The sequence below is a fragment of the Ostrea edulis genome, chromosome 10, assembly GCF_947568905.1.
Source record: "Ostrea edulis chromosome 10, xbOstEdul1.1, whole genome shotgun sequence".
In the NCBI taxonomy this organism is placed as follows: domain Eukaryota; kingdom Metazoa; phylum Mollusca; class Bivalvia; order Ostreida; family Ostreidae; genus Ostrea; species Ostrea edulis.
In genome coordinates, this window is record NC_079173.1 from 25828671 (window position 1) to 26100519 (window position 271849).

General features: G+C 36.3%; 5 protein-coding genes and 1 pseudogene across 6 annotated transcripts; 5 read left to right on the plus strand and 1 right to left on the minus strand.

The window, feature by feature from the left end:
- Window positions 1-7368: 7368 nt before the first annotated feature.
- Window positions 7369-8031, plus strand: LOC125665316 (uncharacterized). Its single transcript, XM_048897967.1, has one exon. The coding sequence runs from the start codon at window positions 7369-7371 to the stop codon at window positions 8029-8031; it is 663 nt and encodes a 220-aa protein (XP_048753924.1).
- Window positions 8032-15920: 7889 nt separating this feature from the next.
- LOC125665641 (putative aminopeptidase-2) lies at window positions 15921-133015 on the plus strand. Of its 2 annotated transcripts, XM_056152346.1 has the most exons (77): window positions 15921-16796; window positions 25266-25734; window positions 28807-28965; window positions 29094-29205; window positions 30070-30193; window positions 34469-34623; window positions 35228-35341; window positions 38082-38216; window positions 40988-41053; window positions 42785-42850; window positions 45672-45859; window positions 47171-47268; window positions 48405-48541; window positions 49388-49591; window positions 51366-51442; window positions 51758-51868; window positions 52472-52639; window positions 54680-54820; window positions 56969-57050; window positions 68733-69286; window positions 69615-69770; window positions 71044-71161; window positions 72529-72649; window positions 72851-73005; window positions 73867-73980; window positions 74461-74595; window positions 74845-74910; window positions 75779-75844; window positions 75998-76182; window positions 77807-77904; window positions 78066-78199; window positions 78754-78809; window positions 80417-80564; window positions 82799-82875; window positions 83267-83377; window positions 83864-84031; window positions 85136-85276; window positions 85793-85874; window positions 86322-86881; window positions 87763-87918; window positions 88948-89065; window positions 89452-89572; window positions 90372-90526; window positions 91018-91131; window positions 93005-93139; window positions 94204-94269; window positions 94544-94609; window positions 95452-95633; window positions 96043-96140; window positions 97370-97497; window positions 98513-98568; window positions 99475-99622; window positions 100847-100923; window positions 101668-101778; window positions 102033-102200; window positions 102459-102599; window positions 103735-103816; window positions 105784-106328; window positions 106786-106941; window positions 108898-109015; window positions 109320-109440; window positions 112240-112394; window positions 114869-114982; window positions 117658-117792; window positions 118163-118228; window positions 120359-120424; window positions 120956-121143; window positions 121799-121896; window positions 122908-123038; window positions 125215-125270; window positions 126495-126642; window positions 128201-128277; window positions 129143-129253; window positions 129875-130042; window positions 131144-131284; window positions 131640-131721; window positions 132648-133015. In XM_056152346.1, exons 1-77 carry the CDS (start codon window positions 16505-16507, stop codon window positions 132789-132791), a joined length of 11085 nt encoding a protein of 3694 aa, XP_056008321.1. In that variant the 5' UTR covers window positions 15921-16504; the 3' UTR covers window positions 132792-133015. The 2 variants fall into 2 exon arrangements, with proteins under 2 accessions (XP_056008321.1, XP_056008322.1); XM_056152347.1 differs by lacking the exons at window positions 15921-16796; window positions 25266-25734; window positions 28807-28965; ... (3 more) ...; window positions 35228-35341; window positions 38082-38216 and adding an exon at window positions 38700-38718.
- Window positions 133016-148686: 15671 nt separating this feature from the next.
- Window positions 148687-150544, minus strand: LOC125666459 (EGF domain-specific O-linked N-acetylglucosamine transferase-like). Its single transcript, XM_048899616.2, has one exon. The coding sequence runs from the start codon at window positions 150412-150414 to the stop codon at window positions 149128-149130; it is 1287 nt and encodes a 428-aa protein (XP_048755573.2). The 5' UTR covers window positions 150415-150544; the 3' UTR covers window positions 148687-149127.
- Window positions 150545-193878: 43334 nt separating this feature from the next.
- Window positions 193879-208344, plus strand: LOC125665642 (electroneutral sodium bicarbonate exchanger 1-like). Its single transcript, XM_048898395.2, has 20 exons — window positions 193879-194100; window positions 194276-194341; window positions 195363-195522; window positions 196087-196247; window positions 198320-198490; window positions 198793-198956; window positions 199171-199419; window positions 199689-199835; window positions 200050-200168; window positions 200435-200609; window positions 201177-201310; window positions 201653-202214; window positions 202519-202632; window positions 203136-203297; window positions 204321-204499; window positions 204821-204893; window positions 205176-205244; window positions 205342-205518; window positions 205733-205846; window positions 206089-208344. Exons 1-20 carry the CDS (start codon window positions 194073-194075, stop codon window positions 206263-206265), a joined length of 3201 nt encoding a protein of 1066 aa, XP_048754352.2. The 5' UTR covers window positions 193879-194072; the 3' UTR covers window positions 206266-208344.
- Window positions 208345-217002: 8658 nt separating this feature from the next.
- LOC130050683 (electrogenic sodium bicarbonate cotransporter 4-like) lies at window positions 217003-220896 on the plus strand (annotated as a pseudogene).
- A 42612-nt stretch (window positions 220897-263508) lies between these two features.
- LOC125665318 (E3 SUMO-protein ligase ZBED1-like) lies at window positions 263509-267292 on the plus strand. Its single transcript, XM_048897968.2, has 3 exons — window positions 263509-263557; window positions 263971-265214; window positions 267278-267292. The coding sequence occupies exons 1-3, from the start codon at window positions 263509-263511 to the stop codon at window positions 267290-267292; spliced, it is 1308 nt and encodes a 435-aa protein (XP_048753925.2).
- The last annotated feature ends 4557 nt before the right edge of the window (window positions 267293-271849 follow it).

The window sequence follows — 271849 nt, forward strand, 5'->3', positions numbered from 1 at the left end:
GCAGACCAGCGTAGACTGATGTCCTTGGTAAAACTTTTCCCTCTGCGAGTGGTTCCATGTAAATGAAACGATTTCCGTTTTAAATTTCTGTCATTTTCCATGGAAATGGGTTTTGAATTTTTTCATATTTAATTTCACTAGTAGTAAGTTTGGCTCCCACTTTTAACAGCATTGTATTAATGCAGTTCTTGGAACACTTTCTGGACGTAACACCTGAGACACCGTTGTACGAATTTTGTTTAAATTTTGCAGGATTGTTAGTCACAATATGCTGTTGATCATCTTCCACCGCAATTTTGATTCTACAAATTTTACAGGAGTTATGGGACTATTGTGCTTTAGATTTTTTTTTGCGGTGGGACATATGGCTACGCCTATCAACCTTGATTTGATTGTGTTAATAGGAACAAGTTGTTTTACATATTAAGTGTTGTCATAGGAAAACGTTTTAGTGATATTGGATAACTTTAGAATGAAGTCAAGTCATATGTTGGATTTTAATCTGCTTTCTTCTGTTCTACAATGCAAGAGGAAGCACTGTCTCCTTTCCTATTTTGTCTCTGCACCAATGGTTTTGAAGGATAACTTCTTTCAAGCATATTATATGAACAGACCCGATTAAGAGATTTTTTATTGTTTTTTATGTATGCTGATGGCACAGTTTGAACCATGTCTGGTATTCACAAAGATTACACAATCCCCAAAGTCCTTCCGTCTGTCCCACTTGACTTTGTGGGCGCAACTCCTCAGAAACCCCATTTTGCATTGTTATCTTTAAATTTTAATGTATATAGCTTTCTGTTGGACAACCTTGGGTTTTTTAGTTTACACTTACAGTGTAAACCATTTTCGGATACGCTCTTTCTGCCTATCTAATTAGTTTCTGCATCGAAGTTCAAATGAGGATTTTAATCATTTAGAATTTTCTCAAAGCTCCTAAATGTATGCACTAAACTGTAGGTAAAATGTGAGAAAAAATAATCCTTCATTATTAACTCGTGTGGGGTATGGAAATTCCACCTCTGGAACAAGATTCGCTGTCTACAGAATTCTGTTCGGATTTTGTAGGATTTGTTAGTTACCATATATAGTTGTTTCTAATGTGCCGCCATTTTGATTCGACAAATTTTACAGGAGTTATGGGACTTTGTTGAATTTGTACATGCTACGCTATAGGAACACTTTGTGGACGCAACTCATCAGGGACCGCTCTATGGATTTTGTTCAAAATTTGCAGAATTGTTAGTCACAATATGTAGTTGATCATATTCCACAGCAATTTTGATTCTACAAATGTCACATCATGGTCGGACACCCACGGGTGATTACGCCCATCACCCATGGGTCTTTTTATTCCTACTCGCTCGTTCTCATGAATAATTAATGAAACAATTTGATTTAAGGCTCATAGTACACCCTGAGTGAATTTGTCCAATCAACAGGATGCGTTCAGCCGAATTTCGGTATACAATTGTTGTGATAGAAACAGAGATCGTGCTCTGTCTGACATCAGGCTCACTTTCGACGGAAATGTCATCAAATCAGTTCCAGTAGTTAAGAACTTGGGCGCTTACTTTGATCAGTCCCTCAGTATGGATCAACATATGGATCACGCATAGCTCTTGTCCTTAGAGGAATTTGACTCCACTGTTTTTCCTTATAATAGCTCTAAAACTTCATTGTTATTTCGGATTTCAAACATTTCGGTTGAGCATCACTGAAGAGACATTATTTGTCGAAATGTGCATCTGGTGCATCAAAATTGGTACCGTATTAGTTTTACATGTGACTAACATGGCAAGGTCATGTTTCTACCAAATAAGGAATATTGGAAGGATTAGACACATTATTGACGAAACAACCTGCAAAACACTAATGCATGCTCTGGTGACATCAAGACTCGACTATGCCAATGCATTGCTACCTGGCTTACCAAACAGGACCACAGACAAACTCTAAAATCTAGCTAAAAGACAATTCTAAGTTATTTACAAACTGTTTTAAAGCGTATTACAATCTTATGCAGGTACCATCATTTTTATGCCCCCGAGATCGAAGATCGGGGGCATATTGTTTTGTCCTGTCTGTCATTCTGTCTGAAACTTTAACCTTGCTAATAACTTTTGAACAGTAAGTGATAGAGCTTTGATATTTCACATGAGTATTCCTTGTGACAAGACCTTTCCGTGGGTACCAACATTTTTTTACCCTGTGACCTTGACCTTGGAGTTTGACCTACTTTTTGAAAACTTTAACCTTGCTAATACTTTTGAACAATAAGTGATAGAGCTTTGATATTTCACATGAGTATTCCTTGTTACAAGACCTTTCTGTTTGTATTAAACCTTTTGACCTTGACATTTGACCTACTTTTAATTATTTTTTTTTACATTGGTCATAACTTCAAAATGGTAAATATTAGAGCTTTCATATTGTACATGAGCATTTCTTTTGACAAGATCTTTCTACTGGTACCAAGATATTTGCCCTTGTGACCTTGGCCATCTTCGGAATTGGCCATTATCGGGGGACATTTGTGTTTCACAAACACATCTTGTTTATGTAGGACATTGTTGTTTTTACTTTGAATTGTATGCTTTTTATGTAAAACGCTTTAGAGATTTTATTGTATTGTATAGCAAAGTTAAGTTAATGCTACCTTTAAAAACAGAAGAGTTCCGTTACTATAAAGATTACTTAGATTGGACGATATTTTGAATATTTATTTATCAAAAAGGATCACAATATATAATTATCATGTAAAACTTTATATGTACATACACACTAAATATCAGTATATTCATGGTATAATATGTTGTATGTTTTGCTGTTTTCCACCACACTCAACAATTTTTCAGTTATTTGGTGGCGCCCAGGTTTTATTGGTGGGAGAGAAAACCCAGATACAATGTACCTGGAAAGAGACCACCGATCTTCCGAAAGTAAACTGGGAAACTTTCTCACTTACCCGCGCGAGCGGGATTCGAACCCACGCCGAGGGAGGTGAGGGACCGTGTGAATTTGAACCCGATGCTCTAACGATGCTCTAACCACTCGGTCACGAAGACCCTATATGTTGTATGTAACACTGTACATACAATATTATTTGTCTACGTATATGTTCGAAATAGTACGTAGTTTCACACACGTCTTGCCCCATGATTAGATAATTACGATCACATTACATTTTGTTCAGTCTTTAATTACACCATGAGTATCACACTCGCCTACATATTCGATTGGTAGGAAGTCGTAATTTAATTCGACTAGTATTATATATATGTACGTCTATATAAAAAGAAGTCTCACACATCCTACATTGTATATACAAAAGCATGATAGCCGTATTCATTATATACCCATCAATAATTCGTGTTTTGATATTGCAGATTCACCTAGAGTACAAATAAGATACTCTCAGAGTTGGGTAATCTTGCTTTAATTCCTGTCCAAACCGCCAGCGAGGGTGAAAACTAAAATTACAACATTCAATGCCCATCATCAGTCCAATGAAATTATAAAATCAATTACTAAGACATATGCTTGTAGGAATTATGAGATTAATCACTGTTCGTTTTCTTCACCTTTCATCTATGAGGTAATACTTACAAAAACTTATACTCTCTTGGGATCTGGATTTGATGTTTCGATTTTACAACGGCAAAAGTTTGCAAAGCAACGTGGTGGAAATGACTAATTACGTCTAAAATTTAAAATCGATAATGGTCGCAATACAAATCCGGGACTGAAGCATCACACCGAGTGTGATGTATTCCCGTGGTGATTCAGATCATGTCTCTCTGAAACTGATAACTTTACAATGCATCAGCGCACTACCAACTTTATCCTAAGAGTTGGATTGGACATTAGTAACATCAGATAAACCCGTGACCAGCAGATAGCAATCACAAACAATTCAAAGATTTAACAATTTATTTACATTGTCAATTGTTTACAGAAAATACATCAATAAAAATTACTAACTTGCAGTAAGCCTAGTCACAGTTGACAAAAATTGTGGCCGATACTTGTTTTCCGTGGAGCTGAATTCTCACAGAGGCATGTATTAATGAACTATCACAAATCGGCCTTTAAGTCTTATTCAATCCCCACATGTAATTTTAGGAATGCATATTAGCACAACATTTCTATTTCTACTAAAATAAACGTCTAAAGAATTTTTCTTCTGGAACATAATGTGCTAAGTTAAACACGTATTACATGAAAGGTGAAGATAACTAACAGTGATTAAGCTCATAACTCCTATAAGTAATACAAAATAAATAATAGGGCAAACACGGATCCCTGGGCACACCAGAGGTGGGATCAGGTGCCTAGAAGGAGTAAGCATCCCCTGTCCACCGATCACACCCGTCGAGAGCCCTATATCTTAATCAGGTAAATGGAGTTATCCTTAATCAAAATCAGTGTGCCAAGAACGAGACTGTTGAAACCGCTTCACCATCAACCTGTTTGTCAGTAGCCTGCCTTGATTCAAATCTGACCAAGTTACAAAGCAGATATTGAGGACTCTTTGGTGTCTTTTATTTCGAGTTCACGGGGACAGATTTTTTCTTCTTATGTAGAAGCGTTTTGATAAACTCTTTTTCATAAGATTGATTGATTGACTGAATATTGTTTAACGTCCCTCTCGAGAATATATATATAGAGTGGTGACCACTGCCAGTGAAGGGCTGAAAATTTTAGGCCTATGCTCGGCGCTTATGGCCATTGAACAGGGAGGGATCTTTATCGTGCCACACCTGCTGTGACACAGGACCTCGGTTTTTGCGGTCTCATCCAAAGGACCGCCCCATTTAGTCGCCTCTTACGACAAGCAAAGGGTACTGAGGACCTTTTCTAACCCGGCTCCCCACGGAATGTTTCATACGAATACTAAAACAGGTCAGCTAACAAAGAAGCACAATTCGTGCCCATGGGAATTCCAGCAGACTGTTGGAATACCTGATCACCAATGACTAGGAAGATATTGTCAATGAGGAACTCCAGCATATTCTTTTAATTCAACTTCAGAGTACTTGCGCGTGGAATCAGAGTGGTGTTTAAGAAAGTATTTTTGTTTTGGATGACTGATCACTAGATACGAATATTTCCTTTTTCCATTTTTGTTGAAGAAACAACTGTCTATGATATCAAAAAGTCTAGTCTTTAATTTATCGTGAGGAATGGTCGTGCAAAATGTTGAAAAGTCATGCGTTTGATGTTGATTTGAGAAAAGTTTTGCAATTTCAAATTTACTAAAGTTCTTTAGAATATTTTAGAATCCACATTTGATTGACACCACTTCTGGCATATGTAGTCGCACAGTACGTTTGAAGTTTCTCCTTCACAGCTGTTAAATCTTTTCGTGAGGAGCAAAGATAGGGACTTGGTAGAACATTTATTCGATCCAACAATGTATCTTTCTTTCTAAAGGGTTATGTGAAGTTTAGCTATTATATATAGTATAGGAATCCAGTATAGTTACGGTAAATTGTATTCAAACTCAACCTTATGACAAACGGGATGATTTCAGCTTCTCCGTCATCAACTTCCCATATCTATGTACCAATATTCCATTATCATAAATATTAATATGATGTTTATGTCTCAACTGATTCGGTACGAAAGAGCTTGTTCTGCGTATGGTGAGTTTTAAATCGAGGCATGCTACTGACAAACAAGTAGATGATGTAGAGTTTTCAACAGTCTCATTTATAGTCCGCATTTTGCAAATTCTATGGTCGTTATAATGATCTAGTTTGTGAAATGCTGTCTGGCGTGTTTCATACCGAATGTTAGGCCGTCCTTGGAACACTGATATTGACTACGAATAACCCCGTTTTCCTGATCAATATATAGGGCTCATGGCGGGTGTGACCGGTAGACAGGGGATGCTTACTCCACCTAGGCGCCTGATCCCACCTCTGGCATGTTCACGGGTCCGTGTTCGCCCAACCCTCTATTTTGTATTGCTTATAAGAGTTATGATATTGATCACTGTTCGTTATCTTCGCTCTCCATTCATCCATCCGATTGACAAGGATACTAAATGTGTCTAAAACTGAAGCACGATTTTGAAAAATTTCATCTTTTGAAAGGTCATTTGAGTATACAAAGGATTACCAAATGTTGAATTAATGCCAAGTTCGTTTAAAATACATTTGTAATAATGAGCCTTAAAAACAAAGACAATGTTGTTACAAGCTTTATTTTCAGCTGGAACCAAAACGTATTCCTCATGTAACCTATCTAATTCTTTGTAAGGGTTAATGTACGAGTATCGCTCCATTCCTTAAAAGTAATGGACCGAGGCCCCGAAGGGGCCGCGGTCCATTGCTATTAAAGAATTGAGTGATACGAGTACATTGACCCACTTAAAATCCACCTTAATAAAAACTAAACTTTGTGCATTTTAATCATGTCTTACGTTTTTCATTCTTTTGTTTGATGCATTTATATCTACTTGTACAAAGGTTGACCTACTTTCCGAACACTCAATTCCTGAAAAATAATGGAGTGTTCGAACAAAAGAATGACGTCATAGGTGGATTTTAATAACACTTCTTGTTTACTAAACACAGAAGGGTAGATGGTACGTATTTTTGTTTTGATATGTCTAATACGGAATTTTAATATTCATCTTATACTTTCAATCCATTCTGAAAAGGTTTTTAGTTCTTTTTCATATTCAGTCCATCGTCTGGCATAATCTTCGACAGAATTCATAATAGAGATAAAGTTCTGTCGCCAAATGAAATACAGGTCCTCAATTTCAACTATATCAACATTACCAGTAATGACATGTCCAGCTGGATTATAGTTGAAAAAAACACACCCAAGAACGCGTAGATTGACAGGGCCGTAAGTAGGGTTCTAAATCAGGGGAGGCAGGGGATTGGGGGCCGCCGATTGACTTTACGACTGAAAATGACACTTTTTAAATCCCAATTTATCATGTTTGTGTTTCATTTGTACTATGTAAAGAATCGTAATATGGTGTCAAAGACAAAGGTGCTTGTCTTCATTTTAAACATATATCCTATAATATAACATTTATATAATTTTATTTTCTTTTTTGCCAAAAAATCAGACGAGGCAGTTGCCTCGTCTGCCTCATCGGCAGTTACGGCCCTGATTGATTAAGTATATCTAGGCACTGCAAAGTTTGAATGGACCATACTGACACCAGTGGGTCGGACCTATACTCCCTTTGATAAACACCTCTTTATAACGTGTAAAACAAAATTGATAAGAAATATTTCCTGGAAATATGTGTATTCTGTGTCTTTTGTATCTATGTTTCAATTCCCAGTGTCATTTTGCTGGGGAAATAATTAGTACTATGCGTGCTCCAAAACCAAGATCATGAAGGTCAATACCATATCAGAGGAACCAATCTCCTTAAATGGCACAAACATCGAAGATGTCACCAACTTCCCATACCTAGGAAGTAAGATCACCACTGATGGGGATTCAGAGGCAGATGTACAAGCTCGCATTTCTAAAGCCACAGGAGCGTATGCTGCTCTGCGGAACATCTGGAGGTCAACAAAGTTTAGCACCAACACCAAAATTAAGATCTTCAAGAGCAACGTGCTTGGGGTCCTACTATATGGTGCTGAATCTTGGAAAGTAACCAAGTCTATTTCCAACAAGCTGGATGTATTTCAGACCCGATGTCTCCGCAGAATATTGCGCATCTTCTGGCCTAACACCATCTCAAATGACGAACTGTACAAAAGGACAAACACCACTCCTCTATCCCAGACGATCAGAAAGAGAAAATGGCTGTGGATAGGACATGTATGCAGAATGTACCCAAATTCCATCCCAAGGGTTGCTTTGAAATGGTCACCAACTGGCAAGAGAAAGAGAGGAAGACCAAGAGAGACCTGGAGAAGATCGGTGGAGAAAGAAATGAAAGATAACAACTGGAGTTGGGGACAGGTCCAGAAATGGGCAAAAGACAGACCAACATGGAAGTCTCTGGTGACGGCCTTATGTGCTGACAAGCACGAAGAGGACTAAGTAAGTAAGTAGTGAGGGATGGGAATGGGACGGGGGATCCGCCCATTCGCCACTGAAGTTATAATTTGAAAAATAAACATCGTACAATCTGATTAAAATCAGATCCTCGATCCGCTCCTTTTTTTTTTTTTTTCGTGTAGCGACAAGAAAAAAAAAAAAAAGAGGAGCGGATCGAGGATCTGATTTTAATCAGATTGAAACATCGTATAGTTAAATTCTTTTGCGTATACAAGGTATTCAAAATATTAACGTCATCTATTTTATCATCCAATGAAATTAAAATGATAAGTGAAGACTGTTGTAACCACACAACTTGTGTAACTAATTAGTGGCGGATCTCGGGGTTAATACATTTGTAAGTAGACCTAAAAATTTGCGATAACATTGCTTTGCTTTATGAGTAAAAAAGTCTACAATATTCATAAAACATTGATACACAAATGTTGAAAATCATAGAAGTTTATCACTATAAAATCGCTCGAGATGTTTAGAACACTTAGAGCCGAACTTCCCTAGAGTCGAGACGTCTGTTAACCGTTTATTCGGACACGCCTGTCAAAGTCTTTTCGACGCTTAAGGTAATGGTAGCAATCGGAGAAAGTACTTTGACTTGAGAATGAATACGATTGTAGAAGGGAGGGAAAGATGGACCGAAGCATGCATTTTGTAAAACGATTCTTGTGTTGTTAAATAATCGAGAATCTTATTTGAGATGTCTGATTCGGTTCACTAAACAACTTAGCATCACCTAGCAGAGTTCATCTTTCACCGTAAGCACTTAACACTAATTTTAGAATATGTAAACAAGTTGTAAGCTAGGCCTATTCCGTAATTCAACAACATATCGCAGGAACTGGTAATTTAATATGTAGTAATAATACCGCTACCCTTTATAAAACCACAAGGATGGTGGGTGACGATAATTTTAAGAACTATTTTGAAACGAAGTTTTGAGTGAAGTATCAGCCCTTGTAGCCCCCCCCCCCCCCCCCCCCCCCCCCCCCCCCCCCCCCCCATAGCAGCTGATTAGGGGATGGTACGGTATATACCCACACTATTATTAATACACTGACAAAATTACCGGTTCCTGTGAACATATTTTAACACCTGACGACATATGAAGGGTTGTGAATAGTGAATGTGAGCAACTGCATGTGAATGCACGGGCAATGGAAGTTGATGTAAATAGATACATGTAGTATGTGCATGTATATATATTTATACATGCACATACTATATATTTACATTAACTTACAGTGCCCATGTGTGAATGAGTATTTCATAGTGTTCTTGTCTGCTTGTTGCAATAATATAGTCCCCTCCAATTTTATATGGATATTTTTGTGCAAGGGTTATATGTATACAATTAAAATTGCATGGGGAAAAGTTTAGTAATGCAGAGCTCTAATATCCTTTATTATCTCTCATGTTTTTTAGACATTTATTCACAAACACATAGGCATACACATAAGAGTTTATAATTACTATATATATTTAAAAATTAATGTCATGCCTTGGCTTTTAAGTACATTTTAAGAATCATGACAAACAACACTTTTTAAGATACAATTTTCTGTTTTATTGTTATATTCATGGAATAAAAATCCCATCCTGTGTTTTATTTGGGATATCTATTCCCATTCATGCTCAAATAGGATATTTACTGCCATTTCGTGTTTATTTTGGGACATTTCCTCCTATGGGACATTGTATCCCATATTAAGTTTAAATATGGGAGTTAAAATCCTATGGGAGAAATTATATTTTTTCTCCCATAGGATTTTTGGTGGGAGTGAAAATCCCCCAAGTGGGATTAAAAATCCCTCCAAAATCCCATGGGATTTTTTGATTTCAGGTGAAATATCTTAAAAACTACAATAGGTACAAGTGTAAATGTTGGTGCATGTCTTGTGAACATAAAATCCCATCTTTTTTTTGTAAAGGGTTTATTTGTATCCTTAATAAAAGGGTTGGCGAAACTCCGGACTTTTGTCGTGTCCAGAGTTAAATGTCGCACTGTTAACAACCATTCTATCGAAGAAAAACAACCCCAAATTCTCCGTCATCACTTCAGTTTGGATATATTTTAGATGTTGTAGACAACATTGAAGTAGTTTTGATCAGATTTGTGATTTCACGCTGTCACCGCTAAACAATATATAACTACCGATCCCGGGAACTAGTAAACACCGTAATGACAATGCACGTCACTGTTGAGATTTATAGTTAGCGTTTCACTTTGATGTTCAATGTTTTTGTAAATTTATTTGTTTGAATTTCTGTTTTTATCCTTTTAATTCATAAATCTTGTGAGACTGTCTCACCTCTTTGCGCAAATAACCTACATACTTCTGCTGCTTGGAGATGTAATCGGGTCGCCATTTCCAACCCGGAAGTTAAATGCCTCGGTGCATGTGACCTACATTGTACGTATCAGTTCGGTTGTATTCAGGTGAATGCAACAACAACAATTTTACTTGTATCTTTCTGGAGGTTTCTATTCTGTTTTTCCGCAAATGATATGGCATTTCGGGTATCAAGAGAAAAAAATATCAAGTAAAAATAGGATAATAATGCAAGAGGGGGAAAAAGAAAAGTTTCTCTCCTTGCAAAGACCACAATACTTATATCCGATGTATGTGCTCCAGACACTTAAACGATATTAGACTGCATTTTTGCTGATGCATATATGTACACATAGTTCAGATCTTATTCCTGATGAAGAGTTAATTTCAAGTACATTTGATCACGACCCTGTGATTGCCTTTGATATACATGACAAACTATATGATCACAGTACGACACAGTTGAATCACAGGCGTGGCACAGAATCAGCATAAAATTACAGGTAAACCTAACGATGAACTCAAAGACGAAGAACGAAACTCCAAAGACATACCAGGAGCTTGGTCAATGTTGCATGACACGTTTAGTGAGTGTCTCTGAAGACAACCAATTCCATAAACTTGGTAATCTTCATATCAAGCCTTATTAATCAAAAGATGAAGAACGCTCGTGCACAAGAAGGATCTGGAACACATAGGAAGGCAGACCTCGGTTATAGAGAATAAATCTTACACTTCATCAACAAGAGGACAAAAAAGCCATTTCCGGTATTGCCATAGTGAGGCCTTTGAAATGATCGATAAAACAGCTGGATGTGATAGAAAACTGTTCTGGAAACTGCTGAGTGTACACAGCGAACGCGAGAGGCCGAAATATACACTGAAATATCGCATGGCGAGGAATTGATACCATTTCATGGCGGGGACATTGATACCATTTCATGGCGGGAACATTGATAACATTTCATGGCGGGGACATTGATACCATTTCTTGGCGAGGACATTAATACCATTTCATGGCGGGGACATTGATACCATTTCTTGGCAGGGACATTAATACCATTTCATGGCGGGGACTTTGATACCATTTCTTGGCGGGGACATTAATACCATTTCATGGCGGGGGCATTTTAGTCACTGGGTACAAATTTTTCCAGAAAGAACGAGGTAGATATACGAAAATCGAGTACTCTCAAACCGTGAAGTTCCTCAAACTCTAAAACGCTTCTGGTTCAGACAAAACTCCGCTCTCAGAATAGACAAAACTCCGCACCCAGAATAGACAAAACTCCGCACCCAGAATAAACAAATCTCTTCTTGAACGAACATAACTTCACTCCCGGAACAGACAAAATTCGTGCTCCAGAAATAGACAAAAAACTCCACTCCTGGAACAGACCAAAAATAAAACCGCTCTCGTAACAGACAAAACTCATGATTCCGGAACAGTCAAAACTCCTCTCGGAACAGTCAAAATTCCGCTCTCGGAACAGACAAAACTTATGCCGATTGTATACATATGAAATACGGAGGCGGGGTGCTAAACCGATACTTGTGTTCGATAATCAATGCGAAAATGCCGAGTAGTTTGAAAAATAGAATTTTAGTCCCAATTCATAAATGTGACAATAAACCAGACCAGTCTCTTGATAGTTGCCGTTTAGTCTCGCTACCCTTATGCATTTTCAAAGTGTTCGAAAAGCTTATTCACTCGAGAATTGAAAACCCTCTCACTAAAAACCTCGAACAGCGGAAATTTCAGAGGAATGGCTGCTTTTGATTTACAAGAGACTACCGCACATCATGTTCACTGTGAAAGCTCCGAGTAATTTATTTGATTTTTATTTTATTTCATTGTAGATTGTAAGAAAGCTAATGGTACCGTGAGGTTATCAGGAATATGGGCTCTCATAGATAACTCATATTGGAATTCTCTATTACTTTAAGCCAACTGACTTGACAGTATTAATTTCATTCAACAAAATAGTACACATATGAAAAGAAACAATATATTATTGAACAATGATAGCTGTTTACTGATGATTATTATATGAAATAAATACGACATGCATTATCAGCCTTTTTTTCTAAGTATTGACGCACTCTGTCGACCCGCCACATTCCTCCCGCCTTAGATATACATGTATTCACACTCCCAGGATATTCATCCCCTGGTAGGCATTTTCACCTTTCAGTTTTAGGGCACTAAGTAGAAAATGTAACGGACCAGACCGGGATTCGAACGCGGGCCAACATCAACTGAGCTAGATATGGTTACTGGCGACTGAGTCGCGTCTGTTTGACCACCAGTCCACAGTAATTTGTCTAAGTGGATTAACGTTCAGTAAAGTGCCAGATGGGGTAATGTCCACTCCTTTTTTATATCGGGTTTTATCAAATAGTTAACGGAGTATTATCGCGGTAGCTCAGTGGTAGAGCGTTCACTACGTAAACGGGAGGTCGTGAGTTCGAGCCCCACTCGTGCCATGCCTGTGTCAAACCTACGACATTCGCATTGCTCCTTAGCTAAACGCTTGGAAGTTACAGGTCTTTTGGATATGACCTTTAAAAACGCAGGTTCCGTGTCGCGACAGGCGTTGGCACGTTAAAGAACCCTCACTTCTACAGCCCTGAGCGCTTAGCATACATGTAGATCTAAAAATAGCACTTCATGTAGAGCTTGTGATATCTTAATTTGAGTAAAAATTTCTCGACGGGACGGAAAACAAAGAAACAAAATAATGTACACATACAGCTTTTAACGTTTCAGTGGTGACCCGATCTGGTCACCTTTTTATGGGGTAATGCAAACTTGTTATAGCAAACCTGCATCTGTTCATAAATTCATAGACGAATCCTGTAGATTTCAGTAATGATTGTGTACTGTTAACTAACCGTGTTACACTCGCTATTTATCTGTTGAATCTAATGTGCATGACATTTACATTGTAATATTGAAGAAGAGGATCCAGTGCGTTAAAAGAATTCAATAAAATACATCCAAAATAAAACTCGTCTAGATTTCCACAGAGCAGTGGACAAATCATATTCTTACGAAACACAATGATAATTCTCATAGAACTTCAAATCCGTTATTCGGGACTTTATTAGGTGAAACCATGCTTCACAAAAATGCTGTACTTTTTCTCTGTTCGTAATATTGAAACCAGCTACCGGTAGTGACATGCACGAACGGTCCCAGATCCAGACTTGATAATGGACACAAAAATGCATCACTCACCTCAGCAGAAAGTAAATTTACCATGTAATTTTATTCGGTGTTCCTGTCGGCTTACTTAGAATAAGCATATCTGATATATTTTGCTGATATTCTTCTCTTAACTTTAGTACTGTAAAGGAGATGTTTTCAACATTATTGATTACTGAATTTCACTTATTTAACCCAGTATAAGGTTTTGGTGGGGATTTTTTTTAGTTCAAACACCTGTAAGCGGTGGTATGTACATGTATATTTTTTCATGCGAAACTGTCTTTCCCAGCTCATATAGAATTATATATGCAGCATATTGTAGTTTTGAAAACTTGTCTAACTTAATTTAAACATATTTTATTGATAATATGGATTGAAAATATGTCTGATATTGACACGAGTACCAGAGGTATTTGTTGCGTTGTATTGTTATGATGCATAGGTACAGCCCCCTCAGTTTGTATTTATAAAGCAGAGTCTCACACACAAGAAACTACAGAAATCTCCTTCCATAAATCGTCCTCTTTTACATCTCAAATTCAAAACCAAGCAACTTTCAGATGGAAAGTAGTCCCCAGTGTAACATCGAAATAAATAGGAACCAAGGCCTTTATGCAAGGTGCCATTCATGCAAGTATGACAAAAGCCAAATAAAATGTAGCTCAAATCGTGTATGAATTTTGGAATTTGATGCCCTTCTTGTGACCTCGAACTTTTAATTCAACCTTGAAATTGATGAAAATCAATATAAATTATCCAAGTTATTACGTACCATTCCTGAAATTTTGAAAATCAGATTGATGCTTGCTCCTCCTAGGCACCTGATACCACCTCTGGTATATCCAGGGGTCCGTGTTTGCACAACTCTCTATTTTGTATTGCTTATAGGAGTTATGAGATTGATCAATGTTCGTTATCTTCACTTTTCATTGACAATGTAAACCAGTCAATTTGATTTCCAAAACTTGTGAATACATGGCTGTTCCAAACCAAAAAAAAAAAAACAAACCCACACACACCACCGAAACAAAACACACAAACGTAGGATGACTTATTTAAACTGTTTTTACCACGAAACACGAACGTAGGATAAGTTATTTGAACTGTACTGTATATCTAATAAGACACACGAACGGAGGATAAATTATTTGAACTGTACTGTATTTCTAATAAGACACACGAATGTAGGATCGAACGAGCTGATACCGTATTCCTGCCACAATTTTGTCGCGAGGGAGTCGACAGGGCGATGCAATAGTTCCACCCCTTTTCCTGCTCTACGTTGAAATATGAATTTATTATGAAATTGCAACAATTCGAAAAGGTGTGTGCTTTCTTTTATCAGATGACTCCCCTGGATTTATGGATGAGATTGAAGAATTAGGAAATATGCATTTTTTGTTTTTAAAAAAAGAAAAGGGGAAAACAGGAATGGTTGTGACTCGGGTAGAACACATCTTATGGGATGTTTACGTTAATTAAGTTAGATTCTCCGTCATGAATCTGATCGCAAAAATGTTCGGTCTTATATCTATGTATCAAAGATCAACTGAAATTATAGATAGCCAAATCACCTTTTCTCGGTTAGAGAAACAATGTGTATAATATCTTTGACTAGACCAAACCATCATCAAATCATATTTTATAAGCATCAAAAATGGAAATGCAGATTAGATTTATATTTAAAAAATTACTTCAAAAGAAAAGTACTTTTGTAATCCAAGGTCACATGCAAGCATAATGAACTTGAATGAGAAGATGTGTGAGCAAAATAGACCAAAACAGGAAATTAAAACGCTTAGTAACTATTAATAACTTTAGGGTCAAAGGATCTTATTTAAGTTTCAATCATTCAGACATTAACATATAATTTGGTTTTGGAAAGTCGCGTCCCTTAACTAGATCAAGGTCAGGTAGCATTGTTCCCTTGCAGGCAATGTCCATTTGAATGGTCTACCAGTACTTGTAATTTTCATTTTTAAAATTTGGTGTGTTTTTATGACAACAAATTATGCCGCCCGAGTGCCCTCCACATGGAAGGACGACAGAAATTTTCAAACACAGATTGTGGGTACAATGTCTCCTACATATTCTCATTTTACATATATGATAATATATAACAATGGCTGATCGTATAAAAACCGATTTTGCAATATTTGTTTATTTGTGGAAAGAAACGTCCTTGTACAGGGAATTCTTTAAAACGTAAATACTTATTTGAGTACGTGATGTGTACATATACCCTTGAGTTTGTTCCAGATATTTAACGGATAAATTTAGCTTGTTTTTTAAAAACAGAAAATACAAACAGCTGTCATATGATATAGTATTTAGCCGGCATTCTTCTCTTATAATGAAAGGTTTTACGCAGTATCTATACGTTAAAAAAATCAACCGTGAATATCTGCTAACTGTGCATCTTATGAAACAAATTCAAAGCTATTCATCACTTTGTTGAAAGAGAAAAGAGTTATACGCAGTATTTCGATCCAGTGTCGGGATTGTTTCTAGTTTAATATATTTTTTTTGGTTCTTATTTCATTTTTAAAAGACACTCCTCAGTACGACTCGGTGTCTTCGACATATTTTTGTCCTCGAGCTTTGTGTACATATCACAATGTTGATGATTCCCCAAATTCACTTTAAAAATCCACCTTTACCTGTCCCGTGAGAGGTTTTGCGTTTATCAGTTGACTGTTTGTTAAGCAGTTTTTTCAATAACGGGGGTACTGTACGTATCAGTCGCAGAGCGAGTGCTTCAAACCGAACGTGTGCCGAATTTTGGAAATCTTGGCTTAGATAGGGATTGAAACTTTCAATGGGCGAAAGATAGTGCAAAGAGTTGTAAATTTTCCTCTTATTTTTAACCCCCTTTCTGAAATTCTTTAAGAAAACTGCTGGAAATTCAGATTCCGGAATGGCGGAATATGAATTAAAAAGATTCAATGATTACACTTCCCCAAATCTAATCGAACCGGACTTCAGAAAGAAAGCCGGATGCTTTGTTCGGATAACCACGGGTTTTATCCTTTTGCTGCTTGCTTTGATTCTGGTGGCCGGGGTAGCGGCAATTGTGTATTTTGTTCAGAAAGACAATTTTGAAAGCGACAATAAGGATACATCCTCTGTTACAAACAGTTATACAGGGAATCTCAAAGGTGACTGCGAAGCTTTGGCGGAGGCGGGAAAACTGGACCAAACCAAAGTCTGTGAGTAGAATTTAACCATTCATGTGTACGGAATAAAATTTAAACAGATGTGAAACTTTTCTCATTTACAAATGGGGAAAAGATCTTTTACATATGTAGTAAAACCATTTTCGCGTGTACGAAACAGAATTTTACTTTCCTTGTGTAAAATAAGTCATTAATTAGAAAATTAACCATCCGCATGTCTATGATTAGAATTGAACCACCCGTATGCGCAAAACAGGGTCTGTAATCAAAATTTTATCATCCTCGTTCGAATAAAAAGTTCTGATATGGAAGTAGTATTGACCAGAAACTAAATGAGGCATATGATTGGATATCGTGGGGTATATTAGTCCGCCGTAGCTTATGCAAACCAGGATCTTCTTCACATCAGCTGAAATGCATAAATTTTTGTTCATCAGCTTGAACACTTTCCTCCAAAAATATGATTTGTTTTGTAAAGATATTTGATTTGGAGAGAATGTATATTCTACACTTGCCTATATCAATTTACCTGTACTTACTGTCGGAATAATTCAAGTGCAGGAAAATTAAACCCTTATTGGAAAATGATGTGTGCATGCATATTCGTAGTGGATATTACATGAACGCAATTCAGTGTTTAGGTCACAAATATACATACATTGTAATAAATGACCTCTCTCTCTCTCTCGTGCCGTTGTGTAATATGTTGTGCAATCTATCAAAGCACTTAGCGCATCTTTTATCTTTGTCAATTTACCCTCGAGTTTAAATTATGCCCTATACCTGTTTAAAAGATAAAAACAACATTAACACAAATATACACAGGTATGGGCCCATTCGCAATTCCGGGTCGTTACGGACTTAGGTGCATTCGTTTATTTAAGATATTAACCCCCCAAACCATGTGCGTGTTTATAAATATGCGAAATGTTATTATTTTCATAAGATTTATAGAAAAGTCGATCAAATAACAGAGGTGTGTCGATATCCAGAAGTCGTTAATTTTAACAAAATCAGTGGAGTTTAGTTTAACTACATGTATAGTTCGGTTGATTAACCTTTTTTTCCAAATCTTCTTGTGAATAACAGATGCAGTATATTCAACTTGTCGAGATTAGTAACAACTAAGAGACTACAGCGTATTATAACACCCGGAGCCAAACTTCACAGGACGGAGGTTCTCCGGTTCTATCCGATTACTGCATTTTTGCGTGACCTCTCGTTGATCTGCAAACCTTTATCTCCGTGCGTTGATTTGGGCATCAAAACTATCTGGTCCTAGTTTAAGGGAGTGGGATTGCCTTATCAGTGAACTTATCATCTATTCAGCAAAAAACGTCTGGTCCCAAATTCTAAATAAAAATGTAGTGCATATTTGCAATAAAGTTCTAAACAATATTCAAGGAGAAAGTAGTACCAGAGGGTTGATAGTATATGCAGAGAGGGTTGATACTATATGCAGAATGATTTGCAATGTCTTCCTTGCGGAAAAAATGTTTGAGAAATACCCCGATTCTGATTTAACATGATTTCACCATGCACTGCATCAGCATGCAAAAACACTTTAAAAACAAACAAGCAAACAGTAGGAATACATTTAGAATGTAAATATAGAAAATGAATTTCAGTTTTAAAGATGCAATAGAGTATGAACGATAACGTTTCACATCGTTAAACTTTCCATGAAGCGCATTAATACGCTGGTGTATATGGCGTCACAGTTCATGCCCTCTGGTATTTTCAAAATTCAAATTTATTTCTTAGATTATTTCTTGTGGATGTAACCTTAAACTACGTAATGTCACTAAACATAGGTATACATTGACCTTTGAGGGTTCCCTTGCATTGACGTCGACACGACCGAGTCACGTGACGTACGCCAATCAATATGGCAGTATATCGATGTCACAGTGATAAGGCTGCAACACTCAGAATAATTAGGAAATCTTGATTTTGACTTGATTTTTTATTATCACAAAAGTATCATTTCCCTCATGTTTCCTCCAATTATCCTTCGAATTTGATGAAATATTCAGAAATAAATTTGATTTTTCTTTGGAAATTAAAGGATAGAAAGAACATTGAGGTTAGCTTGGGTACATCGATATGTGCTTTGAAAAAATATCATTGACACGTCTTCTTCTCATAGAATCATAGATAAATGTGTCAAAAACGAGAAGGAAAAATGGTGTTTTACGATATATTTTTCTCTCCATGTATTATAAGCTTTTTGTTAATGCGCTGTGTGAATTTAATGGATCATGATTTAGTGTTAATCAGATATCTCTGATTTCCAAGGCAGCTAATAACTTTTCCATGCCCATTTCTGCACAATGACAGGAACCTCCATAAGGTTTTGACATATTTACACTGAAGGTCCCCATTTCCCAAAATATGAGAAATAATTCTTTGACAAGTAATTTTCGAACGCCACCCTCCTTTAAAATGCTCGTGTAGAACTGCTTATGTTAAACTGCTCAAGTTGAACTGTTTATGCAGAACTGCTTATGTTGATATAATTGAACAATGTCGGAGTTGCTAGCGCATACGTCCAGATCATAATTATGGCCTGGATTTGTCGAAAATAATTCAAACTTTAGCTTGAGTTTTCTTTTATTTGAGCAGTTAAAAGGACAAGGGATATTAAGGACCAAAATTTGCCCAATGTAAAACACTCGATTTTATTCTGATTAATTGTGATTAGTTGCACCAATTTCAGCCATCTTTAGATTGATTTGCATATGTTCTCTGATTTGGGGGCAAAAAAATCACAGATTTATGGAAACAATGAATAACTTATATATTAAACAAGAGATGACAAGACAAGCAATTCCATATTTCAGAATTCACGATATAAGATCACACTAAAGAAATTTATGACAAATGAATATGTTTAAATTCCTCATTTGGGGGGGGGGGGCAACTAATGTTTAACGCCCCCCCCCCAAAAAAAAACCCCACAGATTTCTGGAAACAATGATTAAAATCTCAGACTTAAGTCCAAGCTTCAACTGAAGCTTTTTCTGAGAAATAGTTTGAGCAAAGAATCCCACTAACAGTAGACATTCAAATGAAAATTTCGTTTCTACTTTCATTCACCTCTTTCACAAGGTGAGGCGTTAAAAATAAGAATTGTGCAGTTCCGGTTTCCGGACCAACATTTTTACAGCTCGAGATCGTGATTAAGTTATCTGCCCTTCACCCCCCCCCCCCCCCCCCCCCCGGTGATGACGCTAGAAATTTAAGAGGACCAAAAAGTACTTCGGTAACGTAGTTTTGCGTGACTGATATTTACACAGTATTTCAGTATCATAATAGCGTGCATGTTTTTCCTTTATCATCAAAATTATACACTGGAAAATCAGACTTACCCACCCTATTTCTAAGATGCATGTAAGGTGAAGATAACGAACAGTGATCAATCTCATAACTCCTATAAGCAATACAAAATAGATAGTTGGGCAAACACGGACCCCTGGACACACCAGAGTTGGGATCAGGTGCCTAGGAGGAGTAAGCATCTCTTGTCGACCGGTCACACCCGTCGTGAGCCCCATATCCTGATCAGGCAAACGGAGCCATCCGTAGTCAAAACCAGTCCAAGAACGACCTAACAATCGGTATGAAATACGTCAGGCAGTACCTGACCCAATGACAGGCGGCACTGACAACCTAGATCGCCATAACGACCATAGAATTTGCGAAATGCTGACTTCAGTCGAGACTGTTGAATCCCCAGTACCATCAACTTGTCTGTCAGTAGCTTGCCTCGATTTAAAAACTGACCATACGCAGAACAAACTCTTGCGTATGGAATCAGTTGTGAAATATAAACACCATATGCATGTGATAACGGAATATTGCTACATAAATATGGGAAGTTGACGATGGAGAAGCTGAAATCATCCCGTTTGTCATACAGTTGAGTTGTAATATTGTAATCATATATATATATATATATATATATATATATATATATCCAAATTGTGTTTTTAAAAAAATCATAGTGTCCGGTATAAAATATTAAAAGAAATAGAATAAACAGTACACAAAGTTAAAAATTTAACGCAAGCGCTTTCATTTTATAATCCTCAGGCGTTACATTTCAAAACTATTTTAAAATGTAACGCCTGAGGATTATAAAATGAAAGCGCTTGCGTTAAATTTTTAACTTTGTGTACTATTTATTCTATTTCTTTTAATATATATATATATATATATATATATATATATATATATATATATATATATTATATTTTGGCCTTAGATTAAATCAATACAATATCATATTCGTAAAGCTGGTCATTTGAATATGTACACCTTACAAAGTTCATGGGGTAATCTATTAACTGCTCGCCTAATGCAAAAGATTTCGCTTTTTCCCCCGCTACTGGCATGTTTCGTAAGTACTACACCGTCAGGAAAAAATTATCTTCAAAAGCCCTGCACATTATCCAAAGTTTGTTTATTCACACAAGGTGACTATGATCTAAGTGGCGTTATCCATGTTGGTCAATGTATTTGTACACAGATTAGACAAATAGTACTAAGACTATTGATGATTTTGAGATATCTCTAATCTTGAGAATTATTCAATTAAAGCACACTCTATCTGAATTAGAACCCTGTCCAATTGAATACTAATCAAATCGCTGTTTGGAGTTTTAAATCCATTTACTGTAATGCAAAAGAAAGAATTCTCTGAATCAAATAGCCCCTTTTCATTTTGAAGTAAGATAGATTTGTAGTTTTACTGCAACGTTATAGCGTCGCGCTCCAGTGTGATTAGAGAGGGTAGCATCCAGAATTGAAGATATTTTCAAATGGGATTCAAAGTTCTCCCAAATTTAAATAATCTCTAACCAATGACAATAATCTCCAACCAATGACAATAATCGCCAACCAATCACATTAATAGCAAACCAATCACAATAGTCTCCAACCATTGACAATGATCTCCAATCAATCACGATAATCGCCAACCAATCATATTAATCTTCAAACCTATCACAATAATCTCCAACCAATCATATTAATATCAAATCAATCACAATAGTCTCCAACCAATCACAATAATCTCCAACCAATCATATTAATATCAAACCAATCACAATAGTCTCCAACCAATCACAATAATCTTCAACCAATCACAATAATCTTCGAACCATTCACAATAATTCCAACCAATCACAATAATCTTCGAACCAATCACAATAATCTCAAACCAATCACATTAATCTCCAACCAATCACAATAATCTCCAACCAATCACAATAATCTTCGAACCATTCACAATAATATCCAACCAATCACAATAATTCCAACCCATCACAATAATTTCCAACCATCCAGAGTAATCTCCAATCAACCAAAGATATTTTCGACCAATCACATCCATTATTTTTTAAACTTAAGACCTTTTTAAGCCAATACTTTATTGACATCATGCGTCAAACCAAACCGATTTTAACATATTTGCAACTTAAAGATATGGAATTAAACACATCTAACTTTGAACGTGGTTTACGCATGTATCTGCAAGGTGTGTCAGATATAGTCTTTGAACGTGGTTTACGCATGTATCTGCAAGGTGTGTCAGATATAGTCATCTTCATGCCCTTATTCAAAAATTTATGTTCTTATTTTTGCCTTCCCTGTTTTCATTTCGTCATCATCACCTGTTCTATGGCGTCGATTATCTCAACAAGGTTATATAGCCACGTATTATGTATCCGAAGGTGGCATGTCAATTCGTGCTAGGCACATTTAGCCTCCTTAATTCAATACAACTCATCATGAAGAAAAGACTTGCTCTCCGTTCACTGAAAATGGACTTCGGGTTCTCTGCAAGGTTTCATATGTTGAGGTCAACAGGTGTCGGAAATGTAGATCGTTCATGTGGTTGTTAGAGGGGCATTTTCAAATCCCTTTGTGGTGATTGCCCTTGGATCCGTCCCAAGCTTGTTTATTCCCCAGATCAGCCTAGTTCTATTGCACTGGATTGTTGGGTCACCTCTTCGCTGCAACAATCCAACCATGCTTCTGCGTTCGGGTACAATTGTTGTACCTACGTATCCATTTAATCATTCCTGACCACCTTCCCAAATATGTGTGTGTAATGTAGTCTACTTTTACTTCGTCAAATGCCCTTGCTGACCACTTTATTTTCTCTTTTATTTGGACTCCAAGAAGTTCAACTTTTCTTATTTTGACTTTCTGAGCGTCAATCATTCTTACCTTGAACTTCTGACCTGTAACCTTTCTAGCATTGATGTTATAAGGTGTTGAAATTTGACTGTTCTAGCTACTGCAGACACCGTGGAGCTTGGCAGTATTCCTGTTCGTTTTCAGATGCTCCCGTTGATTATCCTCTGTATCACTTTCAGACTATTGTTATCTGAATTCATACAACAACAGAGGAAAGACGAGTCGTGGTAACAGCCCTTGTTCATACATCCACATTCGGAACTTCTCTGGTTGTCCGGTCTTATCTATTTTCCGTATTCCCTCTCAACCTCTTGTACCACCTTCCTGATGATATATCTTACGTCATCAAACCCTATAACTGATGGGATGTTCTCCCTTGCACTTTAAGTTGAAACTGCTGGGTGATGATCTCAGAGAGATTCGTTGAGATGAATATTTGGACTAACGCCTCTTTTGGTAGATGCGCCAGTCCTAATATCCAACATCGACGAATTTCACTGAGATTAGCTGGGCGATTCTTCCTTATATTTTCGCTAGTGACCTCGACTTCCTAGACTTGATTGATGTATTGCATACGTTATATTCAATTAATTTTTTAACATGCACAATGGATTATAAAGAGCGAATAACTTCATTATATCCAATCGGCAAATTTTGGTTGATTAAAAATACAAGGGGACGAGCACCATAACCTATATATTCGTGACCGGAAAAAATCTCCCATGATTCCGCTGTTGCTGTAGTGTCATGGTAATGAAATAAAATGTGGGAACTGTTATTACAAAATATAATGGGTATCCTTCAGTTTCACCTTTGGATAAGCACATATCATTTAGGTTAATACACGTATCAACACTTCGCGAAAGTTACGTCCCTTGTCCACCATCTCCCGGATAAAAATCGTATTTCCCTACGTTGGCCTTTGTAATTTTCCTATCTGTAGCTTTGACATCTGTTATTTTTCCATCAATTACAGTCAACTACAATATGCCCCATATTGGGGCAACCCATTAACTTGTATGAAAACTTGGTAATTGGCTAAAATTCAAAGTAATAACATCTTACATTTGGTAAGCTTGGTTTTTCCCCGATTGACCTTTGGCTGACCCCGCAAAGGGACATAACTCGCGGCGAAATGTTGATAGGTGTATACGATGCTTCAGCAACTGGAAAAGTGCAATATTCACCGAGTCGTTACTGCTAATATTCACCGAGTCAATTATTGGTTTTTTTTTTAAATATAGGATTGAATAATCTAAAACGTCTAAATTGGGTACTGTAACTTACGAAAGGATACCTGGTCGGTCGTCTTTGTATGCAGCTTAACTGCACGACCTAATTGAAAGTGAGTAGCTCGATCGACGGGAGTTTATATTTATCATATGACTAAAGAATTCCAAACATCGAATCCCGCTACTAGAACAAGAATGTATCAAAGGATAACTAATCGGTCCTGAGTAAATCGAATTATTCAATGTTATAGTAATTCAACAACTGCATGTACTCCAATTCACGATAGAAGTAATAGTCCATGAGCCAAGGCCAGATGTTTGGGTTATTGGTACCACTTAAAGTGGCAAATTCTAGTGATGCATTTTGAAATGGGTTATATATCCAAATATTCATCTCAACGAATCTCTGAGATCATCACCCAGCAGTTCCAATTCAAAGTGCAAGGGAGAACATCTCATCAGTTATAGGGTTTGATGACGTCAGAGATAACATCAGGAAGGTGGTACAAGAGGTTGGGAGGGAATACGGAAAATAGACAAGACCGGACGACCAGAGAAGTTCCGGATGTGGATGTATTAACAAGGGCTGTTACCACGACCCGTCTTTCCTCTGTTGTTGCATGAATTCAGATAACAATAATGCTTTCTTTACAATTATAGAGCAAGATGGTCTGAAGTAAGTAGACATGCAAGTTTTCATTGAGTTACCAAAAAATTATAAACAACAGTATCAATTTAGAGGAATTCCAAATTCATTGGTGACCCGATGTTGGAGAAATCAAATGGATATATTCACCCCGAGGGCACGAGCGGGTAAACATAGCGTTTTGTTTTTCCGACGTTGTTAGATCTCAGCCAATCAGAGAAAGCATGGAATTATTCGATCATATAATAATATGTGTTCCTGTTGCCTCGTTTTGGCCCGTGATTGGAAAATAAAACTTTAAAAATTCTGCGTTGTGTATCTATGTTGAAGACACGGTGTTATTTCCAACTATGATCATGTGTATATGTACGTATATTTCATTACATATAGTAACCATAGTAACTGTATGATTGACAGGTACTGCGTGTCCATCATCAGGCACCTGTCTACCATGGACGACATCGAAAACTGTGACATCATCAGCCACTCCTACATCAAAGCCTGTAAACTTTCGCTTACCAGATGACGTCATTCCTCTGGAATATGAAGTGGCTATTAAACCGAACATGTTCACCGGAAATCCAGATTCGTTCGATTTTGAAGGAACTGTAAAAATAAAAATGGAATTTCATAATCCCACTCATCAAATCATTATGCATGCTAATGGTTTAACCATCTCGAACGTGAAATTTGGTGTTTTATCGGGCCCCAGAAAGTCCCTCCCAAACCCGCAGTACGACCAGGAACGACAGTTTTTAACCTTCCAGCACAACGAAGTTCTGGAAACCAGCAAAACGTATGAATTAGAGATGAACTTTAGAGGTCCGTTGAAAAATGACTTGAAAGGGTTCTACCTGAGTTCTTATGAACACGAGGGACAGACAAGGTACGTCATCCATGTATGTAGTGGTGTTCACCCTTGTTAAAAATAACCGACTGCATGAACACTAGTGCTCAGCATTTCTTAAAAGAATTTGTGAAATTTGTTTTGAACCAATCATCAAATATCAATAACAAAAAATAATTTTATTTTTGGATTTTTGGATGAAAAGAAAACTATACAAAATAATCTTGCTCTTTGGCTGAAATATCATATCTATACTATGAGATGTAAAGGGAAGACACTGAATGTAAATGTTGCGATATTGCTAATGAATACAGTTTATGAAACTCAAAGACATATTGCATATATAGAAATGGTGAAAAAGATGTGTTTGGCACCTGATTGAACCGCTGGAATCAATTATTTCATTGAGTGTTTGTTTTTTTCTTTAAAAAAATAAATTTCAATAATATATGTACCTTTAATATATTAAATAATAACTATGCATCTCTCACTCTCTCTCTCAGAAAAGAATATATACATAATATGTACATGTATATTATACCTTTGGCAGCTTCTTATAAACATTTTGTACAAGTTTCTTTGCAGAATGTATGTATGTATATATATATATATGTATATATATATATATATATATGTATATGTATATGTATATATATATATATATATATATATATATATATACATGTATAAGTACTGTATGTATGTTTAAAAAAAAAAAAATAACCGACTGGCTGCATGATTAACGTCAAATACAGACACAATTTTAATGAAATACAAGGTGGAGCTTATAATGATACGAGTCCAATTGAATTGTTTTGATCTCGGCTCTAATTATGGGATGTTTTTGAAATTCAGATTCAAATTTTTTATTGGCGCACCACATCAACACATAATGGCTATTATTGCCCAAAAGTAAACACTAATAACAGTGGTGACATTGATAATAGGTCACAGCATCATGCAATAGTGACACTGTATGTGTGTGTGTATATATATATATATATATATATATATAGATATATAGGCCTATATATGTACATATATCATTGTGACTATAAACGGCGTGATCCTATTGAAAATCAGTGTAATAGGGAAGGATTCGAACCTGGCCCCCCTGAATCTCTAGGCATGTGCTCTACCAACTGAGCTACCTGACCACCGGCGATCGAACCCGTCTGACCACTACATAAATTCCTCCCTCCTTAAATTAATTGTCTTCGCTGTCGAAGGCACACAGCCTAGATTCTTTTTTGCCCCTGGCAGGGCTTTCAGCTGCAAGTCCAGGGATGGTCAACGGCACTGAGATTTGAACTCTGGTCTGGTCCGTTGCATTTTCTCCCTTCCTGTTACATTTATATTGCCTGATATGTATACTTTTTGAAGCGCGTCAGTCTCGGTCTGATAGTGGTAGGTAGAGAGCCCAAAATGACAAATGACTGTCACTTTTAAAAATAGATGGAGGTTAGGGACGGGTTGCAACCTCTGCAACACTCCTTTCTGACAATCAGAACATTGCTCGACCTTTTCCGTTCTATCGAGAAAAATAAATACGGAAAAGGCCGAGCTACATCGTCGGATCTCGTCGTCTACTCATCACCCAGGTACGTGGGTATCCGACGATGGTGAACTGAATGCTTTGCACAAAATAAAAATGAAAATCAGAACATTTACACTCATGGACCGAGATCCTGATGAAGTTCATTAATTACCTCATGACTTTTAAAGTCAGTCTTTTATTGTTATATATTTAAAAAAAAAAATTTTTATTGACGGAAAATATTTTGATCGGGTTAGGAAATTCTAGAAGAAGAAAAATATCTGAGAGAGCGCGCGTAATACAAATGAGCAAGTTGCAGTTAAGGCAGCTGGGCAGCCGGCAGTAAGGACAAATAATGCTACGACAGGTTAAAATCAGGCTGATTACCCCCCTCTCTCTCTCTTCTTACTCTCTTCATGCTGATTAGTGATTACTCCTGATGTTCGTCAGACTGAATTGAAATCCTGGATGTAAGAGAATGTTTTGATTATTTCAATATTTGGCAGCTGTAATAGTAAAGCCTACTAAAGGACCGGAACATGTTGGATAGAATATTGATCATTTCTTAGAAAATTTTCTACCTTCCATTATCTTGCTTGATTGAAGATCTAGGGAAGACTAGCTGAATAAGTCATTAAGATATGTGCATGCATCAGGCTATAATATGTACATACTTAATTTAAGTGTAGTGGAGTACATACTTATAGTATTATATGTTTTACGGCGTGACCGTGTTTGAGGGCGAAGCAAACAAATTTTGGCATTTAAAGTATCTATATCTAAAACAACAAAAACAACCTGAAGTTAGCACGAGGACGGAGCTGTATCAAAGCATCCTAATTTTGGATATTTGATCCGCCTATATATTGAACGCGGGAAATATAACGCAATTGATGTAAACAGTGCATTGTGACGTTGTATTCAGCGTCGTTATTTAGCAAATTTACAAACATAGCGTTTCAACCACAACAACAAACATGGCGTTAATGGTGGAGTGATTATATATGATTAAGAAAATAAGATTTACATGCTTTTACGAATTTTATGTAACATCTCAGAACGACGTGAACTAGGGTAGACGAGATTCAAAATGGAGAAATACATGTCCACGCGATAGTATTCGAATCGACGCCATTAGTACCAAACTTTTCAAGTTCCATAGGTATGGTTTAATTTTTCATTATTTTCCTATATTTTCCTTTTAAATATGTATATACGTGTTACCTATAGGGAGAGCTCCGCTCTCACGGCCCTTTGGGCCGTGAGAGGGCTTCGCCCTCTATAAACTGGTCCAAGAACCGAACCTGGGACCCCAGCTTTACTAGTCAGGTACTCTAGCCACTCTGCTATTCAGGTTGTTATCCATGTCCGTAAAGCCATAACTACTACATTCCTCCTTGAAGTTTCCTCAATTTGTCTTCACCCTCAAAGATACACCACCCAGATTCTTTTCGCCCCTTCCCTCTGTCGGATTGATAAAATATAGACATCATGTGATGATGTGATATATATACATGTTTATATATATATATAAACAACAATTTATCATAAGATATGAAAACCTTTTTTTCTAGATATCTGGCAACGACCCAGTTCCAGCCGACCGATGCCAGGAAAGCTTTCCCATGCTTCGACGAACCCGCATTCAAGGCCAACTTCACAATGAAAATAACACGTCCACGTGGGTGGATTTCGCTGTCGAATATGAATAAACGTGAAACTCGGAATGTTGGGTATGCATCAATGAACATGTTAATTCAACGGTAGATTAGATACGCTCTGACACCAGAGTTTTTTTTTGCATAATCAAAAAGTATTGTCAATTAATTATTGATCGCAACTTTTTGTTTTTTGTATAAAGTACTGCGGAACAGCAGGATATCTACCAAACGTCTCCAAAAATGTCCACGTACTTGGTGGCATTTGTTGTCTCGCAATTCAGCTCCAAGCGGCAAACTTTTACGCATAACAAAGTGAGTACAGAAAATGCCTGATAGTGTCTCGTTTGTGTTAACTATTGATAAAAAAATTAACACCCCTGCTGGAGTGGAACAAACGTTCTACAGTTCAGCCATTGACTGCTTACCTACCATAGTCGCCAATTAACCCGATTTTGTTGGGTTACACCCGATTTTTCGACCTTATTTTTAATGACCTCGCGGGTTATACCTTTCACACGATTTCCAGGTTTGGTTTCGTAAATTAGATCGCTCGTGTAATTTTCAGTTTGCAACACAAGCTTGGATCTACGTAAACGATGCCGATGGTCCTGTACGTTACAGATAAATTATCAAAGCAGGTGTTAACAATTATCTGCAAGTTATTTTGACAAATCGAGGATTGAAGTCATTAAGTAAAATGGCTTCCACCAAGAAGAGATCCTTATCAGGGTCAGCAGACATGCCAACAAAAAGAAAACGATGCTTAGGTACCTACCAACAAATCTGGAAAAACTACTTTACATTGATAAAAAAAGTTATTGATTGAGGACAGCATTAAGCTTATTGTCCATTGCATAACTTGCACTTGTCTATTAGGTCTGGATCTGAATATAATCTGACAACACATTCCAAACGCAAAATCATGTAAAAAATACTTAAAACAAAAGTCATCTATTTACTGTCGTAATTCTTGCGATCATCTTTGAATGCTAATATTGTAATTAAAGAAAATACACACTGAATTTGGATCTGAACTAAACAATGAAACCGTATATATGCCTTCTTATCATGTAAATTTAATGAATATATATCCTGTTTTACATGTATCTCCTTAAATATTTGACAGCAAATGTTGTGCTATAAAGGGAAATGTCTGATGTTTGTTGATATTTGTAGCCATACATTGCCTGGGCCCAGCCCTCGGCCATCAACCAGACCGAGGAGGCCCTACATGTCGGGGTGACCATCATTCAAGAGTATGAAAAGTTCTTCAACATTGAATTTCCTCTTCCTAAACAAGGTCAGAATTTGTCAACATTGAATTTACTTTTCCTAAACAAGGTCAGAATTTGTTAACATTTCCTTCTCTTCTTAAACAAGGTCAGAATTTGTTAACATTTCCTTTTCCTAAACAAGGTCAGAATTTGTCAACATTGAATTTCCTTTTCCTAAAAAAGGTCAGAATTTGTTAACATTGAATTTCCTCTTCCTAAAAAAGGTCAGAATTTGTTAACATTGAATTTCCTCTTCCTAAACAATGTCAGAATTTGTTAACAATACCTATATTTTTTTCCCTCAATTTGAAAGGCCCAGGCCCTTGATATCAAGACCTAAAAACCCCAACCTGTTCTTTGTTTGTGAAGCATCCTGTCCTAAACATATATCCATTCACTGCTGGGAGGTTCCAGGTATGATTCTTAATTCTGGAGCTGCACCAAACCTTAAATGTTGAACATAGGCAGTCACAGTTCTAATCACCTTGCATTAGAGGTGAAACTCGTGTGTCTTTCAGATTACTCTAAAAACTGAGGTCCTTTAACACATCAGACATTGTCACTGTTAATTAACAGCCCTCATTACAGGAGCTTTGATTGCCATGCCGAGGTCTGCAGTTGTGGCACCTTCACTTATATCGTATAATTTTTTTTTCCCGTGGGTCTAAAATTTGGCGATTTTCTGGCTTAAAGGTATGCTAATAATTTTAGCGAAATCAATTTTTGCGGCAGGGTTGGGTGGTTAAAACCACCCCCGGTTTTAACCAGCGGTTTTAACCGTCCCGGTCAATACTCCCTAAGTGGTCAATACTGGTCAATTGAGATTTAAACTGTCCATTTTCCTATTTTTGTACATTTTTTGCAAAGATAAATTAAGTCTTTTCATTATAATATATGGATCAATTGATTATCAATAATTTTCATTTATATATAATTAGATGTAATTTCATAAATTTAATATATCTGGTTTGCTGAAACTGGGATCATAATATCTTCAGAACTATAAAAGAGGGTCACATATAGCATAACTAGACAATAGGATCTGCTTATACATGTACCTGGACAGATTAAGAATAATAGGTAGCTGGACATTAGATAAACACAGTGATTTAATATGAATTGGGTGACAGATGCTGTAGATAAACAATGTGTTGCAATGTACAAAGCAGGAGATGTACCTGAGCACAGGAAACAGAGTTGACAGGTGTTAATTAAAATACTCTGGGACCAGTGTACATGTTATTGTTATGAAAACATCACCAACACACCACCTCAAATGATTATGTAAAGGGACTGATTCACGATTTTTGATAAAAATATTTTTCATTTTTGATGAATATAGCTCATTTAATGTTGACAGCCAAAATTTTGACCTTCTGAATGCAAGAATAAAAGTAATATATTAGCCTTAAATATGTGTTATGTAAACAAAGACTCGAGTCTTTTTATGTAAACAAACAAACAAGTGAAATATTGATTTTGCAATATAATGCATCTTAATTTTGCATAGTAACAAATTTTAACTTTTAGATGACACATATTTCACCCCAAAAATGCTTGAAATGTGAAAGATATGATAATACTAATAGATCGATATCCATTTCTTTTGAAAATTTTGTAAACAATAGCATACCGCAATCTTTGTTTACAAAACAAATAATAAACTCTCTAAAATGAGATTCTGTGATGATGTATCACTTTAATTTTCATGAGAAATCTTTCAAACACATTAGACAGTAGATTTTGATCATTAAAAGTGAAAAACAAAATTTTGGGTAAAATCGTGAGTCAGTCCCTTTAACAGTTAAATGAAGATTTGAAACAATAGGTAGTTCTTGATAAACTAAAGAATTTAAACAGAAATTATAGAAAACACTTTCCCCATCATACTATCTATGGCTTCAACAAAACATAGTTTAGGAAATACCACAATTTTCCTCTCACATTCACTTCTTGACCTGCCAAGAGACACAATCATGAAGCTTAGAGATCCTATTTGGAATTTCTATGATTAGATATTGTTGAGGACAACAAGACCACAGCAAGATGTAAAGACTGCAATGCTGTTGTCAGTGCCAAAGTAATACGGCTAGGAAACAGTTTTTAATTTTTACAATAAACTTTTACATCTTCCCCAATTTAACAGAGTCATTTACATTATTTATTTAACATTATGACTTGCAAGTATAATATAAACTGATAGTGCATGTTATGAATTACAGTATTTACCATAATGGCCACTGAAACATTTAAAATAACCAACAACACAGACTATAATGACCAAACAATTTTCAATCAACCAGTATTGACCGGTTTTAACCAGTATTGACCACCGGCCTGGTCAATACTCATATTGACCACTTTTTTGCCAACCCTGTTTTGCGGACAAGGAAAAGTTATCTCTCTTGCAAATACTGGAGTCGCAATTGCAGGGCTTGAACCTAACTTTTTTTGTCACTAGTCCAGCCGGACTGATCGGGGTATAATTTCAACCAGTCCGCAGAAAAATTTACCAGTCCAACAGAGTTTTCCAGAAATAATTAAACATATTTAATTTTGTTAATGTTATTAAAATGAAATTTAGCTCAATATGTCTCAGACAATATTGTAACACTTAAATGTGGGATTTATTTTTATACCCCCCGAATGAAGTTCAGATGGGTATATAGGAATCACTCTGTCTGTCCGTCTGTCTGTCTGTTCAGATTCGTGTCCAGGCCATAACTTCTTTGTTCTTTGACTTAGACATACCGTATTTGGCACACAGGTGGATCACCATTAGACGATGTGTCGAGTACCTTCATGACCTTTATATGACCTTGACCTCAAGGTCAAAATTAAAGGTATTTTACAATGGATTTGTGTCTGGGCCTTAACTTTTTAGTTCTTTGACATAGGGATACCATATTTGACACATGAGTGTATCACCATGAGACAATGTGTCATGTACCTTCATGACCTCCATATGACCTTGAACTTTTACCTTAAGGTCAAAATTGATTATAGGATTTTGACATAGTCATACCATAAGACATGGGTGTATCACCATGAGACTATGTGACATGTACATTCATGACCTTTTTATGACCTTGACCTTTGATCTCTAGGTCAACATTATAGGTTTATGCCATGGATTTGTGTTCGGACTATATCTTCCATTTTCTTCTACAAAGGCATACCATATTTTTACACTCAGGAAAGAGGTAATTTATACCTATTAACAACACCCTTTGGGAGATTGGGGTAAGCGGGGGGTATTCTTAGTGAGCATTGCTCACAGTACCTCTTGTTACGAATCAGATTCGTCTGATATCTACAGATTGAAGCATGCCAAACGTGTGTATAAGATTTCATAAGTATATGCTTTAGAAAATTAACCAGTCCCACTGGACTGACTAAAACAAATGTCAGTCAGTCCGCCAGACTTTTAACCAGTTACAGACTGACGGGCATATGTTAATTTCAAGCCCTGAATTGGGTGCATATTTGGCGTGTGAAATTTTGGCCAAAAGCTATCCAACCACTAAAACAAGCCAAATTTATCACCGGACGGAAAAAACCCGCTATGCGGTAACTGGTGATGTCCCTGTAGGTGTGAATATATTCTAGAACAGGACACAGAACAGCATGTAAACAAATCGAGAATTCTGCATCTCACACATCTTGATGCTGAACAAATTGTCATAATTTTTTTTCATGTTTATAGAGACACACTGATTTTGACTATGAATTACTCTGTTTACCTTATCAAAATGTATGGCTCATGAAGGGTGTGACCGGTCGACAGGGGATGCCTACTCCTCCTGATCTCACCTCTGGTATATCCAGGGGTCCATATTTACTCAACTCTCTGTTTTGTATTCCTTATAGGAGTTAATGAGATTGATCGCTTTTCGTTATCTTTCATGAGAACTTCATTAGAACGAGGGGAACCATTTGGTCTGACCAAGGTCTTCTGGACAATTTCAAGTTTACCAGGAGAGAAGTGTTCATAGTTAAGAAAAAATATTTGAAGTTATTACTGGACACAGCAACTGCTAATGACTCTCAAGTGTCTGTAGACCTTATTTGAGGGGGTGGGGTGTGAGGGGGTCAATTTTTTTTTTCAGTTGGAGGAGTAATATAAAATGAACTTCTAATGAAGAACTGTGCACATTATCCTGAAGACTTTTAATACAATGTGTGTCATGTGATATCAGAAATTTAAATGCACTTGCATTTTGATAAGATTTTTTATTTATGGTAAAGTAATGGTAGCTTTTCGAGATAATGGTGTGATGTAGTTATGGTAACTTTTACAGAGATGATTGCCGTCCCAGACTACCCGCTCGGGGCGATGGAGAACTGGGGGCTGATAACATACCGAGAGACGGCCATGTTGTTTGATCCGGATGTTTCATCAGAATCCAGCAAACAAAGAGTGACCCAAGTCATCACTCATGAACTCTCACATCAGGTCAGAGGTTAAAGGTCACAGATTTTAAATTACCAGAAAGGATCTGTATTTCTCCTAATTCACATTAATTGTATTGCATGTAAGTCTTTGACTATTGAGAAATTTTTCATCTTTTGTATTCCGTCCAGCAGAAGTGAAAAACAGTTTAATTTCTTGTTTGCATTTGCCTTAAACCACTATGTATGTTTAAGAGTAGTCAGTATTTAAAGCTTGCCCAGTTTTGATTTTCCCTACTCAGGATTTTGGGACAGGTATCAAAATTTTATCAATAAATACAAAAAATGAAGCAAAAACTATATACATGTACATGTATACGTGTAATAAATAAGTGTATTTATATATCACAATTAAGTTTTTAAAATTTCTTTTTCCATTGATACATGTACATGTATGTATATTAATTAGAATTCAGATACCTGTGGTGTGGGCAAAATGCGCAAAAGTGAAATATGAAGGGTATGTTCAGGTATATTGTAAATGCGTGCTTTTTTACCATTGTGAAATGGTTTGGCGTAAAATTCATAGGATGAATTGTGTGTTTGAAATACTGTAACACCTTGCAGTACATTGTGATGTTTACGTAATTTTGTTTTGCGATTTACAGTGGTTCGGTAACCTAGTAACCATGAAATGGTGGGATGACCTGTGGCTCAATGAAGGATTTGCCACGTTCATCGAGTACTGGGGAGCTGATATTGTACGTCCTTCTTGGAAAATGGTAAGGCAGGACTACAATTCACCTACAGAAATAGGTTACACGTTTACTAAATATCTGGAAATATCATACCCTGTATTTAAATTTCTGCAAAATATGATATGCAAAAAAAAAATTAATTAATTAAATAACAAAAATAATTAATAAAAAAATAAATAATGACAAACTATTACATTAAAGAGACACTACAGCTCATTTTCCACATTTTAATAAAGTGTTTTTAAAACCATGTATTGATAAAATGATAAATTTCATATCGATACTGACAATTTTGAACAATTGGGATGCATCAATTTACTCTCAACTGCGCTTTGAAGATCGTTCGGAATTCAAAGGTTTCTTCATGCTGACTCGGACTTTTGAATGCTTATTTACATCACGTGGTTTTGAATGACAGCAAAGGTGTTCTGTAGGAAATTATTTAAATTCCCTTCAAGGGAGTCCACACTCACCTTTCAAGTATAAGATTATTCCCTGCTCCTTATAATAAGTAATTATAAATCATTATTTCAACAGAAACCTTCCATGTTCCCACTGACCGATGTTTTTACAACTAACACGTGTCGTGTTCAGATAAAAATAGCACCTACTTTTAAACGTGGTGTCTTCGCAGCTAGTCTCAATGGCAGATTTAGGGGGCCAGGATCCCCCTCCCTTTTTACCCCACAGATTGTGAATGAAAATCCAAATTTTGCACTAGAATGGCCGATTACTTTGGCTAATCTTTGACTTTCACACCCCTCTTCGGAAATCCTAGATCCGCCACTGAGTTACATGTGTTTCTCCGAGCTCTTTGTTTTCCAACGGTCAAACTGATACCAAGGTAAATTTTATTTCACGTATGAGTTTTATCTCATTCTAATTTTACCTCTTTTCTCACAGAATCTGTCAAAATTCTAGATCTATCAACTACACTTTCTCTCTCTGGACGACATGCTGCACTGTTTACTGTCTATGCGCATGTGTCTGAAGACTGAAAGGAGGAGACTCGATATTTTGTGTATAGGCCATCAAAAAGTATTAATTTTTACGTTAAAATGATAATTTTTAACTTTAGATAAGTGTTATTTTCGCAAAGTTCATACTTTCAACAATGCAACAAAAATTGAGAAAGCGCTGGGAAAATTGTCATTTCATGATTTTTGCGCAAAATGAGCTGTAGTGTCTCTTTAAACTATATGCTGTAAGCTTTGGAATATTTGTATTTTCTTGAAGAGTCAATACTCAGTGCAGTCCATTAGGAAAATATGTAATACATCATACTAAAAAGTAAGAAAGAGTTATCTCCCTCAGCATCAGGAAAATTCTGACCTCTTGTCATAAAAGTGCATGTAGTCGGGGATTATTTTAGGGTCTGTAGGGGGTCGAAATAAGGCCCCATTCTTAATGATAAAAAGCAGGTATTTTTCCCAATTTTTGTTTTAAAATTGCCCAACAATGAAAACAAATCAAAGCAGGGTATCCTTATTGTTCATAAATCGTGAAGGCTCACAGATTACAATTTGTTTTGGTCTCTAGCTATTTATTTAAATGGTCTTGAAATCAAGACCTTAAAAAAACCCTGGTAGTTCATGGTTACAGTAGGTGCAGATCTATAATTGTTTATTATGTCAATAACATTTGGTTTTGATGTCGGGAATAAAGTTCACTGTGTCGCCTGTCTAAGACAGCAAATTGGCACTCGCAGATTTAGCTGGGCAGTTCATTTAGGCTGCACTTAATTCAAGCATGATTGATTCACAAAGCAGGCGGCGGTCAGAGAAAAATTAGAAGACTAAATCACAAAGTATGGTGGTCAGAGCAAAGTTAGGAAATTCTAATAAGGGACATGAGATGTATTAACAAAAACTACATGCATTGACTAATGTTAATATACCCCCCTCCCCCAATAAGATAAAATAGATAATTGATTGAAAGTAACAAAGACTTAAAGAGAGTGAATGCACTCTGACATCCAATATATAGCTCATGTAGTTAATGTTCTCCAGCTGTCAACAACATACACTGTTTGTTGTATTACACCGATTGTCGTACATTTCAATATTAGATATACTGTAGAAGTGTTTATTTACGCTGGGGGTTAAGTACGCGTTTTTCCACTTCCAACATTACATGAGGGGGGAAAATACACGGTAACTGGATAATATATTGTATAAAATATTTATAACTATACGTGTGTGGGAAATTTATACGCGCATTTATACGCGCTTATTACGTGACCGCATAATATATGTAAATTCCCCCCCATGCATAAATAACCACTTTCACAGTATGTAACAATGCACAAAATTTCACCGAATTTCTTTTTAGCAAGATTATACATTTTGATTGTTTGGGGCGAGATTAAAAGACTGTATGATGTCAGATAAAAATCTAAATTCAAAGAGTTAGGGGGAGGGGGTAAAAACTCTGTATGTTAAGTGTTTGTCATCTGACATTGATTACACTTCAATGGAAAAAGAGAGAGTTTGACAATTGACTGTAATAATATTACATTATAATGAACATTTAATAGATTTAATGTACGCTTTCATTTATGAAAGGGTATAGAGTGCATGTTGTTTATACTCGTATGTTTTTACTTCTTAATCGATTAGTTTCAACATATATCATATTTAATTTTAAGAGGGAATAGGGGTTGGGGTCTTGGTGAAAACAATTTAGTTTTTTCAGACATTGAACTTTTGATGTTGCCCCTTATATCAGAATGTGAAAGGTGTGAAAATTGTTGTGTTCCTTTCAGCTGGAGTCCTTCACAGTGTCGGAGATGTTTACTGCCTTCGACATGGATGGCTTAACAACTTCTCACCCCATCTACATCCCAGTGGAGAGTCCGGACCAGATTAATGAAATCTTTGATAGCATCATCTACAACAAGGCAAGATCGTAATATCAGATGTATTATCTACAACAAGACAAGATCATAATTATCAGATGTATTATCTACAACAAGACAAGATCATAATATCAGATGTATTATCTACAACAAGACAAGATCATAATATCAGAATGTATTATCTACAACAAGACAAGATCGTAATATCAGAATGTATTATCTACAACAAGGCAAGATCATAATTATCAGATGTATTATCTACAACAAGACAAGATCATAATATCAGAATGTATTATCTACAACAAGACAAGATCGTAATATCAGATGTACATGTATTATCTACAACAAGACAAGATCATAATATCAGATGTAATTATTATCTACAGTCCCTGAAACGTTCTACTTTACCATTTTTCCGTTCGCTCACCATGCGTTCACCGTTCGCTTTCCGTGTATTCACCGTACGCTCTCCGTTTACAGTTTTGCGTTCTCCGTTCACTGTCATTCGGAACATCAAAGTCAAAGGATCGATTTTCATAGCAAGGTAAAAATGAGAAAGGAACTTGTGCATAAGAGTGAAAGTGAACTTCTTATTATATCAGAAATTTTATTGTGAAGTACAAATATCAGGATTATCAACTGTGAAAATTCAAGGAAAACTGCAGATCACTCATCAATATCAAAGAATAGAATAAATCATTGTTATTATCATTACAAAACACAAATATTGTTTGGGTAAAAAGTGGAAGAAGTTCTGAATGAGAGAAAATGCAACAGCCTTCAGTTATGAATTTAACCCTTATACATGTGCATATAGCAAAGAATGAGCAACGAGTGCTGGTACGTGTACGGAAATGAGACAGTTTCAGTTAATAAATACCTCACCCCCATCTGAATTATCATTTTAATATTTTCAAGTATGGATAAAATCACAATTTATTATATTTTAGTTTGTCTCACTTGACAAGAATTCTATATACGTTTAGCATTTTTCTTACCCCCCCCCCCCTCTCTTATTTAAAAAAACTATACTACACTGTACGTTTCAATGCACATTCGTGCTCAAATGTCAAATTGATTTGACAAGTATTTCTGATTATTTTACGCCTATCTTTATGAGAGACATTGTCAAGAAATATATTTACTCCTTTCCCCAAATTTAAAAGTTTTGAACCGTTTGTTTCTAATATAAAGAGGAAATATTTCTCGTATATTTTTGCCCCACATATGATATACGTACAGTTCAGTGCAAGAATATACAAATATTGCACAATCTAAATGTAAATTGATGGTCACACTATTTATTTTGTACGTATGTACATTAATTCTGGGATTATTTCCTCAGTTCGATATACTATACCTGTATTTACAGTGAAGTGAATTACGCAAAATCTACGTGGGAATATACCTTTTATACCATTTAGAAGCATTCAGGTGTCAACACGAGGTACATGATGTACCTGTTCTACCCATGCTGGTTGTTCAATGCATTTATCTCAACTCCTTTCGGGGATGTTTTTTTTTAAATTGTGTGTAATCCAAACGACCGCGCTTGTAAATTTTGAAGTCATTCATGTGCATCTGTAAATTCTTGGCGATAATTACTATATACTTAGCTAACTTTAATTTACATGCATCATTTATACTCTTGTATTAAGAAATGTAATACTATGCATCTCAAGTCAAAATATATAATTACATGTAGCATACCGAGATGACGCACCAATATTCATGATTTATGAAAATGTCAAGAATTCTAAATATTATAGAATATATGTTTCTAGTTTTCATGTATAAACGTATCTGTATAGAATATGTAAACAATGAACATATGTAATTTGCATTGATGTATTTGCACAAAAATGAACAAACAGATGAATTTATATAATATATATTCTCTACCTGATTATAAAGTAAGTACAATCCAAGGGAAAAATCCGAAATATACCGAATGAATAGACCATTTTGCGTTTACCATGCGCTCACCGTTCACTTTGCGTTCACCGTGCGCTCACCGTTCACCAAATTGCATGCGTTCACCATTCGCACTGCGTGCGTTCACCATTCGCTCACCTTGCATTCACTGTTCGCTCTGCGTGTGCTCACCGTTTGTTCAGCGTTCGCTCTGCGTAAGTTCACCGTTCACTCACCGTGCATCCACCGTTCAAATGGGAAAGTAGAACGTTTCAGGTACTGTACAACAAGACAAGATATAATATCAAATGTAGTATCGATCGTCTACAGCAAGGCGAGATCATAATATCAGATGTTGTGAAGAGCAGTGAGTGTATTTATGCTCAGACAAATGTTTTGGGACCGGAGTCTGAATATTATGAAAAGTTGCAATTTTTTTTTCTGAAAAAAATTGGAATTTCATTTAATAGCTATTCTAGGATTGATAAGATCAAGTGATTTAGTGGAATAAAAAAATCTTAGAAAGTGACAGTAAATAGAAAAAAATTGAGGTAAAGTTTTGAATTCATTATTTTTGCTATTAACACACTTCTCCATTTGGGGGGAAATGGTACCTTTTATGTTTCTGTAGTATTCACATTGTTACATTCCTTCATCTAGCTTAGTCCTGTGTATAGGGAAGTAGGACTGGTGATCATGTAACCCCGATATCTGAATCTGATATCAAGGAAGTGGTGGACTGAATTCCTGATATCTTTTATAAGGTGGCTCGCTCATCAGAATGTTGGGTTTCTGTATGTGAGAGCAGACTTTTTAACTGATATCTTTTACACGGTGGCTCGGTCATCAGAATGTTGTGGTTATAAGAGAATATACATTTTAACTGATGTCTTTTACAGGGTGGCTCAGTCATCAGAATGTTGCGGTTTTTTATGGGAGAACAGACATTTTTAAAAGGTCTCCAGGTAAATAGTATTTTTGTGTATATTCTTCCGCTGATTTTCATGTTTTCGAAACAGAATTGTAAGAAGTGACACAGAGTTGTAAGAAGTGAAACAGAGTTGTAAGAGGGATGTATCAACTTGCCTGTTTCTTTATTCCTCTGCATATTCAATGAATGTGTTTACGTTTGTGAGTGTGTTAATGTTTTGTGAATGTGATTGTGTTTTGTGAGACTCAGTGTGTTTTTGTTTTGTGAGTGTGTTTATGTTTTGTTTGTGCATTGTGAGTGTGTTTATGTTTTGTGAGTGTGTTTGTGTTTTGTGAGTATGTTTGTGTTTTGTGAATGTGTTTGTGTTTTGTGAGTGTGTTTGTGTTTTGTGAGTGTGTTTGTGTATTGTGAGTGTGTTTGTGTTTTGTGAGTGTGTTTGTGTTTTGTGAGTGTGTTTATGTTTTGTTTGTGTTTTAGGAGTATGTTTGTGTATTGTGAGTATGTTTGTGTTTTGTGAGTGTGTTTGTGCATTGTGAGTGTGTTTGTGTATTGTGAGTGTGTTTGTGTTTTTTGAGTGTGTTTGTGTTGTGAGTATGTGTATTTTGAGTATGTTTGTGTATTGTGAGTATGTTTGTGAGTGTGTTTGTGTATTGTGAGTATGTTTGTGTTTTGTGAGTGTGTTTGTATTTTGTGAGTGTGTTTGTTTATTGTGAGTATGTTTGTGTTTTGTGAGTGTGTTTGTATTTTGTGAGTGTGTTTGTTTATTGTGAGTATGTTTGTGTATTGTGAGTGTGTTTGTGTGTTGTAAGTGTTTTGTGAGTGTGTTTGTGTATTGTGAGTATGTTTGTGTTTTGTGAGTGTGTTTGTGTATTGTGAGTATGTTTGTGTATTGTGAGTATGTTTGTGTATTGTGAGTATGTTTGTGTATTGTAAGTATGTTTGTGTTTTGTGAGTATGTTTGTGTATTGTGAGTATGTTTGTGTTTTGTGAGTATGTTTGTGTTTTGTGAGTGTGTTTGTGTTTTGTGAGTATGTTTGTTTATTGTGAATGTGTTTGTGTATTGTGAGTGTGTTTGTGTTTTGTGAGTGTGTTTGTGCATTGTGAGTGTGTTTGTGTTTGGTGAGTGTGTTTGTGTATTGTGAGTATGTTTGTATTTTGTGAGTGTGTTTGTTTATTGTGAGTATGTTTGTGTATTGTGAGTGTGTTTGTGTGTTGTAAGTATGTTTGTGTATTGTGAGTATGTTTGTGTTTTGTGAGTGTGTTTGTGTTTTGTGAGTATGTTTGTGTATTGTGAGTATGTTTGTGTATTGTGAGTGTGTTTGTGTTTTCTGAGTGTGTTTGTGTTTTGTGAGTATGTTTGTGTTTTGTGAGTATGTTTGTGTATTGTGAGTATGTTTGTGTTTTGTGAGTATGTTTTTGTGTTGTGAGTGTGTTTTTGTGTTGTGAGTATGTCTTTGTTTTGTGAGTGTGTTTTTGTGTTGTGAGTATGTCTTTGTTTTGTGAGTGTGTTTTTGTGTTGTGAGTATGTCTTTGTTTTGTGAGTGTGTTTTTGTGTTGTGAGTATGTCTTTGTTTTGTGAGTGTGTTTTTGTGTTGTGAGTATGTCTTTGTTTTGTGAGTGTGTTTTGTGAGTGTGTTTGTGTTGTGAGTATGTCGTTGTTTTGTGAGTGTGTTTTTGTTTGTGAGTGCCTTTATATCTCAGCTTGCCTAGTGAATATTTCTATTGCTCCGTGTGCCAACATGAATTTTGTTTATTTTACTTTCAGGATTACTTGCAAGAAAAGAAATACTCAAATGCCTTCCATGATGACCTGTTCAATGCTTTGGATCAGGTAAATGATGTATGATATTAAGAACGTTAGGCTCAGCGGTTTAGTGCTTTGGATCATGTAAATGATGTATGATATTAAGAACGTTAGGCTCTGTGGTTTAATGCGTTGGATCAGGTAAATGATGTATGATATTAAAAATGTTAGGCTGCAGTGGTTTAATGCTTTGGATCAGGTAAATGATGTATGATATTAAGAACGTTAGGCTCTGTGGTTTAATGCTTTGGATCAGGTAAATGATGTATGATATTAAGAATGTTAGGCTCAGTGTTTTAGGCTGCCATATTAAGGGTGAGTAGATTGAACCCCTGTAGTGACACTTAGCACTGTGACATATCAATTTAAGGAAGTTGGCTCCTCAGCTTTTGAGCACAATTGTGCAGGATATTATAACTTTGTATGTATGGCTTTGATAAGCCAGTTTCGAAATAATAGCTCTTTTGTGTAGGAGGTGCATTAAGTGGAATAACTCGGACGTATCTCGAAACTGGCGTATTCTGATCCCATTGGTCCAAATATATTATACATGTACATCTTACAGTGATTTTTAAAGACCCGTTTTAGGTCTGAATATCGGCCCTTTCCCCTCCCAAAAATTATCAATTTTTTCCCAATTTAACTTGCATTTTTCCCAATAATAAAAACTGGCGAAAAACGTAATTGTTAAAATATAAGTTTAATTTGAATAGTTTATATAAGACATGACAAAGACGCATCAATTCTAGACGATTTAGAAAGAATTGTGAAAAAAATTTAAGAGCTTAAAGAAAAGAAAGTCAAATATGTAAAATAAAAGAAGAATGACATCAATTTGTGTGTGATTTCTTGTTTGATATGATATATTCAGCATGTTTACAATAATGTCTAGGTTTTCCCAATTTAATCAAAATGCTGACAATTTTTTGGAAATCGAAAGCCACAGGACCCTTTTGAAAAATCACTGTCTTATTCTATTACTTAACCCTATTCGGTGGGGAAAAAATGTTGTCATTTTAAATTTTGAAAGGGTTTGGCAGTGACTACATTTTGTGGCGGAAGGATTGATTAATAAAAAAAATTCTAAATCTGCATAATTTTACAGTGTTTTGTTTCATCCAGTATATCCTCTATTTTTATGATACAAGTTAGTTAATAAGACATGGAATTAATTCAAATGTTGTAATTCATTAATTTGGTTGATATGTTTTTCCAAACAGAACACCAATAAAAATATTCTTAAAAATGTTTAAATTAATTTACCCAATATTTTATAAAAAATATCAGTATTTTGGTCAATAATTCAAAAATTTTGTTCTATAACCCACACTTTTTAAAGTTCCATTTGAAATTTTAAGACAAGACTTTGTAATTTGTGTGCAGTTTTAGAAATTGACATTACTCCTAATATGTTCTTTTAAACTCTCAAATTCTCTGTCATGAATTTTCCCATATCTCAAGTGCAAAAAGGTCATTTATTTCCAATCTACTAGTTTTAAACTTTGTTTTTATATCTGTATTATTAGACAACTTGATGTATCCATTTTATGCAATAATTTATTTGAGTTACTTATGTTGTGTTGACATCAACCGACAAATCAAGTTTGAACGAATAAATCTTGAGTAATTTTTAAGTGCAAAAAGGTCAAGTTTAAAAAACTGTAGCTTGATAACGAGCACTTTGAAACCCAGTTTTCATTTTCCTTCAATGTAGAAATCAAAAATACACTTCCCAAAAAATTGACAATGCAGTAACTACAAAACTAAAGTGCAAACCTCTTTAACACATTCACACTTCTTGTAGATATTCATTATAAACATGTATTATGATACAGTGTATATATCTATGCCCCCCTTCAAAGAAGAGGGGCATATTGGTTTGCACCTGTCGGTTGGTCGGTAGACCACATGTTGTCCGCTCAATATCTTGAGAACCGTTCACTTGATGATTATGATATTTCATATGTGGGTTGGTTATGAGTAGAAGAGGACCCCTATTGTTTTTCAGGTCAAAAGGTCAAGGGTCAATCTTCATAGAAATATACTGTCCGCTCAATATCTTGAGAACCCTTTGCTTGACAGACATCAAACTTAGTACACTGGTGTATATTCAGGAGAAAATGACTCCTATTGATTTTGAGGTCACATGGTCAAAGGTCAAGGGTCAAACTGGACATAGTAATATACTGTCCACTCAATATCTTGATAACCCTTTTGCTTGACAGACATCAAACTTGGTACACTGGTACATCTTCAGGAGAAGATGACTCCTATTGATTTTGAGGTCACATGGTAAAAGGTCAAGGGTCAAACTGGACATAGTAATATACTGTCCACTCAATATCTTGATAACCCTTTTGCTTGACAAACATCAAACTTGTACACCCAGGTATATCTTCAGGAGAAGATGACCCATATTGATTTTGAGGTCAAAAATCAATTGTTGAACTGGACATAGTAGTATATTGTCTCCTATATTTTAAGAATTATTTGCTTGATTGACACCAAACTTGGGACACTGGTACAGCATAAGGAGTAGATGACCCCTATTGATTTTTAGGTCACATGGTCAATCCACTCTTGACATAGGAAGATATTGTCTGCTCAATATTTTGAATTGATGATACTACTATCAATTAGATGTGTGTGTATAACCCTTTTCAATTTTGCACCATGGGAGCGTATGTGGTTTACAAACATCTCGTTATTTATATGATTGTATATAGAGAGCCCAGACAGAAAGGAAGCATTTTCAATATATATATATATATATATATATATATATATATATATATATATATATATACACTGTATAATTATATATATATGATTGTATGATTGTATATAGAGAGCTCAGACAGAGGGGAAGCATTTTCCCGCCAATATTAAAGACATCATGGACACCTGGATCTCCCAAATGAACTACCCAGTTGTCAAGGTTACCAAGAGTTCAAGTGGAGCCGTTCATGTGGAACAGAAGCGATTCCTTGTTAATGACCCCTCCACTGACCCAGGACAATTTGTTTCCAAGTTCAAGTAAGTCGGCTTACAATTGTGTTTAGCAGAAATGTTCTTATACTGTATAAGTGGTATGTTTTAGTTTGACACAATTTCAGGAAATTCAAAAAAAGAAATTTATATGGGTGTATATATATTTAGCAAGAGCTAATTCTAGTGACTTTATAATTCCAAGAAAAATAACTGTGTTACCTCCGATATGGAATAAATATTAGCGATATTCAATTTAGTGATCCTGACACTATAATAATGCCAAAATTAAATCCTCGCTAAATATTCTACTTATACGGTTAAATCCTCGCTAAGAATTCCTAACTTAATGATATTGATGCGTTCGAATTTAGCATCTATGTTGTTGTTGTTGGTTCCTTTTTATTTCCGTGCAGAATTACGGGTAATGTCCACACTAGTGGGCCCCCTTCCAGGTATCTGGCTAGCTGCACGCATGGTAGATCTCACCTCAGATCTCCATTTTTCCGGTCTTGAGGGTCGGTAGTAGAGAGCTTCCATTCTCTACGATCTTTCTCCGTCAGCTCTCTCCATGATAGCATTGGCCGACCAACTCTACGTCTCCCAGGAACTTGTATGTTTAGAGCGCACTTGACTGCACTGCTGGATCTGACAACGTGGCCATATCAGCAGTCTCCTTTCCCTTAAGATGTGGTCGAGGTCATCGATGCCAAGCCGCCCCAGCGATTCAGTTGAACTTACAGTGGCCATATCTGTTTTATCATGGCCCTGTCATTGCGTAGTAGGCGGTGAAGATTTGGCTTGGTTAGTGCCCAGGTCTCACTGGCATGGAGCATAGCACTCTGTATGCAGGTGTTATACACTCGACCACGGGTCTTATACGACAGGTGGCGTGATGCCAGTACTGGTAGCAGCTCCCTGAACTTCTTCCAAGCAGTCTTCACACGTCTAGTGGTTGCAAGGTCACAGCCACCAGCTGCGGAAAGCATGTCTCCGAGGTAGCAGAAGGAGCTTACAACCTCCAACTTGTCAAGTCACCAACCTGGATATCACTCTGCGGCCTGTCGTCAAGAGGGCGAGCTGTTCCCCTGCATCTTGAACATCTAAAGTCAGGGTCCACAGACAGGCGCATGAGCCCACTGCATTTCTTGTGCACCCAGTGCTTGCAGCCATTGCAGAAAATACTATCGCTGCCTACACCTGTACGACAGACAGCACATGGGCAACTGCCTGTACTGCAGATCAGGATCTTGGTTTTGCCCGCATTCACTCTCAGTCCTTTCCTTCCATAGCTTCTTTCCAAGTCTATGTCACTTTATATTGATGAGGACAAATCTAACAATAACCCTTGTTTTGTAGTTACATATGGAAAGTCCCATTCACATTCAGAACCAGCGATGATGGGAATTTTGATGTGTCTGATGCTGATGTGAAATGGATCATGGACTCAGGCAATGGTAAGGGCATGGCCGCACTACAAAAAGGCAGGGAATTGTTACACAGGCAAATGTGCCTCACATGAATTTCACGTAAATTGCTTTTCACATGATTATTTTCGTTTTTTCACGCACATTTCACATAAAAAAAATTCACGTAAAATTCATGTGAATTTCACATGAAATTGACGTGAGGCATATTTGCCCGTGTAGTTCATGTATAGCTGAAGTCTGCACCACCTGAGAATACTTACATAGTAATATGACTAATTATGCTACTGTTATTCTTGAGAAAAATATTTTTAATAGTTGTTACCTGTATGTTCTCATAAAAAAATTGTAACTTCCTCTTTAATATGGTCCCATTCTATCCTATGGGGATCCACCCTACCCTATGGGGTGCCACTCTACCCTATGGGGCCCCACCTTACCCTATGGGGCCCCACCTTATCCTATGGGACCATGATTTAAACAAACTTGAATCTGCATTACCTGAGGATGCTTTCATGTTGATGTGATTAATTCTGTCACATTTGTTCTTGAATAAGAACAAGAATTTTTCCTATATATCCCCATATCAAAATTTGATTCCCGTTTCTAGTTTTACTCTACCTGAGGATCCATGATTAGAACAATTTTGAATCTTTACTCATCAAAGAAACTTTCACATAAGTTATGTCTTTTCTGGTCTCGTTCTTGAGGAGAAAAATATTTAAAAATGTCATCATATTTTTATCATTTATGATCATCTCCCCTTTGAAAAAATTGAGGCCCATCATTTGAAAAGTTTTGAATCCCCTTTACCTAATCATCAGTTGAAATTGGCCCTGCATGTAGTTCTGGAGAAGTGGAAAATGTGTAAAGTCTATGGACTGAGACAGACGGATGAAATGAAAACAAATGATCAGAAAAGTTCACTTGAGCTTATAGCTCAGATGAGTTGCTAAGTCAAACATTGCTTATAGATATGGGTATATTATTTACTCCTCTTAATAAATATGTAATTATGTTATAGAAGGCAAGGTTGACTTTTTAATCTGTCAGGACTTGATAAGTGATATAATAAAAGTTTTGAAAATTTAATACGTCCACGATTTTAAATCATAAGGACAGTCTTGTTTCATCCTGTGATTGTATGAGGATCTTTTGAATTTTAGACATTCTAGGCAGCTCCTACCCCACGGGGCAGGGGAAGTGGATTCTCGGTAATGTGCACCAGTATGGTTTCTACAGGGTCAACTATGACGATGATAACTGGATGGCTTTGATGAATCAACTTAAACAACAACACACGGTAATCTCTCAATAATTCAGTCCATTCAGGACAGTGAATACTTTAGATTCCTTATTTTGATACGCGAAAACTTAATATAGCGAAATGATTCGCACATGTTAAAATTGTGTGAACATTGTGTCGTCTGTTAATCAAGAGTTATGCATTTTAGCAACAGAAAATTAAAAGCGAGTAATTTTATTTCACGAGTGATGCCTCTCGCGAAATTAAGCAATAAAAAATTCCTCATGATTGTATATTTAGGAATCTACCAGCCTGATTAAAACCTGGAGCCCCCTTCTCCTATTGTCGTCAGGCGACGATATGAGAATTAAAATGAACCTGGTTTTAATCAGGCTGTGGATCTACAGTATTCAAAATTGATAAAGTATTTCTGAATTTATAGAAATTGTCTGTACGAGTTTTAATTGTTCTTAAAACAAATATAATCTATGGTGAATTTTTTTGAAATTCACTCTTATTTTTGTATTTGTCCCAAAGCAGAATACTTGTATTTCTACAGATTTTTTTCAGTAACATGTTAGATGTGAAAAACTCCACCAAGTCCTCCAAAATTTTGTGAAATTGATATATTTTGTGCATTTATGATTGATTTGTAAAACCACTCCTTAATATAGATCTGTCTTCTCTTGTTTTGAATTTTTTTTGGTGTAGACTGACTGATTTATTAATAATGTATGTGTCTTCTGTTGGTGTTGGAGAGGAAATCTATAAGAAATATGAAATCATTTTTTGTTGATAAATTTGGGTATTACAGTAAATGGTAAATACATTTATGGACACATATAATGTGTTCAGTCAAGTTTGTTTACATGACAGTGCTTAACATTCTGTTTTCTGTTACAGAAAATTCCCCTGCTGAACCGAGCGCAGATAATTAATGATGTTTGGAACCTTGTAAAGGCGGGAGAAGTGTCGGTAGATGTGGCTCTACACAGCCTGGAATATCTGGACACAGAGAAGGATTATGTCCCCTGGGCAGCGGCAATGAGGGAGCTCGGTTATCTGTCTGACATGCTTAGAGAGACTGAAGTGTTTGGGGACTACCAGGTTTGTTTTGACCACATTTCAATAAATTCAACCAACAAAATTGGCACCCCCCCCCCCCACCACCACCAAACCAAAGCGATCTCTCCCAACTATGCTTGCATCAGCAAAGAATTCTCCATGCCATCTGTAAACTTGTTTTCAATCATCTGCTCGGAAAAGAGTATAATCTGGACTCTTTTGTTTTTCGATAAAAACTCACACTTTTCATGAAAAAAGCGTGAACAAAGAAAAGTTACGGATGGTTCATTTTTGAGGCCCTGCAGTATCAACATAGAGATCATCATTGTCAACACACGCCTTCAAACTTAATTTGCATAATTTGATTTCTACTGTTAAAATTACGGATATCCATTTCTTTAAAATATGCATTTCTCTATTCTTTCAGTATCTACATTTTGCTTTTAAAAACATGGAACACAGGTTTGCCTATGTATAATTTTTGTTCAAAACTTACAGCAGATACGTTGTACAAAATATGCAAGTTTGTATTTTCTGATGCAAATTCTTCAGATTTGTTAATTTTGGCCAAAAATTAGAAAACGTAATTTTCACCTACTTTGTGACCTCCCTGTAAACTTGGAAAGTATAATATTGTCTTATATCTATTAGTAAACTGATTGTAACTTTTCCATAACTTTTGTCAGGTATAACTTTTTTGTAACTTTTCCATAACTTTTGTTGGGTATAACTTTTTTGTAACTTTTCCATAACTTAAGTATAACTTTTTGATAACTTTTATGAAATATAACTTTTTGATAATATTTTTTGTAACTTTTGTGAAGTATAACTTTTTTGAAGTACTAACTTTTTGATAACTTTTATGCACTTGTTGTATTCATGTTGAAATAAAAGATGATAACTTCTACATAAGTATAACTTTTCTGTACCCGAGTTATAAGTAAAGTATAACTTTATTTGAAGAAGTGGTTCCAAACTCCGATAACTTAGTTATAACTTTTTTGTAACTTTTCTTAGTTACGTAGTTCGGTATGGGGATACTTATTTTGTGATTATAGACAGGATCTGATAACTTAGTTATAACTTTTTTGTAACTTTTCTTAGTTATGTAGTTCGGTATGGGGATACTTATTTTGTGATTATAGACAGGATCTGATAACTTAGTTATAACTTTTTTGTAACTTTTCTTAGTTATGTAGTTCGGTATGGGGATACTTATTTTTGATTAAAGACAGGATCTGATAACTTAGTTATAACTTTTTTCGGTATGGGGATACTTATATTGTGATTATAGACAAGATCTGATGATCTACAGTAACTATTTTGTCTCTATATCAATTAACAGCTAAAAATGGGGTTCATATATATGGCCTTTAATTATTATCTCTTTCATTCTCCTTTCATGTTTGCATGAAGTGTGTAATAATTACCTTGCACTTATTTGTGAAGAATTTGAATTCATGAAACTCAAAATGAATGATTGATTGATTAATTGAATATTGTTTAACGTCCCTCTCGAGAATATTTCACTCATATGGAGATGTCACCACTGCCGGTGATGGGCTGCAAAATTTAGGCCTAAGCTCGGTGCTTATGGCCATTGAGTAGGGGGGGATCTTTATCGTGCCACACCTGCTGTGACACGGGACCTCGGTTTTTGCGGTCTCATCCAAAGGACCGCCCCATTTAGTTGCTTCTTACGACAAGCAGGGGGTACTGAGGACCTATTCTAACCCAGATCCCCATGGGATTAAAATGAATGAATAATAAATTTCCACAAAATTTATTAATACTAACAATAGATGTTTATTTATAGACGTTTATGAAGGAAAAGGTCACTGACCTTTTTGCTCGTCTGACGCTTGATGATTCCAATTCAACTCATCTTGAAACGTAAGAGACTTAATTACCTTTAGATGAAGATTTACTGTAATTGGTGGAAAAAATTTCTATTTATATCATCAAAGATTATTCTTGAAAAAGCTACCCCGGTAAATCAATGATTTAAACTAATCAACATGATAATAGAAAAAAATACGACATTAGACAAATCTTATTAATAAAATTCAATGTGATCGTCACTAACAGATGTTGAAAAATTCATTATGTATTCAAGATTGAATTCACGTCTGGAAGGAATTTATGCTTTATGTTGCTGTAAATTCTTGGGAGTTACGAGAACACAGGAATTTTTTTTTTCCTTTTCAGTCTGCAGCGTTCTATGATCGGGAGGGCAGCCTGTAGCTACGGTGTAACTTCCTGTGTAACACAAGCCAGCAACATGTTCCAGGCATGGATGGATGACCCCTCGAGAAACAAGTCAGTTTTACTTCTCTTCTGACGTCGTAATTATAAAACATCTAAATAAGTTTGAAGTTTTAATCCTCTACAGACTTCAGAATTATAATACATCTAAATAAGTTTGAAGTTTTGATTTTCTACGGACTTCAGAATTATAAAACATCTAAATAAGTTTGAAGTTTTAATTCTCTACAGATTTCAGAATTATAAAACATCTAAACAAGACAATTTTATTTCTCTACTCAAGGGAATATGTTGTCGTGTATCTATGTCACCCCCCTCCCACCCACACACATATACACTTGTACATGCAGTCACATGGTACCGTAGGTTCTGATTTATAAATAAATGTCGCAACATCTAGCTCTGGTGCAGTCAGAACATATGATCAGCCCTTTTCGCCAAGTTGAGAAGAAACGAAAAAGGCCGAGCGAGTAATACTCCAATTGGTTAAATAGTAAGCTGACATTTTCCTGGTACAACCTCACTTATCTATTGTCTGTGTGGACCCTGAGATCCAAGCAATGACATGATCTCTGAATATTGAATATCAGTTGTATACAATGTTATACATACACGAGATATTTGAGATTGAGATGGGTGTATGCTTTACATTGACAGAGTTGACCCAGACATTAAGGCTGTTGTGTACTGCACAGGGATCAGTGAGGGTGGTCAAAAGGAGTGGGATTTTGCCTATTCTCAGTACAAGCTGACCAAAGTGGCCTCCGAGAAATCGATTCTTCTATCAGCTCTAGCCTGCACATCTAAGACCTGGATCCTCAGTCAGTAAGTCTCGTGTGTCACCGTCATTTTGTCATCACCGAAAACAAACATCACAGAGATTAAGAAAACTACGGAAGCCGATAGGTGCCAGGGTATAGAATTAATATTTATTTAACTGGCGGCCGCCACTTAATTTATGTGGCGGCCGCCACTTAATTTAACTGGCGGTCGCCACTGATTATCTGGTGGCTGCCAGTTAATTATATGGTGGCCACCAGTTAATTTATATGGCGGCTGCCAGTTAATTTATATGGCGGCCGCCATATAAATTAACTGGTGGCGGCCACTTAATTTATATGGCGGCCGCCACTCAGTTTAAATCATTTATATGGCTGTCACCAGTTATTCAATTCCTCTCTCTTTTTCTATCTCTCTCTCAAGATGAAAGGGGTGCAATCCCTCCCAATGCTTAGTAATATGTATGTGATATATATATATATATATATATATATATATATATATATACAATTAAGAGCATTAAATTATTGTTTTTCCATTGTACTGTTAAATACGTAGAACCACGGAGCTGACCCTCCATTTTTTTGACAACGTTCAATTTCTATTATTTTCACATGCAAACTATAATTATTTTCACATGTGAAATAAGATTAATTGGCGGATTGGCCCCCACCCCACTCTTTTGGTGGTAGTAATGAATGGTAAAAATGTAATAATGAATGAACTGATCAATTGGAGAATGAACGGAGCCCTCACCCTCCAATTTAGGAGTACGAAGTTTGGACAAAAGAGACATTTTAGGTTCCTTTTCTGCTTGTCAACAATTGTAGAAGACAATTTCTCCTTCGACTGTCCCTATGCACTTTGAAAAACGATGCTGCGTGTTTGCGAACTATTCTAAATCTTTCCAAAATAATCACTCAGCGATACGAATTACATTGTTTTTGCAATTGGCAGCCGCCATAAATGAATTAAGTGGCGGGCCACCTGATAAAATAACTGGCGGCCGCCACTTAATTTATATGGCGTCCGCCAGATAATAAGTGGCGGCTGCCAGTTAATTTATATGGCAGCCGCCAGTTAATAAGTGGCGACCGCCAGTTAAATTAAGTTAAATAAATATTAATTCTATACCCTGGCACCTATCAGCTTTCGTAGAATACAGTCTCAATGATATGACTTTTGCCGACCACAAACAAATGGATACAGATTCCTGTAAAACTAGAACAGACAAAAATAATCGCTCCTGAATATCGGATTTCTGGATTCAAAATAGCGGGATTCGATAATATTGCAGGACAGAATCCTCACTGTCTCGATAAGACATGTTTAAATTCTTATCTCATGCATTGAGTTTGAGTCTTGTTATTTCATGCATTCATTTTAAGTCTTAACTGCATTGAGTTTGATGAGTCTAACTTGTTATCTCATGCATTGAGTTTGATGAGTCTAACTGTTTATCTCATGCATTGAGTTTGATGAGTCTAACTTTTTATCTCATGCATTGAGTTTAAGTCTTGTTATCTCATGTATTGAGTTTAAGTTTAACTTGTTACTTCATGCATTGAGTTTGAGTCATAACTTGTTATCTCATGCATTGAGTTTGAGTCTAACTTGTTATCCCTTGCATTGAGTTTGAGTTTAACTTGTTATCTCATGCATTGAGTTTGAGTCTAACTTGTTATCCCTTGCATTGAGTTTGAGTTTAACTTGTTATCTCATGCATTGAGTTTGAGTTTAACTTGTTATCCTTTGCATTGAGTTTGAGTCTAACTTGTTATCTAGTGAATTGAGTCTTAACTGATTACTGTAAACCAACTTTTATTTGCTGCTACTTTATTTCGCGATTCACTTGTGGTCAACTGGTTCGCGGCAAGTAATATTCACAACGATGATGTTCTCGCAAATCTCGTGAAATTTTCCCGCACACGAATAAAAGTCGGTTTACAGTATCTTATGCACTGAGTTTGAGTACAACTTGTTATCTCATTCATTGAGTCTTACTGATTAACTCATTCTTCTCAATGCAGTGAGTCAAACTTAAAAGCAGGAAAATGTTTTGCATCATACTGGTACTTCTTTCAGTTATCTAAAACTAACCATGGACCCAAAAGAGATTAGAAGTCAGGATGTAACCAATATAATTGTATATGTGTCGCAAAATTCAGTTGGACGATACCTGGCTTGGGAATTTATGCAGGAAAACTGGGATACTCTGAGAGAAAAGTGAGTACATGTGACGAGACATAAAGAGGAGGTTTGGAATGATATATAATCTGAAAGTCATTATTTATTCAATGCACTTTGTGTAATATCCATCAAAATTGTACCATGTGTTTTTCTTATTAATAATGAAGAAAAGAGCAACTCTTGTTCATTTGATGAGATTTGTACAGGTCAGGGGCATGTCTCATCTTTGAGTTCTTGAAAAAAACTTTTTTTTAATTTGTCAAACATTTGGACTGACAGCACATGTAGCATTGCGTTGGACTAACCTTTTTATACCCCCCGCAACAAGTTGGGGGGGGGGGGGGGGGTGTATACTGGAATCGGGTTGTCCGTCTGTAGATGCAATGGTTTCCGGGCTCTAAAGCATTATCCTTTCCACCTACCGTCACCATATCAAATATATGGACTAACCATGGGATGAAGATGTTCCCTATCGATTTTGGGGTCAAAAGGTCAAAGGTCAAGTGCACTGGACATCGAAGTAGCAATATGGTTTCCGGGCTCTAAAGCGTTATCCTTTCCACCTACCGTCGCCATATCATACATATGGACTACTCATGGGATGAAGATGTTCCCTATCGATTTTAGGGTCAAAAGGTCAAAGGTCAAGCACACTGGACATCGAAGTAGCAATATGGTTTCCATTAAAATTCTATAAAAGGCTTTTTTCATCGTATGGAGATGCTGTATTCCTAAATAATCCATTTCTTCCTACAAACTAGAATACCCAAGGTTTGTCATGCCATTTGTTTTTTACACTCAGAAAAGAGGTAGTTTATACCTATTACCAACACCCTTTGGGAGATTGGGGTAAGCGGGGGGTATTCTTAGTGAGCATTGCTCACAGTACCTCTTGTTTCTATTGACCGCAAACAAAATATACAGACTGTACACAGAAAAAAAAATTCTATGTGGTTTTTTAACATTAATTAATTTCACAACAGTTTTCAGCTGCTGAGGATGAAAACATTTATCTATGGAATCTGGGGTTGTTAGTGTATACATGTATGTAAATTGCCATTATATAGATATCGCATGTAGTTGAGGGTAACATTGAACATTTTCACCCCGAGAAAACCATTAATTGTCAACCTCCGCTATGCCTCAATTGACAACGGTTTCTCGAAGGGTGAAAATTTTCAATGTTACCCTCAACTACATGCAATATTTGTTCTATTATACTGAATGATATAAAAGCAACAAAGCAGATAGGCTTATGTCTGTTGACATTTGATCAATCACTGTCATGCGATATTTCGTATATCGATGCGGGTATTCGTGTTTATTACAACAGCTCAAACGACATTGTCTAACAATCTACAGTGAACCTTATGCGCATAAATTTAACGCATATGATAATTTTTAATATTATCACCAGTTATCAAGTACTGTTGGCCATTGCTAGATACTATCACCCTGGAGCGCGTGCTTTCTATTCTCAGAGGGTAACTATATTTTTTCAAATGGTTCTCGACCAATCAGATTCGAGTATGAATTTTACATGAAAGTATAATAAAAATAAATATTTTCATCAACAGCTGCAAAAAATTGTAACAGTTGTGAAATAAATGTTCACAAACCACATAGAATTTTTTTCAAGTACAATTGACTCGTTAGATTGTTGTGTTATGTTTATATTGACTCGAAAGATTGTCATGTTACCATTACATTTATATTGACTTGTTAGATTGTCATGTCACATTTATATTGACTCATTAGATTGTCGTGTTACTTTTATATTGACTCATTAGATTGTAGCGTCACATTTATATTGACTCATTAGATTGTCACGTCACATTTATATTGACTCATTACATTGTCGCGTCACATTTATTATATTGACTCATTAGATTGTCGTGTTACTTTTATACTGACTCGTTAGATTATCGTGTTATCTTTATATTGACTCGAAAGATTATCATGTTACCATTACATTTATATTGACTTGTTAGATTGTCATGTCACATTTATATTGACTCATTAGATTGTCGCGTCACATTTATATTGACTCATTAGATTGTCGTGTCACATTTATATTGACTTATTAGATTGTCGTGTTACTTTTATATTGACTCGTTAGATTGTCATGTTATGTTTATATTAACTTGTTAGATTGTCGTGTAACATTTATATTGATTCTTGTAGATTTGGAAGTGGATTTTTCAAATTTGCCTTTTTGATAAAGGGTGTGACGGAGTCTTTCAACACAGGATATCAACTAAAACAGGTTAAACTTTATCTAATGACATTGAAAGGTGGGGAAGTTCATTGTATGTTTCATATGATACGTACACTTAAGAAATATATTTCATTAATTTTTTGAAAATCCCTGAGTGTGTGGACTACAATGCTTTACATCAGCGTACTTCATGAAGCGTGTTAAAGTATGCTCGTGTGAAGCATTGCTGTTTATACCCCCATGTATTGTCAAAAATAAAAAAATTTGTACTCCTTTGTTAGCTGACCTGTTTTTATATTCTTATGAAGCAGAATTTATTGAAGAGAAAGATATTGTTAGAATGTTAGTGCTCTAGCGCCTGTAACGACAGCTTGCACTGTATGCTTCTGAGGAAGTTGAGAAAGTTCTAGATTGATATAAGGACTGCCGGGGTAATAATGTATTGTAGCAGCATATGCTTAGAAGCATATGCTGGGAAAGCGCTATATAAAAACCATTCATTATTATTATTCAAAAACTTCTATGTGAGAAGAAAAAAATCTCTTGCTGTGGCCTTCAGTTCGACATTTAGATATATCGACGACGTATTATCTATTAACAATAATATATATATCCCTGTGAACTCAAAATAAAAGACACCACAGAGTCATCCACTTCTGCTTCATACTTAGATATTTTATGGAAAGTAGATATTAATGGCAAACTAACAACCCAACTTTATGACAAACAGGATGATTTCAGCTTCTCCATTGTCAACTTCCCATATTGATGGAGCAATATTCCATTATCACCTATTATGTTTACGTCTCTCAACTGATTTGATATGCAAGATCTTGTTCCGTGTATGGTCAGTTTTTAAATCGAGGCAGGCTACTGACAAACAAGTTGATATTACAGGAATTTCAACAGTCTCGTTTAAAGTAAGCATTTCGCAAATTCTATGGTCATTATAACGATCTAGTTTGCCAATACAACTTATGATTGGGTCAAATGCTGTGTGAGGTTTTTTACAACGATTGTTAGACCTTTCTTGGCGTATTGATTTTGACTATGGATAACTCTGTTTTCCTTATCAAGATGTAGGGCTCACGGCGGGCGTGACCGGTCGACAGGGGATGCTTACTCCTCCTAGGGACCTGATCCCACCTCTGGTATGTCCAGGGGACTGTGTTTTCCCATCTCTATATTTTGTATTGCTGTAGGAGTTATGAGATTGATTGATCACTGTTCGTTATCTTCACCTTTCATCTTTTATATTTACATTTCTGTCAGTCGGAATATTCCCAGCCCTTAAAATAGATGTACATTCATACACATATTGTTATTAACATTCATGATGAAATGGCTATCATTTCAATTGGTAAAGCTCAATTGAAGGTAAAAACATTCATTGGAAATGTTAATACATGGGTAAGGTAGATTATGCAATCTCATGGTGCAGACAAACGAGATGGATGATAAATCCCGTGATGCACTTCGGGGAGATGGATGACACATCTCATGGTGCCTACAGGGAGGGAGATTATATGTCTTTTGGTGATGCATCCTGTATTAAGCAAATTAGTTTTCTGGGAAGCTATCTGCAACAAGTTTGCTGCAAACTTCTTGAGCAATGATTTAAAGAAAGAATTTTTTCGGCAAACAGTTTGCTGCATAGCATACTATGTGCAAGCACACTTCTATTTTCCGAAAGAAATTCAGAGGAGAATGAGGGAATATATGTGAATAAGTCTGCTTTAGGATTCTGTTTAAATTCTTCTGCTGATTTAAATTTCAAACAATTTGGGTAGAGATGAAGTGCTGGGATTTGAAATGAGTCTTCATTAAAACAAAACAATGTGATTTACAGTATTCAACAGTGAATATACAACATCTAATGTTATGGAATCAACATATGTTTATTATTGTTGTTTATCGTTCCATGGAGAGGACTGTAAAATTAGTTATTTACGCGTGGGGAAAATTTACCCTAATTATGCAGTCACGTAGTAAACACATAAATTTCCTCCACGTGCATAGTTATAAAATATATTGTATTCAGTTACGGCATATTTGTACCCGACCACATGTAATGTTGGACGTGGAAAATTGTGTACCAAACCCCCAGCGTAAATCACCACTTTTTTACAGTGATCGCAGTGTAAATCACCACTTTTACAGTGATCGCAGTGTAAATCACCACTTTTACAGTGATCGTATTGTAAATCACCACTTTTACAGTGATCGCAGTGTAAATTACCACTTTTACAGTGATCACTGTAAATCACCACTTTTACAGTGATCGTTCTGGTTTGGTTGTGTTCTTATCTAGTCATGTCTTTACTACAGCTGAAAATCGGGTAACTCCATTTACATGTACAAGCATTCAATATGACTTCCAATAGAAATACACGGCAAAAGACTTAGGGCAAAGCTAGATTTTTCAAACCCTGGGGACTCCATCAATGTCTGAACTCAGGTTCCTTAATAATGTGCTTGATCATATTGTACATAGTACATGTATCATGCTTATAATGCACCTGTGGAACTTCATTAATACTGCTATGAAGACCCCCTGATGGCACCAAAAATTTAAACATTGATAGTGTTTACAATTAGTGATGTTCTCGAATTAACTGTGACAGTTTGATAAGCAATGGAAGCCAAAGCAGACACATTGTAGAGATAATTATTGCATATATACAAAAATAACATGACCTACTGTGGCTAAACATAGCAGCACATGGTGAAGGGCAGTTCTATGTGCTGTGAATCAAAGGTTTATATAAAGAATGAATCTGTAGCTATCTGGTCTATTCCAAGTTTTGTTAGGTCACCAGAGTCACTTGCATGATCTATTGTGATCCGTTTTTGCCCGTTTCTCACAAATTCAGCTTCTTCTGCAGAACCGCTGGACCAATTTCAACCAAACTTACCACAAAGCATCCTTGGGTGAAGGGGATTCAAGTTTGTTTAAATGAAGGGCAATGCCCCCTTCCGAAGGGAGATAATCAAGAAAAGGAGAAAATAGGGTTGGGTGATTTAAAAAATTTCACAAGAACCACTGAGCTAGGAAAATTGAAATTGAAATAAAATCTTCCTGATATGGTTTAGATTCAAATTTGTTCAAATTATGGCTTCTGGGGGTAGAGTGGGGCCACAATAGGGGAGCAAAGTTTTACATAGGGATATTCAGGAACAAGAGGCCCACAAGCCTTATTGTTCACCTACATGTAAGTATTAGTTAAAAGTATCTCTATGGGTAGTCCCATTAAGAAGATATTGTACTTATCAAAAAGTGAAAAATGTTCTACTATTCACACATTTAATAACTGACCATTTTGGCACCACCCTGATACCAAAACCCCATACCCCTAAAATTATCAAATTTACAATTTTGGTAAAGGACTACTGCTCTTTCTGAATATCCATTTAGTTTCAATTTAGTATCAGTAGCCCAAAAGATGTTATTTAAGTATTTTACACCAAATAATACCAAGATTGGCCCCATCTTGGGGTCAGAACCCTAGCTACCCTGGGGATCATGCAATTTACAATTTTGGTAGAGGTCTTCATCGATCCTGCTCTACACCACTATGCATTTAGTTTTAGTTTTTCTTACATATATGCAGTTCTAGAGAAGAATATTTTTAAAAATTGGTCACCCATTAGGCCCCAGGGGTGCAGGAGTCCTGAAATTTAGTTAACATGAGGCCTGGTCCACATACATGTAATACCGTATTGGTGACCTGAATATTAGTTAAAAGTATCACCAGTGCCAGTGGCTGTGAAATCCTAATTTCCATATCTAAGCTAGATTCTAATATTCAGCAACAGTATACAACAAGATGCGTTCTTAAAACTTTTAAGAGCCATTCTCTGTAACCATTTAAAAATTTATATAAGGGGTCCGGCACGCACTGTCACCGATTTTTTTCAAATTTTGGCACATCGACATAATTTGGCATAAGTAATGTAAAACCATCATAATTTGGTTGCTATGCAACTCTGTTGCCATCGTAACATGTGCATGCCATTCAAGTCACAAAAGAGTAAATTTTTACATGAAAAATGACATTTTTTATTCAACTCTGCTGGATTAAAATGCTCTAGAAAGTGCCTTCACTGATGAAAGGCTTTACATAATACATGTATAATATATGTAACATTAACATGATATGAATAATTTGGACCTGTCCTAGAGTAACAAGAGTACAGCCAACTGTACATGATATACGCCCATGAAAAGCTAATATGGGGTGTTTTTCTTATACCATGATTTGTTGAACTTGCCTTCAAGTAGTATCAGCAATAATCAGAGTGTGCATACTTTCTTTGCATCCTAAAAACAAGACAAATTATGTACTCTCTATGTAATATTTTCACTTGGCATAAGATGTATGTATGTGTACCAAGTTTGATGGTCCTTGCCCCAACGAATTGGTCTGAATCCTGTTACTACGACCTTGACCTTTGATCTTAAGAAATAATAGGCATCCTCAAAATTAGCATAAAGTGTATATGTTCAAAGTTTGATGATCCTAGCCCCAACAGTTTGGTCTGTATACTTGCCTACAAGATTCTCCTACTAAGTGATACTTTGATGTTCACCTCTAACCTTGAAAACAATAGGCATCTTCCTCTCATTATGGTGATCAAATGTACCAATTTGCAATATTTTGGAGCTTACGGTGCAGTTTGTATCCTGCCTACAAGGTCTTCTTACTGTAACACTGCAACCTTGACTGTTGACCTCTAACCTTGAAAACAATAGGCATTTTCCTCTCATCGTGGTGATCAAATGTACTTACTTGCAATGTCCTGGAGCTTGCGGTTCTGTTTGTATCCTGTCTATAAGGTTTTCCTAATAAGTAATACTGACCTTGACCTTTGACTTCTGACCTTGAAAATCTATAGACATCTTTCTCTCATTGTGGTGATCAAATGTACCAGGTTGCAATATTCTGGAGCTTACGGTTTGGTTTGTATCCTGCCTACAATGTTTTCCTACTAAGTAAATACCTTGACCTTTGAGTTCTGACATTGAAAAACAATAGGCATCTTCCTCTCATCATGGTGATCAAATAACTAAGTTATAATATCCTAGAGCTTACGGTTCGGTTTCTATCCTGCCTAAAAGGATTTCCTACTAGGTTTTCCTATGGAGTGATACTACGACCTTGACCTCTGATCTTGAAAAACAATAGGCATCTTCCTCTCATCATGGTGATCAAATGTACCAAGTCGTAAAATCCTGGAGCTTATGGTTCGGTCTGTATCATGCCAATGAGACAGACAGACGGATGACGCCATACCGTAATACGTCCTGTCTTCCACGGGCGTATAAAAATCCTAAGGTTGCAAAATTCATAATTTTGGTACATCCTAGACCTTTCCTGCTTTTCCTAAATATATAGTTTTTATACTGTAACAGCAAACATAAAGAAGTCTTTCAAATGATAAAAACAATAATTACTCTAATGATTTTGGCTCCACCCTGATACCAAAACCATTAATCCCTAGGATCATGAAATTTACAATTTTGGTAAAAGACTACCTAGCAGGCCGACCTTCTCTTTCTAAATATCTATTTACATATATATATATTATATATAATATGTAGTTTCAAAGTATCAATGCCAATAAAGAACATATCATTTAGATGCTTTACACATTTATACTATATCATACTAAGTTTTGGTCCCAACCTGGGGTCAGAACCTCTGCCCCAGGGATCATGAAATTTACAATTGTGGTTGAGGCCTTCTTACTCTACATCACTATGCATTTAACTTTTCTTACACGTGTGATTGTAGAGGAGAGTTTTGAAAATCCATCACTTTTTATCAGTTTTTGCCCCATCCCAAATGCCCTAGGGGTACAGGGGTCCTGAACTTTACAATTTATGTCCCTCTTGTCCAAAATATGTTTCATACCAAATTTGAAAAGAATTGGAATGGTAGGCATCAAGAAGAAGTTAAAAATGTTCTATTGTGAACGCATGACGACGGACGCAGATCGATTGCAATAGGTCTCCAAGTGACCTAAAAACAGTACATAATAGGCATGTGGTAAATACACACATTTACGCACCACTACATTGGCAATTTAAATTCTAAAACTTCCTTAATAAGCTTTGTATCCTGTGTTAACATAATGCACTATTTGCCATTCAAGATCAAAAGAAGGCATGCAATTCCTGCAGGGGCTACATTTTTAGGATATTGCAAACACTGCTAGCCTTGACCTATATGAGTGACGTATGTACATGAAAATGTAAGTACAGGACGGTAGCTCTTGTGTACATGTATATAGCCGACATGAAATGGGTCATTATGATGATGGTGTAGATTTATAGTGCAGAATGCCCAGTACTAGAAATGGGTCATTAGGTGCACAACGGGCGTTTATATAGCCGATATGAAATAGGTCTGGCGAATAGCCAATGCATAGCAGATGCCCGACGGCGAATAGAGAATATTGACAGTCATTTCGGATACCGAGCCCGACTACAGAATTCATTGAAAGTCAGAGCGATATAATGTGATGGCCATGGCGCACTTCATCAGATTCGTGATCATCGTTACACAAATGGTTTCCGTGTGTACTTTTAAAACCTGCTACAATGGAACGATCTCTCAGCTCACAGTGAGATATATTGATTTTTTGAATTTTTTCTTCTCAGCCGTCCGGTGTTTTTCTTTCTCAGCACATAGTAAGATATATTTCTTTATTATTTCTTCCTAGCGGCCCGGGGTGTTTTTCTCTCTCAGCTCACAGTGAGATATATCAATTTATTTTTTTCTTCTCAGCGGCCCGGTGGTCCCCCCCCCACCCCCAGCACATAGTAAGATATATATTTGTTTATTTTTTTCAGCCGTCCGGTGTTTTTTTTCCTCTCTCTCAGCTCACAGTGAGATATCTTTCTTTATTATTTCTTTTTCTTTAACAGAGAACGGACAGAGTTCAGGCCTAGGCTTCCCTTTATAATTATGTTTATAAGCACATTTAATCTAAGATCGTTCTTATCTGCTTATTGTGAAGTCCTCACTTCTGTGTAACAATATTGTCATTCAGTGATTCCCGCTACGACAATAAAGATGACATAAATTTCACTGCAGTGGCACAGTCAACGTTTATATTTTCACTAGGCTGTGCATAATTATTGCAAACAAGTACTTTTCAGAATTATCATTATCAAAAGTGAAATTCTTAGGTCAGATTTTAATTACAGTTTATACTTAAAAAAAAAAAACTGTCGGCAATTTCTGGTGGTGTTTTTTTTTCTAACCACAGAACTACGACTCCAAGAATAGCACAGTATTCATTCTCGCCTTTCAAATTATTTCATTTTAAAACGGAACGTACTGAGAATGAAGTTTTAAATAGTAGTCATATTCCTCTCCATGTTGGTCAAAGTTTTAGCATTCTTAAATAGTGGAATAGTGACTTTTAGGGGGTACAGAATTCGAAGCGCGGTTTTCTAGGTAAATTAACATTAACTTTGCGTAATTAACAGCGTTTAATAAAGATAAATATGAGACGTATATTAAAATACGACAGAACACAGTGATATCCCGGGTTACTCGTTTCTCACGTGCAGTTCATGCTAGTAATAGGTGAACATTTTACCAGTATTCGGCAATCACAATTCGATCGATATTTGGTGAAATTTTGAATTACCTCATTCCGTATGAATGAACTAATATGCATGATACTTTTATGATATCTAATAAACGTTGAAAACCTCTATTTCAGTCTGTAAATTGTCACGTAAATAATTATGTTCACAAAGACATAGTTTTGACAACCCGGCTATAAATTGGGAAAGTTGTTTTATGTCTCGTCGAGAATTTTTCAGTCATTTTGAGACGTCACCAGCTGAAGATGAAGTACCGCAAACCCATGCTTAGCGCTCAGCGCCGTAGCGGTGAGGGTTCTTTAACGTGCTAACGCCTGTTTATGTGTTTTACAAACATCTCTTGTTCGAGTTTAATTTTTTTTCAGAACAGGGGAAAAAAAGAAGATATGAGAGTCTTTAAAGGGAAGCGGAGTCGAGGCTAGCTTGAGTTACATGTAGCCTTGTCGAAGAGATACTAGAAAAAAGTGATTGCCAAGAGTCTCAGAAATGATTTCTTACTCTCATGCATAACCTAAATTCTCCCTCATAACTTTTGGATCGCTTGCATAGGCGACGTCATTTTCATCGTATATTTGCAAAATAATACACAAATCAAAGTCCGAATTTTGCTGCAAAGGTCGCAAATTTTGTGAACTAATGGTGAAAATTGACAATTATGTTTAAAATGAAATAAACACAAATTCCTGTCGGTAAATTACGATTTTCTGACAGCGTTTTCGCTCCACCGACCCTCGCTTCAGAACAAAAATCGTTGCTAATCGGTGACCCTTGCATTTCATAAGAGTGTAAAACAATAGAAAATAGAATTACTCATCGAATCACATTCTTATATTTTAATTAAAATCTCAAAAATTGCTTGCATTGAGGCAATTTACCATCTATGCATAACCAGAAATCGATCTCTTTTGATTTCTATACATAACCTCTTGTTATGCAATTGATCGATTAGCAGGCGTGTTGATATTTCCTATGAGAAGAGGCCCCTTATTGATTAAAAAGGTCAAAGGTCACTGGATGCAGTGCAGTACTCGGTAAAATTAGTGTCTGCTCAATATCTTGAGAACCGTTTGTTTGATAGTGATGATATTTCATACATGGGTTGGGCATTGGTAGTAGATGACCCCTACCGATTTTCAGGTCAAAAGGTTAAAGGTTACCGGGTGCAGTGCAGTTCTCTGTAAAATTAGTGTCCGCCCAATATATTGATAACCTTTTGTTTGATAGTGATGATGTTTCATACATGGGTTGGACATTGATAGTAGATGACCCCTACTGATTTTCAGGTCAAAAAGTTAAAGGTTACCGGGTGCAGTGCAGTACTCTGTAAAATTAGTGTCCCCCCAATATCTTGAGAACCCTTTCTTTGATAATGATATTTATGCCCCCCTTCAAAGAAGAGGGGCATATTGCTTTGCACTTCTCGGTCGGTCGATCGGTATGTCGGTCGGTCGGTAGACCACATGTTGTCTGCTCAATACCTTGAGAACGATTCACTAGATCGTAATATTTCATATGTGGGTTGGTTATGAGTAGAAGAGGACCCCTATCGTTTTTCAATATAAAAGATCAAGGGTCAACCACTCTGGACAGACGAAGATACTGTCCGATTATTATCTTGAGAAACTTTTCCTTGACAGACATTAAACTTGGTACACTGATACATTGTGAGGAGTAGATGACCCCTTATTGATTTTGAGGTCACATGGTCAAGGGTCAAACTGAACATAGGAATATACTGACTGCTCAATGTGTAGAGAACCTTTTTGCTTTTCAGACATTAAACTTGGTACACTGGTACATCTTTAAGAGAAGATGACCCTGTTGATTTTCAAGTCACATGGTCAAAGGTCAAGGGTCAAATTGGACATAGGAATATACTGTTCGCTCAATATCTTGAGAACCCTTTGCTTGACAGACATATAACTTGGTACACGGTACATCTTTAAGAGAAGATGACCCCTATTGATTTTGAGGTCAAGGGTCAAACTGGACATAGGAATATACTGTCCGTTCAATATCCTGAGAACCCTTTCCTTGACAGACATCAAACTTGTTACACTGGTACATCTTCAGGTGAGGATGACCCCTATTGATTTTGCTTGACAGGCATCAAACTTGGTGCACTGGTACAGTGTACATCTTCAGGAGAAGATGACCCTTTTTGAGTTTGAGGTCACATGGTCAAAGGGCAAGGGTCAAACTGGATATAGGAAGATACTGCCATCTCTATCTTGAGGACCTTTTGCTTGACAGACATTAAACTTGTTACACTGGTACATCTCCAGGAGTAGATGACCCCTTCTGATTTTCAGATCATGTGGTCAAAGGTGAAGGGTTGAACTGGACATACATATATGTAGTCATATATTGTCTCCTATATCTTAAGAATTATTTGCTTGATTTACACTGGTACATCATAAGGAGTAGATGACTCCTATTGATTTTTAGGTCACATGGTCACATAGACATAGAAAGATATTGTCTGCTCAATATTTTGAATTGGTGATACTACTATCAATCAAATGATGGATGTGTATAACCCTTTTCAATTTTGCACCATGGGGGGGGGGGGGGGGCATATATGTTTTACAAACATCTCTTGTTCATACATTGGTTAGTCATTGGTAGTAGATGGCTCTGATTTATGTTCAGGTCAAAGGTCACCAAATGCAATGCAGTGCTCTGCACAATTGGTGTCTGCCCTGCATATTGAGAAGTTTGTGTTTGATGGGGTTGATATCTTATACAGGGGTTGGTCATTGGTAGTAGATGACCCCCATTTATTTTCAGATCCAAAGATCAAACATTGCTAGGTGCAATATAGTACTCTATGCAATTGGTGTCCTCCCAATATCTTGAAAACTTTGCTCAGTTGTTTTGATATTTTCTGTGTGGGTTGGTGATGAGTAGTAGATGACCCCTAATGATTTTTCAGGTCATCAGGTCAAAGGTTAGCAGGTGCAATGTTTTACAATAAACAATTGTTATCTGCCCAATATCTTGAGAAGTCTTTTCCTGATGGTGATATTCCATGCAAGATGTCCAAAGTTTTCCTAGGATTTTCTAAAGTGCAATTGTGAGAAATTTCCAGGAAGTCTATTATAAGGAAATTCTGAAATGATGAACTTTAAAACCAAAAACCTTTTGTAAGGGAAGACATACTAATGTTCTCTCAAATTGTTTAAACAACTTGCACTTTTTAGAACTTTTATTTTTTTTTTATTTTGTTTAACATTGAGCAGTTGTTATTTTTCTGTGGAGAAAGAGTGTCCAAGCATAGGAATGGATTATACATGTATCTAGTGAAGCACATAGGGGGAAATTGATGATGTATCTTGTGATACACACAGGGGAAATCAATGATATATCTCATGAAGCACACAGGGAAAATCTATGATATATAGCGTGATGCACACAGGGGAAATCAATGATATATCTCATGATGCACACAGGGAAAATCTATGACATATCTCTGATGCACACAGGAAAAAAATCGATGATAAATCACGTGATGCACACAGGGAAAATCAATGATATATCTTGTGATGCACACAAGGAAAATCAATAATATATCGTGTGATGCACAAAAGGAAAATCAATGATATATCTTGTGATACACACAGGGAAAATCAATGACATATCTCGTGATGCACACAGGGAAAATCAATGATATATCTTGTGATGCACACAAGGAAAATCAATAATATATCGTGTGATGCACACAAGGAAAATCAATGATATATCTTGTGATGCACACAGGGAAAATTGATTATACATGTATATCTTGTGATCTTTTTAGTGTATCAAGTCATTCAAAGAATTCTGAAATTTGATTTGAGTAAAAACTTTTGGGAACTAAAGTTCTTAATCATAAGATAAACTGTCATTTCTTGTATGTAGTGTGAGTGATTTGGCATTCCTACTAACTCTGGCTAGTGGGTTATAACCCTTTAGTGCGATTGGTAGAGTGCTGGACTAATGTGCTAGAGACCTGGTTTTAAATCCCATCAGAGGCATAAAAATGTCTCTGTTACATTTGTTAATTAATACATGTATTAATTATCTTTTGATTTTTTAAGTCATTTGAATTAAGGTAATATTTTCTACAGCTGGAGGACTTTGTAAGAACACACCCAAATCTAGGGACCGGACAGAGAGCCTTCCGAGAAGCCATCGAGAACACAAAGTCCAACAAAGCGTGGATGGAAAGGAACTACCAGACTATCAAAACATGGCTAGAACAAATGTCCTCCTCCACCGGTGGAAAGAAACTCACAGATGTCCGCCTTCCACGATCTAATCTCCCGACACTGTACGAGATCGAACTGAAACCCGATATCTACTCAGCTGACCCTAGCAAATTTAAATTCTATGGCCACATCAAGATCAGCATTGATTGCATGGAAGCTTCTACCAACATCACCATGCACAAGAACAAGCTGAATGTCACCAACATCAATGTTGCTAATCAGAATCCGAATTTTGGGGCCCCAGGGGTTGTCAGGCAGTCTGAGGACAAGGAACGCCAGTTTCTGATCATACACCTGGATGGATCTCTACAAAGTGGACAGAAATACTATTTAATAATGGACTTTGTTGGAGATCTGACGAACGATCTAGCTGGACTTTACCTCAGCTCATACAGCAGGGCAAAACAAACAGTGTAAGATTTTACCTGAGCTTATACAACAAAACAAACAGTGTAAGATTTTACTACAGCTCACACAACAAAACGAACAGTGAAAGATATTACCTTCAGAGCTCATACAGCTAAACAAACAGTGTGAGATTTTGAATCTTTGATTTTTACTTTTGAATTCATACGCAGAAAGAAAATGGTTATGAATAACTAATGAATGGGAAAATATTATTCTTTGTATATGATTATCTATGACGACAACTCCGGATCCACTGTTCTATATTTTGTTACAGAGTATCCACTCTTATATACAAATACATGATTATCACAGTGACCACTGTTCTATTTATAGTTACATGGCAACAACTCAGATGGAACCCACTGATGCCAGGAAGGCGTTCCCCTGTTTTGATGAACCTGCCTTGAAGGCGAAGTTCAAACTGACTCTGCTGCGAAAACCGGACAAAATCTCCCTGTCCAACATGCCAATTGTCCAGAAAATTAACAAGTGTGTCAAGGATTTTTAAACTTTCAATATTGTGGGGTGTAGATTGGCTACTTGACACTAAGATTCAATCATTTTATTCAAACAATCGGAACAGTTCATTTTTCAACATCTTCTCTTATTTTGTTGCGTGTTAATTTAAACATATTTTAGTGAGAAATACAAAAGGATCGGGCAACAGGCATGTCCTATGTAGGCCCTCTTCCAAATATTCTGTTGCATGTGATTGCGTAACAGCACAATGGGTAACCTAATTCTGGTTTCTGCATGAATATACATGTAGTAGCATGTTTGAGGTTCTCGGGGTTTGAGTTCTGACACATGAGCTACACGCTGACTTTAGATTTTCGTAGAGAAATTTTTCCATCCTTTTTCTTTGTAATTGTAACAGTTGTTGTAGCCAACTTTTCACATTTTCAATTTCTTGAGAACTACAAAGCTAATTTCAACCAAATTTGGCACAAATATTCTTCAAGTCTTTTTACAAGGGGAGATAATTAATAAATTCATTTACATTTAGTTTCGGAGATGTTGGTTGGTTATTTCTTTTATGTCCCAATGAAAATTTTTAACTTGTATGGAGACATCACCAGTCGTAAGTGAAATACTACAAATTTAAACCTACATGTATGCTTAGCGCTTATGGCTGTAGCAGTGAGTGTTCTTTATCGTACCAACGCCTTATTTGGTGAAGGAGCAATCACTACCTATGTTTACATCTCAGGTATGACAAGGCCATGGCATGAGCAGGGCTCAAACTTTCGACTTCCTGGTTACGAAGCGCACACTACCACTGAGCTACTGTGACGAGAGGTGTCATTGGTTCTTGATACATACTGTATATAGATACAAGTTTGTTCAGGTCGTAGTCCCAGGGGTTGTGATTAGGCCTTATACAGTATAGATGCACAGTTTTACAGAGAAGTAAAATAAGGGAAATTAATGGGGCACAAGTTCTAAGTTCAAATACCCCCCAAACAGCCCCCAAAGACCCCAGGTTAGCATTATGACTCAATGGGTCTCTTATATTGCATTGTAGATATCTTATTTTGTGTGAGTAATTATTAATCTCATTGGTTCTTCAGAAACTTCTCTCACAAAATAAAGATACTCCCTATCATTCATTCATCACTTTAATGTATTTTTATCCCTTTTGGACTATTTAACACTCTCAATTTTATGTTTTCATAAATAGACGCTAAACAGGGATTTAACCAAGTTAGGTAATCATGTAACATAAGGTGTCTACAATATTTGAGGTGATTACTTTTTGCAGGGCTGATGGATATGTGGCTGATATTTACCAGGTGTCGGAGAAGATGTCGACTTATCTTGTCTGTATCATTATTTGTGACTTTGTCCCCAGAACTGGAATAACCAAAAACAATATAACGGTAAGACATTATAATGGTAAAGCAATATAATGGTAAGGCAATATAACAGTAAGGCAATATAACAGTAAGGCAACATAACGGTAAAGCAATATAACGGTAAGGCAATATAATGGTAGGGCAATATAATGGTAAGACATTATAATGGTAAAGCAGAATTACAGTAAGGCAAAACAATGGTAAGGCGTTGGAGAAGACATCGACTTCTTACCTTGTCTGTATCAAATAATAAAAACAATATAACAGTAAGACAACATAACGGTAAGGCAATATAACAGTAAGGCAATGTAACAGTAAGGCAATGTAACAGTAAGACAACATAACGGTAAGGCAATATAACAGTAAGACAACATAACGGTAAGGCAATATAACAGTAAGGCAATGTAACAGTAAGGCAATATAACAGTAAGACAACATAACAGTAAGGCAACATAACAGTAAGACAACATAACGGTAAAGCAATATAATGGTAAGGCAATATAACAGTAAGGCAATATAACAGTAAGACAACATACCGGTAAGACATTATAATGGTAAGACATAATGGTAAAGCAATATTACAGTAAGGCAAAACAATGGTAAGGTGTTGGAGAAGACATCGACTCCTTACCTTGTCTGTATCAAGTAACAAAAACAATATAACAGTAAGACAACATAACGGTAAGGCAATATAACAGTAAGGCAATGTAACAGTGAGGCAACATAATGATAAGGCAATGTAACAGTAAGGCAACATAATGGTAAGGCAATATAATGGTAAGGCAACATAATGGTAAGGCAACATAATGGTAAGGCAATATAACAGTAAGGCAATGTAACAGTAAGGCAACATAATGATAAGTCAATATAACAGTAAGGCAATGTAACAATAAGGCAACATAACAGTAAGGCAACATAACAGTAAGGCAACATAATGATAAGGCAATATAACAGTAAGGCAACGTAACAGTAAGGCAATGTAACAGTAAGGCAACGTAACAGTAAGGCAATGTAACAGTAAGGCAACATAATGATAAGGCAACATAACAGTAAGGCAACGTAATGGTAAAGCAATATAACGGTTAGGCAATGTAACAGTAAGGCAACATAACAGTAAGACTTCATAATTTTAGTAAAATGAAAGAGCAGTAAAACAACATACTGTTACAACCAAAACAACATACAATGTAATGGTTAGCTAAAAGCAATATAGCCACAAGATAAAATAAAGGGAAGAGTATGTAATAATTAACATTTTAACCTTGAGGAGCAGTAAGGTAGTTCTCTGTATTTCAGTATTGTTTTAGGCGATAAGTATGATCTTTTGGAATCAGCATAGCTGTCCAGAGAACATTTTACTGACTTTAGCCCTCTGATTATTTCTGTTGAAGTATTCTGCCTGGTCTACGAAGGAGGCTTACAACCAGACAGAGTTGGCCCTGGATGTGGGCATGAGCACCATTACCTACTATGAGGATTTCTTCGGCATCCCATTCCCTCTACCCAAACAAGGTACAAGTTCTTGCTGTAGTGTTTATTTAAACAATAAAATGCTTTCTTTGTTGTTTCATCAGGTGATGAAGGTAGCTAACATTGCAGAAAAAATGCATAACCCGCGTAAGCAAAGAGAGAGAGACAGAGAGAGAGAGAGTCTCAGAGAGAGAGCAGACATTTCTACTGCTGCTTATACCATGGATTGATTTTTTATTGTAGATATGATTGCTATCCCCGACTTCTCGGCTGGGGCGATGGAGAACTGGGGTCTGATTACATACCGAGAGACGGCCATGTTGTATCAGCCGGGGGTGTCCTCAGAAATCAACAAACAGAGAGTGGTTACTGTTATAACCCATGAACTGGGTCACCAGGTACAGTGGCCCACATGGTTGTCTATACAGTAGAACTGGGTCACCAGGTACAGCGGCCCACACGGTTGTCTGACCATAACATGCAGTACTGACCAGAATCGGACCTAACATCAGAAGGTTGAGCCAAAAACAAACCTTGCTTTCTAGGTTTGTGTGCTTTGAGTCAGCTCTAGTGAATTCAGAACTGACCCAAAGCAGACACAAGTTGGACCTGGCATAACCCAGAAGGCAGCATCTACTGCTAATCAGTGGGCGGAATTAAGGCTTTCCTTGATGGCGGAGTTACGGCTTCCCTTCATGGGCGGAGTTACGGCTTCCCTTCATGGGCGGAGTTAAGGCTTCCCTTCATGGGCGGAGTTAAGGATTCACTTGGTGGTTTGATAATGGGAGGGTGGGCATTCGGATGGACATCAATGATAACTGCTTCTTGGATCACAGTGTTTATATATATGGGGGGGGGGGGGGGCACTAAGAAGAGTTCACTTTTTGCAGAGTTTTGTCCCTTGAGAGTAATGAAAATAGCCAAAATTTAGGTTATTTACGGAAAATGTTGTAAAGGATCATTAAGAGCAACTGATAATTATTCCGCAATGTGTTTTTGCTCTGGAACACAAACTTTATTTGGCAGCCTTTGGATCTTTGATGCTCCATCAATTTTTTTTGTTTTGACCCCAGGGTTATATTTCTGGGTCAGCTTGACCTGGTGTAAGGTTTGGTCTGGTCAGTGATGTGTGATTGACTATTTATACACAGTAGGTATGTGGCCGCCAATTGTTTGTGTGTGTATAAATAATATTCCTTTTTACAATTTGAATTCCTGGATCCTCCACTTTTTAACCATATTTATTGAACTTGTTGTAGTGGTTCGGGGATCTAGTGACTATGAAATGGTGGGATGACCTCTGGCTTAATGAAGGATTTGCCACTTTTGTGGAATATCTTGGGGCTGACCACAAATATCCTGAATGGAAAATGGTAAATTATTGTAGTATTTCTTGAATACATTTAAACATTTACAGATACATATTTATCAACTAGAATATAATTCAGTTATTCATCCATTTTGTGGGTCTTGAGTTTGAATTCACTACAAGACATACCTGTAATAAAACTATTATTTGCTTTGACCTTCAAGTTGATTGACATATTGCAATCTGTTTATCTGTTACATGTGTTTGTGTGCTAACAATTCAACTTTTTCAACATTTCTCCAAATCTATTGGGCTTATTTTGAAATTTTTGCCCAAATTTTACTTTCAGTTTGAGCAGTTTACTCACTTAGCAAAAGTACAGAGTGCTTTCACATTTTACTTTCAGTTTGAGCAGTTTACTATGTTTTCATTTTTTTACATTCACATTCACATTTTACTTTCAGTTTGAAAAATTTACTGTATGCTTTCACATTTTACTTTTAGTTTGAGCGGTTTACTATGTGCTTTCACATTTTACTTTCAGTTTGAGCAATTTAGTGTAGCGGAAGTACAGAGTGCTTTCAGTTTTGATGGGCTGGTCTCCTCTCATCCTATCTACGCCCCCGTCTACAATCCTGCAGAAATTAATGAGATATTTGACACCATCTCTTACTCTAAGGTTATATGCACGCGTTTTGATTTTCTTACAGATTGTCTTAACTATATAAATCTGAGAAGAATAAGAATTTCATCAAAGTATTTAATATGATTATGATTTATTTGGTGATAGTGTAATCCCTAGATAAAAATGGGTTTAATTATCAAATTTTTGCGTTAAGAAATTTTTTAATAGTTATAGTAATGGTGATATTCATCGCTCTCCGTTTTCGATGATATTTAACTTAATGTTGCATTTTATTTTTTACAGGGTGGTACCATTATACGAATGATGCAGTGGTTTTTGGGAGATGAAACTTTCAAGAAAGGTCTTACAGTGAGTGTACAGAATGTTTTATTGATACAGGGAGGTAACTCCAATGTTGTCCATCTTCTAATTTTGTGGGAGAGTATATTGTAACATGGAAGGAACTTTAATGTTTTCTATCCGTCTTTAAATAGTGCATTGCCATAGTTGTATCATGAGAGACCATCTCTTTTTGGATTTCCTGCACAGTTGTTAGTCTGGTTAACAACATAGGTTTGTCATGTTGTGAGGATTGAGAAATAAACCTGCCCCCACCCCCTGTTGTGAAGTGAGGCCCTCCCTTTTGTGAAGTGAGGCCCTCTCTGTTGTGAAGTGAGGGCCTTTCTGTTGTGAAGTGAGGCCCTCTCTTTTGTGAAGTGAGGACCCCTGTTGTGAAGTGAGACCCTCTCTGTTGTGAAGTGAGGGCCTCTCTGTTGGGAAGTGAGGCCCTCTCTTTTGTGAAGTGAGGACCCCTGTTGTGAAGTGAGGCCATCTCTTTTGTGAAGTGAGGACCCCTGTTGTGAAGTGAGGGCCTCTCTGTTGTGAAGTGAGGTCCTCTCTGTTGTGAAGTGAGGTCCTCTCTGTTGTGAAGTGAGGGCCTCCCTGTTGTGAAGTGAGGTCCTCTCTGTTGTGAAGTGAGGACCTCCCTGTTGTGAAGTGAGGCCCTCTCTTTTGTGAAGTGAGGGCCCTAAGTACCTGGTCACTATGGCTGGTATATTTCATCCAGGTGATGAATAAGGCACACCTTTACTGTCTCTGTAATTAACACCAGCAGCTACGGGAAGTGAAATGTAACTTCCTGCATGATCACCATTGCAGGTTTTGTGAGGAGGATTTTACCAATGTTTGACAATATAAGGTATTATATAAATATTGATGATAACTTTTTTTTATTTAGCACTACTTGAATGGTAGGAAATACAGCAATGCCGCTCATAATGATCTGTGGAACGCGATGTCTGAGGTAATTATACAAGACAACGAGAGTCATACAACGATATAATTACACACTGATATTTAGGTTTATATTGTGTATACAATGGGATAGGGCTTTGAACGAGAGTGATTGTTCACAGTTTTAAGCTGTGTTACCGTGACCTTTGTTTAAATGTTGCAGCAAGCCAAGCGGGATGGGCAGGGAAGAAGGACCGATGTCAAACGGATCATGGACACTTGGACCTTACAGATGAACTATCCAGTCGTCATGGTAACAGTTGTGAATGGCAAGGTCAGAGTTCAGCAGAAGCGCTTCACGCAGAATCCCACTGCCAAAGATCCGCAGAAATACACATCTCCATTTGGGTATGTAGTTTTAGTTCCTCAGAAATTACACATTTCCATTTGGGACGTTTTAGTTTTTCAGAAATACACATCTCTGTTTGAGTATGTAGTTTTAGGTCTTTGTAGTCTGATCCAGTCATTCAGCATTGTTAGAAATTTCTACGTGTCACAGCAATCTCAGGTTGTGTTGATCAGAGTCTGTGTTTTACATACAGCCATCATTTCTATATCACAGCAATCTCAGGCTGTGATTAGAGTCTGTATTTTACATATAGCCATCATTTCTATGTGTCACAGCAATCCCAGGTGATAAAGCTTACCTGTTTTGATTAGAGTCTTTGTTTTACATACAGCCATCATTTCTATGTGTCACAGCAATCCCAGGTGAAAAAGCTTACCTGTGTTGATAAAAGTCTTTGTCTTACATACAGCCATCATTTCTATGTGTCGCGGCAATCTCAGGTGAGAAAGCTTACCTTTGTTGATTAGAATCTGTGTTTTACACACAGCCATCATATCTATGTGTCACAGCAATCTCAGGCTCTGTTGATTAGAGTCTGTGTTTTACATATAGCCATCATTTCTATGTGTTACAGCAATCTCAGGCTGTGATTAGAGTCTGTGTTTTACATATAGCCATCATTTCTATGTGTCACAGCAATCTCAGGTGAGAAAGCTTACCCGTGTTGCTTAAGAGTCTTTGTTTTACATCCAACCCACATTTCTATGTGTCACAGCAATCTCAGGTGAGAAAGCTTACCTGTGTTGATTAAGAGTCTTTGTTTTACATCCAACCCTCATTTCTATGTGTCACAGCAATCTCAGGTGAGAAAGCTTACCTGTGTTGATTAGAGTCTTTGTTTTACACATAGCCATCATTTCATTCTGTTTTGTTAAGACAGAATTTAACTTTTAGGGTCAGGGCTCAACAATTATTGTAATGCGATCAGAATCGGTGTGCAAATCTTTACTTTTCTGTACTCCTCAGATAATTGACAATCAGTCTATCACAATTTTAAGTTCTATAGACCAGACTGATTTACTTTTGACCAACAACAAGTAAAGTAACTCTGTAGATGGATCGGTCTTAGACTATTCATCGTACACACCAGACATATTTTATAGATTTTTTTATCGGTCTACAATTAATTTCACAAACTGCAGAACAATTATTCCTCTGGCAGAACTTGTGGAAGGAGAAGTGGGGGGGGGATTTAACACTTTGTCTGGGGGGTGGAGGGATTTAACACTTTGTCTGGGGGGTGGAGGGATTTAACACTTTGTCTGTGGGGTGGGGGGATTTAACACTTTGTCTGGGGGGGGGGGGATTTAACACTTTGTCTGTTGCATTTTGCTATGCATGTACCCTTGTGTGGTAAGGAGCTGGTTTTGCCCCATGGATCTCCATCTTGTACTTTTAAAAGATTTCTTTCATAGATTTGCTTTAAAAGTAGACAAATAAAAGTCACTACATGTACGGTACTGGTGGAATAACTATCGGTTAAGAGAAACTTTTGTACGAATTAGACTAAACATAGGAAAGAGTGTAGAAAAATACATTTAAAAAATCCCATTAACAACTTGAAAATTCAAAGAGAAGTTACAAAGCATACCCCCCTCATTGCCATACCTTGTTTTATAACAGATACATTTGGGAAGTCCCCTTCACTTTCACTGTAAAATCTCAGCCCGACTTCAACCAGGACTGGAGAAATGCCAAGTGGTTTAACACAGTGATGACAGGTAAAATCTGGATTTATGTTATGTGATGTTCAATGTGAAAGTCGGAAAGCAACAAAGCTCACACTTCCAAAAACAATATTTCTTATTGATGACAAAATTTCCAGACCTTAGATAAGGACCTCTCAGGAAGATTTTACAGGTGTATAAATCTTTATTGACAGATATTTCGGTACAGACTGTGATAAATGGTGAGGATTGGATTCTGGGTAATGTGCAGCAGTACGGATATTACAGGGTCAACTATGACAGGAATAACTGGCTCAAACTGGTTCAGCAGCTAAAAGTTGATCATAAGGTAAAACTGGTTCAAATAAGTAGAGTAGTTCAAGGTTTATCGTAAAGCTAGTTCAAACTGGTTCAGCATCGCAAAATTGATCATGTGGTACAAAGTAAAATGGGCTCCACCTGGTGCAGCAGCTTAGGACTGATCATTAACTCAAGGTCATACAACAAGTCAAGGTTAATTACAGGGTTAATGCCAATCTTCACTGCACATGTGACATTTATTAAAGTGTCTTTATAGTCAGATTTGTTCCAAATAAAATGAAAACAAATGAGAAATGCTAAGCAAAGTTACTGTATTAATGTAAAATAAGCGACATGAAGAGGAGCATAAAGAGATGGATGAATAATGTCAGAGAGAGGAGCATGGAGACATGGATGAATGATATCAGAGAGAGGAGCATGGAGAGATGGATGAATGATATCAGAGAGGAGCATGGAGAGATGGATGAATGATATCAGAGAGAGGAGCATGGAGAGATGGATGAATGATATTAGAAGGAGGAAGATAAGAGGAAAAAATATTTTTTAAGTCCACTTAATGAAATGAATTTTCTTTTATTATAGGTCATACATGTTATCAACAGAGGACAGCTGATAAATGATGCCTGGGCATTGGCCAAGTAAGATTTTTTACTTTACTAGACGTTTACATACCGGTCCCACCACCCGCATACTGGGGGGTTCTATGTAGCTGGGTCTTGGAGTATTAGGCCTACTGCTGACATTTCGGCAGTGATCATGCAGAATTGACAATTAATAAACAGCTTCTCTAATTACATGCCTATGGCTGTATGTTAAGACATTTGAAACCTAGTATGGATGCTTGTTTTGAAAACAAGATGGCGAATGGTTGTATGCAAAGAAGTAGGTACAGTTTCCAAAGTCATCTGGCCCAAAATATCGATGATTTCACTAGGAGCTTAAACCCTGGCATTCAAATAAGGAACAGATTAGCAAACCCAACTTCGCTCATTTTGATCAGCAAAATGATTTGTGTCATATGACGAGAGCTTGAAGTTAAATTGGCATAAAATTGCATAAATGCCATTTTCAATGAAAATATCCACAAATTCAGGTGGTTTTCCTTTCAGAAAACATACAGTGCAAGTGTCGAGCAAATTCATATCCAAGCATGTTATATACAATATATATCATTTTCATTTTGTTCGACATGAGCAATAATCTGTATGACATTTGACAGTTTTCAGGCTTATTTCGAGAAAAAGATGGGAAATATCTTATTCATAATGTCATAATGCTATCCATTTAGGAATGTCATTCTGATTTTGTTGACATAGTATACCTGGCATATATTTTACTTTCTTAAAATGCGGATTAAGGTTAATTCCAGACACATTTTATAGAGAGAAAAATTTTGGGCCTTTTTATGTATACAATCGTACCTTAAATTGTTCTTTGGGAAAACTGTTCCTTACAAAACATGGCAGTATGAACGTGGCAGTGAATCACATTGTAATAATTCGAGAATTAACTGTGTTTTATTTATGAAATATATTATTTATGAAACATTGTATTTATCAAATGTAAGATCTGAGTTGAAAGATCCAGGTAAATTTTTTGATCAAGGTTTCTCTGTCATCTGCTATGTGTTAACCGTTCACATTTTAAATTTTTTTTAAAATCTGAAGATCATCAATGCAACAATATGCAAAAACTAAGCAAGAATCTTCATCTGGAAATGAAAATTCATTTTTGTTTTGACAATGTCCTTATAGACGATCTGATTAAAACAGAATCTTTGATCCGCTCCAATGTTCTGATGTTGCCAATAAAACCAGACCTCTCCAATATTCTGATGTCACTAATAAAAGCATGCACTTTGGTGACCTAAGGTCATCCAATCAAATGCTGCTACAAGAACCATTCAATTTCATTCTTTCATGTTGAATTCAACATTTATGGTTCCTTCAGAAGTCATTATCCAAAATACTTCGGGATTCATTGTCACTTATACCTACTGCCAACGATTTTGCCAGCAACCATTTGATTGGTTTATCTTAAGTTCACTCTGATGTGACCTATACGTGATGTCTTCAGATCTTCTAATTCGCGACATCAGAATATTGGAGTGGATCAAAGATCTGAATTTATTAGGAACATCAGAATATTGGAGCGGATCAAAGATCTTGTTTTAATCAGATTGCCTGTATAGATAACAAGTTAACAGAGGTGAACATTGTGGCCCACGGGCTTCTGATATTGACAGATCTGGCGAAGCTGACATGGATATCGCGCTGAAGATGGTGGAGTATCTGGGATCCGAGATGGATTATGTCCCTTGGTATGCCGCACGAAAAGAGTTGTCATATGTTGAGAAGATGATGACCAGGAGTAACCTGTACGGCAAATTTAAGGTAAAAACAATTATAACATCATAATACGCAGCACGCTGTTGTATCTGGGAAAATTATCGAACTGTATGCAGTTTGTCAGTTAGTGTTTTGCACTATTGCTCTACTCTATCCTTACAACTCCACTGGGAGCGAGTAATTAAAAATGATTTATGTCAGCATCTCTCTGTATCATATTCTGGAGTGAGTAGATTTTTATTGGAGAAAACGAAATCCACTTCAAATTCACACATTTCAAGTCTGTCTGTTTGTGGAGCATGAATTTATTCACTGGTATGAAAGTGGGATTATTTTCATTTTTAGCTCACCAGAACCGAAGGTTCAAGTGAGCTATTCTGATCACATTTTGTCCGGCGTCCGTCTGTCTGTCTGTCCGTCTGTCGTCTGTCCGTCTGTCTGTAAACTTTTCACATTTTCGACTTCTCCAGAACCACTGGGCCAATTTCAACCTAACTTGGCCAAAAGCATCCTTGGGTGAAGGGCTTTCAAGTTTGTTCAAATGAAGGGCCATGTCCCTTTCAAAGGGGAGATAATCACAAAAATGCAAAAATAGGGTGGGGTCATTTAAAAATCTTCTCAAGAACCACTAAGCCAGAAAAGCTGAGATTTACATGAAAGCTTCCTGACATAATGCAGATTCAAGTTTCTTCAAATCATGGGCCCCTGGGGTTGGATGGGGCCACAATAGGGGATCAAAGTTTTACATACAAATATATAGGAAAAATCTTTAAAAATCTTCTTCTCAAGAACCACTGAGTCAGAAAAGCTGATTTTTACATGAAAACTTTCTGACATAGTGCAGATTCAAGTTTGTTCAAATCATGGCCCCCGGGGATAGGATGGGGCCACAAGGGGGGATCAAAGTTTTGCACACAAATATATAGGGAAAATCTTTAAAAATCTTCTCAAGAACCACTGAGCCAGAAAAGCTGATTTTTACATGAAAACTTTCTGACATAGTGCAGATTCAAGTTTGTTCAAATCATGGCCCCCGGGGGGTAGGATGGGGCCACAAGTGGGGGGGGGGGGGATCAAAGTTTTACATACAAATATAAAGGGAAAAACTTTAAAAATCTTCTTCTCAAGAACCACTAAGCCAGAAAAGCTGAGATTTACATGAAAGCTTCCTGACATAATGCAGATTCAAGTTTGTTCAAATCATGGCCCCCGGGGGTTGGATGGGGCCACAATAGGGGATCAAAGTTTTACATACAAATATATAGGAAAAATCTTTAAAAATCTTCTTCTCAAGAACCACTGAGCCAGAAAAGCTGATTTTTACATGAAAACTTTCTGACATAGTGCAGATTCAAGTTTGTTCAAATCATGGCCCCCGGGGGGTAGGATGGGGCCACAAGTGGGGGGGGATCAAAGTTTTACATACAAATATAAAGGGAAAAACTTTAAAAATCTTCTTCTCAAGAACCACTAAGCCAGAAAAGCTGAGATTTACATGAAAGCTTCCTGACATAATACAGATTCAAGTTTGTTCAAATCATGGGCTCCGGGGGTTGGATGGGGCCACAATAGGGGATCAAAGTTTTACATACAAATATATAGGAAAAATCTTCTTCTCAAGAACCACTGAGCCAGAAAAGCTGATTTTTACATGAAAACTTTTTGACATAATGCAGATTCAAGTTTGTTCAAATCATGGCCCCTGGGGGTAGGATGAGGCCACAAGCTGGATCAAAGTTTTACATACAAATATATAGTTAAAATCTTTTTCTCAATAACCACTGAGTCAGAAAAGCTGATATTTACAAGAAAACTTTCTGACATAGTGAAGATTCAAGATTGTTCAAATCATGGCCCCCGGGGGGTAGGATGGGGCCACAAGTGGGGGGGGGGGGGGGTCAAAGTTTTACATACAAATATAGGAAAAAGCTCTAAAAATCTTCTTCTCAAGAACCATTGGGCCAAAGAAGTTGACATTTACATGAAAGCTTTCTGACATAGTGTAGATTCAAGTTTGCAAAGGGTAGTTTGGGCCATAATAGGGACTAAGGTTTTACATGCAAATATATATGGAAAGTCTTCAGATATGGGCCAAAGTGACTCAGGTGAGCGATGTGGCCCATGGGCCTCTTGTTGTAAATTGATCTGAAATGATAATTATACCTTACTGCAAAATTGTTCTGCATATCATTTCTATGAGAAGTCTTTAATAAAAGCCCTTCAGAGTTGGAACAAATCCTTGTTCAAATAATATTAAATTTGTGTTGTCTTCATTGTAGAATTTTATGCACACGCTGATTAAAACTCCATACGATAGACTAGGAATGGACAACATGGGGTCAGGTCATCTAGAAATGTAAGTACAATACATGCATGTACACAGTGTCAATTTTATCTGGGATGGGAGGGGGGGGCAGGATTATGAAACATCTTAAACTTAAGTCAAAATAAGAATATTGCAATGAAATGATTGAGAAGTCAATCAGTCCAAAATGAAATTGTTATTCAATATTGTTTGATCAAATCTCAAGTGTGTGCAAATTCAGAGTTCCATTTCAGAAGTAGTAAACATCTTTCAGGTGATTGAAATTTTGACTTAAGTCAAAGTTTGTTACATGATTCTAAGTAATATTATTTCAAAGAATCGTGAGGAAACTAGTGGAATTATTCAGTGCATATAAATGAGTGAATTATAAAATGACTATATGATTAGTCATTATTGAATGCCCCGATGAATTACTCTTCAGCTATACGAGGTCATTGTTGGTGAGTGAGGCGTGTGATTATGGTATCGAGAGCTGCATGTCTGGAGCGGTCAGAATGTACCAACGCTGGATGGAAGACCCTATCAACAACAGGTAGTACACTAGTTAGTCGATTTTCTGCCTACCATATAGTGGTTTTTTTTCTGTGGGGTGATAAATTTGGCTTATTTCAGCGGTTAGATAACTGTCTGCCAAAATTTCACTTGCCAAATATGCACCATTTGCAAGAGAGAGATAATTCTCCTTGTCTGCCAAAATTTATTGTGCTAAAATTATTAGCATACCTTTGAGCCAACAAATCGCCAAATTTTAGACCCGCGGGAAAAAACCTGCCATATGGTATTTTGTCTTGCCTATTGCTGTTGGTATGTCTATGTCTGTCTGTCTGTCTCTCTGTCTGTTTCTATCCGTCTCTAAATCTGTCTCTGTCTGTCTATCCAATGTCTGTGGGAGCGGAGTGGACCAAAAACCCTTGCCTAGCAAAGATGTTCATTCATTATTAAAACGTGAAAACCTGTAAATTTCATCATAGGGTGTACCCATGAGAAGTAACGTATTGTTTATCTGTTTATGTCATAGAGTTGACCCAGACCTGAAATCCACTGTTTACTGCACGGCTGTAGCGGAGGGCGGAGAGTCCGAGTGGAACTTTGCCTATCAGCAGTACAAAGAAACCAACGTCGCAGCCGAACGTCGGACTCTGATGGGAGCCCTAGCCTGTACAAAACAGACGTGGATACTCAGCAAGTAAGAATGAGAGATATTAAAGGTTCTCAGAGAGAGAGAGAAAAAGAGAGTCTACACAGGTTCTCAGGGAAAGAGAGAGAGAGGGGGGTCCACACAGGTTCTCAGAGAGAGAGTCTTCACAGGTTCTCAGAGAGAGAGAGAGTCTACACAGGTTCTCAGAGAGAGAGGGAGAAAGAGAGGGAGGGTCCACACAGGTTCTCAGAGAGAGTCCACACAGGTTCTCAGAGTCCACACAGGTTCTCAGAGAGAAAGAGAGGGTCCACACAGGTTCTCAGAGAGAGAGAGAGAAAGAGAGGGTCCACACAGGTTCTCAGAGAGAGAGAGGGGATCCACACAGGTTCTCAGGGAGAGAGTCCACACAGGTTCTCGGGGAGAGATAGAGAAAGAGAGAGAGTCTACACAGGTTCTCAGAGAGAGAGAAAGAGGGAGTCCACACAGGTTCTCAGAGAGAGAGAAAGAGAGTCCACACAGGTTCTCGGAGAAAGAGAGGGGGGGTCCACACAGGTTCTCAGAGAGAAACAGAGAGGGAGAGAGGGAGAGAGAGAGGGTCCACACAGGTTCTCAGAGAGAGAGGAGGGGGTCCACTCAGGTTCTCGGAGAGAGAGGGTCCAAACAGGTTCTCGGGGAGAGAGAGAGAGAGAGAGAGAAAGAGAGAGAGAGAGAGAGAGAGAGGGAGGGTCCACAGGTTCTCAGAGAGTCCACACAGGTTCTCACAGAGAGAGAGAGGGGGGGGTCCACACAGGTTCTCAGAGAAAGAGAGAGAGGGTCCACACAGGTTCTCAGAGAGAGAGAGAGAGAGAGAGAGAGAGAGATGAGAATGGCTATTGTCTCTCAATGGTATCATATACTGTTACAGAACTGAAATGTGATGAACTATCAATTATAATGAATCTTAGGAATAATTAGATTACCAATAAATAAAAATGGTACATTTATACACACTGTTAGATGTATAACTGCCAGGAAAAAGGCATGTAACAAACTTCTAGGGTAAATCTCTGAGTATGTTACAAACTTTTAGGGTAAATCTCTGAGTATGTAACAAACTTCTAGGGTAAATCTCTGAGTATGTAACAAACTTCTAGGGTAAACTTTTACTTATAGGTATCTGAGCATGTCCCTAAACCCGGCAGAAGTCCGCAGACAAGATGGAACTTACGTCATCATTTATGTCTCCCATAATCCCATTGGTCGGGACTTGGCATGGAACTTTGTCAAAGCTCACTTTGATCAGTTATTGGAATTGTAAGTTACTGCAAGAAATCTTCACTTACTCTAGCTATTATTCAATACCATAAGAACTGAAATCTTGTTACACACAAAGTAGGTAATACTATAATATGATTATACAGGTGAACTTCGGTATATCGAACGCTGATATCTTGAATATCATGGATATGTCAAAGTGATTTATAAGTCCCAACCACTTATTCTTTGTATTTTACCCTAAATATCTTGAATCCTCAGAATCTTGAAGTTTTTTCTTGGTCCCATTGAGTTTGAGATAATGAGGTTTGACTGTAATAAGCTTGATTACTTGTACTGCTCAGGAGAAGATATCTTCCAGTGAATTTGGTATGTGTGTACAATTTTTTATAAATGTGAAAATCATGTCGGAATATGTTCCCTGCATCACTTTGTTTTTTAATTGTCAATTATAAAATATGTGCAACTGTTTACTTGATTTCATTATGGATGAGGGGAAATTACTGAATTAGCATTAACAAAAAATAATGTTTGAAATGGTGACTGCTCTTGTAGGTACGGAACGTCTTCCTTTGCTCTGAAGAATCTTCTGAATGGAGTGTTGGAGACCTTTAACACAGAGGAAGATCTTCAACAAGTGAGTGAATTAAAACCACTTCAATAGTGTTAGTATTCTATAAATAGTGATGGGGTGGCACTATCACAGCTATAAATAGAGATGGGAGTGGCACTATCACAGCTATAAATAGTGATGGGAGTGGCACTATCACGGCTATAAATAGAAATGGGAGTGGCAATATCACAGCTATAGATAGTGAATGAATGTACAGGAAGACTGGATTATATTGAACTTTCAGGCTTAATTAAAATCACTTTCATCAATTGTAAATATATGGATTTTCTTTACTTCTTTCTTCACTCTGATGCTTCCATCAAAGACGGGACTTATTAAGTTATTGTGTTCATGTCAGTCCTGCTTCATTTCTGGCTCATACCGTAAATCGTATGGGACTTTAAATCATCAAACTGATCTAGTTTAGACATCTTTCAGTTGAAGGAATGAAATTTGAATTGATATTTGCAGCTGAGAGACTTCAAAACAAAATACCCAGACATGGGATCTGGGACGAGGGCATTTGACCAGGTTATCGAGAAAACGGAGGCCAACATAGACTGGATGTCTACATATTATAACACCATAGAGAAATGGCTGGACGACAACATCGCTGCCTCCTCGGGGGATTCTAGTCTGAAGGATGTCCGCTTACCCCGCTCTGTTCTACCAGACTTGTATACTCTAGAGCTCTTCCCTGATATTTACCAGCCCAGTCCTGCAAATTTCACTTTCTCTGGCAGTGTGAAAATCGACGTTCGTGTTGTAGAAAATACTGAAAATATTACGCTTCACATTAACAAGCTTACTATTAATGAGAGTAGTGTGAAAGTGGTAGCCAAAGTTGATGGTGCTGTGATTCCGATAAGCAGTTTTAAACAGGATAAAGACCGACAGTTCTTTATCATTCTTTTGAGACAGCCCTTACAGATGGGAACCAATTATTCAGTGTCCATCAATTTCAAAGGTCCCCTGACTGATGACCTGGCTGGGCTGTACTACAGCTCCTACAAAAGAGGGGACCAAACTCTGTAAGTCAACACCATTATATGTTTCCTTCTCAATGCATTCATGAAGAAATGGCTGCTATTATAATTTGTAAAGATATTGGAGGCAAACAAATTACACAGTGAAAACTGTCTTATCCAGCACCTGTGCAGTCCATTTCACTGGGCATTACAACACTTATTTTCAATTTCATATTTTCATTATTCTTGCACTGTTTATTGCAACACACTGTATATTCTGACAAAAAATTAAGTTTTTGAAAGTCAGATTAGACAGGTTTCACTGTACATGTATATTTATTTTATCCAGTCTGTCCATAACAGTTTGGTTTTCCAATTATACATGTATCTTAAAATACCGTTTGAGGCTAAAGCACTGAACAATGAGAGTCTATATGACGTAAAGATGATTCCTGTTTTAGGATAAATGGTCTGTCAGTTTTGTTGATTTTTTTTAAAATTCAAGTGCACAGTAAAAAAAAATTCTAATTACATATATATACATACACATTTTGAAGAATTAAAGGAAAATAAGTTCAATTAATAAAAAAAAAAAACCAGTGAAAATTTAGTAAAATATCACGCAGCTTGTATGCATATATATATATATATATATAACCCATTAAAATTGTGTCATAGAGGTTTTAATTGTATTCAAGCAAAGCTGATTTACTAATTGGTGGAGAGAATTGAACTTTTATTCAAATATACACATATTTAACTGACTCACCTAGTCACATTCAGTTGTCAAAAACTTGGGCAGATTTGACTCTTCGCTGATTCAGAAGATGAAATGAGACATACATTGTTAAGATATGAAGTGAAAAACTTAAGGCAAACTTAACCAGGATCCTACAAAGCGAACAGTCTGTTAAATGCAATCGAGTTTGTAATTTCATTTTCAGGTACATGGCCACTACGCAGATGGAACCTGTTGATGCCAGAAAATCGTTCCCATGCTTCGACGAACCAGACTTGAAGGCAAAGTTCAAGGTCACACTTGTACGAAAAGCAGACAAGATTTCTTTGTCTAACATGAGGATAGAAAGAACAGATACTAGGTATTTTCTTTTGATCGTGTAGTTGGAATCGGCACTTAGATGTTTGAATTTGAAGTAGACATAATCTTTATGTTTACATATTTATTTTAGACCTACGAATTGATTCAAGAATCACAATGTGTGTGTGATGTTGATGCAACATCTAATATCATGGAATCAACATCAGATTTTTGTAGTTGTTTATCATGTCTTGAAGAGTACTGTAAAAATGGTTATTTACACGTGGGCGGAATTGACACTCATCGTGGTCATATGATAATTAAGCGTGTATATTTCCCCCACTCGTGTCGTTATGAATATTTGATATAATATATAACTATTATATTTAATTACTGCATATTATTCTCCCGCGCATAATGTTGGAGGTGCGAGAAATGCGTACTTAAACCCTCAGTGTGCAGTCACTTTTACAGTACTCTGCTGGTATTGAGGTGTTGGCAGCTTTCTGTGAAGTCCGTTTATACCTCTACGAATGAGTCACACCAGCTGGCTCTAGTGCATTGTGGGTTCTTTATCCTGCCAATACACCCACTGTACATGATATAGGACCTTGGATGTTTGTCATTGGAAAGACTTAAAGTTTTGACCTGTCATTTTTAATCCAGTGGACTTGGCAATATGAAGGAATGAACCAGTGCCTTTCTGCTCAGAAAACATCCCGTGGGGATTCGGGTTAGAATAGGTCCTCAGTACCCCTTGCTTCTCGTAAAAGATGACTAAATGGGGCGGTCCTTTGGATTAGACCGCAAAAAACCAAGGTCCTGTGTCATAACAGGTGTGGCACGATAAAGATCCCTCCCTGCTTAAAGGCCATAAGCGCCGAGCATAGGTCTAAATTTTGCAGTCCTTCACCGGCAGTGGTGACGTCTCCATATGAGTGAAATATTCTCAAGAGGGACGTTAAACAATATTAAATCAATCAATCTGCTCAGAAAACCAGTGTGCTTAATACCAACTGACCTACCGCCTGTGATTTTAAAATAGAAATGGCTACATAATTGTCTGATTTTGTCTTGTACTCTGTTGTAGACCCAATGGTTTGTTGGCAGATGTCTATGAGGAATCGGTACCGATGTCTACCTACCTTGCCTGTTTTATTGTCTGTGACTTCAAGAATATATCCAAGGCAACGCCCAATGGAATTTTGGTAGGAACAGGAAATTTATAGCATATTCAAAAGTTATGGTAAAATTATGTATTTTCATTGGATAAAGTTTTCTTGGTGTTGGACAGAATTTCAGGATTGTAATGTCTTGATTTTTTGGTCAGAGAACTGTTTTCTGTGTTGATTGACATGTGTCAATCACTACATGTACTTTTAGTACTTTTTACGTAAAGTAATTTTAGTGTTTTTGCATTCATGAAAGATTTGAATTTTGGGGTTTATCAATATCACACAAATTGAGGAAAATTGGACCAACGTGAAATCCAGTGATTTTGTAACAAGTTTGTCAGATTGTTTCATTTCTTTGTGAAATAGAAAATTAGTGTAAAAGTTACCTAATGAATGTAACAGATATGATTTTTTGGCAGTATGGAGCTTGGTCCAGACCAGAAGCCATACAGCAGGCAGAGTTTGCGTTAGAAGTGGGGGTGGACACCATTACATTTTACGAAAACTACTTCGGGATCCCATTTCCCTTGAAGAAGCAAGGTAAGTGTGTATTCAAACATCCTTTCGTTTACTTAAGAAATCATTTACGATTAAGCATCAGAGGACTTTATAATACCCATTTACAAATCCAAGTACAGTTGAACTACAGTATCTCAAACACCAATATCTTGAATACTATGGATATGTCGAAGTGATTTGGAAGTCCAAACCACTTATTCTTTAAATATTTTACCCTCAATATTTCCTCCTCGGATATCTTAAAAAAAACTTCTCGGTCCCATCGAGTTTGAGATAACGAGGTTTGACTGTATATGTTCCAATGTAAAAATAAAGAACACAGTGGGACATTATTAGAACTAGCAAACTAATAGTGATTTAGATTTTTAAAAGTATACTTTGGTGTCATCAATTTTTGTGAGTATCAAATTTTGTGGATTTGTAGCATAGAATCCAGTTTTGTTGATTCGCACTCTGTGGAGAGCTACGTCGCTTTAGTTCTTTTTTTTCAGGAGAAAAATTTTGTACATGTACCTTGTCAATCATTTGAATCTGTGGTCAAGCTCAACCAATGAAAACAATGGAAATTTGTTTGGAATGCAATGAAAAATGATGAATTAAATCGCAACGATAACTAGAGCTTCACACATATACAAAAGTGAATTTACTGAATTTTTAGCTAGAGCTTCATACATATATAGGCATACGTAAATTCACCGAATTTCTTCTCCAGGGAAAAAGGTATGTCAGACTCTGCACTATATATGTGTGTGTGCACGGCTGTCTGTGTGACTGTCTGTGAGAATTTACAACTTGTTAAAAAAACAGTGCTGTATTGTAGATATGATAGCCATTCCTGACTTTGCTGCTGGGGCTATGGAGAATTGGGGTCTGATTACTTACAGGGAGACGGCCATGTTGTACGACCCGGTCATGTCCTCTGAAAGCAACAAGCAGAGAGTCACAGTTGTCATCACCCATGAACTTGGCCATCAGGTACCGATGATCTATCTAAAATTTATAAAATTTTTGTTGTTCAACAGTATCATGTTTATCACCATAAATGGGTACAAGTATAGATATAATCTCCATTATTCTTGATGTACATTTCACCTTAAATGGGTACAAGTATAAATGTAATCTCCATTATTCTTGATGTACATTTTACCTTGAATGATCTTTTCAGCATATTTTTGTATACTAATGAGTTTAATGTACAGCTGAACTTCAGTTTCTCGAACATCGATATCTCGAATACTATGGATATGTTCAAGAAATTCGGAAGTCCCAACCACTTATTATTTAAGTATTTTACCCTTGATATCTCGAATCTTCGGATATCTCAAAGTTTTTTCTTGGTCCTATCAAGTTTGAGATAATGAGGTTTGACTGTAATTGTAATTCATTTCATTTAAGTAGGTTTTAGAATTTAAAACACCTGAAAGCTTCTATTGAACTAGTAATAAGACAGTACTATTTGTTTGTAGTGGTTTGGGGACTTGGTGACTATGGGCTGGTGGGATGACCTCTGGCTTAATGAAGGATTTGCCACTTTTGTGGAATATCTTGGCGCTGACCACAAATTCCCTGAATGGAAAATGGTAATTGTCTATAGGCAGAATTTTTCAATCAAAAGCAAATATAATCAGAAGTGTCTTCTTCAAAACTTCTGGGTATGAAAATTACAGCTGTCCGGTGAGGTTCGTATAGTAGTCATTTGTGAAAATTACTCAGGGTGCAAAGTGTGATCATCTTCAATGGATGCGCTTGATTTGTCTACACTGAACACAACGCGTACACTTTTCTGTCATCAAGTGCAAATTTCTGGTGTACAACACCTACACCCTGTACAGGGCATGTATTTTGTTAGATACTGGATAGTTCCAGTGTATTGCATTTAGCCATTTACAGGAGTTTAATATGTATTTTAAAAATATTTCAGTGAAAACTATCAATATTTTGTACAACCATTGAAAAATAAGCTTGTCTCCAAATATCAGCAAAAAAAATTTGAGTTTGTGAAATATGCATGCACGAGTTGTGTAAATCGGGCTTTTTGAGGTCAATTATTTCCCGATTTTTTTTAATTTTACAAAGACTTACCGAATAGTTTTGGGACATGTATGTTTAAGTGTCTTTAAGAAACATGTGGAGAATGAATCTGTGTGGGGCAACAATAGGGGATCAAAGTTTTACATGGAAATATGTAGTAAAATGTTTTAAAATCTCTTCTTACGGACAGCTAGGCCATGAAGTGTCATGTTCACAGCAAGCATCCTCAGATAGTGCAGATTCAAAGGTGTAGAAGTCAATAATCCCTGGGTAGGATTGGGCCGCGATAGGGGTTCATAGTATTATAAGGAAAGTTATAGAGGAAAATCTTTAAATACATTCTAAAGAACAGCAGGGCCATGATTTTATAGTCATATCAATATGCAACCATTCTCATGTAGTGCAGATTTCAGTTTATTCAGATCATGGTCCTGAGGAGTAGAGTGGGGTGACAATAGGGGACCGAACCTACACTGTATGACTGTATGGCAATAGATTAGGAAGTTTTTTGTAAAAATCTTCTCAAGACCAGCAGGGCTACGATTTGTCAACAGTATTATGCAAGCATCCTCAGGTACTGTAGATTCAATCTCCTTCAAATCATGGTCCAAAAAGAGGTCTCAATAGGAAATCAAAATTTTACATTGGAATACATATAATATGTAATCTTTGAAAATTTTCATATCAAGGCCCACTGATTAGATATGTATTAGCATGCGAGTATAACCCGATATAGTGTAGATTTGTATGCAACAAGGGTTTGCTTATTAAATAGGGAATCACAGGTTTACGTGAGAATATGTAGGAAATTTGAAGAAGAAAAATTTTAAAAGTAGCAGGGGCACATTAAATTATATCAATATGCGAAGGTTCTGAACTCTGATTTTTTCATAACCCTGGAGTTAATGTGGGGCTAAAATCAGAGATAAAATTTTAAATAATACATGAATATAGGGAGGAAAATCTCTTTAAAAATCTTCTCCAGAACAGTTAGTCATATCGATTTTGAGGCATCGATTCCCATTTTGTTTGGATTCAAGTTCAGTTAAGTCGCAACTTCATGCAGCTAGGTTAGGGTCATAATATGGGATAAAAATTTGTCATGGGATTAAAGAGGGTATTAAATCTGTTTAAAAATCTTCTGAAGAACAGCTGCATGCTGGGCCAAGGTGAATAAGGTGAGCATTGTTTTCCATGGGCATTTCATTTAAATTTGTTTTGGAAAAATCTGCACATTTAATTGATTTGAATATCCCTTTCAGTTTGAGCAGTTTGTGATAGAAAACCTCTTGGTGTCATGCTTTATGATGTTAAATTTTGTGTTTTTTCTCTGCAGTTTGAGCAGTTTGTGATAGAAAACCTCTAATGATAACTTTTGTGTTTTTTCTCTGTAGTACTTTCAGTACTTTGATTTCTCTGCAGTTTGAGCAGTTTGTGACGGAGGACCTCCATGTGGCTTTTGATTTTGATGGACTGGTGACATCACATCCGATTTATGTGCCAGTCGCTAATCCGGACGAGATCAACGAAATATTTGACAAGATCTCTTACTCTAAGGTAAGGATAGCAATCTCACTCAATCTCAATCCAGACCAAGATTTCTCTCACTCAATCTCAACCCAGACCAAAATCTCTCACTCATCACTCAATCTCAATCCAGACCAGATCATTCCCACTCAATCTCAATCCAGACCAAGATCTCTCTCATTCAATCTCAATCCAAACCAAAATCTCTCACTCAATCTCAATCCAGACAAGATCTCTCACTCAATCTCAATCCAAACCAAAATATTTCTCACTCAATCTCAATCCAGACCAAAATCTCTCTCACTCAATCTCAATCCAGACCAAGATCTCTCTCATTCAATCTCAATCCAAACCAAAATCTCTCACTCAATCTCAATCCAGACAAGATCTCTCACTCAATCTCAATCCAGACAAGATCTCTCACTCAATCTCAATCCAAACCAAAATCTCTCTCACTCAATCTCAATCCAGACCAAAATCTCTCTCACTCAATCTCAATCCAGACCAAAATCTCTCTCACTCAATCTCAATCCAGACCAAAATCTCTCTCACTCAATCTCAATCCAGACTAATATCTCTCTCACTCAATCTCAATCGAGACCAAGATATCTTACTCAATCCAGACCAAAATTTCTCTCACTCAATCTCAATCCAGACCAAGGTGTCTCTCACTCAATCCAGACCAGATCTCTTTCACTCAATCTCAATCCAGACCAGATCTCTCTCACTCAATTTCAATCCAGACCAGATCTCTCTCACTCAATCTCAATCCAGACCAAGGTGTCTCTCACTCAATCCAGACCAGATCTCTTTCACTCAATCTCAATCCAGACCAGATCTAACTTACTCAATCTAGACCAGATCTCTTTCACTCGGTAATCTCAGTCCAGACTAAGATCTCTCAATCAATCTCAATCCAGGCCAAGATCTCTCTTACTCAAACTGGGAAATGTAGAGATAATGTGCACAAGTATTTTATCTCGAAAATATTATATGTACTTTAAATGTTTGGAGTTTTTATCTGTATGTATGCTTTATGAAGCTAATGTCTTACTGCAGCAAGTGATTTAAGAATGGTTTGATTTGATTGACAGGGTGGCAGTATCATTCGGATGATGAGGTTCTTTTTGGGGGAGGATACTTTCAGAGCCGGACTGACGGTAATAATTATGATGTACAGTTAAACTTTGGCATCCTGAACACTGATATCTCAAATACCATGGATACATGTATGTCAAAGTAATTTTAAGTATTCTACCCTGAATTCTCAGATACCTCGAAGTTTTTTCTGGTCCCATTGAATTTGAGATAACAAGGTTTGACTGTACATGTGTTAGGAGTGTGGATTTGTTAGATTATTTGAACAACTTAAAAGTGATATTGTGGTATTACGGTATGAATGGATTTCAATGACAAAGACTTATTTTGTTGCAGGATTATCTAGATAGCAGGCGATATGGCAACTCTTTCCATGACGATCTTTGGAACTCTATGACGAAGGTACACAAGATATTATTTAATTTTAGACAATATTGATTAGGAAATGATTTCAAAATTCCTTATTAAGTCTCCCAAACTAAGTTTTGAGACTTTAATATTGATTTGGTATTACTTTTTGATTAATTGATACTCGTACATTAAGCTCACCCAAGCCTGGACTTATCTGAGTGCCAAGAGTGAGAATAGTGGTACCAAATAAGAAATTAATATTCTGTGCAAACACTTAGCAAGTGTATTGATGGATTTTTAAATTTTGTAAAATAATTTAGGCAAGCAAATTTTTTCACATACAGATATAACTGTCATAGTGACCCACTGTATTAAGCAACTCGCTGTCATATGTAACCGTACAAATCCCCCTCCAAAGTATTGCCCAATTTATTGTACGTCGTGTATTTAACGACCACCTGTCTGATGCAACAAACAACCAGGATTTTTACAACCATTTTGTGTTATATGCCATGCAGTTTTACCTTTAACGTGTAATCTTTATTAATGTGGATCTCACTTATAATTTCAACCAAGCATGCTCTTTGGTTATTTGGGCATGCAAAGTTAAGATTTCAAGGTGCTATTCATCCTGTTAAGAATATATTGTCATAGTCAGTCACTTTGTCTTTTATGTGAAATTTGCATCGACAGTGAATTTCCTCATATTGGCCAGGTGTTAGTGAGAAACGTGAAGGTGAGTTGTGATAGAGCCAGGTAGATTCCGTCACTGTAGCAATACCCAGGGGTTTGATGATTTAGTATGTATTATATGCCATACTATTTAGTTTGGTCAACTTTTTGAATTACACATGACTCAGTACTGTGTAAATTTTTATCAACAATATTATCAGCTGTCAAACCAGAAGGGTCGTCCAGTGGATGTGAAAGCTGTCATGGATACTTGGACACTACAGATGAATTATCCAGTGGTTACACTGACCAGGCAGGACAGTGGTCATCTCCTGGCAACTCAGAAACGTTTCCTTAGTAACCCTGCAGCTAAAGATCCCATGAAATTCACATCAGATTTTGGGTTGGTTTTAGTTTTCTGTACCTTTTGTGAGTAATGATTATTGCTGATAATGTATTTAAATATCTACAGTACACAACACACTTTTTATACACCCCACTGTGGAAAACATGGTAGAAAATCTAACTGGAGATCGACCATGTTCTCTGTGTTCCACGGTGTGTGTTATTTGCCAATTCAGTTTAGTTTTCTTACCTTTTGTGAGTCGATTATTGCTAATAATGTCTAAAAAATATTCATCAAAACTGATTCTGAATCACAAGCTGTAATTAATAGGTATATGCAAGCATGCTAATTGATGCACATGAAATGTAGGCTGAATTTGTTAATGTGGTTGCCTACAGGATACTGATGCCTCATTTTATGGAAGAGTAATTACAAAACTGTTCAAAACAAATTATCAAATTCACAGATACAGATGGATGATTCCATTCACATACACAACTGAGACTTCCAAGAAATTCAGCCAAAGCTTCAGTGACATTGTCTGGTTCAACGACTCTGTCAAAGGTATGTAGATTGAGAACATGCCGTGTTGTGTCAAATTCAGCCAAGCCTTCAGTGACATTGTCTTGTTCAACGACTCTGTCAAAGGTATGTAGATTGATAACACGCCGTGTTGTGTCAAATTCAGCCAAGCCTTCAGTGACATTGTCTGGTTCAACGACTCTGTCAAAGGTATGTAGATTGATAACACGCCGTGTTGTGTCAAATTCAGCCAAAGCTTCAGTGACATTGTCTGGTTCAACGACTCTGTCAAAGGTATGTAGATTGATAACACGCCGTGTTGTGTCAAATTCAGCTAAAGCTTCAGTGACATTGTCTGGTTCAACGACTCTGTCAAAGGTATGTAGATTGATAACACGCCGTGTTGTGTCAAATTTCCGCGGTAAAGTGGTTGGTCATGGCAAAATTTCCATGAGTCAGATCATTCAGATGATATCTTGTAATTAGATGACAGGGCATAAGGACAGGAGCTCTTTAGTATTTAGCCAGTGTGTATGTCAGTGCATCAACAATTTTCCGGACCTTTTTTGGTCACCTGAGTCACTTGGGTCACGTGACTTATTGCTATTTGTCCGTGTCCGTCATTGTTCATCATCTGTTAACAATTGAACATTTCTAACTTCTACCATTCCCATTCATTTCAAATTTGAATGAAGCATCTTTTGGACAAGGGTGAGATAAATTGTAAATTTCAGGACTCCTGCATCCCTGGGGTCTTTGGGGTAGGGCAAACAAGTGTTTCAAGATGGTGCCTCAATAGACCGAATAATTTTTTAAAAATATTGTCCATAACGATTTCACTCAAAATCTGAATACCATAAAACACGGTTATAGTGAATCTTTAGTCTCAGCGAAAAACAATTTGTTATAACCCAACTCCATTATATCTACTGAAAGTTTCATTACTTTCCTCTCATAGGGCAATAAATATCACTTCACAATAAGTGTGAATTTGTTATAATTGTGTTCCTTATAAGCACGTTTTACTGTAATAAATCGATGCAATAATTACAATTACTGTTCCTAATATATTATTTCTATATAAAGCTAACAGTTACTGCTCCTAATGGATTATGTATATTCAGGAGATTATAACCTACTGTTTGCTTTATTCTAAATATTGCAGTCAATGTCCCAGCTGATATATTATTTCTATATAAAGCTAACAGTTACTGCTCCTAATGGATTATGTATATTCAGGAGATTATAACCTACTGTTTGCTTTATTCTAGATATTGCAGTCAATGTCCCAGCTGCAGATTGGATTCTGGGTAATGTACAGGAGATTGGTTATTACAGAATGAACTATGACCTGGACAATTGGAATAAGCTGATTGGTCAACTAAAGGCTGATCATAAGGTTGGTTTGACAAAAAAGAAATGTTGATGTTTAGATTTATTCTAATGCTGAAGGTGTTGATGTAACGATTGGTTAGTTTTATTCTGATGCGGAAGGTGTTGAGGTGCTGATTAGTTAGTTCTAATGCTGAAGGTGTTGATGTGGTGACTGGTTAGTTTTATTTCTAATACTGAAGGTGTTGAGGTGCTGATTGGTTAGTTTTATTTCTAATGCTGAAGGTGTTGAGGTGCTGATTGGTTAGTTCTAATGCTGAAGGTGTTAATGTTGTGATTGGTTAGTTCTAATGCTGAAGGTGTTGATGTGGTGATTGGTTAGTTCTAATGCTGAAGGTGTTAATGTTGTGATTGGTTAGTTCTAATGCTGAAGGTGTTAATGTTGTGATTGGTTAGTTCTAATGCTGAAGGTGTTGATGTGGTGATTGGTTAGTTCTAATGCTGAAGGTGTTGATGTGGTGATTGGTTAGTTCTAATGCTGAAGGTGTTAATGTTGTGATTGGTTAGTTCTAATGCTGAAGGTGTTGATGTGGTGATTGGTTAGTTTTATTTCTAATGCTGAAGGTGTTGAGGTGCTGATTGGTTAGTTTTATTTCTAATGCTGAAGGTGTTGAGGTGCTGATTGGTTAGTTCTAATGCTGAAGGTGTTAATGTTGTGATTGGTTAGTTCTAATGCTGAAGGTGTTGATGTGGTGATTGGTTAGTTTTATTTCTAATGCTGAAGGTGACTGGTTAGTTTTATTTCTAATGCTGAAGGTGGTTGGTTAGTTTTATTCTAATGCTGAAGGTGATTGGTTAGTTTTATTCTAATGCTGAATGCGATTGGTTAGTTGTTGGTGTGTTGTTTTACACGCCTTTGAGAATCATTCTTTCATAAACAGATGTCACCAACAAAAGAGGCACAAATTTCACTTCTTAGTAATGAGCATTTGTCTAAATATTTATCTTAAAAAATTCTCGATTGGGACGTAAAACAAGATACAAACACTACCAAAACCATTTATTCTTTTTCTATTGAACAGGTCATACATACAACGAACAGAGCGCAGCTGATCAATGATGCGTGGTCTCTTGCAAAGTAAGTGTTACTAAAACAGTAATTCACTAAGAGCCGAAATGCTCTGGAGCCACTTAAATCAATGGGTCCAAAGTTACTGAATGTAAAATCTACTAGTGGACACTTGCTATTTCTGAGGCTAAGGGTACGAAAAATGTACATACGTGTAGATACTGGTACTTTGTTTTACTTTGTACTAATGGGGCCGAAGTTAATGAATGCATTTACTTGTAGGTATTTTGTAATTGTGAGGCGGAAGGTATTGAATTGTATAGACTGGGCACGTCTTTGATCATATTACTTATATACATGTATATATATGCAGTCTAGATTATAATGTGTGAACCTTCAGGGTTATATAGATCCTGTATAACAAGAAGCTGCTGTCAGAATACCATCTTTGTTATTGTAGGTATTTTAAAAAATATAGGAATTTATCCCCTATCACACTTGTGTCCATTTTTGAATTTTTGTTTTCAAGGTTAAATTTTTTCTCTTAAAGGTGTGATGCCGGTGTTAGCAATGGGGTCATTGCAATTCATGTAGCTCTCCGGAATATTCAGTGACCCCATTGCCAGCGCTAATGTCTGATGTCATACTTTAAGAGAAACATTTTTTATCCTTGACTATGTCATTTGAGGATAGGGTTTCATATATAGATTCTTCATAGCAGGCCTTTCATTTGGTACCAAGACTCTTAATTGACTTAGCGACCTTGAACTTTGACCTCCTTTTCAAAAACTTTGACCTTGGCTATATCTTTTCAACCAAGGGGGATTGGATAATTAGAAATGCACTTCATGACAATTAAACTAGTCATTGTCTTCTGACAGCTCTTGTTTGATAAATTACTGATTAAACACAGACCAATACAAAATATGAAATATTAACCTTCTATATTAAACTTCCTGTTTGACTTTTACCCAGGGCAGGAGAACTACCAATGGAAATTGCCCTGCAGACAATAGAATACCTCGGGGATGAGATGGATTATGTCCCCTGGACAGCTGCAGAAAAACAACTGTCGTACGTCCAGAAGATGTTGGTCAGAACATCCCTGTATGGAAAATACAAGGTAGAGAGAGAGAAAAAAAGAGAAGAGAGAGAGAGAAATAGATGTGAAGAGCCTGCAAAGTGAATTTGATGGGAGTCTTCATTGTTCCTCTCATCAATAGAGTATGAGGGGTTATATCAATATAATTTGTCCGTCTGTCTGTCCCACCTTAAAGCCAGGGCCATAACCTTGTAGAGAAGGAATAAAGAAAAATCAGAACCCACCCACCCACCCACCCACCCACCCCCCCAAAAAACTTGAAGATTGAAAATGAAGCAGATTGAGTAATTCCTTATTAAACTATTACTTGTGTGGATATTTACTTATATTTTGGATTATATATATAGATATATATAGTATACAATCATATGAAAAGCCTGGGAAGAGGATTCAATGGGAGTCTTTATTGTACCTCCCATCAATGAAATATGAGGAAGGGGTTATATTGATATAATTTGCCTGTCTGTCTATCCCACTTGAAGGCCTGTCTGTCTGTCTGTCCCACTTGAAGGCTTGTCTGTCTGTCTGTCCCACTTGAAGGCCAGAGCCATAACCTTGTAGAGAAGTATTAGATACTCATATTTACACACAGGATGACTATGTCAGGAGAGTGTGATTGTCATTGGTAAGGTCAAATATGACTGAACTTTGCACAATAAGCCCTTTAAGGGATATTATTCTGTATGGGACAGCTCAAGATTGATTTGACTAGATCTGTTTACAATGTAAGTTCACATTTTCACTGAATAATCCCTCCTTCATTTTCATAATCCAATATAAAAAAAACTTCAAAGGAAGGCTGTATGATAACTTACTGATTTTCTCACTAGTGTTATCCTTGGCCATAAGTATGGAGAGATATTAGGAAGCACAAATTTGATGCAATGATTGCTTTTACGTGTAGCTAGATGGTGTATGATGACATTAACTCAAGGTCATAAGTTCATGGTCACCAATTAAAAGAAAAGAAATTTTTATTTGGGCTATAACTTTGTTGTGCAGAGACATTACAAGCTTAGTATAAAAGGTACAAAGGCTGCTTGTGGTCAAGCTTATAAAAGGCACAAAGGTTGCTTATGGTCAGATAAAGTCATATGACCTTGAATCAAGGTTATTTGGCCATGGACACTGGTACTGTATAGTACTCACAACATTATTCTTGACATTTTTGGGGGGGGGGGGGGTATCCTATCATATCTTGCGTGTATACATTCTGCCTAGTAGTTTATTGTTTTGTTTTTGTAGAACTTCATGTCATCCCTATTGAAGAAACCATTTCAAAGACTTGGTCTAGACAACTCAAAATCCAGCCACCTAGAAATGTGAGTTTCTCATACAATACACACTTTGTTCTGGAATTTCCCTAGCTGTCTATCTCATACAATACACAATTTGTTCTGGAATTTCCCTAGCTGTTTATCTCATACAATACACACTTTGTTCTGGAATTTCCCTAGCTGTCTATCTCATACAATACACGCTTTGTTTTGGAATTTCCTAGCTGTCTATCTCATACAATACACACTTTGTTTTGGAATGTCCTAGCTGTCTATTACAATAACTTCACCGGAGGCTGTGCATTTGAAAATGTGAAAACACTTTGTTAATAATCAAAAAACATTTCAACAAACATTACAAGCTTAAGAAAATATAATGTGTAAACATTTTAATAGGAAGAATTACTATTTTGTAAATATTTTTGTAAAGTTTGATGATGTAAAATGGTTGACAGTTATTTAATTATTATTCAGTTCAATTTCTTTTTTATATGTCTGTGAAAGAGTACTTAGTGTATTGATAATGAATGATACCGAATACAGTGAATATTGTACCTGTATTTCTGTAGGTACTTTGATTTTTGCGAGTAATTGATATTCATTCTGATTTGTGAAGTCTTGTCTTGTTTGATTTAATTATCGCAAATGTACTTATAATAGATATAAAGTTTCTTGGCAGTAAAGCACTTGAGATATTAAGTTTTCATGAATTGATGCAAAATGGCTATTCTGCCACTTCAAACAATAGTAAGGAATTTTGTGATCTACTGTGAAATGTTGATGTTGCAGTTACACGCGGTCTGATCTGGCGAGTCTGGCCTGTTCATACGACGTCCCAAGCTGTCGAGATCAAGTGAAGAGAATCTTTGACCAGTGGATGACCAACCCGTCAGTTTACCAGTGAGTATTTTCCACGTCCAAACATTACGCATGGGAGAAAATATGTGGTAACTGAATATAAATATATTATATCAAATATTTATAGCTATATGCATGGGGGAAATTTACGTGCAAGTTACATGGCCGCGTACTAATTAGTGTTAATTTCCCCCACGCGTAAATAAGCACTTTTACAGTATACATGATGTATATTAAAAGATTTGATGTATGTACCGGTATTTTTCGTTATTTGGGGTGGTTTTGTCGTTGTGTAGTGTCGATCCTAACCTGAAGACCCTGGTGTACTGTACCGGAGTGGCCGAGGGTGATGAGTCCGAGTGGAACTTCGTTCTCCAGCAATACAAACAATCCACGCTGGCCGCAGAGAGCAGCCGGCTTTTATACGCATTAGCCTGCTCCAAACAAACATGGCTGCTCAGCAGGTAAAAGAATTCTTTTGAAACGAGAAGATTGACACCATTCTCTTTCATGAGTGTAACACATTATGTAGAAGTCTATTAAGAATGAAATGTCTAGTCCTCTAAATAAACGTACATGGCTTTAAGATGTATTACATGGTAAAAGGAACAGAAATAATCTTTTCATTGGACTAAAGTTCATAAATGTGGGCTTTGCAAAAGTACTAGCTAAAAGTAGCTCTCCTAGTACTGCGACTTGTCTGCACGGTGTATTACTTTTAGGTACCTGGAGCTCATTTTGCACTCGGACCTCGTTCGGAAACAGGACGCTGTCAGTGTCATCAACTACATCTCCCAGAACACCATCGGCAAAGACCTGGTGTGGAATTCTGTTCGTCAGAACTGGGAGCAGCTGAGGAGAGAGTGAGTGACGGTTCTGTAGGCCTTGTGTTCACTTTACCGAACGTTTATATGTTATAGGGACTGATTCACAATTTCTTCCCAATTTTTTTTAAAATTAAAATCTACTGCCTAATGTGTTGAAAAGGTTTCACACAAAAATTATGGTTATACAATATCCCAGCTGAATCTCATTTTAGAGAGTTTATTTGTTTTGTAAACAAAGATTGCGGTATGTTATTGTTTACGAATTTTTCAAAAGAAATGGATATCAATTTAAGTTTATTATATCTATCACATTTCGAGTATCCTTTGGATAAAACATGGCATCTAAAAGTTACACTTGTAACACATGTTATACAAATTGATATTTCACTGGTTTGTCTATAAACAAAAAGAAGACCCCAATGTTTGTTTACATAACTTAGAGTTATGGCAAAAACCTAGCTCTTATCCTTGCATTCAGAAGGTCAAAATTTTGTCAACCTTAAAAGAGTTAAAAGATATTTTTAATGTTTAACATCCAAAAGGAAAAAATTCTTTTTTTTTCCAAAAAATGTGAACCAGTCCTGTTAATGAACAGCATGACTGAAATACTGTGTAGGGGAAAATAAATTGCGGTGGAAATTTTCGCTATATTCACGGTCTAGACAAATACTCGAATTTAAGAAACTGGGAATATCTTTATTTTTATTATTCTTCAATACACAATGTGTTTAAAGAAAGGGAGGGGGGAGGGCTTATAGTGATTTAAATCCGTGAATTTTTTAATCCACAAATCTGTCTAAAATGAGAAAAAATGAAAATTGCAACCTGTGTAATTATTCCCCTATACGGTAGGTGATTTGTCTTACTTGTTACATATATCACGTTTCATTGAAAATTTTTAGCAGTCTTTGTCTCTATCAATGCATGTACCGGTACTTTTTGTGGTTTTGAATTGACGGAATTTTTTTAAAAAGTACATGTATATGACTGATAATTAGTATTTCATGTTGTATTGTCTTAATCGATTAGAAGTTTTCTGTTAGATGCATATCTTGTATTATGTAATTAACATTATCTGTTTCATATTTATGATATGTTTAAAGCATGACTAATCGGTAGAAAGTTTTGTTTAGAAGTAGAAGTTTTGATTTTTGCATGTTGATTTTTCTAGTTATGGTGGGGGCTCATTTTCCTTTTCCAAACTTATATCTGGAATTACTGAGTCGTTTAATACCGAGTTAGAACTTCAGCAGGTAATTATATACAAACTTATATCAGGAATTACTGAGTCGTTTAATACCAAGTTAGAACTTCAGCGGCAGGTAATTATATACAAACTTATATCAGGAATTACTGAGTCGTTTAATACCGAGTTAGAACTTCAGCAGGTAATTATATACATTAACTTATATCGGGAATTACTGAGTCATTTAATACTGAGTTAGAACTTCAGCAGGTAACTATATACAAACTTATATCAGGAATTACTGAGTCATTTAATACCGAGTTAGAACTTCAGCAGGTAATTATATACAAACTTATATCAGGAATTACTGAGTCATTTAATACCGAGTTAGAACTTCAGCAGGTAATTATATACAAACTTATATCGGGAATTACTGAGTCATTTAATACCGAGTTAGAACTTCAGCAGGTAATTATATACAAACTTATATCAGGAATTACTGAGTCATTTAATACCGAGTTAGAACTTCAGCAGGTAATTATATACAAACTTATATCGGGAATTACTGAGTCATTTAATACCGATTTAGAACTTCAGCAGGTAATTATATGCATTAACTTATATCAGGAATTACTGAGTCGTTTAATACCAAGTTAGAACTTCAGCAGGTAATTATATACAAACTTATATCAGGAATTACTGAGTCGTTTAATACCGAGTTAGAACTTCAGCAGGTAATTATATACAAACTTATAGCGGGAATTACTGAGTCATTTAATACCGAGTTAGAACTTCAGCAGGTAATTATATACAAACTTATATCGGGAATTACTGAGTCATTTAATACCGAGTTAGAACTTCAGCAGGTAATTATATGCATTAACTTATATCAGGAATTACTGAGTCGTTTAATACCGAGTTAGAACTTCAGCAGGTAATTATATACAAACTTATATCGGGAATTACTGAGTCATTTAATACCGAGTTAGAACTTCAGCAGGTAATTATATACAAACTTATATCGGGAATTACTGAGTCATTTAATACCGATTTAGAACTTCAGCAGGTAATTATATGCATTAACTTATATCGGGAATTACTGAGTCATTTAATACCAGGGAGTTAGAACTTTTGCAGGTAATTATGTACAAAATCATATAAGAAATTACTGAGTCATTTAATATCGAGTTAGAACTTCAGCAGGTAACTATAGAATATCATCGGAATCTGGATTATAAAGAATTAGGAAAGAAATGCTGTACCATGATGAAATTTAATTTGAATTGACGATGTCACATAAAAATTTGTACAAAAAGATGTATTTCAAATGAATTCACTTTCAGAAAAAGTTAATAATTGAAATTAGTACTGGTTTCACAACATAAACATGTGACTGTAATAAAATTTTAATTATCAGTACCTCACAGTAGTATGCAACAATTTAATCTGCAAGAGAAAATCATGCATCTGATATAATTTAATTTGTTTAAGCTGAGAGACTTGGTTAAAAATTCTGACTATATATCTGATATAATTTCGTTTAAGCTGAGAGACTTGGTTAAAAATTCTGACTGTATCTGATATAATTTCGTTTAAGCTGAGTGACTTGGTTAAGAATTCTGACTATATATCTGATATAATTTCATTTAAGCTGAGAGACTTGGTTAAGAATTCTGACTATATATAATATCTGATATAATTTCGTTTAATATGCTGAGAGACTTGGTTAAAAATCCTGACTGTATCTGATATAATTTCATTTAAGCTGAGAGACTTGGTTAAGAATTCTGACTATATATCTGATATAATTTCGTTTAAACTGAGAGACTTGGTTAAGAATTCTGACTTCGATATATCTGATATAATTTTGTTTAAGCTGAGACTTGGTTAAGAATTCTGACTATATATCTGATATAATTTCGTTTAAGCTGAGAGACTTGGTTAAGAATTCTGACTATATATCTGATATAATTTTGTTTAAGCTGAGACTTGGTTAAGAATTCTGACTATATATCTGATATAATTTCGTTTAAGCTGAGAGACTTGGTTAAGAATTCTGACTTGGGAGCTGCCACCAGAGCTGGGCAACAAGCCATCGAAAAGACACAAGCAAACATAGAATGGATGAAAAAGAATGTCCCCATCATAGAGAAATGGCTGGACAGGACGGCCCCTCCATCCCAGGTCAACACAGATGTCCGACTGCCTCGCTCTGTGCTGCCGGAGTTATACACCCTGGAGCTTTTCCCCGATCTCTATCAGGCGGACCCCAGGAACTTCACGTTCTCCGGAAATCTCACCATCCTTGTGAACTGTACAGAAAATACCAGTAACATTACCTTACACAGCAATAAAATCACAATAGATGAGAATTCTATCGTCGTTAAGTCGTTGTTGCGAGGAGGCAACTTATTCAGTTCTCTGTCTCGAGATGATGAGCTGATGTTCTCAGTCTTCAACTTAAATTCTGAACTTGTGGCGGGAGAGCAGTATGAGCTGAGCTTGCGATTTACTGGTCCTCTTAAAGACGATTTACACGGCCTCTACTACAGCACCTACACCAGTCAAAATCAGACAAAGTATGACTGTAGTAGTTCGTAAAAGACCGAGTTTTATTAGTACTTGCCTTGAAATTTTGACAAAGTTTCCTATGAAATATTGTGTGATAATTTTAGTAACACATTATCGAAATTTGATGAAAGGTTTTCACTTTTTCTTTTTACTTGTTTTTAACTTCTTTCAGAATTTTAACCATGATTCACATTATTCTCTCACACACACTTGATGCCCCTTTTTATTTGAATTATTAGTGAATTACTGCAGCAAAAGATTGTAATTGAAGACACCACAGATGTTTACATCTGACACAGATAACTTTGTGCAAATAAGAATTGGACCGATGTCAAAATCTCAATTGGTTCATAAACTTCTTTTGATTGTGACCCAAATAATTTATTGATGAATTTGAAATCTGTGTGAATATGTCGGGGCTCTATGCTATATGTGACTTGTGAAGGAGTTGAATATGATTTTCAGGTACTTGGCCACCACTCAGATGGAACCTGTCGACGCCCGGAAATCATTCCCGTGTTTCGATGAGCCAGATATGAAGGCTATGTTCAAGGTCACCCTGGTTCGGCAGAATAATTATAAATCCTTGTCCAACATGGAAGTTCAAGGATTTACCAACAGGTAACAAATTCTTCATTTTGAAAATATTACTCATATTAGAAAAGTTAGGTCCTAGAGGTACAACAGGATACTGCATGTTGAATTATGAATACATATGATAAAATCTTTAAAAGTTTTCTTAAGAGCAATCCACTATCTTCCCGATTATGTTAGCATTAACAGTAGTTTAGTAGCCTTTCATCTTGCAGATTTAAGTTTTTCCAGATCACTAGACCCTAGAATCCAAAACGGGGGTGAGGTCTTTGTTGTAGAGAAATTGTTTTCACTACACCATAAGAGGTGACTAAATGGGGTGGTCCCTCAGATGAGACCGCAAAATCCGAGGCCCCGCATAACAGCAGGTGTGTTGTGATAAAGATCCCTCCCTGCTCAAAGGCCGTAAGCGCCAAGCATATAGGCCTAAATTTTGCAGCCCTTTCACCGGCAATGGTGACGTCTCCATATGAGTGAAAAATTCTGAAGTGGAATGTTGAACAATATGCAACCAACCACTACACAATACAAACATTCTTTTAAACTTAGCTCTCACTAGAGAGGTGGATCGATTCTTTATACCGGCAGTATATGTCAGACCCTTAATCTTATATTGTAGGGGAAGTAACTTTATTATTGGAAAGGAAATATTTTAAAAGGATGCATTATTTCTCAATAATTAATATATCATGTTTCATGTCAATAGTATATGATATTTCATGTCAATAGACAGTATATACACTATTTACTGGCTATTCATGAGGACAATAGCAAGTTTATTGTCCCCCAAGACAGCAACTATTTCCCGAGGTGCAACTGAGGGAAATAGTTGCTGTCGAGGGGGACAATAAATTTGCTATTGTCCAAGTAGTCAGTAAATAGGTGTTTTATTAAACCAAAGTAGACTTTACTTGTGTCAGACATACCAAAGTGAAGTAAACTAATATTCGGCATTAGATGGTATTGACCGAGGTGATCTGAGTGGTAAACTAATTACAGTTATCAGACTTTGACGTCACAGGAAAGAAAACGCGGGAAAATATAGCATCTGGTAAATAGTTTCGAGACTTTTTCCCTAGGGCAGATATCTCAGAAACTATTTCACAGCAAGCGTTATCCAGAAGAAATAGCAAGTTTATTCGCCTAACTTTTATATAGCAAAAACATTCTGAGGTATAATAATATATAATATTTCATGACAATAGTATATAATATTTCATGTCAATAATATATGATATTTCATGTCAATAGTATATAATATTTCATGACAAAAGTATATGATATTTCGTGTCAATAGTATATATGATATTTCATGTCAATAATATTTCATGACAATAGTATATATAATATTTCATGACATTTTAGGTGCAATTTAATTCATATCTTTTTACTACAAAAAATTTTTTGGGGGTATATTACCAGGTCTGTTTTTGAGTTAACATACTTTGATAGACCCTGGTTGTGACAAATAAAAATGAAAAGTCTACACTAAGTTGTTGTAGCAAAGAAGGGGAGAAAGAAATCGTTGGGGTCGATATTCAGGTATTGAACTGGGTACCCTTTCATTGCTAGTTAGGTGATCTAACCATTATGTTAACCAGGTCAATGTATGCATTATGGTAATATCACTACAATATAAAATGTTAACCTATTTTGGAAATCATACAAGAACTCTTCATATCGAGGAAGTGAAAATATAATTTTCACAACAACAAAAAATGTTGGAAACATCGCGCATCACCTTTACATTGATAACCACATAGAATACCAATTAACATTGGGACATTAACAATGATCAATCAATGATGTTTTCTGGGACATTAACAATGATCAATCAATCAATTTTTTCTGGGACATTAACAATGATCAATCAATCAATTTTTTCTGGGACATTAACAATGATCAAATAATGATTTTTTTTGTAACTGCAGGGAACGTGAGATGTATTCAGGGGATGAAAACATGATTGCTTTCGTCTTTCAGGGGAAATAACTTGGTGGCCGATGAGTACCATGTGACCCCCAGAATGTCCACCTATCTACTGGCCTTTATTGTGTGTCAGTTTGAGAGAACCTCCACCACTACACAAAATGGAATAGTGGTAAAATTTCTCAAATTTATAATAATAATTATAGATATCAAATAACCACAGGTCTTTACAACTACAGATGATGGATTGGCATATGTGGTGAATTTCGTATGGTTGTGTTTGACATGCTTTTTCTATGTTTATGATTTTCGTATGTTCCTGTTTTGCCTATGTTTTTGCTTTTCTTATGTTTTTTAGTTTTTTCCTATGCTTCTGTTTTCCTATGTTTCTATTTTTTCCCTGTTTCTGGGTTTTTTGCCTTTGTTTCTGTTTTTCCTATGGTTATGTTTACCGGGTATGTTTTTTCCCTATGCAGTACAGTGCCTGGTCTCTACCTGAGGCTGTGAATGACACAAAGTTTGGCCTGGAGGTTGGAAACAAAACCATTACATACTATGAGGAATATTTCAACATACCCTTCCCACTGAAAAAGCAAGGTAAATCTTGTAGTTTTCTGTTCCACATGTAGCAGCTTGTATATAGACTTAAACTTTGTTATGAAAAACAAATGGATGATCTATTGTAAGGGGTATACTACATCATCATGATGGCTGAAATCCTTTAAAACAATTATATATATCAGCAATATTTGTCTATTTATTAGCTCTTCTGAGCCAAAGGCTCAAAGAGCTAATGCTATGGCCATTTGTGCGGTGTGCGTAAACTTTTTAGAAAAAGGGCTATAACTCAAGAACCCCTTGGCCAATTTTTTTCAAATTTGTTACAGGGTATCATTGGCCCAAGGGCTTTCATACAAACTAAATAGAGGGATGTGACCCTTTAACAAGGGGAGATAATCAGGAAAATACAAACAAAAGTAGTGGTTGCTAAAAAATCTTCTTCTCAAGAACCACAGGGCAGATTATCACCAAACTTACACATAAGGATGAGGATATGTTGTAGATTAAAAATTGTTCAAGGCATTACCCTGGGGCAAAGGGCGTGGTCTCAAGGTCACTTCAAAGTTGACCTAAATTTAAAAATTTTTTAAATTCCTTAAATCTTAGATATTTTAGTCATTATAAGGACTAGGATCATCAAATTTTGACAGTTGATGCATCTTGGGACCTTGTGTCAAGTTGTCTCAAAAGTAGGTCACGGTGACCTACTTTTTGAATTTTGCAGGTATTTATTTTAAAATTAATTTTGATGCATATCTTGGACACTTTGAAGCCTATGATCATCAAAACTTGTCAGTTGGTGAATCATGGGACCTTGAAATGCGTCAACTGAAAAATAGGTCACCGTGACCTACTTTCTGAATTTTATGGCTTATCATTTATAGATATATTTTAAGTTGTTATTTCAAATACCGAGAGGTTTAGAATCATCAAATCTTGTAAGTTGATGCATCTTGAGGCCTTGAAACATATTTTTTTTAAAAGTAGGTCACAGTGACCTACTTTTTGAATTTTGCAGATATTCAAATTTCACATTTTCAATTTTAGATGCATATTTTGGGCACTGTAAAACCTAGGATCATCAAACTTTGTCAGTTAATGCGTCTTCATCTTCGGTTTGTGTCGACCAAAAAGTAGGTCACCGTGACCTACTTTTGGTATTTGACAGCTAAATTACTATATTTCAGACACTATTTGACCTACAATCAAACTTTGTCAGTTGATGCATCTTGAGTCTTCGGAGTGTATCGACCAAAAAGTAGGTCACTGTGACCTACTTTTGGCATTTGACAGTTATATTTATATATTTCAGTCACTAATTGACCTACAATCATCAAACTTTGACAGTTGATGCATCTTGAGTCAACGGAGTGTGTCGACCAAAAAGTAGGTCACCTTGACCTACTTTTGGAATTTGACAGCTATATCTATATATTTCGGATACTATTTGACCTACAGTCATCAAACTTTGTCAGTTGATGGGTCTTGCATGTTCGAAGGGTTTCTACCAAAAAGTAGGTCAACTTAACCTACTTTTGGAATTGGACACCTATATTTATATATTTCAGATACTATTTGACCTACAGTCATCAAACTTTGTCAGTTGATGCGTCTTGCATGTTCAAAGGGTGTTGACCAAAAAGTAGGTCACCTTGACCTACTTTTGGAATTGGACGGCTATATTTATATAATTCAGATACTATTTGACCTACAGTCATCAAACTTTGTCAGTTGTTTGGTCTTGCATGTTTGAAGGGTGTTGACGAAAAAGTAGGTCACCTTGACCTACTTTTGGAATTGGACGGCTATATTTATATATTTCAGATACTGTTTGACCTACAGTCATCAAACTTTGTCAGTTGATGGGTCTTGCATGTTCGGAGTTCGCTAACCAAAAAGTAGGTCACCATGACCTATGATTGGAATTTGACAGCTATATTTCAATATTCAGATACTAACTGGCTTAAAATCATCAAACTTTGTGAGTTGATATTTCTTGGGTTCTCAAAATCTGTAAACCAAAAAGTAGGTCACATTGACCTACTTTTTTTGAATTCTTAGGATTTAACTAAAGATTTAGAATACTAAGAGGCTAAGAATAGAAATGGTGGGGTTGTACAATTTATCAGAAGAGCGATTCTAGGCCCTTGGGCCTCTTGTTTGTTTTAGATTTAAAATGCCTATAGCTGAGTAGCTCAGTAGGTTAATTAGCACATCAAGTGCTGAACTGTAGATAGTGGAGTCCGAGTCCAGCAGGGGTTTTAAAATTTTTTCCAGTTTGCTTTCTACTAAAACTGCATTTTTGACTAAATGAAGTAAATGTAAAAGTTTTCAATTCCAAAATATTGTTGTATATATCCTCCACTTTTTATTCACATCATTTCCCTGGTATTAGAAGTATTCCTTAAAGAAATGTTAAAACAAATTTCTTCCAATTTTTGCTATTTCAGATTAGATATTGTAAATTCAAATTCATCCATTTTTGGTTTTCCAATTTAGATGAGGATAAAAAGAAAATGGAGTCATAATTTTCCTGTATCATGGAGACAGTCAAGGGCATAATATCTAGTTCTCAATGGGGTGGGGTTGTTTCTGATTTGGAATGTTATAGTTATAGATATATGCATATCAAATAATATGCATACCAAGGCAACTTTACTGTGCTTGATTCAGTTGAAGTCTGAACAATTTTAAAACTTCATATTTTTACTACATGTCCATTACAATTCAGATCAGATCATGGATGATAATATTGTTAGCCCCCCCCCCCCCCCCTCTCTCTCTCTCTCTCTCTCTCTCTCTCTCAATCTCAATCCTGATGATCTTTTATTCTAGATATGATTGCCATCCCCGACTTTTCGGCTGGAGCGATGGAGAACTGGGGTTTGATTACGTACCGAGAGACAGCCATGTTGTTTAAGCCGGGGGTGTCTTCGGAGGGCAACAGGCAGAGAGTGACCACTGTTATCACGCACGAGCTTGCTCATCAGGTATATAGTACTAATTACAAAGTACCACTAATTCATCAGGTAAATAGTACTAATTACAAAGTACCACTAACTCACCAGGTAAATAGTACTACACTAATTCCATCATGTATGGCTGACTTTATTTTTACATCACCTGCGACAGTTAGCTCAAATAGAAAAGCAAAATGTCATATATATGGTAAATTAAAATTCTTTTTAACCTAATTATATTAAATCTAGTGTGTATATATATAAGAGTTTTCACAGTTTGGAGTAATCAAATATCTATGACATCTAGATTAGATAGTTATAAACAAATTTGTCTATTCTGAGGAATTTTTATCCATTATTTCCTCGGTGGTTAGGTACAAACCATACAGATATGACTTATCCCAGTGTTTGAAATTTTTTTTAGCCGAGTTGCAACGAAGTTGAACTCGGCTATTGGTTTGGTGATGCGGGCGGGCATCAACAATTGGTTTCCGGATGATAACTCGAAAAGTTTACAATCTAATCAAATGAAACTTAGATATATTGTTGGGTACTAGGTAAGGAAGACCCCTATTAATTTTGGAGAAAAATGGTCAAAGGTCAAGGTCACAGTGACCGAAAATAGAATGAAAATTTCAGAAAAATTTGGTTTCCGGATGATAATTTACTCAGAGAGTTTAAATCTGAATCAAATGATACTTAAAGATATTGTTATGTACTAGGTAAGGAAGACCCCTATTGATTTTGGAGAAAATAGGTCAAAGGTCAAGGTCACAGTGACCAAAAATAGATTTAAAATTCCAAAAAAAATTGGTTTCAGGAGGATAACTCGAAAAAATTTAATTTGAATCAAATGAAACTTGGATATATTGTTGGATACAGCAATGCAAGGCCCCTATTGATTTTGGAGAAAAAAAGTCAAAGGTCAAGATCACAGTGACCGAAAATAGATTGAAAATTTCAAACAAATATGGTTTCTGGACAGTAACTCGAAAAGTTTAGAACTGAATCAAATGAAACTTGGTTATATTGTTGGATAGCAGGTTAAGAAAACCCCCTATTGATTTTGGAGAGAAAAAAGGTCAAGGTCACAGTCCTGAAAAAAGATTGAAAATTTTAGAAATATCTGGATCTGCATGATAGCTCTAAAAGTTTAAATCCGAATATTCACAATTATAACTATGCCACATCATTCCTAACTTTACAATGAATCCTATGCAACTCGGCTCATGCACCCCTGGGTGCATATATTGATTTTTATTTTTCACGCCCACTTGCATAGGTTTAAAAAAAATTACCAAATGTGAAGCAGAAAATTCATTTTGGTTGGCTTAAATACCAAAACTAACTCCTTAGGTTTTTATCATGAATTTTTTAGATGCCGTTCTTTTGTCGGGTTGTTGTATGGTATGGGCTTTTCCATCTCGGCTTTTTCTGTCTGGGTCATATCTTTCACACTGTCAGTCCTAGGAATATCAGGCCTGGTCATCTTTACGAAAAGGTGTGTCAGGACCTAAAAATAGGTCATTGTGGAATTTTGTGGCTACATATTCAAGTTATGAAGCCTACTAGGATAATGGAACTTGGTCACTACAGTTGATACTTCTTAGGAAGGGAAGCTGGCATGTTGTGACCCCAAAAATAGGTCAGTGTGACCTCATTTTGGAATATTTCACAGCTGTACCTTGAATCGTATCTTTCACACTGTAACACCTACGTGTAGCCCTATCAAACCTGGTCTGCCAGCTAGTGAATCTTAGAGTACATATTAAGCAAGCCTGGCCTGCCGATCAATCTTAAAGTATATAAGCCAACATGGATCTGCCTCATGTACATGAGTGACAAGTGTATTGTATGCTCTTGGTGCTACTCTCTCTCTCTCTCTCTCTCTCTCTCTCTCTCTCTCTCTCTCTCTCTCTCAATTAAGCTGTCGACAAAATGTTGAGATTTTTAGGTCACCTGAGTTTTAGGCCAATTCAACTTAATTAGTAGTTTATCATCCAGAGTCACCAAAACGTATGGGGCGGGTGGGAGGATTTTAATTTTTATTTTCTGAGAAAAATATTAATGACAAAGGAGTAGTGCATCATTTAATGCCAGATGGATCTATGCTTACTTCACAGACGAATTCCGAACTTCTTCAAGATATGAAGCACATTAATCCTTTCCTTTCATTTACACGCTTATAGGAGTTATTGAGATTGATCACTGTTTGTTATCTTCACCTTGCATTAAGAATGTGAGAAATTAAGAAAACCATATGATCTATTGAGTCGGACATGAAAATTTTCCGGAAATCGCAAGCTCCGCAAAATAAAAAAAAATTCGGGCGGGCCTATTTTTTGAGGGGTGGACAGGGATGATAATCTATCAATTAAATTCAATTGGCCTAATAGGAAGTTTTTACAGTTAATCATCTTGTAGACATAACGAGTCTGCGATAAGACACATTCACACTTTGCACACTTTTTTTATCATGCATCCATAATGTTTTGATTTTGCAGTGGTTTGGTAACCTCGTAACCATGAAATGGTGGGATGACCTCTGGCTCAATGAAGGATTTGCTACGTTTGTAGAGTACATGGGAGCAGATCATTTGTTTCCGGAGTGGAAGATGGTTTGTTCATTTGTTTTTTATTATTATATAATATTTATAATGGGATTGATGGACACAAGTTCCTCTTCCTTTTGATGTTTCTGGGAGTTGAACTTCAGTCAACTTCCTTTGGTAACTTGTTTTTAGGTCACCCGAATCATTCAGGTGACCTATTGCTATCTGTTTTTGTCCGTCGTCGTGCGTTAACATTTGAACATTTTCAGCTTCTTCTCTGAAACCCCTGAACCAATTTCAACCAATTTTGGCATATAGCATCTGTGGGTGGAGGGGAACAAAAATTGTGAAATTCTTGGTCCCTGCCCCCCTGGGGCCTGAGGGATGGGGCAAAAACCATCAAAATGAGTGTAATTTTAAAAAAAATTCTTCTTTACTCCTGGACATGAAGAAGCCAAACTGTGGGCATAATTATAATGAGTGTTGATCCCTCTACCAAAATTGTGAAATTCATGGCCCCTGGGGCAGGGGTTCTTGTGTTAGGGTGGGGCTCTATTGGTCATATAGTGAAAATGTAGAAATTCTTTGAAAATCTTCTTATATTGGTTTTATCTAAGGAGTAAATAACCCTTTTCTTTATGATGTCTCAGACCTAGGTTTTTTAAAAAGGATTATTGATTGAACATAAAAATGACACATGTACTTCATGACCACATAGCTATTCAATGTTTCTTCCATCCAAAAGTAAAATTCTTATATTTAAACACAAACCTAATTCAAACATTGGAAGGTTGTTACATGATACTCAGGTGACCTATAAGGCCCCTGGGCCTCTTGTTAGGGAGTTGAATGCAATTGTTCAATTTCCTTAGGCCACCACACGCTGTGTGTATGAATATATTACATAGGATTTTGGTGTGGGCCTCTTCACATTGTTGGAAAAATGTTCAGAGACGTACTCCAAACAATATAATCCTATTATGATAGTATATTGAATATTCTAAAGCTAAAATTTAAAACAGAGCTTTTTTCAAATTATGATAACTAACTAAATAGATATGTTAGCTATATAGTTTTACCAAATGATATTAGGAAAAGAATATCACATGTGAGTTTTTTCTTTTATCTAATTTGTAAATGAACATCACATGCTAGGCACTATATGCACGAGTTCATTGCAGATTGGGGTATTGAAGGATAAGACATGCTGCATAACATATTGATTTATTGATTGATGTTTTCCGCCACACTCAACAATTTTTCAGTTATCTGGTGGCGCCCAGTTTTTATTGGTGGAAGAGAGAACCCAGACACAATGTACCTGAGAAGAGACCACCGACCTTCCAAAAGTAAACTGGGAAAATTTCTCACTTACTGGGGCGAGCGGGATTCGAACCCGCGCCGACCAGAGGTGAGAGGCCTTGTGTGATATTGAGCGCAATGCTCTAACCACTCGGCCACGGATATAGTTATATAAAATAAAGTAATTACCTGGGGTGATTTCAAATACAAATCAAAATCAAAAAGTTTTTTTTTTTTATCACCTAGGTACTTTTCATCTACGACAATTACAAAATGAATGTTTTTGTATGATTATTGTGATTGAGATTAATCGGTATACCAGGGCTTGAAGCTAACTTTTTATGTCACCAGTCCAGCCGGACTGATGGGGTATAATTTCAACCAGTCCGTAGAAAAATTTACCAGTCCAACAGTTTTCCAGAAATAATTAAACATATTTCATTTATGTTATTAAAATGAAATTTAACTCAATATGCCCCAGACAATATTGTAACAGTTAAAATTAATGTCGGATTTATATTTACGAACCAGATTCATCTAATATTTACAGATCGAAGCATGCCAAATGTGTGTATAAAATTTCATAAGTATATTTTCCAAAATGATGCTTCAGGAAATTAACTAGTTCCATCGGACTGACTAAAACAAATGTCAGTCAGTCCGCCAGACTTTTAACCAGTCACAGACTGACAGGCATATGTTAATTTCGAGACCTGTATACAATTAACTCTTGTTACATTACATAGAGTTGGGAGAGCAGCTGCTATTTCAAATTTATAGTTTGAATAGGTGATACATATATATCATTCAATGACAATAAAATACCACAATGGCCTGCTTTCATATAAACTATAATTATATGGTTGTTATCGATTATAATATATCATACAAGCAGAGATGTGATTTTCTGAAGTGGTTATTTAGGATGAAGTATATATTTTATTTCATTTTTTTCTGCAATGGGACAGAGATGAGATTTTGTGATTGTCCGGGATGCAGTATTTTAGTAGTGATCGAGACAGAGATGTGATTTTGTGTAGCATTTTAGTAGTGAGACAGAGATGAGATTTTGTGTAGTATTTTAGTAGTGAGACAGAGATGAGATTTTGTGTAGTATTTTAGTAGAGGGACAGAGATGAGATTTTGTGTAGTATTTTAATACAGGGACAGAGATGAGATTTTGTGTAGTATTTTAGTAGTGAGACAGAGATGAGATTTTGTGTAGTATTTTAGTAGTGAGACAGAGATGAGATTTTGTGTAGTATTTTAGTAGTGAGACAGAGATGAGATTTTGTGTAGTATTTTAGTAGAGGGACAGAGATGAGATTTTGTGTAGTATTTTAGTAGTGAGACAGAGATGAGATTTTGTGTAGTATTTTTGTAGTGAGACAGAGATGAGAGTTTGTGGTATGCAGTATATTTTATTTCTTTTTCCATAGTGGGACCACTTTATTCTCAGTGAGCTGTACAGCACGTTCAGTATCGACGCCTTCGTGACATCACATCCTATTTATGTACCCATAAAAACAGTGGAGGAGATGGAGGCTGTGTTTGACACCATTTCTTATGCCAAGGTTTGTGACATGAGGTGGCAGACTTACATAATTATTATATATCAAATAATGGTAGTTATATAATTATATTTAATCATGATTTTGACAAATATCGTGATTTTCTCTCATGCCTGTAAAATAATCTTGTGAATTACTAAGAAGTTGCCCCCCCCCCACCCCCCACCCCCCACCCCCACCCCCTCAATTTGATGCTTGTGTCAATAAGATTTTTTATTGTAAAATTGTAACATTCCACAAAACTTGGCCTGATCTGATTCAAATATCATAGCTAGGTTATAAATGGCTCTTACAATGAGACTTGGATTTTGTTATGTCATTTTATTTAACAAGACTAATTAAAGATTTGCAAAGCTTATTTTTCTGTATCTAGGGTGGCAGTATTATCAGAATGATGAGATTTTTCTTGGGAGAGCAGAATTTCAGACAAGGACTCCATGTAAGTAGGGCAAGAAATGTATTAAGACATATGTGTCATTACCTTAGTAATGTATAAGTAATTCAGTAATGTATAAGTACCTCAGTGATGTATAAGTACCTCAGTAATGTATAAGTACCTCAGTAATGTATAGGTACCTCAGTAATTTATAAGTATCTCAGTAATTTATAAGTACATGTACCTCAGTAATTTATAAGTACCTCAGTAATGTATAAGTACCTCAGTAATGTATAGATACCTCAGTAAAGTATAGATACCTCAGTAATGTATAAGTAACTCAGTAATGTATAAGTATCTCAGTACTTTATAAGTACCTCAGTAATGTATAAGTATCTCAGTAATTTATAAGTACCTCAGTAATGTATAGGTACCTCAGTAATGTATAAGGACTTTGTGTATGTATTCAGAAGTGTTAAATAAACTTTGTTTAGGTCCAATATTTCATAGAGTGTGTCCCTTTCGTAGTGACTCCATACAAGTTCCTCATAGAGGGTACATTTATGTAAGATTTAATTACATTTTTATGTAAAGAATTCTAACTAGTGAGTATGTAAAGGAAGATGTAAAGAATTCTGTGTAGGTATTTCAAGGAGGATGTGAAGAATTCTGTGTAGGTTTCTTTAATAAGGTAGATGTAGAAAATGTTATGTATATATCTCAAAGAGGATGTACGAGCTTAGAGTAGCAGGGTTTGACACTAAGGCACGTCCGATCGACCGAGTCTACTAAATGATAGGTCCGCGGTCGGGTAAAATGTCGATTTACTAGTCTGACTGGTCGTGTTGAAAAAATAAACAAGAAACTTTATTTTAAACCATAAGATATCTTATTTTTAACTTTAAAAAAATAACTCTAAAGAATTTACGAGCAATTTTGAACCGTGTGATGACAAAATCTCTATTTTTAGTTCTAATATATAAGTCGCTGTTGGAAGTGATGTTTTACGACATTTAATCTTTGTTAATGGGTTTAAAGTTATGTTTTTGATAAATAGATATAAACTGAATTTATTTTCATTTGAAAAAAAACACAGTTTATTTTGATTGAATATAAGAAAGTGTCTATCAAATGAATAAATTAAATCATAAATAGCCATTTTTCGGTGTTGACACATGTGCGGGAATGTCTCGTCATCAAGGAAGGATGTTCCGAGGAAAAAAAAGGAGTAGGTTGGGAAGAAACAAAGCAGGGCTTATGAAAAAGAAATTTTAAAAAAGCGGTTGAGGTCATTTTATTCTAACAAAAGACTAAAGAATTTCTGTGCTGAGTAGAATTTAAAGAAACAGAAAATGTGTTTGAAAATAAAAGCATCAAATTGAATGACGAGACTAAAGATGTTTTTTGAGACAATTAAGTACGGTTTAGTTTAAACTTAATGTTTGTCATTTGAATTAAGTACATGTACTTAAATATGGAGAAATCATCAGGGTTTCTTTTCTCTGGAAAGTTGGTCAGGGCTAGTGGATGTAAGGTCAGGTCTAGTAAAAATCATTTGAAGTAAGCCCGACTGGTCTAGTGCTCAAGAAAGTAAATGTCAAACCCGGAGTAGATATCTCAAAGAGGATTTAAAAGCATGGAGTAGATATCTCAAAGAGAATGTAAGAGCTTGGAGTAGATATCTCAAAGAGGATGTAAAAGCATGGAGTAGATATATCAGAGAATGTAAGAGCTTGGAGTAGATATCTCAAAGACAATGTAAAGAATTATATAAAGGTATCTCAATGAGGATGTTAAAAACTCTATTAGATATCTCAAAGAGGATGTAAGGGACTCTTTAGGAATCTGTAGGAGGTTGTAAAGACTGTGCGTGACACGGACAAAGCAGTTGTCTTCTTGGCATCGAAAAGCTTGTATACACAACCATTAACAGTTAAACCTGGCTATTCCAACATTACTGTATGTTCCAATCTGAATTTTCTTTTCTCTAAAATCTACACACAGTTCATCTGACATTTTCTCTAATCTAGCACAAAAAACTTCTTCCAGAGCTGGTCAGTTTAGATAGGTCTCACTGCATCAGTTCTGGAGAAGTAAAATTATGCAATTTTGGAAAGAAAATAGCAAGAGAGTCAATATTATTTATCTGTTTTAATAAAGATAGTGAAGTTATTCTTATTTGTTCTTTTTCAGCTTTATTTAGAGAGTAGGAAATATGGTAACGCTTTCCACGATGACCTCTGGGATGCCATGGACAAAGTAAGTGAAGATGGATATTAATTTATAACACTGTAAAAGTGGTTATATGCACTGGGGGTTAAGTATGCATTTCTCCACATCCAACATTACGTGTGGGGGAAAATTACGTGGTAACTGCATATAATATTATTATATTTTATGAAATATTTCATGGTTATACATGTGGGGGGAAATTTACATACTTATTATATGACTGCATAATTTGTGTAAATTTCCCCCATGCGTAAAAACCACTTTTACAGCAAGAAGTGATTGTCATTTATGAAAATGCATGATAGTATGAATGCGACAAGAAATATTTGTGATCGCAAAAATTTCTCGCACGCAATTAAAAGTTGGTTTACAGTATACACGTATGACTGTACTAATTGATTCATGATAGTAACAATATTTTAAATGCGTTTGTCTTTAAGCATGACTATGACGTTATAATTATTTTCCTACAGAAAAATTTATGCTACCCAGCATCAATCAAAGAGATAATGCATACCTGACTATATTACGTTATAATTATTTTCCTCTTTAATACAGATAGTCGTACAGAAAAATTTAAACTACCCAGCATCAATCAGAGAGATCATGCATACCTGGATACTCCAGATGAACTATCCAGTCGTCACGGTAACAGTACCACGAGATGGACTTGTTCAAGTCAAACAGAACAGATTCTTAAGGAATCCCGATGCGAAGGACCCTCTTGTTTATATCTCTCCATTTGGGTATCAACATTTTCTGCTGCTATCAACATTACTCCATGTTTAGTTTGATCAATTCCTGCTGATCGATATTCTTGTCTGGTTGTTTAGAAACTAGTAAAGCAACAAAATATTAACCGTTTTATTTAAAAAATTGATTTCATTGTTGAAAATACATGAGGGCATGAACTGCAACACTTTAGGCAAGTGTACCTCATGCAGCGCATTAGTGGTTCATGAAAAGTATGCTGACGTGAAACATTGCTGTTCAAGATTCATACACATATTGTTCACGTTCATGACGCGACTGAGAGAGCGTAATGATTTGAAAAAAATAGAACATCTGTTACAAAGATCTCGCAGGTCACACCCTGCTAACACGATTCACAGAATTTGCCTCAAATCCAAATCCGTTTATACTGATCATGAACAGCTCAAAAGTGATGTTCATTTCTTAAATGGCTATCATTGGTAAAGATAAGTAAAAATTTTGGATATGTGAATATTTTGGTATAGCTTCATTTATTCAGTAGACTAAGTTTCTTAACAATTTTATAATAATTATTGAGAAATCTCTTCAAATGGAATCGATCAACCTAAACCTTATTCTAAATAAATTTCTGAAGAATGTGGATGTTCAACGTAATTATTTTCCTTTCGTGTGTTTTTGATATTTTAGTTATGAATGGTGGGTCCCTCTGACATATACTACAAAGTCAGAAAATAAATTCAACAAAGAAAGAACTGATGTCGAGTGGTTCAACACAACAAGTCAAGGTATTGTACTGAGTCTCACTATAGTATTTAGTATCGAAACAAATAAATCAAGGCATAGTACCAAAAGAAACAAATCGTGACATAATACCAGAAGAAACGAGTGATTTAGTCTTAACTATAGTTACTGTACAGAAATAAACTTTCATGTCGAGCTGTTGTATTGGAAAACAAACAAGTCTAGCCATAATATCAAAAGAAGTTAGTATATAGTTATATATGGTACAAAACCAAATAAGTCAAGGCATAGTACCAAAACAAATAAGTTGAAGCATATATCGAAACAAACTAGTTAAGGCATAGTGTAGAAACAAACAAGTCAAGGCATAGTATCAAAAGAAACAAGTCGAGGTATAGTATTGAAACACACAAGTCGAGGCATAGTATTGAAACATACAAGTTGAGGCATGGTATCGAAACAAACAAGTCAAGATATATGGAAAGAAACAAGTCTAGCTGTATTATCGAAAAAGCAATTATGTTGTATACAGAACGGAAACAAACAAATTGAGAAATAGTAGCCAACTAAACACATACACTGAAGAGAACAGTATACTGATTTATATGTGATCAGTGCTGTATAGAGGGCGAGAAGTCTGATTAATTAGTGCACAATACAGACATGATAGCAAATTAAAGGAAGAACTTTATATCACTCCACAGCGTTTATCGTATACCTTACAGAGATCACGACGTGGATCAGAAATCAGGTTCAGATGTTGCTATGACTTGAAAACAAAATTTTATTTAATGGCTTGTTAAATCACCTCATACGAAGTATGATTTCACCTTCGAAAAAGTGATACAAGCTCGCAATCAGTTATACGAATTTTTGTGATATTTTCCAGAATGATAGAAAATTTTGTTTACAAATAAGAGATTCTAGAGTCCAATTTTCATAAATATTTTTGCTGAGGCTTTATTTTTAGTGTTCATTATTTTCTAGACTTTAAACAATGTAAATAGATAATTACTAATTTAAAAACTCTGTATGAGTGTATTATTCCTTTTCAGATTTTACCAATCCCAATGTTAAAAAGTCTGACTGGATCATTGCAAACATTAACCAATATGGCGTGTACAGGGTCAACTATACTGTAGAAAACTGGAGAGCACTTATAGAACAGCTTAAACAAAATCACAGTGTAAGTGTTCACCACAGCGTAAGTGTTCACCACAGTGTAAGTGTTCACCACAGCTAAAACAAAACCACAGCGTAAGTGTTCACCACAGTGTAAGTGTTCACCACAGCTAACACAAAACCACAGTGTAAGTGTTCACCACAGCTAAAACAAAATCACAGTGTAAGTGTTCACCACAGCGTAAGTGTTCACCACAGTGTAAGTGTTCACCACAGCTAAAACAAAACCACAGCGTAAGTGTTCACCACAGTATAAGTGTTCACCACAGTGTAAGTGTTCACCACAGCTAAAACAAAACCACAGCGTAAGTGTTCACCACAGTATAAGTGTTCACCACAGTGTAAGTGTTCACCCCAGCTAAAACAAAACCACAGCGTAAAGTGTTCACCACAGTGTAAGTGTTCACCACAGCGTAAGTGTTCACCACAGTGTAAGTGTTCACCACAGCTAAAACAAAACCACAGCGTAAGTGTTCACCACAGTATAAGTGTTCACCACAGTGTAAGTGTTCACCACAGCTAAAACAAAACCACAGCGTAAAGTGTTCACCACAGTGTAAGTGTTCACCACAGTGTAAGTGTTCACCACAGCGTAAGTGTCACCACAGCTAAAACAAAACCACAGTGTAAGTGTTCACCACAGCTAAAACAAAACCACAGTGTAATTGTTCACCACAGTGTAAGTGTTCACCACAGTGTAAGTGTTCACCACAGCTAAAACAAAACCACAGAATAAGTGTTCACCACAGCTAAAACAAAATCATAGCATAAGTGTTCACCACAGCTAAAACAAAACCAAAGCGTAAGTGTAAGTGTTCACCACAGCTAAACCAAAACCACAGCGTAGGTGTTCACCACAGTGTAAGTGTTCACCACAGTATAAGTGTTCACCACAGCTAAAACAAAACCACAGTGTAAGTGTTCACCACAGCTAAAACAAAACCACAGCACAATTAAGTGTTCACCACAGCTAAAACAAAACCACAGTGTAAGTGTTCACCACAGTGTAAGTGTTCATCACAGTGTAAGTGTTCACCACAGCTAAAACAAAACCACAGTGTAAGTGTTCACCACAGCTAAAACAAAACCACAGTGTAAGTGTTCACCACAGTGTAAGTGTTCACCACAGTGTAAGTGTTCACCACAGCTAAAACAAAACCACAGCGTAAAGTGTTCACCACAGTGTAAGTGTTCACCACAGTGTAAGTGTTCACCACAGTGTAAGTGTTAACCACAGCTAAAACAAAACCACAGTGTAAGTGTTCACCACAGTATAAGTGTTTAAATTCACCACAGTTTATAAGAACCACACTGTAGATCTACAGATAAAGAATCATGATTATAGCCATATTAATATGCAGGTATCTTAATGTAGTTCAACCGGTCGCGGTAGTTCAGTGGTAGAACGTTCGCTTCATAACCAGGAGTCCTGAGTTCAAGCCCCGCTCGTGCCATGGCTGTATCAAACCTAAGACGTTAAAATAGATAGTGATTGCTCCTTCACCAAACACTCGGCATATAGAAATTACAATCACAGGTCTTTGGGATATGACCTTAAAAAGGGAGGTCCCGTGTCGCGGCAGGCTTTGGCACGATAAAGAATCCTCACTGTTACGGCCCTGAGCGCTAAGCATATTAGGTCTAAATTTGTGATACTTCACCTACAGCTGGTGATGACGTCTCAATATGAATGGAAAATTCTTGACGGGATGTAAAATGATCAATCAATCGTGTAATTCAAATTCAAGTTTGTTCAATTCAGCGCTCTGGTGGTAGTAATAGGAGTTCAAATTAAGTTTTATATGGGAATATAGGAGATTGAAATTAATTTCAACCAATTCTTTTCGAGAGTAGCCGTTTGGGCTATTGATACTTTTAACTAATAATATATAATACATATATGTTATATATTCACACTATATCACTAATCTGAACCTGCCCTAGAGTCAAAACCTTGGGGTTGCGAAATTCACAATTTTTGTATATCGTATTCTGCTTTGAATTGCTGAAATCAATATGCATTAATAATTAATACTCAGGTGACTGATAAGGTTAAGCCTTGCAATTCTATCAGGTAGCTTTGAAGTACTGGGTGAGGAAGTAAAAATTAGGCTGATGAGATTTAATGAAAATTTGTGGATCTAAAGTTGTACTGATAATTTTTTTGAATTTGTTTACAGGTTATTTCCACTATTAATCGTGCCCAGATAATCAACGATGCGTGGAGCTTCGCAAGGTGATGTGTCACTATTTGTTTTGAATTTATAAGTATTTTTAAAATTGATTCAGATCAACTTGAAATTATAAACATATTGATCCAAGACTGCATACTGAAACTCTCAGAATGGTACGTGTGTTGAAACCTATAAGCCTGGTCAATGGTCACAGCCTGGTCAGTGATCGATCACAGCCTGGTCAGTGGTCACAGCCTGGTCAGTGGTCACAGGACCATATAACTTGTTCATCTGACTATCACAGAATACATTTTGAAAGAGAAATAAAATTTCAAATAATAGTTAATATAAATCAAAGGATATACCAAAGACACTCCTATACTCCCAAACTAGCATGATGCCCAACAATTAGGAGGAATCAAGATGCATTTTGCTAACTGAAATTTTCAAGTTTCCAAATCAATTGTCAAGCTGTGAAGTCCTATGAAGACATACTCTGGTAAACACTTGTGATGTACAAGCCTCTAGTTTGCTAATGATTCTGAAATTTCAAGTGATATGAGATTGAATATACCTTTTCTTCAACTTCAGTTCCTGTCGGACAAATCATGTTATTAATAATATATTCATGACCCAGGCCGTGTCTAATTACGATATTTTCATTAACATACATCATGTTATTTATTGGTATTTGTACTCCACCAAAAGCCATTTCTTATATGATTAAAGGAAATAAAACCCATTTCTAAATCTGTGCACAGAATCTGCTTTTTCTTCCTGTGTTCTCTATCTTTCTTCCTGTACGTTCAGATCCTGCTGTGTTTTCAAGACAAGGACAGAAAACCACGTACATTAAGTTTTCGTAGATTGCACGTAGTATTTTTTCTAAATTATCGGTATAAAACGTGAAAGTGATATTACCTGCGTGTCATGTATTCTCTGATATGCATTATTTTCATTGTATGTCAACAAAATAAAAAAAAAATGCTAATCGTGTAATAATTTAAAACCAGACATTCATACACACGTTGTTCACAACATTCTTGAGGAAATGGCTATCATTACAATATTGGTAAAGAAATGTAAATATTTTATATTATTCATGACTTACTTAGAATTTGCTTGAAAATTTATTGTGTTCCATAGACATTTTATATGCTAATTAAGCAATTATCTAGGATAAAATGTAATTCTATGTCTCATGAAACATTGCTTTATTATGCAAAATAGGATATATTATTTTCATACAGTCTTAAGAAGAAATCCTTAATTTTGTATTTTTACAGGTCTAACCAGTTAGATATGGGTGTTGCCTTGGATACGGTGGATTATCTGTCCAATGAAAGGGACTACATTCCACGAGTGGCAGCAGAGAATCAGCTGGCCTACATAGACGCCATGTTGTCGGTTACCAAATACTATGGAGCATTTATGGTAAATATATCTTATGATATATTATATGGATATAAAGTTTCATGGGATCCTAGAGCTGTGTGTGTCGTGTGTCAATGATGATGCTTTAATTATAAGATCGAGTGCTGATTCTAGATTTTAAACTAGCTCTTAATGTACCGTATGAGACCGCAAAAACCGAGGTCGCGTGTCACAGCAGGTGTGGCATGATAAAGATCCCTCCCTGCTCAATGGCCATAAGCGCCGCGCATAGGCCTAAATTTAATTTGTAGCCCTTCACCGGCAGTGGTGATGTCTCCATATGAGTGAGAGATTCTCGAGAAGGACTTTAAACAATATACAATCAATCAATCAATCTTAATGTTTCAATAATGGTAGGGGAGAGAAGAATCAAACAATCTCTCAAGGTTGGTTGGTTGCATATAGTTGAATGTCCTGTTCAAGAATTTCTCACTCGTATTGAGACATCACCATTGCCAGTGAAGGGCTGTAACATTTAGGCCTATGCTCGGTGCTGCTGTCTTTGAGCAGGGAGGGATCTTTATCGTCGTCTGTCTGTCTCTAAACTTTTCACATTTTCGACTTCTTCTCCAGAACCACTAGGCCAATTTCAACCAAATTTAGCAAAAAGCATCCTTGGATGACAGGCTTTCAAGTTCATTGAAATGAAACGTCATGCCCCCTTCAAGAGGGAGATAATCACAAAAATGCAAAAATAGGGTGAGGTCATTTAAAAATCTTCTTAAGAACCACTGGGCCAGAAAAGCTGAAATTTACATGAAAGCTTCCTGACATAGTGCAGATTCAAAGCTGTTAAAATCATGGCCCCAGGGGTAGGATTGGGTGACAATAATGGATTAAAGTTTTACATACAAATATATAGGGAATATATTTTAAAATCTTCTCAAGAACCACTGGGCCAGAAAAGTTTACATTTACATTAAAGCTTCTGAGATAGTGCAGATTCAAGTTTGTTCAAATCATGGCCCCTGGGGGTAGGTTGGGGCCACAATAGGGGATCAAAGTTATGCATACAAATATATAGTTAAAATCTTTAAAAATCTTCTTCTCAATAACCACTGGGCCAAAAAGTTTACAATTACATGAAAGCTTCCTGTCATGGTGCAGAATCAAGTTTGTTAAAACCATGGCCCCCGGGGGTAGGATGGGGCCACAATAGAGGATCAAAGTTTTACATAGAAATATATAGGGAAAATCTTTAAAAATCTTCTCAAGAACCACTAGGCCAGAAAAGTTTACATTTACATGAAAGCTTCTTGTCATAGTGCAGATTCAAATTTGTAAAATCCGTGCCCCCGGAGATAGGTTGGAGCCACAATAGGGATCAAATTCTTACATGTGAATATATCCACATATATATGGATATATATAAAGAAACTCTTAAATATGGGACAAGGTGACTCAGGTGAGTGATGTTGCCCATGGGCCTGTAGTTTATATATGTTTCCTTTTATAAATGAAGCTGTGCAATGTCAATAAAACAGGGGGAGACTACTACGTATACAGTCTCTGTGTTTATGTTAGTCTGGGTTTATTTACTGAGAATATTGTGTTGTAGAAAAAGATGCAGCTCTTGGTGAAAGACATTTACAATGAGATCGGTTTAAACAATACAGGTGCCACGCATCTTCAGTCGTAAGTTTTGTGTTGTTGGTGATAATAAGTTTTATGACTTTGGTAGAAATTTAAATATTATATTCATAAACTTACATGTAGATAGATATAGGAATTGAATGTTTCCTGTGACTTTCTTACCATTACGGATATAAGTATGATTTATATACATGGGTTAGAAATTGAAAGTCGATTGGTCACAATAATTAAATTACCACGAATACACATTATGGAAAACATTAATTTTCCAAAATCAGTTACAACTTCCTTAAAGATGTTATTTTGCACCTTAGTTGTGTTGAATTTTTTAATTCTTGATATGAAGTTTTGTAATGGGGACCAGCTGATTTGGTATGTTAAAGGGAGAGATTGCATGACCACACAATAGTGTTGTAAAGGTCTCGGCTAGGCCATTAATTAAGACATTAATGTACTATATTTTGGGTCTGTTATACAGATAATTGTACTGAATATTTTTGTTCCGTGTCTACAGATAATTTTACTGAATATTTTTGTTCTGTTATACAGATCATTGTACTGAATATTTTTGTTCTGTTATACAGATAATTGTACTGAATGTTTTTGTTCTGTCTCTACAGATAATTTTACTGAATATTTTTGATCTGTTACACATAATTATACTGAATATATTTGTTCTGTTTCTACAGATAATTATACTGAATATTTTTGGTCCGTCATACAGAATGATAATTATACTGAATATTTTTGTTCTGTTTCTACAGATAATTATACTGAATATTTTTGTTTCGTTTCTACAGATAATTATACTGAATAATTTTGTTCCGTTTCTACAGATAATTATACTGAATATTTTTGTTCCGTGTCTACAGATAATTTTACTAATATTTTTGTTCCGTTTCTACAGATATATGAGATCTACAGTATCGAGCACAGCATGTTCCTATGACATTCCAGAGTGTCTGTCGGCCGCAGAACAACAGTACAAAGATTGGATGAGCAACCCCAACAACAACAAGTAAACATGCATGTAGTGAAACAACATCTGCTAAGTCTACACTATATAAAAAAACAACATCTGGTTATAAGTCTGTAAACAAAAACAACATCTGCTAAGTCTACTCTGTAAACAAAAACAACATCTGCTAAGTCTACACTGTAAACAAAAACAACATCTGCTAAGTCTACACTGTAAACAAAAACAACTTCTGCTACAAGTAAGTCTACACTGTAAACAAAAACAATGTCTGCTAAGTCTACACTGTAAACAAAAACAACATCTGCTAAGTCTACTCTGTAAACAAAAACAACATCTGCTAAGTCTACACTGTAAACAAAAACAACATCTGCTAAGTCTACACTATATACAAAAACAACATCTGCTAAGTCTACATTGTAAACAAAAACAACATCTGCTAAGTCTACACTGTAAACAAAAACAACTTCTGCTACAAGTAAGTCTACACTGTAAACAAAAACAATGTCTGCTAAGTCTACACTGTAAACAAAAACAACATCTGCTAAGTCTACACTGTAAACAAAAACAACATCTGGTTATAAGTCTGTAAACAAAAACAACATGTGGTCATAAGTCTGTAAACATAAACAACATGTGGTTACTATGTTTTTGTTTGTACAGAATTGATCCCGGTCTGAAGTACACGGTATATTGTACTGCCATTAAACAAGGAGGACAAGCAGAGTGGGACTTTGCCTACAGTCAGTACAAGTCTTCACAGGTGGCCTCGGAGAGAGCCAAGCTCCTGTCTGCGCTCTCCTGTACCAGGGTCCCATGGCTTCTCAAGAGGTAAAAATTTATAATCAGGGTCCCATGGCTTCTCAAGAGGTAAAAATTTATAATCAGGGTCCCATGGCTTCTCAAGAGGTAAAAATTTATAATTGGGGTCCCATGGCTTCTCAAGAGGTAAACATTTATAATAGTTATTAATAATCGAATATATCCTGATACACATGTAGTGTAGAGAGAACTTCAATCCTGGGGTCTGAAGTTAAAATATGAATTTAGACTTCTAGAATCTTAATGAATTTTTGAAAGTTGCAAGATAATGTTCCAGCATTGATACATGTGCAGTAAGAGATGGTTATAACTAACCTCCTGGAACAGTGAAAGACTTTGTTATAATCAAACTTTCTTACATCCAACAAAATTTTTGGTATTTTCCTCCTATATGGAAATGAATATCACTTTGCAATAAGTATGGGAACAGATTTGAATAAATTTGAATACACAAAAACTGGTATAACTTTAGAACTGGGATTGATAGAGATATGGGATCTTCAGAAATAATGAAAGGATGATGTGACCCACAAATTATTATCAAGGTCGAGCAACTTTAGTAACCTTGACCTTGAACACAAAATTGGTATAACTTTAGGATTGATAGAAACATGGAATCTTCAGAAATGATAAGAGGATACAAACTAGTATCAAGGTCAATTGACTCCTTGACCTTGATCATAGAAACTCGTAAAAAAAAAATAATAAAAGGATGTTGTGACCTACAGACTAGTATCTGCTGTGATTTTGACCTTGATCATAAAAACTTTATAGCTTGGACCGATAGAGACATAGATCTTCAAAAATTATAAAAGGATATTGTTACTTGCAAACTAGTATCAAGGTCAGATGACTCTAGTGACCTTGACCTCTTACTATATTAAAAAAGTAAATATAGATATACGTTGTGATATTTTTCAACAATTGACAGGCATTTGAATATCTATCTTTGGCATTGATTTTATGAAAGGCAGTAATTAATGTGGTGGTGGTGGTGGTGGTGGGAGGGGATACAGTAGTACTCAGAAAAGGCCCACTTTTATACAGCCAGTAACTCGTTTGGGAGACTTTATAATTGGCAGATTATAATCATATCTTGTTTATTTTTAGGTTTTTGGAGTATGCAGTAACGGATGGAGAGGTCAGAAAACAGGACGGTACGAGTGTCATCGCTGCTGTTGGTCGTAATGTGATTGGTCGACCCATTGCCTGGAACTTTGTCAGATCACGCTGGGATTATATCATGAACGAGTATGTACGCTTTGTTTTAATTTGCTCAGAAACTAAGACTTTTAAATGTGCATCAAAACAAAATCTTTAACAAATAGTAATGAAGCGCATTCTTTTTAGAATTGTACGCCTAATTACAGTGATTTGCTTTGTTTTCCTTTGCATCCAAGTTTTTCGCCACACAAATTGCACAAGTTTTTCTCTACGCAAATTGTGCATCAAATATTTGTACATATGAAATTTCCATCAAAGTTCTTACTTACACAACTTTACATCAAAGTTTTTGCAGCTTGATTTTCATCAAAGTTTTTCCTTAGTACACAATTAACATCATTTTCTTGTAAAAATAAGCATCCAAGTGATTTGTGTTTTCTAGGTACAGTGAAGGGCAGTGGAGTGCTGGCGGATTTATCAGTAGTATTTCTGGAGCATTTAATACCAAATACCAACTCCAGCAGGTAGTGAAGCTATTTATACCCTAATTATTACTGAAGATTCCTTATTTTACACGAGAACTTTTAAATATGATGAAATAACTTGTATACGTCAAATCGCGTAAACATGCATTTGCGAATCGTCTGTCAATCAAGAGTTCTTGCATGTAATTTAGCAACAGAAAAATAAAAATGAGTAATTTTATTGCCCAAGTGATTCCTCTTGCGAAATTACATGATAATAAATTTCTCACCTATAAATAGGAAACTACAGTAAATGATATTTACATGTAATGATATATACTGTATACAGAAAAATCTACATAGGATAACTCCCCGGGGCCCAGGGCAGGACTACATTAGGGGTTCAAAGTTTTATAAAGGAAATTCCCCGGGGCCCAGTGCAGGACTACATTAGGGGTTCAAAGTTTTATAAAGGTATTTCCCTGGGGCCCAGGGCAGGTCTACATAAGGGGTTCAAAGTTTTATAAAGGAAAATTCCCCGGGGTCCAGGGCAGGACTACATTAGGGGTTCAAAGTTTTATAAAGGAAAATTCCCCGGGGCCCAGGGCAGGACTACATTAGGGGTTCAAAGTTATATAAACGAAAATTCCCCGGTGGTCCAAAGCAGGACTGTAGAAGAGGTTCAAAGCTCTACATAGGATAATTCCCTGGGGCCCAGAGCAGTACTACACTAGAGGTGTAAAGTTTTACAAGGGACAATTCCTGGGGCCCAGGGCAGGACTACATTAGGGGTTCAAAGTTTCACATATTAAGATAATTCCCATGGACCCAGGGCAGGACTACATTAGGGGTCTATAGTTCTTTGAGAGTGACACAAGGCAATGGTGATTATTATAAAAGTTATCATGAATTGTGATGCATACATGTAACTTTTGATGCAGTGAAAAAAAAGAAGATATGTACAAACTTTTTTCCTGTTTATTTAGCTGACAGATTTTGGTAAGGCCCACCCTGATCTAGGTCGTTCAGCCAGAGCCTACAACCAAGCAGTGGAGGCAGTACAGTCAAACGTTCAGTGGATGCAGAAAAATCTGGACACTGTGATTAACTGGCTTGGTGGTCAAGCTTAGAACAACAATGTATACGTGTACTAGAGTGCTTTGAATGATGTAACCTGAATATGATAGACGCTTTGTTATATAGTGTATAGTTTTGTATAGTATGACTACCATTTATTTGCATTGTGTGAGTTTATTATAATCAGACACCTGTACTTTTTGACATTGAATGGTATTATCACGTGACTGATGATAATGTGTGTGTTGACTTCATAATAAATTAAGATATTGCCCAATTCCATGCAGTTATTGTCAATACTCTTGTTCAATACAAAATGAAACTAGATGCTGTCATGAGGCAGTAATACCCGCACGTAAGTGTTTGCCTTTAAATATACTCTCCGTCCAAATGGCGAATCCAGAGGGGAATCCGGGGATTGGCACCCCCCTCCCTATGAAAGCTAGGATCATCAAACTTTGTCAGTTGATGCATGTTGAGTCTTCAGAGTGTGTTGACTAAAAAGTAGGTCACCGTGACCTATTTTTGGATTTTGACGTTTATATCTGAATATTTCCGATACTATTTGACTTCAATTATCAAACTTTGTCAGTTGATGCATCTTGAGTCTTTGGAGTGTGTCGACCAAAAAGTAGGTCACTGTGGCCTTCTTTTGGAATTTGACGGCTATCTTTGAATACTATTTGACTTGTCAGTTAATGCATCTTGAGTCTTCAGTGTGTCGACCAAATGTAGGTCACCGTGACCTACTTTTGGACAGTTACATTTAAATTTTCAGGTACTATTTGACTTGACATCATCAAACTTTGTTAATTGATGAATCTTGGTTAGTGAGAATTTTTGCCTGTTCTACAGTGTATCAGAAGAGCGATTCTAGGTCCATGGGCCTCTTGTTAAGGTCATATCCGAAAGACCTGAGATTATTACTTCTAAATGCCAACCGGTTGGCAAAGGAACAATCACTGCCTATGTTAACGTATTAGGTTTGATGCCGTCATGACACAAACGGGGTTCAAACTCGCGACATCACGGTTACGAAGCGAACGCTTTACCACTGAGCTACCGCGACCGGTACATATCCTTATGAAGTTTAATTCTATTAATATTCTGTCTCTCATGTGAGATTTCATAAATACTGCTACATGTATTTATTAAAAGTATAGTGGTGTACAATGTAGATCATGCATATGAAAATATTTGGCATTTTAACATTTATTTCTACAGGAAATCTTGACAGATAGATTATACAGAATGCAACATTTTCGATCTTTTCTCTGGCCTCCTGCATCACTTCGCACCTCACTGGTTTGTGGTAATGTTAGATGCAAAGCTTCCTACTAGCTCTGGTTAGTGGGCAATCTAATCAAAATCTTCTCTAATATATACACCGGAGAAAATCTGACAGCATCGCCATCGCGTTTGAGGTCATGTTATTTCACCTTTCACACTTGACCAATCAAATGACGGCTTTTGCTAACATGAAAGTTTTGCTGTTACACCGGAACATACTTGACATTTATCATACACTGTATTAATACAAACTACATTGGGGTGGGATGGCTTCCTACTAGCTCTTACGTCACTTCTCCACCTTTGCATTTGGTAGTCGTTGGTACATGTACACATCCATGGAACCTGGCCTGGAGGTTATAAAACTTTTACCGTACTCATACTCAAACTCAGCCATGTTTGTTTTGAGTACAATTATGAGCAAACTTCGAAGCATACTCAAAACATCTGTACTCCATTTGAGTGTGAGAATGATTTCATAACAGTTTTATAACATTCACTTTTGAGTAGGAGGACGATTTAGAGCATTGAGTTTGAGTATGAAAAATGTTTTATAACCTCCAGGCCAGATGAAAGGTCTCTGAATGAGTCTGATACTTTAACTCCATATACAGGTGTAACCATATAGACGGTGCCTGCTGACCAATCCCATTAATTTATCTGTGAATAGAATATTGTTAAATCAAATCCAAAAACTAATCTACTTTCTTTTTCTGCTCCAATTCACTTTTTACCAATGAACCTGTAAGGATCAGTGCATTATCATATGTACACGTGCACATACGGCACATTGGCAAATATTGTGTCCTAATTCATAAGTAAAAAGACAATTTAAATTTACTTTCAAAAGCGTGCATGACATTAAATATCGTTCATTGTCTGCCAATTGAGATGGGAAGTGCGCAATTTTAGAAGATCGAAAACAAATGCATCTACATGTATGTACTTTCTTGTGTGCACAATTATGTGGGCTTTACCTTGTACCTTTAAGGAGAAGGCTTATGTAGGCGTTGCCTGTTGCCTCATCCTTATTATGTTATTCATGATAAAATACTGTTTAAATTCATAAATGCATCCAATATACCATTCAATCATTAAAAAAAGTTATTCTACTAAATAACACCACCGGGGAAAACGCGTACAGTATTGATCGTGTTACCCGTAATTAAGAACACAGAAATTTGTTAGTGAGGGGAAATATAAGGATTTTTATATTAGATTTTCCAAATTATAGGAAGGAAGATTGAAAAGAGTTATAAAGGTGGTTATAGGAATGTGAGCGTCGTCATGGTTACCAGACTCCCATGTATTGACCATTAACACAAATATTGCTTCAAACAACTGACTTTCAATCAGAAAATAGAATTTCAAATAAAGTTTCAAAAAAATGTTTCATTAAAGATTAAATTGAACTGATAAAAATATTCAAAGTACTGAAAGTACACTTTGGGAGTTGATTTTATATAGATGCCTCTGGGATTGAGAATTATATATTTTTTTAAAACCCAACAAATTAAGGAAATAATCTTAAAATCATAAACTTATTTTGTGTCTCCCATTTATTTACTACTATAACAATCAATGTGCAATTGAAGTATGTTTCCATACACATAGACACTGGTAAATTGACATCTTGTTTCGATTGTATCTTATGTAAAACTTATACGGTACCAATTTTGATGCACCAGATGCGCATTTCGACAAATAATGTCTCTTCAGTGATGCTCAAGCCGAAATTTTGGACATCGGAAAAAAATAATAAACTTGTAAGAGCTAAAAGGAAAAACAGAGTGCCAAAGACTGGAGCCAAATTCATTGAAGGATCAGAGCTTATAGTATTATTAAAATTTAAAACTACTCATTTTCATCAAAATACTGACTACATTAATATTCTAGCACAAGAACATGTTTGAGAAACTCCACATATAACTAAGCATATCTCTTGGGTTTATGCTAATTCTTGAAATTATCACTGTGAATTCGAATTAAAAGACACTAGAGAGTCCTACACATCTGCTTTGAACTTTGATGTTTTATTGAAAATAAACATCAACGGCAGAATAACAACTAAACTGTATGACAAACGGAATGATTTCAGCTTCTCCATCGTCAACTTCCCACATCTATGTAGCTATATTCCATTATCACCCGCATATGGTTTATATCTCTAAACTGATTCGATACGCAAGAGCTTGTTATGCGTATGATCAGTTTTCAATCGAGACAGGCTACTGACAAACTGTTACAGGGGTTTAAATAGTATCGTTTAAAGTCAGTGTTTCACAAATTATATGGTCGTTAAAACGATCTAGTTTGCCAATAATACAACCTACCATTAGGTCAAATGCTGTCTGACGTGTTACATACCGATTTTTAGGCCGTTCTTGGCACACTGATTTTGACTACGGAATACTCCGTTTACCTTATCAAAATGTAGGGCTCACTGCGGGTGTGACCGGTCTACAGGGGATGCTTACTCCTCCTAGGTACCCGATCACACCTCTCGTATATCCAAGGCTCCGTTTTTGCCCAACTCTCAATTTTGTATTTCTTATAGGAGTTAAGAGATTGATCACTGTTTATTTTATTTCCCGCCAATAGTTAAATACCCTTAATATTTACATTTTCGTTGACTGAAAAGTGCTAGTAACTCTACTATTATAATAAAAAGACACGGTACCAAAGGATCACTTTGTCTGCAACCCCTCTCAAGACCAAATCATTGTAACAAATGGTCATTATTTATAACACAGCTAGCGCTGGATAAATAAAATGTAAGAAATCATTTAATAAGTGAATCACAGAAATTGGATGACTTAACAGACTTGACAATGAAATCCCATTCCAACACGAATTAAAAGCTTTTTCAAAATCTAGTAGAAGGAGCAGTCCAAATGTTTGGTTTTTTTTCTTGTCTTATATAGTTAAAAAGGTCATATACGAAAAAGAGTATTTTCACCAACGAATCGTCCCTTTATAATTTCGTTTTGAGTGTCTCTTATTATGTCATTCAGTACCTTTTTAATGCGGTTGGCTATAGCACTGGAACCTACATGTATCTTATAGTCCATATTAAGTAAAGTGATGGGTCGCCAATTTTATCTGGGAATGCAAGTTATTATTCCTTGGGATTGAAACGGAGGTACCGTAAAACCATCTGAGCCAGGCGATTTATTGTTTTTCATAACTTTCAATACTTTGAAAACTCTGAAAGATTGAGAACTCCTTCACGGTTTTTCTTCTGCTTATCTGATAATTTAATATTGTAGTTTAGAAACACACTTTCACTAAGTAATTTTTCGTTAGTGCGTTACTGTTCTGTGTTTTGCTTTTGTATAAATTTGAAAGAAAGACCTTTGTTCTTCTAATATGTCCTCCTGATTCATACATGTATATAATATGGTTTCCATCAACATCTATGAGTTTTGATATCCTTTTTTTCAAATTCCTTCTTTTTAATTTACAAAAATAGCCTTTACACATGCGTTTCCTTTTCTTGTTTATACCATGTTGCTTTTGACTTTAACATTATAAACCCTCAAAGTATTTTTCTCTTGAATTTTGAAAGGATTGATTTTGTTCTCAATAAGTTCAATATCCTCTTTATTTCCTGAAGCATTTACCATAGTTTCTAAATCCATTTTCCCCCCGCAACTTGCTCTCAGATTTTCCTTTTATTTTTTTTAATTTTTTTATTTTTGCTCTGACTGATGAATACTCTATAAACAATGATCTTATGTTCATTTTCAAAATTTTCCAAAAAAATAATTGATCGCTAATATTAAATGCAATGCTGTCCTTACGTTCTATTTCACCTGACACCATGTATTCATTTATTGTTTCATTAATGCACTGCCTGACTCAAATTTTCATTTGCAAACAATAGCTGAAAATTAAACTTCCAATATCCTCTACCTCTATTACTTTCATTGGTTTGGAATTGAAGCATAATTACCGAATGGTTGGTTCTATACCCAAGAATTATTTTACTAAATATACATCCTGAAATAAGGAAATAATCAATTATAATTTGAATGATAGATTAGAGTTTCCATGTATACGGCCTATTGTGTCCTGAAACGGCCTCCCTTCTTTACTCCAGGGATCAACAACCTCCAACTCTACCCAATGTTGGATATATTTTTCTATGTGCATGAGGATAGTTTCTTGAAAGCAAATAATAGATACATTTTGGTTTCTTACCCAATTAATAGTTCTATAACAGCAAGTTGTCAGTGTTATAAATAAGGATTGAAATAATTGACACATACATACACTCATGCACACACTCATACTCAAAACTTCGATTAAAAAATTCTGCTTTTATCGTGACGTCATCTAGCCTAACTTCCTTCCTGATCTAGTAATTTCAATATTTATGTAATTGACCCACCATGAAAATAATCCTCATCGACAGTATTCGATAACTTTTCGAGATCACTTTTTTGGCTCATTCCCTTGTTTGTCCTATTGGTCATGAACAACGTCACTTCCGGTATCCTGTTTAGGCGGATAACTTGCAAACTGAATAAAGCATGAACAGCACATGGTTATATATAACCGCTATATGTATTTTTTTTTAATACTGCATGGCTGGTGGTTACGCTGTCATATTGTAAGCATTATTGTATTTGCAGTATACACAGGATATAGGAAGGCGGAACTTTCAACACTTAAAGACCAAGAAAATAAGCACCGTCTTCAAATTTACCTTGCCTGTGAACCCTTGTCAATCAGGAGAAATTGAGCTTCACATTGGATGCTAGAAATTGATGGACATTTAGTTACTAGTCTTTGTGTATAGCTTATCTATCTTATCTGGCGATCGAGGCGCCCGTGCAATCTTTTGATGCTTACCAACTGGAGAGGGAATTTTCATGTAGAGATAGTCATACAATAATAGTGGTAAATTTTGCATACAATTACATCAATTATAATAGAATATAGTAGGTTATGCTTAGGAATGGGTACGATTGATAATAATTATTATGGATTGTTAGAATATAATTTACGCGTAATTTTCCCTCGAAACATAGCGACAAACGTGCATAATGCAGTGTCTTCCTCGCATTAAAATCGCCTTTTCCCCAGATCTGATGTTTATCCGAAATGTGAATTACCATAAAAAAAGTCATATTGAAATTTCTCAGAGTAACTTTTTTAAACTTGAAAAACGATTTTCAAGTATTACAAACGATAGGGTACCTGTAAAGTACGAAACGAAACGAAATCTACCGAAACGAAACGAACCCCATCGAAACGTAGTCTCGTTCAATCAGACACTCGGCTGTCTCCGTAAATATCCGACGAGATGCTCTTCGGATATTTACGGAAAAAGCAGAGCGTCTGGTTGCACGAGACTAATCGAAACGAAACGAACCCCATCGAAACGAAACGAAACCTACCGAAACGAAACGAAACAGATTGTATAACCGAACTCTTTCAATTATAATACATGTAATTAAAAACGGTATCTTAGGCCCCTGTGAAAGTTACCACATATAAATGAAATTCGCCTCCCCTTTGATGTAGGCTTTCGGCTTGACTGATACAAAGTTTTAAAAGTTGGAATGGGGTGAGTAAGCACAAAGTACATATCCAAAGTTGATTAAATACCATGTGTAATTAGTTTTGGTCCATAAATTTCAGAACGGAGGGTTACAGTCTCATAGGTCAGAGGTCTGGGGAAACACACGAACGAGGGTGGGGTCGCCGGCGTTGGATCCACCTTTGGGCATAATACATGTTTCAGTATTTTTTGCTCTAAAGACAAATCTATGTATACATGTGGATATATTGTATTTGTATGTAGTTATCAAACGGTGGATTCTGAGTATGTCTTCCCTTTCTCTTTGTACTTTCTGCTTCCCTTGTTCATAAGCCTTTTGATTTTACAAAATGCTCACATCCTCCTGATATTATTGCATAAAACATTTCCGTCCCGTTTTCTATTTCCCGTCTTAGCAACATCCTAAATGTATAGAGTTATCTTTAGACTCACTACATATCAATAATATCTTTTAATAATACATGTGTGTATATATATATATATATATATATATATATATATATATATATATACAAATGTATATATCTTATCGAATTGCTTTCATATAATATGGTATACTATTTAATGTTTTTCCATTATTGAAAGCACTCGTACCTCAGCAGTTAGAGATAAAATAAGGGGTTAAGAGTTCTTCCTGCTTTCAACTTTCTCAGACACCAGCTTCTTCAAATAATGTATCTATACCCAAAGACGGATCCAACGCCGGCGACCCCACCCATCGTTTAGTGTGTTTCCCCAGACCTCTGAAATTGTAATCCTCCGTTCTGAAATTTATGTATCCGAAACTAATTGCACATGGTATTTAATCAACTTCGGATATGTACTTTGTGCTTACTCACCCCCTTCCAACCTTTAAAACTTTGTATCAGTCAAGTCGAAAGCCTACATATGTGGTAACTTTCACAGGGGTCTAAGATACCATTTTTAATCATTATAATTAAAAGAGTTTGGTTATACAATCTGTTTCGTTTCAGTAGGTTTCGTTTCGTTTCAGTGGGTTTCGTTTCGTTTCGGTAGATTTCGTTTCGTTAGATTTCGTTTCGCACTTTACAGGTACCCCAAACGATACATTTTAAAATAAAGGAAATCTGAATGTTCTATTTTTGGTCAAATCAAACTGATTTCATGTGTATAAAATTCTAGATATGAATCTCTGTCGTGCTACACCTGCTGTGACATGAGGCCTCGGTTTTTCTGTTATCATCCGAAGGACCGCTCCATTTAGTCGCCTCTTATGACAAGGACCTATTGTAACCCGGATATCCACGGTAACGCTAGAAAAGAACAGTGATCAAGCATACGGGCGACGTGGACAAACCAACCGTCCCAGCTTCATTACACCTTTGTTTGTTTGTTTGTTTGTTTCAGCTTCATTACACCATTGACAATCAACGACAACAACAACCCCTCCACCTCATTCCACACAATAGAGTTCCTCTACTTTACCTCGCCAAGAAAGGTCCAGATTTTAGTGGTAAGTATAGAGGCGGCGACCAAACCGTACAATTACTACATTTATGTTATAGATAAAGACTGTAGAATCAGGGTTGATGGTTCACATACAGCCCTACTAACTATGTTATATCAATGTTACATCATGCATTTCAGCGATATGGATTGCGGAAAATAACCATTCATATTCATGGCGATAGTTATGCAGGTTAAATTACACACATTATGTGCCTTCTATGTACTTAATGAATAAAAGTTTTTCAAAAATAATACTTTATGTAGGACAATGCTCTTTTGCGTTAATATTGATTTCTTATTTTATTAGATCAGAACAAAAATTGCTACGTCATGGCTTACTTTTGTTGGCGCATTTTGTTCGACCCACATAGAGAGGTAACCGTTCGATTTCAGATACCTGCCCCCCCCCCCCCCCCCAAAAAAAAAAAAAAAACTAGCGGATACTGGATTCTCGTACATTATAAAACTTTATCGACGGCAGCATTTTGAATATTTTATCTAGTGCGTCTGATTCATGTGTATTTGAATGATGTTAATATTGAACAAAATTATTATAATTTACATTTTGGGACAGATATTAACTCTCTCTCTACGACTTGGTGAGGACAGAGGACATTTGAAAAAAAGCAACCAATTAGTCGTGGAATGTTCCTGTGGCGGAATTGGAAAACGTTTCTTGCTGAAGGGGGGGGGGTGTCCTCTGTCGGATATTCGGAAGTACCACTACGTCCGTTTAAGTGCACCGAACCCCGGTGTAGTATTTGTCAAGGAGACGTCTGACGAAAGGCGGATAACCTAGCTGCTGATTAATCCTGCAGGAGACTGCACCAGGTTTTGGCTAAATGTTAGATAACTATACATCGGATATGATACGACAACGGTTTAAGCAATGAACTTATAATTTCTTCTAAAAGAAAAAGATACCTATACATGTAAGACCGTTTGTGAAAGACCCAAGATGGACTGTGCTCAGGGATTGTCACTAATTTAATGTATTTCTTCATTTAGCTTTTAATTCATTTATTTATTCATGTATGAAAGGTGAAGATAACGAACAGTGGTCAATCTCATAATTCTTATAAGCAATACAAAATATAGAGTTGGGCGCGGACCCCTGGACACACCAGAGGAGCAGGTGCCTAGGAGGAGTAACATCCCCTGTATTTATTGTTTTGAATGTGAACTGTGAACATATGGGAAATGACTGCATAAATGTCAACGTAATCTGGAATGGCAAATTCGATGCTAAGAAATTTCCATGCGAATTCATAAAGATGAAGATAACGAACAGTGATCAATCTCATAATTCCTATAAACAATACAAATTAGAGAGTTTGGGCAAACACGACCTCCTGGATACACCAATAATTTAAATAATTGACTCGGGAAGATGACAAGCTCGAAAATATCAATTTCCAGCTTAAATGAAAACAACCACGGAGCTACACAGCATGGTAACAGTACCCTGAGATATTTCCTGAGCACAGTGCCACTGACAGACACACGGACATTTGATTTGTCGACTGTCATGTTCTTTACTCCACCCTGAGATTTCTCCTGAGCACAGCGCCACTGACAGACACACAGACATTCGATTTGTCGGCTGTCATGTTCTCTACTCCACCCTCTGAGATTTCTCCTGAGCACAGCGCCACTGACAAACACACAGACATTCGATTTGTCGGCTGTCATGTTCTTTACTTCACCCTGAGATTTCTCCTGAGCACAGTGTCACTGACAGACACACGGACATTCGATTTGTCGGCTGTCATGTTATCTACTCCACCCTGAGATTTCTCCTGAGCACAGTGTCACTGACAGACACACAAACATTCGATTTGTCGGCTGTCATGTTCTTTACTCCACCCTGAGATTTCCCCTGAGCACAGTGCCACTGACAGACACACGGAGATTCGATTTGTCGGCTGTCATGTTATCTACTCCACCCTGAGATTTCTCCTGAGCACAGCGCCACTGACAGACACACAGACATTCGATTTGTCGGCTGTCATGTTCTTTACTCCACCCTGAGATTTCTCCTGAGCACAGTGTCACTGACAGACATACAGACATTCGATTTGTCGGCTGTCATGTTCTCCATTTCACGACTATTGTTCACTATTAATCACTGTACACATGATAACACAAGGCGCTCTTTTTTCATTCAGGTCCAAGAAAACGAACTACCAGAATCAAACATCCATATCTCTTTTAAAATTCTATTTATTGATTTATCTTTTCCCCCTTTTAATTTTTTTCTCAAAAAATGTTATTTATTGACCTATACTATTTTATGGTCTTGAAAAAAATTGTATTGGAATATTAAATTTCGAGCTCACACTTAATTAAAGGATTTGTGACACAACACCATTTTGTTCTCCAGACATTTCTTTTGATAACAAGAGGCTCAAGGGCCACATCGCTCACCTGAGTTACCTTGGCCCATATCTGAAGACTTTCCATATATATTTGCATGTAAAACCTTAGTCCGTATTGTGGCCCCAACCTACCCCTGGAGGCCATGATTTTTACAAACTTGAATCTGCACGATGTCGGGAAGCTTTCATGTAAATCTCAGCTCTTCTGGCTCATTGGTTCTTGAGAAGATGATTTTTAAAGATTTTCTCTATTTATTCTCAAGTAAAACTTTGATCCCCTATTTTGGCCCCAATCTACCCCCGGGGGCCATGATTTGAACAAACTTGAATCTGCACTATGTCAGGAAGCTTTCATATAAATTTCAGCTCTTCTGGCTCGGTGGTTCTTGAGAAGAAGATTTTTAAAGATTTTCCATATATATTTCTATGTAACACTTTGATCCCCTATTGTGGCCCCAACCTACCCCCGGGGGCCATGATTTGAACAAACTTGAATCTGCACTATGTCAGGAAGCTGTCATGAAAATTTCAGTTCCCCTGACCCAGTGGTTCTTGAGTAGAAGATTTTTAAATGATCTCACCCTATTTTTGCATTTTTGTGATTATCTCCCCTTTGAAGGAGGCATGGCCCTTTATTTCAACAAACTTGAAAGCCAAGGATGTTTTTGGCCAGGTTTGGTTATAATTGGCCCAGTGGTTCTTGAGAAGAAGATGAAAATGTGAACAGTTTACGACGCTGACGACGACAGACAACGGACACATTTTGATCAGAAAAGCTCACTTGAGCCTTCGGTTCAGGTGAGCTAAAAATGAATTAATTCATTATCTAACGATTCTGTTTAACAAGCATCAGACAAGAAAACACATCCTGGGATAGAGTGCTGATAATCCCAGCTGTAGCTGATCTCCGAATTTTGTCGATCTCCGAGTTTTGCCGACCTTTAATGAGATAAGAAACTACATTCGTACTATACTTCAGACTCGACTAAAGAGGCAACATCTCTACAAGAAACAAGAAACACACCGATGGATGAGCATTTTACAGACAAAATTTGATGAAATTAGACCGTATAATTTTGAACTTTTAATTAGAAATAATGCAACATTAAATGAAAGTGTACCTGGAGACTCTGAAGTTGATATAGAAATTAATTATAATGATGATATATTGCAGCAGCCCAGGGCAACAGAAGAACTGACAACTTAGCATGGTAAGATTAAAAATAAGAGATATAACACTGTTTGACAATGACTGTTTAGTTTGTCATGAAAGGCGAAGTAAAGATAACGAACTGTGATCGATCTCATAACTCCTATAAAGGTGAAGATAATGAACAGTGATCAATCTCATAACTCCTATAAAGGTAAAGATAACGAACAGTGATCAATCTCATAACTCCTATAAAGGTAAAGATAACAAACAGTGATCAATCTCATAACTCCTCTAAGGAATACAAAATTAAGAGATGGGCAAACACGGACCCCGGGATATATCAGAGGTGGGATCAGGTGCCTAGGAGGAGTAAGAATCCCCTGTCGACCGGTCAAACCTGCCGCGAGCCCGATATCTCAATGGAGTAAATAGAGTAATCCGCATTCAAAATCAATGTGTATAAATAACGGCCTAACAATTTGCATGAAACACGTTAGACAACATTTGACCCAGTGACAAGTTGTATTGGCAAAACGACCATATAATTTGTGAAATGCTGATTATAAACGAGACTGTTGAAACCCTGTAACATCAAATTTAAACCTGATCATACTATCATATTCTATTTCGCCCCATAACTGACTTGAACTTCGTAATAGCTCATATACAAGTTTGGGGATGAAGTATTTTTAAGTCAGCTATGGCGCAAAGCGTGATATGCAAATACTGGCTAAGTACCAGTTAACCTCGGGATCTTTGTGTTCTCAGGCTGAACGGAGTAGCCCTTTTTCGTTCAGCCTGTATAAATGAAAGCCCAAAGACAAAGTTCTGTTCAGCTACTCTTTTTTATTAAAGAAACATTTCATCATTAGAATTATTGATTATAATTCATATTATACAATATACAATAATTATTACAAACATTAATATAAAAGTTCACACACAAAAATTAACGAAGCCATCTGAAAAATTGAAAAGTTATTTCAGAAATGCGCAAGTATACTCAATATCTTACCTGTATAAATGAAAGCCCAAAGACAAAGTTCTGTTCAGCTACTGAAGAACTCTGTCTTTGTTCCTCGCATTTATACCCCCGTACATCCTCCAAAATTCCTTACCATATTTGTTATATCTTAATAATCTGTAATATTGATATTGGCTTTTAATTCAAACTCAAAGCCAACACAATCATTTCCTTGAAAAATCTATAATTTAGTGTTGCATACTCAACTTCACTTGTAAGGTTTTGCATAATTTTTAATTTCATTTTTCTTGTAAATAATATATACAAATGCTTGACCTCTGGTGACTGATTTCTTACACTCCGATTGGTTACACGTTTCCTCTGACCAAAATCGATTTCACCCTCATGGTCTTGTAAACAAGCTATAAACACACATACTAATAATCTCCCTGTCACCTCATCTCACGGTGAAAAGTTCAGACATTTTTGTTCTGAATCTTACTATTGCTTTTGTCCCACATTATTTTGCCAATTCATTACTCCATTCATTACTCTTCTCCCCTCTTTCAGAATTCTATCATCTGTTTTATACATTGCAAATTTCGTTATGATAATACGTAGAACAAGCTTTTATGTATCGAATCAGTTGAGAGACGTAAACGCCATATGCAGGTGATAATGGAATATTGCTACATAAATACGGGAAGTAGACGATGGAGAAGTCGAAATCATTCCGTTTTTCATAATGTTGACTTGCTAGTTTGCCGTTAACATTTATGTTCAATAAAATATCTAAGTATGAAGTAGTTGTGGAAGACTCTGTGGTGTCTTTTATTTCGAATTCACAGGGATATATCGAATCGACATATGAGTAATTGATTGATTGATTCTATATTGTCCCTCTCGAGAATTTTTCACGCATGTGGAGACGTCACTGTTGCCGATGAAGATATACAATCATTCAATCCACATTTCCATGTAAAACTTGTAACTACTATATCTATGTCCCATTTATAAAAGAAGATACATTGTTTTAGATCAAAAATGTTGGGTCCGTCCGTAGACCAAGTGTTGTCTGCTTAATATTCACAGAACCTCTTGCTTGATAGTTACATGTTGCATATCTAGCATTGGTAAAGTGTTTGTCAACAGAAAGAAGATGACCTCTATTGATTATCGGGTCAAACGTCAAGGTCAGTTTACCACAATATCGAAAAACATTGTCTGCTAAATATCTTGAGAAACATTTGATAGTAAGTAAACTTGAGTCAGTGGTTACTCTTACAGAGTATATGAACATTATTGTTTTTCAGATCACAAGATCAAACGTCAAACGTGTTTTCACCTATAAGTACTCTCAGTACTTTGATTTTATAAAGTGAGTAAGCGTTTCTTGATTTATTTTCGTTTTCAATGAATTATATAATATTACAATTTATGTGTGTTGTCTTGGAAATAGAATTAGAATATTGTTTATGAAAATAGCGACCAATTCGATGTTCTGCATTAAAGAAATGTCTGATTATCAATGTCTCTGGTGCATCAAAATTGGTACCGTACAAGTTTTACATAAGATACAATCGAAACAAGATGTCAATTTACCAGTGTCTATGTGTATGAAAACATACTTCAATTGCAATTGATTGTTATAGTAGTAAATAAATGGGAGACACAAAATAAGTTTATGATTTTAAGATTATTTCCTTAATTTGTTGGGTTTTAAAATAAAATATAATTCTCAATCCCAGAGGCATCTACATAAAATCAACTCCCAAAGTGTACTTTCAGTACTTTGAATATTTTTATCAGTTCAATTTAATCTTTGAATTTTTTTTTTAAAACTTTATTTGAAATTCTATTTTCTGATTGAAAGTCAGTTGTTTGAAGCAATATTTGTGTTAATGGTCAATACATGGGAGTCTGGTAACCATGACGACGCTCACATTCCTATAACCACCTTTATAACTCTTTTCAATCTTCCTTCCTATAATTTGGAAAATCTAATATAAAAATCCTTATATTTCCCCTCACTAACAAACTAACAGTTGAAAGCGAAAGGAACAATCTCGGATGGACCACTTGGCAGAGAACTGAAGTCGTGGCAGAAGACAGGTCAAGATGGCGAGGGATGTTGGCCGGCCTCAAGAGTCCATAGGGCCCAGAGAGGATATGTATGTATGTATAAGTTTTACATTACCACCCCTGGGTCGAGGCTTCTGCTGGTGGACTGTTAGTCCCCGAGGGTCTCTACAGCCCAGTAGCTAAGTACTTCGTTACTAGCTTGAATATACGGATGTTTATTTAATTGCTAGGATAAAATTTAGACATTCATTTCAAAATTAAGGATTATTTCCCCCATGCATAGCTTTTATCCTTGGACGAATTTGGCTCCAGGTTTTTGGCACTCACGTTTTCCTTTTAGCTCTTGCAAGTTTATTGTTATTTCGAATTTCCAAAATTTCGGCTTGAGCATCACTGAAGAGACATTATTTGTCGAAATGCGCATCTGGTGCATCAAAATTGGTACTGTATAAGTGTTACATTAATAACTGCACGTGAAAGTTAAGAGGCAAGGGGTATGAACCTAGCATCTTAAAGAATAAAATGGTTCAATTTTTAAAGGCGAGTAAGGTAAATAGGAGGATGAAGAAAGCTAAAGAATCGGAAATTGAGAGAAAACATAGAAAAAGGCCCCCTATCCATTAAATCAATTACATTATACAATGTACATGTATATCAAAGTAATTCCACTGTTGTTGGTTTTGTAAATATGGATTTATTTTTATCATATTTGCGCAGTTAACATTGGTTCAATAAATTTATATATTCATTTATTTATACTATATGCAGAAATTCTGGCTCAATGAATTTATATACTAATTCATCGATCATACTTTATGCAGAAATTGTGGTTTAATGAATTAATAAATTAATTTATCTATCATACTATATGCAGAAAGTGTGGTTCAATGAATTAGTATATTTATATATCTATCATACGATAAGCAGAAATTGTGGTTCAATGAATTTATATAAATTAATTTATTTATTATGTGCAGAGACTCGGCGTGTTGTGGAGTGTCTTAATCTTCTACCCCTCTAAGGAGCAATGAACTCGTCCATCTATACATCATGATGGTAGTGTCTAACGTTTACAAATACAAAAGAAAATACTCGTGTAAATACTTAGATCTGTTCCTATCATTTAGGAAAACAAACATATTCATACAGTTTTACAGTGATCAGCTCTCTTTGTTTTAAATCATTGGATTATATTGTTTGGGGAGCGTTTTGTGGGACGTACGTCTTTTCAAACAAAACGAGGATGCGAAGAGGCCCACGGCAAAGTATTCATGCGCGCAGTGCGTGATGGTCTAGGGAGTTGAACCCATGTCCTATTCCCAAAAATTCAATGAAAAGCCTTATCAATATTTTTCCGATAAGTATAAACAAAAAGAGTCTCTGTCAAGATTATTCAATTTATCAACTCAGGCGGTTCAAGATACGGTCTCTATTTTTGATTCCTATAGACAGTGGTTTAAACAAATAGTCTACAACAGATAACTCATTGAACAGTTTTGCACTTGGCATTGATATACTCCATTATATAATACCCTATAGTTCTTGCAGAAAAACGAGTTTCAAAATTTGGAAATTCGTTTTTCAAGTTGAAGTTCTGCCATGCTCGATAGAATAAATTTCGCCATTTTGAGATGGTCCTGTAATGCGTGTTTCCGGTGTCCCTATAACTGGGAAACAATTCGAGCACCCCCGCATGTTCCGGCAGGAACAGCGTGTATGTTAATCCAGCACCGTGCATTCCTATCAGAAAGTCTGTCTGTGAAATGAACGAAAACTGAGTTCTTATGGGAAAACTGTCAAGTCGGACACCCCTAATGTTATATTTAGGAAATTCTTTCCTTAACTGTGATAGCATTTGTCTTTCATTGTGGAATTTCCTCTCTGTAACTAAAAGAGTGTCATTTTCGTTTCTAGTATCCTGCCTTAGAATAATTAAAATATTGATATTTAAACAATTCAATTCTCTTCGTCTGCAAATTTCAAATTTTCTCGTAAAGAATTCCGTAAATTCTGAAATGAATGGCAGATTTGGTAAGCGTAAATGACTAAGATGTCCTTCGTAACCAGAATTTATCATTACTAGAGTATCAAAATAAAGCCTTGGCATTGGTTTCCTGGTATGTATAGCGTCCTTGAATAAAGAGTTCCAGAGTTCTTGTAACATTGTTTTCTCGTTATGGACATCCACAAAAATAATCACGCTATCATTGTACGTGATTTGCAGAAGATGTTTTGCTACCACAATGTTGTAAATCTGCGTCATCGTGTGGTACAAATTATTCACATCGTGTCGTGCCACGATAAACCCGACACCCCGACTAGAATGTGGCTTGTCAGAGATCTTGTTTGTTATTTTTAACGCTTTCAACCACGAAAGGATAGGATCTTTTAAATGCATTCCTCTTAAATCTGTCCGATTTCTGCAATGGGTGGATAGAAATTTCATGTTGAATCCACAAGTGTCATTATTCTGGTAAAGACAATCCCCAGAAGGTTCAATCACAACATGATTTAGTACCGCAAACATGTTTTCGTACAATTTAATTTCCTTCGCACATGCGTAAAAAAAATTGGACGATGAGGAGAGTGTTTGCGTACGTGTTTTCTCGCACTGATCAGAACGTTTGACCACTTCCTGAAGTCTCCTCCTGTCGTCATCCCTGCCGATGTTGGAATGGACGAGGTAAACCACTGCTAAGATGTACGTTAATTCTAGTGAAATCAACCAAACAAATAACGATCTCCTGCTGAATAATATATATTTCATCATCACATTCTAATGACTATTTCTGTTAATCCGAATTAATTAATAATCCTTTCTTTCAGTCCACATAATTGTTCGTTACTGCTGCACTTAATTTCATTCTTAGTCCGTTGTCTACATGCATCAACAGCTTAATCCGTACGGACTTCATCACGTATTTGTCTTGCATCGTTATCTAATTCGCCAGCTTTGAAATATGGAGTCTGTCTATTGTGAAAACGCTTAATACAATGTTCTATGATAAGAATATCAGTGTTGAAAATATTTCATGCAAGTTTAATGATACAACGAGGTTTGAGTGTGGATATAAAACCCGCCATAAAATTGCTACGGTGCACTCACTGGAGATTATTAATAAATGACGTTCTTCATCACGATCTGACAATTGATCAGGCCGACAAGAAATCAATTTTTACTACATTCAGTAAGTACAACACCCATTCACCACACCGGAAACAATACAATTTGGTTTGGTTACTATAAAATACTATAATGCATTGTTATTAGGGGTCAAACAGATGGCTATAAACCAAAATTTAACAATGCTGTGAAATCATATTTAGCGACTGATACAAAGAAATCTAGATGATGGTCTGTTTCACAACTGTCATTAATACACCTGACATTCGTTGTGCTGGATATCTGAAATGTATATGATTATGATTGATTGGTTTTAAAACGTCTCTCTCGAGAATTTTCACTCATATGGAGACGTCACTAAGACCGGTGAAGGGCTTCAAATTTAGGCCTTTGCTCGGCGCTTACGGCCATTGAGCAGAGAGGGTTCTTTAGCGTACCACACCTACTGTGACACGGGACATCCGTTTTTAAGGTAATCTCCGACCTAATGCCGAGCGTCAATATAGTATAGTATAGCATCCTGCCTATATAAGTTCCTTTTTTTTTTGTATTTTAATGTAACATAAGGGGTCCTTTGGAATAATTGGAATAAGCCTTATATATGTATATATACAATGACCAACTACACGAATAACCAGATAGGCAATCTGGATGTTCGTGTCGTTGGTCATTTTAGTGCTTTGTATAATTTTTGCATTTGACCTTGTATCCACGTTGTGGATCCGACACTTCTACTTTCATACATTTTATAATCTATTTACTATTTATATTAAGTCCCAAGAAAATTCATTTTTTTTACTTGAAATATATATTCGTAATGTGTATGATATTCCGCTAGAACACAGGAGAGACGGTCGATACAAAATGGCCATTTATTATTAATGTTACCAATGTTTTAGATGATCAGTTCATTTGTCCATTAAAACTTAGAGTCAATAAAACAACCATATCTATACATATTAGACAGGTGAAATTGATACATCATCCATATGTTCAATATCGAACAAATAACGGTACACAATATGACATGCCTAGTTGATTGTATATTGTCTAACGTCAAAAAACGAGAACTTTTCACTCGTATAGAGACGTTACCATTGCCGGTGAAGGGCTGTCCAATTTAATCCTATGCACGGTACTTACGGTCTTAAAAGAATGAAGGGATATCTTTTATCTTGCCACACTCGCTGTGACATGGGTCCCCGGTGTTTGCGATCCCATCCGAAGGACCGTCCCATTTAGTCGCCTCTTACGACAAGCAAGGGGTGCTGAGGACCTCTTCTAACCCAGAGCCCGACATGCCTAGTCCAGTCAACATAACAGAAAGAAAATGTTAAAAAAAACACCTGAAATATTGTAAATCTTATTAATTCAAAAGCGCTGTCAAATGTCACGTAGTGCTTAGCAAAATAAGTTACAGGCTTTAAAATTGTTCACAGTTCAAATTGTGAAATAGCCAATGGTGTACCTAGTAACATCAAAGTCAAACCATTTCTGATGTTACGTGGCATGCCATTGGCTATTTTGTCTCGTATCATTTTCGGAACACTCAGGTGTTTTCTTTTGACCTTTCTTGACCGGTCGCAGTATCTCGGTGATAGAACGTTCGCTTCGTAACCGGGAGATCTTGAGTTCGAAACCTGCTCGTGCCATGGCTGCGTCAAACCTAAGACGTTAAAATACTTATAGGTAGTGATTGCTCCTTCGCCAAACGCTCCGCATTTAGAAGTGAGAATCACGGGTCTTTTGGATATTACCTTAATAACTGCGGTTACGTGTCACGACAGGCGTTGACACGGTAAAGAACCCTCACTGCTACGGCCCTGAGCGCTAAGCATAGGTCTAAATTTGTGATACTTCACCTACAGGTAGTGACGTCAGAATATGAATGAAAAATTTTCGACGGGACGTTAAAAATCAATCAATCAAAATTAAATCAAAGTGAGGATTTCAGCTATTTATAGTAAGTGCACATCTACCATCGGACCCACACATGACACTAGAGGGTCTACCGGGTCAGTGCATTCGGTTTTGTAGAATTCAAAACTAGAGCAAAAACATCGAGGCGTTGTCAGAAAAGGGCGGGTTGTGTTTCTTACCTTTACATTTTATCTCCCCCTTTCTACGTAAATTTACAAACAACTGGAACAAATTTTCGATGGTACACGTTTCATTGAGTATGAAAGAGAGAAAATGGATATCTGTAAATGAAAACGAAAAAAAATAGTTCCATTGGTTGACTGTAGGGTCATTCCTCAGCAACCAATAATATATAAATTGTGCACTGGGTAAATCTAGTTTTAGAGAAGTATAACGCCACATAAAACAATACAATTGTACAAAGGACCAATACAATGATGCAATCTTATACATACAAACGCTTAATTAACGAATGCAGTCAATGGTTCAATGTATATGTGTATATGATGCATGCATTATGTAAAAAATGCATGATATCTACGCTAAAGAGTTATTACCGTTTGTAAAAGAACCAATTCCAATAATACATGTACCAAACTGCTACTGCTTCGAAAAATCGGTGGCCTACCTCTAAATACCCCCACATATCAGCGCCTAATAGGCATGGTCCAGTAATTAAGGACAGCCATTACACTGACCATATATAGCAACTACTACATTGATGATTGTATATTATTTTGTGTTTTGAACCGATTGTTAGGCCGTTCTTGGCACACTGATTTTGACTACTGATAACTCCGTTTACTTGATCAAGATATAGGGCTCACGGAGAGTGTGACCGGTTGACAGAGGATGCTTACTCCTCATACGCACCTGATCCCACTTCTGGTATATCCAGGGGTCCGTGTTTGCCCAACTCTCTATTTTGTATTGCTTTTAGGAGTTGTGAGACTGACTGCTGTTCGTTATCTTCGCCTTTCATTTAACAGTACATGTAATTCATTTCCTAGCGGTGAAAGGTGACTCTATCCCTGTCAAAAAGCTGATCGTATTTTGTGTTAAACTTCGGATGTTTCATATACATCCCTCCCAGTACTACATGCACCATCCCCATAATATGCATGTATCCATATCAGATTTTTCTGGTGTGGTAACCTCTAATGTGCACCTGATGCTTTAGAAGTATCGTGTTCGGTCATCATTTAGGTCGGAATATGTATCTGCATTTATAAGGTATCTATTGGAGACTAACAAAACATCAACCATAAATACCAAGCCCCTGATCTGGATTTTAGGAGCTACCGATTTCAGCAATAAATTGCCGTTTTAGTACTTTCAGTAAAGTACTTTGATTTTTATGGTTGTGAAATATTCATGACCCATTATTGAAACCAAAACTAGGCATTCATTGGAATCTCGATAAATCAATGAATCGCATCAAACTACATTGCAACACTCTGGCGCGCTGCTGTCTATAAGGAGGGATAGAAAGTGTTAGGGAAGACGGTTAAAAGGGGCTGTGGGGCCGTGGCCATTTGTTGAACGTGAATATCTAGACGAAAATTATTTTCACATTGAAGTAAATCGTATAATTCCATTAAACGTTTCGGAGGAGTTATTGTTCTTTATAATACTCTTCATTAGAGTAAGGTAACAATAGTCCCTCCCTGACGAAAGCAACGATGAAGATAAACACCAAAACAGTAGGAAACCCAGAGAAAAAAAGCCGTTAAATGTAAGTGAAAATTGGGAAAAAACATTGATTTGTTGATGTAATTTAAAACAACAGCAACAACGAGGTAACTTATCTATTGTCTGGAGCACACGTCTCTCAAGATCACATATATTCCAGACAGAAAACTCTTAAGTTTGACATCGGCGCCATTTTTGACCTGTCTATTACTTTATTCAGGTAATATTGTAACGTATTTACATTCAATTCTGGGATCGTACCTGGTCAATTCCAGGGTTTGGGGTATTCAACAATTACTAATTGGTATGATTTTAGTGGACTGCCAAAATATACAAATATGTCCTAACCTTATCTAGGTTAATTATCATCAAACAGAGAATCACTATATCAATCAGAGGCAAGCAACGATAAACTGGTAGTGCTAACTTGTCAAAATGTAGAGCCCAGTCGCCCTCGGATTACCCCATATACTGTAGGACGCCTTATTCAGGACGGACAGTATATGTGGTAGCCCTTCAACCACTACAATCATTGTAGGATGCCTTATTCAGGACGGACAATGAGTACAGCGGCCTGGACGACGGTCTGTTCAGCCAATGCAGACGACACCAAAAACGAATTATGGCTAGCCCCTTTACTGGAGGTCAACCTCTTCGTGGCAGGCCAGACTTCTGATGGCCTTCCAAATTCACTCTCTAACTGTAAGAACAGGCGAGGAATTGTTTATCATGAATACTTTATTAGTATCCATACTCTCGTCCTCTCCACTTGGCTGGATCTTCTATCTGAATGACACAGACGACTGCGGAATCTCGGTATTTATACACAAATGAGATCAAGTGATATAAACAGTGACTAATTAAGAACTCCGCATGGTCGTACCTCAAATATCCGGAATCATTACAATATAATATTATATGAGGTAGTCAAACGTTTCGACCACAGACGTTTTGGCCCAAGAAGTTGGACACTTCGAACCAACATTTTGAGACACTTCGAACCAACATTTTGAGACACTTCGACCCAAGTCATTCTATTTTTAGGCATTTTGTTTTCATTTCATCCTTTTACTGATTATCCGCTTGTGTTGTAACCGTGTAGAATCTGTACGATTAAAGTCAAAGCTGGTAAACGTGCTGATTGGTTGTTTTTTTTTAAAAAACACGCGCAGTTTGGCACGCGCCCTTGTGTGCCCCAGATAAGTATAAATTCCACTATCACCTGCAGGGGATGCTTACTCCCCATAGGCACATAATCCCATCTCTGTTGTGTTCAGGAGTCCGTGTTTGCCCAACTCTCTATTTTGTTATGAGATTGATTCTTCACCTTTCAAGTTAACTATAAACAGAATGAGAGAAGCCTATGATGGCATATTTCTGCCTCCTATTTGCAAGTTATTTTTCTATAGATTAAGTCGACATGCAAGAAAAATATCATCCGAGAGTTGATTCACTGGTTAATAGGATTATCTGTTTTGATAAATCTGGACGGCAAAATCTGTGGCAGCTGTGACAACGGGAAATTTGGATTAAGAAAGGATTCGTCATATTCAAGCGACAGATTTGTATGGAGATGTTCTAACAAAACCTGCAACAACAAAATTTCCATCAGGACTGGTAGCTGGTTCGAAAAGCACAACTTAACGCTGGAAAAAGTTTTGTTAATAACATATTTCTGGGTATACAAAGCTAGTGAAAGTTTCGTGAGACACGAACTTGAAATTGCAAGTCAAACTGTTGTTGATTGGTATAATTATTCCAGAGAAGTGTGTACCTGCATTTTAGAGAAGAATTCAGAAAAAGTAGGAGGAGTGGGAAAATTTGTTGAAATTGACGAAAGTAAATTTGGTAAAAGAAAATTTCACAAGGGACGGAAAGTTGACGGTGTCTGGGTTTTTGGTGGGATTGAAAGGGAGACGAAAAAGGTGCTTTTTTACAACAGTGGCAGATCGAACACGAGAAACTCTACTTGAAATAATAAAAGCCAACATACAGCCCGGTACAACTATAATTAGCGATTGCTGGAAAGCTTATGATATTCTTGATAAAGAAGGGTTCGAACATTTAAAAGTAAATCATTCTGTAAACTTTGTAGATCCCGATACAGGGGCACACACCAATACTATAGAATCTACTTGGCGTGCATTCAAAATATGTTCAAAGTCACAAATCAATTGATTTTATAATTTAAAAAAATGCACGGACAATTTTATTATCCGTGCAAAATGAATCCGTGATTTGTACTATTTTTTCTATTTCCGTGCATCCGTGCGTCTGTGACGTGTCCGTGTTTTGTAAATAGCGTTAAAAAAGTCATTACCGGTCAGCGGCACAGTTAAATCTCTGTACGATACTTATTTTAGTTAGTACTGCATCCGAAAAAAATATCTTAGAGACTGACAAGATCCATTCCTTAAATTTCTAGAACTCATTGAATCTGTATATGACCCCTCGATACTCGTACCCAACCTTACTTCTCCAAAGCCAAAGGAACCCTTGATTGCCAAACAACGACTAGTTCTTCAACCCCTCGATCTGATTAATGCAAACAACAGCTTAGATGATTTTATGTTGTAAGGTAAGGATTTTTAAAAAACTATATTTGACTTGTCGAGGGTTGCCGCCCCAAGCCCCCGCTTAGTATTCTCAAACGCCGTTGGCCTTTTATTTTTATCTCACGATTTTCATTGCTCAGCATCTGAGGCGAAAATGCAAATGGCGGTGTGTTTACATTCCGCTTAGCAACGGCAAGGGAAATAACTGTTCGTGCACAGTCGCGTGCTTCTGGGGACCGGTATACTAGAAACTTCCCGCTGATTTACTTGCTTGTTTTTGTATGAACCAAAATCAGGCGATCTTAAAACTGTATATCAGAGACTCGCATATTTTGTGCCTTACGAATTATGGAAGTAGAATGACTCGGACTTATTGTGTTAAATATATGGAAAATACACGAGGCTGCCCAAGCGGGAAATATTTATAGGTTATAGACTTTGTATGGGAAAATATGACGACCGAGTTTTTTGGCGCGTAGACGGACCGAGCTTGCGAGGTCCGTCCGCGACAAAAAACGAGGTCGTCATATTTTCCCATACAAAGTCTATAACCTTTTTATTATATACTTTCAATTTCATTTAGAAACTAACAATAATTTTTTTCTTTTTTACAATTTCTCTATTGGTTTAACTGAGTAAAAGATGAAAAACACGAAAAATTTGAAAATTAACGACGTAGTAATTTGCTTGTGTATTGATTGTGACGTAATGTTTGCGGGCCGGAATGTTTCCGGGCATATATCGTGTGATATATGCCCGCAAACTTTTAAAGAAAAAAGAAGAGATGAAATTGAAAGTATATAATAAGATAGGGAGATATGATGTTTGAGAGGGAGATATGAAGTTCAAACTCCCCGTCGAGGCCTCATTACGTCACCTACATACAGTTCTTGTTTTGAAAGTTGTTTACGTTTGACGTTATGTTTTTTCGTCATTCTACAGTGACGTCACAGTATACGTGGCCTAAGAAATCGCTATCCCCTAATGCTTAAGTGGAAGAGTTTGGTTTGTGAGCAAACGAACTCTGGCGGAAGTTTGATATGAAGTTTTGTTATCCCTGGCATGTGACCGTCTAGACCAATCAGATTACGCGTTGCATAGAATTCTCATACTGAGGTATAATACTATTAATTAATATGTTTTACGGCGTGACCATGTTTGAGGGCGAAGCAAAAAAGTTTTCACAATAGTATCTATATCCAAAACAGGACAAAAACAACCCGAAGTTAACACGCGGACGGAGCTGTATCAAAGCATCCTAATTTTTGGACATTTGATCCACCTATATATTGAACGCGGGAAATATAACGCAATTGATGTAAACAGTACATTGTGATGTCATATTCAGCGTCGTTATTTAGCAAATTTACAAACAAAGCGTTTGAACCACAACAAAAAACATGGCGTTAATCGTGGAGTGATTATATATGATTAAGAAAATAAGATTTACATGCTTTTACGGATTTTATGTGTAACATCTCAGAACGACGTGAACTAGGGTAGACGAGATTCAAAATGGAGGAATACATGTCCACGCGCTAATATTCGAATCGACGCCATTGGTACCAAACTTTTCAAGTTCCATAGGTATGGTTTAATTTTTCATTATTTTCCTATATTTTCCTTTTAAACATGTATATACGTGTTACCTATAGGGAGAGCTCGATCCGCTCTCACGGCCCTTCGGGCTGTGAGAGGGCTTCGCCCTCTATAATTGTGCTAAAACCTTAACAATATCTTTAAAAGCGTTTTTTGTTTCATTTTTTTAAATTTTCAATTATGACATTTTTGTGAACTATTTTTTCGCAGAAAATTGTGATATTTTTGTGAATTCTTTACTCCGTTCATAGGTTTTTGTTGTTTTTATTTATCTGATCTTATTGTTAAGTTTTCAAATTTGTTTTGCATTCATGTTTGTATATTAAGGTGTGTTTTTTCATATGCAGTTCGCTAAGATGCAATAAATCATACACGAACAAATTATCATGATTTAATCATTCATAATAAATCTTAATTCACTCTTGTGTCAATCATTTCTGCTAAGCCTAAGCAAATTTTTAAGAATATTTTTACCCCTAGCCTTCTTAAAGGGAGTCAGTGAAGTATCTTATAAAGTCCTCGAACGTTTAGGGAATAGATGCTGGTCTTTTAACCTTGATATTAATATTCAAATAATGAATGGAAATTTGAAAAAAAAAATAATGTAATATTGTGTACTAAAGATCGATATTTAATTAAATATTGATTTAAAAAATCACCGCGAGCATTGCTTTCAATGAAAGGTAAACTATACGTATAATAGAATATACACATGTATTAGAAACGTGTTGTATATTATCTGATATAGGTATATTGATATAGTACATGTCATACTATTGTATAAAAATACAACCATTTAGGGTATTCCGAATTAATTTTTACATTTTGACTACAAACACTAAGACCAACAAGCTACACAAAGGGGATGGGGGGAAGTGAAGAAGTTCACACCTTATGAAGTTCCATGCAATACGTGTATATTCATGCGCGCAGTGCGTGGTGGCTTAGGAAGTTAAACAAATTGTCTTATTTGAACAATGTTCAACTCCCAAAAAATCATTGAGAAACTGAAATCCATACCTGCAAATTTAATTGCGGTAACAATCATGTATGCATTTCAATGTAAGTGGTGAATCGTTTTAGAACTGACACCCCCCCCCCCCAAAAAAAAAACCACCCCGTAAATTTTGTCTGTCTCAGAAATATACAATATTTATATTCCCAACGTTTTTGCCCCCCCCCCCCTTTTATCTTTTTAAATAAATTGTAATCATAGCTCTTGTAGCCATTTCCTCATGAATGCATTGCAGTTGTAAACAATGCGCGTATGAATACAGCTTAATATTATAGTATACAGATAGATGTTATAACAGCACATCTATTTTAGCGGCTGGGAATTTCGACAGAAATGAAAGTAGAACACTTGAAGTAATGAGCTACAATACTTCACGCGACATACTTTTCATGAATGTATATAAGCCGGTGTAGAGGCAAATTTTGACTCCCATAGAATAATGACCGGGGGTAGTTCATAGCCTCGTGTATTTTCAAAATCTGAAATATTTTTTAAGTCCGTAATTTGTTTTGAAGATACATGTACCATGTATCTTACCCTGAAACGAATGACTGAAATCACGTGCTGGTTTACAGTACATTTTAACCTCTGAATGGTTGTCAGGCCTGAAAGCCATGGATTCTTCTGACAGTACAACACGGACAAACCCGACAAATTTCTGATACAAATCTATAATCAACATTTTAATACATATTTTGATATACGTCTAATAATATTGATATATCTGACCATGTTTTTTTCTTCTGATCTAAGCTACTTTAGCCATGTTGGCACACCATGGAGAGAGAGAGAGAGAGAGAGAGAGAGAGAGAGAGAGAGAGAGAGAGAGAGAGAGAGAGAGATTTTGCTGACTCAGTACAAAATCCTCCAGGCCTACTTGTAATTGACTGAACATTAAACATTCTCTTATTTAGACAAATAACAAACCTTGACCCAGTGTGGCGGACCACCAGTGTTGTATAAATATTCACGGCCAGTATTGAATATGTAACACCATCAGTTCTAACGTAACGAACAGAAATCAAAGCCTCACAGATCGAAGCAATCATTGTCTAGTAAAAAAAAAAATAAAACCACAGATTTCAAAATATGTACCTCCATGTATAACGACGCTTAATGATTAACAACACGACTGGCCATTATTGATTGAGTGCTACAATTAAAGTAATTAATATGAAAATAAATCAATGTGAAGAAAATGAAGACGTAGACATATGTAAATGGTTTTATTCCATAAAAAAGATTTCTAGAATTAATCTGCTGTCTTCCCTTACATGTACATGTATATTTATTAAATTCCCGAATCTCTTTGTATGCATTACGCCCCCACCTCTATTTTGTGCTAATGAACATATATGTGGATGTATTATTTATATACTTGTATCCTTGGCAATATTGTTTATATAATCATAGAATTATATTTATGCACCTCATGAACCACTGTGAATGATTCGAGTGAATAAATGAACTGAATTTAATTGAAAGCCATCTCGGGATCACTGGTATTATCTAGCTTATATTGGAAATCGTGTGAACCACTGACGTCAATAAATGAGAATCACAGCCACAGACACGATGCTTCGTTTTTCAAATGGAGGGGGTGGGGTAGTAGAGGGGGTAGAAGTTGACTTTATAATTGTCTAAAATTCTTGAGAGGCAAAAAAAAAAAAAAAAAAAAAAAAAAAAAGAAGCTTTACATATATTTTGCCCAAAGTCCAAAATTTTAAATAGAGGGGGAAGGGGCAGAACCAACATGCAGTAGCAAAATTTACACTTAATTTTCTAACTTTTGAAATATTAGTTATAGGGGGTGGCGGTTGCGTTCTTCTATTTCTACATTGGTTCATTTCATCAGTGCAAACTTGCATTCTTAGCAATTAATACTATTACAAAGTAATAGAGGGGGGGGGGGGGGGGGGGGGGGAGGAGGTAGTCCTCCACTTGTGAAATAATAAACTTTGCTGACATGTCAATCAAATTGTATGTGGGCGGGTGTTGGGAGGGGCTCCTGTTTCTACGTGCCTGAAATGCTTAATTTAATAAAATTTGTAATAATTACACGAAACCTATACAAACACAATGACATCATTACCGTACACGTACCCTGGGGCCGCGACAGATTGTAAGAGTAAAAATTTAATGTATTTAGAAATCTGCGGAATCTGATGATTTATCGCTTTATGGTGACAGAGAAAATTGTTTATAGAGTGTCTTGTCGCGACGAATCCGATACAATACGTCCAATTCAGATGTCACACATCTCTTAAAGGGACTGGGTTCACGATTTTTGAAAAAAAAATGTTTTTCATTTTTGATGCTAAATATTAAGAACATAACTGAATAAATGTTGACAGCCAAAATTTTGACCTACTGAATGCAAGAATGAAAGCAGTAGTTCAGCCCTAAATCTGTGTTATGTAAACAAAGACTCGAATCTTTTCATGTATACAAACAAACCAGTAAAATGTTAATTTTACAATATAAAGCATCTTCATTTTGCATAGTCACCGATTTTAACTTTTAGATGACACATTTTACCCAAAGAATGATTAAAATGTGAAAGATATAATAAACTTAGATCGATATCCATTTCTTTTGAAAATTTCGTAAACAATAACATACCGCAATCTTTGTTTACAAAACAAATAATAAACTCTCTAACATGACGTTCCCTGATGATGTATAACCTTAATTTTTATGTGAAATCTTTAAACACATTTGACAGTAGATTTTGATCATTAAAAGTGAAAAACAAAATTTTGGAGAAAATCGTGAATCAGTCCCTTTAAGTTTTAAGGTATTATACATGAAATAATTTGTACAAAAAAAAATAATCATTTTCAGCGTGACATATACAATATATGTACATAAGGCAAAACTGGAGAGTCAAAATAAGATGAAGAAATAACATTACAAATTTTCTAATCGTGTATTTAAATCAAATGAAACGAGAAAAAGGTTAACAAAATCACGGGAGTTTAAAAACAGTGGTAATCATAAAGTTGTTTCCCTAATTTACATAATTCTGCAGCATTTGTTGTTGACAATAGTAGAAAAGGTTTGAAAGCAGAGATTATTTTTTCTTCTTCTGAAAGTACATTTTTCTGACTCGATAAAAAACCAGTATTAAATGATACTCATCTTCAACCTGTGACAGTGAACATGATTTACAAAGTCTTTCATTTCTTGGAATATTATAAAATCGTCCATGTTTGATCTCTAGGTGATGGGAAAATAAGCGATATTAATATACTTTCATTTGTTAAATAAAGCTGAAGAGCAAAGTCACGTGACGTGAGTTTAGATCTACCAAGATCACGATTTGAGAGCGTGTGAAACCTATGAATACACACAGACAGACATTGCGTAACATTAGTGGGTATACATTTGAAATATTTACCTTTCCGATTTAAAGATAAGCTATCGTTGTTTATTTTGTCTACCACTAAAGTGTACGTCAAAAGGCTATAAAACAAACTTATTTACTTGTATTAAAGGCTGTGACTGGTTTTGCTCTGTTTTTAAACTCGCATGAATTTTATATCGTTGAATTTTCCTTGAATAAAATGAAAAGGATTTCAGGTTATTTTCATTCTTTAAAGGCGAATCTAAAGGGTAACACTGAGGTTTCGAAAACATGCAAAGGAGAAAAGGGGTGTGTGTGTGGAAAAGTTTACCTCCAAAATATAAGCATACATCAATATTTTTATTTGAGGGCTAACTACAAAACCATTTTATGTGCGTTGAACTGAGGGTTCCTTCTCGGATATTCCAGATCTTTTACAAGAACATTACTGTCCAATACGGAACTTTCGGGATGTGCTGGAACGACCGATTATATTTGACGTTTATACACCACAGTCACGTGATAATAACTAATTGTAGGGCAAAGTTGACATCGATACAAATGGTGTTTCGCAAACAGACGGTCCGTAAAGAGCTATGCGAAGTCCTACGATGACGATCCAAGTCACTATTGGTGCTTAGTACATGAGTGTAAGTTAGATGGAAGGGAAAAGGCGCATTCAGACGCTTATCATTGGATGCAAGACGTGAAGTTTTACCGATATCCTTAAGATACTCCCAAGATTTATTTCCCTTGCCAACTAACATAATTTAATCAAATGCATTTTCCTATAAAATGGTTGTAGTAATTCCTTTCTTTCAAAGATAGCATTTAAATGCAGGAATTTAATAACAATTGAAGTATCCCATGCTTGTTAACTTAGTTGTTATTGTATTCCGGAAGTGACATGCCCTACAAATTACGTTCAACACGCGATAAAAGTCAGAGTGGATCCGTATCTCGAAAGTTACGTATTACATAATGGAAAGGCATGTTCTAAAGCAAGTCAATGCACTCCTCTCAAATATGTAAGATATTCTTACCCTTTTTTGCAATTTACTGGCATATAGCATTGTTTTTCAAAAGGGGAACAACCGGAGACGAAGATGACTTCGCAATTATCTCAAAATTATTCACAAGGGAAAAGGAAAACCCTAAAGGGATTGCTCTGCCCGAACCTCAAAATCTCAATTTTTACACAGGGGTAAGTAGGGAGGGGCCGAAGATTTTTCTGTACATAGGTTCAATTAATCGGTTCAAGCTTGCATTTCCATTACCATCCAGTACTTTTAAAAAACGGTGGGGGTGGGGGCATAAGATTGAACGTAGAAATAACGGATTTTGCATGTACAACTGATGACGGGAAATGTATGTTGTCAAATAAAGTTTGGGGGGGGGGGGCAGGCCCCCTGTTGCCTGATTTTTATTTCCACGGCAAGTAAAATTTCCGTTAAAATTCCTTGTACAGCGATATGATGAAACACCTGTATAATTTTTCATGGCCTGCATTTTCATGGTTCCGGAACCACGCATCTATTTCCTGGTGTGTATTAACAAATTTTGAATTCCTTTGACCAGAGACCTATAAATTTCCATAAAATTTTACGATAACCAGTCCAAATAATCTAACAAAGGGGAAAAAAAAAGCAATTACGGGTATGAAACAAATTAAACTTCAGAAAAATGGGACGGAAATCGGGAATACTGACATTAGCCCAGAGAATGTGGAGTTTTGCATTTACTGCTTTGATCTGATTTAAAGGGAAAGACAACCCTAACCACATTGTTGCTTCTTATGAATAAAGTATTACTTACTGATATCGTAAATGACGGTCTTTAACAACAAAAATCCTTGCTTAACAATTAAATCAATATCAATCTATCATATATTTTAAATCACCCGCCGCTAAGAGAGCGGCCATTGAAGTTTAATTTATGACGTCACACCGTCGGTTCCAGTTTATTTCATCAGCAGCACTGTAAACATGACAAGTCACGAACAGTTTGGAGCCGTCTAGATTTGAGCCCATTCTTTCGCAAGAAGAAATTAATAAAAGAAGACGTTCAGTCGAGTCGAAGACCAGGCAGACGGTACACGTTTCTTCATACAGATGTCTCGAACTTCAACTTGTCATTATGAAAATGATGGATCTACAGTTTACATAGTCTTTTCTTTTTAGATGACTTGGTTGGGTCAGGAATTTCGAAAAAAAAACGTTTTCCACATCTCCCCTTCGCATTAGTGCAATTAACTGCATGACAGGAAGGCATCAACCTATTTATTCGTAAAATCTACCACATACACACGTTTGATGATCTTAGAATCTCATCAAAACCGAAACAGACGGTTATTGATTTTTGTGGTCTTGAATACAAAAGAGTTCCACATCATGGCAGCCTCTATAGATAGCGGGAATTCCCCTTTTAACGTTTTACAAATTAGTACTGAAGCTTATCTAGACTGTATATCAACAGAATAGTATGACAAATCTTTATCATAATATGTATACGGTGTGACCGTTGGACCGAGCGAAGCATGTAATGGTCATTGGAGTATCCCAAGTGGTAATCATAATTCCGTTAAGTACGGTAGATTATGATTCATTTAAAAATATATATTTTTAATGAAATTTTCCTTGCGCTAAAAACCCAGTAAGATCTCAATATTCAAGGGGTTTATATGGGGAGAACAGTTTTACAGGATCCGCCTATTCATTGAACGCGGGAAATAAAACGCAGGGCGACGTCAACTGTGCATTGTGACGTCACATTTAGCCTTGACTTTTTTCTCTTTTTCAAAGCAAACAATTATAAACAACAATAATACATTCCGTATGCAATGAAAAAGGCCGTTATAAAACTAAACAAAATTAACCAATAAATTGAAAATGGTAAAAAAGTAACCGTAATTTTATCGTATATTCTTATTCAAAGAAACTCATGAACTCGTTCATCTATTTAGTCGTATTACGGTGTTATATGTAATTATTTGCTAAAACCTGTTATAATGATAATTATACTATTCATTTTGAACAAATTGGGTGTTTAAATTACGAATTGCACGTCAGAGTCTTCTATTATTGGCATTCAAAATAAAACACGAATAACTGTTGAAACAGGTAATGAAAAAATAAATGGCGGCGCCCATATGGATCACGAAAATTTCGGTGAACGTATATAGAGATTATCTCTTTTTCTTTTGCTGAATTTGACTTTTTTTTTTTCTTTTACATACGTGTTACCTTTAGAGCCTTGCTTCGCGGACGGGCCTTCGGTCCGTCCGAGCTTCGCTCGGTAATATGTATACGATGTGACCGTTAGACCGAGCGAAGCATGTACGTAATGGTCATTGGAGTGTCCCTAGTGGTAATCATAATTCCGTTAAGTACGGTAGATTATGATTCATTTAAAAATATATATTTTGAATGAAATTTCCTTGCGCTAAACACCCAGTAACATCTCAATATTAAAGGAGTTTATATGGGGACAACAGTTTTACATGATCCGCCTATTCATTGAACGCGGGAAATAAAACGCAAGGCGACATAAACTGTGCATTGTGACGTCACATTTAGCCTCGACTTTTTTTCTCTTTTTAAAAGCAAACAATTATAAACAACAATAATACATTCCGTATGCAATGAAAAAGGCCGTTAAAACTAAACAAAATTAACCAATAAATTGAAAATGGTAAAAAAGTAACCGTAATTTTATCGTATATTCTTATTCAAAGAAACTCATGAACTCGTTCATCTATTTAGTCGTATTACGATTTTATATGTATTTATTTGCTAAAACCTGTTACAATTATAATTATACTATTCACTTTGAACAAACTGAGTGTTTAAATTACGAATTGCACGTTAGAGTCTTCTATTATTGGGATTCAAAATAAAACACGAATAACTGTTGAAGCAGGTGATGAAAAAATAAATGGCGGCGCCCATATGGATCACGAAAATTTCAGTGAACGTATATAGAGATTATCTCTTTTTCTTTTGCTGATTTTGACTTTTTTCTTTTACATACGTGTTACCTTTAGAGCCTTGCTTCGCGGACGGGCCTCGGTCCGTCCGAGCTTCGCTCGGTATAATTAATCCTATCATTTATCAGGTAAAACTTTTTTGGGTTGCTTTCCCCTTTAAACAATATTTTATTATGTATAAAACATAAATGAATTAAACAACAGGCATTATCTATATATAAGACTTCTCCATACAAGTACATAGTCAAGGTCATACAGATAGAGAAATGTTTGATTACATGTTTGCGTAATTACGGATGAATAATAACTATATGTTATATACATACATATCAGTAACTGCTTTGATCACTGATAATCACACCCATCAAACATGCATGGACTGTAAGACGTTACAACACTTGTCTTTCAATTTGCCTTAACCCATTTAACTTACCCCACCAATCTCAGCTACCTGCATTACATATAAAAGTATTTTGGATATGATCTTACAACGGAGGTATTTTGTCAGGACAGGTGTTGGAACGGTGAAGAAACGTCACGGCTACAGCCCTGATCGTCATCTGGTGACGTGTCCATGAGTGAAAATGTTTCAAAATGAACGTCAAAACAACGCAACAAAGAAAACAAATAACCTATATTATATGAACATAAAAACAACCAACAAAATCGCATTGTACGTACGTCAATGTAGAGATGCGCAGTATTTTAAGATGTTAAGATACAAACTGACGCACGAGGTGTTTTTTATGAAATGATATGTGAACTACAGTGGGTGTTGACGTTTTTGTGTGGTATCAGCATTTGACTTTGGGGCACACAGCAGTGTGTGGCGCACTGTTCAGTCCATTAACGTCTAAATCAAAATTCATTGTGAACTGCCTGTACCCTCTGATCAAACTAGTTTATGTGCAATATCAAAGAAAGCATTCATCGTTGTACACGTAGAATAAACACACGCTCGCTCTCTCTCTCTCTCTCTCTCTCTCTCTCTCTCTCTCTCTCTCTCTCTCTCTCCGGACTATACATTTGGTAACCCCATGATTTAATTGCTGTCATTTTCTCCAAACTCCAATATTCTACAGATAATAGTTCATGTTTAAATAAGAAAACGTATTGACGCAAGTGTCAAATCTGGCCGCAACTACTTGGTACATGTAACTATCAAAACTGAAAAAGTGAAGATAACGAACAGTGATCAATCTCATAAATAGCATAAAGAATACAAATGGGAATTTATTAAACACGGATCCATGGAAATATCCGAGGTGGGATCTGATGTCTAGGATAAGCACCCCCTGTCAACTATCTAGAAACCTTAATATATATATAAATGTATATCGAAAGTTCTTTTTTCATGCAGAATCCTTCACTGTCGTTCATTCTGGTAGGCTAAGGATATCGTTCACATTTTAGATAATATTCCATTGCATTATATAATATCCCATTGTACCAAGTAGCTTTCAGCTCTAAAGAAATAAAAAAAAGTACTAATAAGTAGTATGTCTTTAACTATAAAAATACCTACCTCAATATTTAATGAACATTGTTTATAAAAACTAACATATCAATCTAGAAAAAATTATTAAAATAAAGCGTACAACCTTGAGAAAATAAATACTACAAAATCTGGTTACACTTAAAATAAACCATGACATTAAATTGTCTCTTTCGAAAATAAATAGTACGAGTTACTTAACAGACGTTGTGTACCGAAAATTATTATTGTTATTTATGGAAATTGTGATTAAAAATATGTAAACACCAACAGAATAATCAAATGATGGCTTTGTGTATACACCTGTATATATATAATTAGCTTGACTTTATTATTTTATAATGTAGGCCCGCAGTAAATCACGGTCGCCATTCTAAAACCGTTATGTATAATCGCCCGCCTCCTGGCGGTTGATTATGATATTTGCCCATGACATTTTGTAACAAGTCATCGTATTGTGAAATATAGACTTTGTTTGACCATTGTTATGGTGGAACCTTCACTGCGTTCTACAACATGTGACTCGGGAATGCTTCATGCTCTATTTACCTTTTCCTCATGGTAAATGATTCCCATTTCCATCCCGCCAATCAGCCCCCTTTATCTGCATTAACGACGGTTACCACATAATTGAACATTAGTGTTCTAGATGAATCGTGGATCTCCATTCTCTCCATCCCGGGGCCTTCTGTACTAACAAAGACCCATTCGGATAGTAAGTGAACTGAATCGGGTATAGTTTCAAAACCAGGTCACGGGGTTACATGTTCCTTTGATCTGTGGCAAAATTTAGATAGATATGCTAAATTTAGAGAAATAATGGACTTTTACTGAGGTTATACGGTGGAGAGTCCGATGACCCAGAGAGTGACCACACTATCTACTCTCCCAACAGTGTTAACCATTTAGCTTGAAATCTATTTATAGATTTTGTCGGATACTTCAATCATTTTATTCGCAGATTAGAAATTTTACACACACATATATACACAAAACAATTAGAATAAAACAAAATTTTATGTTTTTATCAGACATTTACGGGGCTTATCTGAAATAAAAACATTTTCAACTAATATCGGAAGAGTATAATCGATCTACCCCAAAAAATCGTTCACATGAATTTTCAAACTCAAATTCAGCATTATTTTTTTCCAGATACAGATAGGAATTTTAAAAGAAAATTACCATGAAGCATCTTTAAAAGGCATTTTGCATGTATAATTAATTGTCAACATTGGAATGCATATTTTTGAAATTTTGAACCATGGTTGAAATGCTGGAATATACTTTTAAAAAAAGCTAACAAAAAAAAAAAAAAAAAAAAAAAAAAACAGAAAAAAAAGCATTAACAACTACCCCCACCCCCCCACCCCAAAAAACCCCCCAAAACATACATACAGGAATAATAAAATGAAACTCAGAGTCGAAAAAGTGCAAACTTTGATCGAATTTCTGATAATTACGCGAAAACACAATGATAATAAAAATAAATAAGTAAGTAAATTCGCATTGTTTGAATTTACGAATGACACCACCATTGTTTCTGTATAAAAAAAAACTTTAACGTCCAAATTACAGTGAAATATTACAGGATATACGGGACATTTTGATAATGTCAGAGTTAATTTTTGTGTTTACGTCATTTTAGTAATATTATCGGCATACATGACCCGGCAGCATCTTACAACATTACCAATATTTTTGCTTTTTATATCTTTAATTATAAAAACTGTTATGATAGCCTCGTGTTGTGAACAATGCGCGTATGAATCTTAAGAAATTTAGTACCTCTATTTTAACGTCTGGGAATTCCGACGGAAATGAAATTACAAAGTAAATATAAAAAATGAATTTCATACTTAAAAATACATGTACATGCGGGTATAAACTGCAATGAGGGCCAAGCGTCAAGCCGACATGTATTCATACAGTATACATCTGTGAAGCGTCACAGTTCATACCCTCATGTATTTTTTTTTTTTCAAAACTGAAATTTATTTCTTAAGTTGACTCACTACACCCAGAAAAAGTTTCTCAAATCAGTACGAATTGATTTAATTATAAAAGATATGATGATATACTATATATATATATATATACGCCAAAAAGGCAAAAAATATACAAATTTGGATAAAAACATGATTTTCAAAAAAATATTTCAACACATGAATAAAAGACTCTGAAGGAATTGAACTCGAGATATGCAGTTCACCAGCCCAATGCTTTAAAAATTGAGCTACGATGACAGACAAACAAATCGATCGATACGAATTATTTCACAAAACATTTAAATCGCCATCTTGTGACGTGATTGTATTTTTTTTTCTTCTATTTTTTCTTAGACATTTTGAAACCCTGGGTTGATGCAGATGAAAGTGAATTACAAATAACCTAACATGTGACTGTCACTTGTAAAAATTGGTAACGGCTGACCGACCTCGTCATCTGTAGAAATTTTAAATCTTTGCCTAAAAGGCTTTCTAAGATACAATCGTTGAAAACTATCTGTCTAAAAGTAAACGTTAAAAGCCCTAATGCGAATCTCCTGTACGAAGAGTTCGCAATACATAGAAATACACACCGCAGTGGAATCGCCTGTTTATTCAGCAGTAGTATTTCACGTATTAACATAAAGTCGATTTCTGTACTTGCTTCGAAATATTATTCACGTGTATTGTTATATGTATGTTGAAATGCATTGATTTTATATCCTCAAAATTGTATCTGTATGTCTACTCACCCTCTACTGTATTATTTGTATATATTTGTAAATACTTTGTATTTATAACCGATAAGCTGTATAGCTTAAGGAAAATAAAGAATCAGATTCAGATTTAGATATTTGTTTTCAAGACATCCACTCTCTCAAAACGATGAAAGCAACTTTTACGCTCGGTTACACAACTAGAATTACACTGCTGTTGATATGGTTGCAATGTGACCTTCTCATTACATTCACAGGATCGAACGGCCATTTTGGTTGGTTGTATATTGGTTAACGTCCCACTCGAGAATTTTTTACTCCGGAGACGTCACCATTGCCGGCGAAAGGCTGCAAAATTTAGGATTATGCTCGTCGCTTTATACGGCATTTGAGCAGGGAGGGATCTTTATCGTGCCACACCTGCTGTGATACGGGGCCTCGGTTTTAACGGTCTCATCCGAAGGACTGCTCCATTTAGTCGTCTCTTACAACAAGCAAGGTGTACTGTGCACCTATTCTAACCCGGATCCCCACGGGACTGGCCATCTTGGAATAGTTCGTCCATACAGCGTGATACTATAGCACCAGAAGCATTTTCTACCAATCACAAAGGAGAGGAAGTGCATTTTCCGAAGACTGTAAAATACTATATAGAACCTCTTCCTTGGAAGACAGAAATTACCAGGATAATTCATCAATCCGTCACGTGATCTAACGTTAACGACAAACTCAATTAGCCGTATGTGCATGTAGGAGCATTGAACTTAGTTAAAATTATTAATCACTTTAAATTCTATATATTAAAAATACTGTCTTGTTTGGTTTTTCATTCTAATCAAGTACCGTGGGGATTCGGGTTAGAATAGGTCCTCAGTACCCCTTGCTTGTAGTAAGAGGCGACTCAATGGGGAGGTCCTTCGGTTGAGACCGCAAAAACCGAGGTCCCGTGTCAGAGCAGGTGTGGCACGATAAAGATCCCTCCCTGCTCAAAGACCGTAAGCGTCGAGCATAGGCCTAAATTGTGCAGCACTACAATCAATCAATCATTCTATTCTATGGTGATACCTTGGGTAATTTCAAATGTTTGTGTCGGAGTCAATGTACGTTACGTATTTATCCTTAATTTAGAAGTACTGGAATCTTTTGAGTGACACTAAATAATTATAGGTTATAGACTTTGTATGGGAAAATATGACGATCGAGTTTTTTGGCGCGTAGACGGACCGAGCTTGCGAAGTCCGTCCGCGACAAAAAACGAGGTCGTCATATTTTCCCATACAAAGTCTATAACCTTTTTATTATATACTTTCAATTTCATTTAGAAATTAACAATTCTTTATTTTTTTTACAATTTCTTTATTGGTTTAACTGAGTAAAAGATGAAAAACACGAAAAAATTGAAAATTAACGACATAGTAATTTGCTTGTGTATTGATTGTGACGTAATGTTTGCGGGCCGGAATGTTTCCGGGCATATATCGTGTGATATATGCCCGCAAACTTTTAAAGAAAAAAGAAGAGATGAAATTGAAAGTATATAATAATAAAGCATATCTATTTTTGGCCTTTGATATCTTGACAAATTGTAATGATGAATGTACTGTCTTTATGCATAATGCGCGTATTACGTCTCTTTCAACGGCTATGAATTCCGATACAAATGAAAGTAAAATGCGAATTTAAAGAATGAAATTCATTTTTTGAAAATACATGAGAGTATAAACTGTACTACTTCCCGCCGCTTTTCTGGAGTAAAGCGTCGCATTTCATACCGGTTAACCCTCATGTATTTTCAAAAATGAAATTTATTTCTTAGATATCGGACAATATATTATATGAGTATCTCAGCTGAACATTTTACAGGGCAGCTGAAGGAAATCTTGAAAGATGCGGTCAACGGACAAATAAATGGAAAAAACCAAAAACCAAAACCGAGCAATTCCAACAAGAGGCAACATAGTAAAATCTACATGCACCTCTCAGACGACATCGGCGGGAATGAATAATATATTTTTATTTCAATGAATTTCTAAAACATATAAATTACATTTACGACCTATAACTATACAAAAACATTTGTCAGTAGTGTCTAGCCATTGCTGTGCATGGAGTCTCTTTAGTGCGGTACATGGATAGGTATGGTGGTAGCAAAACTGTTCATACTGAGCAAATAACTGACAGTCTGATCAGAGAAGTGGGCATTAAATAAAAATGTCGGACCAGATTCGGGAAAGCATCGTCTATACACTGATTTGAAGCAGGGGCCATTATTCGAACTGCAGGTCCATTGCCTCGGCGAATAACTCACACAATGGTTTGTCAATTTTTATACAAAGTCTGAGAGCATGGACCAATAGTATCTGTTCCACCATTGTAGTTCCAGATATCAAATGTTTTTATTGATAATTTACTGAATCATGAATGAAGTTATAAAAACACGTCTAACAGATCAATGAAGGAAAAGATAACTCAAGCATGTTGCTCGTAAATCGAAATTGAGAAAAAAATCTCCACTTGACAGTACTGCTTGCATTTTATTGTACCGGTAGACAGCATGTTGTAGCACTCTTTTGTATTGAAAACCATAAAACACCTTTGACATCTGCTTTGGAACGCATCTTCATCGATGCATAGTAAGTATATCGAATAGCAATTTAAACGGACATGCGACGTACGTATCAAATCATTATATGTTTTACGGCGTGACCGTATTTGAGGGCGAAGCAAAAAAATTTTGGCATTAGTATCTATATCCAAAACAGAACAAAAACAACCCGAAGTTAGCAGGATTTGATCCGCCTATATATTGAACGCGGGAAATATAACGCAACTGATGTAAACAGTACATTGTGACGTCATATTCAGCGTCGTATTTTAGCAAATTTACAAACATAGCGTCTGAACCACAACAACAAACATGGCGTTAATGGTGGAGTGATTATATATGATTAAGAAAATAAGATTTACATGCTTTTACGAATTTTTGTAACATCTCAGAACGACGTGAACTAGGGTAGACGAGATTCAAAATGGAGAAATACATGTCCACGCGATAGTATTCGAATCGACGCCATTAGTACCAAACTTTTCAAGTTCCATAGGTATGGTTTAATTTTTCATTGTTTTCCTATATTTTCCTTTTAAACATGTATATACGTGTTACCTATAGGGAGAGCTCCGCTCTCACGGCCCTTCGGGCCGTGAGAGGGCTTCGCCCTCTATTATAAATATATTTATGGTCTTTCGTATTGGATAAAGATCACAGTCTTTTATCTAGCACGACATGTACTGTCCTTTTATCACTTGGCGTTTTTGTTTGTTTGTTTGTTTTGATATACATGTACATATACGCCTACTACAAAATACTAGTATATCTGAGTAACTCAGCGAGCTGCCATCTACCTTCTGTTTCATCGAAAACGATTAGAAATGTCATTAACCAAATCCTCATGCTACGAATTATTGCCATTTCTAAATATTCATATAATTTCCAATGTTTTCGCCTTCGATATCTTTACCATTGTAATGATAACCATCACCACATGAATGCGGTGCAGTTTGAACTACATGTATGCGCGTATGAATCTTGATACATATAGTGCGTACATTTTAACGGTTAGGAATTCATACAGAAATGAGAATACAATATGTAGAATGTAAATATAGAAATATATAGATTCTGATAACGCCTCATGAGAAGTATGCTGGCGTGAAGCGTAGTGCTCAGTTCAAACCCTCATGTACTTTCAAAAATGAAGTTTATTTTATAAAAAAAAAATTGTTTGCTCGACTACTAATCCATAACAGATATTTCGACGTCACACAGTTATCCTTTCTGACAGCGGGGAATTCTTAAAATCGTAATTTTAAAAATCACGATACTTTAGAATTCTAATTACACAACCTTGTTTTCATTATTAGAAAAGTGCATAAAATCAATAAAGGGGAAAATATTGATCTACCTATCTGCACAGCAATCTATCGAGTCTGTCCTTCGAACTTGGAATTTATCATAGGATTAAGCATTCTTTTTGAAGATTTTATTGAATAGAAGTGGGAAGCATTTTTATGTTAAGTTTGTGAGTAAACTGTCCGGAGTTTACACATCGATAAATTCTTCGAAGAGAATGTTTGATTCTTATAATTCGAATTCGTTCCCTGTATTATCAATTTAAAAAAAATTAATAGTGTCCCCGCACTATGTTATTTGTTTTCAGGCGCGCATGTATACATAGCGTTTTTGGATTTATTGATGCGTAAATTACGGTTTAGCTTTATTTTTGTCCAATCAAAACAATTGTATTAAACAACATTGGAATTATTGTACGATTAGCCTTTTTCTATTTTGTTGGATTGCAAAGAAGAAAATGCATTTCCAAGTATACATCGACACGTACTATCATTTTCACGTTTTATACTGTTAATTTAGAGAGAAAAAACCCTAAATGCTATCTACGTAAACTTGCTGATTATCTGCTCTTGTTTTTAAACCACTGGGAACTGAACGGACAAAGATAGGGCGAAAAAGCAGATTCCGTGCACAGATTTAGAAATGGGTTTTATTTCCTTTAGTCATATAAGAAATGACTTTTGATGGAGTACAAATACCAATAAATAACATGATGCTTGTTAATGAAAATATCGTAATTAGACACGGCCTGGGTCATGAATATTAACATGATTTGTCCGACAGGAATTGAAGTTGATTGATTGTTTTACGTCCCGTGGAGAATGTTTCACTCATACCAAGACGTCGCGATGCAGCTGTGAGTTCTTTGTTACGCTTACTGCTTGCCGTGACACGGGACCTCCGTTTTTAAGGGCATATTCGAAAGACCCGTGATTCTCCCTTTTAAATGCCAAGCGTTTGGCGATGGAGCAATCACTACATGTACCTATGTTACCGTAGCCACGACACGAGCGGGTCTCGAACTCACGACTTCCGGCCGGTTACGAAGGGAACACCATACTGCTGAACTACCGCTAACTGTGGAATTGAATTTGAAGAAAAGGTATACTCAATTTCATATCACTTGAATTTTCACTATCAAACTAGATCCCCATATCTCTTTGCGGTACTCCGATTGTGTTGCTATTCAACAGTTTTCAAAATTTGTTTTTTACTCGATGAAGACACGCCTCACGAATGGCTTTGGTCATGTTCGGGACATTTGTAAGAACAGCGTTCATGGTATTTACTAAATAATAGAATTATCACAAAGCCGATTACAATCACGGTGTATATTTGTAACTAAGCAGTGTTCATTGCACTTCTGAATAATTACAGAAACTAGTCGAGTATACTCGATCGACTTGTAATATTCTTATTAGTCTTCTGTGTGAGTGGATTTTTCTTGACTTATGACTAGAATGCTCAACGTTTTAAATCATGCTGTGATTGAAATCCGATGCTGCCAAAATTGCGGTTTTTATACTGAAAATGTACTGCATTATTTTCTTCAACACTTCATTTTTTGGTAAAATACTTGTGAGTTACGTGCTTCATGAAAAGTATGCCGGTCTCAACTCTCCTCTCTCCACTGATATCATTCTTTTAAAGTGTGATAAAAAGTCTGGATTTGGTCCAGTTCGGAAATGAATGCCGCAATGTTATTTAATTCAAGAGACACTTTCATAATATTCACCGTTTCCACGATGTAATAGAAGAGCGTCCTTCAGAAGGCCAAGACCCTCCCGTGGGGGGATATTTATACATCCGTAACCCCTGTTGTATTTAGAATGAATTAAGTTATGTGCAAAGTGACAAGCAATGTCATACACAGTTCACTGGTGAATAAACGTGGCGATGTAATGGTACGCTTATCCAATTTTACAGCGCGGTCTCCCAGGCCTATAAAATCCAATCAAAGGTGAGGCTAATTGTGACTTACGTATGGACTATCTTAAACTGCAAATTAAAATTCTAGAAAGTAAATTGAATTTATTACAAAGTTATATAATCTGATGACATTCCTCCTTTAGGTAGTCTATCCCCAATACTTGTAATTACATCAGAATATACATGTATTAATGTTGTTAGTTTTCCCAGCCAAGTTAGTACAAGAGCGACAAAAGGTAGTAATGGCGGCATTCTATATCTACTAAAAGCTTGAACTGATGGTTATAAACGGTCTTCTAAAGTTTAAGGAATCAGCTGCCTGGGTCTAACAGAATACTTTGATTTAACCCACCACCTCTCTCTCTCTCTCTCTCTCTCTCTCTCTCTCTCTCTCTCTCTCTCTAAATCAGTGAGATATATTGCATCCATTTTGAGACTTCGTGCTTTAATGTGCTTCAATGATACTATAGACTTGAATGAGAAAATAATGTACAATGTATGTTTAGAATATAACCCCTCCCTTCATCAGTCATGTGTATACCTGGACAAATATCCTCAACTAATACACAACATGAATTTTGCAGCTGATTGCAATAGACGTCATCTATAAATCCATGCCGTGTACAAATCTGCTGTTTTTGAATTACATGTATAAATCTGGTTCAGCTAATAATAGCATTTTTTTTCTAATATGAAGAATTGCAGTCCTGAAAAATTTGAAACCGGAATATATGGATCGTTTTAGTTTTGTCAACCAAATAAATACATTAGTGATTTCATATTTACCAAGAGTTGGAACTGAATATTATAAAACAGTCTTTTTAGTTATCATCGGCAATTTTATGGAATCAGTTGCTCGAGTTGTCAGAAGCTGTGGTTCTATTGCACCTGTTTAAAACATGTTAAATTGATAATTCTAACAAGTATATATATATATATATATATATATATAGGTAAAAAATAAAAATGAAACACAGAGACGTTTAGTAAAGCTTTAGCGCTTTCATTTCAAAGCTTCTGAAGATTTGAAATGAAAGCGCTAAAGCTTTACTAAACGTCTTCGTGTTTCATTTTTATTTTTTACCTATACTTTTACCGATCATTGCGAAAAGTAACTATTATCTATCTATCTATCTATCTATCTATCTATCATCTATCTATCTGTCTGTCTGTCTGTCTGTCTGTCTATCTCTTTTTTTTCAATGGTATCATATACTTGTATATTAGGTATTATTTTTTTTATTACGCTATCTATTTTCTATTCTCTTATTCATCTGTCTGTGAATGTGTTTTATACAGGACCACAATCATGTAAACTAATTATTTGATACTAATTACAGTGCTATCCTGTATAAATAAAAGAATTATTATTATCATATAAAACTGTTTCTAAATATTTTTATTTAATCTTCACGCCGTGCAAACATCATTTAGAATTACATCAAATCTTTGCTTTGGCTTTCTGTTTTGTGACACCCTGTATATACCATTACACAACCCACTAGACGGAAAATGTTTCAAGCTCTAAATGCAATTTTTTACCTGCCTTGTCTACAGGCGATGAAGCTAGCGTTAGCGAACAACGTAGAGCGTTCTGTAGCTGCATAAGGAAGTTTGTTCTTTTACAGAGATTTACTGAATATAGAAAGAGTCTGGCTTTTTAAAATTTACAATTTGGACCTAAGATTATTATTTGCAATGCTAAAATTAACCTTGAAAATTGACTAAACAGTGTTTTCCCTATCTAAGAACCGATTTCGGCCTTGAAGTCGTTCATGACAGGTCTACCCCTAAATAAAATCATGATATCTTGATATGTTGTAATCTTAAGAACAAGAACGATTTACAATAGAACTTGTTCAGGGACACCCTTCCCTTGGGTGTCAAAATTCATAAAACACCTACAATAAATCAGGTTACCTGTTATTTGACTGTCTGGTTCCTATCTACACCCTCAGTTCCTAAAGTCAGTGTGGTTAAGTAGGCTCCACCATTGTCACTGCATGTCGAGGTTCTTTTTTGTTAAGTTTCGAATCCACCTCACGAGACTCTTTTATATAATCATAAAAAAATTGACAGTACAACACAACTCGTGTATACACATCTTCAACACACCCATACGGACCCAATCATGACCAGGTTCTATATTCAATACTCTCCTAGAGAACCAGTCATGACCAGGTTATATATTCAACACACCCCTAGAGAACCAGTCATGACCAGGTTCTATATTCAATACTCTCTTAGAGAACCAGTCATGACCAGGTTCTATATTCAATACTCTCCAGTCAGGACCAGGCGGCCGTTTCACTAAGCGATCGTAGATCGTAAACGTACGATTACGTTTAAGATCATTTGACTCGCACGTATACGAGCGTTTCACGAAACCTATCGTAGTCGTAACACTTACGATTGCGATTTACGTCTGACTTTTTAGAACTCTTTTCTCTATGGAGGTAGATTTAAAATTAATCCTACCATGAAAAGAAATATTCATTCATTATTTCCTCATGGTTTTAAACATATCCTTATCGTCTGCAGTAACCCATGCAAGTTGTCAACAAAAATTAATGGAAATTTTGAGCCCGATCTCTAGTGTAACGTAAAGAAAATTCCTAGAATGTTTAAACAATTGATAGAATAATTTTTATTGACTTTCATGTAACTAAAATGGGGGTGGGGGTGATATAAGAAATAACATAAAAGATTTACATTTTAGAATTTTAAATGCCATGTATCGATCTGCTCATGTGAGCCAAATTTCCATCAATAAGTAAACTATGTTCAACGGATTAAAAAAAATGAATAAGAAAATGAAATTATATTGATAAAAGCAAATAATAAAATGAAAATAAAATTGCACACAAGAATAGGAGATTTTATCCTGCATCAAAACATGGATATGTACGTACTCCGGCGTTAAATCATTGTTGTAAAATAAGCTGTAACACTAATGACATATCTAGTCACTTATTTGTATAAATTTCAAACAAATCATGGGCTCAATTTGTCTCTAAAATGACTTGAAATTTATTTTCCCCATGCGTTTGTCTTTTATATATATATTTTTTTCCGTTTAGGCATGTAAGCATATGCTAACTTTCGTCTTTACGTGATGATGTATAATCCAGATCATTTATTAAAAATTATTATTGATATTACACTTTATGATGATTGATTTTTATATTGTTTAACGTCCCTCTCGTAAATTTTCACTAATATGGAGACGTCACCATTGCCGGTGAAGGGCTATAAAATGTAGGCCTATACTCGGCGCTTACGGCCATTGGGCAGGGAGGGATCTTTTTCATGGTACACCTGCTGTGACACGGGACCTCAGTGTTTGCAGTCTCATCCGAAGGACCGCCCCATTTAGTCGCCTCCTTCGATAAGCAAGAGGTACTGAGGACCTATTCTAATCCGGATCCCCACGGGAGTGCACTTTATAAAAAGGGGTCGGAACCCCAAGGGTCCGATAATGACCCTTCCCTTGTCTGTGTATACATATAGGTCTAGTCTGTATGTTTAATTTCTAACGACCTTCATAAAACTACAGAAACAATCCACTTGCAAAATTGGGATTTTAACCCCTCTCCCATTACCAAATCATTTTATTATCATATTTTCCTTAAAATGTGCATGTATTATGCAGTTAGTCAGTTGCATCAAAGGTATTGATCTGACGGGGGGAAAAAGCTGAGTACGTCGAATCGCAACGTCTCGGATCATTAAATCAACTGTTTCTAAAGAAATTTAATTTCTGAACATGAGAATAATGTCTTGGATCCTCTCTAATGTTAAATATACATGTGATCTAACGGTGATGCAGGCATATGTAGCTATCTCCCCATATCTGTTCTCGTTATTATTACATGCAAAGTTTGATATATTGACTAACCACCCCCCCCCCCCCCTCACTTTATAAAATATGAATTCTTGCATTGTCTTTTTATTTATTTCAGCAAACTGGTAACAAGGGCTAGGCCCGTTTTGGACCCGAACTTTGTGATACAATGAATTTACTCTATTTGTGGTATCACAGAGCCCGGGCCCAAAACGGACTTGACCCCTGTGAGACTGACATTTCTGTGGTTGTGCGTAACAAAGAAGGATAACTCTAATTGATTTAAGATTCGGGCTCGGACTGTACAATATTTTTGTGCAAAAGCAGACTTCAAGTCATTGTGATTGTTTTCTTCCTCCAAAGTATAAACAAACTCAGTCAGGTAAATACTACCACAAAATGATCTCAGGCGGGCCAGCATGGCGGCCATATTGCTCATTTACGTTCATGTAGGAGCACTTACGATAGCCCTAGACCACTCGTAGGGTTACGATCAATATTGATCGGAAATCGCAAATCGTAACTTTTAGTGAAACGGTCTTACGTGCTACGTTTACATTTAAGTCTACGTTTACGATCTACGATCGTTTAGTGAAACGGCCGCCAGGTTCTATATTCAATACTCTCCTAGAGAACCAGTCATGACCAGGTTATATATTCAACACACTCCTAGAGAACCAGTCAAGACCAGGTTCTATATTCAATACTCCCCTAGAGAATCAGTGAAGACCAGGTTCTGTATTCAACACTCTCCTAGATAACCAGTCATGATCAGATTTATAGGTAACACATCCCAAGATACTATATACGACCAGGGAATCGTGGAACATTTCGTTGTAATATACTTCATGCAGTGTATAAAAAATGGTCCGATTTCATTAGAACTGTTAATAAAAGATAGAATCACCTAGTAACAATAGACATAGCGGTTCCACATCTGCGATAAAGACAATCATGTTCTTTGAAACCACACGTATATAAGCCATTTCCATCGATTTGTTTAGTTTATACATGTACATCAGTACAGAGAGAGAAAACTGACAAGATGGTCGTATACTGACAAGGAGAGATATTGCATCCCATTATAAGGTAATCCAAGACGAATGTTCAATACCCACCTGTTTTTGTTGTTTGTGTGAAGACCATGGTTTGAAATATACCCTAATTTTCTACCCTTTTCACCCAAATGATTGTTTGGTGGTTTTTTGTTTTTTTTTACGTCCCGTCGAGAATTTTTCACTCATATCGAGACTTCACCAATGAAGTACCACAAATTTAAACCTATGCTTGGCGTTCAGGGCCGTAGCAGAGAGGATTCTTTATCGTGCTAACGCCTGCCGCGACACAGTACCTCCGTTTGTAAGATCATATTGGAAAGACCCGTGATTCTCTCTTCTAAATGCTGAGCGTTTGGCGAAGGAGTAATCACTACGTACTTTAACGTCTTAAGGTTGACGCGGCCATGGCACGAACTCACGACCTCCCGGTTACGAAGCGAACGCTCTACTTACTACTGAGCTACTGTGACCGGTTTCACCCATATGACCTTGAAACTGATCGCTTGGAGATGCCTTAAGCTTGACGGGTTTGATGATATTAGTAGTCCAGGAAAACTGTCCATTTTTCGTCATGTGATAATATTTATGCTGTTTGACGTCTTTCATACCGATTGTTAGGTCGTTCTTGGCACACTGATTTTGACTACGGATTACTCTGTTTACCTGATCAAGACATATGGCTCACGGCGGGTATGACCGGTCAACAGGAGATGCGTACTCCCCTTAGGCACCTGATCCCACCCGTGGTATATTCAGGGGTCCGTGTTTGCCCAACTCTTTATTTTGTATTTCTTACATGTATATCATAAGGAGTTATGAGATTGATCACTGTTCGTTATATTCACCATTCATTCATGGCGTCACAGTGACGTAATAATCGAGCGGTTCATAACTACACTCTGGAATATATTGTTCCTTATCCTAGGTCAGACAAGTATGTAGAAATATGATTGACTCCGGTTACGCATGTGTCCCTCTATATGAGATATGCTGGCTGTCCTGTACAATGTTATATATATATATATATATATATATATATATATATATATATATATATATATATAAACGCGTGACGTCACAATGCAGTTGTTTGGGATTGTAAACAATATGGATGCGTACTTTAACGTACTATAAGTATCCGAAATATTATCCTTAAATCTAAATAATGTGATTTCCAAGTTATCTACTGTATTGTGTTGTTGGAGAGAAAAATCTAGAATTTATTAATTTTTGTACTGTTTTATATCGAGTCATTTCATTTATTTGTGTTACAAATTCTCGATGGGACGTAAAACAAAACAAACCATAAATGTCCTTACATGACGTCATCTAGTTGTTGTACTAAATATAGAGGATGAGTTTTTCCCAGTTATTGGATACGTAGTTTACATAAAAAGTTTCGACCTTCCCCGAACATTTCCATACAATACCTAACAAACTACATATATGTAACCGGTATAATCAGGCAATAACCTCGTTCTCAGTTAAGTGATATAATGTCTTATATTAACCAATGATATATAATGTGTTGTATACATGTAACCTTATAAACCTTTGAGACTACCGTCTGTCTAAGCGCCAGATAGAGGATCGACTTTGTCGCATTTCAGATTTCAATAATTTACATGTATGTATATACTTTTAATATCGAACACTATTTTCCGATAAGTTTCACACATGTCACATGATATTCTAGGAAATTTTAACAAATAATAAAAAAATGTTAAAATGAAGTGGAGATTGGAGGAGACAGAAATCGATACTATAAGGTTAGTATGTACTGTACGTAGCACTCAAAGTTCGATGGGCTGAAAATAACATACACGCGTTTTCCGAGATGGCAATTCGCTTTTCAACTGGTGCATCTGTGAAAGGAAAACTATCAATTAATGTTAGTGCCAGACACACCTAGAAAAATGGTTTATACCATCAAGCCTAATTCCAACTAATTTGCCATGAGATAGCATTTTGTTTTTTAATAGGAACGAGTCTGATATCGGCGATGGCCATGATATTTGTGTGTGTGGTATGTTTCGTCCCAATCGATTTTTTTTATTCACCTGATCCCCACCTCCGGTGTGTCCAGGGGTCCGTGTTTGCCGAACTCTATATTTTGTATTGCTTATAGGAATTCATAGGCGTAGCTTGGGTTCGAATATTACCGAGGCAGGGGGTCTGGGGGGCTGTGCCCCCCAGAAGCTATCGACATTTTAACAACGTAAAAGGTGTTTTTTTTTTTTTTACCGAGGCAGCTGCCCCGGTTGCCTCAATGGAAGCTACACCACTGGGAATTATGAGATTGATCATTGTTCGTTATCTTCACTTTTTCATACAAACGTCACCAGCCACAAACTTTGAGCTACGCATGACACTTAAGTATGTATAACAATGAGGGCTCTTTCTTTTTTGGTAAAGGAACCGTTATTGCTTATGTTAAGCGTTAAGCGCCTTACATTTGACGCATGCCGGGATTTAGAATCAAACACGGTACCGCCTGATTGCAATGAAATCGCGACTGGTGGTGGTGACTAATCACAAGTATTGATAATTAACAGTGATAAGATGTTACTGAAAAAGATTTATATCTCACATTGGTCTAATCCGCCATGTAAATATTAATCCGCCATTTTAAAAAAAATTAAGGAAGTATGGTACATCAGAGAAATTTGATATGGATGAAAAGTGGAGGATCTTTACAACAATATTTTGAAATTAAAAAGTTTCAAATTTATACTTTATTTAGTAAAAAAATAAAATAAAATACAGTTCTAGTAGAAAGCAATCTGAAAATAATTGAAAACCCTGCTGGACTCTATCCCGCAATCTACAGTTCAGCAGTCGACGTGCTGCCTTTTTCTCATTTATTACAGTCGACTTGCTAACCTACTGAGCTACTCAGCTAGGCAATGAACTTGGAAATGAATAGAGAAATATTGCTAATATCTATTTTTCATATGTGTATTAAAAGGAAGTCGGCCTTTATGGCGATGTAGAGTACCTCCTTAAGCTCTGTTTGCTCCCATTTAACACTGATACCCCCTCTCTTTCTCTGTGAGTGCGTCTATCTTTCAGTCTTTTTCTGTTTCTCCGCGTCTAGGTCTCGAACCTTTATTTTTATCTCTCTGGGTCTATCTCTCAGTTTCAATCAATGTCCAGGGGCCGTGTTTACGCTACTTTTAATTTTGTATTCTTTATGAGATTTATGAAATTAATCACTGTTATCTTCCCCTTTTCATCATGTCAAACCATAACATTGTTATATTGTTTATTAAAACTATTCAAACAACTCATAAGGAGAGATGAAGGCTGATATCAGACAATTTGGACCTCACGCCCACACTTTTACTGTTGCAGAGTGTACACATACTTCAGTTTTTATTTGCGTTTTTCCACCGTTCAATTTCAAATCGTAAATTTTGACTTGTACTCTTGTTACTTAATGGTATTCAGATAGGATGCTCAATTCTAGCATATGACACTCAATGTTAGAATTGTCCATTATGGTTTTTAAAAAAAAAAAAAGTCTTTTAGTAGTTATATTAAGATATAGTAAATGTTTTATTTATCTTTCAATTGATAAAACATAAATGGTTCATTATCATAGCCATCCCATTCTTGAACAAAGAGTTTCTTTCACATGTGATTTCAACCATTTTACACTGTAAAAAAAAGTAGGTTTATCCGTGTCTTTCTGCATCATGATAATCCACACAGGCACGTGACTGGTTTTTTTTAGGCCGGAGATGTCGACTTCACCATTGTCTAGAATTCTCGACAAGCAAATGAAAAGAAAATCTCTAAACTATATTCTTTTTCTTCAAATTCCTAAATCGTCTTTGTGTGTGTGTTAGGGGAGGGCAGTTGGGGGGGGGGGGGGGGAGGGCAGTTGGGGGGGGGGGGGGGAGCTAAGCTTAACTTCGTCCTTCAATTTATCAGTTTCAGCTTACATTCGTACATATACAGGTTATATTAAACACTACTATCAAAAAGAAAGGGGGGAGTTATTAGTCAATATATATCTTACTATGCATATAGATATAACTAATTTTGCATGTCAAAATAATGGAAAATGAATATTGTCAAGACATTGTCAAAGGAGGCAAACTAGTGTGAAATATCCCAGTCCTTGGTTCTACTTTGGTTCTCCTAACAGCTGACAGAAATAGATGTACAGTGTATTACACAACATTTTGGGGGAAATGTCGGTAATGTCACTGTTGAATAACAGCCCATTTCCTTTTGAATTTCTCACATGTAGCGTTATTTGTTCGTAACGACCTGCAATCTTCTAACTTAGACGAGATACAGCGACACGCTCCTTATTCGTGGCTATTAGATTCATTTCGCAGATTACTGTCGATGTTCAATGGAATGGAGGAGGAGGGGATAAGAACAAAGGTTAAATAATTCTAAACTCTAAATCCTCGGAATACACTACAGGCTGTACGATCTACAGTGTTAGTACTTCTACTTCAGTTAGTCTTCATCCAGAAGCATATCCTAAACTAGCTTTTACTGTCAATGGTTCTTAAAATTACATTTTCCCCTCCGGGGTCCCCCCTTTATACATTTCTGATGACATGGTGATTTTACGCGTTTTGAAAGTTCATGAACTATATAATTTATTTCGTTTTAATCGACTACCACCAATTCTAAGATAACAACTTATACGCTAAAAGTGTCTATATATACTTATAGCCCAATGGAGAGCTAATTCACGTGGACAATAACCCTGGGATTCGACACAGAATTTTCTTTCGCATAAGTCAAACAACAAATGATAATAAAAATAATGAAAAATTCTTTTATTTAGCCAGGATAGCACAATTAGTATCTAATGACAAGTGTACATTGTAGTTATGTGCGAAACAAATTCACAGACAAATAATTGAGAAAATAGAGAATAGATAGCGTAATATTAAAAATATATACTGAAAATATATACACGATATCACTGGAAAAAATATAAACACATATCACTTGTTTGAGTTATAATGCTGCAGATATGCCGATTTAAACGATGCAGCAGAACCACATCTTCTGACAGACTCGGACAACTGATTCCATAAAATTGTGGAGGATACCTTAAAAGACTGTTTATAATATTCAATTCCAACTTTTGGTAAATATAAAAAAGTCCACTATTACTACTGTACTAACTTAGCTGAAATAACTAAAAAACATTCATAATTATATTCTGGTGTTATATTTTACAGGACTGTAATTCTCCATAGTAGAAAAAAGAAATACTGTTATTAGCTGAACCAGATTTAAAAACAGGAGATTTCTACACGGCATGGATTTATCGATGACGTCTATTGCAATCAGCTGCAAAATTCATGTTGTGTATTGGTAAAGGATATTTGTCCAGGTATACATATAAATGGAGGGGTTATATTCTAAACATACATTGTATATTATTTTCCCATTCAAGTCTACAATATCATTGAAACACACTAGCTGAATCACAAAGTCTCATTTACATAAACGAATCTGGCTTCAAGACCCTAACCTCAAAATAGACTTACGTCAAAATTTTGACTACTTATACGTTAAGATTGTCCTCTAGCACATACAGTGTATGCTAAAAATAAGTGCTGGTTATAGGAAAAAATTAAATGGCAAACTTTACTGTAAATTTTATTTGTTTATGAAAATAATTTCAAAAGTTAGTTGGATTCTAAATTTAGACTTCAAGTCTATTCTCAGGTTATGGTCTTGAGTCTAGGTATACATGTACTTTTATGTATTCAATACTAGTCAATGTATATAGTTTAATTGTACGTTAAAAAAATACAACACCACAGGGTTACGGATATTAAAGGGGCATTTAGTGTGAAAATGATGGGAACCTTTGTTTCTCAAAATCTCTAAATGAAGTAGTAATATATATTAATAACTATTAAAAACATTTATTTTGTACAAAAACAAGAGAAACCTAATAAGACTGTTATGTCGCCGCTTTTAGTGTAAGGAAACATACAAGGAAGAATCATTGGCTTGCAAGACAAAAATTATTTAATTACCAAAATTACATATTTACGTGCCTGCTTTAAGGGTAAATTAAATACTAGTGTTATTACTGAAATATATAACATAGAGCAATTTTCATTGAATTCAATTTCTGGTGAGAAAATGACCGCTAATGCCACTTTAAAGACATTTATAGAGAAAAACGGATACATGTAAGTAATTTTAGTATATTTGAGTTTACATTGTATATCGATGGTGTAATTTTATACAAACCTCAAGGGATTGTAACTGTATATACATGTAGTAACACTGAACAGGGCAATACGATATTGAAGGTCTCTGTGATAAACAGACGCGTGTTCTTTGGTGGTGGTGGTGGGGGGGGGGGGTAACTTCGTTAACACATTATAAAATTCTGTATTTCCGATTATGGGATAGAGTTATCAATGACCAAGCTACATGTCTTGTTATATTGATGTAAGAAATTTGCAGCCTTTTATTAAGAAATCTACTGATGACGATAACCTTGATCTTTGTCATTTTACAGGAGTCGTTCTTAAACATAAAATAAAAACATCTCATTATCAATTCAAAAGAAAGTAGATGGAGAGAGAAATAAACCCATCGCATTTATCATACCTATAAGCAAAACTTCTACTTTATTCATGATACATAAAAGCAAAACGTCTAAGTTCAGTTTGACAGTTTCAATTTTCTTTTTGTTCACCTATTCAGATGATGTCTGGAAACCACGGACAGCCAGATCAGCAGATCTTACACAAATGATCTCCTCTCTAAACACGGGTTATTTCATTAGAGAAACAAGACTGTGTAGATTTAAAGTCTGATCCCGATCAATTATCAAGGTACCAGGGAGTGCCACCGTCATTTCAATGGGACAAAAGCAACGAGATGAGATCAAATCGATAAAACCGAGAATACCCGAAATCAACCGACCGTGGCCGAGTTGGTCATCCGCTGGAGTGTGAAGTTTTCGCGCCATATATAAACCCGCGATCTGCGTCTGGTCTCATCGGTTCCGAGGGGAAGGGGACACGAACTGCCCAGGGAAGCGGTAGAGAGAACCACACAGACTTGAAACGTTGGAATGAGTGTTTCTGTTACGGTCAACACAAAAAGTAAGTGCTTTCTTATCTTAGAAAATTTTTATTTAAAAAATAAATTGATTTTATTTTCACATTTCTTATTTTGTAAAATCAAGAGAAAATTTCGATACTTAGATAATGTAACAGTAAAATTGTCTGATGATTGAACGTGCCTGAAATTAGCATGGTGTCTTACTAAATCGTGCTTGTTAAATGTTTTCTATGAAAACATTTTAAAACACTAACATTTTATGTTAACTTTGCAATGTCAAGAAAGTTCATCATTTCCTCAACCGACACAGTAAAAACAATTTTGATATTTTCCCCTTTGAAATCATGAAAAATACGGGGGTGTTAGTTGAAATTGAAGAGTTCCATTGTATCGTGCTACGTCATCAAAGACATAATTCAATATTTTGAAGAAGAAAATCTTACAAAACGTTTGGTTTTCTTCTCAACTTTAACCTGTTATAATAATAAAAAAAAAAAAAAAAATACATATTACATGGAAAATCCAGCATGTATGATTGATTCATGCTTAATTTTTATGCTGTGAGTCAGCAATGTTAAACGAATGATTTCTGCTACAATGTACCAAATTATTGTATATATTCAGGTACCGAAATTTCGTATTTTGAACAAAAGAATGAAGATGAATATGTTCAAAATATCTAGATTGTACCTAAATGATTTATCATGTTTGACTTTGCATTAGAAATAAAAGCCATTCAAATTTTTAAATTTTCTTGTAAATATTTGATTTTACCATTCTGACTTTCCATATATCTTTTTGGCACCATTTTGTGGCACCGATCATGTATCTTAAACCGCTAAAATAACCAGACGATATTTTTTATTCTATAAATAACCTGCTGCAAAGGAAGCGTTGCACATGCGTAATCGACGAAAATAAAAATAACACGATACAATGATACGCACGATGGGGGACGCTATATTTGGTGTGATTGGAAATATCTTAATGTGTGTGTCATTTTTCAACAAGTAGACATTGGTACCCAATTAATATTATCTAAAAACTTCATATTAAATCAATTATTTTTCCAACATTCAACACACTGTATTTTATTTATCCAGTATTTTTAGCCATTTTTCTTCTTCACATTTTCAATGTCGTTGTCTTCAATATCTTTAATATGAACGATGTGCGTATGGATCTTGATAGATATAATGACTGGGGGTAATTCTGAAGAAATAAAGGTAAAATGTGAATATAAAAATAAACTTCGTTTTTGAAAATACATGAGGGTATGGACAGCAACACTTCGCCTCGGAATACTTTTCATAAAGCGCTAACGAGCGTGAAGCGTCACGGTTGATACTCTCATGTGCAGTATTTTCAGATACCAAATTTATTTCTTAAGTATAGTATATATGTATTGTCACACAAACAGAAACAATTTGTCACAAGCAACGCATCTAAATGATATATTATAACTTATGAAATTTAGATAAAGAATTGAAAGTGTTTGAAACCGGGAGGAAAAGAAAGAAAAATTAAATCAAAACTGTTTCTCATTAAGAATATGATAAACATCACGCTTGCCATTAGGGTTTACCTTGGGTTTTAAAAACCACAAATTCAAATACAATGTGTATGACTTGTTAAAAAAAAAAGTAATATCGGTGTATTATAATTATCAATGTATAATTAAATAGAATGATGTGTCTTTTTGTAATTTTTTTGTGTTTACTCTTAATTCAACACGTTGCCGAATTCATAAGTAACCCAATTTGATGAAGTTCAGTCATCCAAAAACGCTTCCGTCCGTTATCTGGATGTTATTTCGAGTACACATATTCGTGTTCATTAAACCGAACCCGCCTGAGGGTTGATCTGTATAGGTCAGCTAATGCACCTAAATTGTTCATTAACGCGTTATAGATAAATATAAATGTTCCCCTCCCGACGTCAAAAGTTTAAATAACAGATCTTACGTCACAAGGTCGGACCTTTTGTTGAAATTTTCGTAATGTCGATCCCAATCACAAATCATTTTGGTGAACATTTAAAGGAGAAAAACCGGGTTAATGAAATTGAAGTAATGATCGTAAATTTCCTCGTCTATTATGTGAATACTATCCCATTTCTCTGGTTTTCTAACGAACATTTGGCTCTCTATATATTTTTAGTTAATTTCATAACACTCTAGATATGATATTTTCGTCCAGACAAAATTCTAGACAAAGTAGAACAATAATATTATAGTTTTTATAAAGGCGAAATGTCATCCATTAATTTCCCTTATCACCAGTTAGAACTGTAATTAAACACTTTGATGTATCTTTTTCTTTTATGCAATACACCTAAATACAGTGTAAAAATCCATCGTCATTCCGACAAAGATGTTTACAAGATATACAAATCTACACGTAAATGCATGTAATAACATAGTTAAACAGTCTCGCTTAAAGTAAGAATTTCGCAAATTCGATAACGATCTAATTTGCCAATGAAACCTGTCAATGGGTCAACAATTGTTAGGCTGTTCTTTACACACTGATTTTGACAACGTATTACTCCGTTTACTTGATCAAAATATAGGGCTCGCGGTGGGTTTGACCGGTCAATACATGGGACGCTTACTCCTCCTCGGCACCTGATCCCACCTGTGGTATTCCAGGGGTCCGTGATTGCCCAATTCCTTATATTTACATTTGCCAATACACTTCCTTAAATGACAGTACTAATGAAATCGATGTTCAATTTCGTGTAACATGAATTTTGGTCACGTGATCAGTTTGTTCTTGCGTATGAATACAATCACCGCTTCAAAGGTCAGTTCCTGTACTTTCACCTGGCTTCTTGCTTATGCAATGCATTGGGGGATTTAGAACCCCCTTTCGCCATAAATTTAAATAATAGAAATAGTGTGAGTAAAATTCCAGATTGGCACCTAAAATGGCTGAGTATTTTGGCTAATACTTGACTTTCACACACCCCTTTCGTAAACCCTGGATCCGCCACTGCAATGATATCATAACAGAAACAAACGCAGCAGGATATTTATACAGAGTTTATTTTGTAAACAAACAAGAATTTCCATCAATTTATAAAAGAGAAACATTAAATATACCGTTCTTTTGTTTCATTTTAAACAGTTTTAAATACCGTCTGCAACTATGCCTAAATTGCAACTTCTGCATGGCGAATTTATAAAACAAAGTTCTATGATATTGGAAGCGAAAAAATGTAGGCAGAGTTATAAGCCTATTTACTTTATGATGATAAGTTAACCTGTTGTTTCCTGGCAACTGTCACCACGGCTATGACTCGGCATGATCATAAGCGAGGCTGGTTTCGAGGCTCGAAAAATTATGTTCATGTCAGGGTACCGGTGCGAGTATTCATTAAAATCCTACAACAGAAATCTCTCAAGTGAACAAAAACTCCGTCAGTTCGTTTTTATTTTCTCTTACACACACTGATGGTAAATAAAAGAAACAACCTACCTGCACTTTGTCTAAATCTGTCCTACTGTCTCGAATCGTCTCCTGCATGGCTACAACCGCGAGTCCTAACGATGAACATGCCGTTGTTTCTTTCCAAAAACCTGACTAAGAGCTTAACGTTAACATGACCCATCATATCCTCCATCAATCCTCTCAGGTCCTTTGAATTTCTGTCGAAATCCGTGTTCAAATTGCGTTTTCAACTTAGTTGGCTAGACCAACGCCAGTTTCTCCATCGCTGATCGCGACCAAATCACATCACGGATGTAGTTTACTCCACTCTTTTTGTCTTCATTTCCGTTAACTTTACACTCTAAATTATCTTTATTTAACACGTGTTTCGTCTTTTTTGTTCTTAACCTTTTCTATTAAATATATATATGTTATATATATCTTATATTCTCTTTGATATTGTTCCTAATGTTTTATTCAATAAAACTCTAACGAACTATATTTTGTGTTCTACGATCGTTATTTCGGTCATCTGCTACATAATCATGGAAGCTCGGTAAGAACACAAATCAAAATAGAAAATATAAATATAAGAAATAAAATATCATTTTTGAGTGTTATTGGGATATGACATGAAGTTGGTACGTGATCAAATCTACTATAACGCCCTTCGGGCGTTTTAGGATTACATGACCAACTTCATGTCATATCCCAATAACATTCAAAAATGATATCTTATTTCTTAAATTTTGTATTCGTTACCGGAGTTATGAGATTAATAACTGTTCGTGACCTTCACCTAATACTACCAATACCCACTGATATTACTAAGTTCTGAGAAAATAAGACGTATATACATCAATTGTAGTGTTCTTGAACACATCTCTATAAATTATGTATCATATTCGTGAGGGGAAGGGGGCTGGATCCGCCTCGGTTTATTGCAAATACCAACATGGAAACTCGGATGCCGGATGATTTTCTCCATTTCAACGTCAGGCTGCCTCTGTGTATTCATGTGCGTTAAGACTTCTCTGTTGAATGTTAAATGAGGCGAAATTAATTCAGGCTTAAAGCACGACGTTGATAACCGTTCTCGGGCAATGTCTGGATTTCTTATCATGGGCCATCTGCATCTGATAAAAACCAATGCTAAGGGGAACCTCACACAATTTTAACGCTTACGATATGGCATCAATTGAACAATAGCATTTACATCTTTTTCTTGTACAGATGCATCACTTTTATAATTTATGCAGTATATCTTATCGTCTCAGTCTTACACAGGTATAACATAAGTTTTTACATGTCCCCCCTAAACAAAATATAAAACCCGCTGCACAAAGTCATGTGTACTAGAAAATTACCAAAAACAAAAATGGGTATGTGAGTGTTCACTGACTTCAGCTTTGTTTCATTTAATTTTGATTTTGTTAATCAATTTTGCTTTCTGTTTTGATGTTTGCGTTGTTTTGTTAATCAATTTTGCCTTCTGTTTTGATGTTTGCGTTGTTTTGTTAATTAATTTTGCCTTCTGTTTTGATGTTTGCGTTGTTTTGTTAATTAATTTTGCCTTCTGTTTTGATTTTTGCATTGTTTTGTTAATTAATTTTGGCCTTTGTGTTGATATTTGCGTTTTGTTTTGTTTTTTTACTCAGTTTTGCGTTCTGCTTGCGGTTTGCGTTTTGTTTTGTTGATTAATTTTGTCCTTTGTTTTGATGTTTGCATTTTGTGTTGTTTTGAAGGAATTATGGATGAAAGCGACAGAAATAATTCAGGTATTTACATTTGATAGTCACGTGACTCTCCATGATGGACTGTTTGTCAATGTCATTATCATTTCTTATAAAACCTTTAGTAATCATATTTGTGGTAAACATCCGTGTCCTTCATTAGTACTAACTGGACTTATAAACAAAGTGATATAACTGGCCTTTATTTGTTTATCTTTAGCCAATGGTCAGTTTGTGGGAGTGCGCATGCCTCACAGGAGAGATCGACCACGTGTTGTAGAAAACGGTAAGAGTGCACTTTTGAATTTTTGAATTTTTCAAACATAAACCCACACAGTTTTGTTTGAAGTTTCACTGTTTATATCTTGGAGATGACTTTGTCAGAAATTCGGAAAGATTTTTCTAATTGTAAATATATTGGGCATGCCATCATGAAAGGAACTCGAATCTTTACATCTAGGTCAATAAATCACACGGATTGCTTACTCCACCTACATATATATAAGACAGTGGGTTGTAATAGTTTTTATTGTGTACAGACCCCAAATATCGGACCAATGTCCTCGTGTAAGACCTACATTCAGAAGCGGAGGGATACTGGCGTTGGTGGACCAGGCGATGTTTTGCCCACATTTGGTTAATTTTCTTTTCTTCGATTAACTTTGCGTGAATTAAGTAGCAAACGAGTAAGATTTTATGACAACAAAGAATTGGTAGCTAATTTATATTTTCTTGTTTTTAATTTTTTTTTTTTCAAAATTCAGTTTTAATGAATATAAAGCTACGAGAACGTGTTTTATTATATCTGATTTTTATCTTTAAAAATTATCGTGTACTTTGATGAGCAGTAGAAGTATTTGTAAATCTTTGTGCTTAACTATCAAAAAGGAAATTGCAGTAAAATTCTTTTGTAAATATAGGTCACGATCCACCGCTGAATTATTGTTGAACACCAAGTATCGAAACCTCTTATATCGATATCAACTTGAAAGAAATCGGAATTGATTTATTTCATTAAAATTACGTATAAAGGAAGTTTTCTTCTACAGGGACTTAAAACTCGCCATAGCAGGAGAATGCTTATATAATGATTGAAAAATTAAGACATTGAATGAAGCACTGTGTTACATAAGTGTTTTGTGATAGGTGTTCGGGGAGGTCAGGCGTTGTCAACAGCAAGGATTAAATGCGATTAAAAATGATTAAATTATCAACAAAAAAGGGTAAAAACTCGCATCAATCACGGTGAGTAGGAGTGAACAAAAGATGTGTGCAGTTCTTATATTGCTATCGAAATTTTATTTTAGGAGTCAACAACGATGATGCGGGGAAATACAATCCGTCGGAATGGGTTCAGAATCTTATCAATAACGTCAAATCTGAAGGTCACAAGGCTCATGGCGTGTTTAGCGAGATGGACGTTCTTAAGGAGTACAACGGCTTCATTGAATGGCGGGAAGCAGCGAGGTATGTTTGTGCATCTCGAAACGTTCGGGTTGAGCATTACGGTATCGCAAACATGCTTTAATGTCATCTTCCTAAAAAGACACGCATACACACGATTAAAATGATAAAGATAAGCATATGTCGAAGCCCAATGCATGAACTATTTTCTGTGAGATATTACAGGTATAAACGTAAACTTTAATATCAAAATCAACGTACAGAACAGGCTAGAATTTCTTTAAAAAAAATTTCATACTTAAGTTTTGAGTTTTCTTTTATTTGAGTAGTCAAAATTTGAGTAAAATCTCATACTTTCCACTAAAGATTTTTTCAAGAAAGCCAGACTAGATCATATTATACGCTACTAAAAATAAATTTTTCGATTCAATCTATGATTCTAAAGGTAAAAAAAAACCCCACATAATTTACCGTATGAAATGTAATTAATTGCCATAATTTCTTAATTACGTTCAGATCAGTGAAGAAATTTTGCATAGAGTTATATAGGGAGGAACTTAAGAAACTGATTTGTTCATTGTCATTTCTACGATAGTACGTGTCAATAAATTTGTTTTCTTTCAAAAGATGGGTGAAATACGAAGAAGTAGTGGAAGAAGGCGGGAAAAGATGGTCCAAGCCGCACGTGGCTTCTTTGTCAATGCAGACGATTTTTAACCTGAGGAAGGCCCTGAAGGATTCTCCCGTCATCATGGACTACGACTGTCATACGTTATCTCAAGTCATCGGTACGTCCCTGCTCTAATACTTTATAACAGTGCGACATTTCACTCGGAACACACACAGTCTGCACTTTTTACTCTAACCTTCACACAGTGCGAATGATTCAGTTTATACCCTCATGCGTTTAAAAAAATTTTTTAAATTTCTTAATTTCGTTTCCTTATCTAAATTCAACTTTCATTTCGGTCGGAATTTTTAGACGAACTATATTTTTCAAAATTCATAGGCGCATCGTTAAAGCTATGGGACGTTGATAAGGAAATTGCTATGTAAAATATATTTATATCAACCCCCTTAAAACAAAAACTGGTGAAATTGATCCCGTAGGAGATTGTTAGAATTTATCTTACAGGAGAGGGTAACTTCCCTTGTAATTGGAAAAATTCCCTTATTGGATTCTACATAGGATACAGCGAAACAAAAGACTGCCAGACTCTGATTAGATACCAAGTTCGTTCGAGTTCTTAGCTTGTGATGAGTAATAAAATCTAAGACGATAACATTTTCAGTTTAGCATTTTGAATGTTATTATGTTTATATAGGATTGATTTAATTTGTCACTCAAATAATATGTTTATTAATACTGTTAGGATTAACTAAATATTCCGGAATTAATTATTCTACCGCATTTTTCTCATATGATGATTATGAGATTTAGGTAAGACTGACATGGATTTTATTCTCTGGAAACCAATATTTTAATTCTACAATTATGTGCGAGCTCAGCCTTGGAAGTATGAGACACAGGGAACAAAACCCTTATGTATTTTCATTGTATTCGATATTTCTTTATAAAGGGTAGCAAATCATAAAATTTGATCTTTGTCGTATTCGGATCCAAACATTTACAGGACTATGAGCTACAGTAAGTCAAGTTAAAAGAAAGGCTGAGATCTAAAGGCCGATTTTCAGACCCCCACCGGTGGTATTTAGAGACAAAACCCCGAGGATATACCTGATCACTGCATATGGGTTGTGTTTTCATGATGTCTGTTGATTTAGACCCATGTTTCATTATCATCAAGTGACCGAGATTTTTAACTTAATATTTTCTATCTTCCAAATAAGTCACGATTGAAATACATTAATTTTTAATCTCCTTGAGTCATAAATTTTGTTTACTATGAATTACGAACGTCAATTTTACTCTCTCTCTCCTTCAAAGAAAGGTACTCCACATTCAGTGCACGATCGAAAACGTAGAACAAGGCGACAGTACGTACTTAGAATCGTAACAAATTTTTCTTAATTTAAATAAGGTCTGAAGAATTTGACAAGTATATGCAAACACTTTAATATGCTCTTGTACAATTTTAATATAATTCGACAGCTGATGAATTGTAAACAAACTGGCATCTGGAAGTTAAGAACGTACTTACCGTTTTCAGAAATGTCTCCTTTTAATGTGTCCTCAAGTGGTAGATACGTTCAATCCGCACACATCAGATGAAAGAAACACTCGCAGTGATATGGGGGCTATTTAATTTATAACCGGAGTTTGTCAAGAGTAAGACGAAATCGTAAGACCGGTCTAGTATTGCACCGTCCCCACGTTTGAGGCTTCAAGTAACCTTTTTGTGCGTCTAGTGACCCACTCGATGATGAAACTAAAATTCTCTGCAAAGTCAATCCTGTGGGGATCCGAGTTACAATAGGTTCTCAGTACCCCTTGCTTGTCGTAAGAGGCGATTAATTGGGGCGGTCCTTCGGATGAGACAGCAAAAACCAAGGTCCCGTGTCACAGCAGGTGTGGCACGATAAAGACCCCTCGTTGCTGAAAGGTCGTAAGCGCCGATCATAGGCTTCAATTTTGCAGCCCTTCACTGGTAATAGTGACGTCTCCATATGATTGAAAGATTTTCAAGAGGGACGTTAAACAATAATCAATCAACCAATCTACAAAGTTAACATATTGAATTGTTTTCTCCACGAGTCGCACAAATGTATGATTATTATTTGAGCGATATTTTTATGGGGAGGGGATAAAATTAACAAAGGATGATCACTTAAAATAATAACTATTGCTGATGGCCTGTTTTGCAAATAACGTATTAACTGGTGTTTCTCCATTTATCAGACAAATTCACGGATGAATGGGTGGATACCAACCAGTTAGATCCGAGATACAGACCCCACATCCGGGACGTTGCCCTTAAAGGTCATAAGCACCGCCATGTGAAGAGAGCGCGAAATCTGAGACGAGGATCCACAGCAACACGCCCCCTAGCGGACATAGCGGATGAATCAAGTAATTATAGCCCACCTTTCCCAACAGTACCGAATTGCCAATTATCATTGAAATGTCTGCATTTTTCAATATGAAGTAATTTTGATCACTAAAATAACTACATCCCTATAAAACGATGTCTGAAAATATGGTGCGATAATCGTTCCATCATTACATGATTTCATGGAAAAATGCGTATTTTATTTTCAATATTGAATAGATCAAATGTTTTATCATAAATGTTTCATTACAAGAAAATCATGCAATTAAACGTTCATCACAATTTCAACAAAACTTCAAATATTCTTTTATGCTTGGTACAGGTATGGACAACAGTTCGGCACAGCTTCCCACGTCAGCGAGTTTTGCCAGCATCAACAGTGATGGTTTAGGCAGTAGCAACAGCAATAATGAACTTCACGATCACGATATGGGTATGGGGATGGTTGAGAGCCCCTCCCAGGCATCCCTTTCCCACAACTGGAAGGTAAGCTGCAGAGCCAGTCCCATTTCTGTCGTAAGCTGCTTACTGTGACGAACACGAATGTGACTGAGGAATGCAAACTTTTGAAGAAAAAATTGTATTCATTAATTACTTGTGGTTTGGAAAAGCAGAGATCTTTTTGTATTAACAATACACATATACGAATATTGCTATGTTTAAGATATGTCTAAAAGATTTTTTTTTTTACATTCTTTAGCCCAATACCAGCTTCTTAAGAAAAATCCCTAAAGATTCCCATGTTGCGAACATCATGGTGGGGGAGGTGGAAGATCTTCCCAACCGTGTGATGGGGTTCATGCGTCTAAAGGAACCCCGGCTGTTGCAAAATGACCTAAGCGAGGTCAATATTCCCACTCGCTTCGTGTTCTTCTGCCTGGGCAAACGTGGCGAGGAGGAGGAATTGGTGGAGTTTGGACGGTGCATGGGGACAATGATGGTGGATGAGGTATGCTTTTAGAAAGTTGAGACGTCATTCAATGAAGCAAGCGTTCAAAAATAGTGATTGAATATTGTACTTCAAATAGTTTTTATCGATTTAAAAAACATTTTCTTACAAAGTATGACAATGAGCACCTTTTATCATTGTTAAAGGAATAAAGGTTGTGTTTTCTTTAGATACATAGAATTACACACATATGATATCGACATAACATACTGTACATATCAATTTACGAAAAATTACGGTAGATATTTTAAATTCCGACTTCCGTCTAGATTTTCCGTGAGGTGGCATACAAAGCGCGTGACCGTGACGATCTCTTGGCGGGATTGGATGAGTTTATGGAGCAGGTGATTGTGCTGCCACCGGGTGAATGGGACCCAAAGATCCGCCTGGAACCACCAGGAAAAGTTCAGTCCCAGGTTTGTTCATTACCAAATAATGAAGATTAAGATGGTTGTATAACTTTTATATTATTAAAGGTGGGGTACATGTACTCCATGTAAGTTAGTTGGAGTACATGCAACTGTCCAATCCCACCCCTTCGACAACTGTTAATATATGGATTTAGTATTGAAATTGATTTCAAGTGACGTGCTATGAAAAGACATTTTGAAGAGTATTTTGATTAATCAGGAACACAGGCGTCAGTCCGTCGTGCCCGGAAGTCCTGGTTCTCCGAGTCTGCCGGTGAAGAAGGCGGAAGAAGCTGAGGAGGAGTCTCATATCGATCCGTCATTGGTCAGGTCAAAAATGTATGTATCAGACAACCATGAAACAATACTGAAAAGTGAATGTTGGAATCCGTTATGGTCCTTCAGCGTAAAATTATCTCTTCTAATTTTGCTTACTATAACAATTAAGATACCATAATTGAAGTATGACATCACAATGGAATCCCTGTTATGAGGGGATGTGCAGACTTCATATCGTGAGTGTGGTCAGATGCAAAAATTAGAATGATTTCCGTCATCTTCTGTGTTTAACTGTCTTCAAGTGGTGTACTTGTTTTCGTTTACAGACCGTTTAAAGGCCTCGTTGACGACATCAAAAGAAAGGTTCCCTTCTATCTATCAGACTACAAAGACGCTCTCCATGTGCAATGTCTGGGCTCATTTGTGTACGTGTTCTTGGGGACCTTGACACCCAACGTCACCTTTGGAGGCTTGCTAGGTCAAGCCACTGACCAGTACATGGTATTTATTTCATTAAGCATTCACCAAGTCTACAATTCACTTAGCATGACAAACTTGAAAATATTCACAATAAAAATATGGAAATGAATCGTCTCACAATAGATTTAACGATGATTTGGATAGTAACCTATAATTGAAAGGTTTATCTTAATGGTAGAAGCAACGAATATTCAACAATAAGCAAATGCAGAAATATTACCTGGGATTCAAAGTACTTATACAAAGACTACCTTTGAATTATATAGGCAGAAATATTACCTGGGATTCAAAGTACTTATACAAAGACTACCTTTGAATTATATAGAACATGTCTTGACCTTAAAAGGATATTAAGTTCCTTTCCTTAATTTTTTTTAAAAAATGGGTTAGCTCACAGTCCAGAAATGTATCTCTTCTAAAGTTCGAATAGACATTGATATTGTGAATGAGCTGATCGTTTGTACGACTAGGAAGTTATGGAGTGCATCTTCATTGATATTGTGAATGAGCTGATTGTTTGTACAACTAGGGAGTTATGGAGTGCATCTTCATTGATATTGTGAATGAGTTGATTGTTTGTACGACTAGGGAGTTATGGAGTGCATCTTCGCCGCGGCGGTGACGGGAATCCTGTTTGCTCTGTTCGGGGGACAGCCATTGAACATTTTGGGAAGCACCGGTCCGATGTTGGTCTTGGAGGCCATCATTTACAATCTTTGCAAGTAAGTATACTGTCATTTCTGCAGAGAGGAGAAAATACTGTCATTTCTTCAGAGATCAGAAACTACATGTAGCTTCAGATTTTCACCATAGAGTTGTACGTTCCGTCGAAAATTTTTCACTTGTATTGAAACGTTACCAGTTGATGGTACCAAATGGAGATCAAAATATATTTTCATATAGATACTGTGTAAACTACCATTACTATCAATCAAAATCATTAGATAAATCTCCCGTTGTATATATAGGTATCTTTAGAATATGATATTTAAATATTTAAACAACGTTACAAAGAGACATGCAAACTCTGTAAGGCTCCAGTCTTATTGACACTTTTCCTTTAGGGACAACGATTGGGACTTCATGCCGATGCGGTTTTGGGTCGGGATGTGGACTGTCGGATTCATTCTCTTGATTGTCATCTTTAACCTGAGCGCATTAGTGAAGTACATCACACGATTTACCGAGGAAAGCTTTGCGACGTTAATCGCTGTGATTTTCATAGTGGAAGCCTTCAAAAAAGTTATAGAGATTGGATCCGATAGCCCTGTCAATTTTCATCCGAATGACCCATTGCCAAGTTGTGAGTGCATACCACGTGACTGCAACACCACCGGACTAACCACTGCCGCAGCTGTTGCTACAACCGGGTTGTCAACAGCTCTTCCATCCACCACCCCAGAAATTGTCAACTACACATGTGCTGACCTAACCAACATGACCATCAACTGGGCCTCACTCTCAAATGAGACATGCATGATGTTTGGTGGTCACATGGCAGGACATGGATGTGAAGTTGAATACGTTGCAGACGTTTTCTTCTTCTCCATCCTCCTGTTCATAGGAACCTTTGCACTCACACTGTCTCTTGTAGACTTCAAGAGAACCACCCTGTTCCCTACTGTTGTAAGTAGAATGTAGTCTACTGCAGTATTTACATTTCATTAATGTTCAAAGATTAAGTTAAAACCGGTGGCAAAATGTTCCCAGAATAGGATAAAGACCAATCAAATACCTTGATAAATTATCCATTTTAAAGGGGATGCATATTATGTTCGTGGAATGGGCAACAAAGACTGAACTATAATGAACTTAACAAAGACCAATTTTAATGCACGAAATCAAAAGCAAAAATTCGCCGTACCGGGTTTTCATACAGCTAACTGAAGATTAATTACATTGTAAATGATCCGTCATGTACTTTTTATAGATTCGTCAGAGAATCGGGGACTTTGGGGTTCTCATCGCTATCATCATCATGGTCCTCATCGATTTTCTAGTGGGCATCAACACACCCAAATTGATCGTCCCCGATGAGTTTAAGGTGAGTGTATCATTTTTTAAGCAAATTTCGTCATCAAAAACTTTCATTTTACTTGTTTCACCACACATTGCACTATGGATGTTATCAACTTTTAGATTCGATGATGATGTGCTGCCAGAACCGAGAAGTACGAGTTGAACGTATTTTATAATGTTAAATGTCGTAATTATAAGCACAATCAACACATAAATGCACCTCCTCGATTTTAAGTCCAAGCCCAGGAATACTGAACTATCTTGGACTTGAATCAAAATCAATTCATTGTTCTGAAATTAAATTCAGTAAGGTCATAGTGCAATGTGATGTTATATCGCTAGCTTACTATTGGTTACGATTTCCCAGTTTCATATTTAGTCAGTTTAATGACTGCTACAGACTGAAGTCAGTTTCATGATCGTATTGTCTTGACATACAAAAATTTAATTTGAGCTTATGTCGATGATGATAATAGTGATGTTAGATCATATACTTCCATAGACATTTTACTGTTTTCTCTCTGACAGCCAACCCGCCGCGCCCAGTGGATAGTAAACCCCTTCAGTGACCGCAATCCATGGTGGCTCTACCTGGCGGCAGGCGTTCCCGCGCTTCTTTCCACCATCTTGATTTTCTTGGATCAGCAGATCACAGCGGTTATTGTCAATAGAAAAGAAAATAAATTAAAGGTATACAACGTTTGACAAGAGGAGCAATGTAGGTTTGAGGTATTCAACGTATAATAGATCAAGATAGATTTTCATCAGGATGATTACTGTTAAATTATGCAAAACGTGGAATAGATTTGATTTGATATTGTTTAACGACCCACTTGAGAATGTTTCACTCATGTGGAGATGTCACTACTGCCGGTGAAGGGCTGCAAAATTTAGGCCTATGCTCTGCGCTTACGGCCTTTGAGCAGGGAGGGATCTTTATCATGCCACACCTGCTGTGACACGGGACCTCGGTTTTTGCGGTCTCGTCCAATTTAGTCGCCTCTTACGACAAGCAAGGGTTACTGAGGACCTATTCTAACCCGTATCCCCACGGGACACGTGGAATAGAGGAAGAGGAAATTCACATGACCGCAGTAAATGATTGGAAGCCCATATTTTTGTACTTGAAACTTATTGGAAACGGTATCTGCTGTTGATAAGAATAAGACAAATCTATTTTTATTCTTTGAAAACATATATCTTTGGTAAATGATGAATTTCTTTTTAATATTTCATAAAAAGAAAGTTAATGCAACTTTTTACCATGAGATGTTTATGAAAATACAGTTTCTTTTAAAAATATGTTAAAACATACTCTCCCTATTGACTTTAATGTAAGATTCAAGGGGGAGATTGACCAAACAGTAATCAAAATTTTGTAAATTTCTTTGGTGGATTAGATGATCGTTATACATTGAATACCTCAAGTTGTCACCAGGAAATGGGGGTACAACATGCATGTATATTAGAAGTAAAAGTTGTATTATTGAGCGAAATGATTTAAACTTTATTGCCTCTTACACTTGTATTACTGAACGAAGTACATATATATATATATATATATATACACACAAATGTACTTTAAGCGCAACACAGAGGAATTCAACATGGACTTGCAGAGCAATAACCATGTAGCGCCACGGTATTCCATAATTTTTACATTGAACTTTGTCGAATAGAGGGGTCTGAATTCATTTTGTTTTATTTTTTTAGAAAGGAGTTGGATACCATCTAGACATGTTTGTCGTGGCTATTTGTGTTGGCATCCACTCGCTCCTCGGACTCCCTTGGTATGTTGCTGCAACAGTCTCTGCACTTGCGCACATTAACAGTCTGAAGAAGGAGTCCGAGTGCACAGCCCCTGGTGACAAACCATCTTTCTTGGGAGTCAGGTACTGCATCATTAGCAAACACCTCGTAATCAATCACGTAAACTGCGTCGGATGTTTTAACCAATTTAAAAAATCTAAAAATTGGAAGGTTTTTATTTCTGAAGTACAATATACCATGAAAATAAATATATTAAGTGGTAAGCACATATCTTAGAAAGTACTTGAGTCCAGATCTTCTGACATTTGTCAAAAGCAGTTCCCGTTGTCAAACACTAAATCCAATTAAGGGATGGACTCGACCCCTAGAAAACTTTCTGGATTTCCACATTAATATTAAACTTAGAAAGCATGTAAAACACGGCAGTCTTTCTTTTCACGTAGAGAACAAAGGGTTACCGCCCTTGGTATCGGCGTTCTGAGTGGCTGTGCTGTTCTCATCACATCAGTGCTCAAGGTGGGGAACAATGCAATTATTTTTGTTTTTTGAAATAACTACTAAAATAATTCAAATCATGCATTAGAGAACTACCCAAATAAAAACAGAAAACACACACAAGTTGTAATTTAGAATTTGCATGCATGATACAGTATTTGCAATTGTTTCAGACACCCTATGGAAGAATATTGTATATACATATAAAACATGTTCGTTTGTCCTAATGAAGGGAGCTGGTAGGACTTATTGAGTTCAATCAAAATGTTGATATGATTACATGGATTTGTATTTCCTTAATAGTATATTCCGATGCCAGTTCTATACGGAGTGTTTTTCTATATGGGATTTTCAGCTCTCCGGGGAATGCAGGTTAGGGAATATTACATGTAATTTCTTGAAAACAGAATATTGTTCAACCATATCCTAAAAATATGGATAGTAATCATGTGGTAATGATTTTTAACAGCTCGTTGATCGTCTTTTCCTGTTCATCCAACCCGTCAAATACCAGCCTGATCTTCCATATGTTCGCCATGTTCCACTATGGCGAATCCATATTTTCACCATTGTCCAGATTGTCTGTCTAGTTATTCTCTGGGTGGTGAAAACTATCAAGGTCATATCAATTGGATTTCCCATGATGGTAAGAACTTGTATTACAAAATACTTAAAGCAGTATCAGCTCTAAATCTAAATCTTCATATTCTTTTGGTTTTTTTAAATTGAGAACGTGTTTTCAAGGATCCTATAACCATTGTTGTAAAATTCTGACTATGACCATAGCGCTCGTTATTCACGTCCGATGTTTTGGATCATCAGGATCTAATTTTTAGATTTAACCACTTGCATTTCCCCAGGTACTGGCGACAGGCGTTGTGAGAAAGGTAATTGAATGCTTTTTCACCCAAAAAGAGCTTCGCTGGTTGGATGATTTGCTGCCTGGTGCAGGAAAGAAAAAGGAGACGGACAAGGTATTTGAAATACTCAAAATATGTCCACAATTATTCTCATTTTGAAAAAGGCAATCAAGTTGTAATATACTGCGTGGGATGATTTCCGGGAGTCTAATTGCAGTTTTCTGTAGTCGGAATGAATTTTCAAAAACATCTCTGTGTTTGCCTTATTTTTAATTTACGGGATTAATGTTCGTTATCTTCACTTTTAAATATTTAATCGTTGAAATCTATACACTGAGTTTGTTTTTAAATCTCAGGGCGTGGAAAGCAAAGTTCCGTACAAATCATTTTACTCCTCAACATCAACAAACGGCAGTACACTGGACGTACAGGAAAAAGACGACACGATCAAACCAAAGTTCTTCGTCTCTGATGAGTGTGATGCCAGCATCATGCATCGCAAGAATACCGGAACCGGAAACACAAGATTGTGATCCGGATTTTTTTAATGCAAGAAATTAAGTAAAGCATTGTGATAGGTATTTGTCATTCCGTAATTTTATGATACGGATCCAAGTACATATGGAGGTATGCATATATTGAAATTCCTAAGATGGTGCAATGTATATCACATATCCGTTTTTTATAGTTTGATTTATTTGTATATATTTATATAAATGCCACCTTTCCATTGGATTAGGCATCCATTTTTTTTATCGTTTGTGATAAATCAAGTTTTAAATGATTCGGAATTGGTGATATATCGATATGTCTAGTTTGAAATAGACGTAATATACCTATATCATTGTAATTTAGCATACCATAACCAGGAGGTTATGAGTTCGAGACCCACTCGTGCCATGACCGCGTCAATCCTAAGACGTAAACATAGGTAGTGATTGCTCCTTCGCCAAACGCTCCGTATTTAGAAGGGAGAATCACGGGTCTTTCGGATGTGACGATTGTAAATTTGGTCCCGCGTGGCGACAGGCGTTGGCAAGTTAAAGAATCTCCAATGCTATGGCCCTGAGCGCTAAGCATTGCTCTAAATTTGTGTTATTTCACCTACAACTGGTGACGTCTCAATATGAGTGAAAATTCTCAAGGGAACATAAGATAGTCCTTTCATTATTTAGATATTTTTTTGTTACTTATATACATGTATTGAAACATTGTAAATAGTGCTTTTATCCAGAATTATAGAATTACTTTTATAATGTCGGAAGTCGTCGAGTTTTAACGATGTTTTAAAACTGTGGTCAACAAAGCACCATACAAGTCCTTCGACTCGTCATGATCTAAAACTCTAAAAGTAGGAGTTACTAGGACATTCATGACAAATATTACACAAGCAAGCCAAAGTTCTTCGTCTCTGACGAATGTGATGCCAGCATTGTGCATCGCAAGAGTACCGGAACCGGAAACGCAAGATTGTGACCCGGAAATACATACACTATTTTTATTACTGGGGAATATTTTTTATCAAAAAGTGCAAGATATATTGTGAGGCAATGTGATATGTATTTCTGTCATTCCATATTTTTAAAATAATGTAACAAATCACGCACGGAGGAATCCAAGCTTCGGAAACCTTTAGTCTGCACAATGTTTATCACTTTTGTTTTATTGTTTGATTTATTTGTATATACTTTTATATTTAACACCCTTTTCATTGAACCATGCATAGTTTTATTTTTCTGTTGCGATCAATTAAATTTTAGCATTGTGTTCACATCAAAATCGATGATATATCTAATTTGAAATACAATTCTATCATATACACTTTCTATTACCGGTATAACCTAGCGTACATTTCATAATTTCATCATTTAGATTTTCTTTCAAACTACATGTAATATTAAAAAAAAACTCATTGCAATTGAGGCTCCATCCAAAAGTCGAGAACGATGTTTTAAAAATATCAACATCCGTGGAGTTTTAGCGGTTTTTCTTTAAGTCGGTAAAGTAACACATAAAATTATACTCCTCATATCTACAAACGGAAGTTGGTTTTTTTTTTTTTTTTTATATATTCAAGACAAATATGACACTATGAAGCCAAAGTTCTTAGTCCCTGACAAATGTGATGTCAGCATCACGCGCCACATAATAGGGATCTAGAAATACTATTTTTCAAACCATTTTGAAATGTAATTTGTACTTTTATATTTTCTATGTAATCAAGGAAGTTGTAGCATTCTTTGCATATGACTAATGATGATATATCAGTCTTGTTTGGAGTATACGTTGTTGTATTAGCTAGTATACATTTCATTCTTTAGATTTTCCGTTTTTCAAATGCAAGAAAAATTGCAAATGGTGCTCAATCTAGTTTTTTTTTTCTCTGTACAAGGACATGGAAGTGATTTGGAATTACACCCCATTTTCTGAAACTACATTTTTCTGTACACAGATGAACAACACTGCAATTGTTACGCAGGTTTAGAATTCTATTTTAAAGTATATTGTCTTTTATTTTTACTTACATGTGCTATTACACGTTAATATCTGATTTTTATTGCTTCCGTTAATTAAAAATTCAAGGATTAAATAAATTGATTTTTGAGAATTAGTCCAGTATTCTTGTCATTTGTTCAGGTTAGCTTGCGAGTAGACCGTGCCAAATGTTTCTTATGCGCTACTTCAAGAAGATTTTAAAGTTTCGAGCATTGATAAAGTGCACTTCACCTTGCCACTCTCGATCCCGGGGCCGCCGAGGAATAATTCACCCAAGAACTATGATAAGTGACGGATATGTACAATAATATTTTGATATTGAAAGCTTTTAAATTTATCTTCATGAAAAAAAAGTTTTAGAAGTAATCTGGAAAATCATCCCTTACGCATTAACCTATTGAGATACCTAACTAGGCAATTAAATTGCAAAGGAAAATGCGAGTATTGCTGATATTTATATTTCACTAGGAAGTTGGCCATTATAAGGAGGTGTTATTTCTCCATGAGACGTTTAACCTAGGTAGTGACTGTTCCATCACCAAACGTCCAGCATTCATAGTGAAAGTCGTATCCGACCCACCGGCAGTTATATGGCTTGGGTTAAAAGTTAAACTATTCAACGGACTGATTCACGATTTTCCAAAAAATAAATAAATCTGTTTTTCGCTTTTAATAACAAAAACCTACTGTCTAATATGTTTTTTTAAAAATCACATCAAGTTACGGTTAAACTCATTATCGAGAATTTATCATTTGTTGTGTAAACAAAGATTAGGGGTATGTTATTGTTTACAAAGCTTTGAAAATGGATGGCTATCGATTCAGGTTTATGATATCTATATATCACATTTGAAGTACTCCTCGGATAAAATGTGTCATTTAATCCTCAGGTAAATCATGTCATTTTACAGTTACACTTGTGTCTAGGAAACAATCGCAAAAATTACATTTCACTAGTTTCATTGTAAAAATAAAAAACACTCTAGTCTTGTTTACATAATAGAGTCAGAGCTAAAATATTATTGGTTAATTACAGCTTTATGATTGTTTTCAAACGTCATCAATTGTTCTCCAACGCGTTGTCCCTCAGATTTATGTCTTTTCTGTTACACAAACAGAAATACAAGGACTATGAATATGATGCATGGTCCAAATGATGCAGACGACAATTGGTTTCAAATATAAATTAAATAAATAACAAAAGTTTAGAGAGACTTGTTGGAGAAGATGATCGTGAGGCTTTCCTATTTCATTGAAAATAATGCTCAATGCGTTTGCAAAAACAAAAACCAAACAAACAAAAAACAAAAACAAAAAACAATTGCATTGCAAAGTAACTTGTTCAAGTTCCATATCTAGAAAAAGTTCTATTTAGTAATAAAATTTACTTAGAATAGGTAGAGATTACCTGAATGTATTCCTTGGCCTGACGCTCGGTGACGTCACAAGCCTTGCGGATGTCATCTTATGAACCGAGGTCTTGTGTCGCCAAGCGCTGGCACGATACAGAACCCTCACTACTACGGCCTTGATCATGACCTAGTTAAGTTAGATCATCAACTATAGTAACTATAGTGAAATCAGAGTACGATCGAACTGCCTTTAGTCGAAACCGGAAGGAGTGTCATTGCGCAAGTTTGGTGCATGTTTACATTTAGGGCTAACTTGATCAGGAGTCGAGTTAAAAACAATTATATTTAGAATTGATTCTAATATGGTACCAGACTATCTCTAAAATATTCTATCAAAATTTATGTCACCAAACAATCGCAAACTTATAGCATTCCTAAATGTAGACTAAACATTTCTAAATCACCCTTTGTCCCATTAGCGATAACTGAATGGAATTCAGTTCCCATGGAAATAAGACAGCCAACTTCAAATGCTTTCAAAAAACAGTTTACATTTCTTAGTAGGACCCCCTTCAACTTATAACCTACTGGAATGTAATACGCACGAGACTTATTCAGATATAACATTATTGAAAGGCATGGTCCGGACTAGAACAATGCCCAAAAATTTCTATTTCAACTTTACATAAAAGGTCAAGGTCAAAGGTAATCAGAAATGGTACATGACACACTGTCTTATCATGGTATAGACACATATTAAAGGCCTGTGTCAAAAGACAAAAAAGTTATGACCCGCATAAACTTTGTATGAGAAGGAGACGAAGAGGAAGAAGAATTCACACTAAAACAATGTGCCCCTTATGGGAAGGGGAGACGTAATTCAAGGACATTAATAACAAACAAGGTGAGGTCAAGCTTCTCACTCACTCATTTTATTCAGGTATAAAATATCACAGAATGTCATGAGTATAAATTTAAAATAGCAAATTGAAACCTGGCATAATGTATAGCACTATGCAGTTATAACAGTTAAAGAACAAATAACTGTATGGACAACATGCCAAGTGATGAAACATGTATAATAAGGTAAGGATAACCCATAAAAGCTTAAATTAGCTTATTTCCAATGGGGTCCTAATATTTATATAATAGATATGATCAACAACATTACATGACTAACAATTGGAATTTCGGCAGGTTTTGATTAATACTTGCATAATGCGTTGAAAAATGACAACCTTCAGACATATTTTATAATATAATACTAAAGTGTTAAAAAAATAAGTATTAAACAAAATTTGAGATGTTATTTGGTTACACCCCTTGCCTTGCTGGCTAATAAGGACTTTGCAGGTTTTGTAAAACTTTGCTTAGTTGCCAACTCTTTTGTATCTAAAGGTAAATTAGTCCAATCGGATCCTTGATAGTATCGTTAAAAAAACAAGAAGATTCTTTGCCTTTTATCTTTAGGTATGATAAAAAAATTATTTGTAGCACTTTTAGTATTTTTATTGTTTAGAACAAATTGATTTCATAGATAATGTGGGGCTTAACCATGAAATATATTAAACACATACATGTAGTTCAATCTTAGGTGAGTAGCTCTGTCATCCACTCTTAACATGCCCAAAGAATCTAGAATGTCACAAAAACTGCTAGCTCTAGGACCTAGATTTAAAATAAATCTGACATTTTTGTTTTGGGTTACTTGCCATTTTTGTTTAAGTTGTTTGCTAATACCACAATAACAAGAAGAACATGTATAATCAAAATAGCATTGTATTTAAGCAGAACATAAGGCACGGTCCGAAAATTTTTATTATGTTGACTTGTAACGGGGTATAGTATTTTTGATAAAAACAAGGTTTAGTTTGATCGAGAACAGTTTTTTTTTTTCAAAAATGTGTAGTCAAATTGAAGGGATGGGAAGAGTGTTACATATAGCCGTATTTGATGTTTATTTCTGTCCAAGTTATGATACAATGAATACCAACTTGACGAATTTCAGGCGTAATTGAAAATAAAACCCAAATAAAAACAGATACCTGGTAATAAAAGCATGTTATGATACGACAATAATTAGGCACGTAGCGTCGTATTTCAAGAACAGGGGGGGAGGTGACACGGGAGAAATTGACTTTACAATTGTCTGAAAATTCTTGACACCCCTACCCCCAAAAAAATTCCAACAAAAGCCAAAGCTCTAATTCTTAGAGGGGGTTAATTGATTGATTAATTAATTATACATTGTTCAACTAATTATACTTTCAATACTGAATAAATCAAAATGTTCGGTCATAAATTACTTTATGATAAAAAAAAACCATGCAATTAAAAGTTCATCACACTCGATACAACAGTTCAAAAATATTATGTTTGGTATAGGTATGGGCAGCAGTTCTGCGTAGCTTGCGTGGTCCACCCAGAAATAACGGGTTGGGCAGCTAGTAACAGAGGTAACAACGACCTCCATGACATGGGCATGGTCGGGAGCTCCTCCTGGACTTTTTTCCACAACTGGAAATTAAGCTGAATAACCGGTCCTATTTCTATCGTAAGCTGCTTACTGTGAAGAATGCGAAAGTAACAGAGGAATGCACACTTTTGATAATTTGTCCATTCATTAACGAATTGTGGCTTGTAATAACATACTGAAGATATTTTTTGTATCAACAAATCACAAATATGAATATTACTGTGTTTAAGATGTGTGTAAAAGATGTTTTACATTTTAGCAACAACAACAAAAATGAAGAACCCCCCCCCCCCCCCCCCCAAAGCATGAACAGTGTTGTATACATCGAAATACATACATCACGGCGGGTGTGACCGGTCAACAGGGGATGCTTACTCCTCCTGATCCCACCTCTGGTACATCCAGGGGTCCGTGTTTGCCTCTATATGTATTACTTGTGGACTTTTGCAAGAACGACTGACTTTAACAGTTAATGGCTGACTTGGATATTTAAACCTCAGTTTATGGAAGCACGATATCGTTAAATATATGTAATGTCGAATTGTTAGACAGTATATAGGGAACTTCTGCCTCGCTCTTGAACTAGCTTTTTTTTTTAGTGATTTCTCTTGATCACACAAGTTAAGCAAAGACGAGCGTGTTGAAACTGCTGCACGTTACAAAATGGTGACAGTGTAGTGACTCTGGTGTTTAACTGTTCAGAGGCTTGCTTCAGGTAGAGTATGTTTGGAACTCAGTAAAACATTGTGTCCATGTAAGCACGTGGTTTCGTCCTGGGACGACTGCAGTTGTCGTCGTGAACGGCAGATGATTTTGCTGAAGAGGTGCCAAAAATCAGAGAAGATCCAAGCTGAGCTTCGGGACGACGCTTCCTTGAGCGGGGGGAAGTGTAGCAATGACAATTACTATCTTTATTCTCTTAAACTGATTTACAGTGTATAGAGAAATAAACAAAGTGAACGATATATAGACGTACATGTACATGCAAGCCGTGGGTAAAGATACATTTTCAAAAAAAGAGAGAGAAAAAACAACAACAAACACTAGAATACAATGTTGTCAGTGGGTGGATTGATTAACCTGGAGAACATACTCTCTCAGAAATGATTTTGATAAATTTACTTCAATAGATTAATTTACTTCTGTTTTGTGTATTAAAAAGTTATTCAAATTTAAAGATATTCGGGTTTTTATTGTAATGTCTTGCTATGAGCAATGCCCTTGATTGTTTTATAAAATTATCATTACAATTGAACAGATAATGAAATTCATCCCCTATCTCTTTCATACTGCATGACTGACTTAGTCTATTTTCTCTGGGTTGACCACACCATCTGCCTGTGTCTATAGGTAGTGTAGTATTACATGTTCTAAATTTACAAAAAAGTTTCGATAGATTTTTTGGTAGAAGTAGTAAATAGTTTTCAAAACGTAATGAATTTTTGTATATTCTTTAAGGCCTTTAGAAAAATTATACATTCCACTATGCCAGGATTGCTTGAATTGGTCATACAATGTAAAACTGATACGGTACCAATTTTGATGCACCAGATGCGCATTTCGACAAATAATGTCTCTTCAGTGATGCTCAACCAAAATGTTTGAAATCCGAGATAACAATGAAGTTTTAGAGCTACTATAGGGGAAAACAGTGTGCCAAAAAAAGTGGAGTCAAATTCGTTTAAGGATAAGAGCCATGCATGAGGGAGATAATCCTTAATTTTGAAATGAATTTCTAAATTTTATCACGGCAATTAAATATACATCCGGATTTTCAAGCTAGTAACACTTTTTTCTTAAACCAGAGAACATTGGGTATTTGCTGTTGCTGCCTTATACAGGACAGTCCACAGTCGTTTAGAATGTCTTTATATAATTATACCAGGGGTTGTTAAACTTTTTAATAAAATAGTAGAGTCTTGATAATAATTTTTGAGTATTGTTATATAATTAATTTCCCCCCAATTTTTTTTAGCAGACAGTATGTAGGGAATTTCTACTGCATCGCTAGTGAGAAAGCTTTTCTACTGATATGGTAGAGTCTCTCTCCAAGCAACGGCGTGCGTATTCAGATCGCTGCACGTTACCATACTATTACAGTAGGCCTGTCAAAAAAGTTGTCAAAATATAAAAACACAAGGCTGTTGATTCATTTCATTTATGCATGCATACTTGTATATACAATTTTAACTTGCACAGATACCTTTATTCATTGTTTAAACTTGACAAAAAAGTCATTGCATCATGATAAAGGGAATGTAAATTTATTATGCTGGAGTTCTGCGTTTTATTTTATCATAAAGATGTATGAAGTTCTTATACAATCAAACACACACAGGTACAACACAGAGCATGATAAGCGTACCGACAAAGTGCATCTGCACCAATGTAGACCTGTAGCTCTCTGATCAAATATTTGGACATACCAGAGAGCTAAAGATCCGCCCTTTATAAAAACCTTCGATGTACTGCGCAGGTCTTGCATCATAATATAAAAAGATTCCTATCATATGTTCCCAATATATTTTTGTCCAAGCATTTATTAAAGCCGCATGTGAACCGAAAACTCATATTTCGTTTGTAGAAATAGCCGTGTTAGGTAGCAGTGAATTCGAACCACGTTGATTTTTATATCTATTCATTCTATCAAATATGAAGTACGTAAATATTGAAAAGTAATCCTAGTTCGTTACGAAAGCCATAAGTCTTGTCCCAATCTCCGATTAATATTTTCGTTACTGACATATAAAAACAGAGCTTGGTGGGGATGGAACTGGAATTATTTCATCTAAAATATTTAACTAACAGGCCCACATCATAGCATTGAAGAAGATCTATGCTATTTTTAAATGGTTTACACATAAACACTAAATACTAGTACCTAGTTTGGCCCCGTCCTGGAGTCAGAACGTCTACCCCGGATATCATGAAATTTACAATTTCGGTAGAGGCCTTCCAGCTGTACATGACTAGATCTATGTTTTCAGGTTATCTTGCAGATGTAAGGAAGGTTTTTTAACATTGGTCAATGTTTGCTCCATCCTTAAGGCTCCGGTGGTGCGGAAGTCCTGAAATGTATACTTTAGACCCCCTTGTCCCAAAGATGCTTCATACCAAATTTGAAAAAAATAAATAAATGACAGTTATCAGGAAGAAGTTAAGAATGGTCAAGCGTTCACGCACGGCGACGGATGCTGACCAATTGTATTGGGTCAGATGACCTAAAAATATTGATGGGGATATTAGGTCACATAGACTTTACTGTTTTAGAAAGTGTATGAGTATGGAAATGAACTGGAACAACTCTATAATGTTTGGACAACTTGACCATTTCTGTACATTACATCGGTTCATTCAGAAATGTCACGAAAAGGTTTCCATATTATACGCTCGTGTCAAAGTCAGCCGTTGACTGTAAAAGTCAGCCCATCTCGCAAAAAGTCCTATAGGAGTTGAGATAGATCACTGTTCATTATCTTCACCTTTCATACATGCATCATAGTAGTGGAAGTGGAAGATCGTCCGAACCATGTCATGGGATTCATGCGCCTGAAAGAGATCCGATTGTTACAGAATGACCTAACTTAGGGCGACTGGTGGGGAAAATGGGGAGAATTGGCTCATCGCGGCGGGGAGAATATGCCCCATGATGGGGAGAATATGGCCCATGGCCTTTTTGAGGTCTTTATCGGAGTGGGTGGGTATGATTATGGATACACAAGTTAGGGTGACCTTCACCCGACCTCGGAGATGTGCTTTACGGTTACCTCGACTCACCTGTTCCCCGGGGGTCCGGCTCTTCAGTTAAAATTTTGCTGTTTTCCACACGCTTAAAACATATTAGTAATTACTACCTTTCAACGAAATTTATACACTTTGGTTCCGGAAATATACTCTCCTGTACCAGGAATGAGCCGAAAATCCAGGATTGTTATTTATTATTCGATCTTAATTTTGAAGCTGTCATGTGATTGGACTTGACAAGTAGATTACAAAAAAGGTGCTGGAGACCTGAAATTTACAATTTATGTCTCCCTTATCCCAAATATGCTTCATACCAAATTTGAAAAGAATTGGACTGGTAGTTATCAAGAAGTTAAAAATGTTCAATTGTAACGCACGACGGACGACAACCCATTGCAATAAGTCACTTGAGTTTACTCAGGTGACCTAAAAACTGTTCATTTAATATAGTTTGATTTAATCAATACCCAAAGAAAATGTAGTTTCTCAAATCAGTACGAATTGGTTTAATCATAAGGAAATATGCCAAAAAAAAACAAAAACGCGGAAAATATGCAAATTATGGATAAAAACATAATTTTCAAAAAAAAAAAAAAAAAATTCAGTCTATATGAACAAAAAAATCTGGCGGATTTGAACTCGAGATCTGCGGTTCACCAGCCCAATGCTTTAATCACTGAACCACGATGATAAACAAACGAATCGATCGATACAAATAATTTTACAAAACATTTGAATCGCCATCTTGTGACTTAGTGTCATAAAGAGTATAAGCTTTAGTGTAGTGAGCTACCTTAAAGATGCCAGACATACAAAAATCAGAAGTACAAATGTGTATACCAGCATAAAAATCTCACACATTTTTGTTAAACGGAATAATAAAAATTGATAAAAGCTTGTTGAAATGACAAATGTTAAAAGTCAACAGTTTAAAAAACTACAAATTCATAAATATATAAAACTTGTGGATATTAGGGAAAGCATTGAGATATATACATGTAGTAGTAGAAATTCCAACATAGGATTGATTATCTATGGAAAATTAAAAAAAAAATACCATCAATAGTTTACTCTTTATGCAGTGAATAAAATTCATATGCAAGACACCTCTCTATCATACACAGAGTTTAATTAAATACAGATTTTGCAAAAACATATGACATCACAAAAAAGAGGGAGGACGACAACCAGGGAGACCCAAGATGACCTGGGAAGCACAGCTAGAAAAAGACCAGCGTGAGTGGGGACTTCGTGATGTCAACCCATTGGACAGAGATGCCTGGAAGTCAAATGTTAGGTCTGCCATGCGTGCAACAAGCCAGTTACCTGGAAGGGAGCTCACTGCTGTAGAAGATGCACCTAATCCTGCACGTTAATCAAAATGCCGATGATGATGATGATCACATGAGGATCGATCAACCTGAACAGAATGAAAGCTATGTTTTTGTTGAATACATTGAAAGTCACACTATTGACATAAAATTGGAGAAATCAATGTACACATCACTTAACGAAACATTACAATGTTTAAATACCGTCTTCCGTTCACATTTTCCGTGAAGTGATATACAAAACACCTGCTCATGACGATCTCTTGGCGGGTTAGATGAATTCTAGGAACAGGCGATTGTGCTACCACCTGGTAAATGGGATCCAAAGATCTGCCTGGAACCACCTGGAAAAGTTCAATCTCAGGTTTGTAGACTATCAAATAATGACGATTAAGATCTTAGTATTATTTTTATGTTAATAAGGGCGGGGTACATGTACTCTATGTAGGTTAGTAAGAGTAGATGGAACTGTCCCACCCCTTCAACAACTGAAGTGGCCGAGTGGTTAGAGCGTTCGAATCCCGCTCGCGCCGGTAAGTGAGAAAGTTTTCCAGTTTACTTTCGGAAGGTCGGTGGTCTCTTCCCAGGTACATTGTATCTGGGTTCTGTCTTCCACCAATAAAAACTGGGCGCCACCATATAACTGAAAAATTGTTGAGTGTGGCGGAAAACATAAATCAATCAACAACTGTTAAACAGTGGCTTTAGTTTTAAATTGGTTTAAAATAATATGTGCTATGACCAAAAAAACTTCTTGAAGAGTATTCTGATTAAACAGGAACACAGCGCCAGTCTGCAGTGGCCGGAAATCCTGGTTCTCAGAGTCTGTCGGTAAAAAAGGGTAAAGAAGCTGAAGGGGAATATAATGTCGAATCGTCATTGGTCAGGTCAAAAATGTAGGTATCGGACACCCACTCACAATACGGAAAAGAAATTTAGGAAACAGGCAACCATGTACAATATTGAAGTAAAACAGTTCGGTTGGTTTGAACCAATGTAATTTCTTGAATGATAACTTTTTACCAGAATTTTTTGTCATGCAAGCGCATATGAATTACAACCCACTTTAATTAAGCGAAGTAGAACTTGGTCTTGTTGGATACACTTTACTTTAAACTGCGACGGAATTGGAGACCAAACAATTGTTCCGATATCCCGTATTATGATTGAAATACCCGTATTTTAAATTTGAAATACATGTAATTATTACTGAAAAACTCAAAATGTTTGGTCATTAATATGCATCTAAAAGTTCATCACAATTGCAACTAAACTTTAAAAATTCTATTATGCTTACCAGTATTACAGGTGTGGGCAGCAGGTATGCGCAGTTGCCGATGTCCGTGAGTTTTGTCAGCATTAACAGTGATGGTTTAGGTAGCAGCAACAATGACCTCCATGACATTGGCATGGACACGGTTGAGAGCCCATCGCAGACTTCCCACAACTGGAAGGTAAGCTCTAAAGTCAGTCGTATTTCTGTCGTCAGCTGCTTACTACGATTATTATTATTGTTTAACGTCCCTCTCGAGAATATTTCACTAGTACGAAGAACACAAATGTGAATGAGAAAGCAAATTTGTGATAAATTTTCTATTTGGCTTAGAATAACAAATTTTGTTTTATTAACAAAACACAAATATTGCTACGTTTATGATTTGTCTAACAATGTTTTTACATTCTTTAGCCCAATATAAGATTTTAAAGACAAATATCCAAAGATTAAAATGTTGTGAACACCATGGTTAGGGAATTGGAAGATATTCCGATTCATGTCATGGGGTTCATACCCCGTGAGATCGAGCCCCGGTTGTTGCAGAATGACGAACATTCCAACGCGCCTCGTTTTCTTCTGTTTTTCGAGACATGACAAGGAAAAGAAGTTGAGTTTGGACAATGTATGGGAATGGTGATAGTGGATGATGTATGTTGTTAGAACGTTAATGATTGCTTGATTTTATATTGTCCCACTCGAGAATGTTTCACTCATATGGAGACATCACCACTGCCAGTGAAGGGCTGCAAAATTCAGGCCTATGCTCGGTGTCTATGGCTTTTGAGCAGGGAAGGATCTTAATCTCTACTGCTGACACGGGACCTCGGTTTTTGCTGTCTCATCCGAAGAATCACCCCATTTAGGCCTTATTTGGCGCTTACGGTCGTTCAACAGGGAGGCATCTTTATCCTACCACACCTGCTGTGACACGGGACCTCGGGTTTTCCTGGTTTCATCCGAAGGACTGTCCCATTTAATCGCCTCTTATGACAAGCAAAGGGTACTGAGGACCTATTCTAACCCGGATCCTCACGGGAATTTAGAACGTTAAGACGCCATTTTATGAAGCATGTGTTCATTTATAGCGACTGAATATTGTCCCGCTAATGATTTAATTCATTAATTCGTAAATTATTTACTTACATAGTAAGTCAATGGGCACCTTTGAGGATTGTTAAAGGAATAAAGGTTATGTTTTGTTGGATACATTAACAGACACACATTTAATAATGACATAATATTGGAGAAATCAATGCACACGTCTATTAACGAAACATTACAATGTTTAAATTCTGTCTTCCGTTTAGATTTTAAGTGAAGTGGTATACAAAGCACGTGATCATGACGATCTCTTGGCGGATGTGACGAATTCCAGGAACAGGTGATTGTTCTACCACCTGGTAAATGGAATCCAAAGACCTCTCTGGAACCACCAGAAAAAGTTCAATCTCCGGTTTGTATGCAACGAAATAATAATTATGATCTTCATATCACTATTATATTATTAAAGGTGGGGTAATGTATTCCATGTACGTCAGTATGACTCCATAACTGTCCAACCCACCTCTTCAGCACCGTTTAAACCGTGGATTTAGTTTTGAAATTTGTTTAAAATAACATGTGCCATCTTGAAGAGTATTTTGATTAAACAGGAACACAGTCGTCAGTCCGTCGTGCCCGGAAGTCCTGGTTCTCCGAGTCTGTCGGTAAATAAGGCGGAAGAAGCTGAAGGGTAGTCTCATGTCGATCCGGCATAGATCAGGTCAAAAATGTAGGTATAGGATAATCACCAACAATACGGAAAACAAAATGTAGGAATCGAGCAACCATGTGAAGTACTTTCTTTTATCGAGAGTTCCAATTTCTCGCACGCGCAGGTCAAACACGCGGGCATAAGGGAATCAGTGAACCTTGTACAATAATGAAATGAAAAGGTAGGAATTAAGAAACCATATAAAATGTACAATGGTGAAGCAAAAGGGTTCGTTTAGTTTGAATCAATGCACTTTCTTGAAGCATAACTTTTTACCAGAATTCCAATTTCTCGTAAGTGCACTTGAATTTCAGCCCACTCCAATATAGCTGACTAGGAATGTGATCTCGTTGGACATTCTAAATATTAAAACCGCGACGGAATCGGAGACGAAATATTTGTTACGTTATTTTGTATTATCATTGAAATGCATGCATTTTCAGTTTCAAGCATATGAAATTATGTTTGAATAATTATGTCCCTTTAGATTACATGATGTCTTATAATATGGTGCGATAGTCTTTCCACTGTTACGTAATTTAATTGAATAATGCGTATTGGGAAAAAAATCATTACTGAACAGATCAAAACGTTTGGTTGTCAACAATTTATCAAAAAGGAAACCATGGAACTAAAAGTTCATCACAATTGCAATTAAAGTTTAAAAATTCTTTTATGCAGGTATGGCCAGCAGTTATGCACAATTGCCTATGTCTGCGAGTTTCCCAAGCATTAACAGTGACGGTTTAGGCAGTAGCAAAAAGAAACAACGACCACCACGACAGCTCCTCCCCACAACTAGAAAGGAAGCTGCATAGTCAGTCTCATTTCTGTTGTAAGCTGCTTACTATGAAGAACAAGAATATGACTGAATGTAACCTTTTAAGAAATTTTATATTCAGCTTGGAAAAACATATCTTTTTTTAATAAAAAAAAACATATATGCCTATTGCTATGTTTAAGATGCGCCTAAAATGTTTTTATATTTTATCCCCATACAAGATTCTTAAGAAAAATATCCGAAGATTAAAATGTTGCGAACACAATTGTATGGGAAGTGAATGATCTTCCGAATCATGGCTCGAGATTCTTACCCCTGAATCCCCGGTTGTTGCAGAATGATCAAAGTGAGTTCAACATTCCAACTCGCTTCGTGTTCTCTTGTTTGGGGAAACATGGTGAGGAGGAGGAATTGGTTGTGACGATCTGTTGGCAAGATTGGATGAATTCATGGAACAGGTGGTACTTCTTCACCTGCTGAATGGGATCCCAACACTCACATGGAAGCACCTGGAGAAGTTCAACCTTAGGTTTGTACAATACCAAATAATGAAGATTAGATCTTAATATCACTATTATGTTATCAAAGGCGAGGTATATACACTCACTGTAGGCTAAAGCGAATACATACAACTGTCCAACCCCACCATTCGGCAACTGTTAAGTCGAGGATTTAGTTTTAAAATTAGTTTCAATATGCTATGAGGACATCTTGAAGAGTATTTTGATTAAACAGTAACGCAGGCGTCTGTCTACTAGTATCGAAGACACAAGGCCTGGTTTTCTTAGTCTGCCGGTAAAGAGGGCGGAATAACAGAAATCTCATGTCGATCCGAAGTAAGGTCAAAATATCTGCAACAGACAATCATTCACTGTACTCAAAAGAAAATGTAGAAAACAGGCAACCATCTACACTTCTGAAAATAGTTCATTTAGTTTGAATCAATGTTATTTCTTTGAGCACAAACCCCAATGTATGAACAATGTTGTATATATTAAAATACATACATTTAATATTGACATCATGGTAGGGGAAGTGGAAGATCTCCCGAATCATGTAAAGGGATTCATGCGCCCGAAGGAGCCCCGATTGTTGCCGAATAACCTAAGTGAGGTCAACATTCCCACACGCTTCGATTACTTCTGTCTAGGCAGACGTGGTAAAGAGGAGTTGTACGAATTCGATGATAATTGATTCAATATTGTTTCGGCCTATGCTCGGCGCTTATGACCCTTGAACAAAAAGAGATCATTATCGTGCCACATCTGCTGTGAAACGGGCCTCGGTTTTCCCGGTCTCATCCGAAGGAACGCCCCATTTAGTCGCTTTCTACGACAAGCAAGGGATACTGAGGACCTATTCTAACCCCGAACCCTACGGGATAAAGTTTGGACGATGACAATGAGTAACTTATAGCATTGTTAAAGGAATAAATGTTATGTTTTTATAGTCATACATTTGATATTGATATCATGGTAGAGGAAGTGGAATAACTTCCGAATAATTTTAAAAATTCTTCTAACCTTTGTGCAAGTATGGTCAGCAGTTATGCGCAGTTGCCGACCTCGTCGAGTTTTGCCAACATCAACAGTAACGGGTTAGGCAGTACCAATATTAACAACGACTTCCATGACATGGGCATAGTGAAGAGCTCCACCTAGACTTTTTTCCAAACAACCGGAAGGTAAGCTGTATTACCAGTCTTATTTCTGTTGTAAGCTTCATTCTGTGAAGAACACAAATGTGACTGAGGAATACATATGTACACATACTTTATATACAAATTCTATTCATTACTGACTTGTGGCTTGGAATAACCTATATATTTTTTATCAACAAAATACATACATGAATATTGTTATGTTGAAGTTGTGTCTAAAATATGTTTTACATTCCTTTTACCCAATATCATTTTCTAAAGAAAATCCCCCAAAGATACACAATGCGCGAACAATGTTGTATACATTGAAATACATGCATCTAATAATGATAGCATGGTAGGGGAAGTGGAATGTCTTTTGAATCATGTCATGGGATTCCTTCGCCTGAAGAATCAGCGATTGTTGTAGAATGACCTACGTGAAGGCAACATTTTCACACGACTTGTTTCCTTCTGTATGGAGAAATAAGCTGAGGAGGAGGAAAAGGAGGCTGAGGAAGAGAAAAGGGTGGAGGACGACGACGATGTGTAGGAACGATAATGGTGGACGAGATATGCTTTTACCATTATGTAAAGCAAGCGTTCAAAGATAGCAATTGAATACTGTACTTGAAATTGTTTTATTGAATACTTTGGGAATTATTATCTTTAAAAGTATGGCAATGGGCACCTTTTAGTATTGTTAAAGAAATGAATGTGTGTTTTTTTTTTACACTTGCTAAAGGACATACATTTAATATTGACATCACGGAAGATTTTCCGAATCATGTCATGGGATTAATGCGCCTGAAGGAGCCCCGACTCTTGCCAAATACCTTAAGTAAGGTCACCATTCCCACATGCTTCGTTGTCTTCTTGCCGTTGTCTCTGAATTTTGCCAGCATTAACAGCGATGTTTTGCGTAGCAGGAAGAGCAACAACGACCTCCATGACATGGTGGAGTCCCTCACAGACTTCTCTTTCCCAACAACTGGAAGGTAGGTTACATAGTCAGTCCTATTTATTTTGTATACTGCTGTCTGTGAAGACCACGAATGTGAATAAGAAATACATATATGTAAATACTTTAGATAAATTTTCTATTCATTATTCACTTATGGCTTGGAATGACATATATCCCTTTATTAACAAAATACAGTATGTTTCTGATGTTTCTAAAATATATTTTACATTCTTTTGGCTCATTACCAGTTACTTAAGACCCGCCCCTCATAAAAAAACTCCAATTGATTGAATAATTGTTTAACGTCCCTCATGAGAATATTTCACTCATATGGAGAAGTCACCACTGCCGGTGAAGGGCTGCAAAATCTCGGCCTATGCTTGGCATTTATGGCCTTTAAGCAGGGAGGGATCTTTATCGTACTACACCTGCTGTGACACGGGACCTCGGTTTTTGCGGTCTTATCCGAAGGACCGCCCCATTTAATTCCCTCCTACGACAAGCAAGGAGAACAGAGGACCAATTCTAACCCGGATCATCCCCCACAGAATAAAGTTTGCACGATGGCTATGTGTACCTTTTAGCATTGTTAATGGAATAACTGTTATGTTTTTATTGTATACATTGAAAGCCATATATTTGATATTGACATCGTGTTTGAGGAAGTGAAATATCTTCCGAATAATTAAAAAAAATCTTTTATGCTTTGTACAGGTGTGGTCAGCAGTTATGCGCAGTTGCCGATGTCTGCGACTTTTCCCCCAGCATTAACAGTGACGGGTAGGACAGTACCAATAGTAACAACGACCTCCATGGCATGGACGTGGTGGATACCTCCTCCTAGATCTTTTTCCAACAACTTGAAGGTAAGCTGTGTAACCAGTCCTATTTCTTTGATCCTGTGGGGATCTGGGTTAGAATAGGTCCTCAGTACCCCTTGCTTGTCGTAAGAGCCGACTAAATGGGGAGGTCCTTAGGATGAGACCGCAAAAACCGAGGTCCCGTGTAACAGCAGTATGGCACGATAAAAATCCCTATATGAGTTAAATATTCCCGAGAGGGACTTTAAGCAATATACAATCAATCAATCGTAAGCTGCTTAAAGTGAAAACCACAAATGTGACGAAGAAACGCATACTTTAGATAAATTTTCTACTCATTACTGACTTGTGGCTTGGAATAACTGTCTTTTTTTTATCAACAAAATACATTATCTTTTAGATGTTTTACATTCTTTTAGCCCAATAATAGCAACTTAAAAATTTCCCCAGCCCCAATGTATGAACAATATTCTATACATTTAAAGACATATATGTAATATTGACATAATGGTAGGGGAAGTGGATCATCATCCAAATCATGTCATGGGATTCATGCGCCTGACGGAGCCCCGATTGTTGCTGAATGACATAAGTAAGGTCAATATTCCCACACGCTTCGTTAACTTCTGTCTTGGCAAACATGGTAAAGAGAAGTTGATTCAATACTGTTTAACGTTCCTCTCAAGAATATTTTAACTCATATGGAGACGTCACCACTGCCGGTGAAGTGCTGCAAAATTTCGGCCTATACTCGGCGCTCAGGGCCTTTAAAGAGGAAGATATCTTTATTGTACCACACCTGCTGTGAAACGGGCCTCGGTTTTCCCGGTCTCGTCCGAAGGAGCGCCCTATTTAGTCGTCTTCTATGACGATCAAAGGATACTTAGGACCTATTCTAACCCGGATCCATACTTTATACAAAATTTATATTCATTGCCGACTTGTGGCTTGGGATAACCAAAATCTTTTTTATCACCAAAATACATATATGGATATTGTTAAGTTGAAGGTGTGTCTTAAAGATGTTTTATATTATTTTTGCTCAATATCAGGTTGTAAAGACCCCCCCCCCTCCAAGATATCGAATACGCGAACAATGTTATATACATTGAATACAAATGTGTATGCATCTAATATTGATATCATGATAGGGGAAGTGGAATATCTAATGCCATGGAAGGATCAGCGATTGTTGCGGAATGACCAACGTTAGGGCAATATTCTCACATGATTTGTTTCCTACTGTATGGGGAATTATGCTGGGGAGTAAAAGGGGGAGGAAAAGGAAAAGGAGAAGGAGGAAAAGGAGAAGGAGGAAAAGAGGATGGAGGAGGAAAAGGAGGAGGAGTATGGAAACGATAATGGTGGACGAAATAAGCTTTAGAAAGTTCATAAAACATCATTATTTGAAGCAAGCGTTCAAAGATAGCGATTGGATATTGTACCTAAAATTGTTTTATTGAATATTTTAGGAATTATTACCTTCCAAAGTATGGCAATAGGCACCTTTTAGCATTGTTAAAGGAATAAAGGTTTTGTGTTTGTTTATGCATATTTAAAGACATACATGTACATTTATTATTTAGATCATAGTGGGGGAAGTGAAAGATCTTCCAATTTATGTCAAGGGATTCATGGACTTGAAGGAACCACGCTTGTTGTAGAATAGCCTACGCGAGGGCAACATTCCCACGCGACTTGTTTTCTTCTGTCTGAGGAAATTTTGAGTTTAGACCATGTATGGGGACAATGATGGTGGACGAAATATGTTTTAGAAAGTTAATAAAACAACAGAATTTTGAAGAAATCGTTCAAAGATAGCGACTGAATATTGTCATTTTAATGGTTTTATTCATTATTTGGAAATTACATTCTTACGAAGTATGGCAATGGGTACCATTTGGCATTGTTATAGGAATTAATGTTATGTTGTATACATTGAAAGACATACAATTAATATTCACATAGTATTGGAGAAATTAATATTTTGTAATGCTTATAGGAGTCATGAGATTGATCACTGTTCGTTATCTTCGTCTTAAATTACAGTGCATGCTTAAATTTAGAATTCCGTTTAGATTTTCCATAAAATGGTATACGAAGCACGTGATCGTGACGATCTGTTGGCGAGATTGGATGAACTTACGGAACTGGTGGTTGTCCGGCCGCCCGCTAAATTGGATCCCAGGACCCTAATGGAAAAGTTCAATCTCAGGTTTGTACAATACAAAAAATATAGATTGTGTGAATCAAAGTCTGACTTCACAACTGAATCTCCGTCCTCAAGGGATGAACAAAACGCTATCGTCAGCGAGGTCCGATAAAACAATTAGAATGATTTCTGTCGTTTTCTGTAACCTGATATTTGTAACGCTTGCGTCCAATCGTTTCTTTTGCAGACCCCTTAAAGACCCTACTGACGAAATCAAAAGAAAGACCTTCTTCTATCTGTGAGACTACAAAGTTGTCCTCCATGAACAATGTCTGGACTCCTTAGTGTACGTGTTGCTGGGGACCTTGACGCCCAACATGACGATTGGAGGCCTGCTTCATCAAGCCACTGAACAAGACATGGTACATATATATATATCTCATTAAAGCTGTATGACCCGATGTTCATGTATTATTTTTGTACATAATTACTTTAAAGCAGATTCATTACTTTATAAAGTTATTAACTTTCCCTTAATTACATGCTTGAAAACATCTGCATGTAAAAGAAAACAGTGCGAATATTATTTAGAAAGTAAATATGGTGGCTACATATATAAATCATCCCAGAATAGATGTCTATAAATAGACCCACGCGCGTCAGGGGAATCCCAACATGATGTATTAACTCATACGCAACTGTCTAGTTTAAAGGCTGAAAGAGCTTAAAACAACGAATTACTAAGAGGTATTTGATATTTTTATTTCTATTAAACTTATGGTACGGTACTGTTATAACAAAATACACAGCTTTACACAGATAAGACCACCGATGATCTGAAAGTTTGAACTGGTCACGTGACTGTCACTTGAAATGGCAGAGTGACGCGGTTATTGGTAAACGTCGATTTAAAATCAAATTATTTGGGTTAAAACAGGTGAAATAATTTATGATAGGTCGTACAGTCTCATAACTACATACGTGCTATGATTTAATAGCGTTTTTACGACATGGAAAAAAAATATTGTAATTCGGATCATACAGCTTTAAGCATTCAACAAATTTACAACTCACTTAAAATGACAACCTTGAAAACATTCACAATAAAAATCTGAAACTAATCGTTCAAAAATAGCGTTATCGATGATTTAGATAGTAATATATGGCAATAATAAAAGAAATACGGTTTGGGGATTATGAAGTGCATCTCCAACGTGGTGTTGACCACAATCCTATTTGCCTTAATTGGGGGACAGCCTTTTAATATCTTGAGAAGGACTGACCCAATGTTAGCTTTGGAGCCCATCATTTAAAAGTTTTATTTTTTATGGAGATTAGAAAATACATTATAATTTTTACCAGAGCAGTTGCATGGTTGTTTACGTCCCGGCGAGATTTCTTAACCCTGATTGTGACGTCACCTGGTGTAGGTACCAAAACAAAATTAAAATATATTTTATATAGATACTATGCAATATACCCTTACTATAAATCACAAAATCATTTAAAACGTTATAAAATCTTCTCTTCATAATCTCATATTTAAACAACGTTAGAGACATTTTTTGGTGAAGTACATTACTCGATTTACAGAAGAGAGCCTCGCGGCGTTTATCGCTGTGATTTACATCGTTGAAGCATTCAGAAATTAAAAACGTTGAGATTGGATCCGATAACGTTGCCAAATTTGAGTTCTCAAACGAGACTTGTTTGTGAAGTACATCACACGATTTACTGAGGAAAGCTTCGCGACGTTAATCGCTGTGATTTTCATAGTGAAAGCCTTCAAAAAGGTTATAGAGATCGGATCCGATAGCCCTGTCAACTTCGATCCAAATGACCCATTGCCAAGTTGTGTGTGCAGACCACGTGCCTGCAACATCACCGGACTAACCACTGCCGCATCTGTTGCTAAAACCGGGTTGTCAACCGCTCTTCCATCCACCACCCCAGACATTGTCAACTACACATGTGCTGACCTAACCAACATGACGATCAACTAGGCTTCGCTCTCAAACGAGACATGCATGATGTATGGCGATCACATGGTAGGACATGGATGTGAAGTTGAATACGCCGCAGACGTTTTCTTCATTCCCATTCTTGTTTTCATAAGAACATTTACACTCACTCTGTCTCTTGTAGACTTCAAAAGAACCACCCTGTCCCATACTTTAACAAGAAAGCAATCTAGTGGTGGATGAAAGGTGAAGATAACGAACAGTGATCAATCTCATCACTCCTATAAGCAATACAAAATATATAGTTAGGCAAACACGGACCCCTGGAGACGCCAGAGGTGGAATCAGATGCTTGGGAGGATTAAGCATCCCCTCAAAGATTAAGTTAAAACCGGCGCATAAATGTTCACAGAGTAGAATTAAGACCAAAGACATTGATAAATCAATCATGGGTGTAGGTTATGTTCGTGGTATGGACATTCCCACGAAATTCATTTAAACTTTCAATGGATAACACGAACTGAACTATAATGATAAATACCAATTTTCAAGCATGAAATCGAAATACATGCTCATTTTAAAACTCAAATCAAATGAAAATAGATGCACAGTAGAAATTCGTCGTACCGGGTTGTAATAAAACTGAATGAAGATTAATTACATTGTAATTGAACAGACATGTATTTTTTTTATACTCAAAGAATCGGTGACTTTGGAGTTCTCGTCGTTGTGGTCCTCATTGATTTGCTTGTGGGCAACAATACAATCAAATTAATCGTCCCCGAGGAGTTTAAGGTGATTTCACTTGTTTCACCACAAATTGCACTATGGATATTATCAACTTTTAAATTTGACGATGATGTTCTGCCAGAACCGAGAAGTACAAGTTAACCGTATTTTATGTTAAATGTCGTAATTATCCGCACAATAAACATATAAATCAATCTCAAAACAATTCAAGCCTAAGAATCCTGAAATACCTTTTTGGAGGAGTTATGTGACGATGATTAAAATAACAAAACATTCATTTAAAATATCTGTGCTTAATGTTTAGTTTAATTTCATATTTCTTCAGCCCGTTGGGATCCGGGTTAGATTCAGTCCAGAGTACCCCTTGATTGTCGTCGGAGACTAAATGAGGTGGTACTTCAGATGACATCGCAATAACAAAGCGTGTCACAGCAGGTGTAGCACGATAAAGTTTCTTCCTTGATCAAATGCCATAAGTACTGAGCATAGACCTAAATTTTGCAGTCCTTGGCAATGGTGTCATTTTCCTTTGGGTGAAAAATTCTTGATAAAGATGATAAAAAAAATAAACAATCAATTTTATATACAGAGTATATGCAACTTTTTACAAAGAGACATGTATGAATATGTTACAATGCTTACTCCTCCTAGGCACCTGATCCCACCTCTGGTATGCCCAGGGGTCCGTGTTTGCACAACTATCTATTTTGTATTGCTTATAAGAAATGAGATTGATCACTGTTTGTTATCTTCACCTTGCATCTTTCAAAAATATATCAATAAGACATACGCTTTCTTCCGACTCTATGTAAAATTCAAAGCGAGAGTAATCCATCTTTTGTAAATTTCCATGATAAATCTTTACCATGACTACGGAATTCACATCATCCATTTATTATATATAAAATATATAGTCAATATACATTGAATACCTATAGTTTTCACTACAAAGAATCAGGAAAGTAGGAGATGGAGTATGTGTGTATCTTAAAACATAGCTATGTGATTATATTTTCAATACTTCGTTGAAAAGATAATATCTTAAAACTCTACATGTATTATGATAATTTGGTAATGAGTTTTGACAGCTCGTCGATCATCTTTTCCTATTCATCCAACCAGTCAAATACCAGTTCGATCTTCCGTATATTGGCCATGTTCCTCTATGGCGAATTCATATGATCACTTTCGTCCAGATTTTTGTCTGGCTCTTCTCTAGGTGATGAAAACAATAAGATTATATATCAATTGGATGTCTCATAGACTTGTAACAGAAAATACTTGAAGCAATATTGGTTCAGGATCTGAAAATCTTATTTTGCTTGTAACAGTTCTGCGACTGATCACTGTTCGTTATCTTCGCTTTTCATCTGTGTTAACGTGCTTGTCGACTTTTCATTTTGGGAATTATGAGATTAATTACTGATCGTTTTTATCTTCGCTTTTTCATACTCAGTCATCGAATTTACGTTTTTGTTTTTAAATCACACGAGCGTGGTCAGCAATGTTCCACACAAATAATATTACTCGTCCTCATTTACAAACGGTAGTTCTTTTGACATACATGACAATATCAAGCGAACATCTTCGCCTCGGACGATTAGCAGCATCATTCATCGCAAAGTACCGGAACCGGAAACGCAAGATTGTGATCCCAAAAATACTAATTTTAATGCAAGAGATTTGGTAAAGCATTGTGATATAGTATTTGTCATTTCGTAATTTCTTTGGTGGTTAATTTTAATTTGATAACCCTTCTCGGTGACAACGAAATTCACATCATCCATTTAACATATCTAACATACAGTCGTTAGGCATTGAATAGCTTTAGTTTTCACCCCAACGAATCAGGAAAGGGGGAGATGGATTATGCGTTTATCTTGAAACAAAGTTGTGTGATTGAGTGAAATTATCATTAAAACTTACTTGCTTCTTACTTTTTTTTTTATAACTATGCCAATTATATAATTAAAGGACAACACGTAGAAATTCAACATGGATATGCAAAGCATTGACCATATACAACGCCATGGTATTCCATTATTTTTACATTGAACTTTCTCGAACATTGGAATGTGAATTCATTTTGTTTTATTAGAAAGGTGTTGACTACCATCTAGACAAGTCTGTTGTTGCCATTCGAGTTGGAATCCACTCATTCCTCGGACTTCCATAGTATGTTCCTGCATCTGCACTTACGCACATAAACAGTCTGAAGAAAGAGTCGGGAGTACGCAGGACCAGGGGACAGACCATCTTTTTTAGGAGTCAGGTACTTCATAATTTGAAGACTCTGAATCTCTCACTTGTTCTTCTCTCTTCCGAAAAGAAAGGCGAAGATAACGAACAGTGATCAATCTCATTTGTCATTTAAAATAAAGAGTTGGACTCACACGGATCTCTGGATATTCGAGAGACAGGATCAGGTTCCTAGGAGGAGTAAGCATAAGCATGCCCTATCGACCTGTCACACGCTAAGCCATATCTAGATCAAGTAAACGGAATAACCCAATGAAATCCAACATAAAATGAAAATGTTTATCGTAAATGGGAAACACAGATCTTACATAGGTCTTAGAGTCCAGATCTGCTGACATGGGTGCTACGGATGGATCCAACATTTAGAAAAAATTCTGTATTTCAACATTATGATGATTAAACTTAGTAACCGAATAAAAGACGATATTCTTTATGTACAGTACAAAGGATGGCATCCCTTGGTGGCTGTGTTCTCAGAAAGAAATCTTTATCGTGCCACATCTGCTGTGAAACGGGCCTCTGTTTTGCCGGTCTCATCCGAAGGAGCGCCCTATTTAGTCGCATACTACGACAAGCAAGGGGTACTGAGGACCTATTCTAACCCCAAACCCTACGGGATAAAGTTTGCACGATGGCCATGTGTACCTTTTAGTATTGTTAATGGAATAACTGTTAATGGAATAACTGTTATGTTTTTCTTGTATACAAGGTGAAGATAACGAACAGTGATCAAAGAAATCGTTCAAAGATAGCGACTGAACATTGTCATTTTAATGGTTTTATTTCTTATTAAGTATGGCGATGGGTACCATTTGGCATTGTTATAGGAATTAATGTTATGTTGTATACATTGAAAGACATACACTACATATTCACATAGTATTGGAGATATTAATATTTTGTAATGCTTATAGGAATCATGAGATTGATCACTGTTCGTTATCTTCGTCTTAAATTACAGTGCATGTTTAAATATCGAATTCCGTTTAGATTTTCCGTAAAATGGTATACGAAGCACGTGATCGTGACGATATGTTGGCGGGATTGGATGAATTTATGGAACTGGTGGTTGTCCGGCCGCCCACTAAATGGGATCCCAAGACCCTAATGGAAAAGTGCAATCTCAGGTTTGTACAATACAAAAAATATAGATTATCTGAATCAAAGTCTGACTTCACAATTGAATCTCCGTTGTCAAGGGATGAGCAAAACGCTCTCGTCAGAGAGGTCTGATCAAACAATTATAATGATTTCTGTCATCATCTGTAACCTGATATTTGTAACGCTTGCGTCAAATCGTTTCTTTGTTTTCTTTTGCAGACCCCTTAAAGACCCTACTGACGAAATCAAAAGAAAGACCTTCAATCTGTGAGACTACAAAGTCGTCCTCCATGAACAATGTCTGGACTCCTTAGTGTACGTGTTGCTGGGGATCTTGACGCCCAACATGACGATTGGAGGCCTGCTTCATCAAGCCACTGAACAAGACATGGCATTTATCTCATCAAGCATTCAACAAATTTACAATTCACTGAGAATGACAACTTTAAAAGCATTCACAATAAAAATCTTAAACAAATCGTTTAAAAATAGCTTTATCGATGATTTAGATAGTAATCTATGTCAGTAATAAAGGAAATACGGTTTGGGGATTATGGAGTGCATCTCCAACGTGGTGTTGACCACAATCCTATTTGCCTTAATTGGGGGACAGCCTTTTAATATCTTGAGGAGGACGTACCTGTTGTTAGTTCTGGAGTGCATCATTTAAAAGTTTTGTTATTTTTTATGGAGATTAGAAAATACCTTTTAATTTTTACCAGAGCAGTAGCATGGTTGTTTAACGTCCCAGCGAGGTTTCTTAGCCCCGATTGTGACGTCACCAGATGTAGGTACCAAAACAAAATTAAAATATATTTTATATAGAGCATCACTGAAGAGACATTATTTGTTGAAATGCGCATCTGGTGCATCAAAATTGGTACCGTATAAGTTTTACATAGATAGTATGCAATATACTATTACTATAAATCACAAAATCATTTAAAAAGTTATAAAATCTCTTCATAATCTCATATTTAAACAACGTTACAGAGACATTTTTTGGTGAAGTACATCACACGATTTACTGAGGAAAGCTTCGCAAGGTTAATCGCTGTGATTTTGATAGTGGAAGCCTTAAAAAGTTATAATGATTGGATCCGATCGCCCCACCAACTTCCATCCAAATGACCCATTGCCAAGTTGTGTGTGCATACCACGTGTCTGCAACATCACCGGACTAACCACTGCCGCAGCTGTTGCTAAAACCGGGTTGTCAACCGCTCTTCCATCCACCACCCCAGACATTGTCAACTACACATGCGCTGACCTAACCAACATGACGATCAACTAGGCTTCGTTCTCAAACGAGACATGCATGAAGTAAGGTGATCACATGGCAGGACATGGATGTGAAGTTGAATACGCCGCAGACGTTTTCTTTATTCCCATTCTTGTTTTCATAAGAACATTTACACTCACTCTGTCTCTTGTAGACTTAAAAAAACCACCCTGTCCCATACTTTTCCAAGAAAGCAATCTAGTGGTGGATGAAAGGTGAGGATAACGAACAGTGATCAATCTCATAACTCCTATTAGCAATACAAAATAGATAGTTAGGCAAACACAGACCCCAGGAGACGCCAGAGGTGGAATCAGATGCTTAGGAGGATTAAGCATCCCTTCAAAGATTAAGTTAAAATCGGCGCAAAAATGTTCACAGAGTAGAATTAAGACCAAAGACATTGATAAATCAATCATGGGTGTAGGTTATGTTCGTGGTATGGACATTCCCACGAAATTCATTTAAACTTTCAATGGATAACACGAACTGAACTATAATGACAAATACCAATTTTCAAGCATGAAATCGAAATACATGCTCATTTTAAAACTAAAATCAAATGAAAATAGATGCTTCTCCATCGTCAACTTCCCACATTTATGTAGCAATATTCCATTATCACCTGCATATGGTGTTTATATATCTCAACTGATTCGATATGCAAGAGCTTGTTCTGGGTATAGTCAGTTTTTAAATCGAGGTAAGCTACTGACAAACAAGTTGATGGTACAGGGATTTCAACAGTCTCGATTGAAGTCAGCATTTCGCAAATTCTATGGTCGTTATAACGATCTACTTCGTCAATACAATCTCGCATTGGGTCAAATGCAGTCTGACGTGTTTCATACCGATTGTTAAGCCGTTCTTGGCACACTGATTTTGAGTGCGGATAACTCCGTTTACCTGATCAGGATATGGGGCTCAAGGCGGGTGTGACCGGTCAACAGGGGATGCTTACTCCTCCAGGCACCTGATCCCACCTCTGGTGTGTCCAGGGGTCCGTGTTTGCCCAACTATCTATTTTGTATTGCTTGTAGGAGTTATGAGATTGATCCCTGTTCGTTATCTTCACCTTGCATGCACAGTAGAAATTCGTCGTACCGGGTTGTAATAAAACTGAATGAAGATTAATTACATTGTAATTGAACAGATATGTATTTTTCATACTCTAAGAAACGGTGACTTTGGAGTTCTCGTCGTTGTGGTCCTCATTGATTTGCTTGTGGGCAACAATACAATCAAATTGATCGTCCCCGAGGAGTTTAAGGTGATTTCACTTGTTTCACCACAAATTGCACTATGGATGTTATCAACTTTTAAATTTGACGATGATGTTCTGCCAGAACCGAGAAGTACAAGTTAACCGTATTTTATGTCAAATGTAATTATACGCACAATAAACATATAAATCAATCTCAAAACAGTTCAATACCTTTTTGGAGGAGTTATCTGACGATGATTAAAATAGCAAAAAAAATTTCATTTAAAATAGCCGTGCTTAATGGTTAGTTTAATTTCATATTTCTTAAGCCTGTTGGGATCTGGGTTAGATTAGGTCCAGAGTACCCCTTGATTGTCGTCGGAGACTAAATGAGGTGGTACTTCAGATGACATCGCAATAACCAAGCGTGTCACAGCAGGTGTGGCACGATAAAGTTTCTTCCCTGCTCAAATGCCATAAGTACTGAGCATAGACCTAAATTTTGCAGTCCTTGGCAATGGTGTCATTTTCCTTTGGGTGAAAAATTCTCGAGAAAGATGATAAAAAAAATAAACAATCAATTTTATAAACAGAGTATATGCAACTTTTTACAAAGAGACATGTATGAATATGTTACGATGCTTACTCCTCCTAGGCACCTGATCCCACCTCTGGTATGCCCAGGGGTCCGTGTTTGCCCAACTATCTATTTTGTATTACTTATAAGAGTAATGAGATTGATCACTGTTTGTTATCTTCACCTTGCATCTTTCAAAAATATATCAATAAGACATACTCTTTCTTCCGACTCTATATACAATTCAAAGCGAGAGTAATCCATCTTTTGTAAATTTCCATGATAATCTTTACCATGACTACGGAATTCACATCATCCATTTATTCTATATGAAATATATAGCTAGTATACATTGAATACCAATAGTTTTAACTACAAAGAATCAGGAAAGGGGGAGATGGAGTATGTGTGTATCTTAAAACATAGCTATGTGATTATATTTTCAATACTTTATTGAAAAGATATTTTAAAACTCTACATGTATTATAATTATTTGGTAATGATTTTTGACAGCTCGTCGACCATCTTTTCCTATTCATCCAACCAGTCATATACCAGTTCGATCTTCCGTATATTGGCCATGTTCCTCTATGGCGAATTCATATGATCACTTTCGTCCAGATTTTTGTCTGGCTCTTCTCTAGGTGATGAAAACAATAAGATTATATATCAATTGGATGTCTCATAGACTTGTAACAGAAAATACTTGAAGCAATATTGATTCAGGATCTGAAAATCTTATTTTGCTTGTAACAGTTCTGCGACTGATCACTGTTCGTTATCTTAGCTTTTCATCTGTGTTAACGTGCTTGTCGAGTTTTCATTTTGGGAATTATGAGATTAATTACTGATCGTTTTTATCTTTGCTTTTTCATACTCAGTCATCGAATTTACGTTTTTGTTTTTAAATCACACGAGCGTGGTCAGCAATGTTCCACACAAATAATATTACTCGTCCTCATTTACAAACGGTAGTTCTTTTGACATACATGACAATATCAAGCCAACATCTTCGCCTCGGACGATTAGCAGCATCATTCATCGCAAAGTACCGGAACCGGAACAACGCAAAATTGTGATCCAAAAATACTTATTTTAATGCAAGAGATTTGGTAAAGCATTGTGATATAGTATTTGTCATTTCGTAATTTCTTTGGTGGTTAATTTTAATTTGATAACCCTTCTCGGTGACAACGAAATTCACATCATCCATTTAACATATCTAACATACAGTCGTTAGGCATTGAATAGCTTTAGTTTTCACCCCAACGAATCAGGAAAGGGGGAGATGGATTATGCGTTTATCTTGAAACAAAGTTGTGTGATTGAGTGAAATTATCATTAAAACTTACTTGCTTCTTATTTTTTTTTTTATAACTATGCCAATTATATAATTAAAGCACAGCACGTAGAAATTCAACATGGATATGCAAAGCATTTACCATTTACAACACCATGGTATTCCATTATTTTTACATTGAACTTTCTCGAACAGTGGAGTGTGAATTCATTTTGTTTTATTAGAAAGGTGTTGACTACCATCTAGACAAGTCTGTTGTTGCCATTTGAGGTGGAATCTACTTATTCCTCGGACTTCCATAGTATGTTCCTGCATCTGCACTTACGCACATAAACAGTCTGAAGAAAGAGTCGGGAGTACACAGGACCAGGGGACAAACCATCTTTTTTAGGAGTCAGGTACTTCATAATTTGAAGACTCTGAATCTATCACTTGTTCTTCTCTCTTCACTTAAAATGACAACCTTGAAAGCATTCACAATAAAAATCTTAAACAAATCGTTTAAAAATAGCTTTATCGATGATATAGATAGTAATCTATGTCAGTAATAAAGGAAATACGGTTTGGGGATAATGGAGTGCATCTCCAACGTGGTGTTGACCACAATCCTATTTGCCTTAATTGGGGGACAGCCTTTTAATATCTTGAGGAGGACGTACCTGATGTTAGCTTTGGAGCGCATCATTTAAAAGTTTTATTTTTTATGGAGATTAGAAAATACCTTTTAATTTTTACCAGAGCAGTTGCATGGTTGTTTACGTCCCAGCGAGATTTCTTAGCCCCGATTGTGACGTCACCAGATGTAGGTACCAAAACAAAATTAAAATATATTTTATATAGATACTATGCAATATACAATTACTATAAATCACAAAATTATTTAAAAAGTTATAAAATCTCCTCTTCAAAATCTCATATTTAAACGTTACAGAGACATTTTTTGGTGAAATACATCACACGATTTACTGAGGAAAGCTTCGCGAGGTTAATCGCTGTGATTTTCATAATGGAAGCCTTAAAAAGTTATAATGATTGGATCCGATAGCCCCACCAACTTCCATCCAAATGACCCATTGTCAAGTTGTGTGTGCATACCACGTGCCTGCAATATCACCGGACTAACCACTGCCGCAGCTGTTGCTAAAACCGGGTTGTCAACCGCTCTTCCATCCACCACCCCAGACATTGTCAACTACACATGTGCTGACCTAACCAACATGACGATCAACTAGGCTTCGCTCTCAAACGAGACATGCATGATGTATAGTGATCACATGGCAGGACATGGATGTGAAGTTGAATACGCCGCAGACGTTTTCTTCATTCCCATTCTTGTTTTCATAACATCATTTACACTCACTCTGTCTCTTGTAGACTTCAAAAGAACCACCCTGTCCCATACTTTAACAAGAAAGCAATCTAGTGGTGGATGAAAGGTGAAGATAACGAACAGTGATCAATCTCATCACTCCTATAAGCAATACAAAATAGATAGTTAGGCAAACACGGACCCCTGGAGACGCCAGAGGTGGAATCAGATGCTTGGGAGGATTAAGCATCCCCTCAAAGATTAAGTTAAAACCGGCGCATAAATGTTCACAGAGTAGAATTAAGACCAAAGACATTGATAAATCAATCATGGGTGTAGGTTATGTTCGTGGTATGGACATTCCCACGAAATTCATTTAAACTTTCAATGGATAACACGAACTGAACTATAATGATAAATACCAATTTTCAAGCAGGAAATCGAAATACATGCTCATTTTAAAACTCAAATCAAATGAAAATAGATGCACAGTAGAAATTCGTCGTACCGGGTTGTAATAAAACTGAATGAAGATTAATTACATTGTAATTGAACAGACATTTTTTATACTCAAAGAATCGGTGACTTTGGAGTTCTCGTCGTTAAGGTCCTGATATATTTGCTTGTGGGGAACAATACACTCAAACTGATCGTCCCCGAGGAGATTAAGGATGTTATCAACTTTTAAATTTGACGATGATGTGCTGCCAGAACCGAGAAGTACAAGTTAACCGTATTTTATGTTAAATGTCGTAATTATACGCACAATAAACATATAAATCAATCTCAAAACAATTCAAGCCCAAGAATCCTGAAATACCTTTTTGGAGGAGTTATCTGACGATGATTAAAATAACAAAAACAAAAATTCATTTAAAATATCTGTGCTTAATGGTTAGATTAATTTCACATTTCATAAGCCCGTCGGGATCCGGGTTAGATTAGGTCCAGAGTACCCCTTGATTGTCGTCGGAGACTAAATGAGGTGGTATTTCAGATGACATCGCAATAACAAAGCGTGTCACAGCAGGTGTGGCACGATAAAGTTTCTTCCCTGCTTAAATGCCATAAGTACTGAGCATAGACCTAAATTTTGCAGTCCTTGGCAATGGTGACATAAAAAATTCTCGATAAAGGTATCAAAAAGAAAAACAATCAATTTTATAAACAGAGTATATGCAACGTTTTACAAAGAGACTTGTATGAGTATGTTACTAGTCAACAGGGGATGCTTACTCCTCCTAGGCACCTGATCCCACCTCTGGTGTGTCCAGGGGTCCGTGTTTGCCCAACTATGTATTTGTATTGCTTATAGGAGTAATGAGATTGATCACTGTTTGTTATCTTCACCTTGCATCTTTCAAAAATATATCAATAAGACATACTCTTTCTTCCGACTCTATGTAAAATTCAAAGCGAGAGTAATCCATCTTTTGTAAATTTCCATGATAAATCTTTACCATGACTACGGAATTCACATCATCCATTTTATTATATATGAAATATATAGTTAACATACAATGAATACCTATAGTTTTCACTACAAAGAATCAGGAAAGTAGGAGATGGAGTATATGAGTATCTTAAAACATAGGTGTGTGATTATCTTTCTAATACTTTGTTGAAAAGATAATATCTCCAAACTCTACATGTATTATAATTATTTGGTAATGAGTTTTGACAGCTCGCCGATCATCTTTTCCTATTCATCCAACCAGTCAAATACCAGTTCGATCTTCCGTATACTGGCCATGTTCCTCTATGGCGGATTTATATGATCACTTTCGTCCAGATTTTTGGCTGGCTCTTCTCTGGGTGATGAAAACAAAAAGATTATATATCAATAGGATGTCTCGTAGACTTGTAACAGAAGATACTTGAAGCAATATTGGTTCTGGATCTGAAAATCTTATTTTGCTTGTAACAGTTCTGCGACTGATCACTGTTCGTTATCTTAGCTTTTCATCTGTGTTGACGTGCTTGTCGACTTTTCATTTTGGGAATTATGAGATTAATTAATAATTGTTTTTATCTTTGCTTTTTCATACTCAGTCATCAAATTTACGTTTTTGTTTTTAAATCACACGAGCGTGGTCAGCAATGTTCCACACAAATAATATTACTCGTCCTCATTTACAAACGGTAGTTCTTTTGACATACATGACAATATCAAGCCAACATCTTCGCCTCGGACGATTAGCAGCATCATTCATCGCAAAGTACCGGAACCGGAACAACGCAAGATTGTGATCCCAAAATACTTATTTTAATGCAAGAGATTTGGTAAAGCATTGTGATATAGTATTTGTCATTTCGTAATTTCTTTGGTGGTTAATTTTAATTTGATAACCCTTCTCGGTGACAACGAAATTCACATCATCCATTTAACATATCTAACATACAGTCGTTAGGCATTGAATAGCTTTAGTTTTCACCCCAACGAATCAGGAAAGGGGGAGATGGATTATGCGTTTATTTTGAAACAAAGTTGTGTGATTGAGTGAAATTATCATTAAAACTTCCTTGCTTCTTACTTTTTTTTAATTATAACTATGCCAATTATAAAATTAAAGCACAACATGTAGAAATTCAACATGGATATGCAAAGTATTTACCATTTACAACGCCATGGTATTCCATTATTTTTACATTGAACTTTTTTGAACAGTGGAGTGTGAATTCATTTTGTTTTATTAGAAAGGTGTTGACTACCATCTAGATAAGTCTGTTGTTGCCATTTGAGTTGGAATCCACTCATTCCTCGGACTTCCATAGCATGTTCCTGCATCTGCACTTACGCACATAAACAGTCTGAAGAAAGAGTCGGGAGTACACAGGACCAGGGGACAACCCATCTTTTCTAGGAGTCAGGTACTTCATAATTTGAAGACTCTGAATCTATCACTTGTTCTCTCTTCACTTAGAATGACAACCTTGAAAGAATTCACAATAAAAATCTTATATCGTTTAAAAATAGTTTTATCGATGATTTAGATAGTAATCTATGTCAGTAATAAAGAAAATACGGTTTGGGGATTATGGAGTGCATCTCCAACGTGGTGTTGACCAAAATCCTATTTGCCTTAATTGGGGGACAGCCTTTGAATATCTTGAGGAGGACGTACCTGATGTTAGCTTTGGAGCGCATCATTTAAAAGTTTTTTTATGGAGATTAGAAAATACCTTTTAATTTTTACCAGAGCAGTTGCATGGTTGTTTACGTCCCAGCGAGATTTCTTAGCCCCGATTGTGACGTCACCAGATGTAGGTTCCAAAACAAAATGAAAAATATATTTTATGTAGATACTATGCAATATACTATTACTATAAATCACAAAATCATTTAAAATGTTATAAAATCTCTTCTTCATAATCTCATATTTAAACAACGTTACCGAGACATTTTTTGGTGAAATACATCACACGATTTACTGAGGAAAGCTTCGCGACGTTAATCGCTGTGATTTTCAGAATGGAAGCCTTAAAAAGTTATAATGATTGGATCCGATAGCCACACCAACTTCCATCCAAATGACCCATTGCCAAGTTGTGTGTGCATACCACGTGCCTGTAACATCACCGGACTAACCACTGCCGCAGCTGTTGCTAAAACCGGGTTGTCAACCGCTCTTCCATCCACCACCCCAGACATTGTCAACTACACATGTGCTGACCTAACCAACATGACGATCAACTAGGCTTCGCTCTCAAACGAGACATACATGAAGTAAGGTGATCACATGGCAGGACATAGATGTGAAGTTGAATACGCCGCAGACGTTTTCTTTATTCCCATTCTTGTTTTCATAAGAACATTTACACTCACTCTGTCTCTTGTAGACTTCAAAAGAACCACCCTGTCCCATACTTTAACAAGAAAGCAATCTAGTGGTGGATGAAAGATCAGGATAACGAACAGTGATCAATCTCATCACTCCTATAAGCAATACAAAATAGATAGTTAGGCAAACACGGACCCCTGGAGACGCCAGAGGTGGAATCAGGTGCTTAGGAGGATTAAGCATCCCTTCAAAGATTAAGTTAAAACCGGCGCATAAATGTTCACAGAGTAGAATTAAGACCAAAGACATTGATAAATCAATCATGGGTGTAGGTTATGTTCGTGGTATGGACATTCCCACAAAATTCATTTAAACTTTCAATGGATAACACGAACTGAACTATAATGACAAATACCAATTTTAAAGCAGGAAATCGAAATACATGCTTATTTGTAAACTCAAATCAAAGGAAAATAGATGCACAGTAGAAATTCGTCGTACCGGGTTGTAATAAAACTGAATGAAGATTAATTACATTGTAATTGAACAGACATTTTTTATACTCAAAGAATCGGTGACTTTGGAGTTCTCGTCGTTAAGGTCCTGATATATTTGCTTGTGGGGAACAATACACTCAAACTGATCGTCCCCGAGGAGATTAAGGATGTTATCAACTTTTAAATTTGACGATGATGTGCTGCCAGAACCGAGAAGTACAAGTTAACCGTATTTTATGTTAAATGTCGTAATTATACGCACAATAAACATAAATCAATCTCAAAACAATTCAAGCCCAAGAATCCTGAAATACCTTTTTGGAGGAGTTATCTGACGATGATTAAAATAACAAAAACAAAAATTCATTTAAAATATCTGTGCTTAATGGTTAGATTAATTTCACATTTCATAAGCCCGTCGGGATCCGGGTTAGATTAGGTCCAGAGTACCCCTTGATTGTCGTCGGAGACTAAATGAGGTGGTATTTCAGATGACATCGCAATAACAAAGCGTGTCACAGCAGGTGTGGCACGATAAAGTTTCTTCCCTGCTTAAATGCCATAAGTACTGAGCATAGACCTAAATTTTGCAGTCCTTGGCAATGGTGACATAAAAAATTCTCGATAAAGATATCAAAAAGAAAAACAATCAATTTTATAAACAGAGTATATGCAACGTTTTACAAAGAGACTTGTATGAGTATGTTACTAGTCAACAGGGGATGCTTACTCCTCCTAGGCACCTGATCCCACCTCTAGTGTGTCCAGGGGTCCGGACCGTGTTTGCCCAACTATGTATTTGTATTGCTTATAGGAGTAATGAGATTGATCACTGTTTGTTATCTTCACCTTGCATCTTTCAAAAGTATATCAATAAGACATACTCTTTCTTCCGACTCTATGTAAAATTCAAAGCGAGAGTAATCCATCTTTTGTAAATTTCCATGATAAATCTTTACCATGACTACGGAATTCACATCATCCATTTTATTATATATGAAATATATAGCTAGTATACATTGAATACCAATAGTTTTCACTACAAAGAATCAGGAAAGGGGGAGATGGAGTATGTGTGTATCTTAAAACATAGCTATGTCATTATTTTTTCAATACTTTGTTGAAAAGATAATATTTTAAAACTCTACACGTATCATAATTATTTAGTAATGATTTTTGACAGATCGTCGACCATCTTTTCCTATTCATCCAACCAGTCAAATACCAGTTCGATCTTCCGTATATTGGCCATGGTCCTCTATGGCGAATTCATATGATCACTTTCGTCCAGATTTTGTCTGGCTCTTCTCTGGGTGATGAAAACAATAAGATTATATATCAATTGGATGTCTCATAGACTTGTAACAGAAAATACTTGAAGCAATATTGGTTCTGGATCTGAAAATCTTATTTTGATTGAAACAGTTATGCGACTGATCACTGTTCGTTATCTTCGCTTTTCATCTGTGTAGACGTGCTTGTCGACTTTTCATTTTGGGAATTATGAGATTAATTACTAATCGTTTTTATCTTCGCTTTTTCATATTCAGTCATCGAATTTTACGTTTTTGTTTTTAAATCACACGAGCGTGGTCAGCAATGTTCCACACAAATATTACTCGTCCTCATTTACAAACGGTAGTTCTTTTGACATACATGACAATATCAAGCCAACATTTTCGCCTCGGACGATTAGCAGCATCATTCATCGCAAAGTACCGGAACCGGAAACGCAAGATTGGGATCCAAAAATACTAATTTTAATGCAAGAGATTTGGTAAAGCATTGTGATATAGTATTTGTCATTTCGTAATTTCTTTGGTGGTTAATTTTAATTTGATAACCTTTCTTGGTGACAACGAAATTCACATCATCCATTTAACATATCTAACATACAGTCGTTAGGCATTGAATAGCTTTAGTTTTCACCACAACGAATCAGGAAAGGGGGAGATTGATTTTGCGTGTATCTTGAAACAAAGTTGTGTGATTGAGCGAAATCATTAAAACTTACTTGCTTCTTACTTTTTTATAACTATGCCAATTATATAATTAAAGCACAACACGTAGAAATTCAACATGGATATGCAAAGCATTTACCATATACAACGCCATGGTATTCCATTAGTTTTACATTGAACGTTCTCGAACAGTGGAGTATGAATTCATTTTGTTTTATTAGAAAGGTGTTGACTACCATCTAGACAAGTCTGTTGTTGCCATTTGAGTTGGAATCCACTCATTCCTCGGACTTCCATAGTATGTTCCTGCATCTGCACTTACGCACATAAACAGTCTGAAGAAAGAGTCGGGAGAACACAGGACCAGGGGACAAACCATCTTTTTTAGGAGTCAGGTACTTCATAATTTGAAGACTCTGAATCTATCACTTGTTCTTCTCTCTTCACTTAGAATGACAACCTTGAGAGCATTCACAATAAAAAAAATTAAATCGTTTTAAAATAGCTTTATCGATGATATAGAGATAGTAATCTATGTCAGTAATAAAGGAAATACGGTTTGGGGATTATGGAGTGCATCTCCAACGTGGTGTTGACCACAATCCTATTTGCCTTAATTGGGGGACAGCCTTTTAATATCTTGAGGAGGACGTACCTGATGTTAGCTATGGAGCGCATCATTTAAAAGTTTTATTTTTTATGGAGATTAGAAAATATCTTTTAATTTTTACCAGAGCAGTTGCATGGTTGTTTACGTCCCAGCGAGATTCCTTAGCCCAGATTGTGACGTCACCAGATGTAGGTACCAAAACAAAATTAAAATATATTTTATATAGATACTATGCAATATACTATTACTATAAATCACAAAATTATTTAAAAAGTTATAAAATCTCTTCTTCAAAATCTCATATTTAAACAACGCTACAGAGACATTTTTTGGTGAAATACATCACACGATTTACTGAGGAAAGCTTCGCGAGGTTAATCGCTGTGATTTTCATAATGGAAGCCTTAAAAAGTTATAATGATTGGATCCCATAGCCCCACCAACTTCCATCCAAATGACCCATTGCCAAGTTGTGTGTGCATACCACGTGCCTGCAACATCACCGGACTAACCACTGCCGCAGCTGTTGCTAAAACCGGGTTGTCAACCGCTCTTCCATCCACCACCCCAGACATTGTCAACTACACATGTGTTGACCTAACCAACATAACGATCAACTAGGCTTCGCTCTCAAACGAGACATGCATGATGTATGGTGATCACATGGCAGGACATGGATGTGAAGTTGAATACGCCGCAGACGTTTTCTTCATTCCCATTCTTGTTTTTATAAGAACATTTACACTCACTCTGTCTCTTGTAGACTTCAAAAGAACCACCCTGTCCCATACTTTAACAAGAAAGCAATCTAGTGGTGGATGAAAGGTGAGGATAACGAACAGTGATCAATCTCATAACTCCTATAAGCAATACAAAATAGATAGTTAGGCAAACACAGACCCCTGGAGACGTCACGCCAGAGGTGGAATCAGGTGCTTAGGAGGAGTAAGCATCCCTTCAAAGATTAAGTTAAAACCGGCGCAAAAATGTTCACAGAGTAGAATTAAGACCGAAGACATTGATAAATCAATCATGGGTGTAGGTTATGTTCGCGGTATGGACATTCCCACGAAATTCATTTAAAATTTCAATGGATAACACGAACTGAACTATAATGACAAGCATGAAATCGAAATACATGCTCATTTTTAAATTCAAATCAAATGAAAATAGATGCACAGTAGAAATTCGTTGTACCGGGTTGTAATAAAACTGAATGAAGATTAATTACATTGTAATTGAACAGACATGTATTTTTTATACTCAAATAATCGGTGACTTTGGAGTTTTCGTCGTTGTGGTCCTCATTGATTTGCTTGTGGGCAACAATACACTCAAATTGATCGTCCCCGAGGAGTTTAAGGTGATTTCACTTGTTTCACCACAAATTGCACTATGGATGTGATCAACTTTTAAATTTGACGATGATGTGCTGCCAGAACCGAGAAGTACAAGTTAACCGTATTTTATGTTAAAGGTCGTAATTATACGCACAATAAACATATAAATCAATCTCGAAACAGTTCAATACCTTTTTGGAGGATTTATCTGACAATGATTAAAATAGGAAATTTTTTTTTATTTAAAATAGCCGTGCTTAATGGTTAGTTTAATTTCATATTTCTTAAGCCTGTTGGGATCTGGGTTAGATTAGGTCCAGAGTACCCCTTGATTGTCGTCGGAGACTAAATGAGGTGGTACTTCGGATGACATCGCTATAACCAAGCGTGTCACAGCAGGTGTGGCACGATAAAGTTTCTTCCCTGTTCAAATGCCATAAGTACTGAGCATAGACCTAAATTTTGCAGTCCTTGGCAATGATGTCATTTTCCTTTGGGTGAAAAATTCTCGATAAAGATGTTAAAAAAATAAACAATCAATTTTATAAAAAGAGTATGTGCAACTTTTTACAAAAAGACATGTATGAATATGTTACGATCCTTACTCCTCCTAGGCACCTGATTCCACCTCTGGTATGTCCAGGGGTCCGTGTTTGCCAAACTATCTATCTTGTATTGCTTATAGGAGTAATGAGATTGATAACTGTTTGTTATCCTCACCTTGCATCTTTCAAAAATATATCAATAAGACATACTCTTTCTTCCGATTATATGTAAAATTCAAAGCGAGAGTAATCCATCTTTTGTAAATTTCCATGATAATCTTTACCATGACTACGGAATTCACATCATCCATTTATTATATATGAAATATATAGTTAGTATACATTTAATACCTATAGTTTTCACTACAAAGAATCAGGAAAGGAGAGATGGAGTATGTGTGTATCTTAAAACATAGCTATGTAATTATCTTTTCAATACTTTATTGAAAAGATAACATTTTAAAACTCTACATGTATTATAATTATTTGGTAATGATTTTTGACAGCTCGTCGACCATCTTTTCCTATTCATCCAACCAGTCAAATACCAGTTCGATCTTCCGTATATTGGCCATGGTCCTCTATGGCGGATTTACATGATCACTTTCGTCCAGATTTTTTGTCTGGCTCTTCTCTGGGTGATGAAAACAATAAGATTATATATCAATTGGATGTCTCATAGACTTGTAACAGAAAATACTTGAAGCAATATTGGTTCTGGATCTGAAAATCTTATTTTGCTTGTAACAGTTAGGCGACTGATCACTGTTCGTTATCTTCGCTTTTCATCTGTGTTAACGTGCTTGTCGACTTTTCATTTTGGGAATTATGAAATTAATTACTAATTGTTTTTATCTTCGCTTTTTCATACTCAGTCATCGAATTTACGTTTTTGTTTTTAAATTACACCAGCGTGGTCAGCAATGTTCCACACAAATGATATTACTCGTCCTCATTTACAAACGGTAGTTCTTTTGACATACATGACAATATCAAGCGAACATCTTCGCCTCGGACCATTAGCAGCATCATTCATCGCAAAGTACCGGAACCGGAACAACGCAAGATTGTGATCCAAAAATACTTATTTTAATGCAAGAGATTTGATAAAGCATTGTGATATAGTATTTGTCATTTCGTAATTTCTTTGGTGGTTAATTTTAATTTGATAACCCTTCTCGGTGACAACGAAATTCACATCATCCATTTAACATATCTAACATACAGTCGTTAGGCATTGAATAGCTTTAGTTTTCACCACAACGAATCAGAAAAGGGGGAGATGGATTATGCGTTTATCTTGAAACAAAGTTGTGTGATTGAGTGAAATTATCATTAAAACTTACTTGCTTCTTACTTTTTTTTTGTTTTGATAACTATGCCAATTATATAATTAAAGCACAACACGTAGAAATTCAACATGGATATGCAGAGCATTTACCATATACAACGCCATGGTATTCCATTAGTTTTACATTGAACGTTCTCGAACAGTGGAGTGTGAATTCATTTTGTTTTATTAGAAAGGTGTTGACTACCATCTAGACAAGTCTGTTGTTGCCATTTGAGTTGGAATTTACTTATTCCTCGAACTTCCATAGTATGTTCCTGCATCTGCACTTACGCACATAAACAGTCTGAAAAAAGAGTCGGGAGTACACAGGACCAGGGGACAAACCATCTTTTTTAGGAGTAGGGTACTTCATAATTTGAAGACTCTGAATCTATCACTTGTTCTTCTCTCTTCACTTAGAATGACAATCTTGAAAGCATTCACAATAAAAATTTTAAACAAATCGTTTAAAAATAGCTTTATCGATGATTTAGAGAGTAATCTACGTCAGTAATAAAGGAAATGCGGTTTGGGGATTATGGAGTGCATCTCCAACGTGGTGTTGACCACAATCCTATTTGCCTTAATTGGGGGACATCCTTTTAATATCTTGAGGAGGACGTTCCTGATGTTAGCTTTGGAGCGCATCATTTAAAAGTTTTGTTATTTTTATGGAGATTAGAAAATACCTTTTAATTTTTATCAGAGCAGTTGCATGGTTGTTCACGTCCCAGCGAGATTTCTTAGCCCAGATTGTGACGTCACCAGATGTAGGTACCAAAACAAAATTAACATATATTTTATATTGATACTATGCAATATACTATTACTACAAATCACAAAATCATTTAAAATGTTATAAAATCTCCTCTTCAAAATCTCATATTTAAACAACGTTACAGAGACATTTTTTTGTAAAGTACATCACACGATTTACTGAGGAAAACTTCGCGAGGTTAATCGCTGTGATTTTCATAATGGAAGCTTTAAAAAGTTATGATTGGATCCCATAGCCCCACCAACTTCCATCCAAATGACCCATTGCCAAGTTTTCTGTTCATACCACGTGCCTGCAACATCACCGGACTAACTACTGCCGCAGCTGTTGCTAAAACCGGGTTGCCAACCGCTTTTCCATCCACCACCCCAGACATTGTCAACTACACATGTGCTGACCTAACCAACATAACGATCAACTAGGCTTCGCTCTCAAACGAGACATGCATGAAGTAAGGTGATCACATGGCAGGACATGGATGTGAAGTTGAATACGCCGCAGACGTTTTCTTTATTCCCATTTTTGTTTCATAAGAACATTTACACTCACTCTGTCTCTTGTAGACTTCAAAAGAACCACCCTGTCCCATACTTTTACAAGAAAGCAATCTAGTGGTGGATGAAAGGTGAGGATAACGAACAGTGATCAATCTCATAACTCCTATAAGCAATACAAAATAGATAGTTAGGCAAACACAGACCCCTGGAGATGCCAGAGGTGGAATCAGGTGCTTAGGAGGATTAAGCATCCCTTCAAAGATTAAGTTAAAACCGGCGCAAAAATGTTCACAGAGTAGAATTAAGACCAAATACATTGATAAATTATCATGGGTGTAGGTTATGTTCGTGGTATGGACATTCCCACGAAATTCATTTAAACTTTCAATGGATAACTGAACTATAATGACAAATACCAATTTTCAAGCATGAAATCGAAATACATGCTTATTTGTGAACTCAAATCAAATGAAAATAGATGCACATGAACGGCAAACTGACAACTCAACTGTATGACAAACGGGATGATTTCAGCTTCTCCATCGTCAACTTCCCATATTTGTGTACCAATTTTCCATTATCACCTGCATATGGTGTTTATATATCTCAATTGATTCGATATGAAAGAGCTTGTTCTGGGTATAGTCAGTTTTTAAATCGAGCTAAGCTACTGACAAACAAGTAGATGGTACAGGGATTTCAACAGTCTCGATTGAAGTCAGCATTTCGCAAATTCTATGGTCGTTATAACAATCTAGTTCGTCAATACAACCTCGCATTGGGTCAAATGCTGTCCGACGTGTTTCATACCGATTGTTAAGCCGTTCTTGGCACACTGGTTTTGACTGCGGATAACTCCGTTTGCCTGATCAGGATATAGGGCTCACGGCGGGTGTGACCGGTCAACAGGGGATGTTTACTCCTCCTGGGCACCTGATCCCACCTCTGGTGTGTCCGGGGGTCCGTGTTTGCCCAACTATCTATTTTGTATTACTTGTGAGATTGATCATTGTTCGTTATCTTCACCTTGCATTGCACTATGGATGTTATCAACTTTTAAATTTGAAGATGTGCTGCCAGAACCGAGAAGTACAAGTTAACCGTATTTTATGTTAAATGTCGTAATTACAAGCACAATAAACATATAAATCAATCTCAAAACAATTCAAGCCCAAGAATCCTTAAATACCTTTTTGGAGGAGTTATCTGACGATGATTGAAATAGCAATTTGTTTTTTAAAATTTAAAATAGCCATGCTAAATGGTTAGTTTAATTTCATATTTCATAAGCCTGTTGGGATCTGGGTTAGATTAGGTCCAGGGTACCCCTTGATTGTCGTCGGAGACTAAATGAGGTGGTACTTCGGATGACATCGCTATAACCAAGCGTGTCACAGCAGGTGTGGCACGATAAAGTTTCTTCCCTGCTCAAATGCCATAAGTACTGAGCATAGACCTAAATTTTGCAGTCCTTGGCAATGGTGACATTTTCCTTTGGGTGAAAAATTCTCGATAAAGATGTTTAAAAAAATTAACATATCAATTTTATAAACAGAGTATATGCAACGTTTTACAAAGAGACTTTTATGAATATGTTACGATGCTTACTCCTCCTAGGCACCTGATCCCACCTCTGGTATGTCCAGGGGTCCATGTTTGTCCAACTATCTATTTTGTATTACTTATAGGAGTAATGAGATTGATCACTGTTATCTTCACCTTGCATCTTTCAAAACTATATCAATAAGACATACTCTTTCTTCCGACTCTATGTAAAATTCAAAGCGAGAGTAATCCATCTTTTGTAAATTTCCATGATAATCTTTACCATGACTACGGAATTCACATCATCCATTTATTATATTTGAAATATATAGTCAATATACATTGAATACCTATAGTTTTCACTACAAAGAATCAGGAAAGGGGGAGATGGAGTATGTGTGTATCTTAAAACATAGCTGTGTGATTATCTTTTCAATACTTTATTGAAAGGATAATATTTTAAAACTCTACATGTATTATAATTATTTGGTAATGATTTTTGACAGCTCGTCGACCATCTTTTCCTATTCATCCAACCAGTCAAATACCAGTTCGATCTTCCGTATATTGGCCATGTTCCTCTATGGCGAATTCATATTACTATCGTCCAGATTTTTTGTCTGGCTCTTCTCTGGGTGATGAAAACAATAAGATTATATATCAATTGGATCTCTCAGACTTGTAACAGAACATACTTGAAGCAATATTGGTTGAGGATCTGAAAATCTTATTTTGCTTGCAACAGTTAGGCGACTGATCACTGTTCGTTATCTTCGCTTTTCATCTGTGTTGACGTGCTTGTCGACTTTTCATTTTGGGAATTATGAGATTAATTACTAATTCTTTTTATTTTCGCTTTTTCATAATCAGTCATCGAATTTTACGTTTTTGTTTTTAAATTACATGAGTGTGGTCAGCAATGTTCCACACAAATAATATTACTCGTCCTCATTTACAAACGATAGTTCTTTTGACATACACGAAAATATCGTGCCAAACATCTTTGCCTCGGACGATTAGCAGCATCATTCATCGCAAAATACCGGAACCGGAAAAACGCAAGATTGTGATCCAAAAATACTATTTTTAATGCAAGATATTTGGAAAAGCATTGTGATATTGTATTTGTGATTTCGTAATTTCTTTAGGTTAATTTTAATTTGATAACCCTTCTCGGTGACAACGAAATTCACAGCATCCATTTAACATATTTAATACACAGTCGCTAGGTATTGAATACCTTTAGCTTTCACCACAACGAATCAGGAAAGGGGGAGATGGATTATGTGTGCATCTAGAAACAAAGTTGTGATTGAGCGAAATGATCATTAAAACTGACTTGCTTCTTAGTTGATTTTTTTTTATAACTATGCCAATAATATAATTAAAGGGACTGATTCACGATTTCCCTCAAAATTTTGTTTTTCTCTTTTAATGATTAAATTCTACTGTCTAAATGTGTTTGAAAGATTTCACATAAAAATTAAGGTTATACATTATCACAGAAGCTCATTTTAGAGTTTATTATTTGTTTTGTAAACAAAGATTGCGGTATGTTATTGTTTACGAATTTTTTAAAAGAAATGGATATGGATCTAATTTTATTATATCTTTCACATCTCAAGCATTTTTGGGATAGAATGTGTCATCTAAATGTTAAAATTTGTGACTATGCAAAATAAAGATGCTTTATATTACAGAATCAATATTTCCTTGTTTGTTTGTTTACATAAAAAGACTCGAGTCTTTGTTTACATAACACATATTTAAGGTTAATATATTGCTTTTATTCTTACATTAAGAAGGTCAAAATTTTGGTTGTCAACATTAGATGAGTTATATTTTTAATTTTTAACATCAAAAATGAAAAATATCTTTATCAAAAATCGTGAACCAGTCCCTTCAAAGCACAACACGTAGATATTCAACATGGATATGCAAAGCATTTACCATATACAACACCATGATATTCCATTATTTTTACATTCAACTTTCTCGAACAATGGAGTGTGAATTCATTTTGTTTTATTAGAAAGGTGTTGACTACCATCTAGACAAGTCTGGTGTTGCCATTTGAGTCGGAATCCACTCATACCTCGGACTTCCATAGTATGTTGCTGCAACAGTATCTGCACTTACGCACATAAACAGTCTGAAGAAAGAGTCGGGAGTTCACAGACCCAAGGGACAAACCATCTTTTTTTAGGAGTCTGGTACTTCATAATTAGAAAATTCGGATTCAATCACTTGTTCTCTCTTCAGAAAAGAAAGGTGAAGATAACGAACAGCGATCAATCTAATTTGTCATTCAAAATAAAGAGTTGGGCTAACACGGACCCCTGGATATACATGTACCAGCGATGGGATCAGGTTCGAAGGATGTGTAAACATCCCCTGTCGACCTGTCACACCCGCCCTAAGCCATATCTAAAGTAACCCAATAAAATCCAATATAAAATGAAAATGTGTATCGTAAATGGGAAACACAGATCTTGGATAGGTCTAGAAGTCCGGATCTTGTGACATGGGTGTAACATCTAAAATATAGAGAAATTTCTGGATTTCAACATTATGATGATTAAACTTTGTAACCAAATAATTATAGGTTATAGACTTTGTATGGGAAAATATGACGACCGAGTTTTTGGCGCGTAGACGGACCGAGCTTGCGAGGTCCGTTCGCGACAAAAAACGAGGTCGTCATATTTCCCATACAAAGTCTATAACCTTTTTATTATATACTTTCAATTTCATTTAGAAACTAACAATAATTTTATTTTTAACAATAACTATCGGTTTAACTGAGTAGAAGATGAAAAACACGAAAAATTTGAAAATTAACGGCGTAGAAATTTGATTGTGACGTAATGTTTGCGGGCCGGAATGTTTCCGGGCATATATCGTGTGATATATGCCCGCAAACTTTTAAAGAAAAAAGAAGAGATGAAATTGAAAGCTACGCGCCAAAAAACTCGGTCGTCATATTTTCCCATACAAAGTCTATAACCTATAATCATAAAATGGACAAAGTGTATTTGATGATTCATTTTTCATGATTTGTAATATGACATTAATGACAACATCCATGTGAATTCCTGGAATTGTGCGAGTGTTAAAAATTTCCTACGTCTTGTTCTGAAAATTGTCTGCAAAGCGTTGTCCGTCAGACTTTTGTCTTTTCTATTACAGAAACAGAAATACAAAGAATAGAAATATGATTCATGATCCAAATGATGAAGACGACTAGTGGTTCGAAATGTAAACTAAAGAAAAGACAAAAGTAGGGGGGGGGGTTTATAAGAGTAGAAAACCATGAGGCTCTTATTTATTACGTGTATTGGATTTCACACTGTTTGCCTCTTACGCAGCAACTTCGATATGCAATTTCTTGACTATGTTGTCAATTTCATAGAAACAATTCGCGTCATGTTGAGTGTGTGTTGCACTTCAGCGTTGCATGGGATTGGCCATTATTTTCAATAAAGACGCCAAAACACCTGTTAATTGTCATGTTTATTTCTTGCTAAAGAGGGATAATCGCGTTTTAGCGAGAATATCTCGTTATAGGGGAAGTGGTCCCAACCTGTCTTATACTGACCGTTACACATAACTATAGATCATGAAAGGTGAAGAGAATGAACAGTGATCAATCTCATAGCTCCTTTAAGAAATTCTATATCGTTGGGAAAACACAGACCCCTTAAAGATATCACATCAATTATAAACTAATGCATGAACTCATATAAAAAAGATAAAGGAAATATGAAAATATTGCAACCCGTTTTCCGTTCTTTTAACTATCATTAAAAGGATGTTCTTTGACTTGTTGCTTTAAAACTGACCATAACTAGAGATTTATATGAAAACCAAAATGTCTCCCCCAGCTCCCCAAATGAAACCTCCCCCTTTAATGTACTGCATGGTATGAAGGAGAAAGCACGATTAGGAACAGACATTATGAACTCCCGATAAGTCAGATACATGTAGGTGGGGTGTTCACAAGCTATTTCACGCCCTCCATCCCTCTTAGATCCACTTTAACGTTTAGGAAAATACTAGGATCCTCCTGTCCCGACAATATGGACATCTACAAATGTCAATGAAGCATTGTACAAAGTGTCAAATCTATCAGATAAGCCACACAGGAGAATTGTTCACAAGCTATTTTTACATCCAAACATCTTAGATTCACTATAACGTTTAGGATAATTGGATTTTCCCGTCCCAACAATATGCACATCTACAAATGGCAATGGAGCATTGTATATAGTTTCAGGTCTCCGATAACCCATATAGGAGGAGAAGCGTTCACAAGATTTTGTGACAGACAGGCGGACAGAAAGTACAAAAACAACTGTCTTCCCCTGGAAGACAGGAGACAATTCTGATAGCTTTGGTGTAAGTGTTTTCTGAGAATAACCCAACACCCGATAAAACTAATAAAACCTATAAACCAGATAATTCACACAACAAATGCGAGATAAACAGTATAACTACAGTGCTGCACACTAAAAGGCACGTCCTCTCAACTCGAGAGCCCGCGGGAAAGTGCGAGAATTACTCATGCAATCTCAGAGGACTCCGAGCCCGACCTAAAATCCACAACCCCCCCCCCCCCCCCCCCAACAACAACAAAATCACTAGAGTTCCAATTAAACATGACAGTGTAGTCAGTTTGATTTGTTATACGTCCCAATTCTAGGAAATAGAAACCTACACATTTATATTAACCAACAAGAAACATATTATCTTGACCTCGAACTCACAGACTGCATTTATCAAGCTACATCAGCTATATCTCATACAATACTAAAGACATTTGGAGACAAGTGGGGTCATTTAGCAAATGAAGTTCTAAAACTAACAACCCAGAACCATCACTTGAATATCTAAGTCTGATTTAACTTCCTCCCCAGTTATCACCATGAAGATATGTGTGTTGTGGGTGTAACATGGAACAATATCTGCTGATTGTTCAATGTTGTTATGTCGTACATGTAGTATTCGAGAGGTTTGGTAAAGATAACTTGTTCTGAAGTATTTCTTGGTTTGATTATCGTTGGCTTCGCGCCACCATTGTTCCCTTTCACGGGCAACTAAATCCAATACGTCTTTTTACAACATTGGCGTCAGAAGTTTGTTCGTATATAATTTTACGTTCTATTCGAGTGTTTTTGGTTTCACGTGTGCTAAAACCTAACGTCAAGAGCCGAATGTGGACAAAAGTATGGCACTCAGGCCGTAGTGCTCTTTATCGTGCCAACGTCCACTGTGCTACAATGCCTCCGTTTAAAGATCAAACCTGAGAAACCTGTGACTTCAGTTTCTCATGCTGGTCGCTTGCTCAGTAGCAACACAAGTCGTGGCTGTGAGAGTTCTTTATCGTGCCAACATTCACCGTGACAGAGACCTACGTTTAAAGGTGCATTTATAAAACCTGTGACTCAGTGCTAGTGTACATGACACACCGGACAGGCCTTCACTGTCGTACCAACGTTTCCGTTGCAGTTAATTTGTTCGCTATGCGTAAATTTTATCATGTTTTCTCGCTTAAGCATTACAGTTCGCTGACCGATTGCACTCATCTAAAACACCGGCTTGCACTACAGCCAAGTCACGCCGGTAAGTGAGAAAGTTTCCCAGTTTACTTTCGGAAGGTCGGTGGTCTCTTCCCAGATACAATTATTTGGGTTTTCTTTCCACCAATAAAAACTGGGCGCCACCAGATAACTGACAAATTGTTGAGTGTGGCGGAAAACATCAATCAATCAATCAATCAATTGCATATGTTTAAGAAAATGGCTTTTAGGAATTTTCAACTACCCAAAATTTAAGCGGAAATGTCTCAAACGCGCCCCTTTATATTTTTTCTGGATCCGCCACTGGTTAATGATGATAGACATTTTGTTTAGATTACAAGGTGACGTGTGATTTTTTTTTATTTTTTTTTTTGGTTTTCATTGCAATACAGTGGTACTACCATAAGCATGCTGCTTCAATGCGCGGCGAGTCGCCCTAACCCGACCCAACGGTTCCTTCAGCGAATTCCGGGTTAGAATAGATCCTCAGTAACCCGTGCTTTTTGTATAGGGCAGCCCTTCAGATGTGACCGCTACATCTGAGGTCCCGTTTCACAGCAGGTGTGACACGATAAAGGTCCCTCCCAGCTCAAAGGCCGTATGCGCCGTGCATAGGCCTCAATTTTCCAACCTTTCACCGGCATTTGTAAAGTCTCCATGAGTGATAAAAAATCTCGAGATGGACATTAATCAACCCGGTTTGGGATGGGCTAAATAATAAGTCTGTTGGGTCGTTTCACCATCAAAGATACAACTCCTCACTACATGTATGGTTAGTTTCACGGTTGTATAATGTTGGATCTAGAAGTCCCACCGGAGAATTTTCCACTCGTATAGAGACGTCACCGCTGTAAAATTTAAGCCTATGCTCTGAATGGTGCAAAATCTGAAATATATTTTTATTGCTGTAATCGAACATTCTAGTATATATTTTTTTTTATAGAAAACAACGGAAATTGACAGTACATTCTTTTCTATCGCAAAAGCTTTCTATTTATTTTTTATTTTTATTTTTTCATCATTGACAATAACAATATTGATTGATTGAATATTATTTAACGTCCCTCTCGAGAATATTTCACTCGAATGGAAACGTCACCATTGTCGGTGAAGGGCTGCAAATTTTAAGTCTATGCTCGGCACTTATGGCCTTTGAGCAAGGAGGGATCTTTATTGTGCCACACCTACTCTGAAACGGGGCCTCTGTTTTTGTGTCTCATACGAAGGACCGCCCCATTTTGTCGCTGTTTACGACAAGCAAGGGTTACTGAGGACCTACTCTAACCCGGATCCCCACGGGACAATAAAAAAAACAAAACCATTAATGTTGATTACATATTAACTGATAATCAAAATGTTTGTTCTTTTTCATTTTGAAAACGGGTTTAGTATTACTTGCAGGAAATATGTTTGAAAAGTCTAGGTATATACAAGTTCCATGTCAATTTGCTTTCGGTCTCCTTGACTTGATATTTTAGGATAAACCGGTGGCAATTTCAAGAGCTTTGGAAACAATACCAAGGATAGAAAATTTCCATAAAAGGACAGAAATGTTATCTGTAAAATGTGTCCACATCTCATAACCAATACAAACACTTATATTAGTATTAAACTGTTTATGACATCAGGTTTATTGAATTAGACTATTTCATTTTGTGCTACTTCTTCAACAAATCATTTTCCCACCTAAGTGAAAGGTGAAGATAACGAACAGTGATCAATCTCATAAGTCCTACAAGCAATACAAACTAGAGAATTGGACAAACACGGACCGCTGAATATTCCAGAGGTGGGATCAGGTGCCAAGGGGGAGTAAGAATCCCCAGTTGACCAGTCACACCCATCGTGAGCCCTATATCTTGATCAGGTAAATGGAGTTATCCGTAGTCAAAATCAGTGTGCGAAGAAGGCTAGTTGTATTCGACGCGTCCGCAAGTCACAATTTTTCTGAAGAAAATTTATTGCTTAATTTTAATCTTACGTTTGAGCTCGATATTTCATCAGAAGTCGTACGTGGTGAGGTCACTATAGGTGTAGTTTTAATATACACAGACACTTGAGGCATGCAACCCCCACCCCCACCCCACCCCCTCTAACCTTCTACACATCTTTTTAACTTATTCATTGTAAATATACCTTGTATATACATTAAATATCACCTACAAATGTAATAAATCACGTATTTCAGAGACTGTAAGAACTATCATCACTGATAACGACAGTTTTACTAATACGTAACAGAGATTTCGATAATCTTTAACGTATATTTACAAAACATAATTATAAGAAGAAAATAAAAGTTTTGATCCCAGATCAGAAAAAATGGGGGGGGGGAGGGGGGGGGGGAGGGGGGGGGGGGCAATAATCCATGCCCGAAAGCTTGTGGTTTAACAATGATCTATTCTAAAGAACTGTACATCGATGAACAAATTAAATCCATTCTCATATATAATATAAATACTGGCCAGTTTATCTGAAATTTTAGCTTTCCCTTCCGAATATATCAAGTACCGGGTACCAGCCAGGGTCTTATATGAGCGGTTTCGGTTTAATACGGTATTTGGAGAAATTGAGTTGAATGGGGGGGGGGGGTCTGGCTTCAAATGGGCCCGGGCGAGGTAGAGGTATTATAATATATGATATCAACAATTTGAGAAGGAATGTATGTATATAACAATTGATGAAAGTCCGACGGCTGATTAATATTTAGGCACTGGGGAGTTACTCTTAATTAATTAGGAAATAATCATTTGTCATAAAAGTGGAAAACACTGTGTTGTATCCTAGCACCTAAAATTGGGAATTCTTATATAAATATAAATAGCTATAATACATCGATAGCTAAAGGACACTGAGCCACGGTATCATTAGTTTATTGTCTTTGAAAAAAGCTTTGATTGGGCTCGATATTTGCGTAAGCTATTTCCGTAAAAAAAAAAAAACAAGCTATAAGTTAAAAAGTAAAGAATATCAAACTCCATTGAGTGTTTATTTTCATAGCAAATTCTACTGGAAAACATTGACCACGATTGGCGAGCAGACGTGTCGAATACAACTAGCCGCGAAGAACAGCCGAAGTACAATATTACCAGTATATAATATCGTAACATTGTTCTGAACATAATTATTAGTCTTTTCAAAATTACACAAAGCGTCTACAGTATGTACCCAAACCTTCTGTAAATGTGAATTTTTTTTTTATTATAATAACGAAATTAATTAGCGATGTATTAAATGCTTTAGGACTTTGTAGAAGAGAGATCAGTTTACATCTATACATGTTCTGCCACAAAATGCAAATCTCAATGACTGGAAAAGTCAGCCCCGAGTGGAAACAATAAATGAATTGATATTTAGTTTATCAGAGGTTATATGACGCAGTTGTTTTGTGGTCAACGTTTTCGCACGCATGCGGATCAGGTTAACATAGTTTATATTGATTAATTGTATATTGTTTAACGTCCCACTCGAGTATTTTTCTCTCATGTGGAAACATCACCATTGCTTGCGAAGGGCTGCAACATTTAGGCTTATGATCGACGCTTACGGCCTTTGAGCAGGGAGGGATTTTTATCGTGCCACACCTGCTGTGACACGGGAGCTCGGATTTTGTTATCTCATCCGAAGGATTCGTACAAAAGTTTCTTATTTCAACTTCAGAGTACTTGTGCGTGGAATCAGAGTGGTGATTAACAAATCAATTTTTTGGATGACTGATCACTAGATATGAATATTTGCGTTTGCCAATTTTTGTTGAAGAAGCAACTGTCTACAATGTCGAAATAAAAGACAGTCGTCTGCTTCATGCCTCGATATTTTCTTGAAAGTAGATACTAACGTCAAGCTAACAACTCAATCTTTATGATAAACGGGATGATTTCAGCTTCTCCATCGTCAACATCCCATATTTAATGTAGCAATATTCCATTATCACCTGCATATGGCTTTTATATCTTTCAACTGATTCGATACACAAGAGCATGTTCTGTGTATGGTCAGTTTTTATACGCCCGTCGAAGACGGGACGTATTATTGTATGGCGTCGTCCGTCTGCCAATACCTCTGTCCGGACCTTGTGGGCAGGATACAGACCGAACCGTAAGCTCCAGGATTTTACAACTTGGTACAGTTGACCACCATGATGAGAGGACGAGGTATATTGTTTTTCACTGCCATAGCTGAAAGGTCAAGGTCGTAATATGACTTAATAGGAAACCCTTGTGGGCAGGATACAAACCGAACCTTAAAGGGAAAGACAACCCAAACACGTTTTACATGATAAATGATAGGATTAACTATATGATAAAGATTTGTCACTATTATGTAGATATACAGCCTAGATAAGCCTCAGTACTAAATTTAAAACGTTAAAAATTGAAATTCCCGCCATCTATAGAGGCTGCCATGAAGCAGAACTCTTTTTGTATTGAAGACCACAAAAATCAATATTTTTACGTCACATCGTCTATTCCGGTTTTGATGAGATTCTAAGATCATCAAAGATGTGCATGTGGTAGATTTTAAGAATACATTGTAAATAGGTGGATGCCTTCTTGTCAATAAGTTAATTACACTACTGCAAAGGGAAGATGTGAAAAAAGTTTTTTCCCGAAATTCCTGACACAATAAAGTTATTTGAAAAGAAAATACTATGTAACCTGTGGATCCATCATTTGCGTAATGACAAGTTGAGGTTTGAGACATGTACATGTATGAAGAAACGAGTACCATCTGCCTGGTCTGCGACTCGACTGAACGTCTTCTTTTCTCTTGCGAAAGAACAGGCTCAAATCTATACGACTCCAAACTTAACTGTTCTTGACTTGTCATGTTTACAGTGCTGCTGATGAAATAAACCGGAACCGACGGTGTAACGTAATAAAATTTCAATGGCCGCTCTCTTAGCGGGGGGAATTTGAAATATAAGATAGATTAATATTGATTTAATTGTTAAGCAAGGATTTTTGTTGTTAAAGACTGTCATTAACGATATCAGTAAGAAATACTTTATTCATAAAAGCAACAATGTGGTTAGGGTTGCCTTTCCCTTTAAGGTAGATCAATCCTCGTGTGACTTATTAATATAAATGGTTGAAAGTGGAAAAACTGTATTAATTTCCACTCAATATTGTTAAATTCAATTGATAACCAAAGAAAATGTGTATGTTGCCACATTTTTAAAGATGTCAGATATACAAAAACAGAAGTATATGTAAACATGAAAAAAATCACCCATTTTCGTCATACAGAATAATTAAAATAGATAGAAAATTGTTGATATGACAAATTTTAAGTGTCAACAGTTTAAAAAAAACTGCTAATTCATTAATATGTATAAATTAATTTTGGGTATTGGAGAAATCATGTATAATAGACATGCAGTAGAAGAAATACCAGCATAGGAGTTATTGACCATGACAACGTTTTTAAAATTATAAATAATTGATTTTCTATGGAAAATATTAATTTTTAAGTATAAATAGTTTACCAGATTTGTTATTTTATGCAGTGAATATAATTCCCCTGAAAAATACATTTCTATCATGCACAAAGTTATATTGATAAAGATTTTTGCAAAAACCTATGACATCACATGAGGATCGATCGATCTCCAGAATATTACAACTCGGTATATTGTTTTGGCCTATTTTTTTTCTTCAAGGTCAAGGTATTACCAAGTTGGAAAGCCTTGTAGGGAGATACAAACTGAACCGTAAGATCCAGGATATTGCAACTTGGTACATTCGATCACCATGATGAGAGGAAGATACTTCGTGTTTTTCAAGGCTATAGGTTAAAGTGGCAGGATCCTTTAGTTGGAAAACCTTGTAGACAGGATACAAACCGAACTGTAAGCTCCAGAATATTGAAACATGACATATTTGATCACCATGATAAGAGGAAGATACCCGTTACCTTTTCAAGGTCACAGTATCACTTAGTAGGAAAACCTTGTAGGCAGTATACAAACCGAACTGTTGGGGCTAAGACCGTCAAACTTTGTACACATACACTTTATGCGAAGTGGAAGATGCCTATTGTTTCTTAAGGTCCAAGGCTATAGTAGCAGGATGCAGACCGATTCGTTGGGGCAGGGACCATTAACCTTGTTACACATACATGTACATCGATATTGTGCGAAGTGAAAATATTACATAGAGTACATGATTGGTCTTGTTTTTACGATGTAAAGAATGTCACACCCTGATGATTGCTGATACTACTTGAAGTCAAGTTCTACAAATCACGGTGTAAGAAAAACACCCTATATTAGCTTTTCACGGGCGTATTATCTACCGTTGGCAGTACTCTTGTTAAAACGAGGCAGGCTTCTGACAAACAAGTTGATGGTGCAGGGGCTCACGGCGGGTGTGACTGGTCGACAGGGAATGCTTACTCCTCCTAGGCACCTGATCCTACCTCTGATATATCCAGGGGTCCGTATTTGTCTAACTTTCTATTTTGTATTGCATACAGGAGTTATGAGATTGATCACTGTTAGTGATGTAACGATTATCGCCGACAATCGATTGTCGATCGTTAAGAGGTGATCGATTTCGATTATCGATTGTCGCTATTAGGTTAGGAACGAATTACGCGAATAAAACATGTACGAATTAATTAATACCATCCGCTAGAAAATTTAAAAATGGCAGCCGATGCAAATAACAACTTGGAGAAGATAATATACTAATATCCTGGGAAAGCAAAGTCAGATGTTTGGAAGTTTTTTGGATTTTATAAGAAAAAAGATGGTCCGCCCATTAAAGAAAATTTCGACATGTCGTTTGCTGTATGCAAAGTGTGCAGGAAGACTTACGCCAACAAAGGTACATATATCAGGCTTTAATTTAAGAGACGTTATTCTAATTGAAAGTGAATGATATGATAATGGCAGTATGCAATATTTATCAATCGATTTATTGAAACTCTACCATTCTTTACTGAGAAAAAATGCGTGTTTATGTACATTGCATATAGTGCGAATTTTCTCCGATACACGTACTATAATGCAGTTGTATCTGATATGTTTTATGTTTAACGTACATGTATGAGAATTATTTCATGACATATCCAACGGGAAATTTGAGGAGGGCAACCAGGGCACTGGCTTTACTTTTTTAACCCTCAATTTTGAAACATAACAATATTCAATTAGAAAATTCTGTGCAAAAACTGATTGCATGTAGTGTTAAATGTTGGGAAACACAACATTTATTTTGTTTTATTATATCTTCTTCAGGTAATACTACAAACTTCAAAAATCACATTGATAGCGAACATGGTGGTAGTTTGCCCAAAAATATGCCAACCAAGCAACATCAGCCATCCATTGACACATTTGTGAATTCGAATACACAGAAGGGAAAACTGAATGTTGACAGACAACATAAAATTGATGATTCCCTCAACAAACTTATAGTTGGGAAGGTCATACCAATTAGCATCGTAGAGAATGTGTACTTTAGAGACTTTGTTGCCCTTCTGGAACCGAGGTACAAAATACCATCAAGATTTACAGTAATATCTAGATTAGAAAAAAAGAAGGAAGAAATTGAAGCAAAATTAAATAATGATTTAGAATCGGTCAAAGACATTTCCATCACACATGATGGATGGACTTCATTGAACACGGAGTCGTATTTTACCACAACAATACACTACATCGACAGGTCATGGGAACTGCAGAGTGCTGTGTTAGGTACTGTGAAAATGGAATTAAGTCATACTTCAGAAAACATAGCAAACAGTCTGCAAAAAACACAACTACAATGGAAACTTCCACAGCCAATTGCTACAAGTGACAATGCAGCAAATGAAGTAAAAGCATATGAAATTCTAGGCTGGAGCAGGTTCGGATGTTATGGGCACCGTATTAACTTAATTGTGAAGCACTCGCTCTTGGTGAAGGAAGTTGATAGAATCTTGGGGAAGTCGCGCAAGTTGGTAACCTTTTTTCACAAATCAAGCAGTGTCACAGAAATGCTTCTTTCAAAGCAGAAACTATTACTGAATCAGGAGCAAGTTGGGCATAAACTCATTATTGATGTCGCAACTCGATGGAATTCTACTTTGTATATGCTCCAACGTCTTGTGGAACAGACACCAGTTCTTATGGCACTTGCAAATGATCCAGATCTCTCAAAAACAGCATCCAACACGTTGAAGAATTGTGTGTTCAGTTTTCAAGAACTAAGCATTGTTGAAAAACTTGTTGAACTTCTTTCACCATTTGAGAAAGCCACAACTATTCTGTGTGCTGACAAGTACCCAACCATGCATAAAGTACTGCCAGTTATAACCAAATTGTTACGGATCGTAGAGTTAAATGATGAAGACCTGCCATTCATAAAACATATAAAACAGCAAATGCAACTGGAAATGGACAAGAGGGCTGTTTCAGAGGACATTTCAGTTATAGCATGCATGATGAATCCATTCATGAAAGATTTGAATTTTGCATCAAACGCACAGGCACTTGTTTCTGTACATGACTTATGACCTCTGTATACTAATAACAACACAAGGTACCTAGCTTCAAATGACACAGAATGGCACCCCCTGAGAATGTCGAACTTTTGAGCCTCCAGGGAATATGCGATGCTAATGTATTTACTACCGTTGTATTGTACAATCATTCAACTTAAAAACCATGTATGACATGACTGCATTCATTGCCTCTTATCGCCGAAAACTGCAACAAAAATGAATTTTCCGTTTTACTAAGTCATCGGGGGCCATATGTCACAGTTATAAGTGAGGGGGTCCTTTGAATTCACAAAACTTTTCTCAAATCAACAATATCAAAACGTATGCCTTTTCAGCGCTTTACACGACCATTCCCATTCATATGAATTAAAGAATAATAATATACTTCTTGACATCATAGAAAGTTGCTTCTTCCATAAAAACACAAAAAGGAAATATTCATATCTTATGGTCAGTCATTAAAAATGATTTGTTTGCCACCGCTCTGATTCTACGTCAAAGTACTCTGAAGTTGATATTAAAAAGAAGCTGGAGTTCCTCATTCACAATATATTCATAGTCTTTGGTGATCAGGTCATTCCAACATTGTTATTATTAGCTGATCTGGGGTTTATTATGCCCCCGAGATCGAAGATCGGGGGGCAAATTGTTTTTGTCCTGTCTGTAATTCTGTCTGAAACTTTAACCTTGCTAATAATTTTTGAACAGTAAGTGATAGAGCTTTGATATTTCACATGAGTATTCCTTATGACAAGACCTTTCCGTGGGTACCAACATGTTTGACCCTGTGACCTTGGAGTTTGACATACTTTTTGCAAACTTTAACCTTGCTAATAACTTTTGAACAGTAAGAGCTAGAGCTTTGATATTTCATACGAGTATTTCTTGTGACAAGACCTTTCCGTCGGTACTAAACCTTTTGACCTTGATATTTGACCTACTTTTCAAGAAATTGACATTGGTCATAACTTCTAAATGGTAAATATTAGAGCTTTCATATTGCAAATGAGCATTTCTTGTGAGAAGATCTTTCTACTGATACCAAGATATTTGTCCTTGTGACATAGGCCATCTTCGGAATTGGCCATTATCGGGGGCATTTGTGTTTCACAAACACATCTTGGTTTTTTGTTGGGTTTTTTTTTTTGGGGGGGGGGGTTGACGTCTCAACTGATTCGATACGCAATGGCTTGTTCTGCGCATGATCAGTTTTTTTTTAATCAAGGCAGGCTTCTGACAAATAAATATTACAAGGGCTTCAACGGTCTCGTTTAAAGCTAGCATTCGGAAATGTCATGGTCGTTATAAGATCTACATGTACTTTACCAATACAGCTTGTCATTTGGTAAAATTCTGTTTGGAATGTTTCATCAGTTGAGACCGTTCATTACACGCTGATTGTGACAGATTGCTCCATTAATCCGATGGAAATAATAGGGATCATAGCTGGTTTGACCAGTTGACAGGGGGTGCTTACTCCTCCTAGACACATGATCCCACCTTTGGTATATCCCTGGCAGGGGTCCGCGTTTGCCTAACGTTTAATTTTATGTTTTTGTAGGAGTTATGAGATTGATCACTGTTCGTTATCTTCACCTTTCATGTAGTATTTTTATTAAGATTTCATTACACAATTTTATTTGTAAAGAATATTCATATGAAACAGAGGGTATTGACGTTAAATTCCATACAATGTTTAATATACCACATTGTTTGATTCCGATTTCAGTTCATGGCCTTGTTACACGAAAATACTCATTCCTATTATTGACATAACTCTTAGAACATCGTATAATATTTCAAAATTTAATTTTTGTATCCTAGCATAATGTCGAATGTCCATATTATCATTCCCATACGCTCTGCATACTTAAAACCGGCGCTAAAAAGTGACAAAAGCATTTCCGCATGGATGACATACAATTTGCAAAGCTGGCAACTTCAAAGTGTCATTAGACCAGGCACACAAACAGCAGTCTGTAATCAAAACAGTCTTTAATGAGAATTGATTGACTAAAACATGATGAACGTGTCTGATTAATCCGTCTTATCTTCATTAGTTGAATGCTGACTAGAAGAACAATCAATATATGTAAAATCAACCGAAGTAAAAGATATACCATCCACAAAAATGGAATAGGGAAAAGATGTAGGTACTAATTATAAGCAAGCCTAGGTCTGAATAAGTGGTACTTCACCTACAACTAATGACGTCTCAATGTAATTGACAAAACCAACCATCGTTTATTGAGAATCCAATATTGAAACAAAACAGCCCTTGGTCCCATCGTTTTTGGCTAGTATCTAGGATTGTCATCTTAATACACGAATTGAATCTATATCGAACGCAAATCAAAAGACAATTCCTAAGTATTATGAGATGAATTTTAAAACTGATAGAGCTAAGACTTTAGGAATGCCAGAGATTGGGGATGGAGCAGCCATCACACCGAACAAATTGCGAACATACAAGTTATTTGTTTTTCCACGTATCTCTATACTTTGTGACGTAAAAAGAAAAAAAGAGGAAAATTACTTGTCATTATCAAATATTCGATAGAAGCAAACAGCTTATTTACTTTTAGTTTAAAACAAGAGACCTACAGGCCTTCTCGGTCACCTGAGTATTACTGAAGAGTATTACTCGCCCCAGGAACTATGGAATCTAGAAAAAAATCCTGTTCTGAAAATCGTACATAAATTTTGATACTCAACAACATTAAAAAAACAGAATAGCTTCGTTAAATCACACAAATACCCCGAAAGTGCCAATATTGATGAAATACTTTACATAATATATGTTATAGCAACACTAGATGACTATTGTGGACCCGCTTTAGAAGAGAATATGTCTTCCAGTAAAACTTTATGGCTTTTTGAGAAATGCAAATAGCTTTATATTGTATATATTTGTATGGTTAGATGATTATACGAATAATCATCATGTCTCTAAGCAGTTCATGACAAGGGTGTGTTATCGCAAGATACATAGACAAACATCTTTAATCCAAAAAGTTTTTCATGAAAATCTGTAGATCAAAAAACCATGAACGTCCCCAGGTTTCCTAATCTCCCCTTCATATTCATTGATCAATTGCTCATCAAAAGCATAGCTTGATATGAGCAGAATTGATCAAGGTGGAAGTCTTTGATCCGCAAAACGTTCTTTCAAATCAGAAGAATATAAGCTCTGTCAATAGAATCATTTTCAGTCAGGTTTTCTATTGTACTGCTTTTTATATAGGAGGGGGAAATGGCTTCGAATAGCAACGTGACCGTCAGGGCCCCAGGATTACAAATGTTAGCTTGGAATCTTACTCTGCATAGAGTGCTATCTGCATCCATTGCTGCATCGGGCACAGTCGTTAATCTTTCGACTATTGTGGTGATAATCTGCCGAAGACTTTATCAAAAAAACATTTTTATTTTTGTGCTGAATTTCTTCGTTGGAAATTTACTGATGAGTTCAATAGCTATACCTCTCCGACTCTGGCTTTCGTTTTCATTGCTTCGAGATATTCATGTTGTATGTGTCATCTCTGGATATTCCTATTTTGGATTAAGTGTAAACTTATTAATTAATTTATCATTAATTTCTTTCAACCGTTATATACAAATAGTACAATTTAATCAGTACGACAAGATTTTCAGCACCCGGAATACACGGATAATGTTAGTGTTCGCTTGGCTGTTTTATCCGACAGTTTTAGTGTTTCCAGTGACTGGTGCTTGGGGAAAATTCACCTTAGATCCGCTACGACTTATCTGTAGTCCTATGATCAGTGATGATGGATTCTGGGTGTTTACGCTCATTTTAGTAGTTGCTATCACTGCCCCTATTTCGTTTTGCTATATCGGAATCATAAGGAAAGCAATATCCAGTGGCAAGCGGGTTAATACCACTCAAAGTGGAAACAGAGAAAGGATAAAGAACGAAAAGCAATTGATTCGGTCAATTTTAGTATTGATAACTGTGTCCTCAGTCATACAGATGCCGATTATGATCTCCATCGAAGTAGATCCCAAAGTTGAGTTAATTAGTCCTTGGTTCCACTGTTTGTCTTTCTTTCTGGGATTGTCATTGTCTTTGGTGAATGGACTGACGGAATCTATACTAAATCAGCAGATAAAAAATTCTTTCCTGAGTATTTCGAAACAGATTTTCAAAAGAAACAAAAGTACTACCTCAGAAATACCAAATACTGAAATGGACACATCTTAATCTCTGGGATACGTAATTTACATCTGTTGTCTTGAAGGAATGTGATGGATTTTCGTTAAGATTTTAAGGAAGTATAGTACACCAGAGAAATTTGATGTGGATGAAAAGTGGAGGACCTGTACAACAATATTTTGAATTTTAAAACTTTCAAATATACTTTATTTAGTCAACAATTCAGTTTTAGAAGAAAGCAACCTAAAAATAATTAAAACCCCTGCTGGACTCGAACTCACGATATAAAGTTCACCAGTCGACGTAATAACCTAATGAGCAACTCAGCTTGGCGATGAATTTGTGAATGAATAGACAAATATTGCTGATATATATATATATATATATATATATATATATATATATATATATATATTCATCCATGTTTTTAAAGGAAGTCAGCCATTAAGACGATGAAGAGTACCTCCTTAAATCATATTTTCTGTTTACTCACCTACAGTCATCACCAGGGAACTTCCAAAAGAAGAGATTGATTAATTGAGGTTTTACGCCGTAGACAAAATATTTCAGCCATTTTACGGCGGTTGGAAAAGGAGAGTGCTGGGACCTTGGGTATGCAATGCACACATATCACATGCACATATAGAGTGGAATTGAAGGCTGCAATATTTATATTTAATATCAATCTTTAATGATTACTGGAGTACATTTGTGAAAAAGTCGTAATAATCCTGTCCTTAAGAACCAACATCGTACCAAGAGTTAATGAAATCTTTGAAACTCTATGACAAGCTAGTACTCTGAAATTCGTGTACCTGTGAAACTTCTCACATACCTGTGAAACTTCTCGCCTACCTGTGAAAATTCTCACGTACCTGTGAAACTTCTTGCCTACCTGTGAAACTTCTCACGTACCTGTGAAACTGTTGGATTCTATCGCCACGTCTTGTCAGGAGTGGAAATATTCGAGTTTAATGAACTAAGTACATCACTAGTGTTGATTAGGGATTTACTGATGTGACCATGCTCTTAACTTTGATGAATAGTATAGCACCTTATTACGAAGCTGGAATGCACGAATAATTCACAGTCAACATTACGAAAAGGTGGAAGTGTGTCGCTTTTTGTGACCTGACCATTTTGTTGTTGATGACGTCCGGTATCCATGTTCAGGCTATAAATTTTGTGAATGTGACAATTCATCAGACTACACCATACGAGCAGATGAGAACTGTACTATGTGTATACAGACGCCTCCTCGGTACTAGTGTTTCATAATTTGTGTTAAGATAGAACGCTTGATAGTTTAAAGGACTTAATTAGTTTTATTTATCTCTATGAAAGGTGAAGATAACGAGCAGTAGTCAATCTCATAAATCCCATAAGCAATACAAAATAGATAGTTGGGCAAACACGGACCCCTGGACACACTAGAGGTGAAATCAGGTGCCTAGGAGGAGTAAGCATCCCCTGTCAACCGGTCACACCCGCTGTGAGCCCTATATCTTGATCAGATAAACGGAGTAATCCGTAGTCAAAATCAATCTATATATATTTTACATACCTAGAAACAATCGAGTTTGTGCCTAAAAGATAGAGGAGTACTTCAACAGTAATAATAATCATTTTTCTGACTTCGAATACTCTTTACTATGTCTGACATGTTCTATGTCAAGTGTTAGATCGTTCTTTACACACTAAATTTGACAATGGATTACTCCGTTAAATTAATCAAGATAGATAACTTATGACGGTTCGACCTATCAACATAGGATGCATAGGCCCCTGATCCCACCACTGTTGTTTCCAGGAACTCATGTTTGCCCCACTTGATTTTGATTGAATATTGTCTCGAGAATATTTCACTCGTATAGAGACGTCACCACTGCCTGTGAGGGGCTGCACAATTTCGGCCTATGCTCGGCGCTTATGGCCTTCGAGCAGGGAGGGATCTTTATCGTGCCACACCTGCTGTGATACGGGACCTCGGTTTTCGCGGTCTCATCCGAAGAATCGCCCCATTTAGTCGCCTCTTACGACAAGCAAGGGGTACTGAAGACCTATTCTAACCGGATCCCCACGGGACCACTTAATTTTGTATGATTTGTAAGATAGATTACTGCAAACACGGACCCTTGGAAACAGCAGGGGTTGCATGAGTTGTCAAGGGTGAATGGAGATCATCTGTTAATCAATCCCATCAGCTGTGAATCCTGCATCTTCATCAGGTAACTAAAGTAATCTTGGGTCAAAATCAGGAAGTATAGAACGGCCTATCTATTGCTACGAACCCCGTCAGGTAACATTCGACCCAAGGACAGGTTCTATTTGCTAAGATCATTATAACGACCATAGAATTTGCCAAATGCTGATTTTCAACAATACTGTTAAACCCTGTTATGTCAACTTATTTGCAACTTGACTGTTTAAAAAAAAATTATACGCAGGTTATATTTTC

Coding starts and splice junctions, on each gene's coding strand:
- LOC125666459 (XM_048899616.2), bottom strand. CDS start 150,414: ATGATGAAATATATATTATTCAGCAGGAGATCGTTATTTGTTTGGTTG.
- LOC125665318 (XM_048897968.2), top strand. CDS start 263,509: ATGTCGTTTGCTGTATGCAAAGTGTGCAGGAAGACTTACGCCAACAAA. Junction 263,558..263,970: donor GAAGACTTACGCCAACAAAG/GTACATATATCA, acceptor TATCTTCTTCAG/GTAATACTACAAACTTCAAA.
- LOC125665642 (XM_048898395.2), top strand. CDS start 194,073: ATGGATGAAAGCGACAGAAATAATTCAG. Junction 205,245..205,341: donor CAGCTCTCCGGGGAATGCAG/GTTAGGGAATAT, acceptor GATTTTTAACAG/CTCGTTGATCGTCTTTTCCT. Junction 205,847..206,088: donor AGAAAAAGGAGACGGACAAG/GTATTTGAAATA, acceptor TTTAAATCTCAG/GGCGTGGAAAGCAAAGTTCC.
- LOC125665316 (XM_048897967.1), top strand. CDS start 7,369: ATGAAGGTCAATACCATATCAGAGGAACCAATCTCCTTAAATGGCACA.
- LOC125665641 (XM_056152346.1), top strand. CDS start 16,505: ATGGCGGAATATGAATTAAAAAGATTCAATGATTACACTTCCCCAAAT. Junction 28,966..29,093: donor CGTGAAACTCGGAATGTTGG/GTATGCATCAAT, acceptor TTTTGTATAAAG/TACTGCGGAACAGCAGGATA. Junction 78,200..78,753: donor AGCTAAAAGTTGATCATAAG/GTAAAACTGGTT, acceptor CTTTTATTATAG/GTCATACATGTTATCAACAG.